Source organism: Pogona vitticeps, chromosome 1 (assembly GCF_051106095.1).
Source record: "Pogona vitticeps strain Pit_001003342236 chromosome 1, PviZW2.1, whole genome shotgun sequence".
NCBI classification, from domain to species: domain Eukaryota; kingdom Metazoa; phylum Chordata; class Lepidosauria; order Squamata; family Agamidae; genus Pogona; species Pogona vitticeps.
The window spans coordinates 94,539,029-94,785,689 of NC_135783.1; the positions used below are offsets into that span (position 1 = coordinate 94,539,029).

Consider the following 246,661-nt stretch of genomic DNA (forward strand, 5'->3'; position numbering starts at 1 on the left):
TCATAGGGTCCCCATAAGTTAGAGGTGACTTGATGGCATGGAGCAACAACAAATGTGGCCCTTCAGATGGTTTAACTTGCAACTGTCATAATCCTTCTTCATGAGCAATGCTTACTGGTATTAATTGGTAATGTAGGCCAGAAGAATCTGAAGTATTCAGAGTGCTCTGGAAAGCCAAAAGCAAATGTACAAGATCAAATACCCCTCCCCTTATTCCAACAATGGTTCACACTGAATTGAGAGCTCTTGCATTGCTGATCCAGAACCCTTCCTTCCATGATTCACTCCTTTCCATGCAGAAAGATGAACCAACTTCTTAGCTGCAAGCCTGGCACTTCCTTATCTCTGCCAGGCATGCTGCTGGCATTGGCAGACCATCTCTCTGGACTGTGGAAGTCATGAACAAGGTGGCCCATACCAGCGCTGAAGCTGCTAGGTTCGTTGATGGCATGGAAGCTTCAGATTCAGAGGTGTTGCATCTGGCCAGGGTGTCTGCCCTTACTGGCTCCAGGGTATCTAGTTTAACCATCTCCAGAACATTCTTTGAACCCCAAGGCAGGATTCAAGCTATGTGGGTCCTCCTCTGGCTCCTCAACCTCTAAGGGTGCAACTACACTGAAAAGCCAAATTGGAGCAAATTGAATTTGTTGTGATTTGATTTGCAGCCTGTATTACATTTGAAATCACAGTCAGTACTCACACAGGGACTGTGGATTGATTCAGGTGTTCACCATTCATATTGGATGCAGTCCAATTTATATACCAGCCCATAGCCTCCTTTCCTTCCTTGCTTCCTTGCTTCCTTTCTTCCTTGCTTCCTTCCTCTGGTCCCACCTCTGCCAATATGATAATAATAATAATTTATAGTCATTGTAAGTATATACACAATATACCCATACAACGAAATTCACAGACACCCAGAGACCAGACACATGCACACACATAAAATTCCCCAAACACTCCCCACCCACTAAAAGTCCCTCACTAAAAATACAAACATCTACACCACAGGCCAAGTAACACAGTCCAACTAATTATTCACTACTGGTGGGGAGTTAAATACAGGAAATAAATAAATCCAATAACCCAGCGATAAGATGACAGAGTGATCTAGCATTTATCTCATATGTGTAAGATAATTTTCGTTAAAATTTTAAAATTTGGAAAAATGATTGGAAGAGAAGAAAGAATGTGGGGCATCTTTTCCCAATCCTGAACATCATGACCACCTGCCTATGTCACCAAAATGCCACCTACAGACACATGCCTTGTCTTTACAAGAATGTATCACACCTAACCACATGGGGGGGGGGAGCCCATTCGAATCCCAGCCCCACCTCCTCCAGCAAGCACCAACTCAGAGGCAGCACCCAGGCTTCCCTGCCCTGCCCCCCCCCAGGCACTGCCTCTCAGTAAGCATCTGCTGGAGTAGGTGGGGCTGGGAGATGCTGAACATCTTTTCGGCTGAAAAACGAACTGCTACGAATTGCCACAGTGGCAGTGCCCATCTCTAGTCAAAAGTCCAGATTGCTGCTGGCTGTAAAGCATGTGACAGCCCTCTCCTGCTCTAAGGGACAAATCCCACAGGTCACACTAGGTGAATAAACCTAAATCCAGTCTTCCCCGGGCCTGCTTTTTCTGAAGGACGGTCTAAAACCCATTCCACTGAGTTATTTGAAGAAGGTGGTAGTTACAGAACAACCTGGGATTAAGTTAGGTCTCTAAGAGACATGGGAGACAAGGGTTGTGTTCTCTGACCATGAAGCTGGAGGTAGTGAACTTGGCACAAATATAAGAGTTGTTTCACTTCCTGTTCTGATAGCCACAGATCTGGCAGAACAAAGGTAATGCCTTAACTCAGAACAATGAAGTCAAATGTCCCTTCTCTTCTGGAACAAACCAAGCCATTTCAGTGCTATAAATGTGTGACCAACAAAGCAACTGTTGGTCCTGCTCACTCCTAGGACTGTACCACAAGACCTAGGGGTGTGTTTGTAAAATGGCAAAGCTGTCAGACCAAGGTGTCACTGCAGCAAAATGTTTGTCATCAAATGTAAGAAAAATAATTGGATTCGCCCTCCCCCACGTTCTTTCTCTTCTTGAATGCAACTCCCGGTGAGTCACTTCTGCTCTTTAAAAAAAATGGCTAAGAATTTATTCAGGCTAATCTCTCTCCCAGGAGCTCTAAACTGAATCCTAAAGTGCCCCACAGGATTCTCTGCCTTCAAAGATTTCTAAATAGCAAAGTTGTTGTATACCTCCCACAAAACCTAAGATGCTGTGCTTATTAGTGGGAGCTGGCGTGGCTGAATGGGAGACTCCCCTTTGTCAACTGAAAATCGTAGGTGTCTGTTTCTGGGAATAATGTCTGGACTTCAACTCTTTCTCTGGAATGGGGTGGGTGACTGTAGCCTTCTGAATGTTTCTTGGCCTTCAGCTCCCATTGATTCCAGCCTCCAATGGCCAATAGTGCAGGATTATGGGAACTGCAATTCAGCAATTCCCAAAAGGCCACATTTGCCCAACACAGTTTTTTATGATACTTTATCAGGAGTCCTGATTTTGTTTCTGTAAGAAAGCATTGAAAACCTGGTCAGGCTGATCTACAACATTTTGCTGCCTGAGGCAAAAGATAGGATGGCGGTCCCTACTCCACATACAGGTGATAAACAGATGGGTGGTTTAATCTTATTTTGACAGTAGCAATGGCATTGCATCTTCCTCGGTATAACAGATTAGCTTAAGTGGCAGCTTGCTTTCTGAACAGGAAGCTTGGGTGAAATTAAGCCTAGCTAGGCCACCAGGGTTTCAAAGTTCAAACAAGGCTTTTCTCTTGGATGAGCCACTTGTAGGTGTCTGTCTGTCAAGTGGGACTCCCAAACAGAGTTACAGGACTTGTAATCCAAAAATTCCAAATGACACATCTCTCTTGCAAATTGGTCTGCTGACACTGAGGGCCATGAGGCACCTTCAGGCAGTCACCAAGGGCTACATATTCCAGGTGTCATGGAAAGTCTTATTATTATTGTTAGTTATTTAGTTTATCTTTTTTTAAATTTTTACTGCCTGGGAGAGGGAGATGTCTTTTTCTGTCTCATATGCCAAAAGAACTTAGATAGCTTTGGGAAATATGCACACTGACTTTGCTTGGTGTTTATTGGTCACATAGGAGGAAAGAACTTCTCATCTAACTAACTTGCTTGCTTCTCCTTTAATGACCACTTGGTATACCTTCCTTTTTTCTTTAGCTAGAAAACCACTCCCATTGTTTTGCCTTGTTGCTGTCTGGCTGTTAAGATCATCAGGGGAGGCCTTTCTCTTGGTTCCCACCATCTTCACAGGTGCATTTGGTGGGTACACAAGAGAGAGCCTTCTCTCTTGGTGTTCCCAGATTTTGGAACTCTCTTTCACAAGAGGCCAGCTTGGCCCCATTTTTGCTGTCTTTCCACAAACAGATGAAGACCTTTCTCTTCAGGCAAACTATCCCTGAGTGACTTGTCTGCCTGAGTGGGATTTTTAAATAGATTGTCATGCTTTACTCTTTTGAATGCATTTTTGTATTGCTTTTGTTTACTGTCTTTTAACATGGCATTTGTTTGATCCTTTTTAAATATTTCTATACTTACGATTTTGGCTTTAAATATTGTTGTTGTTTTTAATTATGTAAGCTACCCTGGATCCTTCTTCACGAGAAAGACAGGATAAAAATATTTTAAATAAAATAGATAGAATATTTGTATTCGTGAAGGCTTTCAGATAGCATATTTAATTGTCTTTTGTCTCTGGGCTGTTTATCTGTCTCATAGATGGGATACCTAAGAGCACAGACACTTTCTAAGCATCTCCATGTAATGTCCATCATTTCCCCAGCCATGTGAGCAGAGAAAGATCTTTTAGGTTTTTTTCCTTCTTTAATTTTCTGAATTCATTCTACTAATCTCTCAATCTTTGTCAAGTCTAATTTTCTTTTCTTTTCCCTTAAATACGTATATGAGTGATTATTTTTGCAGACCAATGCAGTGGAAGATGGTTTGGGAACTTGCTATTTAATTCTAACTCCTAGGTTCCTGGCCTTCCATTGTGCAACAAAGGGGAATTAGAAGTATTTGTGCTATTACCATTGTTCCCATCTTCCACGCATTTGCTGTTCTGTCTCAGGCAACCTTGGGCTAGCTGTGTGAATGCCATAGGACTGTGGAGATTCTAGCCCCCAAAAATGTAATAAAAGAATATCTCTCCCCACTTGGAGAAGAAGAGTGTATACACACATACGTACAACTGTGCAGGCACACATACACATAAAATGTTACCACTTTTCAGGTTGTCACATCCTTTGTTTAAAGCAATCTGCGGTCAAAGGTTTGAATAGTGTTGTTATATGAAGTATGGATTCTGTTAAAAATCTGTATAAAATAAAGCACAATTCTCCATTTGTTTCAGCTTTCTATAAATGCACATCCGTTACTACTATGATGGAAATGCTATTCATTTACACCCATGTGAATGAATGGATAATCAAGTTCCCTGTTTCCATGGAAATGCCAGCTGGAAGCCAAGTTTAAAAGCATCCCCTTAGTTTCAGCTGTTGAAATTGGGAAGTGGGGGAGGTCTTAAGCATTTGTATTGCATCTGGGATTGCCCCTTAAGGGCTGTCCTTTGCAAAATTTCCCAGATGTAAAAACTTATTGAAATTGTACAAGAAAAGCTTCCTACAGATACCCAAACAGCTATTACCCTGGTCAAACTGGCTTATGAAATTGAACCTTATCCTCACACAATGTGACAATAATGTGTGTGTGTGTTTAGTCGTTTAGTCGTGTCCGACTCTTCGTGACCCCATGGACCAGAGCACGCCAGGCCCTCCTGTCTTCTACTGCCTCCCGGAGTTGTGTCAGGTTCATGTTGGTTGCTTCGCAGACACTGTCCAGCCATCTCATCCTCGGTCGTCCCCTTCTCCTCTTGCCATCACACCTTCCTAACATCAAGGTTTTTTCCAAGGACTCTTTTCTTCTCATGAGATGGCCAAAGTACTGGAGCCTCAGCTTCAGGATCTGTCCTTCCAGTGAGCACTCAGGGTTGATTTCCTTTAGAACTGATAGGTTTGTTCTCCTTGCAGTCCAGGGGATTCTCAAGAGCCTCCTCCAGCACCACAGTTCAAAGGCATCAATTCTTCGGCGGTCTGCTTTCTTTATGGTCCAGCTCTCACTTCCATACATCACGACAGGAAAAACCATAGCTTTGACTATTCGGACTTTTGTTGGCAAGGTGATGTCTCTGCTTTTCAAGATGCTGTCAAGATTTGTCATCGCTTTCCTCCCAAGAAGAAGGCGTCTTTTAATTTCAGGGCTGCTGTCTCCATCTGCAGTGATCATGGAGCCCAGGAAGATAAAATTTGACACTGCCTCCATATCTTCCCCTGCTATTTCCCAGGAGGTGATGGGACCAGTGGCCATGATCTTAGTTTTTTTGATGTTGAGTTTCAGACCGTTTTTTGCACTCTCCTCTTTCACTCTCATTACAAGGTTCTTTAATTCCTCCTCACTTTCTGCCATCAGAGTGGTATCATCTGCATATCGGAGGTTGTTGATATTTTTTCCGGCAATCTTAATTCCGGCTTGGATTTCTTCCAGTCCAGCCTTCCGCATGATGTATTCCGCATATAAGTTAAATAAGCTGGGGGACAATATACAGCCTTGCCATACTCCTTTCCCAATTTTGAACCACTCAGTTGTTCCATGACCAGTTCTAACTGTTGCCTCCTGTCCCACATATAGGTTTCTCAGGAGACAGATAAAGTGGTCAGGCACTCCCATTTCTTTAAGAACTTGCCATAGTTTGCTGTGGTCCACACAGTCAAAGGCTTTCGCATAATCAATGAAGCAGAAGTAGATATTTTTCTGGAATTCTCTGGCTTTTTCCATAATCCAGCGCAAGTTAGCAATTTGGTCTCGAGTTCCTCTGCCTCTTCGGAATCCAGCTTGTACTTCTGGGAGTTCTCGGTCCACATACTGCTGAAGCCTACCTTGCAGGATTTTGAGCATAACCTTGCTAGCGTGTGAAATGAGTGCAATTGTACGGTAGTTGGAGCATTCTTTCGCACTTCCTTTCTTTGGGATTGGGATGTAGACTGATCTTTTCCAATCCTCTGGCCACTGTTGAGTTTTCCAAACTTGCTGGCATATTGAATGTAGCACCTTAACAGCATCATCTTTCAAGATTTTAAATAGTTCAACTGGAATGCCATCACCTCCACTGGCCTTGTTGTTAGCCAGGCTTTCTAAGGCCCACTTGACTTCGCTCTCCAGGATGTCTGGCTCAAGGTCAGCAACTACATTGTCTGGGTTGTCCGGGATATCCAAATCTTTCTGATATAATTCCTCTGTGTATTCTTGCCACCTCTTCTTGACGTCTTCTGCTTCTGTTAGGTCCCTCCCATTTTTGTCTTTTATCATGTTCATCTTTGCGCAAAATGTTCCTTTAATATCTCCAATTTTCCTGAACAGATCTCTGGTCTTTCCCTTTCTGTTATCTTCCTCTATTTCTTTGCATTGTTCATTTAAGAAGGCCCTCTTGTCTCTCCTTGCTATTCTTTGGAAGTCTGCATTCAATTTTCTGTAACTTTCCCTATCTCCCTTGCATTTTGTTTCCCTTCTCCTCTCTGCTATTTCTAAGGCCTCGTTGGACAGCCACTTTGCTTTCTTGCATTTCCTTTTCTTTGGGATGGTTTTCGTTGCTGCCTCCTGGACAATGTTACGAGCCTCTATCCAAAGTTCTTCAGGCACTCTGTCCACCAAATCTAGTTCCTTAAATCTGTTCTTTACTTCCACTGTGTATTCATAAGGGATTTGGTTTAGATTATACCTGAGTGGCCCAGTGGTTTTTCCTACTCTCTTCAGTCTAAGCTTGAATTTTGCTATGAGAAGCTGATGATCAGAACCGCAGTCAGCTCCAGGTCTTGTTTTTGCTGACTGTATAGAGCTTCTCCATCTTTGGCTGCAGAGAATATAATCAATCTGATTTCGATATTGCCCATCTGATGATTTCCATGTATAGAGTCGCCTCTTGTGTTGTTGGAAAAGAGTGTTTGTGATGACCAGCTTATTCTCTTGACAAAACTCTATTAGCCTTTGTCCTGCTTCGTTCTGAACTCCAAGGCCAAACTTCCCTGTTGTTCCTTTTATCTCTTGGCTCCCTACTTTAGCATTCCAGTCCCCTAGAATGAGAAGAACATCTTTCTTTGGTGTCAGTTCTAGAAGGTGTTGTAAATCTTCATAGAATTGTTCAATTTCAGTCTCCTCAGCAATGCTGGTTGGTGCATAAACTTGGATTATTGTGATGTTGAATGGTCTGCCTTGGATTCGTATTGACATCATTCTATCATTTTTGAGATTGTATCCCATTACAGCTTTTCCCACTCTTTTGTTGACTATGAGGGCTACTCCATTCCTTCTACGGGATTCTTGCCCACAGTAGTAGATATGATAATCATCTGAGCTGAATTCGCCCATTCCTGTCCATTTTAGTTCACTGATGCCCAGGATGTCGATGTTTATTCTTGCCATCTCCTGTTTGACCACCTCCAGCTTCCCAAGGTTCATAGATCTTACATTCCAGGTTCCTATGCAGTATTTTTCTTTCCAGCATTGGACTTTCCTTTCACTTCCAGGCACGTCCACAGCTGAGCGTCCTTTCGGCTTTGGCCCAACCACTTCATTAGCTCTGGAGCTACTTGTACTTGTCCTCCACTCTTCCTCAGTAGCATGTTGGACGCCTTCCGACCTGAGGGGCCCATCTTCCAGCGTCATATCTTTTAGCCTTTTGTTTCTGGTCATGGGGCGTTCTTGGCAAAGATACTGGAGTGGCTTGCCATTTCCTACTCCAGGTGGATTGCGTTTAGTCGGAACTCTCCACTATGTCCTGTCCGTCTTGGGTGTCCCTGCATGGCACAGCCCATAGCTTCTCTGAGTTACTCAAGCCCCTTCGCCACGACAAGGCAGCAATCCATGAAGGAGGTGACAATAATAGTACGGAGCAATCTATGACTTGCTAGCTATGCCCTCATTAGCAAGAGGGACCCTTCATACATGGTTACCAAGAAAGGAAAAGACAGAGGCCAGAGATGCATTATGGAAGCTAAGGTTCTGAAACTCTGGATGCATCACCTGAGAGGACAGGATGGAGATACTTCTTTAAAAAATCTCCTCCATGGAAAAAATGTTCTCTGTGTAATACACGAAGGGCCAAACTACATGTTACATTAAATATTGTGTGTTTAAACAGCACACTCGCAGCGTTACTTATCTCTTTCTCAACAACAAAAAAGCAGCTTTAGGGGGAAACAAGACTCATCCAGGGCAAAAGAAGGGCGTTATCATTTTCTTCTGTCACTTTGCCTCTCCAGAACTATGATTATCTACCTAAAGATATGCGGAATGACAGTTTTGCTCAGGGCTCTTCCTGATGTTCGTTTCAAAAGAAAACTTTGCATCATATAGCCCTGCCACCTGCAGCCTGGCAAGAGAGCAGGCCTTGCTTCTGCCACCTCATTCTTCAACATTGTTATGTGTATCAAAGAGGACACCGCACTGCATTTGTGAAGTAGTGGGGTCTTTTGCCTTGACTGAGATACTGGTACAGGCAGTATTAGTGGCCACTGTATCCAGCAATGCAACCAATGAATGATATCACTCTGGTTGAGAAATAACTGCATTCCCTGTCTATAATGTGTCAAGGTGTAGCAGTGATGGATGCTGACTTTGGTTGCCTTGAAATAGGTTGAGGACAATCTGGATGGGTTATGTTCTATTATCTTCCCTTCCCTTCCCTCTTTCTATCTTGGTGGAGGTAGTGCTGGTGGCATTTTCTTGCCAGCTAGCTTGGCTTTTAATGCTATATCTGCACCACTGATGATTCTCATATGGCTGTTGGAGTTTAGTTAGCAAGAAGGATAAAATATTATTCATAGCAGATGCCAAAATGGACCTACTCGGAAGTGAATCTCTACACATTTACCAGCACTTTCTGGGAGGTAAATCAGTATAAAACGGGTGCATTAGTTTACTTAACATTCATCTGACAAGGTCAAACACTAAGTCCTGATTGTTAAAGTTATATATTAAGTTAAATTCAACATTCAGATTTGCCGGCAAAAATTCTGTTTGTGCAACACAGGATTGAAGCAGTGACTAATTAGCAACAATCTGCCACTGCAGATGAGACAAATCCTGCTGTGTGGAGCTAGCTATGCAGCAAGATACTGGTCACAATAAATACCAGAAATAAAACTCAGCCAAGAAAATTACATTTAAATTGCTTTAACAAGTGTGAAAACAGATCTAGAGTGCACAAGGGAGGAACTAGTATACTAGGAATGCTTTTAGCCTGGGCATTAGAAAAAGAAAAAGAAAAATTTAAGTGTGTGCCATCAATGTGTCAATGTCACTCTCATACGAAAGGCAAGAAATGGCCTGTGTATTATTCAGGGAAATTATTTTACATTAACTTGGCCCGGATAGTGCCTCAGCAAGAATACTGCATGTATTTTTAGAGCACAATAATTCAAAGGGGACAAACAAGGCAAGAGAAGGTCTGAGGAAAATTGTGGAAAATATATCAAAGTCTCAGGAAAACCAGATGCCCTCCAATTGAACTGATTCTCTCTGAAGTTATAAAATAGCTTCTGAGATAACAGCATACCAGCGAATTTAGACAAGAACACTGCAAAGGCTTATGCATTAATCAAGGGCAGAGTAGAAAGTCAGTGACTAAAATGAAGTTTTTTTAAAGTGGTGTGATCACAAGAGGCAGGGCGCATGCAGTGGTCAGAACTACTTAGCCAGACTACCTGCACTAACAACAGATTAAAGAATAACTGCTCAATTTTCTTTGCATGCTAGACTATGTAACTAGTCAGAAGTGCCATATATGGGAAGTATAATTCATATGTTCTACTACTTCACAGCCATTCTACAAAGTTAGCTCTAGATATTTTTATGCAAGTCTAAATTATTCAGTTATGAGGAGGGATTTATAGACAGTGTTAAACAACTAGATTATTCTGCTAAATTGTGTCTTAAGTCTAGTAGGTCTCTCTGATTCAAGGGATTTTGATCCTTCCCACTCATTGACTTGCAGAGAGACTAAACTTGAAAAGGTACTTTTTAAAAATAGCATCTAACCAGTTACCAATAACAGATTAGTTGCAACAAATTCCTTTGTTCAATAGTGAATTTATAACTACATTTTAATGAGGGATAATTTCATTCCTTTTTGAAAATATTTTTCGAGAAGCGAATGCATAGTGCATATCTAGTTCATTGTGCTTGAGATCTTGTGTCAAGTTGAGAAAGTTGAACTACATTAGCCTCCTCTGTGACATTTTTCCCATTGCCTTAGTACTGAATTATTTTATGCATACTTATGCATATTCCAGTGTTATTCATGTTGACTTATAAAGTTTAGCACTCCTTTCCCCTGTATGTATGTATGTATGTATGTATGTATGTATGGATGGATGGATGGATGGATGGATGGATGGATGGATGGATGGATGGATGGATGGATGGATGGATGGATGGATGGATGGATGGATGGATGGATGGATGGATGGATGGATGGATGGATGGATGGATGGATGGATGGATGGTTTACATCAAAGCGACAATCAGTAAAATATAGTATAATAAAACATGAACTCATCAATATACATTGCTTAGAGAAGATTTCCACAGAAATCTGTTTGCATCAATTTACAAATTAAAACATCGCTTCATTCCCCATGTCAATGTAGAACATGATGAAACTAAGGGAAATAGACCTAATAAATATGAAGTTCTTTCCCTACTCAAAGCAGTTGGCAGCATCAGTGCATATCTCTCTCTCTCTCTCTCTCTCTCTCTCTCTCTCCCCCTCCCAACACTTCAACACAGGGAGCAAAGTTCATTACTACATCTGAAGATGGTAGACTATTTAGAAGGTTCAAGACCAGCTGAAGTCCTGTTCAGACATTATACCTCAAACAGGAATAAACGGCTAGTAAAAACAGGAGCAGACAGGTAAGCTGAACACAAGTTACTAATTCCTTTCAAATCCTTTGTGCTAAACATGTAAATGCCCTACTGTCTTCCGGATGAGATGGGAACATGGGGGTGAGACTCCCATACACATCCCCGTCTCCCATTTAGCCTGCCATCGTTTCAGGCATTACTCCTGAAGGGTTAGTCCAGAGCTCAAAATATGGACATGGAAATGTCCCACTAATTCCAGCTAATTCCAGTGGAAATGAATTCCATATAACATAATGACGCACTTAAGCTAATGGCCTCATTAGTGCTGATTGTAGAATGCTGCTTCTGCACACCCATTTGCAAGGCAGCTGTGAGAGATGGGGCACTTTCTCTCCTCTGGTGAAGAAAGAGTGGGGTCATTGTGTGACGCAATTGCACCACAATGTCACCATGCATTGTAGCAGGGCACTGGGGAGAACCGCCTCTCTTTCCCTGCCATTTGAGCAACTTGGCTGCCTACCTGCCCTATGAGCCCAAATGACAACTGGTCATTCCATGGGGACAAATAGGAATTTGGGGCCAGGGACCCCGGTTGGTTTATTGAACAAAAGAGACACAGATCTTGGTTGTTGTATTTAAATAGGTCACAATCTTGCAGGTAGCGCTGGAAGAGGGGTGGTAGTCATGAGCTTCACGGGGCACCATTTGGCGATTAGGTCCCCTGAACGGGTGCTGCAAATTGTGTAATTCAGCTGCACAAGCAGGAATGGCCTTCTGAGACAGCCTTGAGAGACAAGAAACCTTGGTTCATGAGAATCAGGCCCGAGGATATCTCCCCAATTTGAGCTGGCTGGGCAATGCTGGCCATGTACAGCACTGGCCCAGGGCAAGTGACTTGCCTTGTCTGGACTGGGGAGAGGCCTCGTCAGTCCACCTGCTCCTGTTCCTAGGTTTGATGGACTACTTTAGGCCTCGCCTAAATTCAGGGATGTAAACAGTCCATAAAGGTGTGGCCCAAGTTTGAACCCATCTCTTGTGTCCTACTTCTCTGTTGGCGGTGGTAGGGGAAATCTTCATAGCTCTGCCCACAAATACGGAAGTACTTTATCTCAACTAGTGTTGTTTTATCTCAACTATCGTTGAGATACCCAGTGTGGTGCAATGGATAGATTAGGACTCAGGAGGCCAAGGTTCAAATCCCTGATCAGCCATGGAAGCTAACTGGGAGAGTGGAAACAACTCCTTAAATATCTCACTTACCTTGGAAGCCATATTAGGTTCACTATAAATTGGTTCCGTCTTGACAGCATATAATGACAACAAATTGTGGTCATTTATTGACTGTCCAGTAGTTGCTGTCACAGCTGATTTCTGTAAATGTGAACCCATGTGGAAAACAAATCCAGTAGGCAGTTAGATGCCCACAGACCCATGGTTCTGTCAAATAGCAGCAGCAGCAACAACAAGAAGCCATAAACACATGGCAATTCCAGTACATAATTAGGTAACCAGCTGGAATAATAGATCAGACCCAAAATCAATTAGAAGAACTGGATTGAAAAACATGGGGACTAATGAACATGCATCATTCACCATCCAAAAAGCGATGTGGACAGATTATATTTACCATGAAAAATCAGAGACTGTGGATTACTGCAAATACAGCAGGTAGTATGAGGAGGAAAAGAGAAGCCTAAATAATTATATTAGTAGAAGCAGAGAAAAACTACTTAAGATGGTGAAAATGAAGACTATTTTGAAAACAACAGAAACAAATGCTCAATATAAGAAACAACAATTTGAAAATAAATTAAACAGTTGGAAAAATACACCACTACATAGACATCTGAGAAATATTGATGGAAGGCATGATGATAATTCAACATAGATATGGCTAAAACTGGGGACCATTAAGAAAGAAACTGAAGGTTTGATTTTTGCTGCACAAGAATAAGCACTCCAAACCAATGTGATGAAAGCTAAGATTCAAAGAATCTTAGCAAATGTCGAATATCCAGGAGAAAGATGAAACAGTGTCATACTTCATCTGTGAATGTCCCAGGATTACACAAACAAGTTACAATATTAGACATGATAAAGAGGCAAAATTGGTACACTGGTCATTATGCAAAAAATATAATTTGCCAGCCTCCAAAACCCCATGGGAACATCAAGTAGAGAAGGTGTCAGAAAATGACAAAGTGGGATTTCCAGGTTCAAACAGATAGACATTTTGAAAGTGATACACAGTACTAATAGAACGAAGAAATTTCTGGATAATTGACATTGCAATTGCAGGGGATGCCAGAGTCAGAAATAAAGAATTTGAAAAATTAACTAAATATAGAGATCTGGCAATCAAAGCACCTCGCTTGTGGATGAAACACACTTCAGTGGTCTCCATAGTCATTGGGGCTTTGGGAATAATATCAAGAAATTTCACGCAGTACTATAAGCAGTTGCAAATCTCAGAAATAACACCATCAGAGCTACACAGGGAAAAAAATCAATATTAGGAACAGCATACAAACTGTGCCCATATTTAATGGACACTTAGGGTTTTGGTTACAACTCGTATCTGTTATATAATACCAGTCAGTGTTTTTATAACTTTGAGTGACAGTGTCTGATATTTTTGAACAACAACAATAATGTGCCATCAAGTCAATTCTGACTTATGGTGACCCTTTCCAGAGTTTTCTAGGTAGAAAGTACTTAGAAGTGGTTTACTAGTCCCTTCTTCTGGGGGTACCCTGGGGTTGTGCATCTTGCCCAAGGTCACACCAGTTGGCTCTTCTCCCTGCAGGCACAGTGAGGAATCAAACTCCCGTTCTCTGTCTACACAACCAGATACCTAACTCACTGAGCTCTCCAGCTAGCTATCACATAATCCAGTAGAAATTCTGCTATGTTATTCTTCAACATCATACCTAGTTACTCAGGGAAGGCATCATTGCTATATAATGCACCAATAAGACCTTCTCAATAGCTCCTTTTTTCTTTCTATATTTGCATCAATTTCCAAATTTGAAACAGCCATGTTATTTGAAGGATCTTTTGATTTTTCAACTTTACATGAGTGGAAACAAGAGAAATTGTTCACTAATAAAAAACAGAGTGTTGCACATTCTTAAAAAAAATTGACTCCTAAGTTTCAATAATTATGTTATTACATGAAGTAAAGAATGGGCAAATTGAGAGCCTTTCTGGCCACTCATGAAGCTGCTGCTCAGCGAATATGATAACATTTGCATAATAATGTCTGGATGGAATTATGCAGAAGAATGGTGGTGTGGCTGCCAAGAGCATAATGATATGTTATTAAGTGAGAGGAGATCAAAATCCACAAAAGAAAGTGAAGAGTGAAAGCTGACATGCAACAATTACATTCAAGGGTATCCAAATGCATCATAACCAGTCTTGGAGTTCATATCAAAGTTCAAGTCATTTGTGCAGAATGAAAAGGGTAAACAGCAAAATTTCTGAACAGACATTTCTGGTTCACAGGAGTCTCGTTCCAAGCGTATCTGTCCCTGTTTGTTTTGCAGCAAAGGAAGCCATATCCAGAGAATAAAGGCATGAAATCATGGATGTCTCCATGGTGACAAATCACTGGAATAAACACTAATTTTTATGATTTCACAGTTGGATTAAAGGAGAAAAAAGAAAATTAGTGTGCAGCACAAGACAGGCTTTTACTTCAACACCACTTAATGGAATACAGAAACCTGCAAAAAAGGGGAAATTGCTTTCTGTTTAAATATTGTTCCCCAGTTTGCGCTGATGCAAAAGACTCTCTTTTTAAAAGATATATAATGTGGATAACGCCTATGCATTTTGAACATATACTGTAGAATAACAATGATGAAGCTAATTGGTCGAGTTCTTTAATGGCACTAATGCCAGATGTTTTCCAACCAGAAGGGAGCTGCGAAGAACAGGCAGGCCATCATCCCAAGGCTAACACGAGGATTACAGTATTGGGATCCTTCTTGCCCACAGCAGCAAAGTACAATGCATAAATAGTGGAGAGGAAACAAAAGATAATACAGCAACTTCCACAACAACTGTGATGCCATCCACTGAGCATAATGTTGCTCTCTGAGAACGTGCCAGGCTGCAGGGTGCTGGCTTTCCGCTTAAGTGGTTCCCCCGGTCTCTTGGTAGGGAGACAAATCTCAGAGTGAGGCATGCTGATGGTGGCAAAAGTTTGATTTTGGAATGTGAAGTGGCTTCAAGGCCGAGGCACTCTCAGCTCCACTCATGTCCACCTGACAACAGGGTTCACCTGCTCAGCACAAAGGCACCTGTACAGTACTCATCTTGTATGATGTTGCTGCACCAAAAAGCCAGCAGTAAGATGAGACAATTGGGGGAGGGGAGGCATGTGCACTTCGGCCTGCGGCTTCATCTGGAGTGCCAGTGTTATGGCATGTTAGCCCTCTCATGGCAATAGCAACAAGGCCTGGGAAAACTTCCACAAGCCACGGCAGCACATTTATGATGTGTGCTGTAGGTAGAGCCACAACGGATGGCAACAACTTCTATAGATGTTGGGTGCTTTTTGACATCTGACACCAAAACATCCTCTGTCCTGCATCTGGTTTGCCATAATGGCTTAAGTATCTGATGGTGGAGTCAGATGTTGGGAGTCCAATTCCCCACCGTGCCTCCTTGACAGAAACTGGACTCTGTGATCCACGGGGTCCCTTCCAGCTCAGCAGTAATAATAATAATAATAATAATAATAATAATAATAATAATAATAATAATAATAATAATAATAATAATAATAATAATAATAATAATAATAATAATAATAATAATAATAATCACAAAGGCTTTCACGGCCGGGATCTAATGGTTGTTCTGGGTTTTTCGGGCTCTTTGGCCGTGTTCTGAAGGTTGTTCTTCCTGATGTTTCGCCAGTCTCTGTGGCCGGCATCTTCAGAGGACCAGAGTACAGGTTGCTGTCTTCTGAAGATGCCGGCCACAGAGACTGGTGAAACGTCAGGAAGAACAACCTTCAGAACATGGCCAAAGAGCCCGAAAAACTCAGAACAACCAATAATAATAATAATAATAATAATAATAATAATAATAATAATAATAATAATAATAATAATAATAATAATAATAATAATAATAATAATAAGGCACGGGCAATCAAGATTATAAAAACATTGGTATTATATAACAGATACAAGTTTTAACCAAAAATGTAAATATCTGTTAAATATCGGACTAGTATATATGCTGTTCGTAATAATGCTGGTTTTTGTAGCTCTGATGGTGTTAGTTCTGAGATCTGCAACTACTTATAATACTGTGCAAAATCTCTTGATATTGTTCCTAAAGCCCCGAGGACTATGGGGACCAATGAGGTATGCTCTATCAGTTTGAATCTGAAATCCCACAACATCTCGACTTTGTCATTTTCTGACACCTTCTCTTCCTAATGTTCCCATGGATTTTTGGAGGCTTGCAAGTCATATATATATTAGCACTCTGGTTATTATGCAATACTCACTGGTCATTATGCTATTTATAATGCGTCATTATGCTATTTAGAGTGGTCATTATGCTATTTATAATGTGTGTAGCAGTGCACTAATTTTGCCACTCTATCATGTCTAATCTGTTTGTGCAATCTTTGGACAATCACAGATAGTCAAAGTCGTAGTAATATAGTGGAGCTTTATCCAGATTCTTGGATCATTTATGTGGATTACTCTTGTACCCACTGGCATAATCAGTTGGCCCAGATGCAGATTCTCACCCTCCTTCCTCCCAGCCCTTGTGCCAATGATATATCATGGACACACATCAGGTCCTAGGTTTTGCCCCCAATATCACAGATAATATTAGATAGCTTGGCAACCCTATATTACCAACAAGTCCTTCTACTATATATATATGGTGGATAAAAACCACTATGCTACATACAGTGTCTCCACAGTAAATGTAAGTCCATGCAACGCACCATTCAGTGACCACCACCAGTTTCAACATGCAATAAACACCAACATTCATCATGCATGCATGGAAGGCACCAACCAACAAGCTCCAGTGGACCCTCAATTTACGGAATTAATCTGTATTGGAATGGTGGCTGCAAGTCGAAAAGTCTGTAGGTCGAGGCTCCATTGACCTACAATGCATTGAAAACCAATTAATTCATAACCGACCATTTTTGTTCCATTTTGGTTTTCTTTCCTGGTCTGTAGGTCAATTCTCTGGCTGCAAGTCACACCTAAATTCTGAAGCCCGAGAATTCTGTAACTCGAAAAGTCTGTAAGTGGAGCCGTCTGTAAATTGAGGGTCCACTGTACAATGGCAAGATAACACCAGAGGAAGGAAAATGGGGGATCACATGACACAGATGAATGGAAACCAGAGGCCAACACTGTCAGTACCTGCACGTTCCCCAACAACAAATTTCCCAGGTAATTTTAGATAATGAATTGCCATAGCAGACACATTGCGAACTATACACTAGAGGTCACTGTTATGATAAAGTTTGAAATTACAGTTTCACAAGAAACTGTAAGCTGTTCATCATTTCACTCATAAAGGTGAAATGTGTATACAAAATTCAATTGCAGATAATATTATTTTGTCTACTTAACATCTAGCCAAGACACACTGCATTATTGGTATTTCTGACTTTACAATGTTGTATTTTGCTACTCTGAAACAAACACATACAATGTATCCTCTCTTGTCTAGCATTTTCAAATATGATTTTTACACACATATCTGATTTAGCACAGATTAATCTAACCTGGCTGTGGTCTTTTTTACTCGTTTTTGTTTAACAAAAACATTGTGACCATTGTGCAGCGGATGGTGAATGTTTATCCTTCCATGTTTGAAGTCAGCCACCATAAGAACTAATAAAGTCCAGTTTTGTTGTATCTTTGTTAGACCCCATAGAACAGGAATATAATTTAAGAGAACATGAATATCCAGAAACATTTCCTCAATACTGCAATAAAACAATTGAAAACTTCAATCCAAAATAAATGTATTACTAGTCAACCCCAGATCATGTGTGTCAAGGATGCATTTCCAATATTGTATCTCCAACATCTGTCAGAATTTGACAATTGCTTCCTAAACAATTATGGTGGAGTCTAATGTACTCTAATTATTATTTTTTCGTGATTTAATCTCAGTTTCAAATCTAAAGAAACATCATGTATAGATTCTAATACAGTTTTCTGTTGTGTAGAACAAGCATTCTCAGCAAGGCCATATGACCCCCTGAAAGGTCCTGGCACATTTGACGGGGGCCACAGACTGAAAAAAAAATTTCTGCAGCACCTTATAAAGTTTATTATACAATTTCTACCATCTTGATTCTGACTGTATTTCTTTCATATTGTCTTTATGGCCAAAAAAGGTTGAGAACGGCCGGTTTAGATTGTATTCTTCCTTCTAATACTCCATTCCATGTCTCTTCAAGTTCTTGAATATTTATCTTAAAAAGCTCCATTAAACATTTGTAGACTAAAGTTACTGGGTTGGATTTCTGACCAGATCCAATAGTTCTGTCAAAGATAGCAGCACATGCTGAGGCTGGGGATACGGCCATTCTCCACTCAGAGGTAGATTGTATTTAGCAAATAAAGTGGAAACATTGGAAGTTCGTCATCCAAGCCTATCAACTAACCTGACTGCACCTCAGTCAGCTAAACACTAGGGAGCTACTCAAATACTGTACTTGGCATACTCAGGACATAATTCGTCACAGCCATGTGAGTGATAAGTAGTTCCCTAGGGCGGGTAGGTGTACATGTCTGCGTATACTATCACTTTGAGTCAAATTACACATGAAGCTCTGTGTGCATAAAGAAAGAAACCTATAGCATGGTTTGTTCTCAAGGGACAGAATTCACTTGTGTCCAAGCAATCAGACTCAGAAACGAAGCACGTGTTTACCAATTACAAAATAATTGGTGGTGACCAATTACAAAACAAAACACTTGATTGCAAGATGCAGAAGTGAGAGAAGCTTGTTCTAGGACAAAAAGACTTCTTTTTTTGCTACAAAATGGACTGAAGAGCTGAGCATTCATGTCCGTGGTCGATAACTGACTGTGGTGCATAGCAAAATACTGTAGTCCTAATATACGGTGAAGGAATTCCCCTCGACAGTAGAGTAATTGCTATGCACACAAAAGGTCTTACTTTCAATGTCCAGTTTGCATTAGGAAACATTTACCACTGAAAAGCTGAACATCCATTGTCATTGTGACAAGGGATGGACCAGTAAGGCAGCTTCCTGTTGGGTCATAAAGGGGTTGCATCTAGAGAGAGCCACTGTGACCTAGTAGGTAGACTGTCAGGTTAAGGATCTGGAGACCTAGGTCCTCCTTTGCCACAGAATCTCATTGGCAAAGTCCTACTAGAGTCACTATATATTGGAAATGACTTAATGGCACAATACAATAGTTAAGATACAGTGTGTTGATTGAAACAAACTGTTAATCTAAAGGCAAAAAAATAGCTAATGCTTTTTTTAATCATTGGAAAAACTTTTTCTCATCACTGGCAGTGACCATCTTGTCAAAATGGCTGTGACAGGACAATACTGTATTTTAACCCAACTTGTTATGTATTTGTGTCTGCCTGCCTGCCTGCCTATAGCTACAGAGGGTGCTGGACAAGACTTAGCAAACCTTAAACAATGTGGTGCTGCCCAGGTTACCAGAAGAACCATCTACAACTACAAAAACATGTCTGTAAAATGCAGTCGTCATTTAGGTTCACCTTTAATGCCATCTTGGGTGGGTTTTACCTTAAATGCAGCCTATATGTTTTCGGAATAAATAAATAAGTAAATATGCAAATAAGAAACAGTGTCTATTCTGTGTCCAATGCCAAAGATAACTTTAGGAAAAGGATTACACAAATGCAAGAGAAAGGTGATACCTTTATTATAACATTTTTTAAAAGCATCACACAAATTGAAAGCTTTCATGGGTAAAAATTCCACTTCCTTGGGCTAGGCACCACCACCCCTTCGTGGATAGTGCAGAAAAACTGTAGGTCAGAATCCCAAAAATTCATGACAAATGTCTGTGCAGAGTCTGCTTGTATGAGGTGAGTTGGGAGGTGTAGTCTCCAGCAGCCTCCTTTGGTTGGAATTTTCTGTCCCAAACTCCAAGCAAGGGATTCACTAATTATTCTGTGACTGCCCCACCCCCATATAATTGCTTGTTCCTGAAACATGAGGCTTCTTCTGGGTTAGAGGCTGGAAGAAAAACAATACAGAGAAACAGCAACCTTTGTTTAAGGTTTGGGTTATAGTTTTGTTTTTTTTCATCAGGTAGAAGGAGCCAATTACAGTCAAATTAGTCAAGTTGATCGTTTTACCTGCTGATGTTTCTTCAGCTTGTAGTCACCTCAAAAGTCCTCCTGGATGATGTTAAAAAAAGTCCAAGGTGATGCTGTTGATCGGTCATTGATGGTCTCTTACATAGTCCAGAAAGAATTAGGAAAAGGCCATGTGGCTCAGGATTTAACAAATGCAAGAGTAAAGTGATATTTTTATCGAACCACTAGAACAATCACACAGATCACACACAGAGAGGATCATATAAAACATTTTTTTTTCCAGCAGCAGCACCTCAGTTGTAGAACTCTCCTCTAAGCAACACAGAACTAGCTCTATCTTGGATGACTTTAAGGCAGGCAGATAAGGCATTTTAAGTCTGCCAAGCTTTTAATTATGTTTAAAATAGTTGTTAATTCTTCTCTTTTAAAGCTGTTTTAAAATGACTGTTTTAATCACTGAAGTAAAAGGCAGCCGTGTGGTCATAACAAAATAAAATCCAAAAGCAAAAACAGGCAATACCTTTATGAACCACTGAAAACTCACCACACAATAAATGAGCTTTCGTTGATTAAACACCACTTCATCAGGATTGTACCAGTGTGAAGAATTTAAAGTCCAAAACTTTAAGTCCAAAAGTATATGGAAAGATGGTTTACTGTCTGATAAATTTCTAGTGGTCAATAAAGGTATCACCTAGTTTTGCATTTTAACCATTGTTACTGCTTTTTGCCCTTCTGTTATTTCATAGTATGCTTAATCATTTAAACTGCCTTCAGGGCCCTTTCAGGAGTTGAAAGGTTAAGTTGGTGCGTACCGGTATTTTTATAGAGGAATACTATAAATAAAGCAATTGCCTACTTCTGTCTGCACCTTCCTGTCAGGTGGCCCACTGATTTCCTAAATGTGAGGAGGAGACAAGAGGAGAAGAACGCTCCTCACACTGTCTCTCTTCCTTGTCCTTGGCTCACTAGACAGAAAATAATCAGAGAGTATTTATTTATTATTTATTTAAAATACTTGTATCCCACCTTTCTTCTTAAAAAGAAGCTAAGGGCAGGTTATAAAAAATTGTGGTTATATCACTCCGTTACCACAGTCTTCCCTTGACTCATGTGATGAAGCATGAGTAAACAAAGAGTATCAATGCAAATGGCCTGTGGTCCTTTGTGGAAGGATTTTATCACAGTGATAAAGTTCACATTTCATGTCCCATCCGGAATGCTCCTCTCTTCCCTGACTCAGCAGCACAACCTGTCTAGGGCCTGTTTCTGATTATTTGGGACATGCTTCCTGTTTTGTTTCCTCTAAAGCTTTGTGGTTCCTGATGTTTTTTGCACATCTTTGGGTGGCACATCCTGCCCGGGGATTTCTTAGCAGTAGTGTTGACAACATGTTTTGTCAGCTGTGTCTCCTTGTTCTATCTCCTGCTGAGGGATTGCATTTGCATTATTGCTCCGTGACACAATATTATTGTTCTCTGTGAAATAGATTTTGTCAGTCAGTTTGGTCTTGCATAAACGCCTTTCTTGCCATGTTAAGGAACAAGAGAAACTACACACAAAGTGTGTCCCCAGTACATGGACTGTAGGATACAAAGTGGAAGGGAGGTACGCATCAATATGCTGGACTGTTTTCTCAAACGAGCTTCTGGTTTCTGTGATTACTACACAAGAACAATGCCCCAAAAGTAGAAACATCTCTCTATATTGCTTCACCTGAATAAGAGGCTAAGCTACACATTACACCCATCAAAGCTGTGCTGAAAAATCCTAACTCTGGAGAGTTTTTTCCCCTTCTTTGTTATGACACATCGGAGCAGTGCCATATGTTGTATGATGGCATTTATCCACTTCCCAACCCAAGAAGCAACTAGTAATATGAGAGAAAGAGTGAAGCAACATGATGAGAACTTTTAGATTCTAGCGCAGAGAAAAGAAAATTCACATCGAAGACACTACATTCAGTGGCATCTACCCCATAACAGGTCCAACTCTCTCATATTGTTTTTCTCATTTCCATTTATTTACTTACTTACTTACTTACTTATTTATTTATTTATTTTGACTACCATTGCATACTTACCTCAGAGTATGTTTAGTGGGACAGCAGGTTTGATAGAGCTTTGTTTACCATACATCTAGGCAGATACTGGAATGTTACTTTTGAGAAGAATCATGATGGCAATCAACTCAAGCCACCTGTAACTGGGCCTTACTAGGATGCACCCAAAGCATTCTTCTACTGCTGCTCAGCTAGGAATGGCCTCAGCATGACACCATTATAGTCACACTTTAAAAGTGTTTTTGCATTTCTCCATTTCCTTTGATTACCAGGCATGGGGAGACTTTGACTGCAGATGTTTTGGACCTTTACTTCCAGAAGCTCCAGCTACCATGCCAAATAGTAAGGAATCATGGCAACTTAAACCGTTTTGTAGGCAAAGCTAGAGGCTCTACTATTCAATTACAGCCCCTCCCAAGATGTAGCAGAATTATTTTTTCCAAAGGGAAAAACTCTGTGTCCCACTGACTCTTAATCATCACAGGGAAAAGACAAGCCCAGACCATCTATAATTCATACAGACTCATATATATCCCATTTGATAAACTACAAGATTTCACAGTGTGTAAGGAAGGAAGGCAGGTAGGCAAGCAAGCAGGCAGGAAGACCACAGGATCCCCAGTGAGAATGCACTGTCTAGTTTTGAAAACAATTATTTGAAAACACAGTATTTGATGATTGACTTATTGGTTCCAGGTACCTTTGTCCTCTAATTCTATTTTTAAGAAGTACATTTTTCATAATTATACAGGTAATACTTAATCCCCCATAAAAAACAAAGAAACATTTATGTTTCATGATGCTACTTTATTTTAAGCCAAGATAATGCTTGTCTTGAGAATTAGAGTAAGTAAACTAAAGTGCATGCTGTCTGTATTTGCTTGCTTATTTATTTACTCCATTTTTCTATTTTTCTTCAGTGATTCCTCCAAGGAGCCTAATCATCATTGTTGTCATCATCATGTGCCATCAACTCAATTCGGACTTATGTAACCCTTTCAACGTTTTTCGGGGTAGTGAATACTCAGAAATGTCTTATCATTCCCTTCTTCTGGAAACACCCAGAGATTGGGCAGCTTGCCCAAAAATACACAGACTGGCTTTTCTTGCAGGAGGCACAGTGGGGAATCGAACTCCCAACCTCTTGCTCTGCATCCAGGTGCCTGAGCTATCCAGCCAGCCCAAGGAGCCTAGAGATGCTTGTATGACTCTTTTACTCCTTCTCTCCCATTTTAGCTTCACATAACCTAGTAAAGTAGGCTTAGACCTGGAGGAAAGGATTGTTTCATAGTCAGTCATGAAATACACAGCTGAGAAAGAATGTTAGTGTGGGCCCACTGCTCCTAGTTTGACATTCTTACCACTAAACCACAGTGAATCTAACTAATAGAATCATGATCCCTTTTCCTATGATTTCACCATTTTGGAAACTACTGGCATTTTGTTCCTCATTTTTTTTCTTTGCTATGCTTTAAAAAAAAATGACTATTAACCACTATTCTCATACGTGTTTGTCATGCAGTCTTGCCTGCTAGGCAGTTAAACGTCTGGTGTACTTTAGTAATAGTTCTTGACTCTGTTCACAGAGTTGGTTCTTATTCTGAACATAACTTTTTACCAGTTTCATTGAGAAACCAGGGGGTGGAGGCAAACAAGTCTGGGAAATTAATGCAATCCAGAATGAACTATGAAAAATACAGTGGTCCTCCGCTTGGCGACGATAATCTGTTCCGTTAAAATTGCTGTTAAGCAATATCGTCGTCAAGCAAAAGTAAAAAACCCATTGGAATGCATTAAAAACCAGTTAATGTGTTCCAATGGGCGAAATACCTCATCGTAAAGCAAAGATCCTTCATAGGGGAAGCCAATTTCGATCACTGTCTTCCGGAAATAGGTCTGGAAAACAGTGGGAGGCTATTTTGAAAACCTGACGATCAGCTGTTTTTGATCATCCCAAAGCAGGGACCGATTCAACATAAAGTGAAAAAATCCCATTGAATCGTCATTTTGCGATTGCTATAGCGATTGCAAAAAACTAACCGTAAAGCGATTTCGTCGTCTAACGGGGTCGTCGTGAAGCAGGGCACCACTGTACATTTGACAAGATCAGTGGTCTGAGTAAGGGTGAGGCATTCAAAACACACACAGAGAGAGAGAGAGAGATCAAACTGTTGGTGGCAGCCAGAGTTCACCTTTCCTTATGACAGGTGTCTCAGGCCTAGGGGTGAAACAAGCAAATGTCTCCACAGTACGTGGGCTGGCAAAGCCTTTTTCAGATTGCAGATTCTTTGCTAGGCAGTGGCCTTGATGGCTGAGAGATTCTCAGAAATGTAATCAAAATCTTACCTTTTCCAATCTTGGTAAACTGTGAAGACGGCTTTGTTACCCAAGTGGTTCCAAAACTACCACTGCTGTGGCAATAACTGCTCTTCACATATTGATATTCTTGGTGGGGGGATAAATTTAGCTTTTGTCACCATGATGGACAACCACAACACTCTACAGTTGTTGGAAAGCTAAAGCCTGAGGCAGCTGAGGAAAGAAAAGAGCAGATTTTATCTGTTGCATCTGTTAGATACAGTATTAGTACCAAATGCTCAGTGAGTAGGAACATGCAAGGGCCTAGAGAAGTGAAATAATATCTCATTCTCTTTTAAATTATATTTCTTGGAATAACACTGGCATTCTTGTCCTTTCATAGTGGTAAAACATTTTTAAATGGATTTTTGGTACATTTTAAAATCCACACTTGTATGCAGTTTTACAGATTTATGCTTTCCTTATGCATTTTCTCACTGATAAAAGTATGTTTGTACATATTGTTTTCAAATATACATATTTAAAGCTGTGCATGCTTTTAAAATGTGGGTTTTGTCTATTTTTCTTCTCCAAAACAAACAATAAACCTCAGAAATGTACTGATTTTCAATGTAACATGTGCTTTATCCCATTGCTGGTATCAGAATTCGGCATGGATACTTCCACAGGGAAATGAAATCCCCTATTAACTCCTTTTCTATGCTTATAATAAATATACATCAAAAATTTTCACCCTCCAGAAATGGCTCAGGCCTATTCTTTCTGGTTCAACAATCTGTTTATGCGCATCCCAGTGACAGTAAATTTGGGGAAAAGGTTTGACTCCATCAGTCCTGCCAGAATTCCTTATTTATTTATTTTAGGGTTCATACAGAGAGTGAGTAGCCCAGAACTGTCTGTTTGTCACTCTCTCGTGCTATTACTTCTCCCAAGAGATGGGGGAACGCTAGGCCTCAAGTCAAATTGAGGTTATTCCATGTTATCCTCTCAATTTCCTTGTGAAAGGGATTTAGCTAAAAGACTCCGATAGGACCGAGATCACCCAGAAAGTCTCAGTATTTGAGCAGGCATATGAATGCAGATGTCATGATCCCGGAGTCCAGCAGGGATTTGGACATGAAAGCTGAGGAACCTGTGGTGCCAGCTGTAGAGACAACAGGCCAAAGTGCCACTGCAGAAACAGACATTCTGAAAGCCCAGAAACATCCAACACTTCAGTAGTTATGACTGATGAGTCCTGATGGACCTTGTCAGTCCTCAGCCTACCTGCAGTGCTGAGACAGCACAATCTCCCACATGAAATCCACAATACCTATGGCTGGTGCATGACAGCCAATCACACACCTGGGATGAGATCTTGGAGAGATGGAGGAGGACTAGGCTTCAAGCCAAAGGAACTATCAACCTAAATTAGATTATGCAATATCAAGGGGGTTGGGCCGAATTTGTCCCTACCACAGACCTCTCCATGGGCTGCACAGAGCCTGGAAATGGCCAGAAAGGGCCAAGAATTTGGCAAAAAGTAACCCACTTTTACAAAGTATATTGGTGGTGCAGCTTTATGGGATTTCTACTCCTAAAGTCCTAGAACGAGCTGGAATATTCAGCATGTATACATTACTGAAACAGCGACGTCTACGTTGGCTTGGGCACGTCGTGAGAATGGCTGATGGTCGGATTCCAAAGGATCTCCTGTATGGAGAATTAGTGCAGGGAAATCGCCCCAGAGGGAGACCACAGCTGCGATACAAGGATATCTGCAAGCGGGATCTGAAGGCCTTAGGAATAGACCTCAACAGATGGGAAACCCTGACATCTGACCATTCAGCCTGGAGGCAGGCAGTGCTTCACGGCCTCTCCCAATTTGAAGAGACCCTTGCCCAGCAGGCCGAGGCAAAGAGGAAGTCACAAAAGCAGCAAAACCAGGGAGCTGGACAGGGGACAGATTGGATTTGTCTTCAGTGTGGAAGAGATTGCCACTCTCGAATTGGCCTCTTCAGCCACACTAGACGCTGTTCCAAGTCCTCCATACAGAGCACGACACCATAGTCTTTCGAGACTGAAGGATGCCTAACCAACAACTCCTAAAGGCTCTCATAGAAACTTTTTTTAAAATCTTGTTTATTTTTTTTTCTATGGAAGGCTACATACATATGGGTTAGAGAAAGCACTTTGCCCACCCCTGCTTTAAGAGTTCACACTATGTACAAAGGGAGTATGCTGAGGAGGGATGAGTCATCTCGAAGGGGTACAAAAGACTTCAGCTTCAAATCCTGAAAAAGTTGGGTGCTCCTCTGGCCTCTTCCAGATCTGCTCTGCCTACCTTGATCTGCCTTCCTGCCATTTTATTCCTTCTATCCTGTGGACTCTTGCTTCTAGGTGGAACACAGCAACATGTCTTCCCAGTCCAAACTCTGACACTCTGGATCATACCTTGTCTCAAAGAGGATGGGTGCATTGTCAAGATTAAATGTACAATACTCAAACTAGGTCCACTATTTATTTATTTATTTATTTATTTTATTTTATTTTATTTTATTTTTACCCTGCCCCTCTAGACTACGTCTACTCGGGGCGGCTTACATAAGTTAAAACATATTAAAACAGCATACAGTATAACATATATAATACAAGATGGCAAAAGTCAAGAAACAAGAGGGGAAAAAAGAAAAAGAAAAAATTACTTAGTTGACTGGGGGGAGGGCCTGTTTGAATAACCAGGTTTTTAGTTGAGTTTTAAAAACACCCAGCGAGGGTGCCAGCCGAATTTCAGTGGGGAGAGTGTTCCACAGCCGAGGGGCGACCGCCGAGAAGGCCCGGTTTCTTGTTTTCTCCTTCTGGGCCTCCCTCGGCGTCAGTCCCTTCAGCCGCCCCTGCTGGCTTTGTTGGATGATTCGGGTAGACCTGGGCGGGAGAAGGCGATCTGCCAAATATTGAGGTCCCAAACCGTTAGCGCTTTATATGTGATCATTAACACTTTGAAGTCTATGCGGAAACGAATAGGTAACCAGTGCAGTGCAGCCAGTGCAGTGCAGCTATAAGACTATACACTGCTTCAGTTCTCTTCCTTGTTCAAACTCATAGGGACATTTTATTTATTTCTTCATCCTGATTGTTCTTTCTTCACAGGGTGTGATCAAACTGCACTTTGTTTTTCAGCTTGGCCCATTTTTGGGAATGACCTGGTTCGCTCGTTTTTCAAGCAATCACAAGACATATGAGCAACTGTGAACCGGCCAGACCCTTACTCTTGCCTACCTACATCATTTTGGGCCCCTGACAGGGGCTACTCTTTTTGTGTGGGGGTAGGACTACTCCATTTCGATGTGGTTCCAGCATGTATGATTGCTGCTATCAAACCAAAGCAAATTGCTTACCTGCTTCACTTTATGCCGCTGCAGGATCAAACTACTTATCAATAAATTTAAAGCTCCCTCCTCTTCCCATTGCAGAAGGGGAGAGAAAGAAAGAGGTTGTGGGATTTTTTAACCCCTTAAAATCTACCACTGAATTGATAGATTAGCAAACTGATTCAATGCTATGCCAGTTACAGATAACTTTTTTTTTTTGCAGTTCCCCCACTCTTCCATGGAGGGGGAGGCACAAAGTGACAATAAAAGTGCCTTTAAAAATTATTTTTACCCCTTTAAAGTGACGAACAGGCTTAAATGGGGTCATTTGAAATGTGGTTCTGTTTCTTCCCCTGAAAACACCCGATCCTTGCATGTGCATGGAAGGATCGTGCCAAATGACATACCACACCTCAAAGCAACTCTGTTTAGCTCAATCCAGCCTGGGACAATTTGGCCATCAAGTCACACCCTCAATCATTTAAAAATACATAGCATATGTGTCAGCTTGTACCATCACTGTTTCAAACTATTTGTGACATTTTGCATCTATAAATAGGGAAACATCTGAAAAGTGATTAAAAATTGCTAACCAGAAAGCGCCATGTTCCAGAATAGCTGCATTGTTGCCACAGTTGCTGTTGAACACTTGTGACAGTAGCTATGGGGAGTCAGTAAATTGTCTTGTCTTGTGACAGTCTGCATTTTTAACATTCTTTCTGTTGTCTGAAAACTGAAGCACAGAAGGAGAATAAATATGAGAAGAATGCAAGTTCCTTCACCCACTTAAATACATTTATAATGGAAAATCATTAATGCAACACATTATAATATTATATGCAAAAATTATGGTCTTCGGAAGCCATAAATATGTATGTGAATGAAATAAAATTCTTCATAATTCTGTTGATATAGTGATGTAGTTAGAGAAGATCATCAAGTGTAAAGATTGAAATAAAAGAGAGCTGTGTGATCATTACAAAATATAAATAGAAGGGTAAGCAATACCTTTATAAACAATAAAACAAAATAATCCTACAATCTGCTAGCTTTTGTGGATCAACTATTCACTTTGTCAAGTGTGCACCAATGCATGCCTGACCAAGTGGGTGTTCCTGATCCACGAAAGCTAGCAGACTGCATGATTTTTTTCGTGGTCTATAAAGTATTGCCTACTCTTGCATTTATAAGCGTAAGGATGTCTCATTGGAGACAAAAGCCAAGTTCATGAAAACTATTATATTCCCAATTAATATATATATGGATGTGAAGCCTGGGCACTGAAGAAAGCCAATGAGCAAAATATCAGTTCATTCAACATATGGTATTGGAGGAAAGCTTTACATATACCATAGACTGCCAGGAAGGCAAGCAAGCGGGTGCAAGATCAGATCAAGCCTGACCTTTCTCCAGAGGCAAAAATGATGAAACTGTTGTATTTTGGACACATAGAAGAAAAGAAGACTCACTGGGGGGAAAATTATGCAGGGAAAAATTGAAGGCAGCAGGAAAAGAGGAACACCAAGTAAGAGACAGAGTGGCAACAACTTCCTGAAGCAAAATTAATCAGAGAAATACTGTAACAGGCATGACTTTGCACTGCTCTAAGCACCATCAGACCCTTTACCTCCTCACATCCTGAAGGCAAAAGGTGTAATTATTGTTTGATATGCTCAAAAATTACCAGTTGGGGTGCTTCTTCTGTTAATCTATTAAAACTGACATTATTGCCCCTTGTTATTTGAAAACCCCACAATAAATGGCTAACAACATTATTTCAGAAGGGTTTACCTCTGGCTGAAGTTAAGTTTAGAATGTTTGATATACAACAACAAATATACAGATGCATGCACACATTGGCTTGTGGCTGTCAACCTCTCCCTAAATCCTATGCATCCCTTGGGAGTTAGTGTTGGCTCTAGGTCAAAGCATGGGGCAACCACCCAGGAGTAATTAACCTGCAGAAATACAATTTTTGTTTTGTTTGGTTTGGGGGGGGGGGTGTTGCATTGAAGCACAGGAACCAAAACATGTGAGGGCTGCTGGGATACATATTCTCAAGGGAGTTAGTCCTCTAGTTAAGCAGCAGCTGCCTTTCTCATTCAAGCAGATTAATATCTCAGGTTGTTGTGCATTGCTTTCCTCCCTTACATACTGCAAATGCATGTTGTACAGATGATTGGAGAGGTAAGCACAAAATGTTGCAGTTCTGCTGTAGTGAGAAGCTCATCCCTTCAGATTCACCTGATCCCCCTCAGTCACCAGGCAATCCAGTTTAGCAAATCCAGCCTTAAACAAATAAAGCCCAGCCAAGCAGGCTTATGTTCCTGATATGCAGACAAATATTATTTCTCTGCATAATCAAACCTAACATGTTATTTCAAATCCTGGCTTCTTAATTTATTTTTGAATTTATTTATAGAGAGATACAGGGGCTTTAAAGATTACCGGGAAAGGATGAAAGCTGATTTACCACAACATCTTTCCGGAAGTTATCATTTTTGAAATGTCAGCTTCCTTCTAGAAGCTTGTATCTCTCATTATCCAGATCAACTGTGAGGTAAAGAGACAAGTCCTTCAAGTTACTGGAAATAATTAATCTAGTAGGTTTTTTTTTAAAAAAAAATGATGTTCCAAGAAATATAAAACCTTGCACTGAGCTGTCACAAGGAACCTGTGGCTGCAGTGAAGAAATCTGTCATGTCCCATTTTTATACTCAGATCTTCCTAGATGAAAAAACATAAGTAAAATTGACATTTATATCTTACCTCTGTGAGATGTCCTTGGTGCCTGCTATCTAGGTACTCTCTCTGTGTGGCCAAATTCAAGGCTCTCTCTCTCTCTTCCTAATAGCAACAGCAGCAGCAGTAGTAATACCATCAAGCCCATTCCAATTGATGGACAACCTCCCATGGTTTTCTAGATTCAAAGAACTGAGAAATTATTCACTGGTCCTTCCTTCTGGTGGTGCTCTGGGCTTTCTCAAGGCCACATAAGGAGCAAGGCACATAACTCGATCAGCCACAATTACTGTAATTTTGACTGACCTTTCTCTCTCCTGGGGGGCACAGTGGGATATGAAGTGCTCGCCCCTGGCTTTAAAGACAGGCCCTTCAGCCTACTGAGCTTTATCAGGTCTCCCTCTTTTTCTTCTTAAGATTCTTTAACTTCTCTTTTAACCGGACAGTCCTTCAAATAGCAGAGGCCTTCAAAGGAAAGCGTAGCCTCTGGCCTCCCTATACATAGCAGACTGTTTGCTATAACCTGCGACACATGACCACAAAAGATTTTCTCAGGAAAAGTGTCAGCTGCACCTCCATACTGCTGACTGGGGAAAAGACAGAGAATGGCACATTTTCCGTCAGTGTGGTTTATATAGAAACTGTTAAGGTTTCTGAGAGTGTTAAGCATTTGCTATCTGCTGTGCTGTGGTCCTCCCTCAGCTTCTTGTCACAGCATTTTTGTTATCAACAGGCACCAAGATTCCACAATGGTTACCTGTTTGCTTCAGCATTCTGATCTGTGAGCAGCTTCTCTGCTTTCCTCAGAGGTTCGATGGAGGCTGGGTTTCCTCTCTTTTGTCATCCATTTTATTCCATAGTATCTGCTTTAGAACATGTAGAGTCAAGTGATCTCTTGTAAGGTTGCCATATGGCCATTAGCTAGTTTTTACTTGGATTACCTGCTGCCTATTTAGATAAAAGGCTTTTTAAAGAAGTATGTGTGACAAACCCAGACCTACTGGGATATACCACAGTTTCACTAAGCTGCCACCAACCATTCCCTATAAGAAGTCACACAGACCAGGGATGGATTTTTAACAAAATAAAGGAATAAGGTTTATTTAAACAACACACAGGGAAAATAAAATGATCAAATGAATAAGATACAGTAACGTGGCTTAGTCTCAATCATACATACACACAGTTTGGTTCACACAGAACACTTAACTTGAAGCACAGACCCTGAACCTATCAGTTCTGGCTAACCATACAGACACCTGAACCTATCAGGTTGGTACTGACTGACACACAGTAGTACCCTGTCTGACACACAGACTCCCACTCAAGCTTCTTCTCTCAGCTCTCCTCCAGCTTCTCCCTCAGCTTCTCATATATATACAGTACAGCCCCTCCTCCTGATGTCCCGCCTTCCAATCCCCATAGGATGGAACTTTCCCTCCAAACCCATGACAGACAGGTAACATCAGTGCTGTATGTAACACCTCCCCTCTTTATAAGTTGTTTTGTAGGGGGAAAGCTAAGGTGCTTTTCACCAAAAAACAACCTGGATAAAACACACAAAAACAGTTATACATTAATATACAATATCATACTTACTTATACTTACACTCTAAGTTGACCATATCAATTAGGCATTTAAACAATAACATTTACAATACATCCAGTTACCTTTATTCATACAAACCAACATGTTTAATAACAAGCACATTTAACCTTTGGTCACCAAAATATATACATAGTCCATGTTTCTTTCGCCGTCTTCATTCTTCAGGTCTTCTTGACAAGGCGTCAGCAACACAGTTCACTGACCCTCTGACCACCTTCACTTCAAAGTCATAGTCTTGCAGGTTTAAAGCCCACCTCATAAGTTTGCTATTGTGGGTTTTCATCGTCTTTAACCATTGCAGTGGTGAATGGTCAGTGCACAGAATAAAATGTCTTCCCCAGATGTAAGGCTTGGCCTTCTGGATCGCGTAGACTATGGCCAGGCACTCCTTCTCCACGGTTGCCAGATGTCTCTCACCTTTCTGGAGTTTCCTACTCAGGTAGGACACTGGATGCTGGTCACCATTCTCATCCTCCTGGCAAAGAACTGCTCCTACCCCGCTGTTAGACGCATCGGTGTAGATGATGAACTCCCGGTCGAAGTCTGGAGCACGCAGCACTGGATAGTTGATGAGCGCCTGCTTCAACCTCTGGAACACCTCCTCACAGTCGCTGGTCCACGGGATGCGGTCATCAGCCTTCTTCCTCGTCAGATCGGTCAGCGGAGCCGCAATCTCGCTAAACCTCGGGATGAACTTTCTGTAGTAGCCCACCAACCCAAGAAATGATTTGACCTTTTTCTTGGTGTTGGGTCTAGGCCAATCACGAACTGCTTCTATCTTGGCCTCTAGGGGTTTTATCACTCCTCCCCCTACTATGTGACCCAAGTATTTAATTTCTGGGCTACCCAGCTGCAGTTTGTTCTCTTTGCAGAGCCTAGGCCAAAGCACTTCCTCCCCTGGATTAAAGCGCCTCTCCCTGCCTTCCTGGTCATCCCAAGCTTTCTTTCTGACCTTTTGAGCTTGCAGGGTCTCTGCTGCTAGCTCTAGGTTTCTCTTTAGGTCATTCATCAAGGTGTCTATGTATGTCACAACGTCTTGTGGGTCATCCTGGGTGATCTGCTCCCAATTTTGTTTGATCAAATCAAGGGGCCCTTTCACCCTTCTCCCAAATAAAAGTTCAAACGGACTGAACCCGGTACTGGCTTGTGGCACTGATCGATAAGCAAACAAAAGGGATTGCAGCTTCTGGTCCCAATTGTTTGGATTCTCTGCCAAGTAAGCCCTAATCATGCGCATCAGCGTTCCATTGAACTTCTCCGTTAACCCATTACTTTCAGGGTGATAGGCAGTGGTTTCCTTGTGCTTAATTCCACAGATTTGCCATAACCGTTTCATGAGCTTCGATGTGAACGATGCGCCCAAATCTGTGATTATTTCTGAGGCAAATCCCATCCTGGACATATACCCCACCAAGGCATCTGCCACTGTGTTAGTTTCAATGTTAGTCAAGGGAATGGCTTCAGGGTACCTCGTGGCATGGTCCACAATGGTGAGAATGAACCTGTTCCCCCTCTTTGTGGCCTTGGGCAAAGGTCCCACAATATCCACCCCTATGCATTTGAACGGAGTGTCAATCACAGGCAAAGGGCACAACTTTGCTTTGGTCCTGTCGCGGCTATTCCCCTGCCTTTGACACACATCACATTGTTTACAGAACTCCCTGATCTGCTTCCCTATGTCAAGCCAGTAAAAATTCTGCGTGATTCTCTGCTGTGTTTTGTTCACCCCTAAGTGCGCAGCAAACATGTCAGAGTGCCCCCTTTGTAAGATCATGGGGCGATACTTTTCAGGTACCACTAGCTGACTTCGGATCCCATCTCCCCCTTTTGAGATATTCCTCAGGGTCTCTCTATACAAAATCCCCTTTTTCTCTAGAAATCTCACTGGGGTTTCAGGTGTTAGCTGGGCGTCAGTCACCTGTTCAAAACACTTTTGGAGAGTGGCGTCTGCCTTTTGCTCTTGGCCAAATCGGCTGTCTGTGGTTAAGGTTTCCACCACAGCTTCTGAACTCCCCTCTGCTTCCATCTCTGGCTCATCATTACCCCCCTGAACTGTCCCCGTGGTGGCTTGTGAACGTGTAATCACTAGCACCCGTTTCACATGTTCAGCCAGGTCATTTCCCACGAGCACGGCTGCTGGCAGAGTCGATGAAATCGCTAGCCGCCAAACTCCCCTCCAGCCTTGAAAGTTCACAGGTACCTCCGCTACTGGCAGTGAGATCACCTGCCCCTCAATCCCTGCCACCTTCATGCTCTCATTTGGGATTATATATTCCCTAGGAATAATATCTGGATGGCACAGGGTCACCTGGGAACAAGTGTCCCTCAGCCCCCTATACTGATGGTCAAGTAGTCCTACGTCCACCCCTGCTGTTTCAAACAACTGAGAATCTGTTCTCACGAGCAAGCAGCGCTTGACCTCCACAAGAGGACCATTTTCCTCAGCCTGATCAGCAGATGTAACTGTTCCAGATTGAGTAGCCATGGCAACAGGCTCCCTCAGTGACAAGGAGCTTTGCTCTTTCTGGACACAGAACACAGCTTTTGGCTTGGTTCCACTCGAATCCTGAGGCACAATTCCTTTTAGCTGCTTTAATTTCTCACACTCTGAGATTAGATGGCCCTTTCCCTGACAGAAATAACATTTTCTGCTATATTTTGAGTCTTTCTCATCTTGTTTTGGTTTTCCCTCCAAAATCTGAGGTCTTGGTTTCGTGTCTGAGGGCTTCCCTTCACCATGGGCCCCTCCCACTTGCTGGTTTTTTCCTGGTCCCTGAGAGTACTTGCTGTAGGTTTCTTTGGGTTTATCTACAGATTTCCACTCAGCACCTAAGGGTTTTCTTATTTGATAAATAAAATCTGCGATCTCGGCTGCTTCGGCCACAGATTTCGGTTTCCTTTCCCTCACCTGGAATTTCAGTTCCCCATGCAGGACTGAATAGAACTGTTCCAGCGCTATCAAGTCTTTGAGCTGCTAAAAGGTCTCTGTCCCCTCCTGAGATAGCCATTTCTCTAGCAGCCTCACCAATTGGGCCCCCACTTGGGTAAAAGTCTGCTCTGGTTTCTTGGTGATTGACCTGAATCTTTGCCTCAGCTGTTCCGCATTTATCCCATGTCTGGCAAACACCAGTTTTTTAAACTCTGCAAAATCTTTCATCAGTTCCTCTGGCATCTCTGCATAGACTTCTGCAAGGCTGCCACTGATTAAAGATCGCATGATGGTCATCTTCTCAGTTTCCCTTACTGAGAAGTCCACAAACGCTCTTTCCACTAAGGAAAAGAACACCTCAGGACAATCTCCCTTGTGGTACACAGGGAATTTCTTCAGGTCAGCTTTAGACAATTGGCCTCCCTCAGAATCCCTATTGTTATTATTGTTCTGATTCATCAGTTCCAATTTTCTTAACTCAAACGCCATTTTCTCTCTCTGCAATTCCAATTCAAATTGTCTCTGTTTCTCCCTTTCCCTTTCCTCCATTTTTTCTCTCTCTAATCTTTCTTCTTTTCCCATTCTCTCTATTTCAAATTGCCTTTGTTTCTCTCTTTCCCTTTCCTCCATTTCAAATTGCCTCATCCTCAGTTCATGCTGTTGGGCTATGAGCATTTTCCTGAGTTCTGGGTTCTGTTCTCCCGTGCTGTCACCCTGCACTGAGCCAAATTCATCCTCAGAACCTTGGTCAACCTGGGGGTCTTTCACTTCACCCATTTCTGCCATTTGGCTTCGAGTCAAGGGCATAATCCCCCCCCCCCAGAACAGGCTGCTTTCAAAAGTCAAGCCTCAAAATAAAGCGACCACTTTTTTTTTTCTTTTGCCTCAGAACCAGCTTTCTGTAGATTGCTGCTGTTCTTCAGCACTAACTTGCAACAGTTGCGAGCCAGAGTCTACCCCCCTCTGCTAGGCCTCTCAGCAGGCAGGCTAGATCACTGCTACTACACAGTTTTGCCTCAGCTTTTTTCCCGCCAAAACCAGGTTGCCTCAGAGCTCCCTAATCTAGTCCCCAATCTGAGGTTACACGTTCTTCTACTAGCGCACCTTCCCGTGAGGCACACCTAGAAGATTACCTACGCGCTCTCAGATTGTCCCTGACTAGACCCCCCTTGCTCTGGGCACACTTGTCAAGGCTTTGCTGGACCACTGGACAACTGGACCAGTCGTATCCCACACGCTGGACACCAATCAATGTGACAAACCCAGACCTACTGGGATATACCACAGTTTCACTAAGCTGCCACCAACCATTCCCTATAAGAAGTCACACAGACCAGGGATGGATTTTTAACAAAATAAAGGAATAAGGTTTATTTAAACAACACACAGGGAAAATAAAATGATCAAATGAATAAGATACAGTAACGTGGCTTAGTCTCAATCATACATACACACAGTTTGGTTCACACAGAACACTTAACTTGAAGCACAGACCCTGAACCTATCAGTTCTGGCTAACCATACAGACACCTGAACCTATCAGGTTGGTACTGACTGACACACAGTAGTACCCTGTCTGACACACAGACTCCCACTCAAGCTTCTTCTCTCAGCTCTCCTCCAGCTTCTCCCTCAGCTTCTCATATATATACAGTACAGCCCCTCCTCCTGATGTCCCGCCTTCCACTCCCCATAGGATGGAACTTTCCCTCCAAACCCATGACAGACAGGTAACATCAGTGCTGTATGTAACAGTATGTTTCTAGCCTTTGTAGAACCAGAGATGTAAGCCAAACTATGCAATCATTGTTTTGTGAGAAACAAGCCTTTCAGTGTGGTTAGCCCATTTGTGAAGTCATTGACAGAGCATAAGAAGGAGAAATAAAAATAAACAAGTATGGTGTCAGTGCTCAGATACTGCTACAATCCCATTATTAATACAATTTCACTAAAATTTATCAGCACAAATAAGGAATTTCAACCACAATTAAGTTTTAATTGCTTCTTTCGCCCATCCCCTTCTTTATACTGCACCTGCTTGTTTTCTGCCTCTAAAGTGAGCAAAAGTAACTTTCTCACTAGAAGGAAATATGACCTTTAAGACTGTGGGCATTAGCAGAGATTTGTTTAATACAAGGGGTGCTGATAAGTATTGCAGCATCCAATGAGGCACATCTTCATGAACATGATCACAGGCATCATTTTCATGTTATTTTCATGAAGGAGAGTGGATGACAAAATCTATATGTGCTGAATTCCCAGTGACTGGCACTCATTTTGAAATAATTATGACATTCAAAGCCATGTGAACACAAAGCTATGAAACCTAGACATCTATACATTCTCTGTTGGACTGCAGGTCCTATCAGGCAGCATGGCCAGCAGTTTGCAATGATACCAACATCTGGAGAACTACTGGCCTCCCCATCCTGCCATATATATTTAACGAAGAAAGGGTCACTGGCTCCAATGGCTCTTCGGCTGCAATTGTACATTTACCAGGGAGTAAGTCCACTGAATTCAGTGAGGCTTACTTTTGAGTAGATATGCATATCTTTATGCTATTATAATCTTAAACCTTACAACATAATCCCATGCATGTTTGTCTCAAAGAAAATCTGATTTTGCCCCCAGATAAATGTCCCTATGATTGAACAAACCTTTGATATTTACACTTCAAGGCATTCAAGGAATTCCTACTAGTTAGCAGTATATAGTTAGACCATTTGTTGTTGTTGTTAGAAACCAGGATTTACTGGAAATAGCCCTTTCAGATGGAGGAAAATCTGTAACCACTAGTCATAGATAGTGGAGCTAAAGGAGGAGAGGAAACTGTATTAGCCGCCTAGAGTGGTCCTCACCGACCAGATAGGTGGGATATAAATTAAATAAATAATAATAATAATAATAATAATAGTATTATTTATTTATTTACCTTATTTTTATGCTGTCTTTCTTCCAGTGCAGGGACCCCAGGTGGCTCACAAAAACCAGCTAGAAACACAATGAATTTTAATGTTAGAAAACAATTAAATATATAATAGTATTAAAACAAATACTGTAATTAAATCAGTTAATAACACCTTTAAAATATATTAAAACACACATAAAATAACTTCACTGCCCCAATTAGTTGATAAAAGCTTGTCTAAAAAGGATAGCCTTCCCCTGTTGCTGGAAGGACAAGAGGAGGGGGGGCAACCTAGCCTCCAAAGGGAAGTCATTCCACAATGTGAGATCAGCTAATTGAAAAAGCCCTCTTTCATGTCCCCACCAAATGCACCTGAGAGGACAGTAGGACTGGGAAAAGGGTGTCCTCACCAAGAGATATTGAGAGCCAAGGCTCATATGGGAAACATCGTCCTTCAGATAGATGGATTCAAGCTGTATAGGGCTTTATAGGTCATAACCAGCACTTTGATTTGGGGTTGGAAATGGATTAGCAGCCAATTAAGCTGTTGTTAAAGGGAGAGTCATATACTCTCTGTAAGCAGCCCAAGTCAGCAACCTGGCTGCAGTATTTTGAACCACCTGAAGTTTCCGAACTTCAAGTTTCAAAGGCAGTTCCACACAGTGTGTGTTACATTAATTGAAGTGGGATGTAACTAAGGCATGTGTCATCACAGCCAAATCAGACATTTTTAGGAACAGGTGCATCTCACAAACTAGCTTTAACTGTGCAACTGCACTCCTGGCCAACACTGAGACCTGATGAATACAGGAGTACAACCAAGTTGCAAGCCTGAACTGTCAGTGTGGGTGTAGCCCCATCCAGCACAAGCTGCATTCCTGTTCCTTGATCTGCCTTTCAATTGACCAGGAGCACCAGGAGCAGGGATTCAAACTCAGGCTTCTTGACTCCTAGTCCATCACTCTACCCACTACACCATCTTTCATTCTGTTCCATTCTGTTATATACTATATGAATAGAGTCATTGGCAGACTTTTGAAAGCAATATGTGACTAGCCTTTTTAGAATCAACAGGTATAAGTATTCCTTGCTCTGCAAAGGTTCAGGTTGTTTTATTTGTCCTTGGGGATGGGGGACGGGCAGTCACTCAGGGTCAGTCTGCAGCTTTCAGTTCCATTACATACTGTACCTTTCTGTATATTGTTGCCCCATTTATGCTCTATGACAATTGCTTCCTCTTACTGTTTCATGTATCTGTGCATATTTGTGTGCGAGAAACAGAGGAATGGAGAGAAGACAGGGTTGTATAGAAAGAAAAAGAATCAAGCAAACCTGCAAACTCTGCTCACCGCTGGTGGCACCATCCGGAGTCAATGACCATTTACAGGTATCAATTCCCTTCATAAGAAAAAAAAAACACTTCTCACTCTTCTGAATAAGGCTGTGACTACATGGTCATTTGCAAAAGTCATTCCAAGATTTGGAGTTCACAGTCACCCATATGATAATGACTCACAACACTATCTCTCTTTTGCTTCATCTGTGGAGGATGTTGTTCAGGTCCTTCAGAACTGCCTGGAATTGATAATGGACTTGATGAGGACAATGAATTGAAACTGAATCCAGATAAGATGGAGATCTTGCTGTTAAGAGGATTGTCAGTTAGGGGAGAATTTACTTAACCTGGATGGAGTTACACTCCCCCCGAAAGACTGGGTCTGCAGCTTGGGGGTTCTCCTGAGCTCAACACTTTCCATGGAGGCTCAAATATCGGCCATGACCAGGAATGCCTTTTTATCAACTTTAGTTGATTGTCCAATTGTGCCCCTACCTGGATAAGAAATGCCTAATAACAGTGGTTCACACATTGGTAATCTAAAACAAAAACAAACTACTGCAATGCTCTCTATGTAGGGCTGACCTTGAAAACAGTATGGAAACTTCAGCAGGTCCAAAATGCATCAGCCAAACTGACTTCTGGGACTTCGGTCATATATCCCCAGTCTTAGTCCACCTACATTGGCTCCCTGTCAGTTTCTGTGACCAATTCAAGGTGCTGGTTATTATGACCTATAAAGCTCTTAACAGTTTAGAGTCTTGATACTTGTTGGAATGTTTCTCCCAGAAAACAGCTACACATTTCACACTCTCCTCCCAATCAACATTGTTAAAAGTGGCCACACCAAGAGAGGCTAAAAAGGTGACAAGAAGAAACTGGACCCTCTCAGTCATGGCCCCTATTCTGTGGAACAAACTTCCAACCGAGGTGTGCCAAGCTGATGTTTGGCTAATTAGTTAACTATACAAAGCACACTCTAAGAATGTATCCTCAAATGCTGTTAATATTATTTTTTTTAATGCACATCTTTTTTTACTATGTTCAAATTGGTATATTGCCATATTATCTGTGTTGATATATGGGGGTGGAGCTGAGAGTAGTTGAGGGGTTTTGTGTTTTGTTCAGTAAACTGCCTAGAGTAGTATGTGTTCATTAATAGGGTGGCATACGGGTTGGTTGGTTGGTTGGTTGGTTGGTTGGTTGGTTGAAAAACTAATGGTCAAATACCATGAGCTTTGAGTGAATTCAAATTATATTTTACTGACTACACAACGCAAAGGCTGATTTGATTTTTTGCTCCCAAAGCACTTTTTTCCCCTGCCTCTCAAGCGGCTTCTATTTTTTCAAGCTGGAACAATTTGAACAGGCTTTTTCCCATCTGGTCATTTATAAGACATTCTTCTAAAGAATCTGCATATGTGTATAGTTGGTGTTTTGGTGACATGGGCAGTTGGGGTGTAATGTTCAAGACCAGGACAACACCCCCTCACGTTCTTTCCTCTCCCCTGCTTGTCCTGAATTTTTTAATGTTTTAAAAAATCCTATATATGAGGTTAGAGCTAGATTAACCTATCACTTTATTGCTGGGTAATTCTTATTATTTCCTATATTTATGCCCCTGTCATTTCCCCTTCAGTTTGGCAGAGGTGGGACCAGAGGAAGGAAAGAAAGAAGGGGGGACTGTGGGCTGGAATGCAAATCACATCACATCCAATATAAGAAGTGAACTTCCATATCAATCTGCACTTCCTGTGTGACCACTGACTGCAATTTCAAACATAATACAGGCTGTAAATCAAATCAAATTGGAGCAATTCAGCTTTCCAGTGTAGTTGCATCCTTTAATTAGGGCTTATCCAGAATGGTACTCCTTCTGCTTTAAGCTCTGGGTCCTGTATGTACCATGTTGCTATGCCCTCCATATCCAAACAATGTTTTGCTTATACTGATTATACTTAAGCTTTATCTGATTTTCTGGTTCTTTTGCTCATCCTGGCATATTTGTTTTTCTAGTAATATGTAGTGTGCTGGTTTATACCAGTATTACACTGGGGAATCACATTTCTGATGCCTGTGCTAAGTTATATAGCCACATACTTAATTTTATTGTGTTGTGTGAACTGACAAAGTAGCCCTGTGGTAGACATGTACTTTATAACACCCCCCCCCCCAATAATGTGAGATGTTGAACATCTAACCTCTAAATATGAATAATAATGCACGTTGTATTTTAATTTTTATTCTATACTGCAGTGGGATTAGCGCTGCATGGCAAGGAACAGAGTGACTTAGCACTGAACTCTTGCCATTTGCTGATCCAGCTCTGTTTTTTCATATGTACAATGCCATACAGATTGATATGATTCACACGTTATCCCCAATCCCCAAAGCTGTCAAAACAAACCCACCATTATTATTTTTTAATGGGGGAGTGGGTGGAAACTGTCTTGCTTAAACCTAGAATGGAGTGAAAAGGCAATGGGTTCAACTGCCTACTTTTCATTTACCAATAACTTGGTAGATTGCAAGGAATGAATCATTCCAATGCTATATTTGTTTGCTTTTTTTTTTAAGGATTTACTACATGCATGCTCACATATAAAGAAAACCTCAAAACTGTTGTTTGGCGTGATGTTGGCAGGAGGTAGGAAGATGGGTGGTGAGGGGGGGGTAATAAACACAATGGAAAATAGGGCAGAAAAATTGTGAGATGTTGCTGTTTTCAGTCTATAAGCAGAGACATCAGAACTCCCTGGAACAAAAGAGGCTGAATTTATAGATCCACTGGGTAAACAATACCATTATGAGCCCTGGCAAAATGACACGAGGATCACACAAGGTCTTTCAAAATATCCAGGCAGGACAAGCCCTGACTCTCCAAATATGGACCTTTATGTGACAGCACCATTCACACATGAGAGATAAAGCAAGCTTCAACCCCATTCTCAGGGCATTGGGGAATAATGGGGATGAGGACCTCCAAGAACCGAGCATACTCTGTAAGTATGAAATGCTAGTTATGATGTCAGGAAATGGAAAACTGTAGGGCAGGAGGAATGAAACAGAATGGATTATTCTGGGAAATGGTGTGGCTAGCTGGCTGGATCCTAAAAGAACAGCTGCCTACACTGCAGCTTTTTGCCACAGGTACCACAATTTATGAAACCCTGTTTATATTTTCACTATATCCATGCTTGCCATCTTCAGGTTGCTCTTTTGAAAGTCAAAGGAGCTTTGATATGTTGCTCTGAAGGCTCACAGAAGCTGTCAAAACAGCATATTTGGAATGATGCATGATCAAAGGATAAACATATGTTGCTCAGAAGTTAGAGAGAACTAGGAATGTGCCAAAATGCTTGCATATCTTAATTAATTCAGAGATAAAAGGAACAACTATATGAAATTAGCAAGCCAGTCCTATCCCATATGTATTTTGGAGTGGGTCCCATTGAACTCAGTGGGGCTTGTTTCTGAGTAAAGCTCTACGAGTCTGTTTTGAGTCAGAAAATCACAGCATTTACAAAGAAAAAAATCCATTAAGAAAGAAAGAAAGAAAGAAAGAAAGAAAGAAAGAAAGAAAGAAAGAAAGAAAGAAAGAAAGAAAGAAAGAAAGAAAGAAAGAAAGAAAGAAAGAAAGAAAGAAAGAAAGAAAGAAAGAAAGAAAGAAAGAAAGAAAGAAAGAAAGAAAGAAAGAAAGAAAGAAAGAAAGAAAGAAACTCCAAAGTTTGGAGTTCATGGTTCCCTCAACTCCAAAATGATGAAGTCACACCATATATGTGAACACCACCATTTTGTTTTGTCAAGTGTTATAGAGCTCAGCTGCCTCTGTATCAGATTGTTTTGAACTAGCAATGTGATGACCTACTGAAAACAAAGAGGTTGACTTTATCTTTCTTTGATCATTTTATTTTAACTGCTTTGTATTCTATGCTGCAGAAATTCTAGATAGGATGGTTATGTGTTCAACTTTACAAAGGACAGTCCTCAGAAGAAACATACTTTTGCTATGAATGTTCACAGGCTGAAAGAGGAACTGTTAAGGTTTCTCTCAGTAGAATAAGCCCTGTGCTGACCTATGGGTTGTTAGACCCACAATAAAGCAGCTAGAAGTGGCTGAAAACAAACATCTATCCTTCATTTAAAAAAATCTAATTCAAAATGGAAAAACCTAAACCCTGATTCTAACTAGATATGCACATATACGGGCAGCAACATATCTACTCCTCTGAAAGTCTGGAGAAAAAGGGAAGTGACAGTCATAGGCAGACCCCAGGAATATCAGTCTAACAACAGATGCAGGAGGAAGTAGAGGTCAGAGGGTCAACAGGGCAGATAGCCTTTGATTTCCCTACTCCCCAATGCCCCTATGTATCTGGCTGTATAAGAACTAACAGACAATCCTGGATGATATTTTTTTACATGGCTAAAAAATAGGCAACCTTGGCCTAAAAGCTATGTCTCCTTTCTTCGGTGGCTGCTCTGATGAATTATTCCCAGCTTCCAGAGAAGTACAGATATGTTTTGTTTGTTGCTTTGGAAACCACCATTTTTCTATATCTGAAATGAAGCCAGGGTGGTTTCTTCTTGAACACAATGAATCATTGTTTTGGCTGCAACAGAATAACTAAACCAACTATCTCTATAGAAAGATACTGAATTGAAAAGTGGAGTTGATTTGGTTCTCTCTGTGTGTCTAGCCTGGAAGTTGGGCATATTCATGTGCTACATTGTTTAGCTGAATTATTCTGTCTCGATTGCCAGGGATTCAGAAGAAAAAATCTGACTGCCACCACAAAAGATTTCTATATACAGGATAGGATATATATTTTTAAAACATGGTAATGCTACTGTTCCCCTTCACGGATTGCTGCCTGGTCGTGGTGAAGGGGCTTGAGTAATTCAGAGAAGCTATGGGCTATGCCGTGCAGGGACACCCAAGACGGACAGGTCATAGTGGAGAGTTCTGACTAAACGCAATCCACCTGGAGCAGGAACTGGCAAGCCACTCCTGTATCTTTGCCAAGAAAACTCCATGGACAGAAACAAAAGGCTAAAAGATATGACACTGGAAGATGAGCCCCTTAGGTCAGAAGGCGTCCAACATACTACTGAGGAAGAGCGGAGGACCGGTACAAGTAGCTCCAGAGCTAATGAAGTGGTTGGGCCAAAGCCGAAAGGATGCTCAGCTGTGGATGTGCCTGGTAGTGAAAGGAAAGTCCGATGCTGCAAAGAAATACTACATAGAAACCTGGAATGTAAGATCTATGAACCTTGGTAAGCTGGATGTGGTCAAAGTGGAGATGGCAAGAATAAACATTGACATCCTGGGCGTCAGTGAACTAAAATGGACGGGAATGGGCGATTCAATTCAGAAGATTATCATATCTACTATTGTGGGCAAGAATCCTGTAGAAGAAATGGAGTAGCCCTGATAGTCAACAAAAGAGTAGAAAAAGCTGTACTGGGATACAATCTCAAAAATGATAGAATGATTTCAATACGAATCCGAGGCAGACCTTTCAACATCACAGTAATCCATGTTTATGCACCAACCATCGATGCTGAAGAGGCTGAAATTGACCAATTCTATGTAGACTTACAACACTTTCTAGAACTGACACCAAAGAAAAATGTTCTTCTCATTATAGGGGTTTGGAATGCTAAAGTAGGGAGTCAAGAGATAAAAGGAACAACAGGTAAGTTTGGCCTCAGAGTTCAAAATGAAGCAGGGCAAAGGCTAACAGAGTTTTGTCAAGAGAACAAGCTGGTCATCACAAACACTCTTCCAACAACACAAGAGGCAACTCTACAAATGGACATCATCAAATGGGCAATACCGAAATCAGACTGATTATATTCTCTGCAGCCAAAGAGGGAGAATCTCTATACAGTCAGCAAAAACAAGACCTGGAGTTGATTGTGGTTCTCATCCTCAGCTTCTTATAGCAAAACTCAAGCTTAAACTGAAGAAAGTAGGAAAAACCACTGGGCTAGTCAGGTATAATCTAAACCAAATACCTTATGAATACACAGTGGAAGTGAAGAAGAGATTTAAGGAACTCAATTTGGTGGACAGAGTGCCTGAATAATTATGGATGGAGGCTCATAACATTGTACAGGAGGCAGCAACAAAAACAATCCCAAAGAAAAGAAAAGGCAAGAAAGCAAAGTGGCTGTCCAACAAGGCCTTACAAATAGCAGAGAAGGGAAACAAAATGCAAGGGAGACAGGGAAAGTTACAGAAAATTGAATGCAGACTTCCAAAGAATACCAAAGAGAGACAAGAGGGCCTTCTTAAATGAACAATCCAAAGAAATAGAGGAAAGTAATAGAAAGGGAAAAACCAGAGATCTGTTCAAGAAAATTAGAGATATTAAAGGAACACTGTGTGCAAATATGGACATGATAAAGGACAAAAATGGGAGGGACCTAACAGAAGCAGAAGACATCAAGAATTATACCAGAAAGATTTGGATGTCCCAGACAACCCAGATAGTGTGGTTGCTGACCTTGAGCCAGACATCCTGGAGAGTGAAGTTAAGTAGGCCTAAGAAAGCATGGCAAACAACAAAGCCAGTGGAGGTGATGGCATTCCAGTTGAACCATTTAAAATCTTAAAAAAGGATGCTGTTAAGGTGCTACACTCAATATGCCAGCAGGATTGGAAAACAAAACAGTGGCCAGAGGATTGGAAAAGATCAGTCTACATCCCAATTCCAAAGAAGGGCAATGCCAAAGAATGCTCCAACTACCGTACAATTGCACTCATTTCACATGCTGGCAAGGTTATGCTCAAAGTCCTCCAAGGTAGGCTTCAGCAGTATGTGGACCGAGAACTCCCAGAAGTACAAGCTGGATTTCAAAGGGGCAGAGGAACTAGAGACCAAATTGCTAACATGAGCTGGATTATGGAGAAAGCCAGAAAAACATTTACTTTTGCTTCATTGACTATGCAAAAGCCTTTGACTGTGTGGACCACAGCAAGCTGTGGCAAATCCTTAAAGAAATGGGTGTGCCTGACCACCCTATCTGTCTCCTGAGAATTTTACCGGTATATGTGGGACAGGAAGCAATAGTTAGAACTCGATATGTAACAACTGATTGATTCAGAATTTGGAAAGGAGTATGAAAAGGCTGTATAGTGTCCCCCGGCTTATTTAACTTATATGCAGAATACATCATGCAAAAGGCAGGATTGGATGAATCCCAATCCGGAATTAAGATTGCCGGAAGAAATATCAACAACCTCCAATATGCAGATGATACCACTCTGATGGCAGAAAGTGAGGAGGAATTAAAGAACCTCTTAATGAGGGTGAAAGAGGAGAGCGCAAAAATGGTCTGAAACTCAACATAAAAAAACTAAGATCATGGCCACTGAGATCATGGTCCCATCACTTCCTAGCAAATAGAAGGGGAAGATATAGAGACAGTGACAGATTTTACCTTCTTGGGCTCCATGATCACTGCAGATGGTGACAGCAGCCACGAAATTAAAAGACACCTGCTTCTTGGGAGGAAAGCGATGACAAACCTCACAGCATCTTAAAAAGCAGAGACATCATCTTGCCGACAAAGTCTGCATAGTCAAAGCTATGGTTTTTCCACTAGCGATGTATGGAAGTGAGAGCTGGACCATAAAGAAGGCTGACCACCAAATAATTGATGTTTTTGAATTGCGGTGCTGGAGGAGACTCTTGAGAGTCCCCTGGACTGCAAGGAGAACAAATAGATCCATTTTGCAGGAAATCAACCCTGAGTGCTCACTGGAAGGACAGATCCTGAAGCTGAGGCTCCAATACTTTGGCCATCTCATGAGAAGAGAAGACTCCCTGGAAAAGACCCTGATGGTGGGAAAATGTGAAGGCAAGTGGAGAAGGGGACGACAGAGGACGAGATGGATGGACAGTGTCATGGAAGCTACCAACATGAATTTGACCCAACTCTGAGAGCAATGGAAGACAGGAGGGCTTGGTGTGCTCTAATCCATGGGGTCACGGAGAGTTGGACATGACTTAACCACTAAACAACAACAAATGGTACTGTTGCTGCCTCTGGAGAAAGTAAATAAGTGTTAGAAGGGCAATTCAGCACAAGCCTCCCTGAAAAATTGAAAATCATGAGTCAGGAAAGCAAGTGTCCTTAGTTATGCCCATCAGCAACAGCTGGATTGCAGACTATGGTGAAAGGTACTGAGTTGTTATTTAAATTATAGCAATGATTTCTAAAATTGTTTCTATGCATAGCATATGAGGTTTTCTACAGAAATCCTCTTTTTAAGATGCATCCTTGCCGTTTTGTCAATGTATACATGTTAGTTCCAGAAAAACAACTGTGCCAAGCCTAGAATAAAACAACAGAATACTGTAGAACCTGAGCAGATTTATAGTTGTATGAACTAACTCTAGGTAAGAGCCGATGTTGGCAGATTGAGGAGCTAAACTAAGAAGATGGGGGCATATGCATGTTTCTGTACTAACACAGCTGCACATAGTGGCACTAGTCAGATTTAGGACAGATTTATCTTTGAATTGGTTTCATGAATGGAAATGAGCCAAGGTTCCCTCTAAGCTGTGTGTGGGCATGAGCAACTCCACCTCCCTCTGCACAGCTCTCTTCTTCCTCCATGCAGCGGTCGCGTTGAACCCCTTTGGTTCCAATCACGATGGAGCCCTGCACACGGAGGGGGGGTACAGTCATGTGCATGCGCAGGGGAGAAGTTGCACATGTGAGAGGTGGAGCCCCATCCAGCAGGCCTAAAAATTAAAGGGTACATTGAAACCAGCATTTTTCATGTAATCATCAGCACACTACTGTAGTATTCTTGCAAAATACTCTGCAATAATATTCTTGCAAAATACATGGATCACTGAATTCAAAATTTCATAATCCTTTGGGCATAGATTGTTTATGTCATCACTGAATGCAACATTTTCTAGTGAAATCTGATCTATTGAACAATAGGAAACAGATTTTTTAGGGAAGCTACAGCCAGAACACAGAAAGCAAATCCTTCTCCCTAAAAGAAAATTTTGCACAAGTTGAAACAGAAGAGATAGTTACTGAGAAGAGAACTGAGAAGAGAACTTGATTGAATTGTGCTGGTTTACTGAATCATTAATAGACAATTGTTGTTAAGAAAATTGTCAGTTTCATTCAAATCCATACGTGTAACACAGCACAGCACTGTAGTAACTTTAGGTGCAAAATTATCCATTTTTAATGACTTAAAACTAAAATTGCACTAGCAGTCAAATGACGCCTGCTAGAGTAAAAACTCTATACCTAGCACTACTGTGTCATGCCACCTTGGTTTTGCAGCTTATTGTTTCCCATTCTGTAAACTTTCCTTGCCAGTCCCTTCATTCCCTCCTGATTCCTAATCCCTGTGTAAGGTAGTTGTCACTCATACTATTTCTCTTTGGTGTGTCTATGTTTATTCTACTCTGTCCTACTTTATTTAGCCACTCTTCTTCAAGCCAGTCAGCCTAATACTCTGCCTCCTCCTCCACTCCTCCCCTCCACACATAACAGTTTTTCCTACCATTGCCTTTCTTCTCCTCGATATAACATTGTCCCCTTCCATCACTGAAGCTAGAATGCAAACATTACCGTTTCCCTGAAAATAAGACTTAACCTGAAAATAAGCCCTAGTATGATTTTTCAGGATGCTCCGAATATAAAGCCCTATCCCAAAAATAAGCCCAGTGAAGTGAAACCCTGCCCTCCAACATTGTGCAGTAACCAGAATATATGACAGTATTTGAATAAAGGTAGATTGGTGTACATGAAGAAAAAATCCCCTGAAAATAAGCCCTAATATTTTTTTTGGAGCAAAAATTAATATAAGACCCTCTCTTATTTTCGGGGAAACATGGTATATTCCTAAGCAAGCTGAATGTTCAGGAACATTGTGTTATTGGATGTTCAACCAATCAGTGAAGGACAATTCACTGCCACAAACATATGTGATCTAGTTGAGAAAGTATCTAAAAATGAGTATCTTACAGAAATATGAAAACATCCATTTGCTTTTAGCAAAAATGTGATTGCATTGCTGTTAATGATGCATTATTCGATGAAGGAAATAATTATTTAGATTGCTCTTGCCTGTTTTAAATCAGCTTTAATTTCAGATATGGATTCTCAGTATGGTGTAGTTGATTGAGTGATGGACTAGGACTCTGGAGAACAGGGTTCTAATCCCTACTTGGCCATGGAAACTCACAGGGGGAATGGAACTAGTAAGACTACTTCTAATAACAAGCCTTGGCTAAATAGAGAAGTGCGCCTTTTATTAAAAGCCAGAAATGCTGCTTTTCATTCTGGTGATGAACTACAGTACAGAGAGGCCAGAGCTAAACTGAAAAGGGGCATTAAGGATGCCAAAGCTATGTACAGCCAGAGAATTGAGCAACATCTTGAGAGTTCTGACACTCGTCGAGTATGGCACGGCCTAAGACAAATCACGGGGCAGAGTAACAAAAACAGTCTGTGTAGCAGCAGTGATTTTTTGGCTGAGCAGTTAAATCAATTTTTCAGCCGTTTTGAGGTGGAAACAGGAACAACCATTATTCCAGCACCTACTGTCTATAATACAACACTAGAATCTACCATCAACAGACAACCACTAGTACTGCAGATTTCAGATGTGAGACGCGCTTTCCAGAATATTAACGTTCGAAAGGCAGCTGGACCAGATGGAATCATGGGACAAGTTATTAGGGGCTGTGCTGCAGAATTAGCTGGAGTTTTTACGGATATTTTCAATCTATCCTTGTTGCAGTGTTCAGTCCCCACTTGCCTGAAGACATCTATTATAGTGCCAGTCCCCAAGCAGTCAGCTGTGGTATCTCTCAATGATTACAGACCAGTAGCTTTAACATCTGTTGTTATGAAATGTTTTGAGAGATTGGTGCTGGATTACATTAAGGCTAGTCTTCCACCTTCTTTGGACCCATGGCAATTTGCATACAGGAAAAATAGATCTACTGATGATGCTGTGTCCATTGTACTCCATACTGTATTGAGCCACTTAGAACATCAGGGAACTTATGCGAGGCTGTTGTTTGTGGATTATAGCTCTGCTTTTAATACCATTCTACCAAATAGGTTGTTTTTTAAAATGATCAACCTGGGATTACCTCAGGAGATCTGCATGTGGATAAAGGATTTTCTGACAGATAGGCCACAGTCAGTAAGGATGGGATCTCACCATTCTTCTACCCTGGTACTAAGTACAGGAGCTCCCCAGGGCTATGTGCTAAGTCCCTTCCTCTATTCCCTGTACACACATGATTGCACCCCACTGTATAACACCAATGCAATTATTAAATTTGCGGATGATACGACAGTGGTGGGGCTCATAAATAAGAACAATGAGTCTGCTTATAGAAAGGAAGTACAAAGGTTGATACTTTGGTGTAAAGAAAATCATCTCACACTTAACATCAAAAAAACTAAAGAACTCATAATTGATTTTAGGAGGAAGAGAAATGTACATTTACCACTGTACATAAACAGTGAGGAAGTGGAGAGAGTTGGTAGTTTTAAATTTCTGGGTACTTACATCTCAGAGGACCTCTCATGGACTATAAATGCCAACATGCTAATGAAGAAGGCACAGAAGAGGCTGTATTTCCTGAGAATGCTCAGCAAGTTAAATTTATCTCAGCATTTACTTCTGTCATACTATCGTAGCACCATTGAGAGTGTCCTAACCTATGGCATTCTGGCATGGTTTGGGAGTAGCTCTGTAGCGGACAAAAAAGCTCTACAGAGAACCATTAAAATTGCCCAGAATATCATCCGGCTCCAGCTACCAACCCTGGATGACATCTTCACATCCCGCTGTCTAAGGAAATCACATAGCATCCTGAGAGACTCTTCCCATCCTGCTTATAACTTTTTTGAACTGTTACCATCTGGCAGAAGATATAGAACAATTAAGACTCGGACCACACGTTTTCTCAATATTTTTTATCCCAGAGCTATAATTGCAATTAATAATGAGCTTAAAGACCACCAGTAGTGAATAATTAGTTGGACTGTGTAACTTGGCCTGCGGTGTAGATGTTTGTATTTTTAGTGGGGGACTTTTAGTAGGTGGGCAGTGTTTGGGGAATTTTATGTGTGTGCATGTGTCTGGTCTCTAGGTGTCTGTGAATTTCGTTGTATGTGTATATACTTACAATGACAATAAATTATTATTATTATTATTATTATTATTATTATTATTATTATTATTATTATTATTATTATTATTATTATTATTATTACATACAGTATCTCACTTACCTTGGAAACCTTATTAGGGTCGCTATAAGTTGATTCTGACTGATGGCACAGAACACACACGCACACACACAATGTCAGATATATATTTGGTTTATCTGATATTAAAGGAACTGATATATATTTGGTTTATATCATTTTTCAAAACCCATCATGAGCCACTTATGCCTCTTAGATTGATGTTGCCAGGGCTTAAATCTAGCTTGCCTAAAGGAAAGTGAGAGAGAAAGAGAGAAAGAAAGAGACAGAATGTTCCCTTTATCTTCCTTATCAAAGCCAAGTAAAGTTCTTTAGTACGGGAGAATTCATTTATTTATTTAAAGTATTTTTCACCCCATCTTTCTCTTTAAAAGGACCCAAAGGCAGAGAGCTGCTGGACAGTTCAGAGGTTTAGGTATCTGGCTGTGGAACCAGAAATTGGGAGTTCAGTTTCCTACTGTGCCTTCTAGACAGGGCCTGATCCACTGGGGCCCTTCCACCTCTGCAGTTCTAAGGTTATTTACAATTAAATTCAACAGTGTTTGATGGAATAGCACTCCCTAGTAAGCATGCTTAGGGGCTTAACACAAACTTTAAAAATTGACAATTGAGCTGAGAGTGGTTCATGATCAAGGCAGGAGGTCCTTCCCACAAACTGTGAGGAGAGACACCCTTGTCCCCAGGTCCACAAGTGAGTGCAACGTTAAGTGAGACTTAAGAAGCCACAGATATTTAAGAATATAATACCAGGTGGAATCTTATCCTCCCATAATGGAAAGCTTCACTGTCCACAGGGTCGCAAAGGATGGCACTTGATTCCCCTTGGAATCTTAAGGTTGTTGTTCCTTTAAATGTACGAATGGAAAAATGGAATTGTTTTTGCGGATGCAGCCTATCCAGTGAGGAAGTGAGGAGCTGTGGCGCTCGACATTCACTCGTCAGTAAATTATCAGGAAAATCGTGGCATGATCAATAATTCTCTAGAGAGAAGGGTAGTATATTGCACTGTGAGAGCAGGCAGGTGCCACGTTATCTGCGGTGGTGCATCCATAGGAATTCATGCTGCAGGATGCCACCATGGCAGTTAAAGCGCCATCAAACCGCTGTAGATGCTTTGCCTTCAGAGCGAGTTTACACGTTGGGAAAGCATGACAAAGGTGTTACGCGGCCCTTAGTTCCGCACTGCTGCGACCCCCCCCCCCCCACCTCGTCCTAAACTCCTAGGAGCCTCCTCTTCGCAGTATTTTGCCCAGACCACACACACACACCCGCCTACGCGACCGGCTCTGCCTCTGCCGTTATTTTTACCCAAGAGATAAAAGAAACCGCCACGATTCCACGAGGCTAGGCAAGCAACGCTTCTGGCTCACTGTACATCAAAGGCACGCGCACACTCCTAGCCCGCGAGTTTAAACCCTGTTCCCTTCGAACTCGCGGGTTGATTTATGGGGACGGGGGAAAAAGAGCAGCGCGGAGGCAGAGATGGTCACCACGGGGGCCGGGCGCGGAAGGAAGGGCGGGAGGCTGGATCAGCTGACAGGCCGGGTCTTTCCAACGGGACTCTATGATTCACCCTCTTACAGAGCAAAGCACGAGAAGGAAGACTCTCCTCCCCTGCCCGTTTCCTCTTCGCGTAATTGGGCGGCTGGAAGCATCCCCCCCCCCCTTCCAACGAGGCACTCGGTCAGCGAGCCCTGCCCACCCTATCCCACCCAGCAGCTCCCGGCCGCTCCTCTTGCAGCTGATGCGAGGAGCACAGCGAATTCCCCCCCCCAGCCCCCCGCCTTCCTGTTCCCCTGCAGCTACCAATGAGGACAGGAGAGTTCCCCCCCCCCCACGCCCACCCTCTCGCTTCCAACAGGCGTCGCCATAGGCCGGTCCAAGGTGTCAGTCTTTGCGCCTCCCCCTCCCCAACACACACACACACACACACACACACATCCCGCTTGGGGAACTGACGCAGGGGTGAGGAGGCAAGGCAAGGCAAGGCAGGGCAGTGGAGTCCGAGCTCCATCCGCGCAAGCTGGCCAGGAGGAGCGCCAAAGCAGCGATGCTGCGGTTGCGCCATCTGTCAGGAGCCGGGGTGGCGACAGCGGCGGCGGCGGCGGCGGCGGGAGGAGAGAGAGACTGAGGCGGCATTTTGCTTGAGACTTGGTTTTGCGGGGTTAAGGCAGGGGAGAGAAGAAGACCCGGGAGGAAGCCCCGAGCTCCGAAGCGGGGGGGAGGGCCCCCATCTTCTTCTCCCCGGACGACCGCTGCAGGCAGCCCACGCGCCCAGACAAAGCTGCTGTTGTCGCCGCCACCGCCCCCTCTTCCTCCTCCTCCTCTTCCTCCTCCTCGGGCTCTCGGCGCCCCCTCAGCTGCTGAGGCAGGGACTTTGACATCCACCCGTTCCCTCCTTCCGTTGTTATTTCGGTCCTTGCGCTAATAAGAATAATAAGAAGAATAGGGCTCGGGACGGGACTGAGCGGGTGAGCCCTCGGCGAGCGAAACAACCGGGAAATCTTCCTCCTCTTCTCCCCGCTGCCGCTGCGGCCCCCCCCCCCTCAGGACCCTGCACAGAGAGAGAGAGAGAGAGAGCGAGAGCACGAGGGGAAGGGGGCGTTGGTGCGAAGGTAGCTCTGCGGACCCCAAGCGCGACCGCGGCGCCTCAGGTAAGGACCCGGAGCGCGTGCCCTTTCCTGCCTGCCTCCTGCGGAAAGAGGGAGCGCGGCGTGCGCCGGCTTTTGTGTGAGTGCGCCGGGTGTCCTGCCTGCCTCTCTCCCGCCCCCCTTCCCCTTCCCCATCCCTTCTATGCACCTTTGTGTGCGCGCACGGCTCCTCTTGCTGAAGAGGGTCTTCGAAGGGGAAGGGCGTCGCATCCGCCACCGCTCTCCCTCCGCCAGGGCCCCGGGTCTGGGCGCGCGCGTGCTGCCGGGGATGCCTGGAAAAGCGGAGACCGAAGGAAAGGAAGGAGGGGGCCTGGAAAAGGTGGAAGGAAACCGGGGCACCGGCTTAACGCGGGATGATGGGTGGGCCCAAACCTGGTGGGGAAATGCTGATTCCCTCCCCCCCCCCCGGCAGAAATCGCCTCCATTCTCGGTCCCGTCAGGCTGAACGGTGGCGCAGAACCTGGGAGGGGAGGCGAAGGGGAGCGAGAATAATGTGGCTCGCCAAGAATGGTAGCATCTGTTAAATGCGGAGCCACGCAACGTATTTACTAGCTCTGGGAAAGAAGCGAGTCGTCTGCAGTTTTCGCTCTGCTGTTTAAACGAGGGGAAGGCTGAGTGGAGCGTGATGGACGCGCTGTGTCAGACTCTGGCGGAAAGACATCAGGATTAGAAGTTTTTCATTAGATTTATAGGATGGTGTCTGTGTGTCGGGAGAGGGGGGGAATCGGGATAGCTTGACCCATCAAAGCAGAGATCGGGTAATTGATGTGACATGCAGGCCTCTCTGTGGGATTGGCCCATCTTGTAATCCTGCTGGTGGTGGTGACGGTGACTTGTGTTGCCATATGACAGAATTTTCAAAACGGGGGCACTTGGGAGAAGACAACGCCTGATTGATCTACAGCACAGTGTGTGGAGCTGGAGTTTTCTGAATCAAGGGCTGCTTGCCTATTTGATTGTGCTGTGGTTGACATGTTCTGAAACATAAAATGAACCTTTTTAAAAGAAGAGAACATTTGGCAAGCCCCCTGATGGGAATGTGTGGGCTGCCTTGTAAGAGGATCAATTAGATAATGTTCGGTATAGCATGTTGAATGTGGAAGAGGCTAGGGTGCTAATGACTATGATGATATAATCCTTTAATAATTGATGGTTTTCCACCTGCACATGGTGCTTTCCTGCCTCTCCCCCACCCCACCCCTTTGGGGTCCTCCTGCAGAAATACTGACTTTCAGCCAGGTCTTCACCTCTTTTCATCAGCACATTTTGCTAATTCAGAAAAGAAAAGGGGCAGGTCTGTGAGATTCGTTTCTAGGTTTTATGTGTTGCAACTTAGCTTCAAAAAGAGAAGTGAGAGAAATAATAAGTACAATAACTCCTCCCTCTCTTAAAAATAAATTTTAAACGCTTTGCATGTGCGACAAAGAGGGCTTTGAGATTCACAGAATGCTCAAAGGTAGTGAAGTTTGAAAGAAAAACTCTACCCCCTTCTTGTTACTCTTCTCTAGAGTTGCTTCTGTCTTTTTCCTCAGGAGAGAGACCATGAATCTGTTTTCAGTTTTCTTTACGGGTACACTTAATTTAGTAAGTGGAATAGCACTACAGTAATATATCAGCCTAGCATGGATGCTCCATTATATCTAAAATAGCACTGCATCACTTAGGATAATTTTAAAAAACAAATCCTAGGGAAGGATTCTGAATGTTGCACCATCAATGCCAGCATTTTCTTATGCCTGCACAGTGACAATGTACATTTAATCTACATCTGGTTTCTGCTGCATCAAGAACTTGAGTTAATGCTGTAGTCATACGGATGTTAGCTCTCTCTCTCTCTCTCTCTGTGTGTGTGTGTGTGTGTGTGTGTGTGTGTGTTTATTTATATGGATAGATACACAAACACACATTGAAGAATGAGAACATTTTCCCAGAATGTGTGTTAGTTCATTCAAGAGATGGTGGGTAGATGAAGGGAAATTAAGAGAATATTAAGAGTTTGTCTGCTTAGATGTCATTCTCACTAGGGTCGATGGGAGTTACTCCCAAGTGTATAAAATGGATACTTAAAAGACAGTGGCTGAAATCTTGTTACTTAGCCTAGTAAGTTGCCCTGCAGTTTACTGTTGTGTCCCTTCAAATTGAAATCAACTTATAGTGACCCTAATGGGGTTTTCAAGGTAGGTGAGATATTTAAGGAGTGGTTTAACACCCCCAGTGAGTTTCCATGATGGAATGGGGATTCAGACCCAGGTCTCCTGAGTCTGACTCTGTACATTACACTACATTACACAGGGTATCCCTGCTCTACAGTAGGCCTATTAAATCAGTGGGGATTTGGTGAGTCATCTCCTACATAAATTAAATTGATTCAAACAGGAAATATTCTAACGACATACTAAGCTTACCAACAGGAATGTAATGGTTTGATTTAGTAAGTGGCATAGTGCTACAGCAATATATCAACGTAGCATGGGTGCTCTCTTATATCTGAAATAGTGCTGAATCACTTAGGATAATTTTTTTTAAATGTGGGAAGTAGAACATAGAGGAGAGGATTTCTCCACTGTCCTTTCTGTTTTTAAAAAACAGTTTTTGAAGAGTTTTTTTTTTAAGCAATAGAACAATAGTTAATGATCTGGCATGTTGTTGAATTGCTACTCATTATTGAACAAAATTTGGACTAAATGCCACTGTTTGCTTAAAAATGTTAATTACATGCTAAGTATTATAGTAAGTGTATTTTTCACTTCCTTGTTTTGAAACTAAGGAAGTTGGAAACCAGAGTAACTAAGGATAAAACTACACATGCTGCAAGCTTATTTATTTATTTATTTTATTTTATTTATACCCCACCCATCTGGTCTTGCGACCACTCTAGGCAGCTGGGATCCTGTACTTGAAGAAAGGCTGGATATTAAATATAAGTTAAGTAAAAAAATGCATATGAAATCAACAGACAACATTTCAGACTACAGATGTGTGGTTCAATTTTAGGAGCAAAAGTGGCCTGAGAATGAGGATTAAGTCCTGACAGTGGCAGATAGCATTGCTGATGGGAGGGAATGCTAATCCAATTTTAAGAGAAGAATTGGCATGATAGTAGGTACAGTGGTGCCTCGCTTAGCGAATGCCTCGTTTAACGATGTATTCGCTTAGCGATGAGGTTTTTGGAGCAATTTTGCACTCCGTTTAGCAATGTTTCCTATGGGAAAATTTAACATAGCGATGTTAAGGATCTTGCCTCGCTTAGCGATGACAGTTTAGGTCCCCCTGTTTCACTTAGCAATGTCCGTTTTCACTATTTTAAGTGTGTCTTAAAATGTTCAAAAACTGTTTTAAATGCTTGGGATCGTTAGTGCACCTTGTAAAACCTTTGCAAACTTAATTTGGCTTTGTTCCGACTCTTCCTTAATTTTTGGTGAATTTCCCCCCCCATTGGAATGCATTGAGTTTAAAGCTACTGTATGTGATTTTTTTTAGTGAGCTAATCACGGTATTATCCATTTTTTTGCTGTCAGACTGTGTAGAAGGAACACATGGTTTTCCTTCTTCTTTCTTTTTTCTTTTTAAACAGTGGTAACCTGTTCTCAGAGCCTCTCAGAAGCAAAATAGTTTATCTTAAAATCCTGTGCTCCTTCAGTTCTGTGCATTCCTGTCAATTTGTGTTACCATTTGATAAAGCGTAAGAAAGACATGAGATCTTGCTTAATTGAAGATGTTTACTTTTTGGAAACAATTATTGGTAGAACAAATAGGTTTTTTAGAATAGTAACTGCTGATTTTTTTTAGATGATGTGAGTACTCTGAAAAATGTGTGTTTGTTGATTTGACATCAAAGATGATTACCACTGTGGTGCAAAAGATTGCTGTATAGAAAAGTATGCGTTTGTAGTTATAGTATGCTGTAATAGACAACATGTGTACTGCCCAAGGGCCTTAGTGAGGTTATCCAGCTATATCTGGGTGGAGTAGTGTGAGGAAAGGCCCCTGAGGCCAGCAGTCCTATAAGCTTCATTTTGGTGAATACTGTAACTCTGCGTATGACATGACTTACAGTGGATTTATGGTCTAATAAAAATGTGCTTAGACAAGTTAAAACTGCCAGTTGTTTCTAGGAATATGCCTTGCATTATAGTATTTTTAGTCAAATGCAGTTGGACTAACACTGTAACATTTTGAAATACCCTTTTTCTTTTAAATGAACACAAGGTTTGCATATACAGTGTTTCAGTGTTTTATTTTATTAGTTTTCCTCTTTCCAGACCGCAGAAACAAATTGTTTAGAAAGTCTCCTACAAGTACAATTACTTGTTCAAACCACGGAATTAACAAGGAGGATTTTATGCAGTTTTTGCCTTGCTTGTAGGAAGATTGGCATGTATTGGTGCAGTTAGTTGGGAAACATGAATAAGGAGCTGGAGGCTCTTCATGTAGTGGACAAAGAGGGCAGCATGTACCATTCTGTCTAAACAGAAATATTTTTGCCAGACAGTGGGAAGACAGCAGGGAGGGAGCCAACCATGCCTCACTTGGAAGTAAGTTCCATAGCTTGGGAGGAGTCACTGAAAAGGTCCTCTTCTGGGTCCTCACAAAACATGACTGCGAGGATGCTTGGGCAGAAGGAAAGGCCTTTCCTGAACATCTTGAGATGTAAGTAGGCTTATATAGTGAAATACTGTCCCTCAGGTAACCTGGACTCGAGTCATAGAGAGCTTTGTAAGCCGTAACCAGCTATTTGAACTGTGCCTAGAAACAAATCAGTAGCCAATAAATTTTTTACAGCAAAAAATTTCTGTTCTTTGGACAGGCGAAATTTTTTTGGACTTGTCAGAGATTGCAAACACTTTGCAAAGGCTGCCACACATAGAGTGCGTTAAGAGTAATCCAAACTGGATGTAAGTACAGTGGACCCTCGACTTACAGACGGCTCGACTTACAGACTTTTTGAGTTACAGACTTCTCTGGCCGCAAAATTTAGATTCAACTTGCAGCCAGAGAATCGACCTACAGACCAGAAAAAAACCCAAAATGGAACAAAAATAGAATAAAAACTGCCAGTTATGGGATTAATCGGTTTTCAGTGCATTGTAGGTCAATGGAAATTTGACCTACAGACTTTTCAACTTGCAGCCACCATTCCAATACGGATTAATTTCGTAAGTAGAGGGTCCACTGTAAATATGCATTCCTGCAGCTAGATCATATCTCTCCATCCATGGTCACAGCTGGTGCACAAGCTTTAACTATGCAAATACACTCCTGGCCTCTATCCAAATCTTGAGCATCTGGGTTGAGGTGAATCCAAGCAACTAACCTGAGTTTTTAGGGTGAGATCAGTTGGATCCCCTGTTTCTGGCACTGCCTTTCAGCTGATTAGAAGCACTATAGTCATTTAAGATCATAGAAGTAATTATTATTCCACTATGAAAATAGATCAGTAAAGATATTTATAATCCCAGTGGTTAACTGACAAGCAGAGACTGTTTTTGTGAGACATGTGCACAACACAGAGCTAACTAGGAATCAAATACTTCAGTCATAACCAGAGCAGTTCTTACCAGCCATCAATGAAACTGCAGACCTGTAACAAGTCCAAAAGGTTCCTTATATTTTTCTTTACCCAGCTTTTGTGATTTGCCTTTGGGTTTTCAAAGTGGAAGGTTCTTCCACAAAAGGAGGTATCAAATCACATAAAATATTTGTTTAATCCTCATCCTCATATAAGGATTCTTCCAGTCTTCACTCCTAATGATCCAGCACCCTGTTTCCACCATTACCACCCAGATGCTGTTAGGAAGTGATTAAAGGCAAAAATCTTTATGTTGCTTATGCCTAGAATGTGGTATTCAGAGGTATACTGCATCTGAACACAGAGGTTCCATTCCATATCATATCTAACAGCTATGGACAACCCTGCCTTCTCTCTGTCCAATCTTAGTGAAAAGGCACCTGAAAGCTCTTGCAGACATGGCAATTCCCTGTGGGTTTTTATGCAGTTGTGGTGCAGCAGACTATCATGTTCTGTGGTAAATACACAAATACCTGTTTTATGGGTGGGTAGATTCAAATCTATATGTTGAATACAATGAAGTTTAAATAAAACATAAATTATCAGCAGAGGTCTTTGAACTTTGGAGAAAAGTAAGAAAGATGGTGGACACCACAATGAGTTCTGCATAGTAGTGTTATGTCCAATGGCTTTTGATGTCATTTTACTAAACTTGGGAAGTCAGCATGTAGGGAAGCTGTTAAGATTACAGTCTAGGAGATGACAGATGTTTGAATTTTCTTTAACTAATTATCTCACAGAATTCTGCCTATCCCAGTTCAAGGGGCCTCCACATCAAGAGTCAGAATTGCTTTCCTAAATTACTGTTGTGGCAAATGTGCTGTGTAAACTATCAACAAAATATGCAAGTTATATAAGAATTAAAAGCTGGGGTCATAATTTAGAAAACTGTTGCAATACTATCACATCTAGTACAATCTGGGTGTCAGGGAACCTAGTAGATCAACATTTTAAAAACCCCAAAACATTCTAGTACAACATCAAAAGCTGTACAGGTCAGGAGTCAGAAGGATCATATACTGTACTGTACTCAAAATGCCAAGATGGAGAGAGAAAAAAAGTGTAGATGGTTTAGTTCAGGCTAGACCAGGATGGGACAACATCAGCCTAATTTCAAATGCCTTCTATGTTTTAAATCAGCTCAGGCTTCTGCAAGCCCACTCAACTCGCCAGTACCCTGCTAAGTGGGGAAGAAGAGGGGGAGAGAGAGAGACAGAGAGAGAAATGGATGTCAGAGAAAGGGAGGAGGAGGAAGAAGAAGCAGAAAGAGAGAAAAGCAGTATGCTCAATTCATCTTGGTTCTAAAATATGTTGTACACATATACCACCCTATAAAGTGGACATATATATGAAGATAGCTGAGTGCTGCGGGTGAGTTAGATTAGTAGGGTGTTGGAAAATTCACACTTTATATTTTGATTCTGTAAAGAAACTACTGTAATTAGAAACAATTGTTCTGTATGAGGCTCTTGCTTTAACTCTTTTTACTAGTATTCTGGTATAAAGCAAGCAGTGCAGTACTTTGGAAAATTGGTTAAAATAACTTTCACAGAACTTTTAAGATCATGTGTGGTACCAGTTTACAACTATCTCCTGCACTTACAGGAGGAGGGGAGTGTGCTTTGCCACATTTCCTCTCTTGCATCATTTTCTCCATTTTCCCTTCCAATGCCCCCCTCCCTTCCAGGCCCTGCCATTTGTTCCTCTTCTCTCTTGAGACCTTTATTTTTCCCTATGACCTCCATTCTCTTCTGTCCTTTGACACCCATGTTCTTCTTCTCTTCAACTTCTGTTGTTCTGCTTGTTGCTTTCTTGCTGTCGTAAATATAATGCTGTTGCAGTTTTTAAGATTAATATACACTATTTGTGGCAGTCATAAAATGAGTTTGGATACTGGTGGAAGCAATTGATCACTGTTAGAAAAAGTGTATGTTGGGGGCTGCATCTTGGCTATAATTCATCTATAATATGTCTGGACAATTGTTTTGGAATGTTTTTAAATTCCAAATTTTAAAAACTCATTAAATTATATGAATTACATTGCTTTATGTCATCTATTAACACCAGACTAACTATAAAATAATTTTGTGGAAATATTTCTTCATAATTTTGGAAGAGAAAGATAGGTACATTAAAGTAAGCACTCTGTGCTGCTATCATTAGAGGTGATTGGAGGTCTATTCTTACTCCAGATAAAGTTTTTAATCTCAATTTTAATTGTTTAATAAATATATGGGACATAATTTTTTCAACCTCTTCTTTTCTTCAGGAAATTTTACATTTAAAATAAGGTAAAAGAGAATCTACCCTTAACTCCTTTTTTCTTATCCTAGTTTGGGAATTTGTTTAAGTTCTTATTAATTTGTATATTTGTACAAATGGAGCCATATCTTATGTTACTCCTTTATATCAATGAAACTAAACTTGCATGCCTAGAATTACTATGACACCTCTGTGTTTACCAAATGCAGCTTCAGAGTGAAGCAAGCTTCATTTAGGTTTTACATGTGTAATACATAACCCATGTACATATGTAAGTTTGGGTGCATTTACTCAGTGGAAATATCTTGTGTACTGATATGTCAGACTATAGACACATGGGTCAAAACATAGGAAAAAAGGAAGAGAACAAGTCATGGGCACAGGAAGAGAAGCCTGTGGTTATATTTTCAGAGAATATAGAGAATTTTATCCTTTTCCTTGAGCTTCGTATGTTTCCCTTACAGGAAGTTTTTCTTCAGATGGTGTCTGAAATAGAAAAACTAAATAAACTTTTCTTTCTTTAGCCTTCTTTAAACTTGCTATCTGAAAACTCACTGCAGCCTAGGATTACCTTGTTTAGTCTGCTCTTGGGTTTAAGACCACTTCATGTTTGCACTTTCTACTCTTGGCTTTGGTTCCTTGGTATACAATGCAGCCCTCTTACTCATTAAGTTCAGAATGGTCATTGTGTGCTTAAAAACTCTACTTTGCCTTATGAAACATGCGTGGAAGCCAGGCCCAGGAAAGATCCATGCCCTGCTTCCATATATTTAACGTGGGAAATTATAATTGAAACATAAATTAGCTGTTCTTAACCAACACAAAGTTTATGAAATTTGTAGCACTTTATGCGTTTGGTACATTTTCAAAAAGTAAATTAAAAAAATAACTTCAGTTTCCATCTTATTTCAGAGAAGCTGTAGCAATGTTGCATGGTTCTTTATTTGGAGTTCATTGGCTCCTAATTCTGCTCCTAATACAAAATATACACTTCTCTGGCTTTGAGTTTCTCTCCCATAGATACAGAAGTCTCAACTGCACAGAAAGTAAAACTGCCCAGTGTTTTTATAGATGAAGGCTGACTGGGAAAAATGACTAGAAGATTCAGCAAAATAATACTAGCTTTCTAGAAAGAACAAGGCAGTAGCTGACTTAGTAACATGTACCAAAAACAACAAGAGATTTTGTGCCATGTTTAAAATCTATCAAATTTAATTTAGCATAAGGCTTCATGGCTGTAACTGATGAAGTGGGCTACAGACCACAAAAGTATGTGCAAAATAAAGCTTGTTGGCCTTAAAAATTGCCACAAAACTCTCAGTTCTTCAAGAAAAATAAAAGTTTCCTTTTTGGAGCATCAAGTATGAGGCAGGAAATACAGCATTATCCATGGTGCACCTATGGGCTTTCGAACTCACTCTTTGGATGGCAGCCCTCCATGCGTTCTTTAAATTTCAGCTCCCCAATGGTTGCAGCCCCTTCACGGATTGCTGCCTTGTCATGGCGAAGGGGCTTGAATAATTCAGAGAAGCTATGGGCTATTCCGTGCAGGGACACCTAAGACGGACAGGTCATAGTGGAGAGTTCTGACTAAACGCGATCCACCTGGAGCAGGAACTGGCAAGCCACTCCAGTAACTTTGCCAAGAAAACTCCATGGACAGAAACAAATGACTAAAAGATATGACACTGGAAGATGAGGCCCTTAGGTCGGAAGGCATCCAACATGCTACTGTGGAAGAGAGGAGGACAACTACAAGTAATGAAGTGGTTGGGCCAAAGCCAAAAGGACGCTCAGCTGTGGGTGTGCCTGGTAGTGAAAGGAAAGTCCAATGCTGCAAAGAAAAATACTACATAGAAACCTGGAATGTAAGATCTATGAACCCTTGGTAAGCTGGATATGGTCAAAGTGGAGATGGCAAGAATAAACATTGACATCCTGGGCGTCAGTGAACTAAAATGGACGGGAATGGGCAATTCAATTCAGAAGATTATCATATCTACTATTGTGGGCAAGAATCCTGTAGAAGAAATGGAGCAGCCCTCATAGTCGACAAAAGAGTGGGAAAAGCTGTACTGGGATACAATCTCAAAAATGATAGAATGATTTCAATACGAATCCAAGGCAGACCTTTCAACATCACAGTAATCCAAGTTTATGCACCAACCACCGATGCTAAAGAGGCTGAAATTGACCAATTCTATGTAGACTTACAACACTTTTAGAACTGACACCAAAGAAAAATGTTGTTCTCATTATAGGGGTTTGGAATGCTAAAGTAGGGAGTCAAGAGATAAAAAGAACAACAGGTAAGTTTTGCCTCAGAGTTCAAAACGATGCAGGGCAAAGGCTAATAGAGGTTTTTCAAGAGAACAAGCTGGTCATCACAAACACTCTTTTCCAACAACACAAGAGGCAACTCTACACATGGATATCACCAGATGGCCAATACCGAAATCAGATTGATTATGTTCTCTGCAGTCAAAGATGGAGAAGCTCTACACAATCAGCAAAAAGAAGACCTGGAGCTGATTGTGGCTCTGATCCTCAACTTCTTATAGCAAAACTCAAGATTAACTGAAGAAAGTAGGAAAAACCACTGGGCTAATCAGGTATAATCTAAACCAAATCCCTTATGAATACACAGTGGAAGTGAAGAACAGATTTGAGGAACTCGATTTGGTGGACAGAGTGCCTGAAGAACTATGGATGGAGAATCGTAACATTGTACAGGAGGCAACGACAAAAACCATCCTAAAGAAAATGAAATACAAGGAAGCAAAATCCAACGAGGCCTTACAAATAGCAGAGAAGGGAGGCAAAATGTAAAGGAGATAGGGAAATTGACAGAAAATTGAATGCAGACTTCCAAAGAATAGCAAGGAGAGACAAGAGGGCCTTATTAAATGAACAATGCAAAGAAATAGAGGAAAGTAATAGAAAGGGAAAAACCAGAGATCTGTTCAAGAAAATTAGAGATATTAAAGGAACATTGTGTGCAAATATGGACATGATAAAGGACAAAAATGGGAGGGACCTAACAGAAGCAGAAGACATCAAGAAGAGGTGGCAAGAATACACAGAGGAATTATACCAGAAACGTTTGGATAACCGGACAACCCAGATAATGTAGGTGCTGACTTTGAGCCAGACATCCTGGAGAGTGAAATAAAGCCCCAAACCACTCTGCAAAACCCACCCAGAACAATTTTTTAAAAGCAGAAAACAGCACCTTACCTTACCAAGCAGCCTCCTCCGATTGCACACTCTCTAACTGCTGGGGCAAAGAGCTACAAAGAAGAAGCCTCTTCACCACCTACAGTTAGCAATTTGAATTTCCCTCCTTTCCCCCCTGCCTTTTTATGTTCATAACTGGAAACTCTGGCTGCAAGTTGAAGGAAAATTTTGTGGCCAGAGCTGATCATAACTCGAAATGGTCGTAAGGGGGACAGTCGTCAGTCGAGGCACCACTGTATGCAGAACAAATCATGCGAAAGGCTGGATTGGACAAATCCAAAACCAGAATTAAGATTGCCGGAAGAAATATCAACAACCTCAGATATGCAGATTATACCACTCAGATGACAGAAAGTGAGGAGGAATTAAAGAACCTCTTAATGAGGGTGAAAGAGGAGAGCGCAAAAGTGGTCTGAAACTCAACATAAAAAACTAAGATCATGGCCACTGAGATCATGGTCCCATCACTTCCTAGCAAATAGAAGGGGAAGATATAGAGGCAGTGACAGATTTTACCTTCTTGGGCTCCATGATCACTGCAGATGGTGACAGCAGCCACGAAATTAAAAGACACCTGCTTCTTGGGAGGAAAGCGATGACAAACCTCACTGCATCTTAAAAAGCAGAGACATCATCTTGCCGACAAAGGTCTGCATAGTCAAAGCTATGGTTTTTCCAGTAGCGATGTATGGAAGTGAGAGCTGGACCATAAAGAAGGCTGACCACCAAAGAATTGATGTTTTTGAATTGTGGTGTTGGACAGGACTTAACGAGTAAAGAACAACAAAAATTCTGCAGCCTTCCAGAACAACTCTCTGTAAGGCTTGAGAGACTGGTGACATGAGGAAAAAACAGCCACTTATTATGGCTGGAAATGTTTTATAAAGGTGCCTCTAGATCTTGGTTGAGATGTTATGAGGTATCCAATAAAAGGCTGTCGCATGCAATGACTCAGTTAAAGGGATTTGTTTATGTTCACTGAACCATTATAATTCAAAGCTGACTGTCTTCTGTGTATCTTTTGTCCCTGCTTGTGACAGAGAGAAAAGTACTTTAGATTGTGAAGTTTAATCAATTCATGGGGCATGATCCTGGCTTTAGGAGAAGTAAAAAAATTAAAATGGTGCTTTCCAACTCTGTGATCCTTTGGTAATCTCTGCAGACCCATTGGTGCATGGTTAGTGTTTGGAAACTAGATTAAATTATTCTTTTCTGTTCTGGTTATATATCATGCTTAAAAGATTTTCCTTCTGCTCTGTGAAATGGAGTGTGAGTTTCTTCTCTAGAGGTTAACTTTTCAAGAACACTTTGGAAGCCTTCCTGACTCAGATAACACTCTGCCCTTCCAGCGCAGAATGAATTGACAACAATTTTTGTGCCAGCATTCTGGGCAATGAAACAAGGTAGGAGGAAGCCAAAAGACACCCGATAGCTCATCTTCACTATCCCCAACCAGCACTTTTATCTCTTTATAAAACCTCCCTTCCATCTTTGTGTCCAGTAATTACTTTAGGGAGACTTGGGTGTGTTAATATATCCTTAAAATGGAAACCGTCATTCTGTCCAGTGGCTGTTATTTTCTTAAATGACCTCACACTCTCCCTGCTATCTTCAAAGTAAGCAGTACAGCACAATACTTTCAAAGGAAGTCTCTAGTATGTGCAGAGCTGTGCTGACTAGAGTACGTATTCTGAGCTCTGTAGTCCATAAATTTAACTTCTTCTAGGTCTGTGTTTTATTTTGTCTTCTGAGTGCAAATATTAAAGTATTCATGCTCTTCCTCCTATGAAATCATCTAATAAGGTGTTCTTATAGCCTACTTCTCCACATGTAGTCGTGCTCATCCATTTCTTCAGTGTAGTTTAACTTTTTCCCCAGTTTGTCAACAAAGTTCCGCAGTAGGTACAAAAAGAACATTTTATACAACAAATAATCAAGAATGAGAATACAATACAATATAATTTTCTGACATACTTCTTTGGTGGGATGAGAGAAAGAAGAGACAGACTTTTCATCAGCTGTTTCTAAGCTCTGAAACTCCCTTCCTTAAGGTTGCCACTCCATTGAGAATTTTCCCCGAGTTTGTGTCAGATTTGGCATGGTTAAATTTGGAGTAAAATCTGTTGAATACACTAAGTAAAGGTAAACACAGAAAAGCCCAATATTTTTAATTGGGGAGGTATTGGGCCGCCTAGAGTAGTCCACCACGACTAGATAGGCGGGATATAAATTAAATAAATAATAATAATAATAATAAGTATCTCTTTTTATTCAGCCAGTAAGGGCTTTTTATTTTGCCCCAAGTCAGATGACATCATTTTTCTGTGCTTTCTGGTATGTGTGATCCAAATGCAGATGAGCAGCTGTGGGGAAATCTACAGGGGCAGTGGGGTCTGCTATTATAGCAGCTCCCCTCAATTAAGACCCTGTTGTTTCATCTCCACCAAGTAATTCTATTTTTTTAAAAAAAATCAAAAATATGCTTGTTAAAGTTAACACTTTATTTATTTATTTATTTATTTATTCATTCATTCATTCATTCATTCATTCATTCATTCATTCATTCATTCATTCAGTTTTTACCCTGCCCCTCTAGACAGCGTCTAGGTAAGTGCTACTTATAGCATTTTTGGAAAATAAAAAAGGGGATGAATGGAAGGGGTGGTCCTAGTGGACATTGCTGATCTCAGCAAAAATGGCTCTTTTCTTGACAGGATTTTCCTCTTAAAGCATTTATATACTGTATCTGCAAAAGTGTTTTTGTGCATGCACACGTACATGCAACCTTGACCTTTGAGGCAAAGAATAAGAAGGAAGAAGCAGGAGAAGAAACATTATACAACATCCATCAGACTCCCATTCATGGTTCCCCTCAATGAAATTGTATTTTAAGGATAAGAGTCTGAGGGGAGATTCTCTCTCAACTCCCTTAGGCAGATGGTGGTTGCAGTTTCTACTTTTCAATGAAATTATAAAGTAGTGCCTCCCCTACTGGCAAGCAAGGGACCAAGCGCTTGTGAGAAGCTGGAGTCTCTTTCCAGAGGTGAACAGATTGGGCATTATTTTATTTATTTATTTATTTGATTTATACCCCGCCTATCTGGCCCACCGGGCCACTCTATCAACTCCTGCAACTGAATAATTGATTGTATTGGTGTGGATGGCTACAGTGACTGCACAGTGGAAACCAGCAAGGGACCTTGTTTGAAAAACTGAAACAAACTGGGTGTTCATCCCTGTGTTGTTGCATCCTTAGTGGATTCTCTCTGTTATATGCAGACAGGTCATTGTCATTCAAGCTGGATTTTCTTTGAAGGAGAGTATAATTAGTTGGGTGCCGTCACGTACTGAAGAAACAACCCCAGACATAGTTTTGTCAGTGTCTCAGATTTACTGTCGAGGAAGAATTTCCGAAGAGGGATGTAGGAAAATGAATTCTGTTTCCCAAATAAGGTGATGATTAAGATCAGACTTCTTCTGGATGGGGCCAACATGGAGTAAATACTGCAGAAGCAACTTAATTATTAGAAGCTCTTTGGCTTTTGTAGTTTGGCCCTGCAATAATATCTCATGTGGAAGGGATTGTCACTCTGGAATTGGCCTTCTCAGCCACACTAGACGCTGTTCCAAGTCCTCCATACAGAGCACGTTACTATATTCTTTCGAGACTGAAGGATGCCTAACTAATATCTCATGGTGGTCTAAAGAGCAGGTCACATGGGCCCCACAGCTGAATACTGTAATCATACTTTTTTTTTTAAAAAAAAAATCTTTTCATCCCTATTTGCAGAAATCAATTTTAAAGTTTTTATTTTGTTTGTTCTCCCTGACAGTGAAGGCTTGGAAATCCAGCTCTGCCACGGTCCTCTATGCCTTGGGCCTCTGCTAATATAATTGACGATAGAGATTATGTGGAGCTGTGTTATGAGCAGTTGCCAGGCAGTGACTGGGCTGAAGTTTCTGTACCTGTTTCCAATAGAAAGGCCATGGAGGCAGCACAGGGCAATGGCCTGTAATCGCCACAAATGTGGGTCTGGGTAATTTAAACTACTACTGACACTGAAGGATTTAGAGACTTCATATCTTGGAGTAGTCTAGAGTCACGTGCATAGAGAATCTTGAGCCATCTCTATACTGCATTGTTCTAGATTAAGATTATGAACAAAGCCGTTGCATTTGAAGGTAAATATACCCAAATCAAACAGTCGGATTCTTGTCCCAAATATTGTTGTCAAATATTATACATTCTGCAAATATTCCATTGTTTTGCATCTTACATGTCATGATATTGATGTGACAGTTAAATGGTTTTATAATCTAGTGCAGTGGTTCTTAACCTTTGTTACTCGGATGCTTTTGAACTGCAACTCCCAGAAACCCCAGTCAGGACAGCTGGTGGTGAAGGCTTCTGGGAGTTGCAGTCCAAAACTCCTGAGTAACCCAAGGTTAAGAACCAGTGATCTAGTGCAGTGATGCCTTTGGCTGACTACATATCTATTTTCAATATTAGGAAGCTAATATTGTTGGTTGCCATTCCCTTGATCCAGAAAATAAAACGTAGCAATTCAAGAGTCTGACCTGGTTAAACTGTTCTGATCTTTGTAACATGTATATGTTTACAAAAAGCAACTGTACATGACTATGGTTTCTGCTTCAAAGAAAGCTAGGCTTTGAAACTGGATCTTATGTGAAATGAAAAGGGTTTTTTCCTTCTTCTTTTTTCCTTTTCTTTTTTTACACTCCAGTGAGATTTGTGAATGGGGAATAATATAGAATAAGTTCTCCGTTGCGGCTTTACTTTTTTCTCTTGAGGCATCCTTACTGGTAAGCTGAAAATATGGAGTGGAATTTCATGACCTGCCCTCAGAGTATGAGTGCCAAAATTAACAAAAGAAATTACATAGGCTAAGAAACTGCAGGGAAAACATGCTTTGTCATCACACTTAAGTCACAATATGATGAAGAATAAAAATGGCAGTTAATAAGAAGATTTATTTAGCTGGTTCATTGATTTATATACCTCCCCATTAGTGGGTGACACTATTCTGGCCAATTAACAAACAATAAAATCAAACATCAGTAGCAAAGGAAACAAACAGTGAACGTCATAAAATAAATAATAAACCCAAGACAGTGCAACATTTTTAAAAATTAATCTTGACAAGATTATTTTTGGTATAAGTGTTGTAGCATTAAAATAAGGAGTGAAATGCAGAGTAATGGATTTCTAGTTTTGCTTGTATGCTGGCATATCATCACTATGTTGCAGTCGTAAAAAAGGTCCATGTAATGGAAAGCTTGAGAAAGAAAACAGAAAAACCCTTCTGTCTTCCAGTGCTGTAGTGATTTGGCTTCAGCATAAAGTTTGTAAAGAAAAACTTAGATTAAGCCTAGTGCCAGGGCTAGTACAAACCATTTTGCTAAAGCAAAGGATAATTCGGACATACTAAAGCTGACTAGAATGGCAGCTGAACTGCACAATTTTAGAAAATAGAAAAGTAGGACTTTAAAAGTGTAGTAATTAAAGTAAACAATGGGAGAGGTAAACTAATAGTTCCAGTAATTTTTTCAGGAGAGGTGGAGAGGTCTTTTGTCAGCTGGGAAGCTCTACACACATATCTCAGCTGCTGTTCATGGTCTCCGAAATGGAGAGTGCAAAAACAGGGAAGAAACAGGCCAAAGCTCACCCATTCTTCCACCACCCTTAAAGTCCCAAGCCTGGACTCTAGGGACAGAAATAGAGAACATGCGAACGTTGCAGTTTAAAGTACAGTGGTGCCTAGCTAGACAGTTACCCTGCATGACAGTTTTTTCACTAGAGTGATTCGCAAAACAGTGATTCCTATGGGGGAATTTCTCTGGACAATGTTTGATCCCTGCTTTGCAAACCGATTTTCGCTACACGACGATTTGACAGCTTCCTTCGCGCTCACAAACAGGTGTTTTTGGGACCTAAGCTTCGCAAGACAGTGATTTAAACAGCTAACCGGCAGTTCGCAAAGCGGCTTTCCTATGGCTGATCTTCTCTAGACAACGACGATTCTTCCCCATTGGAACGCATTAAAGAGGTTTCAATGCATTCCAGTGGGGAAATGCTTTTCACTAGACAATGATTTCGCTAAACAGCGATTTGAGTGGAATGGATTATCATCATCTAGCGAGGCACCACTGTATAGCTTCCTTAAGAGCTAAACATTTTTTGTTTTTCCTACTGCAGGTTTTCACTATTTCACAAGTTGCAAAATAATTTTCTTTTTCTTTCTTTCTTTCTTTTGGTGATAAGCAGAATGTTAATTGCAATTTGATGGCTAAAACACTGAAGATTTGAAAAAAGGCTTCTTTGAAGAAATAATGTTTTATCACCTTCAGATTTGAAGAAGCCAGACTCATCTTTTCCTGCCTTGGTTTATGCATACCTGGAGCAAGCGCACTTAATTTCCTCTCTTTCCTCACCAGCTTGATTTCTTAAAAAAAAAAAAAGGACTGTTGGGTTGAAAAGAAAAACCAAGCAAAGGTGCCTCTTTCTTCCCTACAACTTCTGCCTTGCCTGGCATGAGCTGCCAGAGCTTTGGAAAAAGTGGAACGACAAAACAAACACAACACAAAACAAAAAGTATGGGAGAGCCTTTCATATTTTCTTTCAGCATGAGTCGACTTCTTCAGACAGGTATTGGAAGCCCTCACTGAAAAGCATTTGTTAATCTTAAAGATGTCCCAATAGCTTTCTTTTTGTTTTTGTTTTTGTCTTTGTTTTTGCTGAAAGAAGCTAACATATCTGTCTCTCTGAAAAGTAGAAAATAATCTTGAATCCCTCTTAAAACTACTCTGTAAGTGTCTTTTACAGTCATAAGGATGGGAAATGATAATAGATTTGAGGATAGTCACGCTTTCAAGTTTCAATATACTTTGCAGTTTCAGTGCAATAGATTAATACAACTACTGTACCTTTCTGAAAGGGGATAGAAGTAGCATCATATTTATTTTATTTATTTATTTATTTTATTTAATTTATATCCCGCCTATCTAGTCGCAGTGGACTACTCTAGGCGGCCAACAACAAAGATAAAATACAATAAAATAAAACAACAAATTACAAAACAATTAAAGTAAAGAAACAATAAAGGAGAAAAGAAAATCAAAAGTAATCTGGTGAGAAGGCCTGCCGAAACATCCAGGTCTTTAATAGATTCTTAAAGGTGCCCAGCGAGGGAGCTCCGCGAATACCAGGAGGTAAATTATTCCACAGGCGAGGAGCCACCGCCGAGAAGGCCCTATTTCTTGTTTTCTCTTTTCGGGCCTCCCTCGGCGTTAAGCTCCTCAGCCTCACCTCCTGGCTCGCCCGTGTGACCCGGGTAGAACTTGGTGGGAGTAGGCGTTCCGCCAGGTATCGAGGCCCTAAACCGTTTAGGGCTTTATACGTAAGCGTTAACACTTTGAAGTCGATGCGGAACCTGATGGGCAGCCAATGCAATGCGGCCATAGTGGGCGAAATATGTTGGAATTTTTTCACTCCACTGAGTAATCTGGCCGCCGCATTCTGCACCACCTGTAATTTCCGCAGCAACCTCAAAGGAAGCCCCACGTAGAGCGCATTACAGTGGTCTAATCTTGAGATTACGAGCGCGTGTACTAAGATGGTGAGCGCCCCCACTTCCAGGTAGGGCCGCAGCTGGGCTATCCGCCTGAGGTGAAAAAAGGCGGTGCGGACCACCGATGCCACCTGTGATTCCATGGAAAGCACCGGGTCCAGATGAATCCCCAAGCTGCGTACCCCATCCTTTGCAGGGAGAGTCACCCCCCCAAAAGAGAGGGAGTTTCCCAAATCCCCGACTGTGGAGGGCCCACCCTCAGTACTTCTGTCTTGTCCGGGTTCAGCCTAAGCCCGTTCTCCTGCATCCATTCCAGTATAGTCCCCAGGCAGCGCTGAAGGCACAGGACGGCTTCTCCTGCAGTTGGCAAAAAGGAGATGTAGAGCTGCGTGTCGTCCGCATACTGGTGACATGAAGCACCACACCCCCTGATGACCCCACCCAGCGGCCTCATATAGATGTTAGATAGCATTGGGGAGATAATCGACCCCTGTGGAACCCCACAATTGAGGCTCCACGGGGCCGAGATTCTCTCCCCAAGCTGAACTCTCTGGGGGCGGTCCTCCAAGAAGGAACGGAGCCAGGACAATGCCAGGCCACCTATTCCCAACTCGGAGAGCCTCCCCAGGAGGATACCGTGGTCAATGGTATCAAAGGCCGCTGAGATGTCAAGGAGGACCAACAGGGACACTTTGCCCCTATCGGCCTCCCTCAATAGGTCATCACACAGGGCAACCAAAGCCGTTTCTGTGCCGTGGCGCGGCCTGAAGCCCGACTGGAATGGATCCAGGGCATCTGTTTCATCCAGGAGCGCCTGAAGCTGGTCGGCCACCACCCTCTCGACTACCTTGCTAAGGAAAGAAACATTGGCGACGGGCCTGTAATTGCCAATTTCATCCGCCGCCAAACTAGGTTTCTTCCTGATGGGCCTAATGAGTGTGTCCTTCAGGGCAGATGGAAATCTGCCCTCAAGGAGAGACCCATTTATTATAGCCGTGGCCCACTCCGTATTGATAGGCTTTCTTGTTACAACCCCCTTAATTTTTCTCCCATCTTTACTTACATCAGATAGTTAAACAGCAGTCTAACCTGTTGCTGAAAACCAAAGGAGGCATTTCTTTTAATAAAGCAGAAGGGCTTCTCCACTGGTTGAGAGCAGCCCCACAGGTGAGATATCAGATTTGTCCAGGAGGGCCTATCATCTCCCTTTGTCCACCTTTATGAGAGTGATGGGGACATTGAGGAGACAACACTTAAGGGATATAGTGATGCATTTGTGAATACAAGTATGCACTGAACATAGAAGTGAATATGATATAGGTTTATAGGCAAAAGGTAAAATATTGTCTTTTTCTAGTGATGTAGAGTGGATCCTTGATTATTTAATTTCTACTGGTACTAATGGAAGGTTTCTTTCCTTGTATATATAAACTGCAGCCAGAATGCCCCCAGTCTAGATTAGGACTACAATATAAATTTGTCACCCCATTCCAAGACTTCGCTCCAGTCTAGATTGAATTCCTCCTGTGTCACTAGCTATGTACCGTATTTTTCGCTCCATAAGACGCACCTTTCCATAAGACGCACCAATTTTTTAGGAGAAGAAAACAGGAAAATAATAATCTGTTTTCTTCGCTCCATAAGACGCACAGACTTTCCACACCCCTGTTCTGTGGGAAAAAAGTGAGTCTTATGGTGCAAAAAATACAGTATTTGTTTTTAAATGCTTGCATGCTAAAGCATATTGGAGTTTTATTTGCAACCTTGCATGCTGCCTGTGGTTTGCGCAGCTGGGACAGACCTTTCTGGGCTGGATTGACGGATAATCTACCCAGCACTAACCAATAATTTCCTCTCACCTCTGAATTCAAAGAGAATCCTGCCACTCACTTCCATCTGTTGAAAGTAGTGTTTGTTAGTTTGCAGTTGATCTGTTCACAACTGTACGTAATTAAATATTTTTATCCTTTCTCCTGCAGATGTCTCTGAGTGAGTAGTTGAGACTTTAAACTCCAGTTAAGGGAGAAAGGGGTGGACTCTGGGGAACTTGGAGTTATTATCTGTGAGTCTCTGTCCTTTTGTGTAGCAAAACAAGTTTTTACGAGAAATTTAAAACTCTGCAACAGAGCATAGTGTTAACTATATGAGAATGTGGTTTGTTCATTAATACTTTTAAAGAAGTAACTGTTGTTGCCATCAGTGAATGTTTGCAAGGAAGTAGAAAATAAATCATAGTTTTTATGTAAACATAAAATGACACAGATAACTGCTGGTATGTGACCTACCTTAGGTGAGGATATAGATTCTAGTAATTGGCCTTACTGAGTCACGGTTGTAAGCTAATGTGTTATGGATGGTGAAAATTCAATTATATGGGAGTGAAGAAGTACAAGATTCCATAATATAGCAGCCCTATTGTTGCAGCACTCTGCAGTCTCATTCCTTTCCTTTATATTTTGCTCTTCTTCCTTAGTTACATTGAGATGGGCTTTTAAAAGTGCAGATTTGTTTTGATTTTGTTTTATGTATTAAATAGTTTCTGTGGTCATGATCTCCAGCCTTGGCTGTAAATGCTGATTATGGTGTTCCCACGAAGTAGAGCTGGGTTGTAAAAAAAAAAAAAAAAATGATACAGGAACATGAATATGATTACAGTACTTTGTTACTTGCATTTGTATTTTGAAAGGGTTCCCAAGGGAAAAGATAAAAATATGTGAGGTTCATCCCACAGGGTTTACAGATATTAAACAAACATGAGCTTGAGCTACACATCTCACATGTGGTGAAGTCATTAAGAAGCCTATTTGCATTGCTTTCAAATGATTCAAAGGTCTTTGTTTAAAAGAAGAATGTATAGTGTAACCCACTGGTTCTTAACCTTGGGTTACTCAGGAGTTTTGGACTGCAACTCCCAGAAGCCTTCACCACCAACTGTGCTGGCTGGGGTTTCTGGGAGTTGCAGTTCAAAAACATCCAAGTAACAAAGGTTAAGAACCACTGGTGTAACCTTTCTCTTGTACAGGTAAATAAGAAAGACGTATTCCTCTTGTCATACATGGAATCCTGTTGGTATGATTAGAAATGTTATAAAATGAAATGTAAGGCTTAAGCCAATAGTATACCAAGCTGTCTGTTTGCTGATTTCCTTAACTACATGTTTTAGAGCTCAAATGCATTGTAAACCAACTTTCTAAAATTTTTGAATGGAAAACTAAAAAGATTTTTAAAACTAGGTATTCCATGAGCAGGAAACCTTTTGTGGAATTTATTTCTGTTTAATGTTTCCTTTTCATTGATATTTGTTGACTTAATATTGTCAGGTATATTCTTAGAGTGTCTATTCTTACTCTTTTCTTCTTCTTTTCAGCCTAAACAGGTTTAGGATCCTAAAACCCACTGAGGTTTGCACAATGTGTAGACTAAGGATGCAATCTTTGCTAGCCAAGATGGCTGAGGGCTACCTTGGATCTTGCTAAGCCAGTTAAGGCTGTGTTGAATCCAGATCCCTTCCAGCCTGGGAATGCTGGAAACCACTGAGAACTACTCCATGCCTTGGCTAACTATGTGCTGGCATAGTGGCTGATTCTGAGAGGAATTCGGATCTGGTGTAACCCAGCTCCTCCCCTTCTCCATAGCTTTTGTGAGGGGGGGGCTCTCCTGCAGGCGGCACACTAAGGAGATTGTGCAGGTGCAAGGGCAATTCTCCTGGTCTCACAAGAGGCTTCTGCCCATTTCAAACTCACTACAGCAGGTATACCTTTGAGTTAGAACTACATTGTGAGAAAAGTAGCATGCTGGTGAATTCTTATCATATTAAAAAAAAGATTCTATGTTCTTTCAAAAGTTCCCATTTAACTAGCTTGCTTATGAAGGCTACCGTCTGATGGCACTTAAGACTGTGTATTGATATTTAATAATTCTCACTTATCTTTTATCTTAAAAACCTGTCAGTCAGACAGAACACCAGTTCCGAAAATCATAATTTAAAATACGTAACAGAATGTTATAGGTTTTGTATCTGCCAGGCCTTGTAAATCAGCCTAATGTATGAGGGAAATAGATTTGATAATCTTTTGTTGATAGTTGTTTGCTGTCATAATAAATAAGAATTACTTTGCCATTTACTCAATTCTCACTTGTTTCTAGGGTTTTCTAGATAGTGAGTACTCGTAAGTGGTTTACTACTCCTTTCTTCTGGAAATGTCCTGGACCTGTGCAGCTTGCGTAAGGCTACACAAGCTGGCTCCTCTGGGATACATAGTGTGGAATTGAATTCCCAGCCTCTGGCTTCACAGCCAAATATGCAACTCACTGAGCTATCCAGCCAGCTTTGCTATTATAAGAGTCTGCCATAAAACAGTAGTCTGTCGTATCATAGACTCCTTTTTGCACTAGGTGAAATAACATCCCTGTTCACATATTGCTCTTGAAAGTATGTATAACAATCTGTGCCCTTCCAGCTGTCCATCCCTGTGTTACTTTAATATACTGTATTTAACAGCATAAATTGAATGTACAGTTGCACATTACAACATGAATCACAACCAAGCAAACTGTGAGTTAGTACATAACGTGCATGTTGAGGTTTCCATTTAAAATGATCTGGGAACTGTATGCCTTTAAAAGATAGGTGGCATTTCCATTTTGACTTGTAGTGATGGGACAAATTCCCCCCCAGCTCAGAACTAATTTGGGAGGGGGACCTAGCGATGCTTCATACTGTTCAGAAAATAACGCAGTATATTCTGACCCTCTTCTGACCCAAACTGAACCTTATTGTGTTCATAATTATGTCGTTGGGAACAAAACAGTGCTTGTTTTCTCTCCCATTCCTTTTCAACTTCTTTTTCTTGCTGCTCCAGCAAAAGCAGTACATACAATGAGCAGTACAAGGGAGGTATTTTTCTCTCATCCAGTATAAGCAACATCCTACTATAGACATACTAAAAATGTATTTTTCGCAACACAACTGACATCAGTTAGACTAGAAGGGCTGACTCAACTTCTTTAACAGCTTGATTTCTTAAATCCAAACCAGAGAATAACTGTGATGGTTCTTGTGATGAGGTAATCTACAAACCACCAGAATTTATATTTCTAGGCAAGAAATAAACAGTTTGGAAACTCCACTGAATATTCAGTGTTCAGTTTTAGACCCACTGATTAAATAGGAAAGATACACATTTAATCTATCATTTAAGCTTTAGTTAAGCTACCAATTAAATCAATTAAAGTTTGGAGCCCTAGAGAGAGCAAACTCAGAAGTTTATTATTTCTAGTGGGCAAAAGGCCAAACCAGAACAGTAGTGCAGACATAATCTTCCAAATACAGTTGCCTAGTAACAGGCTAATCGTTAACAAAGAACATATTAATCATGATCGAAGTAACTGTAAACACATTTCTAAAAAGTGTCTATAAATCAGAAAACAATTTATAGAGGCCCATGCATATTTATAGATAAAATGCTCAGTTGTTAACACATTTTAAATTAAAAGATTGACAAGAGGCACATTATGATCAGGTTGGTGAGTTGGCCAGTCTTCCCCAACCTTCATGCAGTACAGAAGAGTTGGACTACAACTCCTGTTACCCTTATCCAGCACAAACAATAGGGCAGGATTTTTAAAGATATGTGGCTATAAAGTACGATCTGGGAGACACAACAGTGAACTAAGATCAGACTTTGGTGGTCAGTGAAAATATTTGCAAGTGTTTACATATAATGGTTTATTTTGAGGAGCAGTATAGGTAGAATAATGTGCTGGGTTGACTGATACATAGGACATGGTTGTTGCAAGCATTTCCAGAAGAGACAAAGACAGATTTCATATGCTTGCAAAGTGCTTTTCAGGCGATACTCCACTGTTGGCAGGCATATGTGAAATAAGATGTTTTGATTCTTCTTGCAACAGATTTGCATTCACTTATCTTTCTAGATTCTTTGATTCATTGGTCAACATTTTTTTTTCTTTTGGTGTTACATTTTTAGTTCTCCACTCACTGTTTTCAGATTTTGAATTGCTTTTTTAAACACTAAAAATGTCTCATGACTGTTCAGAGGTGTCAGATAACTGGGTGCCAGTTCTTTTTTTTATAACTATTAGCATTTCCCACACACTGTTTTTTCCCTCTTCCACACTTTCCCCTGTCCTACTCCCTTATTGGATAAAACCAGCGAAATCAGGGGAAATCTTTTGTCAGTTTTACTAGAATCGATGGTGCTAGTTTTCCTGTTTTGAAAAAGCATGAAACTGTGGTGGTAGCACTTTTAAGGTTGTGAAATTTACAAAGCTTTCTCTGGCCTTGTCAGAGAGGAGAGTGTGAAGGAACTGGAGAGGGAAAAGTTAGTAAAAGACCTATCTGACTTTCATCAGCCATGACATGGTGGGATTGCAAATTCCAAGATAGGCAAATGAGAGAGCATTGCCTTCTGCTCCATTAGAGGTGGTACAGTGGCTTCTGTCAATGGTGGAAAGAATGGGTCACCCCACTCCACTTATCAGGGGGCTCTGTTTGCAGCCTGTTGAGGCCTTGAGCATGGGAGCTGTCTGCCATGTTTTCCCAGTCATGTGTGCCGGCTGTGTACCAGGCTGCCTTGTATCTGGAGCGGTGGCATACAGAAGAGGGTGAGCCAGCCAGTGGTGATTGAGCTGGCAGGCACAGAAGGGACGAGGTCTTCCGAGGCAGGCCAGAAAAAGAAAGTTTCCCTTCCTGTGTGGGAATCACAAGGCAGGGCTCCAGCTGAAACTCCAGCCATCTGCTGCTGTTGTTCTTCAGACACATACTGTACTAGATGGTTTGGCCACAGGAGGATGTGCTGAGAATGGCTGATGCCCAGCATGAAGGTATACCTTGCAGTACTACCCACCACCAGATGTGTTGCTGCTCCAGCTGGGGGAAATGACCTAAGAGCATGCAGGAACTTGATGTTATCTGCCAGGAAGATCAGGCAGTCCTTCAACTATGGCTGCCTAACACCACTTTTCTTTGGTCAGACCTGCTGAAAAGGCATGTGTGGCAGAGCGTGGCAAACCCAGGAAAAATAAATTTGGCACAGTGAAGAAGTCTGTGTGTGGGATGTCAAGACAGGTATATTGGAGCAGGTGTGGCAGCAATAGTTGATGGAAGAAAAGCCAGCCAGTAGAGCCCTAGTGGAACAAACCTACAGTGAAGGAGATAGGAATTCAGCTCTATACTATGGAAGTGATCTCCTTTTTACTGGGGGAGGCATCAGATGGGGAACAGACAGGGGCATGCCTATCTTGGGAGAGCTGCCATATCTCCCTACAGTTGAAACATGGAGAGCTACACCCTAGTGGAGTCATGCCTACGGCAGGAGTCTATATATCATAACAACTCTTGTGATCACCTGGCTCTGCAATATGTGTTAGCTACAGCAAGGAGAATCTCCTGAATAATCAGTAAAGAGGTTAAAAATGCATATGTGATTCTAGCTAGGAGCACATGCAGCTATGCACGGCTATGGGGGGAAAAGAAAAAACAAAAGGAGAGTAATCAGTGGAGAAAAGCGGGGACAATAATTGGAGTTGAGACAGAGCTTTAAGTGTGCAAACACTAGACAACAATGTATAAACTGAAAGTAATGTGTAATGAGATTAAACAACAGGGTAATCCTAGCAGTAGCAAAAACAAGATACTTTAGCACAACCATTTTTAACGTATATGGCCAGCAAAAATGGCGGGGGAGTTGTATATTATATTAGGCAAGGGAAGATAGAGCCTGGCAGTGTATATGTAATTTAGTCAATGAAGTGAAAGCCTGCTTGTGCAACAAAGAAGGACAGGGTGGAGCAAAAGTCATTATTCAGTTCTGTGTTCCATCAAGAAACAGATGAAGGTAAGCTCAACTATTTTGTCTTGTTGCAAATGACACAATAACTTTGGAATTAGGCATTTTTCTTGGAGAACAATTTCACTCACAGTGGAATAAGAGATGTGCCTATATGTACACATACAGTGGTGCCTCGCTTAACGATGTTAATTGGTTCCATTAAAAATCGTTATATGAAAACATCGTTAAGTGAAACACCATTTCCCATAGGAATGCATTGAAAACTGGTTAATCCGTTCCAATTGGAACAGATTAATGCTTGCAATCATTAGCCCACCTCCTGAACCCTATGCAAACTTAATTTGGTGTTGTTCTGAATCGTCGTTAATTTTTGGTGATTTTTTGTTTTCTCCATTGAAAGCCTTTGAACGGACCATTCAAAGGCTTTCAATGGAGAATTTAAAAAATCACCAAAAATTAACAACGACTCAGAACAACACCAAATTAAGTTTGCATAGGGTTCAGGAGGTGGGCTAACGATTGCAAGCATTTAAAACAGGTTTCTAACAGTTTAAGACACTTTTACAGGAGCGAAAAAGGGACATTGTTAAGTGAAATTCCCCCATAGAGAACATCGTTAAACGATGGGGGAAATTCCTCAAAGAAACCAATCGCTGTGTGAATTCATCGTTGTATGAAGCAATCGTTGTGCAAGGCACCACTGTATATACATTGGGTATATATTTTCTTTAATACTTTAAAAATCCAATTACAATTTCAAGTACAAAAATGTATCTTAAGTTTTTTTTTTTTAAGGCAAGCATTTTCAGAATGCGGTTGGCATATTCATTGGTCTGCATTAAACAAGAATTGTGGCTTTTAGCTCACAAAAAAATTGTGATGGCTGGCATTCACATGAATAGGATCACTTGTTGTCCCCCTCAGCTGAGATGCTAAAGGGTGAATAGTCATGAAAACTGAGTAAGCTTTTCTTCTCCATTTCCTACTGAAGCCAAATAGTTAAGCTGTGGTGGTGGCGGTGGTGGGAAGCTGCCTATACCACAACTGTTGACTGGATAAACAAAAACGTTACAGCAATTCTTTAAGGCTAGCTCTCCTTGGCATCTGTCAAGAGCATTTTAAAAAAAGGTGCACTCTTTCTCTTTTCAAAAATGTTAAACTAGCTGTGGATTAATGTTATGCATGTGGTATGGTAATTAATGTGCAGAAAGTTAATAGATTCAGGTAGGGACAGGAGCTCATTGTTTCCAAACCTCTTCTGTTTTCATCCATCCCCACTTTAGTTTCATAGATAACTCGTGCTCAGTATCATCCACCAGAGCCAGTATCAGGTACTGAGACCACTAGGAACTATGCAGCTGCTATGATTTAAGTGCCCCAGCAGATCCTTTGAGTGCCACCTGGTAGCTAGGTACTGCTAAGGAGCAACAGCCATTGTCAGTAAGCAGAACAGATAGATGAATGCCCCCCCCCAGAGGTTCCATTGCAGAGGAGTCCCAAATCTAGATGTGCTGCCTCCTACCACTTCCAAACAGAGGTTGAGAAAGTTACTTTTTGGACAACAGCTCTAAGAATACCAAAGTCAACATGACTGATAGCCATGTTGTCTGGAGAATTTCAAGAGTAGTAATCCTGAAAAGCTTTGCTTACAAGTGATCCTTTGTACCTACACATTTCATATAGCACCATGTCTCCCCATGCTGTTAAAGTTATAAAAATAATATTAACCCTCCTTAGTTATTAAAATATGTGCTCTGATGTAGTGTAGGAAGTCACAGGACTTCCATGAATATTCCATGAATATTTTACTGGAATCCTGTTGGTCTTCGCATAAGGTTTGCGTAACTTGCAGCAGCTAATTGCAGCTAATTGATAAGGTTTCAGGGTGCATCTCAGTTGCTCAGTAGGGCACATGATCCAGCCTGCAAACTGACACCCTCATCAGTTAGCTGCAGTAGGCTACACAGATCTTGCACAAACGTTGAAACAAGACTGGCCTTTGTCCAGTAATGCAAACTGCAAACAGAAGATCCTGGGATCCAGTAGTACATTGTGGTGACCTGACGTATGGTGGAGAATGGGCTTTTCTCAGTAAGTAGAACATTATCCATTTTGGATTTTTAAAAAAATTCCACAGAAACACTGGAGTGAGAGGGGAGGCCTTCTAAATTTTTGAGTTCCATACAGAAAAATGAAAAATTTTAAAAAGTAGGAATGAAGAACAAAGCCATTTTGATATCCAACAGCACTAGCTAGGAACATGGTCAAGTTAACGGGATCTGGCAATATTATGGAGAGGCTTTATAGGGACAGAACAAAAGTGAATGTAGAGTGAAGGCGTGCTTTGCAACTGTGTCTTCCAGAAGCAAATTGATCCACTGATCTAGACAAGCAGCTGTAGTCTGTGTGAAAACAAATGACCTGAGTCCTTCTCACAACATCTGTCCTTTCCTTGCCTGTAGCCACTCTGGAATAATAAGCAAGTAACAGCATGAACATCTAGATGTCAAATTGAGGCACCAAAACAGCAAAAGGATAGGAAGGAGATGGATGCAGTGTAAAATTCTGGGGAAGGCTAAGCAACAAGAGATCATCAAGTCTTATGCCTTCAGCTACTTGTATGACATAAATATGTCAAAAACCATTTTCCTCAAAGGAAAGATGAGTTTAGTGGAATAGTGAACAAGACTTACAGTATTGGTTGTTGTGGGTTTTTCGGGCTCTTACAGTACTTTTTCTTTAAAATGTTTTGTGACATAGAGGCATACAAAACCACAATTCTTAACTCTTCCTGTAGAAGGCCTTATTTCTACCAGATATATTTTGCAAGAAATTCATATAAGGTTTCCATTCATGTCATGCCTGATGATGTTCCAGTATTGGTAAACATATGTTTTGGCATGTTCATGTGTAATTTTGGCATGGCATTAACATCTGCCAAAACCACTGATCACTGGAATGGTAGGTTTATGTATCGCATAAATAGGTACACTAATATGTGACAAAGTACATAAACAGGAATTTGGGCAGATAAGAATTTACTCCATGGTCCATGTTCTGTATAAATCCAGCCCTAACATATTTAAAGCATTAGTTTTCAGGTCTGGTGTTCTTTGCATACATTGCAATAAAGAAGGTTAAGTTAATGTGCTAATGCTTTTGTTACCCTCCCACCCATCCAATTTGTTTCAAGTATGTAATATGTCTGTCTGTGTGGAATCTGTTCTAGGAGTTTTTCAGCAGAATACAATGAGTTTGGACTAAATGGAAAATGCTGCAACCCATCATAATTTCTGCAATGCTTTGTTCTGTAGTTGTGGAATTAATTGTCTGCACAGTCATGCTTAGCATTGATTGCAAACACTTTGGTTATGTTGAATGAACAAATGAATCATGTATTCAGCTTTTAGACAATCATTTAGGTATTCTGTTCAAATCATCTTCAGGACTGTATTATCTCTGGTTGCCTAGTAATTTTTATACATTATGATTCTCATTCTGGATCTGATTGTTCGGTGATTGTGGGAATTGTGGAGTTGTGTAGTGTAGTGAATACAGTGATGGATTAGAACACAGGAGGCCTGGGTTCAAATATCCCTTTGCCATGGAAACTCACTGCGGGTTAGCAATGGTAAGACCCATCCTTAAATATCTGACATACCTAGAAAACCATAAATTGGTTGCCATAAATTGAATGCAACTGGATGGCACATAACAAGAACAATGAAGGGGACCAGGAATGTCCCTCTCTACCATGTTTGCTATAACTCTTTCTCCCTCCTCTTCAGATGGTCTTGAGAGTTGTTTTTTCTAGATGGGGCAATGTTAGTTACATTTTTATAAATGAATTGATAAAAATTATTCTGCTTTTTAAAGGGAAGTTGCTTAATTACATCTCTGGATATCTACCTGATGGAAGGCTTAAGCTGGTTTATTAGTCACCTTCTTAGGAATTCTGATTATTTCAGGGTTGCTCTGGCTGCAAAAACAAACATGCTTACAGGGGGTTTAAGCCTTGCTTTAACACAATAGATCTCAGTTCTGAGTAAACAAAGGAAGGATAGTGTTGCTAAAATCCCAAATAGTGAATTATTCAAAGTCTTTTTGGGAGAACAGCATTACAGTTAAAATAGATTTTAAAATCTCTTTATCTGTTTTTTTTTCTGAACCTCTTTACCTCATGCCCCTCCTGTTATGCATGCAACAGCCTGCTTGTCTCTACAATTTCCTTGTGGTCCATGGTGAAATTATATGATTACTTCACCATATGCCTCACTTGTAACATAAACCTATGGTGTAACCACAGAACTTGCAGAAATAAATGGAGGCAGAGCATGATTAATGTGGGTTGTGTTGTCAGCTAGATACATGCATTGTGAAGCGATCCCACAATCTTTTTATGCCTGCTAACTTTTTGCAGAAGCCTTCAGACTGCAGATGTACCTGTAAATTGATAGGCACAGTAAGTGACATGATACTTCCACATGGAGTCCAGATATCAGTTAAATGATCAATGTATAAAACAGCAGAGGTTGGATTAGTTTGTGTCAAGAATCCTATTTCCCCATTCCATTCACACAGTGCTCTGTTCCTTTTGTTCTTGTGTCAGCAGCTTCATGAAGGGGTGCAGTGTGAGCCTCCCATGTGCCCTGACAGAGTAGCCATGACACACCCTGGAAACAGCAAAATATGAGTGAGAGGATGACATTTTAACATTTCCCTTTGTCAAGTGCCACGAATCAAACTCTCTACCCATGTCTACTCCCAAGTCCCTTGCCTGTATGGCTTGAGAAGCCTACAACACCCCAAAGATCTTTTCCCATGGTATGTTCACCATTCCTTAATCTAATTGGGACATCATCCTTCTTGTAAAACAGCAAACTGGAGATCATAGAAGTTCTGTGTGTGGAGTGTTAGGCCCTGGTCACACGAGGGAAATGTTTTCTAGTTCTTCCAATACTTTGCATATCTCTTTGGTACTGAATCATGGTCACATGGTTTATTTCCCAGGACAATTGCCCCTAGAACCTTTAGCAGTACCAGTTTATTTCCTCCTGCTTATTGTTGGCTATACCATAGTACCAGTTTATGTTCTGTCTTGCTTCAAGGGGCAATTTAGCCCTTGATTTATATATATTGATTTTGATCACAACGGAACCCCACGTGGGGGGATGAACTTGGACACATGGCAGGGCAGACTCAAGCACAGGGGCATTGAACCCCACTCGGTGAGGTTGAAAATTAGAGGGAACGTTGATTGGGAAGGAGTTTCTTTCTGTTTAGGAAAGTGTCCTCTGTTGCAGTGGCTGTTCCTGCAGAAATGCATTGCACACAATGGACATGGGATATCTGCATGGCAGTGCTGGCGACCACACACACATATACTGTACATACGGTGACATTGGCATACCAACAATTCAATGTATCTTCCCATAGAAATAAAAACAACAACTCTCCAGTAATGTAAAGGTGGCACACACACACACCAGTGATAGACTTTTATGAATGCATCTCTATATTGGGCACAAAAAGGAAATTAATATGTGTGCTGAAGTAATAAAGGCCACCTTCCTGGCTTCAATTCTGAAAAGAAACAGGGCAAGGGGTGCACACAGGTAATCCTGGTCAGGAATGCAACAAAGGTACAAAATAATACAATCCTTCTGACCATGGGGAAATGTTCCACAGTTACGCACTGGCTGGGAAAATGTCTTGATCTTGACTGTGCATCATGTGACGAGAAAAACAACAAACTAAAGAACATTTCCCTCATGTGACCAGGGCCTTACACTCTCCCTGGAGTGAACAGCTAAAAACCCAGTCAATTGCTTTAACTATTGGTTAAACTAATGGTTGCCAAACATCTGGCAAAAGGAGGACATGTCCTCCTTTTTAGCCTCTTTTCCTTTGTCTGGCAGGCAAAGATAAAAACCTTTAAATGTCCAGCTTTTGTATATTTTATGTTATAATTCTGAATGGGAGGGGGAGAGGTGGAAGGACCTCCCTCCCCCTGTCTTTTCCCACCCCCACCTACATACCCCCCATTACCTGTTGCCAGTGCTGGAGCACAGCCCTCGCCCCCTCCCCCCACCGCCACAGCTGCTCAGCTATTCGCCATGCCCGCCCAGCCCATGTCGAGGCCAGAAAGGCAGCGCAAGTGGAGCGCCGCCCACCGAGCCAGGCAGGAGCAAGCAGCACCCAAGTGCATCGATGGGAAGGTGAGCACCTGGACTGTGTCTGTTCAAAGTCCCTTTTGGGGACTCCAAATCCCACACTCCCCAGCCTCGAACGTATGACCCTCGGGGGAGGGGAGGCTGCCTTGTTCTACTTCACCTGGCGCCACTTTCCCCCCTGCCTGCGCCGGAGTGTTGTTTGGGCATCTCGATTAGCAAGGTTGCTTCTGAGCCTGTGCAGAGTACGAGCAGCCAGGGGATTCCGCAGCCAGGCCAGGCTGGGTTCGAGTTTATTTGCTTTGCTCCCAATTGAAAGTACAATTTGAAGAATATTACCTGTGAATAGTTTTATGCATATATGATTGCTAATGAAGATCTTCTGCAAAAAGTCGGCTTCTCCGAGAAATATGTTGTGTAATTAATAAAGATTATAAGGTAATAATTGTACAATTGGCTGTTTAAATATTGTTTGGTATTTTGAAAAAAAGCCTCCATTGAATTTATTTTTATTTTTTAACATGATTGTTTCTTGGTTGGCTCACTAAGAGACATTTATTGGCAGTTATTGTAAGAAAATTGTATTGATTGCGGGTTAAATCCAGAACAATTCAAATTAAACATTCAATACATCCTCCTCTGTCCCCTTTTTTTGTCTTTCTCTGTCCTCCTTTTGGTACCCATGTATCTGGCAACCCTAGCTTTAACTGAGTTTTTAGTATTACTTGTGTTTTCCATTTCTCAGAATGGTATTTCTTTGTTCTTTTTTAATATTTGTTATTGTTTTTAGTTTTAATATTGTCTTTTATTGATGTAAGCAGCCTCTTTATACTCATTGTTCTTAGCTTTAGATATTGTCTTTTGATTATGTAAACCACCATTGTATACTCATTGTTTTTCAGCTTTAAATATTGTCTTTCAATGATGTAAGCCGCCTTGGGCCCTTTCTAAGGAGAAAGGTAGAGTAAAAATATCTTAAATAAATAAACAAACAGGACACTAGTCATTGATCAGAGTTTGTAATACACCAACCAATATGGCCAGCAGCTATGCTGGCTGGGGGATTCTGAGAGTTGTACCCCAAAAAAGCAATTGCACTAACCTTTATAAGATATAAAACATGTTTGATAATGAATTTTTGCTGCTGGCTAGCCTCTCTCTCCTGCAGTCATGTCATTGTACACGGAGCTTTGGGAAGCCGCTAAAATGTGTATCTAAATCTATCATTTCATTTGAAACTAATTTAAAAATAAAGCATGGCACCCAGTACTGGCATGCTGTGCAGAGAAACTGGGAGCTGGAACAAGTAAACTTTGTTCTCTTGCTGGCTAGATCAGTACACCTGCTTGTGTCTTAAAATGGTCTCAATCTTTGCAATTTAGCATTTGTTTTGCGAAATGGATATGTGTGAATGTTAAACTGCTATCAAATGAAAGTTATACTTAACACCAAACCAAAAAGATTGTTGAAGTTTCTGATGTTTCTATAAATATTAAAACCATAGCTTTCTGACTGAAAGAACTTTAAAAAGCTCAAAAAGCTGACCTACTTTGCGCTCTCTCTCCCTCCCTCCCCCACCCCCACCGCCTTATATAAGGATGCATGTGTATGAAAGGACTCTAAATCTGTAATTGTATGGAGGGACTTAAAAATATCCTCAGCGGTTAGAAAGTTGTTAACATGACAGCTGAGTTTATATTACAAATCTATCCCAAGAGCCTGTAATCATACTAGAAGTTACTACAGATCTATAATGCTTTGCTTTTTAACTACATCTTCAGTAGTACAATAAATGTATATAAGTTTTAATTTACCTCAGCAGAAAGTTCAGTGAATTAATTTTCAGAGGAAGAACCTTTAATTCTGTTTTTTTTTAATGTTTGGATTTAGGGTTGTGGGTATTGAGAGGTGATACTGTATTCAGTACCAAAGAGATACTGGGTGTCATGGAATGTGTCACTGGGAGTTTCAGTCGGCCCTTTGTCTTCAGCAGTGGGGGACAGCCTTTGAGTCTTCATCCCATTGTGCATTGCTAAGTGCGACCTGATGCCTACATAATATGCCTCTGGTTTATTTAGTCTGTTACCTCTTTCCTCTGGTTGAATGTAATTGAGGACTTCAAGCTTGCAACACTAGGCATAATTTGAGGATTTTCTACTTCTTCCATCCTCTTAATACAATCAGCTTTGATAAAGAATTGTGGATGTACCGGAACCCTACGTCACGCCTGTCCATCATGAGAAGCTCAAAGGCAGGAGCCTATGAGAGGGCAGGAGGGGCGGAACCAAAAGGACAGTTGAAGAGTTAGACGGTTAGATGGAGAGTTAAGAGAAGAGAGTTGGAGAAAAGAGGTTTGAGACAGGGAATTGAAGTGAGAGAGAGAGAAAGGAGGGATGTTGCTGAGAGAAATAGATAGATAGCCAGAGATAGAGAATTGTTGCAAATAAATATACACTGGTTGAATTGAAAATAAGTAAACAAGAAGTGATCTAATGTGGAACTTAAAATATATTTCAGTGATTGTGATCTAATGAAAATGAACAAAGACCATCTGTGATTTTGAGTTAGTCTTTCATACCCTTTAATAAAATTAATTCTGTTATTGGCAGAAAGTGTGAAAGTAAAGTTCTTTACTGTATGGATAAGAGAAATCCACTGGTGGCAGCGAGAGAGAAAGAAGGAACGTCGCCGGTGTGGACCTGGGTTGAGGGAAACAAATAGGGACATGGGGTGTACGTCACAGTGGAGAACTCAAAGGCTTGAATATTCTTGTGACATTTTTGGTTGGCCCAAATACAGATATTGTCCAACTGTGGATTTTGACATCTATTTCATGTATACTGGGTTTGTATTCCTCCAGAACTAAATTCAGGTTCCATATTTTATTAATTTGAAGAAAATTTTCATTGCTTTACTTTTTTCTAAATCGACTTTTTAGAGCATTATTCTCATATGAGACTTGATTAACTGAAATTTAGGAGAAAATAGAATACATTTTATATCATGAGAAAGCATAATTTCAAATTGGACAGGCACGTAAAATGGAAAATGGTTGTGGGTGCTCCTATATTGTGGTTTTCCAGATGGGAAGGCATGCAATTATGCACCTTTTCTACCCCTCCAAATTTTTTTTCAGTGTTTCCTTCAACATTCATTGACTTTGGAACATGGACAGCTATAGGGAGGTGCAGATTTCCTGATGTTTTTTGTCTTCCTTTTTCTCTTTCTCTCTTTTAATCTTTTGTCTGCCTTTATAACTTTCTTCTCTTTGAGGACAAGCTTCTAACTACCTCGTTACAGAGCTGGATGAAATAAACAAGCTTTCTGAAAGAATCACCAAGATTTTATTCTGGGAAGAACCCCCCCTACATAGTACATCACACTAATTGGCTGATGTATACTGTAAATCAAAGAAATAAAATAAGTAAATAATAAATAAATACATTGCAAAGTACTTCCAAGGAGGAAGGGTGCCTCCTGTTATCTCAGCCTTGAGTTCATTTAAAAAATACAACAACCAGGAGGCAGAAGAGTTTGCTGTTACTGACACTATTTTCATTTAGGTGAAATACAAAGCTTCATATCCTGTCATACGTAATTTCACCTATCACAGCTGAAATTATCTTGATACAGTAAGGCTTATTTCATGCCATAGTTAAGGAAGTTTAACTGTGGCTTAGCATTGACTCCATTCAGATGGTCCATCCAAGCCCTATAAAAGATGATTTGTGAAGACAATAAGTGTTGGGAGCCAGGTATACTTCCGTACCTTTGATGTGGTGCAAGAACTGCATCAAAAATTATAGAGTGACTCAGAAGAGCCCTGGAATAACTGGGAAGAACGTGACTGTATGGGCAAGCTCTTGATTTTAATCTTTGCTTCTTTTTATTTTAGAACTGAAGAGATTGGGAGGAATATTTCTTTTTTTAAAAAACCAATCAGCAACCTTTAAATGTTGAGGAAGTTTACTATTTCTGCATGCTGTTCACCTGTTTTTTTTTGGGGGGGTTGGTTTAAATAAAATGGTACCAACCAGTCAGGAATCACAGCATACTACAGAATAATCAAATTGGCTTCATATGGATATTGCTGAAGAGAAGTAAAGTTGAGTTAAAGTTAGAACAATGCAAATTAGCCAGCTGCATAGCTCAGGTTTCATCTATATCATACATGTGTTTGACCTTCTAGTACCATTGTGGCACACTACATAAAAACCATTATGGTGTGAAATTCAGTAGTGTTCTTGGCACTAGATCACCTTGCAGCCCAGTGACAGTTCAGAGATAGCTACAGGAAGAGAAGGCTGCAATACTACCACTTTCCTCAGAACAAGAATTGTAGAATACTCAGATGCTACATTTTGGAACACAAAGCTAGTGGAGGAAAGAATGGACCAAACCTTTGCTGTTTTATTGCTCACGGTGACCATGATCTCTAAAGGTGGTTCTGAGTGGCTGAGGCCACTGCCATTTTAACTTTAGGGGAAATTCTTGAAAATAGAATGAAAAGAGTTTGGTAAACACATGAATTCGTTTTGCAGCAGACACATGGTCAGCCAACCAAGGAATAAAGGAGCAAAAGATCGTAGCAACCAGCAAGAGGCTAAAAGAGAAATGTGATTTCACTACCCTATAGCACTTTTATGGTTATCATTCAGGCATGAATTGATGCTTGTTGTGCAGTGTAGAGATGAAAATGATATCTTATGCCATTCATGCAAGGGTTGCAAGGAACCATGAAATAAAAGTTGGTAAGGGAGAACCACCACAGACCCTAGTGCAGCGATAGGTGAATAAATTTACTTTCGGGACTAAAAGCTCTCAGAACCTTATAGCCAGCATGGACAATTCGGGGGGGGGGGGAATCCCTATATTCAGTACTCATTCCTGAAATGGTAGGACTATTCTGGACAGCTGATTTCCTCTTAGGAATACTTTGACCAGTGATAATGCAACAGTACACATGGTGCTGCTCTTTTATCAGTCATGCAAGTGAGAGCAGTTTGAGGGTAGAAACTAAGAATTTGAGTAGAGGAAAGAGTGAGAACTATATTTTGCAAAAGTGATGCTTTGCTTAGCTTTCTAAATTGTAACTGATGCATATGATTAGACTCTCTAAGCATTGGTTGGCGTAATACATTTTATATCTGAAAAGGATCTAAGTAAATCCCCACATCTTTTGGTTTCATACCGACAGATGCATTTGAGACATGTTAAAGATTTTGAAACTAGCAATAAGCATTAGAAGTGGTCCCAACATCTGATCCTCATATGTTGTTGGAACTGCAAGCCTCATCATCTTTCATCATTGGTCAGGTTGACTGGGGATGATAGCTTTTATATTCCAGTAACATCTAAGAACCGAAGATTGAGAAATAGTGGATTAAGGAATTGTTTCCAAGTTAAAAGAAAATAGCAACAACAATGAAAACAGCTGAGATAGGCAGAAGTTGTAATCAAGATATCTCGATAATCTTTTAATTTTTTTTATTCAGGAAAATGATAGGTTTCCTCCATCTGTTTCACCATAATATTTTTATATACACTGTGGCCTTTTAAAAAAGTAAAGTGTGGATAAAATATAATGCCCGGGTGTATTGGGTGCAATGGAGAGTAGTCTGATGAAGTTATCCAGTGGCCATAAAAGAAAGAGAACAAGTGTGGCATAGTGGATGGAGTGGCAGACTGGGACTCAGGAAACCTGGGTTCAATTGGGGAGATGGTAGGGGTAAAACCACTCCTTAAGTATACTGCATACCTCAGAAAACCATTTAGTCTCCGCATACGTCACATGCAACTTGATATCACTGTACCTACCATGCACACACATTAAAAGAAAGGCATCCAAAACATACTGTAGCTAGAATAATATTGGTCACTCAAATTAAAATTCCTGTTACTTGTAAATTGGCATGTGGTGTTTGGCATACTTTCAAAGAGATAAGGAAGAATGCCTGTGCCAATGAATTCAGTGAATTCATTGGCACATATACATGACTGGAATAACACAAACCCCCAATCTAACTGGGAACCCAGCTGCAGTGCCAGAAAGTATTAACAGCGTTTTCTTAATTATATCTTACAATTTTTCTGCAACTAAAAAAAGATGGTGCCTGTTTTTTTGCCATTGTTCTGTTAATATTGCATGAGAGGTGTTGCCATTTAGATTTCAGGAACATGATGTGATGAGAGTAATGGAAGCTGCCTATGTATTTTGTTGTGCTTGAAAGGAAAGACTTTGTACGTCTTGTGGAGCAATAGAAATTGCATAACTGCAGCATATAATTTTGCTACAAGATCACAGAGATACTGTGTATGGAAAAGTATTTATTTGCTGCTTTTTATGCAAACACATATTTAAAAAAACACATATAAAAATCTCACAACGGAACAAAAAGTCGCAAATGCACATACAGATTGTCTCTCTTCCATGTGTACAGTAATTCCCTCCATTCCATTTCTTTTATTCAGCTGTTGTTAGCGGTCTCCTGTGCCTGCCTAACTTTTCATCCCTTTTTGATGAGAAATGCACAGCCTGCTGCAGAGCTGGGAAAAGAATAAACTGAGCAGCGTACGCAGAGGTGGTGCAACATAGCTCGCTTAGAGAGCTGTGTTCAGTGGTCTTGGGGAAGACTACTTACATTTTAGAGAACAGCACCCACTGAGCTCTGAATAGTCTTGAGACAGCAGGATTGCCCTTGGGAAGCCACATGGCAGGGATGGGAGATATGTGAGCTGTTCACATGATCCGACACAGTTCACGATTTTGGTTATGAATGATGGAGAGCCACATAGTCTCCAGCATAATACTGTATTACTGTATAGCAACAACTAGAGTGAAGTTAGGAGCAGAACACAGGATACTCTGAACTGCCAGTGTGAGACTACAGAAATAAACATGAGAATGAATGACATAGGTTAGAGTTTATTTATCTTGGTTTATTGGACCTATCATTTCTTTCTATAAACTGCAATACAGGATAAAATAATTAAGCTTTCAAGGAGAAACTTGTAAAAAATCAAGTATCTAAAAGAAAACAAAGGAAAAACACATCCATTGGCCAGCATCCTTATAGAAAATGCACAAAAATATCTGAACTTGATAACAAGAAATTCAGATTTTGGATTGGAACCAAATAGGAAACTGAAATTTTGCTGAACTTGATGCTTGTGAAGTATTTGGACTCATCTTGCTGATCTCCAAATTTGGGGGTGGGGGTGGCTTGGGTTAAGGTTATACATTTGCTACTGTGTATTTTTCTGGGAAATAACTTCTATAATTCTTGTGTGTTCCAAAATGTTATGGCCTTCTGGAGCAGAGAGTTAAGTAGCCCTTCACACTGAGATTAGCTAAATACTTGTGAATGTGTAGCTGGCTACCCTTTTCCCCTTCAGATTCCAGTGTGCTTGTTGTCTTATAGGCTATTTGATTATGCACTTGTTTAGAAGATCTTGCCAGACTTCTAATGTCAAAGCAAAGTAGAACAAAGCTGACATTTGAAGCACATGGTGGCATTTTCTCTCCTTCTGTGGTGTGGTAGAGGAATTTTTTGCTCAGAGAAGAAATCAGTTTATCTGAAATGGTTTATTGTGGGAGGTAAAAACAGCCATGTTTTACAATATGGGTTATTTTTAAACACAGATAATCTTTTTAAAAGACTTGCTCAAATCAGTCATTTTCTTATAATTAATCCTTTTTAAAGCTAGACTTATTTTTTACTCCGTATTTGCACCTGCATTCTGTTCTCTTTTCAGAGCTTTCTGTTTTACTTTGTGCAGTTAGGAATTCTACTAAACCTCTCACTTATATAAAACGTTTTGCTGGAGCCTATGTGGCTTAATATAAATCGCTCTGTGTTCTCTTTGCTGGTGTCGCCGGCTTTATTCCCCGCTGGGACTCTATACTTCAGAAATTGCTTTCTCATCCTTGTGTTTAACAACTTGACTGGTATCCATATTAAAGAAGGAACTCCATGTGGGTGAGTAAACAGGCAGCCACAGTACAGTACCTGCTTTCTTTGTGATTTTAACCTGATCATTGCTAGTCTCGTCTAAGCTGTGTTGTACATGTGTATGTAGTTTTATTGTTGAAATTGGGGCAGTGTCTCTAAACGTTAGAAGGAGTACATAAACCTGCAGGGAAAGATAGTGTGTTTTGTTGGCTGTTCCACAATGTATGGATTCATAATTTTTAAAAAGCATTTCATGCTGTGTGGATTCCTGAAGCTTCACTGCAGAGAACAAGGTATTAGTCTATGGCCACTCACAGCTGCCCAGGAAGTCTGGCACATGACGGATAAAACAGCTGTGGCTTTCTTTAATCTCTTCCCTTTGGCTGTATTTATAGTAGAAATGGGTAACAAACTACTCGGTGGCAGACTCAGTGAATTCTGTGCTAGATGAGGCATTTAGTCTTGCAGTCGTAGGTGTAGCCTTTCACATTACATGGCCTCTGCTGCCTTGGCTCGTAAGTGCTTTATCTCCAAATGCAGCTAAAGTTAATCCTTTGGTCATCCCTGGGATAGTTTGTATCAGAATCCAATTCTAAGTGTGGATGATTGAAAGTTCTATACTGTTTAGATAAAACGGCAGTGGAACTGCACATGTATATGGAGAGACAAAGCAAAAGCAGATTTAGGAACATAGGAAGCTACCTTACACTGAATCATACCATTGGTTAATTTAACCCAGTATTTGCAACAGTACTGTATTCGCAAAGGCTTTCACGGCCGGGATCTAATGGTTGTTGTGGGTTTTTCGGGCTCTTTGACTGTGTTATGAAGGTTGTTCTTCCTAACGTTTCGCCAAGTCTCTGTGGCCGGCGTCTTCAGAGGACAGCACTCTGTGCTCTGGTGTAGTTTGCTTGGGAGTGGAGTATTTATGGCTGTGAGATAGGCTTGGTGATTAGTGTGTGTCTTTTTCACAACAATACACCCACAACAAGACACACTAATCACCCATCTCCTGAATAGGACAAAAGCCTATCTCTCAAAGAGCCCGAAAAACCCACAACAATCATTTGCAACAGTGATTGTCTGCAGTTCTGAAGGATTTCAGACAGGAATTTTCCTATTGAGACCTTGTGATGCCAGGGATTGACTGGAAATGTTAGGAGTCCAAAGCAAATGCCTTGCCACTGAGCCACAGCCCCTGCTAGATAGATAGCAGAAATTCTACAGTGCTGTAGGTACTGAAAAATTCTACTACAATGTAATGAATTGGCATTGACCTTATGAAAATGGCAGCAAGGATTCAGATAATAGGAGAACAGTTGGAGTTGGTGTTCATAGTGGATATCAGAGGTTACGTACAGATTCACGGCAGAACCATCAGAAGACTCCAACTACTTTGCTGCATTAGCTATAACATTTCCTATCTTCAAGACAGTGATCTTCCTCTTCCACGATGGTGTATGGATTACAGGCCCCATATAGAATTTCTTGCAGTGCTCGCAGTGCTTTTTCTTTTTATATTTAGGGCAATGTGTATATTTAGTTGGAAATGTGCCAGGACAAATTCTAACAACAAGACCCCACCCTTCTTATGGTAATTTTCAGACATCTATTTGTTCAGACCTCCAGAGTGCCTGTCCCCTAATATAGTTGTGGGAGGAAAAGCTATTTTCCATTGGAAGAAAGTAAAGATTCCTTCAGTTTGAATTTGGTTATCAAAGTTAAACTTGATCTCCTGTATCATTCTGTTCATTGGTTGATTTTATGTGGTTTTAATAAACAAAACACTTTAGAAAGGCAAGATAGTTATTTGCTAGTGCTATTATTTCAGTTTACTGTATACTGCAGAGAGGAGTCACATTGCACAGAAAAGTGGGTGTTACACAGAAAGCCTAAGCGTGTTTTTAAGGTACTTCTAGTGCCAGGAAATGCCAAAGGATATCTAGACACATGAAAATATTTCCAGGTGCTTTAAAGCAGTGGTTCTTAACGTGGGCAATAATGCCCCCCAGGGGGCGATTTCATTTTTCAGGGGGGCGGTAGAACGAAAAGGGGCGGTGTGGGGGTGCTGGAGCAGAAGGGGGGCGGTAGGGGGGCGCTGGAGCAAGCCAAACCTGTTAAGATGACTGCAGCCTTTTTACAGTGTGCATGAATATATATTTTTCTCCAATTTTAATTTAGTTTCAGAGTTTTCATCTTGAATTTTTTAGTTCCTGCATTGTGGTTTGTTTTTATGCGCTTTTTATATTTCTTTTTGCATCTTAAAATTCGCTTGCAACTAAATCATTAAATGTTACTTTTTGGGGGCATTTCATTTTCTTGGAATTGAATTTTGTTTTCAGGGGTCATTGGATTTAAGTGTAATAAATAAATAAATAAATAAATAAATAAATAAATAAATAAATAAATAAATAAATAAATATCGCCGCGGGGAGGGGGGCGATGATAACTTCCTCAATGGCTCAAGGGGGCGTTTCTTTCAAAAAGGTTAAGAAACACTGCTTTAAAGAAATAAAATCACTGGTAAGATTTTATTTTGTCTGTTAGGAACCCAATAGCAACTAAATGCTACTGATTCAACATTGAAATGATATTTTGTAAAAATAAACCAAAATAAACCCCTGGTAAATTTGATGAATTAGATTCAGAGAGCTAATTGCATTTTACTATGCAATCCCATAGATGTCTAGATGGAAGCAAACCCCACTGAGTTCCCAATAAATTGCATAGCCTTGTGGCCAGAAAGTGTAATCTTTCTGAGGCTATATTTCTCTTCTTTCCATTGATCTCTGGATTACGAATAGGATTGCTATGAAAAATGTGAGATTTAAAGAGCTGACACTCACAGTTGCTGGCTCTGTTACTTTTTTGAGAGTGCATGGAGGAGAAGGAGGAGGATCTTCAAGCGTAATGTTGGTGTAAGTTTCCTGTAGGGAATATGGCTATTGAGAATCCACTTTGCAGAACATTTGCTTCATGTCATTGTACTGAACTGCAGGGTAAATACTAGACCTTCCCAAGGGTTCCCTTTCTATGAAACAAGGTCTGAACAAAATTGCACTGACAAAAGGAAGGTTTTTCTTTATGCCTGTTCCCTGTAACTTCATTTCTAATATATGGAAGAAAAACAGAGCAGAATCAAAACCTCCACATTTGTGTTTGTCCATGCAAACATATACAGTACTTTCACATTTGCAGAAGTTATACTGTTTTATGAGGCTACACTGGAAGCATTGAATTTTCAAATATTGCGTTGTTGTTTAAGTGTATCATGCACAGTTCCAAGTTCTCATATACAAAGGAGGATACATTGGAGAAACCTCAGGGTTTGTTTATCTGCACAAATATTGTAAATGTTCTTTCATGCGCACAAAATACTGTTCAGTGCTGTGTTTCAAGTAAGCCTAAAATGGACTGGGCAACTCAGTGTGGAATTGAATTTAAAAGTCCATACGTGGCTCCTTGGGATGAGAGAATGTTGTCATTTCTAGCAAGCATGCATGCTATGAGCCAGCAACATTTGCATGATGACAAAGCACTCATGCAAATCACAGCCTTTCTTGAATTGAGGCTGATGAAAAACATCATACGAGTTAGAAGGTAAGAAGCAAGCTACAGTGGAGGTGAACTAAGTGAATTGTCTTTGGATCCAAATGTGAACTTGGTAGGTACAGTGTTGTTTCTAATGCTCACTGTAACTGTTGGTAGATTGCTGTGTAACTCTTAGGTTGTTTTTTTAAGAGGTTTGTGCTATAATATTTAAATGATTAGAGCAAATGTATATTGTTTAAACGGTTGGGTATTTTGGATACACAACCCAGACTACTTACTATTCCACTTTTAGGTTTCCAAAGCACTCTTCCTGCTAAAAGAACTGTGGGCCACGGCCAGATTTGACTAAGGAACAGATGACTAGAGACTTATCGTATTTTTTGCATCATAAGATGCACTTTTTCACCAAAAAATGTGGGGGGGGGAGTGTGGGCGTCTTATGGAGCGAATACTGTCCCCCCCCCACGCCACCATCGCTGGCTTCAGAGGCCTCAGAAGGCCTCAGAAGGCCCCATGGGGGTTCCCGCAGATCACCATCGCTGGCTTCTGAGGCCTCTGGAGGCTTCAGAAGGCCCCGTGGGGGGCCCCCACCACCACCATCGCTGGCTTCTGAGGACCTCCGGGTGGCTTTGGACCGGTATGTTTCTATGTTGCTTTGTTTTTTGGTGATTTTTTTTTTTGCAGTCCCAGTGTGGGACTTGCTCTGTTTATTTATTTTTACTTTATTTTTTGGTATTTAAACATTAGGTGCTGCCTTTTACTTTTTAAACAATGTTCTGGGTGGGTTTTGAAGGGTAGGTTTGGCCTGGGGGGTATGTTTCTATGTTACTTTGTTTTTTGGTGATTTTTTTTTTTTTTTTTTTTTTTTTTTTTTTTTTTTTGCAGTCCCAGCATGGGACTTGCTGTGTTTATTGTAGGTTTGGCCTGGGGGGTATGTTTCTATGTTGCTTTGTTTTTTGGTGATTTTTTTTGCAGTCCCAGCGTGGGACTTGCTCTGTTTATTTATTTTAATTTTATTTTAATTTTTGGTATTTAAAAATTAGGTGCGTCTTAATGTCTGGTGCGTCTTATGGAGCAAAAAATACGGTACTTGAGATCTTGTTGGTGCAAAGAAATTCTGGGAGCTATAGTTCAAAAAGTAGTCTTTCCAGAGTCTGATCCAGGATAATTTCATAAATTTGTGTTTGTCGAACATGGTTCTGAAGGCAACCATCCTAAGACAAATAGCCTTTCAAGGCCAGTCTCTATTATTTTCAGTTGTTCCTGGAAATGAGTGTGTGTGTGTGTGTGTGTGTGTGTGTGTGTTTGTAGAAATTGCTTTGAGAACATATATAACTTGTTCTTAGTTGCCAAAGGGTCATATTTGTAAAATAATGTTAACATACCTGAGCTGAAAATAAAGGGTAACATAATAATGATTTGAGCCTGTGTCTAATTCAGCAGCTGGAGCTTCCTAACTGAATTCTAGTGGTTTCAGTGCAACTTCAAAGCTGTGTATAGGTGTGTTTCTACTGTTCTTTCTACTGACAAGAAAAAATTCTTTTTATTCAAGCAGACATTTGGCTTGCTGTATGTTTGCCCTGGTACTCTGGGTGTTTTTATCCATATTTCTAATTTAATTATGTTAACAACTGTGTGACACTTTTTTCTGCTTGTATCTAGTATTTTTGTGATTGTCTATATTTGTCTTTTATAATTCTTTTTCCTATAGTCAGTTGAAAACTCAGGGTTTCCCTTAGGGAATCAATCCATCTCATATTTGGTCTTCCTCTTTTCCTGATACTTTCAACCATTCCCAGCATTATTGTCTTTCCTGACTGAATATCCCATTCCAGTCCATTTTAATTAACTGACACCAAACACTGCAGTGTTTATACATTCAATTTCTTGCTTTAGAGTTTCCATTTACCTTGATCCATCTTTCTTCATTTTCCAGTTGTATGTGTTGTGCAACACCAGACTTTCCTTTCACCTCTTTGCACGTCAGCCACTAGAGGTCCTTTTGGCTATAATCTAGTTGTGTTGTGAGCAACACTGCTAGTCAGACTTGTGCTTTGCTGTTCCGTGGCAGCTGATTGAGTACTTTCTGACCTGGGAGGCTTATTTTCCAGTACTATCTCTTGTTTCATTTTGGATCGTCTTGTTATAGGATTTTCAAAGGAAGAAAATTTCAGCAGTGGTTTACCATTGCCACCTTCTATGCAGTACAGTGGTGCCCCATATAGCGAGGTTAATCCGTTCCGGATTAACCCTCGCTATACGGAATCATCGCTAAACAGGTAGGGGAAAGGTATTGGAACGCATTAAACTTCGTTTAATGCGTTCCAATACCTTCGTTACTTACCCGTTCAGCGAGGATTCCAGGTGCCGGCAGCCATTTTCGCGCCTTCGCTAAGCGAGGGCAGGGCGCGAAAACGGCTGCCGGCAGCCATTTCCGGGCTTCCGGCGGCCATTTTGGAACCGCCGATCAGCTGTTCGGCGGCTCCAAAATGGCCGCCGCAATACCCGATCTTCGCAATGCAGGTTTTCCCCATTGCGAAGATCGGGTATGTTTCCGTATAGCGATCCCGAAAAAGGGATCGCTATACGGAAACATCGCTATACGGTGCACTCGTTAAGCGAGGCACCACTGTACTAACAAAAGTTATCTTGAATGTCACCTTCAACTACTGCTGCTGCCCAATAGTTGCTGCTCCCATCATCACTGGAACTCTTCACTCTCTTCATGAAAGGGGTGTTTCCATTTTAGTCTGCTATCTCAGTTGTGATCCTTGAGTGATCCTGCTAGGAGTCCAGGCTCATCATCATGGAAACTACCCTCCTGACAGCATTCCTCTCAGCTTCATTGGCAGATTCTCAATCTACTTCACCACATTAAGGTGCACATCCAATAAAGGGAAACAAATTATATACTTGGATTTAGGAATAGAAGAATCTGTGTTTGCCCGTTGCACTTCTCTGTAAAAGAAAATTCTTCTATTTTAGATCAGACCCTTGAGTAGCCTTGAAAGAACAAATGATATATATATGGCATTTTCTTTTTTTAAAAAAAGCATGATGCAAGTAAACAGTTGTGCTTTTTTGCATTAGCAAATTTGTTTGTACTGAATTGTTGGTTTACTGGTCATAGAAAATGTGTGAATAAATATTTTTCCCCTATGGATTTATTATTTATCCACATGGAGTAGGACAATACTGAAATACAATTCTGAATATCCATTAGAGTTCTATTTCAGAGTGCTAGGAATAAATACTATATCAGTGTCTGTGTTTCCCCACTCCTCCCACCTTAGAATTCCAGCAAAATTTAGTAGGGTGTAACAGTAGATGGACTCCTATCCAGTCCATCCTAATTTGAAAAACAACTGATAGTACTGTTCAAGTATAAGAATGGTTCTGTGTGTTCTAAACATCAGCACAGTTGTGCTAGGAGCACAGTAAGTTCCTGTGTCCTGAGTATAATTGGTGGTGGGATATATGCAGTGTTCAAGCTCTTGTAATTTGTGTAGTTTCGGGGATTTTTTTAAAAAATTAGAATTTTCAAGTTATGGAATGCAGTTCCTTAAAAAAGGACAAGTCACTAAGTGCAGTTCATGTCTGTGAAAATCACCATGAACAGCTCACTGTTTTATCATAAGTTCATTCATTGAAAGAATCCCATAAATAGAGGGTTTGTTCTCTTCTACAAAATGCTTAGTATGTGCCTGTCACGTAATGCATGTCCATTTCAGTGTGTGCACATGCCTCCTCTGTTCTACCCTAGCACCCTGTGAAGAAAACTATACATTGAAACTAACATGGTTGCTTGTAAAACTGTTAGCTCAGCTGGTTGTTGTGGGTTTTTCGGGCTTCTTGGCCGTGTTCTGAAAGTGGGTCTTCCTAATGTTTCTCCAGTCTTTGTGGCTGGCATCTTCAAACACCAAGAAGCCCGAAAAACCCACAACAACCATTAGATCCCGGCCATGAAAGCCTTCGTGAATACATTGTTAGCTCAGCTGTTTATATGTTTGTAACGTTATAAATGAACAGTTTACACTGAGCTCATTGTAGATGCTTTTTAAAAATGACTGTTCCTGATAAGTCTGCTTGGACAATCAGTTATTTGAGGACAACATCAATCATGGCATTCTCTTTACATTCCATTTGTTTATTAAATAATAAGGAGGCCAGTGGGCCTGCAACAAAATGTAGTGGTTTGGGTTGCTCTTGTTCAGTATTTATGCCAGTCAGCCCGGACTTTGTTCAGGACATTCTATTTTATTCTAGCTTTTTCCTTCACCATCCCACAACAACCAGTCAGTGTGCAATATCTATTGACCATTCTCAGCTTTAATTGGGTTGTTTCAGGTTTTATTGTCCTGTCTCTATTAGTGTTTTTTAAGGTGATTTTGCCCTTCTCCTTTTTCTTTTTACTGGGCATGTTGATCCCTTCCTCCCTCTACCATGGATAGTGCCATCCAAACTGCACTGAAGAATGAGTTTTCTGGTAATACAAAGAAATCTTTGATCTCTTGCATTGAGCAGAGTTCATAGTTTGGAGCAGAAATCCAGTGACCTCTGACTGAAAAAAAAATACTGCTAGGGGCAAAACGGAAATCACTATCTTCAGAAAACTCCAAGATAACATCCTCTGTGTGTCGATTTGTCTAAATATGTTTATAGTGAAACTTCATCTGAAGTACATCAACATTATTTCAAAGAACTTCACAAAACTAATATTTTAACTGATACACAAATGCATACATGCACTCAGTGATTTAAACTAACTGAAGAATATCTTAGGATATTGTATAGAATTAAGTACTGTACATTACTGTCCACAGTTCTATACTTAAATTTAATTGATGTTCATATCTCTTGTTTTGTAATCTATTACGTTCAAAACATAGTTTTATACTGCTAATAATCTGGTGTTTCAGAGTATGGTTCATAAAAGTAACTGTGATTAGCGGTTATAGTACCGTCATCATACCAGATTCACAAATCTAGGGATTTTTTCTTCTTCTAAAAAAGAAAACTATTTGTGACTCATTATCTATGATGAGCCAAGTCTCTGTTTACTAGACAGCGACTACACAATTCCAGAAATCAATAAAACCTCACAGGGCCTTTAGAAGGATCAAAATAGAATATGGCACGAAGAGATAATAGCAAAGTCACACCTCCCTGAGAAGAACATAACATAGTGGGAACCCAACAATGAGAAGGATGCCTCCTGGTGTTTTTTTATAATACAGGGGTGGGTAGTCTCTGGGGTCAGGGATCACAAATACCCCTTTCTGCACATGCTTCTGTGTCTCTACCCCTAGATATTCTTTTCTTTTCCAAAAGGAGAGTATTGAAAAGCCCCCTTGTACCCTCTAGTATCCAACAAAAATTGTTAATGATCTCTAAAATTGGGAAATGTATTGGGATGTTTTCCCCAAACCATGGCATAATTGCTTCCTCCATACCTACTAGAATGCACAAGAAGTCTTTCTGAGGCTCAGGGGTTTGGGGGGGCTGTTTGGGCCCCTGAGTGCCATATGATCGTTGCAGCCCGCATGTTGTCCGTATCTGCTATAATCCCTTTTTCTGATGGGCATGGGTTGCCTGACATTGAGTTGGCCTATGGATCCCTTGACTTCTTCTGGTTATCCTACTACTTCTTACAAGCCTCTGGCCTCTGTGCACCCTAAGGCCCTGCTCCAGAAGGCCCCTGTGCAGCCTAGCATCCTAAAAGACCAGGGAACCTTTTGTAGTAAGCTTTTGGCTTCGTAATGAGAGAGGCAGAACATTCCACATCTGCTGGTGTTATTTGTGGGCACGCATGACATGGGTTCTTGGGTTCTATAGTGAATTTTGGTCTTTCTTGCTTTAAGACAAACATGCCGACATGAAGCTGATCAAACATAAGCATGGATTACTGTAATGTACTCTACGTGAAACTCCTTATGGAAAGTGTCGGGAAACTTCATCAGGTCCAAAACACAGTGGCAAGATTAAAAAGTGGGGCTGGTCACATCCCTCCCTGTTATAGTAGCTCCACTGGCTGCCAATCCATTTCTAAGCAGAATTCAAAGTGTTGGTTCTGTCCTGTAAAGCCCTAAATGGCTTGGGCCCAAGCTTTCTCAAAGACTGCATCTCCCTTTAGGAGCCTGTTTGAGGTTTAAGATTATCAGGAGAAGCCCCACCACCTTGATAGTTGCATTTGGTGGGTACACGAGAGAGGGTTTTCTCTGTTGCTGCTCCCAGACACTGGAAATCCCTTCGACAGGAAGCTAGGCTGGCCCCATCTTTACTGTCTACCGCAAGCAGGCAAAAACCTTTCTCTTCAGCCAAGCTTCCCTTAATGACTTCCTGCTCTGTTTTGTATGTGTCATGGTGTCACTTTTGGGGGGGAGGGTATAGGATTCATTGTGAATATTTGTATACAGTACTCTTGTTAGCTTTAAACACTGCCTTTTAATAATGTGAACCATTATCCTTAAAATGTGAACTATTATCCATAATCCTTAAAAGGCAGATACTTTATCATTGTTCCACTAAAATTAACTGAATTCCTTTTATTTACAAAAAAAGTATCATTTAAGATTATATATATATATTGTTCTCTATCACATTCTGTATTTTTTATTTACCTCAATACCTTGATCCAAATCCCCTTCCCTATGATCTTCCCTTACCTAATGGAAAATGAATAAAAAATTTTAAAAAATAAAGATAGCATTTTAGACCACCTTTTATCCAATTTAATATGCTTTACTATATTTAAAATAAAACATGATGACTTAAGCAGAAAGCATTTTTGGCTGCTCCTGAGTAAGAATTGATTTCTTTAATGAAATTCCTTCATGCTAATAATTCAAATATTTATAGTCCTGGTCTGGAATGTTGCCATTTACCTTGCTGTCTTCAGATGCCCTAAAATAGAGGAGCAAAATACACCACAGCTCAGTTTGGTTCAGCTACTATGGACATTTTATTTAATATATACTTTATTCTTCTGGATGGTTCCCAGCTCTCTGTACATAAACGGTGAGGAAGTGGAGAGAGTTGGTAGTTTTAAATTTCTGGGTACTTGCATCTCAGAGGACCTCTCATGGACTATAAATGCCAACATGCTAATGAAGATGGCACAGAAGCAAAGCGTGTTGCTTACAGAAGAGGCTGTATTTCCTGAGAATGCTCCACAAGTTAAATTTATCGGCAAGTTAAATTATTATTATTATTATTACATACCCGTTTTCCAATCTGACCGGCCACCTTTTTAGCAACTATTACTGTAGTTTCATAAATTGGTGAGTATTCATCCCTGTGATCTTTGCTCTTTTCAGCACTTCCTTTTTCAAATGGGAGATTTCCACTGTATTAGAAAATACTTTATAATAAGAAAATAAAATAGTAATATTAGTGACACCAATTCTGCTCTTAGACTTAGTAAGTGCTAAAATTAATGTATTTCTGTGCATTTAACGTGCATGCATTCACTGCTGTTATAGTACACTTCTCCCTTGAATAACACGGATCCAAGCAGCGGAATTTTGTTTATACAATATTTTTTTTCTATAAATCAATAAATATTCAATAATAGGTGTCCCTGGCCACTGAAACCCCATCAATCCATCAGCAAAAGCATTGAAGTGGTATTCTTGCCTCCAAACGCAACATCTCTAATTCAGTCTCTATATCAGGTGGCCATAAAGACCTTTACACATGATACTGTATGGAAAGACTTGTCAACACTGTGTAAGCAAAACTCAATAAAGAGAATTGTTCTTCTACATGCCTCTGTGAATTCACACAACTGGGTATAAACTGCGCTTGCGCTGGATCCTCGCAATATTCTAGAGCTTAAAAAGGAAAGAAACATTAGTAGTACTGTACATTGTCTCTTAATGCGCATGCGCCACCCGCCCAAAGCCTCAGTTCCTTTTAGCTGCTGTCATGTTTGGAACCTCCTTGCTAGAGCTAATCTCTCTCATTCGGATTTCGATTTTTGGCTATGGCTTTATTACGGATTATCTTGACTTTGTCTTTGTCTTTTGGACTGTTGTATGTTGTTCCCTGGTTTGTCTCGGATAATTTAAAGTTTCCCGCCGTTTCTACATGGACTACTTATTTTATAATTCTCTCTGCTTGACTCGGACTAGCGTTGAAGTGGTCTTCTTGCCTCCAAATGCAACATCTCTAATTCAGTCTCTAGATCAGGAGGCCATAAAGACCTTTACACATACTACTGTAGGGAAAGACTTGTCAACACTGTGCAAGCAAAACTCAATAAAGAGAATTGCACTCTCCCTCTCCCTCCCTCCCTCTCTCTCTCTCTCTGAATCAATTGTTTATGCTTTGTAGTTAAGTTTTGGGGGCATGAGAGTTATAAAGTACCTGGATTTTGATCTACATGGGGGCGTGGCACAAATAACAACATAAGTGTGTACTCCATCTGTCTTCGGGATGCATGCTGCCAGTATTACTAAAAACAGCAGCAGGAAGAGCAACAATCATTCAGCATTTGTAGATTGCTTCTTCCCATAATACATTAAGTGTAGTGTGGTCTGTTTTCACTCTTTGTCCAGATAACAGAGTTGTCCAGTAGTAGCATGGCCATAATTATAATGCCAGCTTACCTATGGCAGATTCATCTTTTGCTAGATTATTTATCATTCAGTTCCTATTTACCATTCAGTCCATACCCTAATATATGCACAAGCATGGTTAGTAGGACACTGCCCTCTCAGTAACCTGCCAGCAACCGTCTTGTGTATCTGCTGTTCTCCAAACAGCTTCAAGGACTATGGCCTGTGTTCATTAAAGGTTTGTGGCCTGCTGAGTTTTTCCACAGCATTCATGCACTTGCCCTTTTGTGTACCTCCCAAATTACGAAAGCTTTCCTTTCTGTGAATCATAAAACATTTCTGGCTGTGGGCCAGTTCAAGAGGGCTGAAAGTAGTATGAAAGAAGTATCATTTCCCATGGAATTCAGTCACATCCCTTTGTCCCCTCACAATTTTTTGAAACACCAAACACTACCCTCCCCTGAATTTTTCTCAGAGACAATGGTGGGATTAGTCTGCATGCCACAGGCTGAAATGCCTCTCCCATACCAGTTTCAGTACAGATGGACTCCCAGCCCATAATCAGCCTGCAACCTCTGCTGCTTTAACAGTATGAAACCTAGAAGAAATAGCTGTAGGCTTGTGAGAAGCCAAATATAACAGCAAAAGCTGATCTGTCTTATACAGGAAGGAGAAAACCATCAGCACAAAGAATAATTATGTTTCTGTTCAGGCAGGCTGTCTGCTTACAGTGAGGGATTCCTCACTGAACAATGAAGAGGCAAGAATGAATTCCCACAATCCTTATGTATAGGAATAGCCTGTTTCATGCTGGAAAAGTTGCTCTAAAGATATTTATACTTTCTGCTAGTAAGCCCAAAGCAACTCCACCTTTCTGTCCCACGTAATAACTAGGGGCTCTGTCCTGTATATCCACTCTCTCCCCTAATATGGGGATATGGTTTTATCTATAGATTGAGGGGAATGTGATGGGGTTGTGTGTAGGGGGGACACACTTTGCTAGATGATGCTTCTTCCATCAGCACATGTTTACAAACTGGTTACAGGTAAAGGATACAGTTCATATATAGGCAATTTGGCCCTAACTTTCAATGGAAACAATTAGACAGTGGGTTTTGAGAATCACGTCTGGGGAGCAAGCTGCATTTAGGCAGCAAATTCAGTGGAGAAACTGAAATAAACTTCTATAAATATGCCAGGTGTTAAAGCAGGATAGGAAAAATGTAGTCACAAAGCTAGAAGAAAGGCAGGCAAAACTGACAGAAAGAAGTCTTACTTGCACCAGGAACCCATGGTAGGCAACATACGGTAGTTCTTTGACCTCAGGTACCTTTAGTAGGCAGCAGAATGGTTTATCCTTGCCCTCCTCCATCTCTTGAGTGAACTGCAACTTTCTAAAGACTATTGATAAATTGGTGTTAAAATCCTTGAACAGACTGGCCTGTATCAGAGATATGTTTGGGAGAAACATTAGAAAAACCACAGTGGCTGCTCCCATGATGCCTAAAAATTCCCAGCCTTGATGGCCTTCTTGGACAAAATACTTTAAAATTCAGTCAGGTCTTTGCTTTTTTGGTTTGGTTATACTGTATTTGGTTCTACTTTAATCTCCTTTTGGCTTTTGTTTGTTGGTATGGTGTTTTATATTGTGTATTATATTGTACTGTGTGATTATTGCATGTTTTATTGTTATTAGTCATTTCAAACACATCTTGTAGTAATATATAAAGGTAATTCAACAAGATAGATCAAAGAAATCCACTACTGAGTCACTGAACATGACGGGTTTTTTAGCTCCTCCTTTCAACACTAGATATTCAAGATGTCTAGCAACACTGGTGGTCAACAGTTGTTTATTCATTCATTCATTCAATTTATACCCCGCCCATCTAGACCAAAGTCCACCCTGGGTGGCTAACAATAATACATAAAAGTAAAAACAATATAATAAAATAAAGACAGCAGTAATAATATAGTTCAAGATGGCAAAAGTAATTAGATAGTGACAGGAATTGCTAACTTTTTAATTGGATACTGCCAGTTGGGTCAAGCTGGCCATTAGTTGGGGTGTGGAAGTCACCTCAGATGTTATAACATTTGCTTAGTGCCAGAACTTCTGTCGCCACCACTCTCACTTCCACCTGAGTCAGAGCCTTCTTTTATCAAATTGCTGTCTACATGGTGATAGTTCTCAGGATTGGGCATGGTTGCAGAGGCATTAAAAAACATTTAGGCCAGAAGGACTCTTACAACCTGGAATTATTAAAACAGTTGTCTGAGAAGCAGCCCCATTATGAAGGTGGTGATTCAAATAAAGAAAGTGCTGGTGAGAGAAATAGAGGAATCAGTGCTGCTTTTGCAAGTTCCTGTAAGGACAGGATGATTGAGTAAATGGCCGTGGTAAAATAATCAGTAAGTACATACTCTTTGTTAATTATTTAGCCAACAAGGAATTTAGAGAAGTCCTGAGAAATTATAAGAAGAAAGTACAGATAAGGGAGGTACCCTATTGTACTGACAAGAAGATTGAGCAAGTAGGCCTAGGTAAGAAGGAAGGAACTTAATGGGTCAGTTAGAATGACCACAGGGAGGTTAGGAAAAGGGAACATATACAAATTAAGGATAGAAATAAATCAGAGTCTGGTGTCTAGGTAGAGAGAGGAGTGGGAGATGTAAACAGAGGCAGGACTTCCTGTGATCAGTTTAGGCGCACCAGATAAGCTGTACACCTTGGAGTACCTAACCAATGGGGAAACAAGGGAGGGACCATGCAACAGGGAATAGGAGATAAATATCATGCTACATGTGTTGAAGTGTGTGCCTACACAGTCAGGACACCCGCTTTTGCAAAAGTGCTTTTTAATAAAGGAGAGCTGCTTGTATTCATGGTTGTCTGGTTACTGCATTTAAGGGTGTGAGCATTTCTCACAGTCGGAGCCAAGGGGTGAGCATTTCTCACACTGGCACCACCAGCTTCCTCCTTCTCCTCTCCTTCCTTCCTTACTCCCTCCTACATCCTTTCCTTGTTGCCACATAACAGTAAGAGGCAACTCCTATCTTAGGTAGAAGATGAGTTTCCAATTGGCCTCAGCAAGCATTAACTTCTTTCTCTACCAATTTGGAGAATTATTATTTTGTTGTTGCCTTGATTCTTGTTAGTTCAATCTAAAACTCATTAAAGGAACTTCCTAACTCATTTTATTGGCAGATACAAGAAGCATAAACTTACTGTATTTCTCTTTTGCCAGGGCTGAGCTGCTGTGTAGCTAAGTTAATTAACATAAGCACACTAATTATTTGCAAATTTGTTAGAGTATGTGGGCAGAGGAGGAAAACACTGAAAATGGAAAATGTATTAATAATTGTTTGCTTTGTGAATGTGATCTGGATGAAACCAAGTAATAAAGCATCTCATGTACTTTTATGATGTTTGTTCCAGTAAGTGTTGGGTGGAAGAATTTTAAGTCAGGGAAGGTGAGTAAAAAGTTCATACTAAATAGCTGTCTTATCATACATAGCAGATTAATTAAAATTAATTCATTCATTCAGTGTATATACTTTCCAAATGACAAATATACTCAGAGTAGCTAACCAATATGAAGTCCCAAACAGCTGGTAAAATCACAGCATAAACAAGTAATCCATCTGATTTACTGTTCTGCCTATTCAGTGTCTACAGCTGGAGAAAAGCAGTAGAAGTAAGCATACCAAGAATCTAGCCCATATAGATGTTAAATTTCTCCTTTACCAGAGTTTTCTGTTTCCTTCCTAAAGATTTCCAACATTTTTTTAAAAAAACCTTCCTCCACCACCAACCCCTCTCTGACATGGCAATCTAATCTCCAATGATAAGAGAATCAGCAGCATTCTGGAAGAAAATGCAACTTCCTGTTTTTCAGGGGAATATTATATACAATTCTTTAGCTTTCATGCAAATTATATGCAAAGTCTCTGTTACAAAATTCAGACAGTTCTCTGTTTAACTCATCACAGAGAAAGCTTCTTCAGCTATCAATTTTGCTTTATAAATATATAGAGGATGCAATCTTTGGCATATGTTCCAGAGTGTAAAGTCCTGACAGAGTGGGGCTTTTTCCAGAACAGGATTATTGCATGGTATCTTTTTAAAACGGCAATATCTGAGTTTATTAATAACCCTGTTTTAGGTTCTTGAGATAAATACTCTAAGCTCTTGCTTAAAAGCTTTCTATTCCACTATGTCAAGTAGAAAGTATTTCATGGTAGCTGACACATGCAATCGTGCATACAAATATAAAGAGCAAAAGAAATAATAACATGGATTCTAGGTAATTCAGAGTAAAGCTAGCAGAAGGGAGATTTCTTATCTCTTCTTTCCCTGCAGCCACTAAAGTACTCCAAAAAGTTATTTATGGTTAGAAACACATGAGTTGCAGAAGTAAAAGAAGACAGTTTCTGCATCTTCAGTAGTTTGTGTAACAAAGCAATGAAGAGGTTCAGCTGAGGGAACCAGAGGGAGACTGTTAGTAGCAGGGCAAATTCATATGTGGGATGTCTCATTTTAAACCATAGATGGCCAGGATCCTATTGGAGATTTACCATAAATTTGTTGTTGTTGTTTAGTCGTTAAGTCATGTCCGACTCTTCGTGCCCCCATGAGCCAGAGCACCCCAGGCCCTCCTGTCCTCCATTGCCTCCTGGAGTTCGGTCAAATTCATGTTGGTAGCTTCGCAGACACTGTCCAGCCATCTCATCCTCTGTCGTCCCCTTCTCCTCTTGCCTTCACACTTTCCCAACATCAGGGTCTTTTCCAAGGAGTCTTCTCTTGTCATGAGATGGCCAAAGTACTGGAGCCTCAGCTTCAGGATCTGTCCTTCCAGTGAGCACTCAGGGCTGAATTCCTTCAGAATGGATCGGTTTCTTCTTCTTGCAGTCCAGGGGATTCTCAAGAGCCTCCTCCAGCACCGCAATTCAAAAGCATCATTTCTTCTGCGGTCAGCATTCTTTATGGTCCAGCTCTCACTTCCATACACTTATTTTATTTATTTATTTATTAAATTTGTATCCCGCCCATTTAGACAGTGTCTACATTGCTACTGGCAAAACCATAGCTTTGACTATGCGGACCTTTGTCGGCAAGGTGACGTCTCTGCTTTTTAAGATGCTGTCTAGGTTTGTCATTGCTTCCCTCCAAAGAAGCAGCCGTATTTTAATTTCGTGGCTGCTGTCCCCATCTGCAGTGATCATGGAGCCCAAGAAAGTAAAATCTGTCACTGCCTCCATATCTTCCCCTTCTGTATGCCAGGAGGGGATGGGACCAGTGGCCATAATCTTAGGGGTTTTTGATGTCGAGCTTCAGACCATTTTTGCGCTCTCCTCTTTCACCCTCATTAAGAGGTTCTTTAATTCCTCCTCACTTTCTGTCATCAGAGTGGTATAGTCTGTATATATAAGGTTGTTGATATTTCTTACGGCAATATTAATTCTGGCTTGGGATTCCTCCAGTCCGGCCTTCCGCATGATGTATTCTGCATATAAGTTAAATAAGCTGGGGGACAATATACAGCCTTGTCGTACTCCTTTCCCAGTTTTGAACCAATCAGTTGTTCCATGTCCAGTTCTAACTGTTGCTTCCTGGGAGTTCTTGATCCATGTACTGCTAAGGCCTACCTTATAGCATAATCTTGCTAGCATGTGAAATGAGTGTTTTCTACTATAAATACAATTTTATATCGTTAGCAAATAGATAGCAAATTGTCACTAATTGATGAGTTGCCGTTCATGTTCCTGACTGCATGCCTTACTTTAAAAATAGTTTTGAACAGCTGGGAGGTGTTTGCTTTTCACAGTTGCTTAACTTGTTAGGATTAAACTGATGCTGTCACTTCTTCTGAACCCCAGTTCCTCCAGGATCAATGTGGATGGATGGGGGCATATGCAAATTTTTTTTTGAAATCCTCTGAGGAACTGGGTGGAAAATGCAAACTATGTTCCTACAGGCAAGGCTGCATTTGAACTTGCCTCTCAGAATGCCATGAATTTTTGGGATTCTCATTTACAGTTATTCAGCCGTATCCATACATTATTGATGCATAGTCTGAAGAAGTGAATTTGACCTATGAAAGGTTGCTGTTTGTTTTAAGTGATCTAATAGATATTGCCTGCTGTTGCATTTCAGTACTGTAGTTTTAAGTACCACATAGCCTTTTCCTAATTTTTCCAAGATCTTGGTTACCATATGTCCCAGATTTATATACAAACATAAGAAACACAGGCTCTTCTTTTCTCCGATGTTATCATTAAAAAAAATTGTTCTGACAGTCTTGCTTGCCAGGATTGCATGCATACTATTCTGATTATGTATATAACTCAAGGGAAGAATTTGGGTAACTGTCATAAAAAAATTTAGTTAGCCTTGGCAGTTGTGTGACATCCATCCATCTTACCATTCTGGCTTCTCACACTGCCTGATTTATGTCAGTACTGTATGTCTGACTTGATTTCTGTAACTGTTAAATCGTTTCCATTTACAGCCGCAACCTTATCGTATTGCTCTTTGTGATTCACAGTGACATAGTGAAGTACTGTAGCACAAAACAATCTTGGTACGCTTTATGCATTTAAAGAAGAAAAGGGGAATTAAAGCACCTGTTCTGGTTGCAGTTTGTATGCGCAGTCAGGAAGTGTGTTCAGCTTATTAAGCTGAGATATGATCTTACAGATATGGACTGAGTGTTTGTATTGTGAGATGCCATCATTGCAATAAGGGCCGAATCCCATTAGCAATTTCAGAGTGTGACTGCTCCGCAGATAGAGCACCCCTGGCTGTGCAGGAATGGGATCACCCGGTTCATGCAGCTTCCTCTTTTTGTCATTCCTTTCACATTAAACTGTGGTTTAGCATTACATGTAAATACAGCTATTGTAATATTCTTTCCTTGTTTTAAAGTTGTGGATCCTTGGCTTTGTTGATAAAATTTGATACCGTGGCAAATTCCAGGTATACTTTTTATGTCTAAAATGAGCAACAGGCAACCCATGGGCCACATGTGTCTCCAGCATGCATAGGGCTCCTGCATCCCCTTGTTTAAAAAAAAAAAAAAAAGCAGAATAATACTCTTCAAGTCCTAATGTGCCCTCTAGAGAGCTACTTGGGGACAATCTTGCCATGTTCAGAGGTGCTCCCAGCATCTCCTTCTTATATTGGCTGTTAGATGCCTTAAAACACTGGGGGGAGGGGTGGCTTTTCTTTTTTTAGTTCAACCATTTTTAGGCCAGATGGGCGGGGTATAAATCAAATAAATAAATAAATAAATAAATAAATAAATAAATAAATAAATAAATAAATAAATAAATAAATACAATTTTTCAGTTACTAAAGACCCACTATATTGACATTTATTGTGGATAATCACTCTGTTATTGGTGGTGGTGGTGGTAGTAGTAGTAGCAGCAGCAGTATTTTAAATACAGATTAGTGCTTTTTCTCGCTTGCCCTCAGTAACCCTACAATGAGATTTTTTAAAAAGATCCGTCAAAAGTCCCCAGTGTATTGTCAGACTGTGTGATAAATCAAGATAGAAGTGTATAACTAAGTGTGCGTCTCTTTTTATTGCAGGATTAGGCTTCTAGAAGTTCTCGAGAAAATGTGGTGAACAACAGATTGCTGTATTTACAGGGGGGAAATTCTGGTAAGCAACTCTATGTCTTCAAACATATTTCTGCATTTTCCTCCATTAAAGCTTTTCCACTGTTTTTATTCTAGTGTAATTTCTGCTTACGTGGAAACCTACAATTTTGCAAAGTTGGTCACTGTTGTGGAAAATATTTATTCTGTTTTGTTTTCATGGAGACTTAAGTTATAATGAGAAACTCAAGCTGAGCCTTTAAGCAAGGACTGGACTGGGAAGTTTAATTTCTCATATGGCTTCTGCTTATTGTGCAGTGGCTTTTGTAAAGCACTTAAAGCCTGGGAGCTAAAATCTGAAGGAATAATATCATAAAGGCAGGCTTCAAAACTGAAATTTCATTATGTTACTATGAAAATTGTACCAAAATCCAGATAGAAATAAAGACACCTGTATAAGAAAGATGCATCAAAACTGTTTTGCAATAGGCATTGTGTAAAAACTGGCATACCATGGCTGTTTCTCATCTCTTAGTCCTTTTCTAAATTGATCTGCTTCTTCTATGACACTATTACTTATTAGATCAAAGTGAGACATATGAAACTCTTAAGCAATTAAACAGATAGAGAGTTCTCTTTATAGGATATAATCTCCCACAGAAATTTACTTTGGTCCATCATTTTCCTAAATCGTTGGAAAGATATGTTTACGTAGGACTCAGATGCCTGAGAATTGAACTGAAAGTCGTGTTTCAGTTTAAATGGATGTGAACTCCAGAACGTGACTTACTGGAGTGTTTTTATTTACCTGCTTAATCCAGTGTATTATCTATCTACAACATCATTATTGCTGGCAGCTTTTGCCTAATAGAGCTGATGGCAGAGGGCAGGATGATGGAGAGTGGTGCTAAAGAGAGATCATGACAAAAGGAGGAGGTCCCAGTTTGCTACCCATCATCCTCTCTTGTCAGTACCCTTAGGGCCCTTAAGCATCTCATTTAGATGGAATATAAGTAAAATGAAGAATTGTTTCCCATCTTGGTTCAAAATGACTCCTTCCTGTCACTCTCGGTTGCTGCTGTGCTCTGCTGAGATAGCAAAGCTAATATTGTGGTTTAGAACACGGTGCCTCACAAAAACAGGGTTTGCAAGTTGCACAAAACTAAACGGGAGCAACTGAGGGCAATACAATATTTGATCAAGGTGAAGCCAATAGCTTGTTATAGACAAACAAATAAATAAATAATAAATAAATACAAATTGTCACATTTTGAAGACTAACAGATTTATTTCAGTCTGAACTTCAATGAATTACAATCCACTTTCAGACAACTTAATGCATAATAGTTATACTGTAGGTTTATATATATAGCATACATAGTGGAAGCGTGGGGACCAGCTGAGGTGGGTAGTGATCCTTCAGAGTTACACTGGTTCAAGTTATAAGCAGTCAAAGTGCTGGTCACCATAACACACTGTCATTAACCATCAAATGGTTGTGCTGAAGTGGAGTCATGTGAAAGGAGAAAATCCCTTAACTGTAGCTGTACAAAAGATGGTGGCTAAATCTGGACTATTAGTATGTACAGTCTGTTCAGGATCCTTAATGTACACTGCCGTCTGTGAATGTAGTCCACTTCAGCTGTTTCTCTTTTGAATCTGTCTTCCCGTAGCAGTTATGCTAAAATCTGTAATAGAGTGTCCTGAGAGGTTTAAATGATCTGAAAATGGCTTTTATGTGTTGCTGTTTCTGATCTTAGATTTCCATTTGTTCAGTTATGTAGAAATTGTCGTATTTAGTCTAATGTGGAACAGATTAGCAGTCTTGGTTCTGACCAAGCCATTTAGGACTTGGAAGTTCAAAGCAAAGGCTTTGAAATGAGCATAGAAAAAGACCAGAAGTCTGTGCTTATAGGCAAGTAATTGGCAATAAGATTGCTTAGTTTTAGTTAGCAGGTTCACCCCCACTTTTAGGATATTTTTAAAAGTAGCCCCCATTTCATTGTGAAACAGTCCAAACAAAAGTTTACCAGAGCATGAATAAGTACCATAGAATTATTTCTGTCCAAGTATGGTTATCATTGATATATCAGTCTGAGGTGAATTCAAGAGTACTCTCAAAATACAAACTTTCTGTCACACCTAAAATAACTTGGATCCTCTCCCTGACCAAACAGTGCATGAGCCAGGGCCAAACATTTTACCAGGGCTGCTGAATAATGGTGTTGAATGTGTGTTTTGTTTTTATTTTACAAGATCTGTACTTCAATAGAAGGAAATACAGATGTTGTTATTGCCATCTTACATCTTTCTTATGATGCTGAATTGGGCATTTACAGTGGTGCCTCGCACAATGATTGCTTCATACAACGACAAATTCACACAGCAATGGGTTTCTTTGAGGAATTTCCCCCATCGTTTAACCATGTTCTCTATGGGGGAATTTCACTTAACAATGTCCCTTTTTCGCTCCTGTAAAAGTGTCTTAAACTGTTTGAAACCTTTTTTAAATGCTTGCAATCGTTAGCCCACCTCCTGAACCCTATGCAAACTTAATTTGGTGTTGTTCTGAGTTGTCGTTAATTTTTGGTGAATTTTTTTATTTTCCATTGAAAGCCTTTGAACGGTCCGTATCACAGCCAGTGTTTGCATGCATGTATTCCAGTTAAAGTCCCACATGTGCCTTTTTTAGGCCTTTCTAATAAATGGTTCATACACCTTCCCAGCATCACAGGTATCAAATCATACATAAGTCTCCTTTCCCAAGGGGAAAACAATATGTCAGGTGTGTAATATATCTAATAATCAGATGATAAACTGGGCAGGGCAGGGCAGGGTCTTTTGCAACCCTAGATTTCTTGTGCTCTCTGACCAAGGTGGTTTATGAGTAGCCTTCTAAGGGCAGGCAAGGGCAGGAACACTGGAAACTAAATGATGAACATGTGACTACACTATTCTATATCCATTCTCTTTCCTTCAGGCCAGACTGTGGCATTATAGTGGGCCAGGGTCTAGTAAATCTTTATAGCTGCTAATAATCTCAGTGATGTAGTACTGTATTATTTCACGAGAGCCATCTTTATTTCACAAGATTATCCATATGGATAATCCTGCACTCCTATTTTATGCTTGGCTACTTGACATCTTCAGTGTACTCCATTCTGAAATTAATGATACTTAAAACACTGCCAATCAACAGCATGTATTTCCACTTTCCATCTTGGCATAATAACCATCATCTCCCTCTCCCTCTTTTCTAGAACGTTATAGTGCAATCTTACACATGCTTCTATGGCTTCCAGTTTGCTCAATGAAACTTGCTTCCAAATAAAGCCACATACAATTGAAGCCTTAGCATTCAAGTATGCCATCATGCTTAAAATTCTGCAGCTGCACATACCTTGTCTATAAGCAGATATAATTGTACAGTACAAATGACATGTGGTCTGCATTGCCAAAGCTTTTGAATTTACGGTTTTGGGTTACACAAAGGCTCTATTTAGATGAAAATAAATATGTTCCAACTGTTAGGGCAACCAGTTAGCATACATGCTGCTTAGAAAATGTATAAATTTCAAAATGAATAATTTACTTTAAATCTTGATGTGCAGTACAGTCCTATATGCATCTTCCTGGGAAGCAAGTCCCATTATGTGCTATGCAATGTAATCTGGAACATGTGTGTATATAAAATTAGATCTTAAATCAAGTTGATTTAAATCAGTATTCAATTTATGGATATCAAATGGAAATTTATTAAATAATTCTCTAGCTTCTTTGGCTTCCACACAAAGAAATGCTTCTAACGTTTGAGTCTGTTCCCTCTGTTCCACTTGCAGTTTAGTACAATTTGAATCTTTTCTCTCCCTTCTTCTGGTCAACAAGGGGGGACCATTTTAAGCGTTTCCCTACAACCGTAGTTCTCTTTGCCCAGTCAGCTGGAGGTGAGGGCAACTGTGGAGTCGTCAGGGGAATAGAGAGACAGACGGGTAGGTGGTCGCTTTCAGGTCGGTCTATTATAGTTTGTCTCCTGGAGCACCAACCTAGGGGAGCAAAATATATAATCAATGACACTCCCTGCCCAACTATTAAGGAATGTGAAGTATCCTTTTGAATCATCCCGAGAGCTGCCATGAAGGCAAATTAGTTGTAGGCCAGACATTGTCTCGGCTAGCTTCCTGCCTTGTTTATTGAGGACTTTATCCAAAGAAAGACGGTCAGATAGGAAGGGTTCGTTGTACTCTAGATCTGAATCAAATACCGTCTCAGTTAAGCCAGAGCCAACTCTGGCATTAAAGTCGCCACACAAAACTATAGCTGCTCTCGGATGCAGGGACTCACAGCGGTTGATGGCTTCTTCTAGTTCATTCCAGAAGGAGGTGGGATTTTCTGTTTCATCAGGTGGACAGTAGGCACGGATACATATTAGTGCCTTCAACCCATTGCCCCATGTTCCCGTTACCAAAATTGACAGAATGAAATTTCTTTCAGACTGGTAAATGACTTCCAACTTCACGTCCAATTTGACGGAGACTAAAATAGCTAAACCTCCTCTAGCTCTCCCTTTCCTAGATGTTTTAAGAGCAGGAAGCAGAAATGGGGTACAGTGGTGCTATACGAAAACATCGCTGTGCGGGTAAGGAAAGCCTATTGGAACGCATTAAACTTAGTTTAATGCGTTCCAATAAGCGTGGAAACTTACCCCTCCAGCGATGTTTTCGCGTCCGGCGGCCATTTTGGAGCCGCCGAACAGCTGATCGGCGGCTCCAAAATGGCCGCCGCATGACCCGAAATGGCCCCTATCAGTGTTTTCGTGCCCTCCCCTTGCTTACGGAGGTCGCGAAAACGCTGCGGGGGGGCATTTCGGGTCATCCGCGGCCATTAAAATAAGTCCACCAACTTATTTTGCCATCCAGCGATGTTCCATGATAAAACTGAAAGTGAGCACTGGGAGTTGGAGATGTTCTGTGAGTCAAGGCAGTTCTGTCATAAAAGGGTTGGAGCATCAGCAGGCGGTGTTGGTTCTGGATGTACTTCAGCCTGAATTGTGATGTTGGGCCGACGGGTTTCAAGGAGGGTCTCCAGCTCCTGCCTTACTGCCTCTACCTTTTTAAATGTCAGTACCTGCTTTTCCCATGGGAGAGAGATGAAACTGTCCAAAGCCTCTTTCAATAAAGCTTTGTCTTCAATATCAAGTTGTAATTGCAAATCCCTTGGAGTTTGATTGGTGGTAGGGCTAAATCTTATGGATGCCGGAACAGTAGGGGTTATTGCCACATTAGGTTTGATGGGTGATTTCAGTGTGTGGCTGGTCGTTGAATTGTCCTTGGGGTCTTCTGAGTCTAGAAGAATCAGCTCCATAGGATGACAGTCCATCAACTGTGTGGAGATATTTTCCCACTTCTGTTGACTCATCATCTTAGAAGCTTGACTATGGGTTTCATGTTTGAGTGGGGTAAGAATGAGTGGCATCACAGTATGATCTCTCAAGGATTCAGCTGATATTTGCAGAGTGGCCAAACTGTTTTTGGTTTCCTCCCAGTTGGTACTGAGTTCAGTAAGAGTAGCTAAGGCCTCCTTATCAAAGGGTGGAGCTTCAGACTGAGTGAGGGCAGTCTCCTGAAAAGTCCTTTTCTTAGTTTTAAGTACTTGATCCCTTGGTTGCAGAGTTGACAGAACTGCTGGGACCATGAGGTTACTTTTTGGGTTTTCTGACTTGGTTTCCCAGCTGTTAGTGCTTGACTCTCTTTGTGTTAAGTTTCTCTGAAACAGGGGTATATAAGATGTATCTGAGAAAACTCTAATGGGTGCGATCTGAAACTTGGCTAGAAAACGTTTCATTTTGTATAGCATGAGTGGGATCACTGCATGTTCAAAGGAGAGTTGTACCCTCTTTTGACCCCTGGAGTAAGGAAGCCATTTAATGGTTTTTAAGTCTATTTTGTGTACTTCTGTCATTAACAGTTGGCTAAGGGAAGATAAAACAGTCTCATGTGAATCCCATCTCCTCCTATTGATGGAGATTGGTGCGATTTGCAGCAGGATCTGAGTAGGCTCAAAGATATTTGTGTTTCTTGCAGCCTCCCTCAAGTGTTGGGCAGATTGGGGTTGGGGTTTCTTTTGTGGATCGATACTGTTGTTTTTCCCCATCTGGTTGCCTTGCATGTTCCTCTTTAATTGAGGGTTTCTTGGTGCTTGGTTCAGTGATTCTGTGAGTTTCCCCAAAGCATATTCCACTGCATTCATTTTATGACACACCCTTTGTAGATCATTAAATATTGCGGAAACAGTTTGAGCTGTAAGAAGACAGTGTTCTGCTAAGTGGGTAGGCAGATGTTCGATGGTGGCATCTGAAAGAGCCTTAGCCGGCGAGGGCAGGGGAGGTTCTGCATTTAGCTCCTCAGTAATTGGGAGCATTTCATCCCCCAATATTGCAAATTGGTTGTTTAGGGCTATAGGGGGCCCAGCAATTAATTTACTCACTGCGCAGTTGGATGTTAGAAGCTTGTCTATTTTCAGTTGCTTCGCTGCTTTGGCTGGGTGATGACCTGGGCTTGATCTATGGCGTTTATTTCCCATTCTTGCTAATTACACTATGTTTTGGTTGGTGAGAATTTGAGGATTTGCTGATTGCAGGTTCAAGGCAGTTTATTCCTCTCACTGACGACAATCTCCCTTGTTTATCTCAAATACTTCTCATACAGTCACTCCTCTCTGGTATGCAATGTCCAAGTTCTCGTAAAGTAGAAGTAAGGTTTTGTAGTCCTTTGTGAGGAGGCTAGTAGTTCTGGAAGGGTAATTTAAAGCCATAGGTGTGAAGCAAATTCTAAAAAAGTGCTTCAGCCAGAAACCAAGAGACAAAATCTTCATTAAAATGTTAGGCAGTAAAAACCCTTTGTTGTCTTATATGACACTCTTTTCCCTTCAAACCATCCAGATTCCAGTTAAAATATAAGGTAAAATATGAGGTAAAATATAAGGTAAAATATGAAAATACGTTAAAAAAAATATAAAAAATATAAAAACTTCAGCGTTCGGCATTCAGTAAAAGGCTATTTTTGACGGCAAGCAAATCTCATTCAAAGAAATGCTGAGTGATTAGTTTTTCGGAGTAGGCAGTTTAAAATCATAATAAAACAATGCTAGGCAGTAATAAACAAGTGGGGGAGGCTACTCCTGGTAGCGGCTGACCCTTCTGTGATAAAAGCTACAAACAGTAAAAACTTATTTCTAAAAACTTAAAAGATAAAAGAGTAAAAATATAGAAGGGAGTGGAGCTTGGAGCTTGCCTGCTCGTTCCTCCCGGAAGTTCCTTGCAACTTTTTCTCCCTTCTTCTGTTCTCTGTAGTATTTTGTTCAAACACCCACTTTCTGAAGTCTTTGGTTGATTTATTTCTTTTCCTTTACTGTTTTACTTTTGATGCTCTTGTCTATATTACATGACATGGTGTAGCATCTGTTGTTGCACATATTATGATATTATGCCCCATCAGACTGAACTGTGAAATTTAACTCCAGCAACAGTGTGAAAATGCTGTTTTTGCTATACAGCTGTGTGAATCCCTCAGCCAGCATGGCCGGGGGCTAGTGGAAATGCCTTGGTTCAGTGCTCTGTCCAATCTCCTCTGGGTGGGGTTCTCCTATACACAGTTGCTCATAAAACATACTGAACTGGCATGAAAGGAATTGTATCGTACTTGGGATCATGGGAAGAGCCCTGCTGGGTCCAACCAAAGACAGGCAAATCATGCTTGAATTGGGATTGAGAAAACCTTTCTCTCCACTTTCTTCATATGTTGCAAAATTGTATAGTCCTCTAGCTTGTTCTTGCCCGCCCCTGCATGTAGCCAAGGCACTCACCAACAGAACCAGCAAGGACACACTGTCTTGTCCGGTGCTCAGTAAGGTGACTAAAGCTGTATCAGTCCCTAAACCAAGTCTGATCAGATAAGAACAGATGCAAATAATCAGCTTCATCCAAGAAAGCCAAGTGTTGGACTGCTGCCACTCAGTTTGATTGATTGATTGATTGATTTGATTTGATTTGATTTGATTTTTAAGACCTTACTTCTAAAGAGAACATTAGGAATAATTCAGGGTATTTTCTAAATTGGACAAATAGGTAGCAACATGTGAACTGCCACTCAGATGTAAGTACTTGTAACGTAATACTTTACATACACAGTGGCAGGAACAATATTCCTTCACAAGATCTTTGGCTTTTAAACTTCCTTTTAGTTTGCTTTTAAATACTGTTTATTTATTTTAATATTGTGATTTCATTTTACATTGTTCTGGGGATCCTAGTGGGCTGAATAATGACTTATAAACATGTTTAATAAATATATAAATAAACTTAATAATTACATCATTGTTTCAAATCACAGTCACATGTGAGATAATGTTCTGTTGGTAGACAGTGTTTGACCAACATGCTGCATGTGGTCTTTGAGGTCTATTATGTGGTTCTTGTGCTGTTTTTTAACAGAGAACAAATGATAAATAGGTAAGTCCTAGCTTTCTTATTATAAAGTAGAAACATCTTACATATTTATCATGAAGACAAGATTGAAAAAAATATAGTTACAATGTGTGCACTGTACATAAAAATGCAGTGTACAGTATATTTGTAAATAGCTATGATGACAGACCACTTTGTGCTGTTTTCTTCCCCCTCTATGGTCAACAAAAATATCCTCCAGAGCAACGTGCAAGTCCGGTGTATCTGTCAAATGTATTGTTGGTTTTCATTTTGTGTTTGTAATTTAGTATATATATCATAAACTGGTGTGCATTGATTGTCACTTTAACAATGGACAGTATGTCAACTACGAGTAGCATAATTTTAATCTTCCCTTCCTTTTCCTAGCCAGAAGTCATCAAGAAGAAAGCAGAGAGAGTGGGTGGACATCAATTATTTGCCAGAAATCATTGAGTTAATTGAGGGAATACAGGTTAAGACTTGATAGTGTGCACATTGGACCATCTACAGCGAGAAGTTTAAATAGCTGTGGAGCACTTGGCTATCAGGAGTGGATAAATGTTTCTACATCTGACATCTCTGGAATAATTTAATAGAATGGAATATTTTACTTTTTGTACTCAGGGAGGCAGGGGGTGAATTGTTCTAACAATTTATTTTCAAAATGATATAAAACTGAGAAGATTTTTCCATCTGGAATCCAAATATAATTTACATTTAATATTCTTAGAAGTGGCTTGAACTGTAAGAAGGGTTTGGGTTTTTTTTAAATTATGGTGTCTTTTTGTAATTTCTTTAACATTTTCTTTTAATTGTTGCATATCCTGGATTCAAAAAGAGAGTTATAGCATCTATTTCTGAATTTTCTTACAGCTGCATTATTAAGGTTTTGGACTGGAAAAAAGCCCCTCCTCCCACATTTACCAAATGGCTGCTGACTGTTATTCACATTCTTTGTACTACAAAGAACAAGATATTCATTCATTCATTCATTCATTCATTCATTTATTCATTTAAATCCTTTGTGAGTCAGGCCTTCATTTCTAAATGGATGTTATTTTTAATAGTGGCTAAAACTGCCATGGCAGTTTTCTGTTCTGTGGAATGGGGAAATCCAAACAAATGCTTTTCAGTTCCTAGCCATCTCAACTCATTGCTGATAGTTTGTGTAAATTTCAGTTGGTAGTAAAACCCCAAAGAGTACTGCTTATCGTTTATTGCTATAGTTTTGAAACATATTCCTCTTATTCTTTCTAGTCCTGTTTGGTAAATATTTGCAGCAAAACTAGTATGTATCACACTGTAGTCTCGTAAACTGCTGCTATGTCATAAACAGTGTACTATGTAGCTGTTTTTATGAAACAAAACTGCTTTTGTCCTTCCCTAAAGAGAAGCAATTTTAGTGTGGAAAAGAATCTGGGGGTTCTAGAGAAACCTGGGCAAAAGAAGAGCATGAAGGTATGGAACACAATTGTACTCTAAGGAGAATGAGCATGAGGAGAGCAGATAAGTGCACCAAAGCCTAAAACTTGCTTCTTTTCTAGAAACAAATTAGAGCCTTTTAAAAACAGCAGATAACACTAGCAAGTTTTATTCATCATAAGCTTTTGTGGATGGCAGCCAGTGAAGTGGTAGGTAGTCCTTAAAATTATTTGCCTAAAGAAAGGTGTTTCTACTTGTTAAGGTGCCACAGGGCTCTTTGTTGTTGTTTGCTGCAACACAGCTCCGCCCTGCTACAAACGCTTTTGGTTCATTGTGGTTGACACATTATTGTACATTCCAGACATTAGAAGCATTTCACAGACATTAGAAGCATCTCACGATTGTTGCTATTGCCATGTAGCAGATGGAGGTATGGCAGCAGAGTCACATGCTTAAGGCACATATTAGGGTCAAAATATATATGGTGTTATTTACTTTGTTATTTGCTACTTTGCTCCCATGGCTGTTGTTTCTGTTGATGGAGAAGATCTTCACTGGTGCCCTTCAGATCTTCTGTTATGAAGGAAAAAGGCATGTGAAGGGACAGATCAGGACTATAGTGGAATAAACAATTAAAATACCTCCCACCTCCCCACATTGCAAACCCAGTTAGATGCAGTGTTGTCAGATCTGTATACCTTTTGTAATGCAATTACTATTTTATTTTATTTTTGAGGTTTTTAAAGTAATTGAAAGTAAGAGGTGTCAAGAACATGGATTAGGACAAGTTCTTATAAAACATTGTTGAGAAACTGCCACCAGTCAGTTTGCTTTCTCTTCTGCTTTTTTGTTTTTAAAGGAGCTTACTTAGAGGAATGAGGTGGCAACTTTAATTTCTGGCATGGCCAAACCAGCCAAAAATTGAAGACCACCTGAAAGAGGTGAAGGGGATGGCATGCCGAAATAGGGCTTTCTCGGTGTTGCCCCCCCAACTTTGGAATGCCCTCCTATAGAGATCTGCCTGGCTCCAACACTTTTGGCTTTTCAGCGCCAGGCAAAGACCTTTCTGTTTAGCCAGCATTTTAATTAAATAGTATTCTTTAGCTGGCCATATGAGCAGCGGGATTTATTAATATTAATGTTTTAATGAGTGTTTTTAATATAGGATATTATTATATATAGGGTATTATTATAATATTGCCTATTTTAATGGTTTTAATGTTTTTAAAGTTGTAATATTGTTGTATGCTGCCCAGAGACCATTGGTAATGGTGCGGCTAAAAAAAATACTGTAAATAAATAAGTAAATAGAGGGACTGCCCAGATTCTTTTGGAACCACTGTACAGTGGTGCCTCACTTAGCGATCGCTCCGTTGAGTAACGAAATCACTTAGCGATGCTGTTTTTGCGATCGCAAAAGCGATCGCTTTGCAATGTTTTCTATGGGGAAAATTCGCTTTGCGATGATCGCGGGGAAGCGATCATCGCAAAGCTCCCATTTTCGGCCAGCTGATCAGCGGTTCCAAAATGGCCGTGGGGGAAAAATGGCTGCCCGCTGTTTTGCCTCGCTTCTATTAAATGGCTGCCGCAATGGAGGATTTTCGCATAAGGTTAGTTTTTAAGCCCATAGGAACGCATTAAAGCCGTTTTAATGCGTTTCTATGGGCTTTTAAAAATCGCTTAGCAATGTTATTGCTTTGCAGCGATTTTTGCTGCACGGATTAACATCGCTAAGCTAGGCACCACTGTACTTCTCCAAATCTTTGGGTGAGGAGAAGAATTTGAGATTAAGCAGCAGTGAAAAATGGGATCGTTTGATCTTCTTGTGTGAGGTAGTTTTAAAGCCTGGGCTCCTACAGAGGGCACCAGGATTCAGTGATTCAGTGTGAAGATGTTTCTGCATATGTTGTTTTACATGGGTCATTGGGCCTACTGGCTCTCTCCCCAGTCTTCACTTTTGGGTGCTTGGCATGCTGGCATTGAGCCTATCTGGCCATTTGGAGCAAGATGAGGAATAGAATGCCATTGTCCAGACTCATTAGCTTTCTTGTTACCTGAGCCCAGGCAACAACAGCACAGAGCTTGGAAATCACCTCCCAATTTTTGCCTGCTCTGTTTCTGTAAGGACCTGCTCTGCAGTCTGCACAAAAGGTATACTAAGATTGCAATCTTGCATCCGTGTTTTTTCTCCAACAACTAACTAAATGAATAATATCACGTTGAAGCTAAAGAGATATTTGAACCATTTGCTACCCAATGATGCCTCTCCTCTTATAATTTCATCTACAGCATAAAATCTTAATTTACTTCAGTGAAGTGAGTTCGGTGGTATTTTCATATGACAAGAACAAAAATTATATTCAGTAATAAATGCAATAAATGCAGTCTCTTCCCTATTCAGTTTATCTTGGTTTTGAACATAGGTGCGTTCAAAACTTATTCCAGATATAATTTGAATTTTTAATACTGTTTGTGTGTTGGGACATTTAATTGAATCTCGGAAGATTTAACAAAAAGATTATTATCTTTTTTCTGTGTCTGCATTTAGCATATTGTCTTTGATTTTAGGAGATAACACCTATATTTTATTAATCCATAGGTTTCCTGAAGATAGTGTAGTTATTCCAATCTGAAACCTACGTACTGCAAATTCATAGGATTTTTTGTTCCATATTTAAAGCCATGTTACAGAACTGGCAGTGTTTTCTTCCAAGCATAAGAATCTGAAATACTGTCAGTAGCAAAATGTTTTTCACCAAAGTGTCAATTTTTGCTCTGTTTCCATAGCAAATGTATTTTTCACATAGATACTTAATTTTTAGCTGTATGTACATAATGGCAGAGAACAGAGATGGGAGTATTTGTGGAGTTAATGAGGGTCCAGCCCCTAGACCAGTGGTGGTGGACCTTTTTGGGCTTGCGTGCCCAAACAGGGGGAAACAAAAACAAAACCAGTGGGTGGCGGAACCGGAAGTGGCGGTGGCGGAACCGGAAGTGGCAGCGGAAAGGGGAATCCCGGGTACGGAGGTGCCTCGAGACCCCACTCTGGATCCGCCACCAGCACCAGCTGCTCCGGATCCTGACCTGCTGCCTGTCTGGGCACCAGCACTGCGGTTGCAGCCGCCTGCTCAGGTTTGGCTGCGGGGTGGAGGGGGGGAGTAGCGATCTGGCGACTTCTGGCTCGCATGCCAGCAGAAAGGGCTTGGCGTGCCATAGGTTCGCCATCGCTGCCCTAGACCGTACACTCATGTGTCCACCAGCAGTGGCAGCCCCACTCTTCCTTCCAATCGCTTTTGATTGGTTCTCTTCCTGGTTGGCTAGCCACTCCTGGAAGAGGGAGGGATGATGAGTCTCTCTGCAAGGCTGCCGAATGGCTAGCCGAGCAGCACTCCAGAGTGATTGGAAGGAAGAGAGGGGCCGCTGCTGCCGCCAGACACATGAGTGGACATAAGCTGCCTAGAGTGGTCCGGTGGGCCAGATAGGCGTGGTATAAATCAAATAAATAAATAAATAAATAAATAAATAAATAAATAAGGGGCCAGACCGTCATTAAGCTCAACTGTGTGGTGGTAGTCATTGTAGCATTCCCCTTTATTATGCCAATGGTTCATATTTGTTATGTTAATTATTCATGCATATTCATGTTGCTGACAGGCAGAGCTGAGGGAAATGTGATAAGAGGTGGAGCCAGAGAGAGAGTATGAGTAGCATGAGAGAGTAGAGAAGGAGATAGAGTGTGGAGTTGGGGGAATTCTGAAGTGTGATTAAAGTTAGGATTGTATTATCAAATAAAAGGTGGTGGTTAATAATAAATTTCCCTAAAGAAGATATTCATGAATCAATTTCAGTTTCTGTAATCAATAAACAACAGTTCTGTTTAAAAGACCTTGAAGTGTGGACCTGAATCTTTATCTTCCTGAAGTAATGTTGATTTAGTGATCACCTGGTGGCAGCAGTGTAAAAGAAGGGATTGTTTGCCATCGTGTGTTCTGAGTTTTGACGGTCAAGAAAGGGGCACGAGGGTGAATGCCACAGTCATATACAAATATGAATACCCCAATTTCTAGCAGAGATCCTTTGCCTGCTAGTGTGATAGCAGGTCTGGACTGCTATCTGTTCAAGAATGCTATACTGAAGAAGTTCTGCATCCATCTATCAAAACACTGACTGTCCTTACGCAACAGTCATATGTGCTCCTCTTACTTTCTCATCACTACTTTGATTGTTCTAAGCCTCATGGGTAATTAGCATGATTGTTACTGGTACATGCAAATGATCAATGAAATTAAATGTCATTAGCATTGGGAAAAGGTCAAACCAGATTTTTCTACTTTTTAAGCAACCCAAAGGACATTGAGAAAGTCTGTGTGCTATCTGTGTGCATTCATGCACACACCCATGAGTATGTTTCTGCAATGTGGTGCATTCTCTTTTATGTATCTATGATTTGCTGTTTGTTTGCTCTGTCTTGATAATATTGTTTCTCTTTCTTTAAAAAGCCCAAATCATTTCAAAGATTTTGAGCTGTCTGGTTTTTTTTTTAAGTGATGAACAGCAACATGGCAAAGGATGTGCCATTAATTCTTCTGAGAAATCTTCACTTAAAAAGCAAGAGTCACACCTAAGTGCCTCAAACAGAGTATGATTTCAGTATCATGTTTGGGAGGCAATACATTTGGGGCATTATTATTGACAGTGAAGGTGTCTAGTTCAGCACTCTGTATATGGCAACTGAGGATCACTATGCAATCACTGACTGGAGGTATCTTAGCTATGTCCCTAGAACTTCCCTCAACTTCTGGAGGAAGTCTAAATGGCTGAAATATGTACAAAGAATGAGACTGAATTTTTAAAAAATCATATTAAAACAGTGTGTGCAGGTGTTTTAAATCTAGTGATCTTGCTGTTGATTTAATGCACATTTAAAATGCAGCATATGGAATTGCATGTTTTCATTCTCAGTTAACTATCATGTTTGGCTAGTAGGATTCAGCACATTTTGCAAATCAACAGTTCAGTTATCTCTAAAGTGCTTAATTCACAAAGCAAGATCATGGTGCATGCTATCATTGAATATGTGATTAAGCACTAATTAGAGTGCTAATTGCATAGCTTGGGTCTCTTCTAAAGGTTATGAGGAAAATCAGTATTCATGAAAATGAGTCTTTAAATAATCTGGAAATTGTAGAATGTGCTGCAAATGGGGTATTCTGTACAGTACTTAGCTGCTTCTTGGCAGTTAGAAAGCTACATAAACTGACTGACTGAGCGGCTAGGTGTTACACAAAAGGGGGTTTTCTCCTTTTGGGGGATTCTCTTTGTTGGGAGTCACAAGGACAAGGGCCAACCTCCCATTTAATTGAACTAGAAGCCACTTGTTTCCTGTTGCCGGCTGTTTTTGTAGTAAAGGACTAACTCTCTGCCAGAGGGAGGATGTGTTTCGAAGGAAGGAAGGAAGGAAGGAAGGAAGGAAGGAAGGAAGGAAGGAAGGAAGGAAGGAAGGAAGGAAGGAAGGAAGGAAGGAAGGAAGGTCGGTCGGTCGGTCCTGGATTAGAGCAGGAAATGATAACTCATGTGTCTGAAGAGTGCACAGAAGAGGACTAGATGTGTGTCCGAAGTTCTCAGAGGAGATGGGTACTTGTTAGAAATGTAAGGCAATTGGTAAACATTAGTTTCATACTGTGCTTATCTTTTACTACAACTTCCCCTGTGCTCTCAGCCCCTACCACTGATCCTGTTTAGCTTCTACTCTTCCTGGATATGCTTCATCTTGCCCAACCCTCACTGCTACCATTTCCTAATTCTTTTTATTCAGTGTGCTCCGTTTTCCCATTTTGAGAGCTTATAGCTTTTATTTTCTTTTTCTGTCCCCCCACCCCCAAATATACTGGCTTAATGTATAGTGGGTGTATTTTGCAGTAATATCATCATGTTAAATCATGTATATTTTATCCACATCAGTCTGCGTGTCAATCCTGCTTCCTACTTCAACAGGGATCCTTGCATAAAGTGCACAGTGACTGTTGTGAACTATGCAAATCCAGGTCTTTGATGCTGCCTTGTTTCTATCTTTACATTGTTTTAGCAATGTGATTATCTTCCTCACAGAAGGTATTGAAGGTTATTTAAAAAAATCCACAACCACTGCTCTTGTAAGTGAGTAAGACATGTTATTGTTGTTTGGGGTATGTTGGCAAAAGAAATAAACAAAGGGAGGAAGGATGCAGTGTGGGGTCTGACCAAAGCAGAAGAGAATAGTTTATTTTATTTTATTTTATTTTATTTTATTTTATTTTATTTATTTATTTATACATACATACATACATACATACATACATACATACATACATACATACATACATACATACATACATACATACATACATACATACATACATACATACATACATACCCCGCCCATCTGGCCTAAAAGGCCACTGTTATATATAGACTTGTTATTTGACTTGGTTGGTTACTGTACTTCTGTTGATAAAGAATAGAATGGTATTTGCTCTTTTTTTGCTGCCTTCTCACACTATTGGCTCCTTTATCTTGTGCTATATTAAAAATGTTATATATTTTTTCTGATCATCTTTGTTTTATCTCTCAGCTCTCTAATTCCTTTTCTTTTCTTTCTGGTTGCTTTCATCTGTTCTGTGCTCAGTTTGTACACTCTGACTTTTTGCCCACCTTCTGACCTTCCTGATCCTGTTGATTAGTTGACCCTGTACACAAACATATCCTTTGCCTTCCCTGTTCTTATTTTCTTAAACTATTGTCAGAGTTGAATTGATTTGTTAATACTGTAACATATTTACATTTTATTAAGATGCTAATGGGGAGGGACCAGTCAAAACCAGAGGCAGAGGATTTTTCTCTTGCTTGAATGAATGGCAGGCAAAGTGGTGTTTGCGTAAACCTCTCAGAGAGTGCTCTAGCACTATAGGACAGTATACAGTGGTGCCTCGTGAGACAAATTTAATTCGTTCCGCAGTTAATGTTGTCTTGCGAAACACGTTTTCCCATAGGAACGCATTGAGATCTAATTAATGCGTTCCTATGGGCAAAAAAATGAACAAAGTCAAATTTGGTTTACAAAGGGTTTATTAAGTTCTCTTTAAAGCCATGCGTATTGTGCAGATGATTTCAAAAATTGCAATAAATTTTTTTTAACTTTTTAAACATCATAGAAAAAGATTTAAAAATCAGTAAACATGAGGCAAGAACAAAAAACGGAAAACATTCTTCTTGCGAAGCATGGCCATAGGAACATTTGTCGTGCAAGTCATCAACCCCATTGCCAAAACCATTTGTCTTGCGAATCTTTTGTCCTGCAAGGCATTTGTCTTGCAAGGCACCACTGTATAGGCTGAAACAACAGCAACACTTTTGTGATACCTGCATTTGTTCCACTTTCCTTTGCAAAATCATCTTCTCTGTTCACTTTTTTTAAGTTAATAGTATCATTTGGCTTGCAGCTCTTTCTTTTTAAACCTAATATGAAATCTAAAGAATTTTGCAGTACGGTACATTGTGTACAGCTTGCTTATATTCCTTTGCTGATACATATCTGTTACTGAAAATGTAGTGAGTTAGTAACATAGAAAATTTGTGAGTGAAACCTGGTTTACATTTGAAAGATGGGGAGGCGAGAACAGATATCACAATGGAACTGATAAGCCAGCTAGCTGGCCAAGAAACCTGACTTAACTGTAACAGCTCAGCCCATGTACAGTATCTGGTATTAAATATATCTCAGAGCTTGGGAAACTACTGTAGTTTTCTACATCTCCCATTATCTCTTAGTCAGGTTGATCACTAGTCATAGGGATTCTGGGAATTGTAGACAAAAAAGTAGCTTCTCCAAGCTTCGATTCTAGTGACCCAAATAAACTAAGTTCTTTTATTTAAAAGAAAATAAAAGTTTTTTTTAAAAAAATTACCAAATCATGTAGACAGTGTGTGGTCCAAACATTCTGACCCCCACCCCCATCTTCATCTCCATGTAGCAACCCTGGAGAGCTTTGCAGGTACCATGGACTGCTAGAAAGACTAGCAAGTGGGTCCTAGATCAAATCCAGCCTGAGCTGTCTCTGGAGGCAAAAATGATGAAACTGGGGCTGTCCTCCTTTGGACATATCATGAGAAGGCAGGAATCTCAGAAAAAAAAAGACAATAATGCTGGGAAAAGCGGAAGACAGCCACAAAAAAAGGAAGATGAAATACAAGATGGACTGACTCCCCAAAAGAAACCCACAGGTTGAATTTACAAGAGCTCAGCAGGGTTGTTGAGGACCGGACATTTTTCGAGATTGCCATTCATAATGTCATCATAAATTGGACATGACTTGATGGCATGTACCAACAACAACAGCATTCCATTTGCACCATGAGCAACTGCTGCCAGATCGAAAATGTGGATCTAAGAATACTACACTATTATATTGCGCTTTAGAATGTTAATTTAGTTTCACATAATTTCATCAGTATGTCTGGAAATTACATTAGTTAATACCTTCGTTAGGAATTGCTGACTAAGGCACTGTCATATCCTTTGTTGTGTTAGTCACCCACATTTAAAAAAATCCATTTGTCTGGTACTGTTGGTGGAAAAAAGCAAAAATTTGCAGCTCCTCAGTAAAGGAGATGCTTTTCTTTTTACATGTTCTGTGTTCTCTTCATCTCCAAGTAACAAAATTTAGAAAACAAATTTAGGATTTAGAAAACTTGGGACAAATCTGCTCTTTGAGCTTCATGGTGATCATGGATAATTTGTTTCATTTTGTGTCACTCACTTATTTTGCATTTATTGCTGCATGTTACAGTTCATTTGGTTGTGGACCCCCTCCCAACCTCCTTTTGTCTTCCTGCTGAGTTACAAAGCTAGGGCTGAAGTACAGCCACCTGGGTTCACAGCAGGCAAAGACGAAATGTCAATTCATATCAAAGCAGACTTGCAGACAGAGGAAAACAGAGCAAAGCCTTGGTAATAAGGAGGCACGATATAACTTTCAAGGTGGCTGCATGGGAAAAGGACAATCCTCCAGCCAAGGCTGGGATTTGAAAACCTCCTTTGGAGTGCACCCAAGGTTTTGCTGTGCATACTGCAGCTTCCATTCTTCCTTTAAAAGTGCCCATTGAACTGTTAGCAATCTCTGCAGCATCCAAAGTGTTTCAAGGTTGCAGCATTACCGCCTCTCTCTTTTCTTCTCTTTCATTAGCAACACATTAATGTTGAACTCTTCCTTAGCTTATTGCTAATCAGTGGCATAATACTTCAAAATCCTGGGGAACATTTGTGCTTCTCAGTGTTTGAGCAAATGTTTTAGCAAAAATGCATTGGAAATTGTTTGAGCAGATCATATTAGCAAAATATCAACATTTTAAACTATTGGCCCCTGCTGTTTTATATGAATCATTTCATGTATTACAAAGAAACTAGCCAGGAGCTGCCACGAACTTCGCCTTCCATGGGGGTCCCCCGTCCAATCTCAGCTCTAAAGAACATGTGTGGTACATGTGTGTTCAGTTCTTTTTTGTTTCTGCCACACTTTTCATCTTTAATATGTGCATTTTTGAAGCAGTCCTGATCTGCCTCTCATGTGCTTCACAACACCTGTTTCTGAATTAATATACAGTTGTTATTTGTATGTGTCATCCATTGTCCCCAACCTATGATAACCCTATAAATGAGTGATCTCCATAATCTCCTGTCCTCAACAGTCCTGCTCATCTGTTGTAGACTGAAGCCTGTGGCTTCCTTTGGGGAGTCAATCCATCCATCTTGTATTTAGTAGTCTTACTTCCGTCTTCAGTCTTTCCAAGCATTACAGTATTGTCTTTCCAGACATTGCACAGTACAGGCAGTTATTTCTAGTTCTGCAGCATTTTTATAGGAGTGAGATGTCTACTGCATGTGCAAAATTTCCTTCAATTCAGAGGATTCTTGTTTGCTGCAAAGGAAGGGTGACTGTACTTGCAGAAGAGCTGTGCTGATGGATTTCCCCTGTCTGTTGGAGTGAATGGTTGCCCATCCCTTAGACTGTGTATCTGTTGATGAGGCTGTTTCAGCAGTTCTACATTTAAATCCTTGCCTGAAGATTCTGTGCCCTTTCAACATTGTGCAATGCACGTTGAAAACTATCCATGCATTTTATAGAGAGAAGAAAAATAGCTGACTTCATTTGTATAGCTGTTCTTCCCTTTTTTTTCTTTTTTGTTCCTCCACATACCACTTGGCAGCTGTTCCTAACATTTTTATCTTTAAAAATACAACAACCTAGTTTTTAAATCAGTTTGAGCGGGAAGGCAAAATGGGGTTTGGCAAGGTTGTTAACCTACATAGAATGATGTGATGTGTTTCCTTCCTCTTTCTCACGCTTAAATGTAACATAGGCATCACTTCGTAGCACCCAATGCGAGGCTAATTTGCCTCATTTGAATCTGAATAGGAGCCCACATCCTTCCTGTGCCCTTCAAAGAATTCTAAAAGGCTCTACAGAGAAAACAGATGTATGAGTATGTATCACTTACAATTAGGGATGACATGATTAGGGTTTTATGATTAACAAACCAAAGGACAAAACTAGTCGTGCAGAAAATAAGCTACTGAGAAGATAAGGAGAGCTGGACACTCCTCTGTTTAGCTTCTTCTGCTGCAATAATTGAATCCCTTTTTCAGTGGAAAGCAACAGTAGCTCCCTACTCCCCCTCCAGATGTGTTGGACTACAGTTCCCATTGTTCTGTCAGGCATTGGCCAGGCTTGAATGAATGGGAAGAATGACATGAGTATGCCATGTCATCTGGAGAAGGGGAGAACTGCTCTAGAGTGTGCATTGCTATGTTTCAAGAGCAGACTGTAGAAGATGAGGAAACATTTTAATTCTGATTATGATGGATTATTATATTTCATTTAATTTCAATTTCAAATCAAACACAACTCCTGCCCTTGGACTTTTTGAATCTCAGTGGTATGGCAGTCTTCAGAGTTCCCAAATGTTTGATGATTTGTTGCAAACAGTTCTCCAGCTTGCCCGTCCCCATTTACATCAGTAAAATCTAATGATGTACATACAGTGCTAAGGTCAGTGTTGTGTGTTCACTTACAATTGCAAGTATGCCATTTTAAGTGTGCATATTTTCCATGAAAACTCCAATTCCAAACCTCCACTGCCTTGTGGCTATATCCACTGATATATGCCTATATATGCCTATATGTGTTCTTATATATTTGTTCTTCAGAGGACAGGGATCCTTCAAAGGGCGTTTCATCCTGAGTGTACCATCACAATATGTGAGTAACAGGTGGTCTATCCTGTTTCTCTTTAAGTTCACTTACTTATGAGTTTAGTTTGCTCCAGATAATATTTTTTCCAAATATTATTCATGACAGACTGACGTCACCCTTCCCCCCCACACAGTTGTTTAACAGTCACACCGGACGGATGTCTGTGCAACAGGAATTATGATCTCAGTAGCTCCCATGGATGAGGTAGGCACCTAGCTTCTACTGTGACCTACACAGTCTCTCAGAGCTTCTCACATTGCTATGCTAAAGCAATATAACTGACAGTTGGCTCTTGATAGAATAGTGGTTCCCAGTGTCAAAGTGCCTTCATCTGTAATTTCCCGATGCCCTGAGAAGGACCATTGATTTTTGAGCTAATGCTTCTGGGTGTTGTAATCCAAATACATTTAGAGGTCCAAGGCTGGACTCCCCATTATAAATCTAGTTTTGGAAAGAAAATATAGATGTTTTCCTTTGGAGTGGGGGGTGGAGTGGCATGCCCTCTGCAGTGGACACAGACTCACCATTTGATTAATGTGTTAATAAAGTTAATTTAGCCAGTGTAGTAAAGTAGATAAAATGTTGGACTAGGAGTTAAGAGACCAAGGTCAATGGGGGTGACACTCGAAAACCTACTCCTTAAATATTTTGCATATGTGAGAATAAATTGGGCTTAAGATGGTATTTAACACTGACAAAATTGAATAAAATTAACGCTAGTTATCTGAATGTCTGTTGGAAATGTGAGAAGGAAATCGGTACATACTTTCATATGTGGTGGGAATGTGAAAAAGTACAAAGATTTACGAAACTAATCTTTAAAGAACTAAATGATATATATGAAGAAGATATAGAATTTAATCCCAAGATTGCTTTGTTATCAATATTTGAGAATGTAGAATATGGTAAGATGACTAAAGAATTGATCACCAATTTATTAACAGTAGCTAGACTAATAATAGCTAGGCAATGGAAATCAGAATCTGAATTTAGAATGGACAAATGGTATAATGAAATATGGAATATAGCTATAAATGATAAATTAACTTGTAATTTAAAGGTTAAGAAAGGAGAGTTTAAAAAAGAATAATTTCTATGATATATGGGGCAAATTTCTTGAATATGTGTTAACAAGAGGAAAAAGGAAAGCTCCAAATCAAGAATCAATGCAGTTCTGGAGAAGAGGACAATAAAAGAAGAAGAAGAATATAGATGGAGGAAGAAGAGGATTCTTGCAAGAAGTCATGACTATGGTGGTGGGGAACACGGTTAATTTGTATTTTGGTTTATGTGTTTTATGTTTATGTTATAGTTAAAAAAAACTCTATTAGGATCACCATAGTCTGAAGCTGCTTGATAACACACAGTAACAATAACATTGATTTAACAACGTACATGTATATGATTTTAAATGTCAATAGCAAGTAGACCTGGGATCAAAGCCTCACTCTCCTATAAACCTTCTGTTTTCTAGGATTTAATTTTAGCTAATTCATTTTTAGACCTGTATATGTCATTGTTATATTTATCCACAACACTCTTTTTTTGCATGATCTTAGCATTATATATTAAAATCGTCGTTGTTGTTTAGTCATTTACACACCAGGCCCTCCTATCTTCCACTGACTCCCGGAGGTGGGGCAAATTCATGTTGGTTGCTTCAATGACACTGTCCAACCATCTCATCCTCTGTTGTCCTCTTCTCCTCTTGCCTTCACACTTTCCTAACATCAGGGTCTTTTCCAAGGAGTCTTCTCATGAGATGGCCAAAGTACTGGAGCCTCAGCTTCAGAATCTGTCCTTCCAGTGAGCACTCAGGGTTGGTTTCCTTCAGAATGGATAGGTTTGTTCTCCTTGCTGTCCAGGGGACTCTCAAGAGCCTCCTCCAGCACCACAATTCAAAGGCATCAATTCTTCGGCGGTCTGCTTTCTTTATGGTCCAGCTCTCACTTCCATACATCACAACAGAAAAAACCATAGCTTTGACTATGCAGACTTTTGTTGGCAAGGTGACGTCTCTGCTTTTTAACAGGCTGTCAAGGTTTGTCAGCTTTCCTCCCAAGAAGCAGTCGTCTTTTAATTCCGTGGCTGCTGTCTCCATCTGCAGTGATCATAGAGCCCAAGAAAGTAAAATTTGTCACTGCCTCCATATCTTCCCCTTCTATTTGCCAGGAGGTGATGGGACCAGTGGCCATGATCTTAGTTTTTTTTTTTGATGTTGTGTTTCAGACCGTTTTTCTGCACTCTCCTCTTTCACCCTCATTACGTGGCTCTTTAATTCCTCCTCACTTTCTGCCATCAGAGTGGTATCATTTGCATATTGGAGGTTGTTGATATTTCTTCCAGCAATCTTAATTCCAGTTTGGGATTCCTCCAGTCCAGCTTTTCGCATGATGTATTCTGCATATAAGTTAAATAAGCCGGGGGACAATATACAGCCTTGTCGTACTCCTTTCCCAATTTTGAACCAATAAGTTCTTCCATATCCAGTTCTAACTGTTGCTTCCTGTCCCACATATAGGTTTCTCATGAGATAGATAAGGTGGTCAGGCACTCCCATTTCTTTGAGGACTTGCCATAGTTTGCTGTGGTCCACACAGTCAAAGGCTTTTGCATAGTCAATGAAGCAGAAGTAGATATTTTTCTGGAACTTTCTGGCTTTCTCCACAATCCAGCGCATGTTAGCAATTTGGTCTTTAGTTCCTCTGCCCCTTCGAAATTCAGCTTCTACTTCTGGGAGTTCTTGGTCCACATACTGCTGAAGCCTACCTTGGAGGATATTGAGCATAACCTTGCTAGCGTGGCAAATGAGTGCAGGTAGTTGGAGCATTCTTTGGCAATGCCCTTCTTTGGAATTGGGATGTAGACTGATCTTTTCCAGTCCTCTGGCCACTGTTGAGTTTTCCAAACTTGCTGGCATATTGAATGTAGCACCTTAACAGGATCATCTTTCAAGATTTTAAATAGTTCATCTGGAATGCCATCACCTCCACTGGCCTTGTTGTTAGCCAGGCTTTCTAAGGCCCACTTGTCTTCACTCTCCAGGATGTCTGGCTCAAGGTCAGCACCTACATTATCTGGGTTGTCCGGGATATCCAAATCTTTCTGATATAATTTCTCTGTGTATTCTTGCCACCTCTTCTTGATGTCTTCTGCTTCTGTTAGGTCCCTCCCATTTTTGTCCTTTATCATGTCCATCTTTGCACAAAATGTTCCTCTAATATCTCCAGTTTTCCTGAACAGATCTCTGGTTTTTCCTTTTCTGTTATTTTCCTCTATTTCTTTGCATTGTTCATTTAAGAAGGCCCTTTTGTCTCTCCTTGCTATTCTTTGGAAGTCTGCATTTAATTTTCTGTAACTTTCCCTATCTCCCTTACATTTTGTTTCCCTTCTCTTCTCTGCTATTTCTAAGGCCTCATTGGACAACCACTTTGCTTTTTTGCATGTCCTTCTCTTTGGGGTGGTTTTGTTCCTCCTGTACAATGTTATGAGCCTCTATCCAAATTCTTCAGGCACTCTGTCCACCAAATCGAGTTCATTAAATCTGTTCTTTACTTCCACTGTGTATTCATAAGGGATTTGGTTTAGATTATACCTGAGTAGCCCAGTGGTTTTTCCTACTGTCTTCAGTTTAAGGTTGAATTTTGCTATGAGAAGGTGATGATCAGAGCCACAAAGCTCCAGGTCTTGTTTTTGCTGACTGTATAGAGCTTCTCCATCTTTGGCTGCAGATAATATAATCAATCTGATTTTGATATTGCTCATATGGTGATTTCCATGTACTGTATAGAGTTACCTCTTGTGTTGTTGGAAAAGAGTGTTTGTGATGACCAGCTTGTTCTCTTGACAAAACTATTAGGCTTTTGTTTCTGATTATGGGGTGTTCTTGGTAAAGATACTGGAGTGGCATTGCCAATTCCTACTCCAGGTGGATTGCACTTAGTCGGAACTCTCCACTCTGACCTGTCCATCTTGGGTGTCCCTGCACGGCATAGCCCATAGCTTCTCTGAGTTTCTCAAGGCCCTTCGCCATGGCAAGGCAACAATCCATGAAGGGGATATATTAAAAATAGTTATATTAAAATACAGTAGTAATATATTAAAATAGTTATATTTTAAAAGAGTCATTGTTCTAGAAAACACATCCACTGACAGTCTCAAAACACAGTCAAAACTGGCCAAAGTTGTCAAGGTTCAACTGAGTCAGTATCAGACCAGCATAATCCAAACTCCTCTTAGGCTAGGCATCTTGAAAATTACTTACTGTATGGCTACTGTTCTCCTAGCCTTACATTGTGCCCTTGTTGCAGTTGTAGCTGTGGGCCACGCTCCCGACTCCTTCTCTGCCCCTGTTTTTCCTTTTCTGACAGATTAGCTATAGAGCAGTTCTCTTAGCACATCACTTTGCTGATAGGTCTCTAAGCCAATTGGCAGAAGTTGATTCCACCAGCAGAATGGTGTTTCTGCCACACAGAGGAAATGGCTGCTGCCAGAAGAGGCTTGTATTTAATCTGAACTCTCTGTAACTAGCAAATATTTGGGTGGGGGTTGCTCTTCTCACCAGCATGACACTACAGTACTGGTATTCTTTTCATTCTAGAATGGCAGTTCTATCATTGTTTTTCATTTGGCAAGTTGAAAAACTCAATTTATATTGTTGCTAGCTGTATGATTTATATGGAGCATTTTATTGTTGCACATGTGGTATGTATTATTTTTGGGTTGTGCACTGTTCTGGTTCTCTTTGGAGAGAAAAATGGCATATGATTAAAAATGATTAAGTAAATGAACACACAAATAAAAACAACAGCCCAAATTCTGTTGCTTAGTGTAGTAAATTGTGCTAGAGTAGGCCCATTGAATCAGTGGGGATTTAGTGAGCCAACCATTCTGTATGTTCCATTGATTCAAATGGGCCTACTATAATTGCATTTTATTATGCTAAAATACAGTTAGAGAAGGCCCATTTGAATCAATGGAACATATGAAGGTGTTGATTCATCCAATTCCCCAATAATGCTTTCTTCTTTCTGCTCCCACTACTCCACCTAAACATCCCCTCCTGGGCATGCAACCAAGAACACAACCAGCAACAATTTATCACTGTGACTCATACATTTTTACTTGCCCACACATAAATGTCAGGCAATTTCCTGAAGGACTGGAACTGAAAAGGTTAAAAAAAAGTCCTCCTCAGAAAAGTTGAGGCATCTCAGGTTGTCCCAGAGGAGTGGCAGGGATCAGTGATGTGGCATGATGGAATTATAATCATTCTCAAGCTGTTCCTAAGCATCTATATTAGATGCCTTCTGCGTTTCTGCATGATCAAGTTTGGAGGTCCTTTTAGGTGTCCAAATGTGGCATACACAGTTTGTAAAGTGATTTATAAATACAAAATATTGGAGCTCATGTTGTCTCTTTGAGTAGAAGCCCAGATGAAAACTGGGTAACTGGAATAGTGGTTAGGTTTGGTGAGAGTGGACATCTCCTTATTTTCATTGAGATTTATCCTTATCCATATAAAAAATTATATTAGCAATTGGCACGTGTTTCATTGAAATATTTTATACTTCATCTGATATCAGTAGATAACGAGTCACCCAGCTTCCAGATAAAGTGCATTTTCACTTATTCAGTTTGTTTTATTGACAGAGTTTATAGTTGCTGCTGCTTGTCATTGTGCTGTCTGGGATTTATTCCAGGAATCAAAATGAACTGGAGACAACAGCTGCCACAGGCCAAACAACTCCCCTCCTCTCCTGCTCAGCCACCACCCACCCGTGCTCATTGATGGGACTGAAGCCCCTGGCCGTGTTCTCACATAAGAAGAACAAAAGCTTGTACTGTGTCCTTGAAGCACACCAAATGTGCCTCAGGCTTACTCCTGTGGGGGAATAAAAAAAAACACCCACACTACTGTTGCTTGTGCAGTCTCTCTGAGGCAAACTAATTAGAATGCAAGCTCATTCATTGGAAGAGATATGTCTATGCTGAAATTATCAGTTAATTCTAACCTAAGATTGGTGAATACTAATTTCAAAGATGATGTAGTATGAAATAGAAATCTGCTTAACTATCCAAGCACCTACATTACTGGGCGTTCAAAAGAGACCTCTGGATTAGCTAGAGAAGTGCTTCCCAACCGTGGGTCCCCAGATGTTCTTGGATTACAGCTCCCAGGAATCCTGGTCAGCGTAGCTACTAGTGATGAAGCCATACAGGAGTTTTAGTCCAATAACATTTGGGGACTTAAGGTTGGGAACCACTGAGCTAGAGCATTTAATTTTCCATGAAGGTAAGAGCTGCCTGAAGGTCATGAAAGGGGTCCACGTGGGGGAGAATTTAGAAGCATCATAGTATAACACACTTCAGCACACTGCCCACCAGCTCACAGGAGATGTAGCGTACTTGTGTTCTGTCTTCTATCATGAGAGAAGTTATTGTTATTGTAATGTGCCAATTGTGTTTAGTCATTTAGTCATGTCCGACTCTTCGTGACCCCATAGACCAGAGCACGTCAGGCCCTCCTATCTTCCACTGCCTCCCAGAGTTCTGTCAAATTCATGTTGGTTGCTTCGCAATTACAATTACAATCAGTCATGTTGGTTGCTTCGTAACTGCTAATTACAATCAGTCAATTCTGATTTATGACAACCCTATGAATGAATGAGCTCCAATATGTCCTGTCCTCAATAGATCAGTTCAGTTCTTGTAGATTCAAGCTTGTAATGTCCTTTAGGAAGTCAGCTACTTTAATCTCATGTTTGGTCTTCCTCTTTTCCTGCTGCCTTCTGTCTTACCCAGCATTATTATCTTTTCCAGAGAATTCTACCTTCTCATCATGTGGCCAAAGTAGGACAGCCTGAGCTTCCACATTTTTGCCTCCAGAGATAGTTCAGGCTTGATTTGATCTAGGATCCATTTGTGTAAACAGTGAGCAATCGGTTTTTCTGACTTTGCCAACTATCTCATGTTAGTCCTCACTTACCTTTATCTTTTGAGAAGTTCAATGGATAGCATTTGTGATGACAAATTCTGACAAAAGGATGTGATGCAATCAGTCCCTTGGTATCCTTGAGTGTGGTAGTGAGCATAAAGAATGTGATGAATTTTCCACTACCTTACATCACTGTGGCACGTGTTCATGAGTCGAGAGGGCAGTTCCACAGTATGCTGCAGAATATATTAAGTGTGGATATAAGAATACCTAGATACCAAAAAAGGGTGAGCATGCAGGCTGCAACATTGCATGTTCCACATATATTCCACTGCCTCCCTTAGTTCTGTTTTCGCATGCTGTCTGATGATTTCTGACTGTAATAAAAGCTTGGACTAATTTTAAACTTGGTGTTTAAATTAGGTTTAGGAGATTTAGGAATGTTGTTGGCCTTGATTAACGGTGGTTCAATTTAATCTAATATGGATGAGTAGGTAGAAGAAGAGGTGTGTGATCCTTTGGCCTGTCCCTGTTACTCTAAACTTTGTTGACAGTTTGGGTAACGATGAATATTTGGCAGCCCATTGGAGAAATAATATCAGGGAGAAGAGAACAAGATGGGTTTGGAAACACTTCAGTGCTGGTCTTGAAACATTTCCTTTCAAGATGCAGAACTTGTGATTAATGTAACTGTGTGAATGTATATGCATTTAAGATAATTTTAGGGGAAATGATGGATGAGACAAGCTTGAAATATCCAAAAGCATTAAAATCTTGGAGGCAGTTAAAAGATAACGAGATTTTAAATTTGGATCATTGTGCTCCAATGTAATGATGTTCAAAGCTGACTACAACAGTATGTGACTATTTGGAGTGTTAGACTATCAGATAGTTAACATTATGAGATAGCTGCAGGGAAAATACAGAAGCTGGTGATTTACGGTATTCACATTAATGCTCAGTAAGCCGGGTTAAATCTCACACAGTGAAGCTGGCCATATACCCAAACAAACCAAACTAAAGAAACCAAGAACACTGATGATCTGCTATGAACAACATCCTTATACTGTACTGACTTGATCAGAGCAGCAGATTAAGTATCTGTTGGATTGGACAGTTGGTGGTACTTTGAAAGAAAATACCACATTGCAGTATCATACAATGACACTACTTTTCTGTCATTAATCTTATTGAAATCCCTTTTTTCATAACATACTAAGGGTATGCCTCACATTTTGCATTACTCTATAGCTGGCAGTAAAGGAACAAATCTATATCCAAATGCATGTTAGGTTGCAGAATACTGATGTCTACTCAATACAGTCTGTTACTGTACTTGGTATTTTTATGGTAGGTTAATGGCAGCTGTAGTCTTTAGCAGTCAGCCAGATTTTTTTAAAAATAAGGAATCCTGAGGTGAAATTGGGCCCATTATTCGGATTTTAGCATTGCATGTTGTTGAGTGGAGACAGTAAATAATTAAATGAGTTAAGTATCAGTAACATAATATCATCATCGTAGTATGTCTTGCTCATCGAATCAGTATAATTTTTAAAACATCTATTGGTCTTGTAGTTGATCCCTTTGGATAATTTTTAGCCAATGCAAGGATAAAATAAAATAATTTTGTGGTGAGAACATAATTTTACTTATCTTGCAGTTTCCATAGGCTATGGATTTTACTGGGATCTTCTTACTCAAAAATATAAGTATCTGCAGAAATTAGTCTTTCTCACTCTGCTTTTCCTTTCGGGATTGTTTTTTTCCCTTGACTGAAACTGGTACAAGTACAGAAAATGAAAAAGAATTCCCCATTTCTTTCTTTCTTTCTTTCTTTCTTTCTTTCTTTCTTTCTTTCTTTCTTTCTTTCTTTCTTTCTTTCTTTCTTTCTTTCTTTCTTTCTTTCTTTTTCTTTCTTTCTTTCCACCCACTGAGGCCCTAGCACTCTCATAGAATAATCTGGCAATGAAACTTTGTACAAACCAAGAAGAGTGGCAAAGTGGCTTTTTGTTAAGAGCTTGGGGGCAATCCTCCTCCTCTTTTATTGTGTTGGAGAGTTTTTGATTACGCCTGCTCAAACAGTCACTTTGTGCTGCTGTGTTTTCTTGAGGATTTGCCAGGTGACCCCCTGACTTAAGGGCACCCAGCCAGTTCCACCACAGCAACTGTTCATTAAACAAGCACAGCAAGTGAAGTCAGTTTTTGCTACTGCTGTCCAGATGGAACACTGACTTTCCTGTTTCTTTTCTCTTAGTGGCAAATATATCCCAGGGTTGCCTTTTTATAAAAAAGTATCTTAGTGTAAGAATGTAGGGGATAGTTCTGTGAATCGCAACACTGAGAAGATAGCCTTTGATGAGGTTGCCTAAGATATCTCATTCTCCTGGTTGCTGTGGCACCTTTTACAGCAATATACTGTATTTTCATCCCATAGAATGCTGTAATAGAGAAAGAGCAATCTTTGTTCCTGAAAGAGGCAGTGAATTATTATACACATAAAATGTAGGATCATTTTCTAAGAGATAACATTTTGGTCTGCCATGGATCAGTTTTGTGATGCACAGTTAGAGTAAAAGGAAAGAAAGCAATCAGCTGAATGGGTTCATGATTTTTTTTTCTCCAGACTAACTGCAGAAGTATCCAGAATTGTGTCATCAGTAGCAAAGATCATATGATCTTGGTCTATACTTATAGGCTATTTTATAAAACTTCCAGCAAAAGGGGACCAACAGATTGACCATAGATAGGTAGTTAAACATCAATATTTATTTATCAGATAAGTTTTCAACCCTTTTAGGACTGAAACAATTTAATCAGTCTCTTAATTTTTCAGGACAGCTTTGGGACGCAGCTGTTGTTTATTAGTGCAAGGAAGTATGTGTGCTTGGCTTCTTCACTGTTTATAGTATCATAGAAAAACAAGGACAAACAAATCATATACTGTAGTTTTGTTATCCAGAGTGAGTTTATTTTACCTTATGAAATAATGTTTACATTACTGTAATGGGAGGTTGAGTGTAAGGGAGAGTCTCTCCTAATCTCTCATCTGGACATGTTGGCCAGTGTGAGAGTGGTCAGGGGTGATGCTCTGAAACCTCTGCCTAAGCATTGTGTCATTGGAAGCTAGGATGGTGCTAATGTCCATGGCCTTAACCACTTTGATTCTTGCCTTCTGGATTTAAAGCCTAAATCAACAAAAGAGATTGGAAATAAAAATACAGAATCAGAAGATATATCAATAGTCAAAAAATTATAATGAATTGCAATACCCATCAGACGTAGTTGGCACAAATAATGATGAAGAATAATGGGAAATGCAGTCGGGGGGGGGGGAAGTCAGCACAACATACTCTGCCATCTCTGTCCTAGATTCTTTACTAGGAAGGGATAGGAATAACTCTAATTATAGTGCATTGCTCAGTAGTACTTTAATTGTCTTGAAGCAAGAGAGCTGAATAAAGGTTTCTTAAAATCAAAATATGATTTTATCTATAAAGTAGAATATATGTAGCAGAAAGAGCTGTTTACAGTGGGGTCTCTACTTAAGAACGTCCCTACTTAAGAACAATCCAACTTAAGAACAGCTCCATTTGCTAAATTTTGCTTCTACTTGAGAACGGAAATCCAAGATAAGAACAGGAAAAAAACCCTTTCCTGCTTTTTTTTTTAACCTTAGGTCATCTTAGGTTAAAAAAAATTCTCCCCCTAGTGGTAGAGTACGTATTAACCAGCTTTGCATTAGTTCCTATGGGAACTAATGCTTCAATGTACGAACGCACCTCTACATAACAAAAAAACAGCCAGAACGGATTAATTGGTTTTCAGTCCATTCCTATGGGAAATTTTGCTTCAACTTAAGAACGTTTCAACTTAAGAACACCATTCCAAAACGGATTAAGTTCTTAAGTAGCGGTTCCACTGTAGTTTCTATGGACGGAAAAGAGCAGATACGGATTAAATGGTTTTCAATGCATTCCTATGGGAAATGCAGATTCAACATAAGAACTTTTCAACTTGAGAACCACCTTCCAATACGGATTAAGTTCTTAAGTAGAGACCCCACTGTATGCTCAAGAAATTGATCACCACTTGCTATAGATTAAGGTTACAGTTATCACTAATATTGTCCAATATTTATAGCCCTAAATTGTACTCTGTAATAAAACAGTATGAGGAGCTATGAGCTTTTCTTGTTAATTTTCCTCTGTGTTGATTTCTTCCCTGAATTAGCTAGTGTTAGTAACATTTTGATCCACTAGGAATTCGTGTAACATAGCTGACTGCGATTCAAAATAATGAGTCGAAAATGTCAAACCAAAGCTCTTGTTTTGCAATTATTTCATGTCTGATTAATTACATAAAGACAAGAGACAATCAAATGTTTGAAAACAGATTTATTGAGAAATGGAACATTTTGTCGCACTTTGGAATGATAAACCTCAAGATGATATTCAACCATATTTTCTATTTATGCCAGTTTTAATCATTGTACTAGGGAGCTAAATAATATGTGTTCATATGAAATGCTGAAGGGAATTTCCGCTTGGTATAAGAAAATTAATGTCTTAAGCAACAAGTTCTAATTGCAATTATGCCTATCCTTTCTAAAACAAAACAAATGCTAGTAATGTTGAATGAATGATCTGATTAGAAAGGCGTAACTCCTGTCTGGTAAAAGTTTGCTTCTTGGTTTCAGAATGTACCCTATACATTTGTTGTTGTTTAGTCATTTAGTCGTGTCGGAGTCTTTGTGACCCCATGGACCAGAGCACGCCAGGCCCTCCTATCTTCCACTGCCTCCTGTCACTTTCTTGAATTCTCATGTCTCTGTTTGCATATTGGAGTTTGAACAATGTGGGGTTAAAATAATAAACCTTGAGATCTTTATGAAGAGCCTTTTACTTCTTTTTCTTTTATCCTGAACAGCAACAGTGCTGGCAAGCAACAAACAGTGTCAAAGTTTTGCAGTTGTGCAGGTCTAGGCTTGCTACGTGTTGGTGATTTGGAATACATGTTCCACTGAGACAGGGATTAAGCATTTTTTCTTTTAAAAGGGAGTGGAGTCCCTAAGAATAGAAAGAAGAAGGAGCAGCGATGTGACACTGTGAAACTTCTCTGCAGTTCTCGGGAAGACAGATATGGAAAATAATACACATACATTACTAGAGCAAGACAACAAGGCATTTGACAGAGCCCTTGTTCTTTTAAAGGAAGAAAGCTTCCTGTTAGTGACACTGTGCCTGCTTTCATCTTAAAGTCCCAGAAGTTCTGTGGAGGAATTCTTCATTTGTATTCCCTGTCGGGACAGCCCTTGAAACCAGGGAGGCAGAACAATGGATGCAACTTATGATCTCTTGTTTTTGAATGGCCCAAGGAACTGTCCGTACAAATGAAGAAGAAATGTTTGAAAGTATAGACAGCCTGAGAAGTGCCTATAAGCTGGGGAACCTTCATGGAGCTTTAAGGACTTTCTGTGTAGATGCCACATAGTCTCAGAACACAGTGGAGTGGAAGATGGCAGATAATGGGCACAGGGGGCATGTTTGGTGCAAAATGTGCATAATATTTAAAATATTTGTCCAGAAATTCCTTCAGAATGACAATTGTAATAGATAAATGTTTTCTCAAATGTCTTGTAAATGTTTCTTTCAAATGCTGCTTATTTTTATGTTGTATTCCACAGAAAAACAAACTGTGGCTATTCAAATATTGTAGGTATACAGTTCCCAGTACTCCTCACCAATGGCTATGCTGTCTAGGGCTGATGGATGATGCAGTCCAGCAACATCTGGAGGGCACACCATGCCAACATCGGTTGTGATTTGATATGTAAGCTGCAGCTGAGCTCATCTGCTGGGTTTTGTGGTTGTTGGGGAGAGGGAGTTGCTCTTCAAGCAGTTTTAGTTAGTTGTAGCTTGAATTTCTGATGCAGTTGTGACCTTGATTGTGTTAGGCTGTACTGTACGTAGTAGGAGTGGAGAGACAAACTGTGCTGTAAATACACTCATTAGGTGATCAGAGTTTTATGCCGACTTTACGTATGAATAGAGCAGTATGGTGAAAAAGAGGTCAGAGTTTAGGTACCTTTAACCATTGCCTAGAAGAGGAAATTTCAGTGGGTGCAGTTTGACTGCAAGCTATACAGGCTGAAATTTCCTACCCCAGCCTCCACAACTATTAAAGGTACAAGGGCCTTGTCCTCTACACATGAACTGGTTGGTGTTGCAGTATCACGTAGATTACAGGAACTTCAATGTGTCATGTAGCTAGAAATATTTGAACACCACATCAGTACTCCATGTAAACTGTGTAACTCTCATTTCTGCAGTATTCAACATCATAACAAACATTTTGCTTAGGTTGCATTTTGCTTATTGGGTAATTTTTACTCCCATGCAAAACTAATTAGCATGGTGAGTGGGAGGAAGGTTAATACAGATGCTAGCTAACTGGTTGTAACCCATTTTGCAAAATCCAAAAGATCTACAAAAAAAAATTTCCCTACTGAATCATTCTGCTTATACAAGTTCCAAAATCATAACTGTCTTTTTGATACTTGTATCTGTGTTATGCTTTTGGCATATTATACATAAAGAAGGAGAGAGTGATATAAATTAAGACGTTCATAAGAGTTTTTTCTTTTTATCCTAGACTTCTCGATGAAAAACTCTCAGCTGTGTTTACATAACAGAAGCAAATTAGCCAAATAGGAGTCCCCAGGACAGAACATAAATTCTGTGCATATTGCCTATCCCACTATGTGAATTCCTCTTCCAAATCTAGTCCTTGTGGTACGGGATGTGGTGCTGGCATCAGAGGTTACCTGGTCTCAGTCTTTGGCCTTGAATTTTCAGGGAATGGAGTGCTATCAGCCTGGGAACTTTGTTCTGCTTTAGGAGTTCATTCTCCTATACTACTGAGCATCAGGAGATCTACCAGTAGGTTAGTTGGGTGCTTCAGGTTTTAAGTGGCTAGTTGATCTAGATGGTTTCTTGATAGCTGTTGCAGATTTACCTCTCACTTGATTCTGTTGAAGCCCTGGTTGCTCTCCAACCAAGACAGGTCCACACACTATCAGTCCTGAGAAGACCATCCTACTGAATACAGCCAAACTAGCTCTCTGTTTTTCTAGTGAGCTGGTAGCAATTAAATGAGTATGAGTGTCAGTGGTGAAAGACATGGAATGAATTTGACCAAACATGGGTTAGAGCCTCATTGTAAGATATACTCTGTGGTGGTGCTAGTAGTGAAGAAATCTGAACACTGTAGTTCATACAGCTCCCGAGAATATAACTTTAGCTGCTAGTTGTCTAGTGATACGTTCCTACAGCCCAAGAGTGTGAATAGGATAATTGGAGAGGTGATAGCCACCAAATGTGTGTTGGATCCTTGCTCTTGTCTTATAAAAATATCATAGGGCAAGGGGAAAGGACCAATTGAATCAATAAATAGAGTTGTGTACCTTTTTCCACAAGGCGAGCTCTACCGTGCCTAAAACAGGTGGTTATGGCACCCCTGCTGAAAAAGCTTTCTCCAAACCACACTGTACTTGATAACTTCTGGCATGGTGGTAGAGCACATGCTGATGTCTCAGTTCCGTGAGTTGCTGGAAGGGACAGATTATGCAAATCAATGTTGGGGTTTTTTTCAGGCTTGTTCAAGAGCTGGTAAAGATTTGTGAGTTAGAGCAGCCATTCTCAGTGGGTGCCATATGACCCCCTGGGGTCACTGGGGGGAACGCTGGCACATTTGAAGGGGGTCGACACAAACTAGAAACAATTCTTCACACACCATCTTTACAGTGTTATTATGTGACTTATACAATCCTGATTCAGCCTCTATTTCTTTCACATTGTGTTTATGGCTGTGGCAAAAAAAAAGTTTGAGAATGGCTGAGTTAGAGCACCTATGTGCAAAGCCAAGGATACAAAGTTCAAATATCCATGTATGTCTCCTGAGAGAAAGACCACATAAAATCATCAAGAGAGTGTGACTAGAGAGTCGCACTCTGTGCCCTGCCACCTGTGTGGCCTTGGGCAAGTTGCATAGTCCAAGACTGCCACCAGAAAGAAGGAAGAATTGGTAAATCATCTCTGAGGACTTTATACCTAGAAAACCCTGGGAGGGTCACTATACAGTATGTTGGAATGGACTTGATGACATATTAATACTGAGACATCATGGGACGGAAACAGGGCTGAGCAGACAATGTATCCTGGGAGCAGGAGCAATGTTCCTCTATATCAGGGGTCTCAAACATGCAGTTCGGGGGCCATTTGCGGCTCCCCAGATGATAGTTTGTGGCCCTCGCCTTGCCTCCCCCCCCCAAAGCACCCGCACATCCTCTGCTGTCTAGAGTAAAAAAAAAGCCTTGCCTCGCTCGCCGGCTCTCTCCCTAGACAGCACCTCTTGCACCCTCCATCCAGAACTGCAGCCTGCCAGCCAGCCCGCCTGTCTGTCAGCTAAGGAAACTCCTGGGCGGCTTCCTTGGGCTCTTGCTCCGCTTGGCGGAAAATCTGATGCGGCCCAGGCTTATCCAGACTCTGCCTCCAGCGGCCCCCAGGTAAATTGAGTTTAAAACCCTGCTCTATATCCTAGTGGACTTCTTGACAGATTTTGATACCAACCCTTCTGTGCTACTTTTTTGTGACAGAACTTGGAAACACTGTTTTATGATGGCTACAGTTCTTTGTCAAATGGTGGGTTCAGAAGGTGGTGCTGAGCAATTGCAGTTCATGGCCTTTGGAGTTTGAAATAGCTGGGAGAGGTTGCCAATAACTTGGGGACTTGGAGCTAGAAGTATGCAACTCTTGGGTTCCATCTGGAATCTGGATGCCCAGGTTTTGCCAATAGCCAAGAGTGCATTTGCACAACTATTGCACCAGCTGCACTCATTTCTGGAGATATTTGGCCTTGCAGAAATGCATACCTTAGCTATATCCCACCTGGATTACTCCACCATGCTGTATGTGGGATTGTCTTTTGAAAAAGTTTCAGAGGTTAAAAGGGGAAGTAAAGTGTTGCAGCTAAACTATTGAGGGTGGGCTATTTGCAGGTAGCATGCAAGTTGAATATATCAACAGCTTAGCTTGCTATTGGTCTGTTTCTTAGTATAATTCAAAGTGCTTGTTATGACAAATAAAGGTATCTGAAAGACCATATTCTCTCATATAAGCCTGCTTGGACTTAAGATCTTCAGGAAAGGTCTTTTCTTCAAGTTACTCCACCTCAAAGCCACAATTGATTGAGACTTTCCTTTCCAGGCTCTGGAACCTCTGGCTCCTTGGCCATTGTTCCCCCACCACCATTGTTCATCAGCCATGAATTTGACAATTAAGACAGATGGCTATAAAATGGGGGTTTAGGTCCAGTGCTGCCTTTTTAAAAATGGATTTGTTTTAATGTATTTTAAAGTGATTTGATAATTATTTATTGTTAGTACCTTGAATTCCATTTTTTGGGGTAGGGAGAATGGTGAGGTAGAAATTAATAAACAAATCATAATCAGTATGTAGGTTCTAGGTGCTTCCATAAAAGGTTATACTGTATGTGCTGGTTTTATTCTTCAAAATCTACTTTCCTTTTTCACATTGCTTTTTTATTATTTTTATTAAACCCAGACTTTCTCTTTATATTCTGGAAAACCACAGTTTACACATATGATATAAGTCAAAAACATTCAGTGTGACCATGAGATTTCCAGAACCTTCTCTTTCTTCCAATTACTCTCTGTGCCTCTACACATCTCTTTCTGAAGGTTCCCCAACTTTCTGGAGCAGAATGGGAAGTACAGGGGAGTTGCAGGAGACAAGTGGAGTTCATTTCAACCTGCAGTACACAGCCCATAGAGTTAAATCTCTCACTCATCCATGCTGTCAAGACGTTTTCTGTAGATTTGTGTGTAATCTTATACTGTATTTGCAATGAATTTTATATATGTTGGCTCAGAATGAAGTTCCAGTATTAGTCTTGGGTAAGTGTGTTTAGGATTTTAGCCTTACAGTGCAGTTCCTTTACATAGGTATATATTTACAGTAACTATAATTCTAGTAAGGTGTTAACATAGAATAGCCACTGTAACTCTAATAAGATGTTGACATGGAATAGTTCACTTCATAAGACTGTCAAGACATGAAATTATTAGTTATGAAATACAAAATATTTATTTCTATTAATTTGATTGAGGTAGCAACTATCTTGTTTTGATTTGGAATGCTGGCTCAAAACAACTATTTTACACAATTTCTCATAAGCGTAATGACAATCGTTGGAACCGCCATATGATCCAAACATTTGGCATTGAAGCAATACTAAAATCTTGTTTACTGCTTGTAATTCTGGACATGAATCCCAAGGGATGTCTGACCTAGATGGTTTCCAGATCTTCTTCAATGATACCATCATCACTTTTTCTTCTGTATACATGTTTTCTGTGTTCCAGAAATATGAGTGCCTATATTCGGGGGTGTGTGTGTGTGTGTGTGTGTGTGTGTGTGTGTGTGTGTGTGTGTGTGTGTGTGTGTGTGTGTGTGTGTGTGTGTGTGTGTGTGTGTGTGTGTGTGTGTGTGTGTGTGTGTGTGTGTGTGTGTGTGTGTGTGTGTGTGTGTGTGTGTGTGTGAGAGAGAGAGAGAGAGAGAGAGAGAGAGAGAGAGAGAGAGAGAGAGAGAGAGAGAGAGAGAGAGAGAATAGATTGTTACCCTCTGGTTGTTTAGAGCTGTGGTACTATTGTTGAATAGAAGATACTTAAACTTTAGCTACAAAAGCTTTGGAGTCATTTTGAATCAAATCCAGCAATGTGCTTCCTCCTGAATCTTAACTATTGCAGCCAGTGATATCATGCATAGCTAGTCTCTTCAAGAAGGAATAGACAATTTTTCAAAGTCCTGGCTTGAAAAGAAACATGTAGGTTACACCCTCTGTCACATATTACCCAGTGTTACAATCAAGAAGCCTTTATATCTGCATTGCCTAGACATTGGAGCCAAATTGCAAAAGACTGTGGAAAGGGAAATAACCTCTGTATCAGGCTTTTTTTGCTGACTCTTCCCTATCTCTTTCACAGAAACAGATGCCACGGTGAAGGAGGAACTGGCAAAAATTCATTCATTGAAGGCCTAACAAACGATATCGGTCTTACCTCATTTAATTTAATACGTTACTTTAAGTTTAGAGCTTAAAAAACTGTGTACATATTCTTAGCTAGAGCCTGGGACATTACTTTTTATGGAAAACAAGTCCCACAGTATTTTCCTGAGGAGATAATTGGGAGCTTTATTCCCCCAAAGTTAACAATTCTAAGCTTCGTTCATAGCTGTCATAGTTCTCTGAGTTACTTGTTCAAATGGTATGCATTTCCTAAATAGCTGCTTTCTTCTTTTTTGACACATTGAACTTAATAATTCACTTTTGTGTTGGCTCAGCATGTGAATAATACATTTAGGGTAATATCTTTCCCTTCCTCTGCAATAAAGTATATCCTTGCTGAATTCAGATTCTGAAAGATCCCCCAATATATTTAAAGCAACACCTCACCACTAAAAACACCTTGATTCAAAATTCTACTGCTTCTGCAGCATTTAAAATAATTCAGTAGGGTGGGTGTGGGAGAGAGAACCCACCTTTTTCCATGATCGTTGAAACCTTTGGGCGGCTCTGTGGATGATTAGTACACTCTGACTCATTCCGCTTTTGGAAAATCAAATAGCACCACTCTGAAAGTGTCATTTGTGAACATGGGAACTGTAAATGCAAGCAATCAGCACTCTTCTCTGAAGCAGCAACTCCTTGATGTAGGGGGAGTGCAGCCACAATGACACAGACATTTGCCAGCTTCCCAGCTGTATCTAGGTCAAGGAGGAAGAACAACCATTGCCACTATAGAATTTGGGAGATGATGGAAGAGTACTGGCTGAGAGGAAGAGAGATATGATGGGGCAACCAAGGGATCTATCCCTCCCGAAATATGTGGAGATGTTTTCCTGAGGATATTAAGTATCAGGATATTGAGAATCTTGTCTGAGGATCATGACCACTGCAGCTAGGCATTTACAATATTGATAAAATTCATGTGGCGGAACAAAATAAACTGGATTGAAGAGTTTCTTCATGTAGGTTTCTCAGTGTGGATGCTTTCTTCCAGTTTAGTCGATAGAATCAGCAGCTAAAAGTTCATGAACAATATTGGTAAGAAGAGTGCAACATGACTTCGGAAAGCCACCATTGGTCTCTCTCTCTCTCTCTCTCTCTCTCTCTCTCTCTCTCTCTCTCTCTCTCTCTCTCTCTCTCTGTGTGTGTGTGTGTGTGTGTGTGTGTGTGTGTGTGTGTGTGTGTGTGTGTGTGTGTGTGTGTGTGTGTAGTGTGCCATCTAGTGGCCTTTTCACTACTCTGAGTGGATCCAAGCAATAAAACAAACATAAAGAAAACAATCAAATCCCACCCAACCCACAAATAAAAATATATAATTCATGGGGGAAAACATACCTAAAAAGCCAAGATGGTGGCAACAAACAAGATACAAACTACAGGAAATAATTGTCAAAATGAAACCAAGAGACCAACATTTATGAGGGGCGGATATCCTGAAATGCCTCCCTGAAAAGGAGAGTATTTGCATGCCTTCTGAATATTAGGAGGGAAGGAGCTGGTGCACCTCCACAGGTAGAGCATTCGATAGAGAGGTGGCCACCACAGAGAAGGCCTGACTTCTAATCATAAATTTCCCGACCTCCTTTGGGGTGGCCAACTGCAGCATCAATGCCTGGGAGGTGCGAGTGACATGGAAAAGTTTACCTTAGGAAGAGGTGTTCCAATATAGAGAGGTCCCTGGGTTCAAAGGACTTTATAGGTCAACATAATTGCCTTCGATTTGGCACGGAAGCAAACTAGCAGCTGATGCATGTGAACTAGGACCAAGGAAACATGATTGTATCTTGAAGTACCTGAGATCAGCCTGGCCAACACATTTTGTACGTTGCAGTTTCTGAACTGCCTTCAAGGGCAGTCTCAAATAGAGAGGATTCCAATAGCCAATCCTCAGAATTACTAATGTGTGAACTAGTGCTATCAAGGACTTTCTGTCTAGGTAGAGTCGCAGGTATAAATTCTTGCCACAAACAAGATCTGTTTCTCCATCGAGAGAGCCAGGCCCTGAAGAACATCCAGATTATGATCCTCTCTTTCAGTGGAAATGTAACCCTTTCTAGAGCAGGCCAGCAGGATATCCCCACTTAACAACCAGATCTCTGTCTTTTTGTCAAGATTCAATCTCAGCCTGTTCACCCTCACCCAGTCCATAATTGAAGGTAGGCAGCACTCCAGGGTCTGTCTACACAGCTTCCCCTGCTGAAGAGGAAAAGGAGAAATAGAACTATGTGGAAGAGCCTCTTGGTGCTCACAACCTGGGTTCAATCCCGGCTAGCCAACTCAATGTTCACTCACACTTTACATCCTTCTGAGGTAAACTGAGTACCCAGCTCATGGGAGGGGCAATGTGTAGCCTGCATAATTAGATTGCAAACCAGCCAGAGAGAGCTTTAAGTTCTGTGGGATGGTATATAAGCAGCACACTTTGCTTTGTGTGTCATCAGCATATTGATAACAATACCACTCCAAAAGTCTGGATGATCTCACCCAGCAGCCTCACCTAGATATTAAACAGCATGGAGGAGATGATTGACCCCTGTGGGACTCCATATTGTTGAACCCATGGAGTCAAAGCAGCCTCCTCAAGGAGTACCATCTGGGACTAGCCTTTGAGGAAGGACTGGAGCCAGTTTTGGACTAACCCCCTCCCCCTCCCCTATCTCATTAGCTGATCCAGAAGGGTACCATGATCAGTGGTGTCAAAGGCTGCTGAGAGATCCAGGAGAAGCAACAGAGTTACTCTTCCCAAGTCAGCCTCCCTCAACAGGTCATTGAGTTTTAAGTGTGGGTTTGCAAATGTAAGAATTATAAGAGTGAAGTCTTATAATATGAGGTCAGAGACCAGGTAAAACCTTGGGGTACAAATATACTTTTATATGCTTTTCCCACCTATGGATTGTGTTGTTCACCTAAGAGAGTAAATGCCCAGCTGAGTTGTTGAATTAAACATTGCTCTTTGTTCACCTCCTGTTTCTGATTTGGAGCACAAGAGACAGCTGGAAAGCGCAAGCACTTCTCGGAGGTGCCTCAGAGAGGTCTTCTGCCTTTTGGCACTAATTGACTGTACATCTCAAAAATAGCTTTCACTCTTTAGTCGTTGGTTAGTAGATCTACGTGTTTATATATAGTACAATTTAAGATAAGTAGTCTGCCAATCAAAATTAAAATAGACATGTATTTCCTTTTTTCTTGTTTTCTGCAGGATTTTAGATAATGGGCTGTGTGCAATGCAAGGATAAAGAAGCAACAAAACTGACAGACGAGAGGGATGGCAGCTTAAACCAGAGTTCAGGTTATCGCTATGGGACAGATCCCACCCCCCAGCATTACCCAAACTTTGGTGTGACATCAATTCCAAACTACAACAACTTCCCCACAGCTGGAGGACAGGGTCTGACTGTCTTTGGAGGTGTCAATTCCTCTTCTCATACTGGCACATTGCGTACAAGAGGAGGAACAGGTAAATCATACGTCGCTTTTTTCCAAACTCATATTTTGAAATTCCACAATGCAAAATTAAACATGTCAGATGTTTCTGTGGGGAATCCTCTACAATCCTGCCTCAGTGATCTCTAACTTGAAAGCAATTAAAGGATTCTTAAGTTATTCTTGTTTACAAGAAATAGTGCAGCAGTTTGACCGCTCAAATGCACTGTATAAATGCTAAATGTTATTTTTCTGATTTTGATGACAAATTGTGCTATATGTAACACTTAGCAAGTTTAATATTGTTTCTAAAAACTAATGCCACAGGCCATTATTATCCCCTGTCTGCCCCCCACTAAATTCTTTAATAGTGAATTTATTTTTTAAATTATATAATGGCAGATTACGAAAACGTTATTCACATTATTGTCTCTTTACATAGGTGTAACTCTTTTTGTCGCTCTGTATGATTATGAAGCAAGAACGGAAGATGACTTAAGTTTTCATAAAGGAGAAAAATTTCAGATACTAAACAGCTCGTAAGTTTTCTCTTATTGTGTGACTTTTTAAAACATACTTCATTGATAATTCGAAACATTAGCAGCATTTATATATACTCTTGTTTTTAAAGAGACCCCATGGCTGAGATTCTGTTATGCAGCTCCACATGCACAAATTGGATGATACCATCAGCGGAAGTAAAGTACCGCTGATTAAAGGCAAATCACCACTGTTTAAAGATATTTGGGGGGGTGCACATATGACAGTAATGTACACCCCAGAATCACCAAATGAAGCTTTCAATCAGGAGCAATTTTCTGATGCTGTTGCTGCCGATACCATCCCAGTTGTGCATGTGGAGCTGCACAGCTGGATTTCAACCTATGTATTATATTAAGATCACCTGTTTATTTATTATTTATGTGATTTGTATATTTTGTCCTTCTTCCCAAACTGTTACTCATGGCATTCCCTTTTTCTTTATCAGCATTTCTTTCTTTTCAAAATTTTAGGGAGCTGATGGGGTGTTGTGTGAGAGTACGTTTATTGCAGTGACTAAAAGTAGTGGAGTTTCCACACGTTTTTCAGAAATAAAATGCTCCTCACCAAATGCCCCCAAGTTGCAAAGACCAGCCAAAGATTTAAATTAATTGTTATGTGTTTTGTTGCATTGTCCAACATTAAAAGTACATTTTTAAAATGCTTGGAGCTATAACAATAGCAGTTTTGGGGCAATATATTGCAATTTGACCATGATTCCCATCCTTTGTAAATGGAGGGAAGTACACATGGACCTGTACATAGAGCAGCAAACGCAACAAATGGAGGGTGTCAGTACTGATGAGAGGAAAAGATGGAGAGGATGGCAATAAGCCAGTTTGTGCCTCCCCTGAATTCAAGAGAGAGCAGAATGCCTAATGATAGAGCAGTCTCCGCAGGAGTCATCCAGAGAGGCAGAGAACTCTGAGGGCTACTTCCACTTCCAGTGTATTTGGAAAAGCACAGGATGTGGTGCCGTAAACTGAAGAGGAGGAAGAGGAGGACCAATTAGTCCTTACCCTCACTTGTCAGCTGTTCACTGGCTGGCTAAATTAACCTTGTCCTGCAAAGAGACAATGTAGCTTGTGCACGAGTAGCTTTTAAATTGTATAGCCCAATGTGGCTTGTACACTAGCCCCTTGAATGAAGAGTTTGGTTTGGATAACTCTTTGCCAAGTGAGGGGAAGGCTTGTCTGGATATTTCCCATGGTCTGATCCTTTTTTTTTTTTTTTTTTTTTTTGCCTAGTTCCTGTACCAGAGGGTGTCTTCTACATGGGAGGGAGGGATGGTTCAACTAAACACAGAATTGTGTTTCAGTCTTTGAATATGAAGTTATGATGTAGTTTGGATGTGCCACATACCTAGGCACTATGGAATTTTGCACATCTTCATGGATTTTTTAGCAGCTGATTGATTGGTAGCAGTGCATTTTCTTTTAGCCTTTTGTTTCTCTTCATGGGGTATTCTTGGCAAAGATACTGGAGTGGCTTGCCAGTTCCTGCTCCAGGTGAATTGCGTTTAGTCAGAACTCTCCACTATGACCTGTCCGTCTTGGGTGTCCCTGCACGGCATAGCCCATCGCTTCTCTGAATTACTCAAGCCCCTTTGCCATGACAAGGCAGCAATCCATGAGAAGAAAAGACTCACTGGAAAAGATCCTGATGTTGAGAAAGTGTGAAGGCAGGAGGAGAAGGGGACGACAGAGGATGAGATGGTTGGACAGTGTCATCGAAATGACCAACATGACTTTGACCCAACTCCTGGAGGCAGTGGAAGATAGGAGGGCCTGGCGTGCTCTGGTCCATGGGGTCACGAAGAGTCAGACACGACTAAACGACTAAACAACAACAAGAAGAAGAAGTGCATTTTCTGCTGTGGCAAGGGGTTGGACTTAATGACTGTTGGAGTCCATTCCAGTTCTACAGTTTTATCGTGGAGGCAAGCACAACTGTAATTGCATAAACAATAACAAGATATGTTCATAGGGATGTCTAGAGGAGTGGGAAATTGACATAAAAATAATTTTAAGGAATATTTCATGGCTATATGCACCTGAACAGCTTTGATGTACATAAAAGCTCAATAGTTTCATCTGTTTTGTAGTTCCATGACTTACATAAAAAAGCTGGATTTCAAAAATCATCCTTTTCTTTTAAATTCACAATTGGAAAAAAGCCAACAAAATATTTATATTATTAACTTCCTTTTAAGCTTCAAAATTGTCGTTCAAATCAAATAAACTCATAAAATCTCGGTGATGAAAAGGATAAAAGTGAGTTTTGAATATGTTGCTAACAATTGTGACAGCTTTTAGCTAGTACAATAAACTTGAACTGAACTGATACTGAATATGTTGTTGGAAAGATTCTAAAAATGGAAGTGGTCCTGTAGGAATATTTTCATTGGAATGCATTCAAATGTTCATAAAGCTGGGGTTTTTTAAGTCAGCTGCAGATAGGACTTTCCTCTGTCTGAAAGGTTCAGGCACCTTAAAACTCATAAATAGAAGCATGCAGTGACCATATTATAAAACAGTGGTCGCCAACCTTGGGCCTCCAGATGTTTTTGTACTTCAACTCCCAGAAATCCTGGCCAGCAGAGGTGATGGTGAAGGCTTCTGGATGTTGTAGTTCAAGAACATCTGGAGACCCAAAGTTGGGGACCACTGTTATAAAACATTCAACTCTATGTGGCTTCGTGAAGTGCTTAGTATTATATGTATTATGCTAATTGTTGTTGTTGTTGTTGTTGTTGTTGTTGTTGTTGTTGTTGTTGTTGTTGTTGTTATTATTATTATTATTATTATTATTATTATTATTATTATTATTATTATTATCTATTTCTCAAATTCTGGAGTCCATACTAATAATTGTGTTCCACCACAAGTTTTGACTTACGACAATCCTTTTCAGGATTTTCTAGGTAGAGAGTACTCAGAAGTGGTTTAGTTTACCATTGCTTTCTTCAGGAGGCCGTGCAGCTTGCCCAAGGGTATGCAGGCTGGCTCTTTTCCCAGGAGACCAAGTGGGGAACTGAACTCCCAAGCTCTGGCTTTGCAGCCAGATACCTAACTCATTGAGCTATCCAGCTAGCATGGATACAAAGTAGTCTTTAAAACATTTTAATCCTCTCACCATTGTATGCACCCTATTTTTCCATGTATAAGACTATACTTTTGTCTAAAATCTTTAGACTAAAAATTGTGGGTCATCTTATACACAGAAGTAAGCTGAGGAGAGAACAAACAGAAGTGGAGGGGAAAGCAGGGATCAAAGTGGTCCTGCAGGGCTTTGATCCCTGCTTTCCTCTGCACTTGCTAAGCCTTAGCAAAAGGAAAGCAGGGATCAAAGTGGTGCAGGATGGCTTTGATCTCTGCTTTCCCTTCTGCTTACTAAGTCCCATGGGGCTTAGCAAAAGGAGGGGGGAAAGGATCAATGCAATCCCGTGGCTGTATAAAGGGAAAAGGGATCAGAAGGATCGTGCAGTGGCAGGATTGCTTTGATCTCTTTCCCCCTCCTTTTGCTAAGCCCCACGTGGCTTAGCATGAAGGGAGAAAGGGATCAAAGCGATCCTGCAGTGCTTTGATTCCTTCCCCCTACACTTGTTAAGCCCAACTTAGATTTCTTAATTTTGGGTTAGAAAAGGAAGGTCTTATACATGGAGGCATCTTATACATGGAAAAATATGGTAGATGCATTTTGCAATGCAGCTACTAAGTCCATCCCTATTGACAGGTTCTGTTGAAAGGGAGGCAAAAAATTAGCAATACAAATGAATGATCTCTTTATTTTACTTTAAGGCAACTTCTCTTTATTGCAAGGGAAACCTTCAGTGTTTGTGGGTGTGATAGAATATCTCCATCTAGTGGAATTTCTCAGCAGTTGTACAAAAAAAGGGTGGGGGTGCAATGCTTGGTTTCTATGCATATTTGGCTATCTCATCCTCACAAAACAGTTTCTTCCTTCAAATTTATTTAATTATTACTCCCCAAATATATATTCTTTTTTACATAATGGATCTATGATGAATGGTGGCAAGTTACATGTACAATAGCTCTGGTGTGTGATTTAAAATGAAAAGTGGGGAGTCTCTTATGCTTTCTTTTCTTTTGCAGGGAGGGAGACTGGTGGGAAGCCCGTTCCTTGACTACAGGAGAAACCGGTTATATTCCAAGCAATTATGTGGCTCCAGTCGACTCCATCCAAGCAGAGGAGTATGTTTTCTTTTAATGTTATGGAAGCTGCATGTGCTCTGCTTGAAAGAAGTATATGAGATTTGATTGTGGTGATCTCCAAGGAATGTAACACTAGATTATCTTCTTTTTTTTAAGCATCACTGGTAAATGCTAAGGCAGTTAGTGGGAAGAGGAGAAAAAACTACACCTGATTTCTTCAAGTCAAAATTGGGAGACCCATAATGTTCTGGCCTGCAGCTTTCACATCCATTAGAAGAAATAATGCCTATGTTTTGAACAGGCTAACCAGCTGGAGCTTGAAGGCCAATAAAGGAGATTTAAAAGTAATTGGGAAGGGAAATATTACTACATTTTCAAAATATTGTGTGAAAGCAACTTCGTTTCAGTGAAAGCTGAACAATTATAAGTGCCGTTCTGGTCATATTAATTAATTAATTAATTTCCTTTATATCCCACTTTTCTCCAGAACTTTCCAGGGTAGCTCACAAAAATGGAGAACCTGGAATGGTGTAGTAGATACAGTGATAGATTGGGATTCGAATCTCCTAGGCTATGGAAACTCATGGGAAGGGGGAGGGATGGAACTGGTAAAACCCTTTCCTAAATATCTCACTTACCTAGAAAACCTGATTAGTTTTACTTTGACAGCATGTAGCACGCACACACAAGATTAAGGCAATTTTCAGAAAAAGTAGCATAAAAGAAAAAATAACATTTTAAAAAAGAGATTTAAAGAATTTACCCACACATACATGAGGTCAATGTGACTTGCTTCAAGGTATTTGTGCTTATAAGAGTTCAGTCTCAACCTTAAATGTGCACAAAATCTTGTATCAGATGAACTGCCAATCTAAATTGTTCAATATCAAAGTCAATCTGACTGCAGGTTAAATAGAGACATGTTTCTCTTTTGACTTCTGCTATACAATAGGACCCCCTTAACTGCAGGATCAGTATTTGCTAATTCACTTATACCCAGCCTGAAAATAGTAAAGATATTTTTTTAAAAAATCCCAAAAATATGTATTTCTAATGATGAAGTTACCAAAATGAACCACTAGAGTGAACCAAAGGCTAGCATTTGTTAGAGAAATATATTTCTATGATTTTGTTACCAGAACTGGCTACTAGACAGTACCAGAGACCATGCTATGTGTAGTGTCTCTACAATCATAGCGTTTGCTATAATCCCAGTTTTTTAGCATTCATGCGGGGTGCTTCGAACCAACCCCTTGCAGATGCAGGGGTCCTGCTGTATCAAAAGGTCAAGTCACCACAGGAAGCAGCATTGTAATTGTGGCTATTGCTGCCTCTCTTTTTTTACACTTTTCTCTATGATAAGAAGGAATCTGTACCACTTACTGTTCATGGAAGGACAGTTTTTAATTAGTAAACATACAGGAAAAACTCATAAATGATCTTTACATCTCTTTTGAAAAAGAGAGTTCAAAGTAAGCACTGCTCTTTACCTGCTGTTTCAAATGTATTGTCTTCCTGGTATTTTTGCTTAGGTGGTACTTCGGCAAGCTGGGACGAAAGGATGCAGAGAGGCAGCTGTTGTCATTTGGAAATCCACGGGGAACCTTCTTAATTCGTGAGAGTGAAACCACCAAAGGTACTATGGCTATATTTTAACTATTCAGCAGAAGAAAACAAATTGAAGCTAAACAGAGCAATAAACTGATCTCAAATAGCACCAATGTGTGGGACACTGAGCCTCGTAGCGCCGTGGTTAAATCACTGTACTGCAGCCAAAACTGCGCTCACGACCTAGGGTTCAATCCCAGGTAGCCAGCTGAAGGCTGACTCAGCCTTCTAACCTTCTGAGGTCAGTAAAATGAGTACCCAGCTCGCTGGGGGGGGGGCAATGTGTAGCCTGCATAATTAACTTGTAAACCACCCAGAGAGTGCTTGAAGCTCTATGGGGCAGTATATAAGCAGCACGCTTTGCTTTTTTGCTTTCATGTTCGTGCAACCTTTGAATGACAAAGTTAATTCTAGTATGAATTGCTAATGAATAACAGTCATATTCAATTCATTATTTCAGTACTGGATATGAATGTGTCATCCATAAATTATCTTCTTCAGTGCAGAAAATCAGCTGTAGAGTCCGTTGGTTGACTTGTCAAATTATGTATGTTTATGGAATTTTGCAAAGATGAAGAAAATAGAGTTTGCAAATGAAGACAAAGGAATCATGTTCAGATATGTTGTATTCATATTATACTTGTTCATTAGTTTTGGTTGAGTAATGAGGAAGCGTTTACTAGGCGTGACATTTGTGTTCAATAAATTGCCATGCAATTCAAGACTAGTGCTAGACCTTAAAACAGAAGTTAAATGTTGCTACAGATTCAAGCCTTTTCCCAGCCCTTAAAAATGCATATGTTAAATGTCATTTTATTCAGCATTTGGCTCAACACTATCACTATCATGGATCTTAAAATTCTGAAAAATGCATCAGCACTTTCTTATATCAACTAGGGTTGCCTTTTAATTCTTGTAGTAGCATTCTGTACTTAAATAGTGTGCCCTTTTTATGTCTTAATGATTATTTTTGTAATTATATTGGATAACTTGTTTTTGTTAGTACAATAATACGGTACCAAAAGAATCTGAATTGCTTTCAGGATGAATATCCCTATTTCCTTCATCTACATCTGAATTTTATTTTTCTTCTTAAATAGGTGCCTATTCATTGTCTATTCGTGACTGGGATGATGTGAAAGGGGACCATGTCAAACATTACAAAATTCGCAAACTTGATAATGGAGGTTATTATATTACAACCAGAGCACAGTTTGAAACTCTTCAACAGCTTGTTCAACATTATTCAGGTAATTTTGCAAAATTTTGGTAGATATTTTAGTGGTCTTTGAGATATAGATATAATCTGTTAGAATTTATTCCACAAAACACATTAAATGGATTTATTTTATTTTATTTTTCTTTTGTTCATTTTGCAAAATATTTATGGAAATAGATTCCATCAGCCTTCCACATAAGGGGAGCAAAGAAGGAACTTTTCCCCTTTGTACATATCTCAAACCAGTACATTCAATGTTTTTCATTAATTATAGCTACTATAAAGTAAAATCATGTGAAATACATGTTGCAGAGTTTTGAATTTTCGCTGAATTCCTCTTAGCTTAGACCTAAGTCTTCACAATCAACACTTACTTCAGTTCTCTGAAATTCATCACCAACTGTAGATGTACATTGTAGTCTACTTTTTAAAATCTCCAAAACCTGGTTATAAAAAGCAAGTGGCAGCATGTTATTGCTCTGATTATTAAGATTTAAAATCTAGTTGATATTCCCCTTATTTCTATCTGACTGCCAATTTGTGTGCATAAATAACCTTCTGTTAATTTTAGCCTAGTTTGAGACAAAACAGATGCTATTCTTCCCAGGAAATGTATTGACAGAATGCTGTTTATAGACCTGTGCATGCAGCACACACAAATTTAAATGACAGTTGGATTCTGCCCATTGGGTATATTGACTGTAATTGATCCAAGGATTTCAAGTGCTCTTTGCTACCAAAAGGCAAAAAAAGATAAAGCAATGAAAAGACACTTTAGGTATGCAGTTGCTCTTGGTTGCCTTGTCTGAACTAAATGTTCATTCAGCCTTTGAATTCCATGAATTTTGCAAGTTCTTTGCAAGTTTTAGATGACAGATATTAGCTCAGACTAGGGGTGTAAATCTTTGCTTCTTTCATTGTTGTAAGTCTTCAAAAGATTTATCCCCACTATGCAAGATTGAGATTGTTTTGTTTATTTTTGCCTTGGGGCATTTTTTGTGAAAAATCTGCAGAAGTGTTCTTGGGCAAAATGCTTGACTTTTGGATTTTAAAACTTAACTTTAAATACTATTTTTGATAGGAAAAAAATGAGGTTTTTAAAAATCTATTGCTGCTGCTGATGTGGCAATCTTTTCACTGTATCATTGAACAGTCAGACAGCGGTTTACCAATTTTTGCAGTGGGGTTTCTTCATTTATTGGGTACAAGGAAATTTGAAAGTATTCATTACCTCCTTAACTTATACTTTGTAATGGAGATCTTCCAACAGTAAAATCACAGCCCCATTTGAGAAAAAAGCCTCAATAAGCTGATCTGGTAAAACTTTCTTGGTACCTGATAAAACTCTAGAAATCATATTGGAATCCTGGAGATGAAAAGGACAGTTACAATATAGTGTTGCAATCACTTACGTAAAAGTCCTGTTGAGCTCAATGAGTAGACCTATAGAGGATTCCTTCCTCTTTAAAATGGATCTTTAAAAACTTGCTTTTAAGGTTGTTTCAGAAATTGCAATCCTAACTCCTTCAGTTCATCTGGGAAATAATGTACGCCAGGGGCAGACAGAGGACAGGCTGTAATATTGTGGTAGTTTTCCAATTTGTAACAGATCAGGAAATGTTTCTGGCTTGCACAGATTCAATGTCAGGAACAACAATATGCTGTCCTCTGCCCTCTCACCAAAGTGGATTACTGAAGTCAAGAAAACTTGAAGAAAAACAGGGATGTGTACTACTGGATGCAATGTCTTGAGCTGAGCTTTGGCTTTATATATTGTATGTCTTACTCCTCAATTCTCTGTCTACTGTCCTGGGTCACTGCTCTATACCTAGATCATGTTGGCAGGTCTTAGGTTCCCCTGAAAAGTCAAATAGGTCTCACAAGCTCCAAATTCCACAATGGTCCATTCTGCTAAGTCATAAGAACATAAGAAGACCCCTGCTGGATCAGGCCAAGGGCCCATCTAGTCCAGCTTCCTGTATCTCACAGTGGCCCCACCAGAGGAGCACACAGGACAACTAGATACCTGTCTCCAGATATCCCTTCACCTGCATCTAACATTTTGAAGTACCTTCCTTTTAAGCCTGGAGATTATACATCCCCATCATGGTTTGTAACCTGCAATGGACCTTTCCTCCAGGAATCTGTCCAATCCCCTTTTAAAAGGCATCTAGGCCAGATGCCATCACCACATCCTGTGGCAAGGAGTTCCACAGACTAACAACACGCGGGGTAAATAAATATTTTCTTTTGTCCTCACTCTCCCAACACTCAGTTTGAGTGGATGCCCTCTGGTTCTGGTATTGTATGAGAGGGAAAAGAGCTTCCCTCTATCCCCTTTATCCATCCCCTGCATAGTTTTATACGTCTCAATCAGGCGCCTTTTCTCTAGTCATTTCTGCATCCTAGAATGTTCAGTGACTTCTCTAAATGTTTTCTGCTTTCTGGGTTGTCTCTGAAATTGGTTGCAGAACTGAGAGGGCACGATAATAGGATGAAAGCCTTCTTGCCCTGAGCATTTCAACAAAATGGCAGTCACACCTTTCCAAAAGCTGCCCTTTTCTGTGGCATCTTTTGTTCTACACATGTTTGCTTGTTTCTTATTCTTCAATCTAGAGAGGGGAACAAACCAATGGTTCATTCCAATTTGTTTTTCAGCTGTTTGAACTTCAGCTCCCAGAATTGCACAGTCAGTATGTGATTCTAAGAAGTGTAGACAAAAAGCAAATTTTTCCTATTTTTGAGCAAAGCCAAACATTGATGTTTTCATTTGACCCGTTCCTCCTGTCCACTTCCTGCTCTAGTCATAGGGCAGTTTTTGCCAGCTTGATGTCCTCAGATGTTCAGGACTTCACCTTTTGTGATCCCTCACTGCTGACAATGGCCAAACCTTAAGGGAATTATATCGAAAATATCTGAAGGGAACCACACAGGGGAAGGCTGTAACAATATTTGTTAACTGTATTCCTGTACAACAGTCATTCTCAACCATTTTTGGACACAGCCATAAACACGATATGAAAGAAATATAGGCCAAATCAGGATTGTGTAAGTCACATAACAAACCTTATAAGGTGGTATGTGAAGAATTATTTCTAGTCTGTGGCTCCCTTCAAGTGTGCCAAGGCCTCAGTTGGGAATGGCTGCTTTATTTAGGCAACGCTCAAGTATCCTATGAAATCTGACCAGGTAGTGTTTATATGCTTTCTTTAAATTACCTGTGCTTGTTCTTCAACAATACGTATTCTGATCAACCAGTGCTACAAGTTTGCGAATTCTAAACTGACAGCATTGGTTCATGTTTACTGCATATTTGTGTGCTTTAGGAAATACAAAATTGTGAAAGTCTGATGCAAAGCTACTGCATAAGACTTGCAGACCCCCCCTAAAAGTACATATTCACTGAAAATAAAACACATAACCTTTTATCAGCTATTATCTTCAGCACGTTTCTTATTCAGAAACCTAATCATACTTTAACATGCTAATTATAATTATAAAAGTTATAATTACAGTATTTAAGTGTTTTACAAGCAATAATGAAAGTAATCTGTTTAGTATTATTTTGGCATCATTTTATCTCTGTGTAATATTGGAGAAACCACTATTCAATATACATATATAGACATATGTGGCCTTCTTTCTTTGCTTGGCCCAGTGTTGTACTAACTGAAGATAGTCTTACAATCTATACTTCCACTATTTTAACACTAATACTACATATAATTCTCAAGCATTCCTTCCTGTTTTCTGTTGCATCAAAGCCCTCCATTTTGCTTCTGAGGTCTATTTATTCCATCTAAGTGCAGCCTTTCATATGCTAATGGTGTATTTCTTCTTGCCTCATTGCCTTTGTTGGTATAGTGCTGGGATTCTCATCCAGGAAAGATTTTTTAATGGCTAGTAGGAAAATCCTTTGCTTCATAGACATTGGCTTCTTTTGGCTGCCCAGCTAGACACTAGGCTGACTGTTTCAAAACAAAATGTGAATATGAGGCAGGAGAGAACACAGTATCTAGCCACTACTGGTCAACAACCAAAGGAAGGGAAGCCTCCTCAAACTTTGCAGTGGCCCTTTTGAGGGCTGCTGTAGCAGAGAAAATTCTCTGCTGCACTGTGCAGGTGTTGTACTGGTGAAAGAACAAGATCACCCTCTTGGGGTACAACCATCATACCCCCCACACAGAATACTGCTGGCCATTTACCATCAGTGTGTCCACATGCCCCAGTGTGTACCACTGCCTAGTACAGCTACTTTCAACAGAGGTCTGCTCTTAAAGAATCAAGACTCCATGCTCCATTGGTGAGTTGTCTGTGGCAGCCATTGAGAGTTTTCTGCCAAGCTCCACCAGGTACCATGAGACAGAACCCACAGATTCTTCCCAGTTTACTTTCCCTTCTTAGATCTAATCAGCATACTTTTTTAGGAATAACAAAAACAAAATGAAAACAAAAATGTTATGGCATCTTTAAGATTAACAAAATTTGTTTTGTTTTGAATTTTTGTGGGTTTCACTCCACTTCTTCATATACAATCCACTTCTTATTCTGTGTCTGAAGTGGATGGAGTCTGAAGCTCACAATGAACTGGACTTGTTAGTATTAAAAGTGCCAGAACACTTTAGATTTGTTTTTATTCTTGCCACATAGTGTAACAGTCCATAATTCAACATGTGCAGTCTTCCTCCTGGCCTTGCCCTGTAGAAGAACAGGAAAATAAATTATTTCAAAGTATTGAGGATTTTTCTCTACTTAATTTTTTTGGCAACACGTCGAACATTTCTGATAGTGAATAGAGACATAGTAATTTTAAAAGTTATTTTGAACATGTCCAAATGATTTGAGCATAATAATTAGTGATGGGCATGAATCTAGATCAGGGGTCAGGGAACATTTTTACCTTTTACCCCCCAAAAAATTTATATACGCCGACATTACCTCCTTGATTTGAAAGGAAGGAAATCATACATTATTTGAATTCAAAATCTTATTGAATCTATTCAAAATTACTTTGAAAGCTTCAACTTGCTTGAAAACTTCAGGTTTTGGAGAAATGATGTTGCTTCATCTTGGATATGAGAGCATCAATATTGGGGCTCTGCTCATCCTCATTACCCCCAGGTTTTTCATTTTTACCCCTTTTGGGGTAATTTACCCCTGTTCCCTGACCACTGATCTAGATCATTGTATTATGCTACTGGCACTACAGGTGCTGCATGGTCCCGTTCCCCCATCACCCCAGCTGGATTCCCCCACTCACCAGCCCGTGTGTGCTCCACTCCTCCTCTTTGGTCCTTTCACAGTCATGGTAGGAGCCTGGACTTCTCCACCTCCTCCAACAGCTGCCCACCCAAAGGCAGCACTGCAGCAGTCCCTGGCCCACCTCCTCATCTGAGTGGGCAGCTGCTGGAGGAGGTAGAAAAAGTAATTCAGTGCTCTTCCCATGACTGGCGAAATTACCAAAGAGGAGGAAGACTAGAGTGTGCACCGACTGGTGAGGGGTGGAATTTACCCTGGGGGGTGGGGGGAAGGGGGGACTGCGCAGCACCTGTGGTGCCAGTACAACAATCCAGCACAATCCAACAATCTGGATTCGTTCCCATCTCTGATAATGATGAATAAATCACACATTCCAAAAGGTCCAGGCTGCTTCTTCCATAGGTTGAGGCTGCTTTGATACATTCTTTCCTCTGCCTCCAGTATCCATTTATCTCATCCTAGAAATGATTCTGCAGACTACTGGAAAGGTGGGGTGGTGGGAATGCAAGGATCATGTTACTGGAAAAAAATTGAGGAGTAGGAAGGCCTTGTGTAGTAGAAGAGGTGGATAAATCAGCCTATAATGATAACTGCAACAACTATGGCAGCAGATGCTGGTGTGTTTGTAGGCTGTGGGGATGGGGTGAGTGGGAAGATGGCGGTATAAAAAAAATCCAAGAGAGGCAAAACTGTAGACTAGTGCTTAGAAATGAAATGTAATTATGATCTATGATCAGTCTAGAATACTCATCTTGAGGCCTAAAGTATTTTTAGCAGTAGCCACACCAGGTGGCTTGAAGGAACTGTTGGTGACTTCAGCTCGAGAAGACAAGCAGCTGGACTGCTAACTGGAACTGTTAAACCTGTCATGAAACAAGTGTACTTGCCTTCCAGTCCATTTCTGAGTACAGTTGAAAGTGTAGCCTTTTCACCTCTGACATTCTAAATGGTTTGGAGCTCAGCACAAACCTGCCAAACTTCTTCATAAAGCATCTCTGGATTCCCACACAAAGAAACAAGCCAACTTGATTGTGGCTGTCAAATGTTCTCTGCAGAGAATTTGCCTGGAACTGAGTCATATCAGAAGGAAGGCATGCAGTTTGTCATGGCCTTCTATATCTTAAGGTCAAATATCATATTATACATACCTCATTTTTTAATTGAGTTGGGGTGTCTTTTTAAGTGAAAGCAATGCTGGTAGCCTACTCAGCAAGAGTTAGGTAAAATATTCTAAAATAAATTTATAACATGAAAGTATCTCACTTCTTTGCTCTCCCCCCTCCCCCACATTTCTGAATGTGTCAAGTTTCTGCCAGAAGGCAGACTGGAGATACCCTGTTTCCCTGAAAATACAGTGGTGCCTCAACCTACGGCCATAATCCGTTCCAGAAGATGGAGGTAACTTGAAATGGTCGTAAATCGAAGTACCATTTCCCATAGGAATGCAATGAAATGCAATTAATCCGCTCTGGCCGAAGAAAAAAATCACCAAAAAAAATATCATTGAACGACTCATTGGAAATGCGATTAATCCCTTCCGGCCGAAGGGGGGGGGGGAGAAAAGCATTCAAGCATGCAAGACCCATTTGAACTGCACAGAAAACAAACTGAGCAGATCGGAAATGCACAGAGAATAAAGGGGGCAGGTCAGAAATGCAAAGAAAACAAAGGAAAAAGCAAGGGAAGCATACAGGTCCCATTGGAAATGGGGGGGGGCAAAAAGCAACCAGACCCCCCCAAGATCCATCAGAAATGGGGGGAAGCCAAAAAACAAACCCCCAAGACCTATTGGAAATGGGGAAAACCCCCATAAAGCAACCAACCCCCCCAAAGCCCATCGGAAATGGGGGGGAAGCCAAAAAACAAACAAACCCTCCAAGACCCATCAGAAATGGGGGGAAAACCCATAAAGCAACCAAACTCCCCAAGACCCATCAGAAATGGGGGGAAGCCAAAAAACAAACTACCCAAGACCCATCGGAAATGCGGGAAAACCCCCAAAAAGCAACCAAACCTCCCAAGACCCATCGGAAATGGGGGGAAGTGAAAAAACAAACAACCCCCCAAGACCCATCACAGCACAGAAACATAACCCCCCAGCTCAAAACCATGCTGCAAAAATACCCAGAACAGTTTTTAAAAAGCAGAAAACAGCACCTTACCTTACCAGGCAGCCCGAAGCCTCCCTGCAAACACACACAGATGCTCACTCAAAAGCAGAAGGAGGCAGTCCCAAGCCTCCTCCGACGCACACTCTCTAACTGCTGGGGCGAAAGATCTATAAAGAAGCAGCCTCATCACCACCTACAATTAAAAATTTGCATTTCCCGCCTTTTTCCCCTGCCTTTTTTTGTTCGTAAGTGGAAGCTCCAGTTGCAAGTAGAAGCAAAATTTTCCAGCCGGAGCTGGTCGTAACTCAGAATGGTCATAAGTAGGGATGTTTGTAAGTCGAGGCATCACTGTACCACCTAACCTGAAAATAAGCCCTAGTATGATTTTTTAGGATACTTGTAATATAAGCCCCATCCCAAAAATAAGCCCCACTTAAGTGAAACCCTGCCCTCCAGCACTGTGCAGCAACCAGAAGAAGATGACATGACTGCATTTGAATAAATGTAAATTGTTTTACAGGAAAAAAATTAAACATCCCCTGAAAATAAGCCCTAATGTGGTTTTTTGGAGCAAAAATTAATATAAGAACCTGTCTTATTTTCAGGGAAACATGTATATATATATGAAATGTGTGTGCGTGTGCATGTGTGCATAAATACACACAAAGCTATTACAAATTTTCACTTAAGGCATTTCAGATTTGTTTCTTGACATCTTTTCAACATATCCATGGTGCCAATAAATGAAAAATGGCAGGTATATCACAGTAGCGTAAATGAAGGCATCTGAGAGATAATGGCAATCCATGATTTTAAAACAGCCTCTTCCTGCCTTCTGATACATTGACATGTGTGGAAGATTGTGTTCAGTTGATCAAACCAAAGGAACAATTTATATTCCTAGGGTGAGATAAATGGATTTTGAAGGCAAATTTGTGCAAAAGTTTTCCAGGAGGACATGCCATATGTGAATTCAGACACTGTAACAGAAAATATGCTGCACATGTTAGGAATCCTGTTTATCTCTGTCTGCGTTTATTGATGCTGGTGTAAGAATTTAGCCATATAAATCCAATAGGGAGAAATCCTTTTCCAAAAGAGAGAGGTTGGAGTAGAGAGTGCACACTTAAAACTCACTTATTTTTCTGGACCATGATTAAAAATATGGGAGCATGTCTGCAGCGGCCAAGTGCTCTCTGCTTCCCCCCCCCGCCCCCAGATCACAGGGCCTCAGAGGTTTCTAGGCTTCTGTTCCTATCAGCCTCACTCAGCATAGCTTGTGAGGGGCAGCTGCAGTCCAAGCAAGTTACCCACCTCTGCTGTAATAGTCGTTTTTATTACTAAGTCAGTCCACTTTGGGGAAACATAAAAGAGGCTTTACTGTGTTAACATGCAGGGAGAACAAAGAATCCAAGAGTTAAGGTACAGCTGCACGTGGGGGTATGTCTTATAGGTGGATGGTGAAAACCATTGTTCACAAGTACGAGCTGTTCTGCAGTCTACCATGAGAAAATCTTGGCAGTGGTGATGTAACTGGTATATCTTCTGAGCAAAATACATCTGTGCAGCCAGATATAAGGAACTGTTCTTGATAGCCCAGGCAATGGTGCAATTTTTTCCTGGATCTGTTCCCAGCTACAGTAGACTTCCATGTGACTGATGGCCATTTCTGCTGATACTTAAAATAATAGAAAAATAGAAAAAGCTTCTATAAAGAAGGACAGCATCCTTTCCTGAATGTTCAGAGGAAAAACAACTGCAAACATTACCAACTTACCTTTTTTTAAAAAAAAAAATCTAGTAAATGAACTGCTGGATAGCTCAGTGATTTAGGTCTGGGAGTTCAATTCCCCTGCTGTGCTTCCTTGACAGGCCCTGAACTCAATTATGCATACGGTCCCTTGCAGCTCTGCAGGTCTAAGGTTATTATATTATATAATAATATGTAACTTAAAACAGTTTTATGCAATTCAGGTTCATATAAAAGCCATAAAATTAAATTGGAAGATGTTGGGTTGAGAATCACTATATTTTAGAATGAGTAGTTATACCTACTTCATGTTGGCATAACTGGGAGATAATTTACTTAATCATTAAAAACACTGTATTACTTCCCTTGTTTTAATATAGAAGTCCGGAAGTACGATTTCAAAAAAAGTTTGAGGTGTTGGATGTGATCGTTAGGCTTTTTTTAAACTTTATTTTTGAACTGCCACTAACAAACAATGCAACTTGTTTACTAGCTTTATTTTCCTTGCCTGCTGTGTTTGTTTCATGTTTGTTACTCTTTTCTTTCCCTGTGCTTCACTTCTGCTTCGCCAGAGAGAGCTGCAGGTCTTTGCTGCCGCTTAGTAGTCCCTTGTCATAAAGGAATGCCAAGGCTTACTGATCTGTCTGTCAAAACCAAAGATGTCTGGGAAATTCCACGAGAATCACTACAGTTGATCAAGAGACTGGGAAATGGGCAGTTTGGGGAAGTATGGATGGGTATGCAGAGAAAACATTTATTATTTGTTTTGAATCAGCTCCCAGCTTTGGGGACGAGTACAGAAGATGGAATGTGGAAACAAAATAAGTCACATTCAGCAGCGCAAAAGAGTAAATGTCGTTGACCTTCATTACATTGGAAAACAGGCTGCAGAACCTTCATTATAAGCAATGGTGTCTAGTGAAGAAGAAATAAGGAAACCTGACATCCTATGCTCCCCTGGGGCAAGTGGCAAAGTTTGAGAAACGACCGCCACCTTAATAACAAGCTTGCACCATTGACATATTTTGGTTACATGGAGATTTGTGAGGATCTGATGTCTAGAAATTAACTAAAGACATGAAATGAAAAGAAATAAAAGCACCTTCCATCTTTCTCTGTGCATGTTGTAACTATGTGGATTATATTTCTTTTATTAATTTCCTTTCCTGTAGAGAAAGCTGATGGTTTATGTTTTAACTTAACTAAGATTGCATCGAATTACACTCCACAAACTGTCGGATTGGCTAAGGATGCATGGGAAGTTGCACGTGATTCATTATTTCTGGAAAAGAAGCTGGGTCAGGGCTGTTTCGCTGAAGTGTGGAGTGGTAAGGCAGCGGAAACTGTTCTGTTTGGGATACATAACATAAAGTCATCATGAAAGGAGTTGGTTTCAGAATCTAGTGAAAGTGTGTTGCCATCTGAATTTAAAATTTTGAGATGGCTCCTTTGTGGGCAAGTCTAGTCTGTGAACTTGTGTAAATTTCCAGATACTGAGAGACTATCTTATTTTTCCATGTATAAGACTATACTTTTGTCTAAAAAAAATGAGGATCGTCTTATACACAGAAGTAAGCTGAGGAGAAAAAACAAGTGGGGGGTGAACGCATGGATCAAAGTGATCCTGCAGGGCTTTGATCCCTGCTTCCCCTCCACTTGCTAAGCCTTAGCAAAAGGAAAGCAGGGATCAAATTGCTGCAGGATTGCTTTGATCCCTGCTTTCCCTTCTGCTTGCTAAGTCCCATGGGGCTTAGCAAAAGGAGGGGGGAAGGATCAAAGCAATCCCATGGCTGTATAAGGGGAAATGGATCAAAATGATTGTGCAGTTGTGAGATTGCTTTGATCCCTTTCCCCCTCCTTTTGCTAAGCCACACAGGGTTTAGCACAAAGGGAGAAAGCAAGGATCAAAGCCATCCTGCAGCACTTTGATCCTTTTTACCCTACATTTTGCTAAGCCCCACCTAGATTTTTTAATTTTGGGTTAGAAAAGTGGGGGGCGTCTTACACATAGGGGTGTCTTATACACGGAAAAATGCAGTACATTAAGTGTTCTTAGATGACCCAAGAAATAGATTTTGGGCTGGGCAAAATGCCTATGACATCCTCTAATTTGTAGTAGGTCTTACTAGAGGTTTTGTAGCACAAAGTAAAGCAAAACTGCCAGGTGTGGGCTGCCCTAATACAAATCAGTGATGTGATCACCTCTGGAATATTATGTACAGCTTTGGTCTCTACACCTGAAAAAAAAGATAATTTCAGAGCAACCAAAAAGTAACCAAAATGATCAGTGGACTGGAGCAATTCCTTTATAAAGAAAGATTACAACGTTTGGATCTGTTTGCCTAAAAAAGTATGAACAGAAGGACACATACAAGAAGTGCACTAAATTGCACATGGTGTAGAAATAATGGGTGGAGAGAAGCCTTTTGCCCACATGTAAGATAGGACTCTGTTTGGTATTATGGATTCTGTGGATCCTGTTGTCCATGGAAGATAAATCGTGGGAACAAGAAGTACTTCACACAGCACAGAGTTCTGGAATTCACTGCTAAAAGGTGTAGTGACAGTTGCTAACTTGAACAGCTTGATAGGGAATTGATAAATCTATGGAGGTTGATCAACAGCAGTGGGCACGTTTTATTCCTGAGCTTTTCCACACACAAATGGCTTTCAAATATTATGGAAAGAAGAAAGCAGTGCACTAGGAGAAACTGTTGTGAGGAAAATAGATTCTTCTGTCTTCAGGAGCCTCATGGCATCATGTTTAAACTACTGTACTGCAGCCAAAACTATGCTCATGACATAGGATCAATCCCAGGTAGCTGACTTGAGGTTCACTCAGCCTTCCAAGGTAAATTGAGTGCCCAGGTTACTTGGGGCAGGGAGCAATGCATAGTCTGCATAATGAAATAGTAAACCACCTAGAGAGTGCTTTAAAGAGCTATGGGGCAGTATATAAGTAGCACACTTTGCTTTAATAGTGAGTGGCCTCATGTAATATACAGGACTCTCCTCACATCACAGACAGGTCAATTGAACAAGGTTTATCCTAAGCAACCTTCACAGTGTTTTATTTCTCTTATGAGCACTACCCATTGTACAGCGTATGTGAGGATTTCGAAAGAGCAACCTGTATTAGTCTGTCTCAGCCAGTTGGCAAAAAGTAAATTAAAAGTAAAAAGAGGAGGAAAGGCAAAATTCCACTTCTTCGGATGCAAAGAGTGCAGATACTGTGCCAATGTATTTATAAAGGTCCTGGTGAGAGTTGTGGCCAAGTGAGGATACAGATAATGGACAAAGCGGCAATGCTTCTAACAAGAATAGGACCGTGACGCTATAAAATCTGTGTTAATGAACCATTGTCACTTTGTCTATTACCTATGTGCTCCTTCGGTTGGGGTGGGTGGGTATGTATAAATATAGAGGCATAGTATTTGTTTGCACTCTCTGAATTTAAGGTAGTGGATTCTGATCTACAAAAAAAGCTTACATGGAAGTAAATATATTACTTTGTTCTGCTTTCTCTCCTTCCTGCCCCTTTCTTTTTGTCAGCATGTGTGAGGGACTGCATTAAGGACTGCCTTGAAATATCAGCAACACACTCCCTTCTGTGATGCAGTTTACTGACCGTTTTTCTACCTCAAAATAAGTGTATTTTATTTCAGAACACCACACAATACAACGAAGGACAGTGACTAAGTCAAACAATCTTTGGATTGGAAACAGTTCATACATTACAAAAAATCCAATTAAGCAGGTGTATGAACCTCTGCATTACCATGTTTATAATTTCTGGTTCAATGCAGAACTACTTTGGACAAAAGACTGTGAATATCATATCTGTGGTTTTAGATTTTTTATTAAAAATACTTTATGTACTTTGCCCAGGGCTATATATACTTCACTAGGAAGTCCCTCAGCCTGAATGAGCTAATTTTATCATTGAAACATTAATCAGCACAATTTAATCCACTATGTTCTACTGATTTGTGCAATGTGTTCATAATACAGAACCCTTTTTAGTAATAGAAGCAGATAAATGAAAAGCTCAGTGTTACTTCTCAGCCATATAGTACATTTATGAAACAGATAAGGCTAAGATATAGTCTTCTTGGTCTCAGTGAGCATTATGACTGAGGAAATTAAAACTAGCATCCCAGGGCCCTGTAGTTACTAAAGGAAAAGGATGGAAGAAAGCAGATAACCAAAATTCTACAGCTGCATAAGTGTTCCCCACGTTTAAATATCACACTTTCTGACCTTTACCATTCCTATACTTTAATATTTGCAGTACTTCAAGTAGCATCCTGTGACTTCTCCAGCTATAGGGGGTTATCAATTAACAGTATTTGTTGATGATTATTTTTGTAGGTACTTGGAATGGGAATACTAAAGTGGCAATAAAGACACTGAAACCTGGCACAATGTCCCCAGAATCTTTCCTGGAGGAGGCTCAGATCATGAAAAAGCTAAAGCATGATAAATTAGTCCAGCTTTATGCTGTGGTATCTGAAGAACCTATCTACATTGTTACAGAGTATATGAGTAAAGGTATGTTAAATTTGCTCCTTCCTTAATAATAGCTTGACATGTAATAGTAAGCATCCTTTAGTCTCGAGAGACTATGGTAGCGTGCTCTGTATGGAGGTCTTGGAACAGCGTCTAGTGTGGCTGAGAAGGGCAATTCGAGAGTGACAATCTCTTCCACATTGAAGACAAATATAATCTGTCCCCTGTCCAGCTCCCTGATTTTGCTTGTTTTGGGACTGCCTCTTTGCCTCGGCCTGCTGTACAAGTGTCTCTTCAAATTGGGAGAGGCCATGGTGCACCGCCTGCCTCCAGGCTGAAAGCTCAGAAATCAAGGTTTCCTATCTGTTGAGGTCCGTTCCTAAGGCCTTCAGATCCCACTTGCAGATGTCCTTGGGGCGATTTCTCTGCACTAATTCTCCATACAAGAGATCCTTTGGAATCCGACCATCAGCCATTCTCACGACATGCCCAAGCCAATGTAGACGGCACTGTTTTAGTAATATATACGTTAAAAATTCCAGCTCATTCTAGGACTACTCTATTTGGAACTTTGTCCTGCCAGGTGATACCAAAAATGAAATGTAAATGAAATACTTCACTGGGTTGTTCATAGGATTGTTAAAACCAGATTAATGACACAATTTTTTCACCCACTGGTTGGAGTCCTTTCAATCACTTACGCTGATGTAAATACAGTGATTTAATTTGTAGTAGCAAATTGCTTCTAGTTATCAAGTCGCTGCTTGTATTGCTCATCACATGCCAGTCATGTGGGATGAGGCACAACCAAGGATACAAGCAACAACTTATTAACTAGTGGTAGTTTGCCAGTGTGATTTATTCCATTGCACTCCTGCCAGTGTAAGTGATCGAATTTTGGCTGCTATGTTGGAAAAGGCCTGGTTAAAGAGGCTAAAATCCCATCCAGCATTTTAAGAACAGAAAGGGAACTTATTCAAAATCACTAGTGGGGATTTTTAAAATTCTTTTTTCTTTAATTAAACAAAGCCTAGAATTCCAAAATCAATTGTCACTTTAAATCTTATTTATTGATTATGAATACAAAATAAAGCTGAACTCAGCACTAATGATTTGTGACGATATTCCTTCATTAATCTTTCTCTGTCTTCCCAATTTTGTCTTGCGCGGTATGCTACACAGGCACGTTTTTTTTAGGTTTCTTTACACTTGTATCTGAAGGGTTTAAGGTCTTGAGACTTTGTGTCACATTTTATCTCCACTCCTTGAGATAATTGATTTCATACATTTTTTCTTGATGCAGAGGAAAACAAAATGTATATAGATCTTTTTTTTCTGCCACATTTTATTATACAGTACTAGCCAATTCTATGGGGTAGGTGAGACTGAGAATGTCTGGCCCAAGGTCCGTCTGTGAGCTTTGTCACTGTAGGGAGATTTGAACCTGAATCTTTGCAGCTCAGTTCAGTGCACTAATTGCATTATACCCCATTTGTATAAAAGTAAAGTCTCGTGAATATCATGCCTTGATGAGACTCCGTAACTCTGCCTGTTTTTGTTTGTTTGTTTGTTTTTCTAAATCTGATGTTTTATCAACTAACCCCAATCAGTAATGGTGCAAGCTCTGCTAATTCACAGGTGTGTGCTTGCTGCCTCCCTGTGTTGTTGTCCATGTTTCCAGGGCAAGGGCTTGAAGATTTGGCCCAGCTACCACATGTTGTGCCTCAGATTCTATACTACATGTTTTGCTGTGGGTAGTTACTCAGCTATCAGAGGTAGCATAGGACCTAATTTGTTTACACATTGTGTATATATATAAAACAACCTTTAATTAATTAGAGGCGAAAATCCAGTTAAGAAAACCCATGTCTATGAGGGCAATTGTGTTGTGCTTTCTCTCCTGGTGAGCTGTCCTCCCCTGAAAGGAGAACAGCCTGGGGGATGGGGACATTTCCATGTGTGCCTTAAGTGCATAAGTCAGTGGGATTCTGGTCAGAGAGTCCAGGTTAAACATAGTCTACTTGCACTGTGATATCCAAATTCTCCTTTATCCCTATATAATTGTGCATGTATCTTTTTTTGTTTTTTTCCCTATGCCTACTTCATTGTGGCTGACTATCTGGCAAAGCATGACTCTGTTTCAAATTGCTAAATATAAATGGTGATACTAACATATGCTGTTAGATATTTTAAAGTGTGTATTTACTTTGTTGTCTGGGGTTTTTTTGCACTCTTTCTTCAGCCGCTCTGAGCATTTCATTACAGGCATTTTAAAATACAAATTAGCTTCAGTTTTTTTGTCCCACCACCATTTCTTTTTTAGGTCAAAATTTATTTTTAAAGATATATTCTCAGAGTTTTAGTATGTCATATATTACATGAAGACATGTATGATTCTGTTATTTATGATTCAGAGCATGAAACCTTACCTTGTAAGGAGAGAGAAAGAGAGAGAGGCATGGTGTGGGTTATATTTATTTAAAGAGTACAGAAAAAAATTGCCCAACCAAACCTTTGTTTGATTGCATTGGCAATGCAAGTAGTCCTTTGATTTTCTGAATCTACAGGTTGTATCAGTGACGTAGTCACAATCCCACTTCTGTGGTTCCAAATCATGTTTTCCTCTTTTTGTTGCTTATATCCAGATTCTCATACATACCTGGTTCTGAGTCCAATGACACACATTATTTCCATGCATATATTATTGTAATGTTCTGAGACACTATCTCATTGTTGGTGATCAGTGTGCCCTCTAATTTTCAGCCGTGCTGGGCAAGTCTCTGCGTCTCTCTCTTTCTCTCTCTTTCTCTCTTGCATCTCCACCCCATGTGTGCACGCAACTCTGAACCTTCACTTGCGGGGTTCCATCACAACTGGAACCTAACGCAATCGCTGCATGGAGGATGAAGACAGCTGTGCAGAGGGAAGTGGAGTTGTGTGTATGTACGCGTGCACCCAGCTTAGTGGGAACCTTATTGGTGATCAAATCCAAACCTAAGACATATATCCTATAAATTAACCATTCAGTTTTCTGATGAAGCTGATGGAGAGGGAAAGGGAAGAAATTTCCCCTCCAGTCTCCCATGTGCTCTCAAATACTGTGGCAGAGGTTTGCAGACTGTCCAGAACAAATCTGGGGAAGGGGGGTTTGGCAGATTCCAAGTAGTAGGAAAGGAAGGGGAAATTATGCAAGTGGAACCTATTTCTGTAATGCTGGATTTTCCCTCTAACTTTTAGGCTGAATGCTATCCGTAGTATCAGACATTTGTCTAGCAAAAGAGACATGATCTAAATACTCAAGGTTTTCCATACAAAATGGATGACAAGTACACAATCATTACATGACACAGAGACTTAAATCCTATTGCTTTGTGACACAAAAAGCATAACATTCATTTGTTCCTAGTTCGCAATTAATAAGTCTCTGCTGGGATTATCAGGGTGTGCATGCTTGCTGGTTTGGTGCACACTCAGAAATCCCAGCAGGGACTCATTAACTGCCAGCTAAGAGTGACTGAACATTATGCCTTTTGCATAATCAAGCAACAGGATTTCAGCCAGAGACATTTTCCCAGTTTTCCCAGGGATGGCATATTTGCCCAGTGGTCACATTTTCAGTACTTTACTAGTGATATATCTTTCCTTAACTAAGAGAGATATTGCTTTGCTTTGCTTTGCTTTGCTGGGATTTAATTTCAAACTAATGTTGGAAGGTGAAGGGTTTTCTGTCTTTGACCTTAGCACTGCGTCTTGAGCATCTCATACTGCCTTGAATGGAAACGGTTATTGATTTTCCATTTCCTAAAGCAATTGGATCCCGATTCCTTGAATTTGCTGAGCTCAGGCATTGTTCTAGCCATTTTTTCCATCAGGCAATGCTTAACTAACTGGCCTTTCAAATACAGTACATTCTGTATACAGGAGGTCTCTACAACATATTGTTAGCTGGTGGAAAGAAATCATTTTAATGATTTAGTGATGACGAGGCACTGCCAGCTGCTTAATTTTTTAAAAATGTACATGCAGAGTGGTTGATTTCCCTTATAAAATTGTTTTTTGTTGTCTTTGTTGTGATTTTAAGCAGATTTATATGGAGTAGAACTCCATGGATTTGATATACCAATAGGCAAAAGCCAGTCATTAAAAAACAACAGTTAGTCTCTGTTTCCCTAAAACTCTGCTTGGGAGGGTTGGACTGTGTTCCAAAATAGTATATGAGAGGAGAGTGGGACTGTGTAGGAGAGAGAATCCCTTCCCCTCCCTTCTACCTGCAGGGATATCTTACTGTTCAGCATCTAGTAGACACTAAAATTCTTTACAATCCCTTCTGTATTGCATTGCAGGAAGCTTGCTAGATTTCTTAAAGGATGGAGAAGGAAGAGCCCTAAAATTGCCAAACTTAGTGGACATGGCAGCACAGGTAAATCTTATATATAGTTAGCAGTGCTTTTGTGTCTATACTCTGTGCTCGTTGTTAAGCAGAGTACATTGTGTGTCATAAATTTAACAGGTTGCTGCAGGAATGGCTTACATCGAGAGGATGAATTACATACACAGAGACTTGCGTTCTGCAAACATCTTGGTGGGAAATGGTCTAATATGCAAGATTGCTGATTTTGGATTAGCAAGATTAATCGAAGATAATGAATACACAGCCAGACAAGGTAGGATCAGTAAAAAAAAGAACAACATACAATCTTGACTTGCAGCTTTGAAAATGCCATCTGTTAATGGTTTTCCCCATGCTTAGTTATCTGGAAAAATCAGAACTAACATGAGATTCAATACCATGTGCCAGAAGTGGGTGAAGCTCAGCCCATGGAGTGCATGGGGATTCCCCAAGCTGTTTTGCAGCCCCTAGGGATCCTCACATGTCTTGAAGTTAAAAAAAGAAGAAGAAATTGGTCAAAACTGTGTTTTTCTATAAAACGATTAGTGGAAAATATTGCAGCCAGTATTGTAGCCACTGGTTGTGATGTTCTAGAACAGGCTTGTCCAACCTGTGGCCCAAGGCCCGCATGCGGCCCAGGTCAGCTCATAATGCGGCCCAGTGCAATTTTTAATTTTTAAAGAAATTCCAAAGTTTCAAGTTACACTGCCGGCGCTTGCGGCCGGAATGTGGCCAGGGCATGTCACAACAGTAGAGGGGGAGAGAGAGAAGGAAAGGAGTGGGAGGGGAGGGGACAGGGGGGCTGCGTGACTGCATTGCGCCGTCCCCGTCAATAGGTGGACCCCCTCCCGGCCCCATAAAGCCGCCAGAGTCGAAGCTGGCCCAAACCAAATTTCATCTTCTAATGTGGCCCAGGGAAGGTGAAAGGTTGGACACCCCTGTTCTAGAAGTTATAGTCCAAAAAATGAACATTTCCTATGTCCAGCTTTGCAAAAATTATGAAATATCTAATGTTATTTTCCTGGATTTGGAAAAATGGGTATTCATGCAGTGCATTTGTTGATAGTTAACTTACAAAAGGGATATTAAGGAGTATGAATTTAGGAATTATGAAAAAAATAATCCTCAAATTTAAAATAATTTTGATGCAGGTTGTTATATAGATTTTAACTGGAGGCTTTTTCAGATTCTGTCTGGCTTATAGTTTCTTAACATCAGAGGGGGCTGGCAATAGCATTATAGTACTAGAGAGCTGTTGTTGGTTGTTTTTTTTTTTACTTTTTCCCCTCCCTTGTCCCCTCCCATGACCATAGATCTTCCACGGGGATGCAGCTAATAGGTGTTGTTGTTTATCTAGCGAGCCACAGTTCCTGTAGCAATTGTGGCAGAGAAAGTGTGATCTAGACCAGTAGGAGACAGGAGGTATTCACCCCATGAAGAGCTGAAGGTCCTTCAGAAACACTCGATTTCTTTTTCCCTCATCACTTGGTGTTTTGGGTACTTGACATTAATAGGGTACACTTCCTCCCTCCACCACTGTGCAGAAACTCCCTTGAATCCCTGAAGGCACTGCTAAAGGAAGCAGATGGTTTTAAGATATCCATCTCCTGTAGGTTTATAAGACATTTTGGTATTATTAATTCAGCCTTCTGGGATTTTAAATGTTTTTCTAACATTTACACTGACTATTTTTAAGAACAGAATAGAGTTATAAATTTGACTCATTTCCTATAAATAATGTGCAAGCAACAGATGGACATGAATTGATGAATCCCCAGCCAGGCAGGAAAAGCTGTTTCTGTAACTTCTCCCTCCCCACCCCTAGCTTTTCCCTGCCCCACCATCACAGAATAGGGTTGTAAGGATGAATGGTGTGATCACTGGAAAGTCAGGTCATGATGACCAAAACAAAGGTCTCCTAAGTGGCTAATTCACCTGCCAGGGGGAAATGGGAAAGAAAGCCCTGCAGATTATATGTGCCTCCATGCGATGGTAGCAGCTTGAAGTCTTCTGTGAACAGAGAGAGGAAATGTTTTCTAGACAGTGATAACTGTAGGGGATGCATACAAGTCATTCCCTGGGGATCTGTTGCCAGTGTGCTCTGCATGTATATTTGTAGAAGAAGCAGACAGCCTGCACATTCTTTGCAAAGAGACCCTTAGACTGAAAATACAATGCCAAATATGAGGACAGTGAATGGGGAAACAACAGCCAGCTGGGATTTGATCCTGAGAATCTTCACAGATATCCTGGATAAGATTGCATGACAGAGACCCTGGGGGCAGGCGGGTTGCAAGTCTCTCCTAGCTTTGTTTACCTGGATCTTTGTACAGTAACAGGTGAGATGCAGGGGACAGGAAAATGGAACTGCAGAGATTTGTTGTGATTCCATCCTATTAAGCAGGGTCTTCCAGCTTTATCCGTATATCTGAATGTAATGTGTTTAGGATAGAATTAGGATTCTGTTGATGCATCACTCACCCTGCTACCCAGGGTTCTCCATTCCTAAGGTAGCTTGGATGGCCACAGGTAGATCCAACGGCTTTCCAATAGCTCTTCGGATTTTTGTCCCACCTCAGTAGGGCAATTCTGCTGAAATGGTATAGCTGCATCTGTACATGGTCATCCATTTGAGCTATTTCAAGCAACTTAAAACCTATTGCAGCTTGGCCCATGACGAGTGATTGATCATAGTTCCATCCCACCTACCTTATTACAAAGAGGTCTGTCTGGGATTGCCTTTGGAAAATGTTTGGGAACTTAATTTAGTTAATTTCTAAATATAAACATCCTGGGGCCAACCTGTCTGAGAGATAACAGTGTCTTAACTCTAGAATTGTGAGTAGGAGTCATATGCAGAGGACTTGAAGTAAAGAGTTGGTGACATCTACAGAAAATATCTCAACAAACCAAAAATGATTACATGAAATACACTAGCCAGAATCCAACTGCTAATTTACACTTGCATAAGTGAAATGGTATACATCATGGTGGTAACTGTTGCTAATTAACAAGGTGCTGGGTTACCACTGGTTTTGTTTTGTTTTGTTGAATCTTTATTCACTTACATAATTGGATTCCTAACACTCTATAGCTGCTGCAGACCTAAATGCATGGTTGCAATTTTCAAGAATGCTAAAATATTTAGTAGAACAATTACTGTGAATCTGATATCTAATGCAAAAAAACAAGTCTTTGAAACATCATTATGAACATTTAAATTCTGATTCCCATGCCTTCGTTGATACTGTTACATTTAGGGTATATTTATCCCATGCATTTTTTCAGTGATCATATACCATCTTTAAATGCATCTAATTCCTACCATGGCTCTCATTTTTAGCTAAATGAGATTTTACAGTATGGTTAGTGTAAACCCAAGGTGTGGTGTCAGACAGTCTCCTGAGCCACTTCTTTCAGATTCTTCTCTTTCTTCCACTTCGAATGCTGTTGTGGAAATGCAGGAAATGGCTTTAAGAATAAAATTATATTTACTGTTACCCTGTTTTGCTTTTTTATTTATTTTTCTAATCAGTCACAAAAACCTTGAGTTTTGGTGAGTTGTTCTGCTCTGGCATTCCTGAAAATTGCTTAGATAGTTCAGTGGTTTAAGTCTCTGGTTGTGGAGCCAGGGGATGGGAGTTCAATTCCCCACTGGGCCTCCCTGACAAGGGCTGGACTTGATGATCCAGAGGATCCTTTCCAAGACTGCAATACTTAGATTATTATTGTTATTATTTAAAATGATACATTTGCCTTATGGTTTCCTTTAGGCATAAATCAAAATTTCAAAGGGGAAAAGTGAGTTGCCTTCCACATAGCTAAATATTAGTGGATGGAGCAGCAGCACAGATTCACAAATTCATGTGATAACAACATATTAATTATAATGCTTTCCGTTTTTTTTAAAAAAAAGAAAGAAAGACTAAGCCAACATTCTTAATATCTAGAATTTGGTGATATAGTAAATTTTCATTTTTTTTCATGCTTGCTGAGTGGTGTCTCCTTCTTTTAGCCTCTCATGCAATGAACACACTTGCTCTTTCCTAGGTGCGAAGTTTCCTATAAAATGGACTGCTCCAGAAGCTGCATTGTATGGAAGGTTTACAATAAAATCAGATGTCTGGTCTTTTGGCATATTGCTAACGGAGCTAGTAACAAAAGGGAGAGTGCCATACCCAGGTAAGGAAGAAAAAAAAACTTGTGAAAACATGCTCTTCTCTTATGACTAAAGGGTACTTTACTGTAACACCTGCATCCAAGTAAATGATAAGCATGTAGGACAATAGCACAATACAATAGCAACTTCAATAAACAAACAAACAAACAAACTTGTTTCAGGGAGCAGGAACTGCTGCAGCAAATCCAAATAACACTCTCTACACCTATAGATCTGCACCTGCTCCTCACTTATTGGAAACCATGCCATAGTCAGGGTGAATTATTTCTTCGACATGTGACTTCATCTCTCGTGAATTATGACCTGGGTTAACTTAGAACTGCTAAAAATAGAACTGGTCAACAAATTTAAGCATCAGACATCAGACATGATGAAATTACAGTGGTGCCTCGCACAACGATTGCTTCATACAACGATGAATTCACACAGCGATGGGTTTTTTTGAGGAATTTCCCCCATCGTTTAACGATGTTCTCTATGGGGGAATTTCACTTAACGATGTCCCTTTTTGCTCATTTAAAAGTGTCTTAAAATGTTTGAAACCTGTTTTAAATGCTTGGATTCCATAGTGCACCTTGTGAAACACGTGCAAACTTAATTTGGTTTTGTTCTGAGTCTTCATTAATTTTTGATGATTTTTTTATTTTCCCCATTTAAATCAATTGAATGGACAGTTCAATTCATTTAAATAGGGAAAACAAAAAATCACCAAAAATTAAGGACGACTCAGAACAACACCAAATTAAGTTTGCATAGGGTTCAGGAGGTGGGCTAACGACTGCAAGCATTTAAAACCTGTTCCAAACATTGTAAGACACTTAAAAATGAGCGAAAAGGGACATCGGAAAAGACTTCAAAAGCACTGAAGCCGGCTTCAGTGCTTTTGAAGCTCTTCTGTTTTCGCTCATTTTTAAGGGTCTTACAATGTTTGGAACAGGTTTTAAATGCTTGCAATCGTTAGCCCACCTCCTGAACCCTATGCAAACTTAATTTGGTGTTGTTCTGAGTCGTCCTTAATTTTTGGTGATTTTTTGAATTTTCTCTCAATGGAATGCATTGGACGGAAAGTTCAATACATTCCAATGAGAGAAAATTCAAAAAATCACTAAAAATTAAGGACGACTCTGAACAACATCAAATTAAGTTTGCTTAGGTTTCAGGAGGTGGACTAACCATTGCAATCATTTAAAACAGTGTCCAAACATTGTAAGACACTTTTACAGGAGCGAAAAAGGACTTCGCAAAGGCATTGAAATGTATTGAGTCGGCTTCAATACATTCCAGTATAGGAAACATTGTTTCACTCAACGATGTTTCCTATGGGGATTTTCAGTGAACGATGGCAATCTGTTCCAATTGGAATGGATTAACCAGTTTTCAATTCATTCCTATGGGAAATGGTGTTTCACAGAACGATGTTTCACACAACGTTGATTTTTTTGGAACCAATTAACATCGTTGTGTGAGGCACCAGTGTACTTTTAAGTCTTTGTCAACACTTTTCATATGTTTTTCTTTTTTTCTTTTTACATTATACAATTCTGTAATACTTAATCCTCTCATCACCATTGTAATTATATTTCATTAGATATTTTCAAGGCATTTGATTGTGTGGAATGGTCAGTAGTAAAAATTGTAATAAAAACATTGGGGTGTGGGTTGCAATAAACCAATTGTATTCAAAGAATACTGCAGCAATATTAGTAAATAATGGAATAACACAACCGATGACTCTAGGCTAGTACTGGACAAGGACATCCTTTTTCCACAATGTTTGGTTTAGTTATAAAATTGTTGGTGAGTGTTATCAAATTAATTTCTGGTATATGTTTTAAAGTTAGAGTAGAGATTAGTCTGTTTGCTGATGATATTTTATTAACAATAGAAAATCCCTTAATGGTTATTTAGAGGAATTTAGAGAGCTAATGGAGTTACATGGCATAAATCAGGGATGATAATGTTTAATTAAATAGGAAAGGACGGTATTTAAAAAAAATGAGCTAATATTTCAACGTCTATTAGATATTTAGATTTAAATATCCTAAAGAATCTAGAACAATTTAAAGAGGAAAACTTTAAAAAACTGGAACAAGAAATTAAAAATGAGTTAGATGATTTTAGGAAGATTGGACTTTCATGGTTTGGTACAAGTGGTATGTACAATGAAGATTTGACTGAGATAAAAATTTATTTATGATGCTTCTGATAAAGATAAGTGAAGAAGAGTTGAAAGATTGGCAAAACATGATTAATAAATTTGTAATGGAGATAAAAACAATGGTTCGTAAGAAGAGATTGTTTAAATCTGAAAAAGCACAAAGATTAGGTCTTCTTAATTTAAGGTATACATTTAATACTGATTGACGAAGTGCCTCATGATATCCTGATTTGCAAGCTAACTAGGTGTGGACTGGATAGATCAAGTGTTAGGTGGATACACAATTGGCTACAGAATCATATTCAGAAGGTAATTCTCCAACTGGGAAGACGTAACAAGTGCGGTACCCCAAAGTTCAATCCTGGGTCTGCTGCTTTTCAACATTTTTATTAACGACTTGGATGAGGAAGTGCAGGCAATGCATGTCAGATTTGCAGATGACATAAAATTGGGTGGAATAGCTAATACTCTGGAAGACAGAAACAAAATTCAAAATAATCTGGATAGGCTCAAACTCCGGGCTGAAAGCAACAGAATGAAATTCAACAGGGATAAGTGCAAAGTACTGCACCTCGGCAAAAGAAACCAATTACACAGTTATAAGATGGGGGATGCCTGGCTCAGCAATAGTACAAGCGAGAAAGACCTTGGAATTTTTGTAGATCACAAGCTGAATATGAACCAACAGTGTGATGTGGCTACAAAAAAAGGCAAATGCTATTTTAGGCTGTGTTAACAGAAGCATAGTTTCCAGATCTCACAAGGTGCTGGTTCCCTTCAGCACTGTTTAGGGTTCATCTTGAGTACTGTGTCCAGTTGTGGACACCACACTTCAAGAAGGATGCTGACAAATTAGAACATGTTCATAGGAAGGCAACAAGGATTATCAGAGGGCTGGAAACCAAACCCTATGAGGAAAGAATTGGGCATGTTTAGCATTGAAAAAAGAAGACAGGGTGGTGATATGATAACATTTTGTAAATGCTTGCAAACCGCTCATACAGAGGTGAGACAGGATCAGTTCTCAATTGTCCCAGAGTGCAGGACATACAACAATGGGCTCAATTTACAGGAAGCCAGATTTTGACTGAATATCAGGAAAAACTTCCTAACTATTGGAGCAGTACAACAGTGGATCAAATTACCTTGAAAAGTGGTGAGTGCTCCAACACCAGAGGCATTCAAGAGAAACTTAGGCAACTACCTGGCATATATCCTTTGAGTTGTATTCCTGCCCTGAGCAGAAGGTTGGACTTGATGGCCTTATAGGCCCCTTCCAAATTCACTATTCTATGATTCTGTGTAGCTAATCAGATGAGATAAACACTTCATTTTATGCCAGTCTGGTTATTTATGAAGTGTGGAATCACAGGAACTTCATTGGAAACCTGAGAATATTTTTATCCAACTTAATAAGAGTATTTTTTTAAAAAACTGAAAACCTTTTTTTAAAAAAATATGCTTTTAATTTGGTACAAGTATAGAAAAATATTTATTCCATTAATTTCTCCATTACATTCAGTGGTAGAGCTGGAGAAATTTACAGGAAATTTGAAATGAAATATTGAAAAATTATTATGAAAGAAACAAATTATTAAGATAAGAGATTGATTAGAGAAATGGGGAATGAAGAACAAATAAAAGAAGTATTAGGAATGGAGAGAATATCTTGGTTTAATCTTATTCAGTTAGAGCAGTGGACTAAAGATTGGATACAAAGAAATTATAAATATTGGGATCTCAATAGACTGAAGGAAAACGTATATGAAAATAAGGAAATGAAAGAGGGGAAGTAAAATTTGTAAAATATTGATAGAAGTGAAGGAAGAACCAACAAAATCTTCTCAAAATATTACAGGAATATGATTTGAGAGAGGAAATAAGTACTGAGGTTTGGAATAATATATGGAATGCAAGAATTTGTGCAAATTCCAATGCGATATAACTTTGTTTCTCGGCAACCTTGGTTCTCTGATAATTTAGAGAACTGAAAGAAATTTCTACATAATTAATGTCCAGTTATTTAATTAGTCGCGTGCCATAGTATTTACAATATTTTTTCCTATCTAGTTCATTAATTTCCTTGCAGAGTTTACTCTCAGAGTGATTCTTACCATTTCCCATACTATTTTTTTAGTTTCTTTTTGTAATCACTTCCTATCTGACAGTCCCACAACCTTAGCTATGGCAACTCACATGATTTTGTAAACTCACAATATAGTGTCTGATGTGGGGATGGTGCAAATCATGTAGCTTGTAACAGTTTATCAAATTAAAAAACAATTTAAACAGATAGGGCTAGTGAAATAAATCAGAGAAGCGGAAAGGCATTCTCTTCAGTGTCATCAAATGTCTTAGTTCCACAGCAAATGTTGAAACAAGAGTGTATTTGATGCAGTATCTGTTGCATACCGAGTTCTGTGATTCAGTGTGCAATTTACAATATCTACAAATGATTTCTTAACTTAGGGAGATTTGTGCCCCAAAGTTATTCCATTTGTGTTACTGCATAAGATTTCAGCCACTGAATTGTAAGAAGAAATAGTTCTTGACCATACCTAAATCAACTCTTCCTTTGCATTCCATCTCCCATCCTTTTTCCCTATGGTGGGGAATCTGTTGAGAATAAAAGACAAAGCAATTATAGAGTGCCTTGCAGCTGTTAACTGTAAGGAGCATTTGAAGGCACTTGGAATGCTGGGATGATAATGGTGGTGGTGCAGGGAAATATATTCAGTGCCGTGCTTTCCTTTTTCCTAGCAAAATTTCAGTTCATTAAATAAATGCTCAAAATTAGTTCATATTGCAATTGAACTGAATGTGTTTGTGTGCATATTTCTTGTTGTGGCTTGTGTTCTGTAGGTATGAATAATCGTGAAGTGTTGGAACAGGTAGAACGGGGCTATAGAATGCCATGCCCTCAGGATTGCCCCATCTCTCTGCATGAGCTTATGATCCACTGCTGGAAAAAAGACCCCGAAGAGCGTCCAACATTTGAGTACTTGCAGGGTTTCCTTGAAGACTACTTTACTGCAACTGAACCCCAGTACCAGCCAGGTGACAACCTGTAATTTTTCCTGGTTTGTTGAGACTACAGTGATCAAGTGTTTCATTTTCAGCTGACATCGGCCTACAGGCTCCCCCACCCCACCCCACCCCGAGGGTGCATCACAGAGCACCAAAATGTACCGGAGCCTGAAGATGTGAACTTCCAGAGCTACATGTTCTAAAGATCTGAATGTCTTCTGTGAACTGAAAAAGAAAGGACCACTTGCTTTTGTTCTTAATCGAAGACTCTGAAGCCGCATTGTTTTTGATGTTATGTAAACTGCAACATTTTTGTTCAGTGTAAATAGTAATTCAGTGCCAATAACTTATCCTAGTGCTTTCCTTTTTTTAAAAAAAGGCAAAATTATGTGATTTTAACCAGTCTCCTGATTCAACTAAAGTATTATTTTCCAAAAGTGGCCTCTTTTTGTCTACATTTTTTTCATGTTCTAACAAAATAAAATCAGGACCAGTGTTGGGGGGAAGAGTTGTTTTGTTTTTTGCTTTTATATATAAAAATATATGTAAAATATATACATACCTGTATATATAGTCTGCGGGTGCTATCGAAGAGGAAACTCCTTTCAGAAACAGATTAGCCATAATGCTGAAGCACCCAGATTAAAAAAAAAGAGGGGGAAAGACTTCATTTAACTGGAGACATACAATACTGATAAAGACTCTGAAAGCCGATGACTGAATTTTTGGCTTTTGCCCAGCATGACTTTTTAAAATGGGATTGCACTTTTTGGTTTAAATATGTACCTGTAGGTCGTTGTAACTTTTGATCTTTCAGAAATCATGTGCAGCATTTTCCAGCAATATTTGCCAACCGCATGGTTTGATTTTGTGACCAAAATTAAAACCAATCCTATTAGAGCAAAGAAAAAATCCACCATTCCCTGTTTGGACTGGAAGGCTGAAACTGCAAGAACTTTCCTGTATCAACATATGTATACTGAACATTTTCTGATTTTTTTAAATTAATAAACAGTGCAACTACATGCAATAGTCTCAACCTCATAGCATTTTAGTCATGTCCACATACTTAAATCATTCATCAGACTAGAATTTTTTGTGTGTGTACCATTCCTCATCGTAAGCTAGGTGTTTAAAATGTCCCGTACTGCTAATGAAATTACTTTCATTCTGTCTGCAAGTGTTGCAGCGAAATTACTATGCACTTCTTTCACAGGAAATGGAAGCAGAGAGGAGTGAGATGCACACAAATTATGACTTGGGGTTATCTGTACCAGCCTTGAATTTCTTCCTTCTAACCAAAAAGAAACAAACAAATAAAAAGCCCCCATCCTTTTCTTTCTCTTAAGTTTTTAAAAATAATGTTACAGTCTTAATTACATTTTGTTATTGTTTTATTTGCAAGTTTACATTTTTAAAATGTTTAACTGTTCTAATTTAGTAATTAAAAGAGAGCATTTTACATTTGTATTTTTGTTCTTTCATTTAAACTACAAACAGTTGGGGTTTGTAAAAGAGAAGGCCTGTCCTTGGCTGGTTGACTTTTGTAGTTGTTTTATAAAGCCTATGTGAAACAGGTGGATTTAGCCTAGGAGGTACCTGTGTTGTAGTTATTGTAGAATTGCATTCTTCTAAGATGAATCTTTACATGAAAAATGTCAGAAGGAAGAGGGAAATGATTCTGTGTAGAAACAAATACAGAAACATAGGTATGTTTTCTAAAATTAGTTGATACTTGAAGTTTTGTCATATTATAAGAAAACGTTTTAAGAAACGTCTATGCAAAGTAGATTTTTTTAAATAATAATTACGAGACACATTTGCCTGCCAGAGTGTCAGTAGAGGTCACTGGAACCTCAGAAATGCCAAGAGGCATTCCTTCATTAAATACACTTGCAGTGCACTGGTCTTTCACTTTTCTGCAGTTGCACCTATCAGCTGTGGGGCAAAGATCTGATGCTCTTTACACTGTGCATATTTAAAATTCTTGTCAACAAAGCTTTATGTCTGGATGCTTGTAAGTGCTCTTTTGTGAAATGGAGCCCACCATTCATATCTGATGATTTTCCAGCCACGATGCATACTCATGTTGCCCTCTACCACCCAGTTTCTTAAGGAGCCCTGCCAAACCACCAAATTCTAGCCATACAACTTTGGCAACAACCCCGCCCCCCCAAAAAAACAGCCATTTTCTTTCAAAACAAGGCATGAGGGGCAAATACCTTATTTTAAAGAAGAATAACATTCCCTAAACTCTGTTGGTAATGGAGGTACGGCTCCAATACATTTTGAGAGTACAGTAAGTTGAAAATAGATGGCAGGGACTATTCTTCTGTAGTGCAGAACACAGTACTTGGAACAGTGGAACAGGCATCTCACAATGTCATGTGGGGTGGGTGCTGTGCTGCCGTTTGTGTGAGGGTTTGCAAGCCATTCTTTATACAGGTAACAGGGAATTCCTCACTTGCAAATTAAGTGTTGTACAGGGTAATCTGTATGGATGAAATGGCATTTTCTTTCCCTCTCTGAAATTGTAGCCAGCAATAAATGAGGTTTTATAGTACAAGAATTCCCTACCATTGCCACACATGCTTTTTGAAGGTGCTCTTGAGAGGATTTCTTTACCTACCATGATTTAAATGTTTAAAACCTGGGCAGAGTATCTCTTTTTCTGCTGTTTGCACATCTTGGGTGCCAGCAAATTATCTTCCTCTGATACGGCGCTACAATTCCCATCATTTGGCTGGAGCTAATGGGAATTTGGCTCTGACAGCATCTTGAGGGCCACAGGTCACCTATCCCTGCTTTATATCAAATCTGTGTGAAGCTTTTATGCCAACATTGCAATGTTACAACTGGGTCTAAAGTCCTTCCCTCCCCCAATAGTTCCAGAAGTCGCTACTGTTGGCAGAACCTTTCATCATCCCCAGGTGTGAATGAGAGTACTAAAGAATTATTCCAGAAATAGGAATTTTCCAGAAGGTGGTATTTTGTATGAGTAAACCTTTTAGCAATGAGAGGAAAGTAGTTTGTTTCAGAAGATGGCAAATAATAACAGCAGCAGCAGCAGCAGTCGCCACCGCCAGAATGACAGACTGAATTGGCTGCCAAAAACCAGTTCTTAAAATTCTCTGTAAGAGGCTTAAAGAATTTAATGGGGTGGGCATTGGTAGGCATGTTGATGATGGGATTGAAGTGCAATCTTCTGAAATAGTGCAATGCAATAATTTATCTTGCTATTGGAAAGCTGGGAGGCACTGTATTGCTATTAGCTTCAAAACTAGTCTGGCTTCAAAACTAGTCTGTATCTCACAAGAGGGACTCTTGCTTGTGTGACACTCTGTCCTGAGGACATCAGGCAAAAATAAAAAATAAAAATAAAAATAAAGCAGGTCCCTGTCTAGCAGTCTGCCTTGAAATTCCATCATGTCTTGCAAGAGATTTAAAGGTTACCGGACTAGTTGTGTTCAGGATATCTTTGTGTCTAAACTTTGACCAGGGATGCAAGTAATCAGATTTACAAGAGGTCACCACTCACTTCCTGCCAGAAATCATAAATCTCTGTTGATGAACAATGACTGCAGTCCGTTTAACAATGAAACAATGGGCAAAGGCCTGCTAGTACAGTTCTGCTGGTGTAAAACATATTGGGGTGCTGGAAGTACTTAAGGCTTCCTCTTCTTCCTGGTTCTGCTTCCAAGGCTACCTAGGGAAGCCTTTGGGGGCTTCAAAACAGGAGTTAGGTGGGGTTGGGCTTAAAAGTCAGAAATCACTGCTGGATTACTACCAGTGGAATCAGGACCACCAACGGCAATTTTAGACTTTCAAAGATTCCCCATCCCTGTTCTGAAGCCCCAAAAGTTTCCCGAGGGCAAAAGGGAGCCCTAGGGAAGCATCAGAAGCTGAAACAGCCATATAAAAATCTTCCTAGCATCCCAATACTGTATATTCTACACCAATGATTCTTAACCTTTTTGAAAGAAACGCCCCCTTGAGCCATTGTGGAAGTTATCATCGCCCCCCTCCCCGCGGTGATGATTTATTTATTTATTTATTTATTTATTTATTTATTTATTTATTTATTTATTTATTTATTTATTTATTTATTTAAGACACTTAAATCCAATAACCCCTGGAAACAAAATTCAATTCCAAGAAAATGAAATGCCCCCAAAAAGTAACATTTAATGGTTTAGTTGCAAGCGAATTTTAAGACGCAAAAAGAAATATAAAAAGGGCATAAAAACAAACCGCAATGCAGGAACTAAAAATTTCAAGACGAAAACTCTGAAACTAAATTAAGATTGGAGGAAAATATATATTCATGCACACTGTAAAAAGTCTGCAACCATCTTCACAGGTCTGGATTGCTCCAGCGCCCCCCTACCGCCCCCCTTCTGCTCCAGCGCCCCCACACCGCCCCTTTTCGTTCTACTGCCCCCCTGAAAAATGAAATCGCCCCCTGGGGGGCATTATCGCCCACGTTAAGAACCACTGTTCTACACAAAGTTATGCAATAGGATTCTGGCCATTAGCAGTAGAGGATGAGCACTGGAATGAGTGTTTGGCATGGCAATTCCTCTTTCTCCCAACTGATCATAGGGATCTATGGCTGAAATCCTGTTGCTAGGTGTAACAAGTCACAATTAAAGTAGGCCCATTGACTCAATGGGAATTTGGTGAGTTAACTCCTCTGCAAATTCCATTGACTCAGTGTACCTACTCTAGTTGTGACCTACTACACTAAGCAATAGGATTTCAGCCTATATGACAGAATTTGGCCTCATTATCCTAGTTGTCCTTGAAAGCCAGTCGGGCCTGTTAACTGAACAAAGAAAAAGAAGCTACATGGAACTTGATTGATTGATTGATTGATTGATTGATTGATTGATTGATTGATTGATTGATTGATTGATTGATTGCATTTATATGCCGCCCATCTAGACATAGTCTACTCTGGGCGGCTCACAATTTAGAAGATAAAAACAATTTAAAATATACAGTTTTACATTAAAAACAAAATGATATAAAATGTAATACAAATTTACAATTTTAGCAGTTAATTTAAAGCAAAGAGTCCCAAGATGGCAAGAATAAAAGAAGAAAAATAAGAATGACTTAATTGACTGAAGGGAAGGCCTGCTTGAATAGCCAAGTTTTCAGCTGGCTTTTGAAAATGCCCAGCGAGGGTGCCAGCCGAATTTCAGTGGGGAGGGTGTTCCACAGCCAAGGGGCCACCGCCGAGAAGGCCCAATTTCTTGTTTTTTCCTTCCGGGCCTCCCTCAGCGTCAGACCCCTCAGCCGTCCCTGCTGGCTGTGTCGGGTGATTCGGGTAGTTCTGGGTGGGAGAAGACGATCTGCCAGGTATTGAGGTCCCAAACCGTTTAGGGCTTTATATGTAATCATTAACACTTTGAAGTCAGCGCGGAAACGGACAGGCAACCAGTGCAAAGCAGCCAGAGTGGGGGAGATATGTTGGTGTTTTCTCACCCCACTAAGAAGCCTGGCTGCCGCATTCTGGACCATCTGAAGTTTCCGCGTCAGCCTCAAAGGTAGCCCCACGTAGAGTGCATCCCCTTCCCATCAAAATTACAATCAGCCCCACTTACCTGTTGTTCTGGAATCATGTTGTGACTAATCCATCAGGCAGAGCTTGTCAGGACGAGTGTACAATAAGACCACCACCACTCCCGCTACCCTGTATATGTGCGAATGGCATCTGCAGTTTCACTTCCTTGTGGTTTATTGGAGCCCCACATCCAATATACAAGGGAACTTCCTTGTGGCCTTTGTCCTGCCTCCTTGTAAATCGCACATATATAAGGTTCCTGTATATATAGGTATCCACTATAAATTATGGAACCAATCTTCAGCAGATATGGGGGATCTACTATATATGTGTACTTAAAACAACCAGAAGATCTGACCAGACTTATTCTGACCATATGATTCAGATGAGACTATGTAATTTAAAGATTTTGATCACAGTTTTTTTCTCTCTTCCCACTCTGTTAATTTGTTTTCCTTTTATATCATATCCAGTATATTGTAAACTTATGGATCAATCATATTTTACTATTTAATCTTCAGGCGCAATCTTACATATGTATTTGTCTGCAAGTCTGGACTTCAATGGACTTCCTTCTGAACAGGCAAGGTTACATGTTTACCTTTTTTATGAGAAAAATATCAAAGTAATCATGCAAAAAGAATATTCAAGACAAATTTGACAACAGGGAAATCGCAGTAGAAGGGATAGCAGATGTGTCAGAGAGCAAGATTTAGAGAGATAAAGAAAGCTGAATGCAGACTATGACTTCAAATCAAAATAACCAACTGATCTGTAGACATGCGTGATCTAGTCATACTGGTAAGCATACTGTAGGTATCACCACTGTTGACACAGATTTCTATGATAATTTCCAGAGGGAGAAATTTATTGGGCGGGGGGGGGGCTTCCCCATTTAGTAGGTACTTTACTATTTCTGTTTTGGAATAGTAGCAATACATGCAATGTTCAACCTATTGAAGTTCTGCAGATTGTTGTAAGAAATATTCATATTCCAAATACTTTATGTTTTACTTCATAGTTTGCATTTGGTGATGCAATAATATTTTCCATTAAAGAACCATTTCTAGGTGATTTGTTTGTGGAGTGCAAGATTAGGAATTTTCTTAGCTGCACGGTCTGATGTGCCCCTTGTAACATGATCAGTGCCGACATTTGCCATGGTGAATTACACAATTTAACTCACACATGTAAAACACTAGTAGAGTTCTGGCCACTATGTTACAGAAGACATCAGTTAGAAGAGTAAAGGTGAAATACAGCATCTCTGTGGGCTAAGGAATAGCCTTGTTGAATGCCTTTGGGGCGAGGGGGAATCTTGCAGAGAAGAAGTTAGAAATGTTCAGTCTGTGCACTAAATGTGGGCTTTCAAGGCTCTTAAAATACATTTCTGAGCTGCCCTAGATCACAACCCCTCACCAGCCCCCCTCTTCATTCAATTCCACATTGTGCCATCAGTGCAAAGCTGACAGAGGAAAGTTTACTGCCTCCCTTTCTTCCAAATGATGACACTTAGAGTGGCCAATATTAAAAATAAAATAAACACCTCAATTAAAAAAAACAACAACAGCCGCCTTCAACCGTAATCTAGCACAAACACCAAGGATAGGCTCCCTTGTCAGGGATTTCCAGAGCCTGGAAGCAGCCACCAAGGAAGTCTGTCTTGTGTCCCCACCACATTTGCCTCTGAGAGTGACAACAAGATATAGTCCTCCCTGATGACTACAGCTTAGATTGCCAATTATTCTGGTTAGAGGCAGCTTCCCCAGTTACTGGATATATAATTTTCTCCCACTTAATAGCCTTGTGGGTGAATGATCCAAGGACAGAATGCAATAGGCTCGGGGAAGCCTGCTTCTCCTTGTAAATGACTCTTGCTCTATCAAGGTGCATATTTCTCAAGCGTAGTGTCTGATCTTACACTGAATGCTGCTACAGCTTTTCTTAATGCCGTATGCATTTTAATACCATGAACTGTTTTCCTAAACAACACATTTTCTACTGCTTCTTCTTATCCCTTTATTCATCACAGTAACTCCAGAAGCATAAGGAACCTGGTCCTATTGTTTATTCTTGTCCTTTTAATCATCATGGGTCTGCAAGGTAATGATCAATGAGCAGATAATAGAAAGCAAAGGGGAATAAGGAAAGATTAGTTTGCTGCTGATGTTAATTAAGGAGATGTGTATTGCTGTGGGGAAAACTTTAATAAATAGCAAGAGAGAGTTTTAATCATTAAGAGCATTTTAATTGGATGTTCCTTATAAATTAACATAGCAGCCCTGTGTTCAACACTCTTTTGTTTGGATATGAGCATCATATAACAACCCCCAATGAGCTATACTCTAAAAAAAGTATGATGATTTAGCCATCCCGGAAACTTCTTGCAGCCAAAACCAGTGGTGAATGTGGCAATTCCATCATCAGCAGTTAAATTATAAAGGGACAAGATGACATTTGGAAAAAAGCCAAAAAGTGATTTTATTTAAAAAAAAGTGAAAAAGTTATTTTATAGAAAGAGCTTTTCTTTTTATTCAATACCTTTCAAATATTCAAATATTGGAGGCTCAATGAAATTAATGAACCAAACTGTTTTGCAAAATCCAAAGAAACAAATGGATGGTGTTCTGTTCACCAATTTTTAGTGTGGTATTTTTTGATCTTTTTTAGTATTTGTATACTTATTGTTTTTAGCTTTAAATATTGTCTTTTAATTATGCAAGCAGACCTGAGTCCTTTTTAAGCAGAAATACCAGGTAAAAGTATTTTAAATAAATTAAAAGCACCTCTGCCCAATGCAGATGCAATTACTCTTATTCAGTTCAGACTGAATAAGCCATTGTAACCTGCATGTGTTTCCCTTAATTCCACGCTTCAAACCAAGGGAAGGAAATTTAAGTCTTCTGAGGATGGTTTCAAACGAACCATAGAATCATTTTTCATCCTGCTAGGGGAAACTATGCTTTCCACAAAGTGTAGTTGTTAAGTTGAAATCCTCTGGACTTCCTCAGTTATATTAAGGGCAATCACACAAGCAGAAGGGGTTATTTTCCAAGCTATGTGCCTTGAGCCTGGTCTTTCCAAGTATACAAAAAGAAGTGCAACAGCCAGCCAGGAGAACCCAAAACCCCTTGCCCAGTTGCTCTTATATGCATAGATCTTAACTGTAAAATGGTGGTTTGGTTTCTTTTCTTGACAACGTTTTTCATTTTCTGTCTCTTCCCCAAAAAATCCAACATACTTCTCTTTACCTTTCTCACGCCTAATCCCTTATTTCTGCTTTACCTTCTCTGTGTCTCTTTGTTAAAACAGATGGTTGGGACCTGAGGTTACTAATTTACCTTAGCTCAGTCCACAACCCAGTTTTGAATACTTATCCACTAGTACAGGATCAGTGGACTAACATATTGTGACAGATGAGAGTGACATAACTGAAGTTTCTTACAGAGTCCACAAAATCCACACTCAGAAGACAATACCTGCTATCTCTCATTATTTGTGCTTAAGCTATACCTCCAGTAGAGCAACTGAGGAGGAACACAGTGGAACACAGTTCTAGGATTTTTCTCCAACAAGAGCAGCTACATCACATGTGGGCACTCCAGGGTAAATGATAGCTCTCCTTACTCTGACAACAGTAAGAGGGCATAAGGAAATCTTCACATATAGGAAGTCACAGATGGAGGAAAATCATCAAACAGTGGCTTTATAATTTTTTCCTTTTCCTTGATGTCCTACTTGATGCTAGCAGATTAAACAGTAACACAGATTTGTTTAGATGCCTAACCAAAAGCTAAATGATTGTTGTTTTGTTAAAGATCAAGTGTTTTACAAGTTGAACTTATGCAATCAGAAGACAGCATCACTAGATTCAGTAGAGATTACTGCCTCATAACTAAAGCCCTAATTTAATGTCATAATAATCCTAATAAGTCAGATATGATAATGCCAAGTACGACTACTCCTGCACAGGGAAGTATGAGAGAGACAAAAGAAAAAGCACTTTATACCCATGCAGTCATGATAAGCTGTTACCCTTCAAAATGAGAACTACATACCACTTATTTTAAGATGCATTTTCTAATTTATTTAAAATATTTTTTTACTGCAACTTTCTCCTAAAACAAGACCCAAAGCAGCTTACATCCTTGTAACCAGCCCCAGTTAACAATCTGGCTGCAGTGTTTTGGACACATTGAAGTTTCTGAACACTTTCCAAAGGCAGCCCACATAGAGCATATTACAGTAAAGCAGCCAGAGTGTAGCTAAGGTATGTATCATGGTTGCCAGATTAGACCTCTCCAGGAATGGGTGCAGCTGTTGTACTAGTTTAAACTGCAAATGTATTCCTGGCCACCACCAAAACCTGGGCATCCAGACTCAGAGAAGAATCCAGGAGCATACACAACCTATATTTCTGTGATTTCAGAATCAGTTATATATCCTTTCATCTCCTATCAAAGGGCTGGGATTTGATCCTTCTACCAGCTTATGAATGAGAGATGTGGAAGTTCTTGGTGATCCTTTCCTTTTTGTTGTTGTTGTTGGTTTGTTTTGTTTGTTTGTTTGTTTGTTTTTTGTTATACTAGTAATTCCCAAGAAGGGCACTGTTCCAATTTCAGATGTTACACTGGCCTGGTTCCTGTGCATTTAAGAGCAGCTGGAATATTATGATTAAAGTTTTCCTTCTCATTTTAACCATGTGCCAAGAGAGATAGTTTTGTCAGGTATGTTTCTACATTTCAGGTTACTCTGGATGCTCTTAGACCAAAATCAGATTTGAAACACCCCACAGTGAAATCTCCTTGCACATGCCGCACCTGGAGTCTAGTGGAGTTTATTCTGAGATGAAGTGAACTTCTAGTGCTCTGCAAGAGTACCACATGTCCTTCTAGAGCACTTGAATCATTTCTGTAAAAGCCTGGAGAAGGGAGAAAAACAAGATTGCAATATTTGCTTGCTCAAGCAGAAACTGAATGGGCAGTAGTGGGTCCAACAGTACCACAGAAAACAAGTAAAAAATGAAATAAAGCTATGCAAAAAGGCTTGTCAGGTCTCTGTGAATTGCTTTGTGTCCCTGAGCCTCCAGGCAGGAAGCCAACATGAGATTGCTTTCTGAGTATGTGAGATGTTTTTAAACCAAGGATGAGCAATGTTGTGGGACAACAACCCTCTCCTGCCCTAGTCAACCCAGCTAAAGCAAGAAACACTGGAACATATGGTCCAGCAACAGCCAGAGGCCTGCATTTTCCCATCCCTCCTTCATATGCTGGGCATCCGTCTCCATCTATTCCTCATTGATACCAGGACTATTGACATGGTACAACATGTTTGCAAATGGATGCATATTGTACTTTTACCTTTCAACCCATGCCTGCCCCACCTCTGTGACATTATAGAAACCGTCTTTGTGACATCACAAACCTGATTTCAGATTTTGGCCCCAAAACCTTGGGACATCAGATGCTGCTCACCTGACAAACCCACACATTAGGCTTCTTTGAGTGACTCTTCACTTGGGCTTAGGTTCTGGATCATGTCTCCAAGCAAACACAATTTGTTTTCTGTTTCCTCCCTTCCCTGACCCTCCACCTGGCCTTCCATTTTTCTTTGTGAATTAATGTTTTAAAGCTGATTTATATAGCCAAGATCACACTGCTTAAATCAAAATGGGAGAATAATCTATTGCCCAAAAGCTCAAATTAGGTTTGCAAATATATTCAGTTGTCTGATTCAAATATTTACAATTTGTAGTTTTTATGGAACCCCAGATGTCCTCCTTGATGTTGCCTTCTATTTTTACAGCTTGATATTACTATTTTTACAGCTTGATTGAATTTGTTCAATCACTTTGTAATATTTTATTTTCAGTGTTAACAGCTGGACAAGAATTCTAGACCCCATATGAATATGGGCACATGGAAGAAACAAACAAGCAGGTTGCTTCTTGTTCTGATGGCAGCATTTGCCAGCATAGCCAAATCACTAGCTGTGCTGGCAATTCCAGACCACAACACAGGCCACCAGCCTTTGTCACCTTGCAGGACTCAATCTACAGTACTTCATCAATGAGGGATATGTTCACACAAGACAGATGCTCAAGGCACTGAGGTCAAACTGCCTGGATCCCTGGTTAACAGCTAATGATTTCTCCAAGAAACTGAACGAAGAGAATAGGAGAGTCATCCTGCTTTTCCCCAACAATATTCTCAAGAACCTGGTGCCATTTTTCTCTCTCTCCCCATCTCTCCCCCCTGTGACAGTACACAACCAGAAAGAGCCAAAAGCACAACAAGGATTTTATCCAAGACAGTTAAATCACACAAGTCATGAAATAGGTGATGAAACAGTGAAGTATGCCTTTCAAGGTGCCTGTGTTTGCAAATGCAAACTGGGATATTTTTTGTTCTCTGGACCTATACATCCAAAACCTGAGATGCTGAAGTAAGGCATCCACAACGCATTGGAATCATGCCACCAACTTTTCCTCCTTACCCAATGGACAGCACCTTGACAATGAGAAAGTTTAGTGTGTCCATGATAGGGACGTGGTGGTGCTGTGGGCTAAACTGCAGAAGCCTGTGCTGCCGGGTCAGAAGACCAGCAGTCGTAAGATCGAATCCACGCGACGGAGTGAGTGCCTGTCGCTTGTCCCAGCTCCCGCCAACCTAGCGTTTTGAAAGCATGCAAATGCAAGTAGATAAATAGGGACCGCCTTGGTGGGAAGGTAACAGCATTCCGTGTCTAAGTCGCACTGGCCATGTGACCATGGAAGATTGTCTTCGGACAAACGCTGGCTTATGGCTTGGAAATGGGGATGAGCACCACCCCCTAGGGTTGAACACGACTGGACAAAAATTGTCAAGGGGAACCTTTACCTTTACCTTAGTGTGTCCGTGCAACACATCTTATTATGGGCTAGGAAGCATTCCAGGATTACAGTTGGGGAAATGACTGCCACCTCACAATTTCTATTTATTCATTATTATTTATTCAACATTACCACTTTGCAATAGGAGGGAAGTACAATAAAATCACAACAGAAAACCAAAGCATCAATTCAAAGCAGGTGCCCAAACAGATTTAAAGGTCAAAGGCAGGTGATCTTGTAATTTTTAACTCCTACCTAAAACTCCATCAGGATGAAGCCATCAAACTAATGTATACTCGAAGGCTTTTACGGCTGGGATCTGACGGTCATTGTAGGTTTTTCGGGCTGTTTGGCCATGTTCTGAAGGTTGTTCTTCCTAATGTTTCACCAGTCTCAACAAAGCCTGGCTCCCAGCACTGAAAAATACAACCTGCAAAAGGTCAACGAACTCTACCCAGCCACAAGGGCAGGTGACTACTGCACACAAAAGACCAGCTAACGACACCCATCAATCAAAGCGACAGATCATCTCTCCCCCCTTATCACAAAAAAAAAAAACATGCTGATCACCATAATCACCCAATCTCCTGAAAAGGACAAAAGCTGTTTCCACAGCTATAAATGCTGAGCTATCCCACAAAACTGCACTAGAGCACAGAGTTTTGACTCCTGCCCTCTGAAGATGCCGGCCACAGAGACTGGCGAAACGTTAGGAAGAACAACCTTCAGAACATGGCCAAACAGTCCGAAAAACCTACAACTATCAAACTAACTTTAACCTCTGCTTGAAGTGAATCCCACTAGAGGGGGAGAAATTGTTCCATGTTCCCATCAGCTTAGCATCGCTTAATGGTAGGGCCTGCAATACCTGAAATCTGTTGCTCAGTTCATACCGGGTTAAACACTCACATATAACACAATTTAAAATGGGAATTCCGCCCTGAAATGCAATGAAATGCATTAGTAATGAGGCTTCCAAAGACTGTTCCTTCTTGAACTTCAGCACTGTTCAGATCATACAGAGCTATCATTCCCAGATCTTTCACATAAGTACAAAGCTCAGCTATTTACACCAGTTTAAAACTTGATCTCCAGAAGACAAGGCAAAGGTTACTGTTACATACTCAACTGCCTATGTTAAACAAAATTTACCTACAATAGTTGCAATAAAGGAAAAGTAGCCATGCGATCCATCTATAGAAACAACGTTCTGGGTTAAGTGATACTTTTATTGACTGTGTATGAAGAAAAACTCCACGGAACTAGAAAACTCACTTTATTTGTGATGCTTTACTGACCAATAAAATTATTATCTAACCCAGACCTTAACTGAAATATATTAATTTTAAGAGGAAGTCACAGGATTGGTTTCAATAGGTTTTAAACTATAAAATCCTCTGCAACAAATTGTAACACACTGATCAACATATCAGGCTGAAATCTATTCTGCAAATACAGAATGTGCACCTTATGTCCTGCTTGTCTAGGAAGTGTCCCAATAACAAAGCAAGGGACTATTTAAAAAATGAACAAGACCGACACTGGGGGAGCAGTTTTCCTTAGCTGGCTGTCATTCTTGCAAAGACAGTCTGGAAAACTTCAGAGAGTGATCAGAGAACCAGTAGACACCTGTAAGGTCCCATTGAGAACTTGAGAGGGAAGCTATAATCTTGTACTTTTGTATTCTTTTCCTTTCCTCCTACCCCATTTTTATTGTTAGATAAATTGCCTGAGAGAACATGCTAGATTTACAGGAAACCTGAAAGTATGTTAACTGGAAATGCAGCACTTTCTCTCTTTTTTTAGTAGAACAGAGAAGCTTAGCTCTAATCTCTCGCTGCAACTCAAACAATAACTTACATATTACTGAAACTACTATTCATGGCAACCACTACTTCCTAACAATGGGAGCCATGAACCTCAGCATGTTTACTTGGAGACAAATCCTGCTTCCCAAACATACTGCAATAGCAAGGTTTCCTTTGACTAGGGCCTGTGGCCAAAATGATGTCAAGAGCAATTTTCTTCCTCCAAAGGCCCCCCCGATGTAACTCCCATTGAAATAAATGGGATGAAAGTAAAATCATGATTAACAGAGACCTAACTTCAGCTAAATCACACTGCAGTCTTATTTCCACTCGGGGGGATGGGGATTGTGGGATCCTCTGGAACAATGGGAGGGCTACAGCAACTGTGGGGAATATGCCAAAAACACTTAGGATCCTGCCCCTTAGGATGCCTTCTGGAGAAGCTGCCATTGCCTCCAGCAGTGACTTATTCAAACAGGACGGCACTTCCACTTGTTCAGTGCAGCTCTGCATTTTTTTTTAAAAAAAGAGCTTTCCTCCATCCTACCACCAAGTGCCCCTGTAGAGTTGCAGGGATCATTTTTTGGGATGCAGTAGAGAAGCAGAGCAGGAGAGGCCTGTTGGAGCAGAGTTCTGCCCACCCAGTTCCCAAACATCTATGCAGCCATCCAATGCCAACTCTTGGAGACCATGCCTGTACCTTAGGGAATCTGGCCCATCTTCACACTGACTGAACCAATCTGTGCCAGACCCTTGGAACATGCTACCCATTTTGCAGGGATATGTTCTGATGATTAAAAAAAACAGTTTCTGTGTTTAAGAATAAAGTCCTAGTGACTAGATGGTCATGCATGAGACCACAGAAGGCCATCTAGCCATCAGAAAGAAACAGACTGGAAGAGCACAGCCCTCTGCTGGGGTTAGGAAAATCATACCTTTTTAGGGAAAACAGCACTTTTCCATTTCTAAACAAACAAAGCTGGGTGGCACTTGCACAAGCCAAAATGAGGATGAGTACCTTGTTTAGATCAGTAAACTATTAAAACCAGGGTAACTTCTGAGGCTTACAAGGCTTGGTTTTATCTCTTACAGAAAAGTGCAAAATCTCTCTGCCCAGAGGGAAGCTATAATCTTGTACTTTTGTATTCTCTTCCTTTCCTCCTACTCCAAATATTTTGCAGTGGGCAGCCCAGGGAAAAGTCCTACAAGACTGGAAAGCCACTTTCTGAGAGAAGGGCAGGCTATAAACGAAATGCATGAATACTGTTTGTTTTTGATACGTATTTTGTGGCATAGTAAATGCGTGAGCTAGATAACTTGGCAGGTTGGTTAAATGGTTGCAGGACCTGAAGCTGGGAGTTCGATTCTCCCCGGTATCTTCTGGGAGAAGAGCCAGCCTCTTTGCCTTAGGCAAGCAGCACAGTGCCAGAGAGCTCCCCCAAGAAAAGCAGGATCTGAAGTAGTCTATAGCTAGAAAGTCCTGGAAAGGGTTGCTGTAAGTCGGAACCAACTTGATGGCACACGTTAATAAAGGTCTCACCCACTTTTGTTCTTCCATTGTGAAACTCCTACACCCACCCAAAAATACTGATCCTGGTAGGAAGAGCTTGGAAAGTTTAACTTTGCAAAAGGATTAATTGCAGTAATAGTTTCAAACTCATTCACTACAAGTAATTGGTTATCATTCCAGTGACATCCTTACCCGGGAAACTCCATACTAGGTTTTAGACCCACGCACAGCAAAGAGAAAGAGCCATGGTGTCGTGGCTTCTGCTGTGTCTCCTACTCCGGCCGCCGAAATCAAAGTACAACCAATTTCCCTGTAAAGCTGAAAGAAAAACACGCTGGTTTCCTCAGACGACCGCCACCCGGACCAGCGGCCACGCAGCCTCTCTCTCTCTCGAGTGGCTGACGGAGGCCTCCTCGGGGCTCGACGGCGCGCCCGCCCTCGCCGGCTGCCCGGTTGGCAGCCGAAAGCAAGGCCTCTCCCTCCCGGTTGCTATGATTTGCATACAGGGCTTCACTTCCTGGTAGAGACCGAGCCAGTTCGGCAACTTGGGCTTACCTGACGGGGACAAGGAGAGGGAGGAGAGGAGCGGAGAAGCCCCAGAACCATCCCAGGAGACGAGGGGGAAAAGGAGACTCTGGGGGTTTTGTTTTGTTTTGTTTTGTTTCTAAACGAGGTTTTCCCGCTCTTGGGATTGTCCAAGGTAAGGGCTTAGCAGGCCGTCGCCGTCCTCTCCCTTCTGTAGTTTGACGAGCTGTTGTTGACCCACTTTTTCTTCTATGGTTGGTCTGGTGGCTGCCTGGGCGTGTTTCCCCCCCTTTTTTTTTTTTTTTGCTTTTTTTACTGCTACTTTTCTTCCACTAGCAAAATGGTTGAGTGGAAAAGCTTGGTAACGTCTTAAAATGCAGTTGAATTAGATTGGATTTGATTAGAAGCAAGACTTTTGGGAATGTGGAGTCTTGTGCTGGTGTTGTGAAATCATTTGCGTCATGGTAAAAAGAAAGAAGAAGAGGGCCCGGAGGCAAGAGCAGCAGCCAGAGGCGTAGCTGCACCCAGGTTGGACCCTCTGCCTTCACCAGGATTCAGTGCCTTTCATACTCCAAAACAGTTACATCTACACTTAACGTATAGGCTGCAATCCTCTGCTCCCCTGGGATAACGCTCCATTGAAATCAGTGACACTTACTTCACATCAGTTAGGTACAGGATTGCACAGTCAAATTTACTTAAACGTAAAGATGTCGTCACATTTGGGAGAAGCATCAGACACACAGACACAGGTTGCTGTGTGCGCATTCGCATGTAGGAACACATGGATTGTCACTAGGGCCGCAAATTGCTGTTTCTCAAAGCACTAGTCAAAGAGATCTTCAGATCCTTGTGTCTTCCTGAAAATTAGTGATACTGTACTATTGCTGTCAACAGCACAAATACAGTAGGGAGTTTTAGAAAAGAACAATAGAGAACAACGGAGCATTTGTGGATCAGTAAAATATGCAAGTTTAGGAGTTACACACTGCCATTTTATAACATACAAGAAAGTTAAGTCTAAGCATGTTAGCTATTTGCTTACAAGACCCTGCTGAACTCTTGAGATGGATTGTGGTGGTCCTGCTGCATAGCTGGCTTCTATTGGACATTTGATTGTTTTTTATGGGGCAGGGCAGGGCCTTTTAAGGAGTGGGGCCCCAGGCATGGAATTGGTGAGATATGGCATCCTGGTGGATTTTTAAATCTTCTTCATTCTATTGGGCATTTGTTTGTTTCTTATTTTTAAGGAAAACTCTTCTGTGCTTCCCTTGTTGCTGTACATGTTTGTTTTGATATGTTAGATTTATTTTACTATTCTGCTTGTTTATTGTTTTGATCTAAGCCAGCTTGATTAATTTGAAGATGAAATAAATAATAAATCCCCATGGAAGTCTCCTCCTAAGCATGGCTATGAGTCGACCACTAGTGTCTGCTGTTTAAAAAAGAAAAAATGTGAAGTACATGTTTGCTTATAATTTGGGCTGAGCTTACAATGCTCAGATTTGTATTTTACATGGCTTGTTGATTCTGAAATGTTCAATCACCAGCCAATTATTATTAATAGATAGATGTTAAAACGTATCTCTTATTTTTAGGAGGATGGGAGGTTACCTCAAAATAAGGGATTGGTTGAAAATTGGTTGTCAGGGATTTACAATATTCTAGTAGTGCTTTGGGTATAATATAGTTCTGCAAAGTAATATAGTTCTGTAAGGAATTGAATGCAGAGGGAAACAGAATAGTTGGTTAGTGGAAATCTAGGTTTGCCCTCCTGGGACATATCCCATGTTGTTTTTAATGTAACAGAAATACTTGTGGTGAAAACATAAAAAACTATATTCATTCTCTCTCTCACACACACACACACCCATATTATGCACACTCTTTGAAGGAATGGGCTTGCTTCTTAACACTGTTAAATAGCATGACATTGAAGGTCTTTAAAGTTGGAATTTACCTAGTGTGCCATTTTCACTGCACATTCTCTCTTAATTGCTGTCAGGAAAAGATATGATTGAAACCAGGCTAGTTTAGTCAGATTCGTTCTTAGGAGATCTCAAATGTTGGCACAAGCCTTTAAATGGGAAACCACAGATTTCAAGGCTTGAGCACAAGTCTGTGAGCTTCCTTGAATGTTCAGGCTGCTAGGTTGTGACTTCAGGCCTGCTGAGCAGACAGTTTCATCCAGGATAAACTGACCAAACAGAGAACCCTTGTCTCTTTTTATGCTCACTCTCCTTACCTTCCTTGGAAATGGAAATGTATGCAGTTCATTATCCATGGACATAATCATTTGGCAGTGAATGATGCTTCTTCTTCTTCAGTGTTCTACGAGCTTAGAGTGTTCTTGTAGCTTAGAGGATGTTGCTCCCACGCTACCTGGGGTACTTCCCCCCCCTTCAGCTATTTCAACAGGCCAAGTAAAAGACTTGCAGTGGTGCTTCAACATCTGGGCCTTTTACAAGTGAGATTTGGAAGAGCCCGCCCACAAGAGACTGTGTTTTCTATAGAACAGCTCACTGAAGACTGCAAAGACTTGTTTATTATTTGTAAAAGGAATCAATGTTGTGCAATTCTGTATTTCAAGAAAGGGAAGGGAAGAAAGGGGGGGCTGTAAGTAATATGGCATAGTAGTGGTGTCCTGCACATGTAATGTTTCACAGATGTAATGTTTGGATTTATTTTTGTAAATAGGGTTGGCTCTTGCGCCTTTATACCCTGCTATGGACAGTAGCTGTTGTGTTTATTGATTTCTATTATGTTTGGCATTGGCTGTACAAGTGCAAGCTGACAAAGGAAAAAGTAGAGAATAAAGTCAGAAGAATATGTTGTTTTCCTTTATTAATTTTTCTCTCCCCCCCCCCTTTTCCCCCATCTTCTTTGGTAAAGGGTGAAATTCACTCTGTCTTATACGTATGCAGAATCTCTGTCTGTCTGTCTCTGTTAGTCATACGGTAGTTTATTTGCATCCTGTGTTTCCCAGTGCGGTTAAAGTGGTTTACAAAACACATTTAAAGACTGCAGTAACAGTTCTAACTGTTAACACCATAACATTAACTCAACTATAATTCATTTAAAACACTCTGTTGATAGCATTTTTAGCATGATTCTGTTGGATTTCTGTTTTGGTGATTTGGATTTGGCCATTGTGTTCCTGATTGAGCTCAAGGGCTAAACCGATTTGGTGAATGAAATTGTCATTTTGGCAAATGACTTGGCTGATGGAATCAAAAAGGCAGAATAACCTCTGCATGCTACATACGTACTAAGAGGAATATCTGGTTCTGATAATATCAGCAATAGCAATGCATTAAATGACCCACTAAGCGACACAGGTTAATGATGGTCCTTTGCATTCTATGCCAGGGAAAAGAAAGAAAAAGCAAAATGACCAAAAGCCCACCCTCAAATTACTGAAAGAGAGAACCTCTACCCCAGACCCTGTGCCTTGAGCCAAGAAAGACCTACGTACTACCCTCATTATCCCTCTAACGGCAGAGCACACAGGCAGACAAGATAGAATAAGCTTCTTCTTTGGGCAGATGTCCTTATGGAAGGGACACACATGCACCAAAAATATCACCATAAACCACCAAAGTAGCAGCAACTCTCTCACGAAGGCTTCAAGGCCTGGGAGATGGTGCAAAGTTGAGTATTTTAGCAGATATAGGAAAAGTTACTCTTTTTGTATTCTAACTTCTGTGATACCTAAACTAGTATCGCTACTGCTCATGGTTGCCAGAGGTTTCCCGGAGTTATAGTCCCAAAAATAAACTTTGCAAACTCTAGGGTGAAGATACAAAAGGGCTGTGTTAACTTTCTGGTGTATCCCCCCCTTTTTGTATCCTGCCACCAACAGCTGTAAAAGCCTTCAGGCAGGCTTTTAACAATCATGTTTTAATCCCCGAGTGTCTTCTTAGACTTACAGTATGTTTAATGTTTACTTGTTTTTAATTATTCAATTGTATTTTAATTAGCATATAGTTTAATTGTTTTAATCTTTAATTTACTCTGTTTTAAATTCTGTTCCTTTTAATATTGTGATCCATTTGAGTCCCCTTATCAGGAGGAAGGCAGCATATAAATAAAACAAACAAACAATAAATAATACTCCGTTTGGAAAGTTATGTTTTATCAGAATTATGTAGGTTCTTCTCCAGAGGCAAATATATATTTGATGTGATTATTTCTGAATGGGCAGAAGTTATTATGGTTGAAATCTGTGTGACTATTGATGTGTGGATATAGATCTCAGTACTTTTTTCTTCTTCAGAAACTGGAGAAATTGTGTTGAATTTGTTTTAGTTTGATATTGAAGTTTTCCTTTTATGTAACTGCAGAAGGAGTGAGGCTTGAAGGAACATATCAAACCAGCTCTACTGGAAAACATTAGTGTTTTTTCAAACTTGGCAAGAAAATTAATTGTGGAGAACATGAGCTTTCTCAAATTAAATGCCAGCATTTTTGGACTAGAGAGCTGCACAGGTCAGAATGGAGAAACAAACAGTCATTTGGAAGGAGAGTAAGCTTGTACATTTTCCAGCCCATGGCTATTCACAGCTTTCAGTGGAGATGATCACTGGATTGGAGCCACACCACAAAAGAAAGATTTAGCCCTCCGCTACTCCTGCACCATAGACCAATCTGAACTAGTTGCTAGCCCTAGCTGCTTTGTGAGAAAGTAAGAAAAGTTGGAAGCTCTGAATATGGAGCTCCCATGACACGTTTAGTTCACCCCTCAAAAAACACAGCTTTCCAAATTTGCCGTTTGTGTGAGAAAGTTGCACATGGGAGGCAGAACCCTTTACAGTAACTGATACTGTCTGGGACTGTTAGGTTCAAGAACCAAGATTCATTTGATGGCACTATACAGTGGTGCCTCACATGTTAATTCGTTCCAGCAAAATCGCTGTAGAACGAAAACATCGTAAAGCGATTTTAAAAAGCCCATAGAAACGCATTAAAACCTGATTAATGCGTTCCTATGGGCTTGAAACTCACCGTCCAGCGAAGATCCTCCACAGCACGGCCATTTTCGCTGCCCGTGCAGCGAGGAATCCGTCCCAGAAAACAGCGGGTGGCCATTTTTTTACCCGGTGGCCATTTTGAAACCGCCGATCAGCTGTGCGAAAATCTTCATTTTGCGATAATCGGTTAGCGAAGCAGGTAACTGATCATCGCAATGCAAAAAAACCCCATAGGAAACATCGTTTTGCGATCACTTTTGCGATCGCCAAAACTTCGTTATGTGATTTCATTGTTAAACGAAGCGCGAGGCACCACTGTACACATATCTATAGGGATTTGAATCTATAGTCTAAAATCGCTGTATCGGATACTCCAGTTAAATGTTTATAAGCTGCTGGAACATATAAACATTATTTACTAAACACAAATCAAGTGAAGGTGCTAAAGCAAAACATGATATATTTAGAGCATTTATGATTTTTTTCCATAAAAAATTCCAGAACTACTTCTGTTTTGAATTTTTTCATAAGATACACTGGCAATGCTGCTTCTCTTCCATGGGGCCTGCACTGTTCTTGTGTAATAGGAATGTCTGGACTTTGTTCTATTGCTGACTGCTTGTTTTGTTTTGTGTAGCACATAACAAATGCAGGAAGAAGAGGAGCAGGGTTTCATTTCATCTGGGATGGCACAGGGTGCATCTACACAATGAAATTAGAGCAGGATGGATCAGAATAAATACTGTAATGTTGTTTAAGGTTGCATAGAGGTGCAGTATGCCATCTGGTGGTTTTGGGTTGGGAAAGAAAAAAAAGAAAAAAAACATTATAAAACAACAACAAAAAGATCTGCCTCCTTATCCCCTCCTTTCTCCTCTTCCTTCTAAGAAGTTTTCAATTTTCTGTTTTTTCCCCTAAAAGACACAGCACATCAGCACTGCCCTACAAGGCCTTAAAAAAACTTTGCTTCCTCTCTCTGCCCCATCTGCAGAAGAACAGAGGAAGCTTTAAATTTCCAAGGATCACTGACTGCTTAACCTTTGGTTCAAGTCCAGTGATTGCATGTGTTGGAAACCAAAACAGAGTGATCCTACCCACATGAAAAAAAAAAACAGTTCCCCCGACAGGGAGTCCAAAAGGTGCAGGTAGGCATGCATAAAAGATATGCATCCAGGTTCTCAGTGACACTTGCTGTATGTTGTGTGGTCACTGGAAAAAGGAGCAAACGAGTCCATCACCAGAGCAGATCAAATAGAAAGAAAAATCCTGGTCTGGTCACATCCACAGTATCTTGAACAAGACAAAGAAAGACGCCTTAAGGGAGATGAACTATTTCCTGCTCCACCTCTTGTAATAAATAATTGAATTCCGCAGGGTGTGCTATTGGGCCTGAAGAAGTAGGTTTCTTCCCCTTTATGTGCTCTGAATTTAGAATCTTGCCATTAAAAGTAGTTTGATTTTTCAAAACCTTTTGCTGTAATCCTCAGTGGTCAAATTTTTTCATTGCCTTTCAGTTTCCATTTCCAGGGGGTACATATTTCCACGGAATTCATTTGGAATATTGAAATGACTTCCTTAACAGGTAGGTGTACCATTATACAAAACTATTCATACTCAGAAGCCATTCAATTAGAGCTGATAAAATGTATCATAATTGTGATAATTGCTTGGACCTATCGCTGATGTTCTGCAGGTAGAACAATCAGAAATGTCTTCTGCTGCTGTTGCTGCTGCAACCTTTTATGAACCAGTTTGGGGAAATTACCGTGGAAAAGGAAATTACTCAATTTCTATTGATTTCCACCATTCCACTAGTGAAAGCCTGACTTTGTTTCTTTAATCTTGAAACATGATACATGAACAATTAGTTTGGGACCTTGCACCCTCTGAAATGCTAAGGGGGAGATTCAGGCATTCAAAATGCCAATTTAAAACAAACAGTTCTCTCTACCATCTGCTAAAACGACTCCTTCATAGAGGTTTAAAAATTGCTCACCTTGTTGTCAAGATGAAGAGGATTTGGGAGAGGGGGGAGGGGGGAGGGTAAGAATTGAGGAAGAAGCACTCAAGGTGGGTTGTGCCTGACGTAGGCATTTAAACTGGGTACCGACCAAGGGGCATACCCTTGCTCATAGGTACATCCCCTGCCTGAATCACGCAAACGATATCCCATGCAGCAGTGATTGTTAACCTCAGTGGGGCAGGTGCGCTTTCAAGAGTGGCATATGTAGTTTGAAAACGCAAATTGAATGTTACAATGTTTTATTTGGAAAATGAAAAAAAAAATCCCATTGCTTTCTTAGTCCACAACTTATTTCACCATGTTGTGACACATAGTAGTGCCCCTGTGATCTTGCTTTATCTCTGCATTGTAGAGTTCCTTTTGAAGGGATCATACCCTTGTACATCCACTGCATTTAAAATTCCCCCCACCAAGTGTGCCTGTCCTCTGCTGCCAAATAGTAACCCTTGTTTCCAAATGCTTTGTACATTTACAAATACTTGTGTGTGTTTTTGCAGCATATCAGATTTCACATAAAGGTGTTGAATGAGGACATTATTAAAAGGGCATACAATTTTTATGTTTATCAAAAGGGGATGTAGCTATGAAATGGCCAAGAGCCACTGACATAGAGCAAATAGGAAGTTATATCTTATTTTCTGTTTTCCCTCCTTTTAGTTTCTGCAATGGGTCGAAGTATACCAGTCGAAGTGGATGAATTGGGAGACTGGTCCCTATTTACAGAACATTCACCATCTGATGAAAATATAGAGAACCTGGCATCAATGGGATCCTATCTGTCTCACGCCACTTCACATGCAGTAGCTGGGCAACCATGTTTTTGCAAGCACCTTAACTGCGTAGGTCATGACAGTGCTGCAGCAGAAGCATATGACAGTGTTCCTCAACAAAACCACCAGGCTTCTAGAAGGGAGACATCTCCTGGCCCATCCAGTGAATCAACAGCCTCCTCCAGAGTTTACTTTTGTTCTTCTGATCCAGCCAACCAATTGTTGAAATCTCAACCTTCAGCTGATTTTCTTGACACTGGGCACAATGGCGGTAATTTGCACAGAGGTTCTTCATTAGATATTTCTCACAATTCACATAGTGAAGGTCAGGAGAATGCAAAATCAAGCCAGCCTCCGGATAATCAATTGCCACTAGACCTACAAACAGAAGACGCAGGATATGATTCCCAACCTTTGGATGTTATGGGCATCAGGCAACTGGAACCTCCATTGCCATTGACATCTGTCTTTAACCTGCAGGACCTTCCAAGGCCTTTGATATCCAGAGAGTATCCACACATGGATCCTCAGCCATATCCTGTAGCTCCACGGGTACCTCATCCAAATGTTTCTCCACAGGCTCAGTGGCATCCTAGATACTACAATCCTGGTGATACATACTACCAGAATCCACGTAAGTTAATTGGGCATTGGTAGTACAGTACTTCCCCGCTCCCTTTTGCTAAGGGGTGTCCTTTTGTAAAATAATACTTCATGTTTTCTGTTATAAAAACCTGTTACAAGATTTCCATATATTGTATGTTGTTGTTGTTGCCGTTATGTGCCATCAGGTTGCCTCTGACTTAGAGTGACCCCATGACTGAGTGAGTTGAGCAGTGCCCCAACTGCACTGCTCAACTCTTGTAAAGTAAAGCTTGTGACTTATTTTATGGGGTCAGTCCATCGCGTATTTGGTCTTTCTCTTTTCCTGCTGTTTCCTATCTTTACCAGCGTTATTGGCTTTTCCAGAGAATCCTGCTTTCTCATGATATGTCCAAAGTAGAACAGCCTAAGTTTCAACATTTTTGCCTCAAGAGGCTTGATTTGATCTAGGAACCACTTGTTTGCCTTTCCGGTAATCCAGGGTACCTGCAAAGCTGTCATCCAGCATTATATTTCAAATGAATACTTTTTTCCCTCTCCAGCTTTCATACCCTTGCATGGTGATCGGAAATACAAGAGCGTGCATGATCTTGGTCTTAGTGTCCAGTGACATATCCTTACACTTGATTATCTTTTCTAACTCCTTCATTGCTGCCCTTCTTAGTCTCATTCTTCTTCTGATTTCTTGGTTGCAGTCTCCGTTTGGATTGATGACTGAACGAAAGTATACAAAATCTCTAACTATTTCAATTTCTTCATTGTCAGCACGAAAGTTGTGTAGTTCTTCTGTGGTCATTATTTCTGTTTTCTTAAAGTTCAACCGCAGTGGGTCTGTAGGAGGGTGGCTAGGTATTTTGCTAATTCATATGTCGGGGAGCCGATGGCACTTACAATGGGTCTGAGTGGGATTGAATCTTTGTGGATTTTGGGGAGTCCGTATAGTCTTGGTGGGAGAGCTTCTGTCCTGTAGGTTTGTTGAAGGACGTTGGGGTGCAGGGAGGAACTGCTGATCAGCATATTTGTTTTGTGATTTTGTTGGTTGGGTCCCATTTCAGTTTTCTGTACGTGGTGGGGTCTGGAAGTTCCCTGATTTTGTCCTTGTATTCTTCTGTTTCCATTATTACTGTGGCGTTGCCTTTATCTGCTGGCAGAATGATGATGTCCGGATCTGAATTTAGGGACTTGATAGCATTTCTCTCCTTTCTTGTTATGTTGCTTTTTGGGGGTTTTGCTTTTCATATTGTGAAATTGCTCAGATGCTCTTATACTTGTAGCACTATCAGTAGTTGTTCAATGCCGAATAAACCCAAACCAACTGACTTGTTGCAACCTGGAGGTAGCATTTTGCTTGTTTGCTTTTCAACATCTGTAAGGCATGTAATTGCATCCTGACTGCTTTTCACATTTCCAATATGATTACTGGCCAAGCATCAGTCATAATCGCATTTTGGACTTAACGTATCCTAATGTATACCTTTTAGACAGTAACAATCTCATATGCTGTGTTCCTAAACAGCCATCTAGCTGTGGGCATTTGCTCCCCAACATTTAGGATTGATTTGGGGTTTCCTTTCAAAGGCATTTTCTGAATAGTCTTTCTTTGGAAATGAATGATGCAAGGCAGGCTCCCGGTGGCAAAAAAAAGGTATAAGATTGCTTGGTGCAGCAGTTACTCCTGTTCAAACAAATGTAAAGTCTTTGGAAATGGGCAGCATTCCCAGCCCTTGCACTTTTCTAATAGGTCTCATATTTTTAGAGCATAATTGAGCCAAAGCTAAGAACTATGGGGGACAGTGAAGTGAATGTACTAACAGCAGAGCTAAATACGTCCTTTAAGGTTGCAACATTATACATGTTGCTTTTCCCAAATAAACCCCATTTATATATTCCTGGCATTTGTTCCCACCCATCTTTCTATAATTATAATCAGTAACCATTGAAATACTGTAATAATTTTAAAAATCTGAACATTTCCTTCTGAGTAAACATGTATGGATTGTGCAGTACTTCTTTTCCATTGAATCAATTGGGCCGAGAAGTGTTTACCTAACTTGGTTGGGCCACGTGCCTCGGGCTTTCATGAAATCTAAAACTACAGAAAAGCCACAAGCACTTTGGGGTGCAAACTAGCTAAAATGAAGCATTTAAAGCTGAGTATTGGTTCCAGTGGAGCCATGGAGCACATCCTTAAATCACTACCATGGGACTTAGAAAAGACTAAAATTTTCAATTTTAGGTAGTTTAGTTGAAGTTTGTTGATGGATAAATAGTCCAGACATTTGTTTATTAGTCTTTTTAAGCCCAGCCGAGAGCGCGAAAGAAGTACAGCATCATCGGCATATAAAAGGATTGAAATCTTACGATCTCCAAGAGTTGGAAAATGGCCAACCACGGTTAATAGTTCTGGAGCCAGGTCATTTAAGAACAGGTTAAATAAGGTCGGAGCCAGTGGGCATCCTTGCTTGACTCCCTTGTTTGTAGGGATCTCTTCGGTAAGGAGGCCATCCCAAGAACATCTTATTCTGCAAGAGGTGTTAGAGTACAGTTGCCTGATGGGATTAATCAAATTGGAAGGAATTCCGGTTCTCTCCAGCTTGGACCAGAGTAACTGCCTGTCAACACTATCAAAGGCAGCTTTTAAGTCAAGGAAAGCTACAAATAATTTTGAGTTGGCTTTTATGGAATACTTATAAGCAAGATGGGACAGGACAGCACAGTGGTCCAAGGTGGAGTGGCCTGGTCTAAACCCAATCTGTTCAATGCCTAGGATGTTATTCTGGGTGATCCAAGTATTAAGATGGACCAGGAGATAATTGGCATACAACTTGCCTACTATTGAGAGGAGGCTAATTGGCCTGTAATTCTCCGGGAGACAAGGGTCCCCTTTTTTGTATATAGGGGCAACGATGGCTTGCCTCCAGGATTCCGGAAGAATTCCACTGGTAATTGCCGTTGAAAAAAGTCCTGCCAGAATAGGGGCCCAGAAATCAGGGTTGGATTTCAACCATTCTCCCATAATCATATCAGGACCAGCCGCCTTACCAGTCTTGAGTGAGGCGATTAGGACTTTAATTTCTGAAGTAGACACTTGCGGCCAATTCGGGGTGGCAAATAGTTCGGAAGCCTCTACGGACGAAGAGGCTGTGTTGTCAAAAAAGAGGTTTGAGAAGTGCAATTTCCAGTCGTAGACAGGGACTGCCTTGGGATCGTGACCTTTCGCTTTGAAAGACCCATTCGCTAACGCCCAGAAGGAGCGAGGGTTAAAATGAATTGTGGCCTGATAAAGTTTATCCCATAGCGCTTTCTCATATTTGATCTGTTTCCATAAGCTGTATTCTGTACCCTTTGTATGTTTGTATGTATTTATTATGCCAGTAAAGGTATCCATCACTCACACTACCATGGAAATTTATGTATATTAAAATTGTTTCACTTTCCTTGGGTTGTGCCCATGGTTTTTGTCTGTAAAAGAAACCAGTTTGTTGTGGAGAAAAATCTGATTGCTGTGTGCAGGCAGTTTTTTAAATAGCACGTGGCACTTTTTCTCATAAATCTGAATGGGTTTCTCTGCACTTTGGGCTTGAGTCTCAATTTCCTTAATTGCCAAGATGTTCTTATGTCACAATGTTAGGTGATATACTACTTGCCGTCTGTGGCATTTAAATTGATTGTTTCCCTTGAGAATATACTGTGAATGTATTTCCATCACATGAATGGTGAAGGTATCCTGCAATTCTGAAAATGTTAAATCAGCTAGCATTACATACCTTGCATCAACCAGCAGAACAGAACATTTCGGGACAGCAGAAATGTTATCTGAAATGACCAGGACTAGCCTTATCATTACCACTTGGGCATCAGCTATGACTCTGGCTAATTTCTCTCTGTGAAATGGGGAAGGTTCTACTTTATCCTTCAGGCAGTAAAATGTGTTGGTTTGGCCCTGGAAATTCCAAATGATGTACTCTAACACAGGGGGAATGGAATCACTAAGTCTATTGAGTCAAGTGTGCTTAAGTATGTATATCTGTGTTTGATCATAGCCATCAAATACTATGTTAAAATATGTTGTAGAAAGTGTGACATACGTCTTTATTTTCTTTCATTGTTAGATGGGCAAACACCCTATCTGCATTTTGCACACCCACCTCATCTCAACCCTGCTCCTGGCCCATGTGGAAGATTCATCCATCCTGCTCAAAGAATAATCCCAAATTATTCTAGTCCTTATTCCCGGAAGTGCAATGAAGAAAGACTCCCAGATAGAGAGAGCTTTTCTGCAGAATTTCAGAGATTCCAGTAAGTTTCTACTAAAACTAAAGCTTATTCCATATACTGTAAGTAAAGTGTTATGATGGAAAAAGTCAGTTTATTGTATTTTGGTGTGAAACTGTTGCTGTGCATTCCACCTCTTCCTTATCCCCTCTATAGTAAAGATAAAGGTTCCCCTTCACATTTAGTCCAGTCGAGTCCAACTCTAGGGCATGGTGCTCATCCCTGTTTCCATGCCATAGAGCCAGCGTTTTGTCCGTAGACAGTTTCCATAGTCACGCGGCCAGTGCAACTAGACACGGAACGCCGTTACCTTCCCACCGTGATGGTACCTATTTATCTACTCACATTTGTATGCTTTTGATCTAGGTTGGCAGGAGCTGGGACAAGCTCTATACTCCCCTCTATACTCATCTATAATTATTAAATAAGTTGAGAAAAGATGTGAACTCATTGTGTTTGCTATCTGTATGAGGTCACTTCCTAGCACAGCCTCTTATTCTACTGAATCTCCACTGAGCAGGAAAAAAAATCCCGTTGCTATAGTAGTAAATGTGGGATGGCAGTAGTACTTTTGGAGACACACAGGGCAGGTTTTCTTCATGAAGATCACCTCTTGCATGGTGCAGTTCTTGTTGAATTTAATTTATTAAACTTACGTATTGCTTCACATGACTTAAGGAGTTCTTAAGGTGATTTACAAGCCCTCAGAATAATATAAAACAATGTACTGTAGTCATTTAAAACTACACACATTTTCTGGATGTCACGTGTGTCCCAGTCATAAGTAAAGGAAGAGTTGGGGGTCTACTCTTTTAAAAACGAAGTGAGTCTGTGGATGGAAAGGTGCCCACTTAACATTTATGGACAGAATTGTGTTTCCTAAAGAACAGCATAACTGCCCTGCAGGCAGAGTGGTCCATGTTTGTTCCAGCAATCTCTGACTTGTAGTTACACAAGCCAGAGATTTGCCCCATAAAAGCAAGAGGGTGTTATGACCGAATGACTGATTAATAAATTCTTCCTTGCAGGAATAAAAAAATGAGAGGAACTGTACTTTAGTGCATAGCATACTGGCAATTGTATCTGAATTTCTCCTTCAGTAATTTCTGTTTTTCCTTTGTATGCTTTTCTCAAGAAGGAAATTTAAGATTTTCCTATTTTCCCAACTCTTCCTCTTTTTTTTGTACGATGAGGCTGGATTTAAACAAATGAGTGTACAATAAACACAACCATGTTCACCCCTGTGGGTTTTCTCCGCCTCCTTTTGGGCTGTGTGTCAGGCCATCTTTTCTGTTTGTTTATCTGTTTTTTCATGGTTACCTTTGTCAATGCTAAAGTGCCTTTGGAATAAAAAGGAAGACAACCTCAGTGTTAAAATTAGGGCGTAATATATTTAGAATCGTTTAGAGCAGCCATTCTCAACTGGGGCCATATGGCCTCCTGCCCCCCCCCCCGGCACATTTGAAGGGGGCCACAGTCTGGAAATTATTCACCACACATCACATTATAAGATTCGTTATTCAACTGATATAATCCTGGTTTGGCTCTCTCTTTTTTTTTTTTTTAATATTGTGTTTATGGCTGTGGCCAAAAAAAGGTTGAGAATGGCTGGTTTAGAAGTATAAAGAATTTACCGATGACCCCTCATTTCCTTCCTAGAGCCCAGTTTCAGAACTGGCAGCCCCACGGAGGAGCATCCACCAAACCCTCTGATGCCCATAGGTGTCCTCCTGATTCTTTGGCTCAGGTTAACAGCTCACTGAACCCAGCTGCTGTTCCAAGGATTTGGAGTAACCCTGCAGTCAGAGGAACCCTGAAGACAAGTAATTTGCCAGAAGAACTGCGTAAGTTTTTTTCTAGTTTGTTTGAAAATTCTATATAGAATCGCACAACTGGAAATCAAGTAAAGAGTGTCCCCTGGCCAGAGTTTGGAAAATAATTGTTTTAAAAGAAATTCATAAGGTCACCCATTATAGGATACACACAAACACACACTTAGAACTGTTAGCTTGTTACAGTTAACTTTGCAGTCAATTTTTAATTTTTATTTTAAATAACTCATTGCTTCTTCACTGCTGTTTAGTTCCGTTTGCAGTCCATCAATGTAAAAATTCCAACATTTGAAAAAAGCGCACCCATCCAAAGGATTGAGTAAACATTGCTCATCACATGATGAAAAAGGAGTATTAACAATTGCTACTTGATTTTCAAGGGAGGCAAGCTTATACCCTTCCTAGCGAACAAGCAGCCAGTTACCCTTTAAATTCTTAGTTTTGATGTTGTTGCTTCTAAGCTCTTTCCATTTATATCATGTCATCTTTTTTTACAGCTGAATCTTTTTGCTACTTCTGGTGGCTGTAGTGCCACCGCTGGACATGAGTTCATAAGACGGGGTTATTTCTTATAGCTATCTAAAAACAGATAATCTACCTGTTATCTTGAGAGATGGAGGTTGGCTTAAATCCTGGAAATCTCCACAAACTAGAGTAAAGATGCATGAAGTTCTTGAGATTATTCTTGCAGCTTTGCTAGGCTGGTGGTACAGACAGCAACCCAGCAGAGCCTTGAAAAGACTGCCTTTTTGAAACAACTTATGTTCCAGTGTGAAGGAGGAATGTGATGGATCTGCGTTGGAGAAACTGATGCATGTTGTCCTTTGCATGTTTTGCATTCAAACTAAAATGTACCCTAGAGCAGTGGTCCCCAGCCTTGGGCCTCCAGATGTTCTTGGACTACAACTCCCAGAAGCCTTCACGAGCACCTCTGCTGGCCAGGATTTCTGGGAGTTGAAGTCCAAGAACATCTGGAGGCCCAAAGTTGGGGACCACTGCCCTAGAGTACAAGATATAGGGATGCACTTTGCAAATTCTGGTGAGCTCTCCTGATCAGAAAAATGAGCACTTTAACTTTAGCTAAAATGAATGCCCAAATATCAAAATTATGTTGGAAATGCAAACAGAAGGAAGGATCATTCTGTCATATGTGGTGGATTTGTAAAAAAGTGGAAAGATATTGGAACAAAGTGAGGCTTTTGTTACAAGAGGTTCTTAAAAGTCCAGTTCCTATGAAACCCAAAATATTTTTATCAAATATTTTGCCAGACTCAATACTTAGGCATTCATATTATAATAGCCACAAGATTAATTTTTGCAAAACAATGGAAGGAGCCTGAAATACCACAAATAGAGGAACTGATAGCCAAGATTTTTGAAACTGCAGAAATGGATAAATGATCAGAATGGCTAGGTGAAACAAGGAAAAAGAACCACCAGTAATGTTGGGAAAAACTATATGTATGGTTTCAAAATAGAAAGAGCAAGAGATAATACAAAAATATAAACAGCCATGTAACTAATGATTAGATTAACACTAAATTTGTCTGAATCAGATTGTGTAACATATTAAAAGTATAATTTCAATTAATCGTATACTATATGGGAAATATATTAATTGCATGTAAGGTACCTTTCCAATCTCACTCCCTTTTTATCTTTATCCACATTGTTCCCCATTGTTCCCTTCTGTTCCTTACCTTGACATGAAAATAAAAACTTTGATTGCAAAAAAAGAAAAGAAAAATGAGCACGTTATCCTTCAAATTTCCACTTCTCCAAATTTTGCAATGCCATTCTTTGCTCAAGAAATGTACAAAAATATACATTGAACTCATTTAGAAACATATATTTGGTTTTTTAAAAACATTTGAAAAATATGTAATTGAATGGACAGTATGTTCAAATATTTAAATACAAATTTTTATTCTGATTTTCCAAAATTAGTTGATCAGTTTGTATATAGGACACAGCAGCTTCATAGATGTACTTGAAACTCACAAAGGTCGTCGTATACAGCAGAATTCCCAACCCTGGATCCCCAGATGGGCTAAAATTCCCAGAAGCCTTCACCACTAGTGATGCTGGCCAAGATTTCTGGGAGTTGTAGTCCAAGAACATCTGAGACCCAAGGTTGAGGACAACTGTTACACAGGCTCATCTATCCATCACTAACTGGACACCATTTAATTAATTTAGAAAAACAGTGTTTAGATGACTTGTATACTGTAGGGCAGATGAAGAAAACTATCAGTGCTCGTTCCTACAAATTCTCTCTCCCCCCCCCCTTTAATGTAATTTTCTGGTGTTAGGCTTTAAGAATCAGTAGGTAACTAGAGAATGAGCATGTTCCATGGTATATGTCTTGTGCTCTCAGGACTTTTTCATGGAGAGCAGGATATGGGGCAGATTGTTTTGTAATCCTGATGCCTCTAGTGGAAATGATCCCCGGGCAACCAAGCCAGTTTGGCTTCATTTTGTAAATAATAAAAGTAGGATAAAACAAGATAGATGTTTTTGTCTTATCTGTATGAGTAAAGCCAGGGAAATTGAGACTTCTCTTATTTCTAGCCTGTTTCTTTTTATTTTTTATGACCATATCAACTTCTCTCCTAGGTAAAGTCTTTATAACCTATTCTGTGGACACAGCTGAAGAGGTCATGAAATTGGTGAATTTTTTGTCTGTAAATGGTTTTTACACTGCTGTAAGTATTTCATTATGAAAAACTGGATTGTGGCAAAGGGAAGCAGATGAGAAAGTGGTTCTGTTGGTAATTCTTTAGAATACGTTACCATTCTCACAGAACATTGGGAATCCTGTTCTATGCATATTTACTATACTCACTGAGGCTTGCTCCCAAGTAAATGTCCATAGGGACTACAGCCTTAGTGGCCACTGCTTTCCATAACTTTTTTCTTGGGGTGCCTCTGATTTTTCTTTCCAAAAGAGTTCAAGTGAATCAAGGATCCCTGTTCAAGGTCTTGTATATGTACAACTAGCTAGTCCCTCTGTTATACTTGCATATTGGGAAAGCCCAGCTTCACATGTTGCTAGGATGCTATCAGTGCAGAACACTGATACCATGAGGTTTGAAGCTGACTCGCTATGTTGCTTATCCATTTACAATAGCCATTTGGCCTAGCCTGCAAGAAACTCTTCTCGCCCTCTCCCTTGTAACTTTTAAGAGTGTCATAGATGACAGGACCATTAGCTGAGGGAGGTTCCTGAAGACCACTTGTCAGCCAACAAAAAAAATTACTAAGCTAGAGTAAATATTCTGTCATTTTTAATGGGAAGTAAACTATGGACCTAGAGGATGGGAGTTTGATTCCCTACTGTCCCTTCCAGAAGTACAGCCAGCCTGGTGCACCTTGGGTAAACTGCAGCGTCTCTGGGGGCCCCCAGAAAAAGGAAATTGTAATCCAATTTCTGAATACTCACTACCTAGAATATTCTGAAAATGATCACCATAAGTCAGAATTGAAGGCTTCTTCTTATCATCATCATCATTATTATTATTATCAGGCATGTGCATACACATGCGAGCGTGCACACACACACTTGCATCAAAAACATTTGACTTGAAAAACCAGGACAGTCACTAAAGTGAGGGACATACTTGGCTCCTTCCATACAGTCAGAACTGAAGAAATCAGATTTAAACTTTCACTTTCTCATAGATTGATATATTTGAAGACACTATCCGAGGTATTGACATCATCAAGTGGATGGAGCGTTACCTCAGTGATGTAAGTAAGGACAAAAACTTTAATTTGGCATGAGCATTTTTCCACACAGGCAGCTCAGAGACAGTATTTAAGTTTGCCTTCTAAGAAAACATGAACTGAAATAGAAACAGATCACAACTCCACCCCCTTGTGAGTTAATTATGCCTGTTTTTCCTGTCCTTGCCTTCTACCCTCCTCCATTTCTATCTAATTAAAATGTACATTATTTGAGATTGGTAAGTTTCCTTCCACCAAGAGAATATGTGTGCTAAGCAGTTTTATAAGTTGCATTTCTTTTATTTATCAGGTAGAACAATGTAAGTTCAATACATTAAAAATTATGCAAATTTGGGCCCAGGTCAGTAGGAAAATATGAGTAGTAGTTTGCATGTATGTGTCTGTTTGAAAGTAGTCACCATGTGTGGATAAAGGTTTTGAAGACATTTCACCAGTATTTCATTTATGGTTCAGAAGCAAGGCTGATTACTTAAAAAGGCACAGACAAACCATCCATGCTAGTATTTTTTTAAATAGTCCATACAACAAGGAAAATATTATTGTATTTTGAATTTTGTACAGCCACAAAAACAATCTTCAAATGCATCAATTCTTTCCAAGATAAATAAAGAAAAATTTGCATCTCAGAGCAAGACTCCCCTCCCCTTTCTAAGAATGTTGCTTGTAAACTTGGATACAGTTTACATCCCTGGGGTCCACTGTTGTGATTATAGCAATCATATGTTGTAGAAGGGAGACCTTCCCTGAACAAAAAAACAAAACAAAACAAAAAACCTCACTAGAAGGACCCATGTGTTATCTATTAGGAAAAAGATGCTAGACTGAATTTCTTGTCTCGTCTAGCAGAACCATTTCTTACATTTTTAAAGTCCACAGTACCAGATCTGTCTCAGCACTGGAAATTGGCTTCTGATCAAGCAACATCCTTCTTCATGCAGCACTTTGTGAAAACTGTGATGATAGTTACCATCGTATATGCTTTAAAAGTGACTTATTGACACATCTGCAGAAAATAAGGCTTTGTGTGCCATTGCTTCTGTGGCCAGAATGGTACCACCTGCCCACCCACAGGATGGAAATATAGACATGTTAGGGAAAACTACAAGGCCTGCTGAGGCACATAACAATTTAACATAGAAAATGTTATGAGGGTGGGGGGAAGAAACACAGTAAATATAGAGTGAGGGGCAGGCACACTCAGTGGCCAAAGAATGCTAACTCAGAGGTGAGGATGGAAAAATGGAGGGCAGAGGGGATAGAGTGGAATTGAGTAATTGGAACCCTGAACAGCAGCATTTAACATGACCTTATTTTTTCTGTATATCTCATCTGATGGCTGTTAATCCTGAGAATTGTACACAACCTTTAGGAGCTGAGCAGAATTTGAAAATGTTACTTCTGTGCAGCTGCAAGTCTCAAAAATCAATCAATATGGCAAGCTAGTTGTTGGCTGAGGGTTTCTGGGACTTTTGAACCCTATACCAAAATAATGTTCCTAATATTTGATTGAGAGGCAGTAAACATCTGAATTCTAGTCACTTGAGAATAACTGCAAGAGAGGGTTATTGTGCTTAGGCCCTGATTGCATATTTTCCCTTGGCATCTGGTTGGCCATTGTGACAAAAATAATTAGCTAGGTGAGGCTTTGGTCTAATCCAAAAAGGTTTATATAATTTTCTGAAGCAGTGTGATCCAGCCCACTCAGTGGTAGACACATCACCAGTTTATATGTGCATTTTCTAGTCTAATGGAAAGTACATGCCGGGTAGGTGGGGCTCGTCAGCCATGGAAGGCAGCCCATCTAGGAGAAGGAAAACTCCAATTTCAAACCTCCACTGCCTTGTGGCTATATCCACTGGTGGAAAAGGCTTCAGGAGATAACCTCGAGGCAAAATCCAGAGCCGGAGTCCCTGAGGCAGTTCCTGTCATTCTGGCAACTCTTCCGACATTGCTGAAACCAGTTGTATTGGCTCTTGGCTTTCCATTGGACCATTTCAGCGAAATGGAGAGGGGGGATTTGCTGCTTGGGTAACAGCCTATCCTCCATATTCCTTTACCCAGGCTTCATGCTCTGGAGAGGACACTCCTCGATCCAGAGCTTGTTACCATAGTCTCTCAAGACTGAAGGATGCCTATGGCCATGGAAAGTACATGTGCAGAGACATGTTCCTTCTGTGAAGCTATAAATTCCTCATTCACTATGGCAAGCCAACAGCCATGTTGGCTGGGGGAACCTGGGGCTTAGGAATTCTGTACCTAAAAATTTCTATTGGTATCAGAAGGGAGAATTTCATGAGTCACTTTGCATTTTGTAGGCAGCTTAGACCAATATCATGAACAAATGTTTCCATTTTAGCTGTATCAACAGACCTTATTACAAGCTTAAAATTAAAGTTTAGTATGAATAAAAATACACTTTATAAAAAAAAGAGATTTTGTTTAAAAATCTTAAAAGATTATAAGGTTAACCTAAGATGCTTAGTGAAAGAAAGGTGTCCTGTTTTTGGGTGAGAGATCAGTAAAGGACAAGATGGTGTGAGGGTCCGACTTTTGACTCCAATTTTTGCTTCTACTATACATATACCTGAAAATCTGGATCGTACTTCCTCCATCTGATTAAATGGGATATAGTTCACAAAAGCTATAATCAGGGTGTGTTACTCTTTAATGTGCCATGGGACTCTATTGTTTTTGTATGGAAGGAACTCTCCTCCTCTCTCTTTCCTCCTTCCTCAGCAGTCACTCACTTTATTCCACCTTCTTTCTGGAGGAACCTTCTATTCTCTGGAGAGGTTTGGAGTGGGAGGCACAGAGGACTGCAGAATGAAGGAAGCCACACAACATGTTCTTTCTACAATGTCCTGAAGATAACTTACTCCTGATATCTAAACCAGGATGTTTATCATTAGTACATAAGAAAGGGGCCATAGAATAAACTAATAACAACAACAATAATAATAACAACAACAATAATAATAATAATAATAATAATAATAATAATAATAATAATAATAATAATAATAATAATAATAATAATAATAATAAACAATAATAACAATAACAACAATAACAATAACAATAACAATAACAATAATTAAAAAAATAACGGATTAACCTCGCTATGCAAGGCATCACTGTATATATATATGTATACATGTATGTATGTGTGTGTGTGTGTGTGTGTGTGTGTGTGTGTATACACACACATGTATGTATATGTATACACACACACACACACACACACATACAAAATCTGGTTATCCTCTAAGTATCATCTTACATTCATGTTTAAATTTAAATCTAAGTTATTCCAACTCTATCAGGAAATCGAGACCAATTATAAAATACATCCCCTCTTTCAATATCCTTGTGTCTTATACGTGCAATCAGCCTGCCTGGAAAAATCTCCATTTCTAGCACTTCCCATATTTTCTGAGTGCCCTTCTCTTGTTTCTGTAACTCTATTTTCTTCCTGTTTTGGGAAAATAAAATTGAGTGCAGGACAGTAGTCTGATTTTTAACATCACCTTTTCTGTCTATTGTGGCTGAGTAGCTCACAGAGTAACTCTTACTCTCATCTATAGTACCTGGCATAGCTCTCGGTGTAAATTGTATTGGTGTTAGGGCCGTTTCATTCAACTGTTGTTTTACCTCTGCTGATTTCCCTTTGATAAGATCTTCCATCTGATTAATGTGCTCATTTACCTGCTGGAATCCTGTTATTATTGTCATTTGCATAGTAACCAGCCATTCATTATCTGGCAAAATTCCCAACCTTTCGGAGGTCATTTCCATCTCTCCAGTATATATAGTTTGTATAAATAATATTATTTTTTTATTCCACTATTTTATCAACAAACCAACACCCCCCCAGAAATGTCCTCCCCTCCTTGTCCAGTTATTGTCCAAATAGTATCCTTATCCAGATAGTATAGCAATATTATCCAAATCCACAGTAAATTCAAATAGTCCAAACACAGCAGACACAGGGAACCAGTCCCTCCAAAAATATATATATATATATATCGGTATAGTCCTTCAGTAACTCTGGCCCTGATTTTTTTTTAAAGTCCTCAGTCTATTCTGTTAAATTCCTCTCGCTCACGAGCTGATGATTCACTGTTGGTTGCTCCTAGAGGGCTTTTCCAGTTCTTCAATCTATGTCGCCACACTGATAATTCGTCGCCTGTTTTTCCTTCCCACAAGCTTATGCCTCCTGCTCCCAAGACAAGCTTTTATTTTCAAAGTCCCACTCAAACTAGTAAGAAGAGTCCAAACTGCACAGCATTAACAAGATTTCAATTCCTTAAAGATTGTTGAGTAATATTTCCACTGGGATTTTTTTCCAGAAACACAAACTTTTTCCGTCTCGCTGTCTTATCTCATTGACCTTGAGCCAGTCTGCTAGTTGTAAACTTGTTGTTTAAAAGTTCGCTTTGAGGAGAAAAAAAAACCACAGGCTGGCGTGCCAGCTCGCCGCTTCCTCTCTCCTTTCAGTCAGGTATTTTCACTTTAGTTTCCTTAACATCTTAATGAGGTTATTCATGAATCAGAGACTTACTTTGTTATTGTATATTTTCAGCCGTATTTTTGTTCTCCTTCTTCGGGAATTGGGGGTGGAGTTTTCCCACAGCTTTCTGCCATAAGATGGCCTTCTGTCTCCGGTCTGTGCTTGGGTGAATTTTCAGAGGGAAGAAAGACCCGGTTGCTGCCAAGTCTTCTACCTTCTGGGCTCACCGTCTGCTTGGGGGTGACCTCTCCTGGCCTCCCCTTCTGTCCCCCCGTTTCTAGAGGGACGATGGGCTGGGCGGTTCCAGTTTATCCCGGGAGCTGTTAGCTGGGAGCTGCTGGCTTCACTGCAGTCAAGCTCCGCCTCCTCCTTATGGTAGCAGCAACAATTGAGATACCTTTTGTTCATCCTCTACACAACCACCTTGGTTTTGAGTTGTATTTACATGCAATTGAGGGCTGGGATAAGGAGTTACAAATTCACCAGGGCTAGCTTCAGATGTGAGAGGACTTCATCTATGTTAGTGGGACCATCTGTGTGCTTCTAGAGTAGTATGATGTATTCCAGTCAAGAACAGGTGACACCCACCCCCCCCGAGACAACTGGGAGCAGGCATTTTAAGTTCTGAAAAGGCCTTGAAAATGAGAGTTCCCAGCCCCATCTGTTTGTCACTGTTGGGAGTATCAGAAAATAATTATTTAAAGAACTCATGGAAGACCCTGCCAATCCCTGTGCCCATGAGAAGATGGGATGTGCTGATAGCAGTCCTGACTCCCAAGTGTGAAGTGCTGGAATTATCTCTTGCCTCCTGGTGGAGTGCCACATGAAAGCAGCTGTGCTTAATAGCTCCTTATGTGCTACACTCGCCACATTGATGAAGCACCACTAGGTACATCATTAATATGGTCATGAATATGCTGTCCTTGGTTGATATGAAGGGTTTTGCATTCTCCTCAATAAATATTTCCGCATCACAAACTATAGTATTTCTGGGAAAGCTTCTGTATAAAATAAAAGCAACCAAGTGAAACAAGCTCTCTGTATTGCACAGCCATTGTGTCCTAGCACAACATGCAAACTCCGAAGACAACTTGCATCTTAAGATACTTCACGTCTGTTATTTCAAATCATGATGTTTGTTCCCAGATCTCCTGAGCCTGAAAAGCTTTAAAGTATGTGGGCAACACAGAGTAGCAACTTAAAAGGACTGCTCTTGAAGAGGGGCCAAATAGGTATTCACTAGCAGGAGCAAAATATATTTAAAAATGGGCATACTTTTGCGTTCTTTTAATTTCAAAATATGCAGAAACTAGATTTACTAAAGCATTACTAAAACACACCCATACGGCACTCTGCATAAAGTAATTACTTTCTGTTAGAACAGTGATAGTGTTAATAAAGAGAAATAACTTGTTATGCTGATGGTCCTTTTGCCAGTTTTTGGAAATGTTTTGCATTGTTGGTTGGCTATGCCTATAAGGTAACCTGTGTATGTTTAAGTGTCTTGAAATATCCTGGTGGAGAGGAACTCCAGTGCGTACTGAGATTAATACTGTTCCGTTGCCAATAGGAATTGGGTTATTGGATGCTTCCAGAGAACATCAGATCACGTAAAATACAAACTGGCAGACCTCCAAGCTGTTTTGCCCAACGTATTGCATTTTAACAATTTCATAAAAGCATCTTTCTCTCCCTGACAGAAGACAGTGATGATAATCATAGCAATCAGTCCAAAATACAGACAGGATGTTGAAGGGGCTGAATCCCAGCTGGACAAGGATGAACATGGCTTACATACTAAGTACATCCACAGGATGGTAAGGGAGCACACGTGCTTGGCGTTAAAAAAATGCAGCTTCCCTTCTCTCAAATAATTGCCCTTTGTGTGACTTGTCCGCAGTGCTACAGTTAAGCAGTGTTTTGCTGGTGTTAAAACTCCATATTAGTAAGTAAGCATATTTTATAAGCAATGACAATTGTGATTGCTCAAAAACTTGTTTTGAGATCAGCCTGTTTGTTTTTCTCTATGCTTCTGCAGCCTGTTTAATCCCTTTACAACCCTGTTTCCATCCTGACTTTATTTTACTCCAAAAAGGTACAGAAACCCACAGATAAATCTGACTGCTGGACCAGTGAAAAGAAACATACAAGGAAGGAAATTCCCATCTGTGTATTTTCAAATGCCTCATAACTAGAGTGCTCTCATTCTCTGTTTATTTGATCTCGTCTCCCTGCAGCCTTCCTGTTGCTGCAGAAGTCCAGCTTGCCAACACTCTCCAGAAATTCTCTCAGGAATTGTTGCTGATCACATCTAATAAACCAACGCAAAGCTAGCTCCTTCTTCAACTTAAGTAAAAAGCCATGCCTGTCCTGGGTACTTCCAGAGTTCAGGTTGATATACACTGTCAAGCATTTACAGAGTGAGAGCAGACTATGCTGCTGCAGAAGGGTGTGGCTTCAGACATTGCAAAGATTCATTTTCCTAATTAGGAGGGGAAAAGAGAAAGCAGTTTGACCATTCTAACAACAGCTAGTCTCTTCCTGCATTGGTTTGCAATGCCACAAGCTGGTTTTCCATTTGGATCAAAATGCACAATCAAGCAAAATATCTGAAAGAGTGCCTATCCCTATACCAGCTGTCTGTGCTCTGAAGCAATCTCCATGTATTCGTAGTACATTCTGATGTAACACAGGAGATAACTTCCTCTGTTATGGCACCCGAGGTCAAAACCTATATGTTTGTCAGGTAATTTAAATTGGATTAAACTGGCTGTGTAGCTGGCCATTCTGAATCCCTTCTGCCTTTAACTGATGTACTTTGCTACGATTTTACAAGGATTGTTTCTTATGTTTCATAAATGGCCTTGAGAGGTGTTACAGAAATACTTAAAATGACTAAATAAAAGCAAAATAGCTCTCCATCACATTCCACTGCTTTTAGTTAGAACACAGTCCTAATTACCAGGTAACTTCAGATTAATCAGGATGTTGTTAATCCAGGTCTCCTAACTGATTCCTAACTGATTCCGGATCTTGATATTTAAAATAGTATTGCCACTGCTTCAAGGCCTTCAAACAAAACACAGCAGGGACCCAAATTTCTGTTCCAGATTTACGGAAGGTTCTAAGCTATCCTGTAAACCAGGGGCTTCCTGCCTACCCCTTGAATGTTCAGCTCTGTTATCACAGACCCCGCCATGCTGATGGAAAGTCCTGTCAGCGGCACTCAGAAAAGTTATTTTGGGAAGCAGGATTCTGTTCTTTCTTTCTGCCCATACAGTGGTGTATTGGCTGGTCAGTTTCTGAGGTTCTGCAAAGAGATATCCAGCACTATATCCTTGTGCAAGCTTAGCAATTGTCTTAACTGTTCAAACAACTAACAAGATTCTATTTTCAAACTGTACCTTCTGAACTCTGTCATGGCCTTCCAGAGGGAAAGGAGGGGGAAAGAATTGTGGGGCTGGCTGGTTGCTGGCAGCGGGCAAGGAGACGAGGTGTGTGGTGGTGGCAGCAGTAGTAGTAGTGGGAAGGAGGAACAAAGAATATCAGACTGGTGGCTGGCAGTGGGCAAGGAGGTGGGGCCCACAGCAGGAGTGGTGAGGATGCTATAGAGTAGTGGGGGTGTCTGGTGGTGGGCAAGGGAGTGAGGTTCAGGCAGTGACAGGAGTAGCAAGGAGAGGGAAAGAGTAGCAGGGCTGACTATGCATAGTCAGAAGTAGAAGCAGCAGCACAGACGAGAGGGGACAGAGCAAGGCAGGCAGGACTGGGTTTGGAATATCAGCATTAGGCAATTTTACATACATTGAAGAAATGAAGGCCACAAATGATGGAAACATGGATAAATATGGAATATCTGTGTCCCTCTCATTCATCAAAAATTATTAATATTTCTTAGGCTCTTTAGAGTACAACAGAAGAAAAGAACACGTGTAATATCCTCTTTTGTCTTGTTTTCATCTGTCCTAACCAAAAAGTCCCACCCCTAATAGCTACATCTGTGGAAGGTTGATGATGTTAACGGCAGAGGGAGATTTTCTGTAATGAAACACTTCTTGTTTCTCTCCCACAGCTTTTCTGACTTACATACAGTGGAAGTCATGGGGCAGGAGGAGGAAGTTTTTCATTACCAACAATCTTCCCCTGCTGGCAATGCAATCTGGCACTGAGCATTTTTTGTAGTAAAAGACTTCTTCCTTCCATCCTGTGGCTCCCACAGCTTCCATGTGATGAAAGCTATTATTTGCAAATCTGAAAAACTGCAAGAAGTGGAAAATCTTTAATAATAAAAATCCCTCCCACTGGTGACACCATCATCCTTCCACAGGCAAAGCTATGCCAACAGGATTACAGCCTCAGACACACACTTTTTGTAGTACTGTATATAGCACATATCCAGCAGGTATAAAACCAGAAATCAGCATAGTGGTCTTCAACAAAGAACTATATCTGTTCAGACTTAAGGTAAAGGGCAAGATATACTAACCCACCACCACCACACTGAATGGCTTTGTTTCGATGCGGACACTGACCAAGGCAGTGTATGTAGTATTTGATCCAGTATAATGATCAAGCACTCACTGTCCTGAAGCCTATTCTGTAAAAAACCAGGAGAGGCCATTTACTCCTACTGGACTGAAGACGTTTGACAGGGGATATTCATGTTATTTATGTGGAGTTGTTTGGAGAATGTAAAGCATTTAACAGTAGAAAAATTATAACTGTTACAATTAATGTGGACTAATTTTGTTTCTTCATTTCTTAGATGCAGATTGAGTTTATACAGCAAGGAAGCATGAATTTTAGATTCATTCCTGTGCTTTTTCCAAAGGCAAAGAAGGTAAGGAGAAAATTAATTGAATTAATAACATTTTATTTAGGGATGAAAATACAAGCTAAGATACAACAAGCTTTTGTAAGCCTTTTTTTGCATGATGAATAAATCCTCTTGGTATTTGAAGTAATATCCAGGAGAAATGCTTCACAGCATTTTGAAGCGAAAGTATAGTTTGCGTCAAGAATATTAATGTACTGAAACATTTTTAGTGCCGATGTATTATAAAATTAGTACTCAGTTTCTTGGGGGAAAAGGTTATTTGAAACATTGCTTTTTAAATAATAAATTATTTCACAATTTTACATAGAAGGAGTTACTGAGAGGTGGGGTGTTCACTGATTCTTGAGTATACTGTAACATTTGGAAAGAAGATAATTCCTGCAGCTGGGAAGATCTTTTTAAAGCTCTGCGGATGAAGAGTTCTTGAAAAGTCTGCAATCCTGTTCTGTAATTTGTACTATGTAAATTTGATGACACCATCAGCTGCAGTGATTGCAGAATGAAAAAAAGTCCCATTTTCTGCCCCCACCAATGTTTCCCAGGTTCCCATGGAATCCCATTCAACACAAGGAAGCCACTGGGAGTCATGGGATGGAAAGTAGTCTTAAATTTTTTAAAAAATAACTTCCGGGATGATTTTACCAATGGTGGTGATTTTCTGAAATTAAAGACTTCCCTAGTATCCCACAACTCCCAACAGCTTCCTCACAATGAAAGGGATCTCATAGGAGCTTCAGGGGAGAATGGGAATGTTTTTATTTCTGAAATATCACCACAGTTGATGATATCATCAATCTTACATGGCATAAGTTGCAGAACAGGATTTCAGCGTATAAGTATAATTGGTATAGCAGAGATTGTATATCTGTATAGCTGATATTTTTATCAGAAGCTATATTGGCAACTAGAAGAAATAAATCTTTTATCAATCTTCTGAATATAAGTAAACGAACATTGCCTGAAATCCAGTAGTAAAGTCGCAAGTAGAGTAGGTCCATTGAATCAGTAGGGATTTGGTGTGTCAATGAGCCCGCTCTAGTTGCAACTTACTACTGGATTTCAGTTACAATCTAAACAAAAGTTATGCATACTCAGGTTTGTATGAGCTTAGCTCCCTAACGCTTTCAAGGAAGAGGTGTGGCTGTTGCACTAGTTTTAACTGTACAAAGGCACTTCTGGCCACTGCCAAAACCTGGGCATCGAGACTCAGAGACAAATTCAGGAGTACCCCCAAGCTGCACGCCTGCATTTTTAGAAACAGTGTAACCCCATCCGACAAAGGTTGCGTCATTATTCCTTGCTGTGCCTTTCAACTGACTAGGAGCACCTTTGTCTTGTCTGGTTAAGTTGCAGTTTATTCACCCTCCTCCGGTTCATTGCTGATACCAGATATTGACCTGGAGCTAAAATAGCTTCCTTGGATTTAGAGGGAAAGGAACAGTGTCCCCCACAAACTGAATGTTGATAAGTGAAGTTCCACTCATGCAAAACATCTGACCACTCAGGGGTTAGATTTGTGTGTGTGTGTGTGTGTGTGTGTGTGTGTGTGTGTGTGTGTGTGTGTGTGTGTGTGTGTGTGTGTGTGTGTGTGTGTGTGTGTGTGTGTGTGTGTGTGTGTGTGTGTGTGTGTGTGTGTGTGTGTGTGTGTGTGTGTGTGTGTGTGTGTGTGTGTGTGTGTGTGTGTGTGAGAGAGAGAGAGAGAGAGAGAGAGAGAGAGAGAGAGAGAGAGAGAGAGAGAGAGAGAGAGAGAAGAGCTGGGGTGTTCCCTTGTCATAGGCCCTGCTCTATTCCTGGAACATTACACCTCTCCTCCACATGCCCCAGGACTCCTAGGAACATGTGGATGCAATGCTGCTATATTAAACGTCCCTGGTATCTTAGTGCACCAAGAGAATATGAAGGGAGATGACATGCCTGATGTCAGTTAAAGAGCATTAAAATTGAGTGATGGTTCGTGCCATAATGTGCTGACAAAAGTGTTTTGTACAGGTGAGTTCCACAATGAATTATTCAGATTGCTCCATAAGCTCAGAGAGGGAATTCAAAGCATAACTAATTGCTTGTCATGTTTTGGCAAGGGGCCACTGAGAGAAAGGGGGATGGGGAACTTTAAGAAGGAGGCTACAACTAGAATGGCAGCAACATTTCTGAAAAGCTGTGATACAGTAATAAAGCCCTTTTATTTGGCTTCTCTCTCCTCCCACCCCTTTCCTTCTACCTTTCTTTCCCCAGGAACACGTACCCACCTGGCTTCAGAACACTCATATCTACAGTTGGCCCCAAAATAAGAAGAACATTTTGTTGCGGCTGCTGAGAGAAGAGGAGTATGTAGCTCCTCCAATAGGACCTTTACCCACTCTCCAGGTTGTTCCATTGTGAGCATACATTAAAGTTCATATGAAGCCGTTGCTCTTGGCCAGCAGCCAGGGTTTTTCTGGCTTTGCCTTCTGCGTGATGAAAAGCATGTGTAATCTCTCCCTCTCCCTACTCCCACTAATAGAATGTCTTGGAGTAATGCAAACCACATGTTTTCTTTTATGCTGAGTGTTTCCTTCTGCAACTGATCAGGGACACTGCTTCTCTGTCACCGTTTAAACAAACTGCAGATGGAAAGAACGTCACCATCACAAGGGTTTTTTTTTTCCTTCCAATCTTTTCCAAGAAACTTGCAAATCTGTGGTAGGACATATAAATTCTGTAAATGATGCTGAAATAAGCAAAACAATTACATCCACTTGTTTGCTCAGGATTCCTTTTGTTGTCTGCCAAATGTTCTTGAATTGTGTGATGGTCTCCCACAGTCATTTCACGTACACAATAAAAGAGTTACCATTCATATGGCCTGCCATTTTTATCACTGTGGAGACATAGGGGTTTAACACTTTCATTGTGAGTAAACATAGACACCCTAGTCATTGGTTAAGTACATTACTCTGCTGGTTCTGTACCTTGTTGCTGCTCTTTGAAACAATGACACAGCCATTTAATGCTAGATTGGAGGAGCATAAACACAAACCTGGCACCACCTCTACTCTTTCCAAACTGCCTACAGCTTCCTTCATCTTAGAACAGAGTAATATTGCACTCAGGGCAGGGCAGTTGCAAACCCATTTATCCCATAATGTGTAGGATCATTACATCTGTGACAACCAATGGTGGCATAAACCAGTGGGATCCATATTGTGGCCAGCAGCTGGTGAGATGAACAGACCTAGCGAAAGTTACTTTTTGGACTACAGCTTTATTTTGTACTCCAAAAGGTAACTTTCGCTAGCTCTGCTCATCTCATTTCCAAGCTTTAGAGATGAGGTGGAGAACAATAGGCATCTATGGGACTGCTGGATTGAATGTTCAACTTGGCTGAATGTGCTAATTAATGTTCACCTTACAAACATAACAGTAGCAACATTATCAACAAAAAAAAAAACCATCCCAAAGAAAAGGAAATGCAAGAAAGCAAAGTGGCTGTCCAACGAGGCTGTACAAATAGCAGAGAGGAGAAGGGAAACAAAATGCAAGGGAGATAGGGAAAGTTACAGAAAATTGAATGCTGACTTCCAAAGAATAGCAAGGAGAGACAAGAGGGTCTTCTTAAATGAACAATGCAAAGAAATAGAGGAAAATAATAGAAAAGGAAAAACCAGAGATCTGTTCAGGAAGATTGGAGATATTAAAGGAACATTTTGTGCAAAGATGGACATGATAAAGGACAAAAGTGGGAGGGACCTAACAGAAGCAGAAGATATCAAGAAGAGGTGGCAAAAATACACAGAGGAATTATACCAGAAAGATTTGGATATCCCGGACAACCCAGAGAGTGTGGTGGCTGACCTTGAGCCAGACATCCTGGTGAGCGAAGTCAAGTGGGTCTCAGAAAGCCTGGCTAACAACAAGGCCAGTTGAACTATTTAAAATTTTAAAAGATTATGCTGTTAAGGTGCTACATTCAATATGGCAGCAAGTTTGGAAAACTCAGCAGTGGCCAGAGGACTGGAAAAGATCGGTCTACATACCAACCTCAGAGAAGGGCAGTACCAAAGAATGATGCAACTACCGTACAATTGCACTCATTTCCCATGCTAGCAAGATTATGCTCAAAGTCCTCCAAGGTAGGCTTCAGCAGCATGTGGACCGAGAACTCCCAGAAGTACAAGCTGGATTTCAAAGGGGCAGAGGAACTAGAGACCAAATTGCTAACATGTGCTGGATTATGAAGAAAGCCAGAGAGTTCCAGAAAACATCTACTTCTACTTCATTGACTATGCAAAAGCCTTTGACTGTGTGGACCACAGCAAACTTTGGCGAGTCCTTAACGAAATGGGAGTGCCTGACCACCTTATCTATCTCCTGAAAAACCTGTACGTGGGACAGGAAGCAACAGTTAGAACTGGATATGGAACAACTGATTGGTTCAAAAGGCTGTATATTGTCCCCCGGCTTATTTAACTTACATGCAGAATACATCATGTGAAAGGCCAGACTGGAGGAATCCCAAACCGGAATTAAGATTGCCGGAAGAAATATCAACAACCTCAGATATGCAGATGATATACCACTCTGATGACAGAAAGTGAGGAGGACTTAAAGAACCTCTTAATGAGGGTGAAGGAGGGGAGCACAAAAATGGCCTGAATCTCAACATCAAAAAAAATTAAAATCATGGCCACTAGTCCCATCACCTCCTGGCAAATAGAAGGGGGAAAGATGGAGGCAGTGACAGATTTTACTTTCTTGAGCTCCATGATCACTGCAGATGGTGACAGCAGCCAAGAAATTAAAAGACACCTGCTTCTTGGGAGGAAAGCAATGACAAACCTCGACAGCATCTTAAAAAGCAGAGACATCACCTTGCCAACAAAAGTCCGAATAGACAAAGCTATGGTTTTTCCTTAGTGATGCATGGAAGTGAGATCTGGACCAGAAGGAAAGCTGACTGCCGAGGAATTGATGCTTTTGAATTGTGGTGCTGGAGGAGGCTCTTGAGAGTCCCCTGGACTGCAAGGAGAACCTATCAATACTGAGTGCTCACTGGAAGGACAGACCCTGAAGCTGAGGCTCCAAGACTTTGGCCATCTCATGAGAAGAGAAGACTCCCTGGAAAAGACCCTGATGTTGGGGAAGTGTGAAGACAAGAGGAGAAGGGGACGACAGAGGACGACATGGCTGGACAGTGTCATCGAAGCGACCAACATGAATTTGGCCCAGCTCCGGGAGGCAGTGGAAGACTGTTTTGTTTTGTTTTGTTTTTGCACAAGCTGACAATAGGGCACTGGGCTGGTGTATTTATTCACTTGTGACACAGCATAGGGTCAAGGCTGTAGTTCCCAACAGCTTTTGAAGATTATTATTCTTGGTGAAGATCTTTTGACAGTGGGTTTTTTTCAGAGCAGCATATGATCTGAAATATCACCTAGGCATTTGGGGGCAAACCAACAATCTAGCTCACTTTCTTTCCAGATAACTTGATGTTTCCAACATGCCTGCTTCTTTCTCAGGTGAAATATATATACTTGAATCTCAGTAGGGCTGGGTTTAAGTTGGTTTCTATTGTAATATGCACAAAGTTCTTCTAATGATCTGTTATGAGATGTTTTACTATCTAAAAACTGTCCAGCTGAGTAGCGAGTGTGAGATCATTAACATAAATAAAACTTTTGGTGTCTTGGGGAAATATGTGATCATTGGTATAGATATTAAACAAATCAGGGCCAATAGGATGCTGTGAAGAATCTGTGCTATAGTTCTTCCAGAGCCTAAAGCTACATTTGTTGGAGGATGAGTGGTTCTGCTACTTCCATTAGATGTTTCAGAATTGTTATTTTCATTACTTTATGAAGATAACAAAATAATGAAATTGGCCTGACAAATGTCAGGATCTGTGGGCTCTTTAATGTGTTTCAAAACAGCAATCACTCATGCTGTTCTCCAGCTTTTCGGAATCCTGAAAGGTTCAGGACAATTATTAAAGAAATTAAGGAGCCACATTTTTTGTTACTGTGCCAAACTCTTTTTGTCTGTTCTACACAGATGTCATCCAGGCCTGCTACCTTCCCATTTTTGCACCTACAAATAGCTTTTTCCAATTCACTTAAGCTAAAAGTTCTTGTAAAGTCATTAGTCTCCAGCTGCTTGTTTCTTTCTTTCAAGTTTTAATTCTAATTTCCTGTGGAGATCTCTGGTTCTTCCATTAATGAGAAGTTGATGCACATGTGGTTTGCTGACATGTTGCATGAATAAGTGCCTTTAGTTTGGTCATTGTTAAATCACTTTAAGCCTGAAGAAATTAATCCAGGCCAAAACAGTTTCTTCACTCACTCAGAGGTTTTTGTTCAAATAACAAAGAATAACTATTAATTTGGGCAACTATTTCCGATAATAAATCTTGGAAGTAGTTGGTTCTCAGATTATAGACAGAGGTAATTAGATCCTTGGGCTTATTGGCAGTCAGGATGATGTTTTCACCACCTCAGCGAACTGGTCATAAACCGTTTGTATGGGAAAAATATGCAATATAATTCCATCCAGTGTTATACTGAACTAATTATTGGGCAAAAATTATCTGATATACTTATCTAATCTTTACAATTTTATTTTTGTAAACCAGTTTGCATTTCATATTGCTAATAATACAGGTTATTGCTTATTTTTATACTGCATTCTACTGTGTTGTGGTTCTTATGATATGAATAAAGAAAAAATAGTAGTTTGATCACTGTATAAAGACAAATAAGAATATTGTAAATTTCAAGACTGAATAATTTATTGAGGAGAAAAGAAACAGCAAAAGGATAAACTCCTACAAAGAAGTTGAACAGAAAAATAACATAGGACTTATACTTGGGATCTAATTGTTAATATTTGGATAGGAGGGGGAACACTGATTTTAAAAAAATCCTAAGAATTTAGAATAATAACAGAGAAATAGATTATTTAAGTTGCAGTCTGAAGTGCCACATTCTTGGAAATAAGTCAAAATGAGAGCAGTGAAACTTCATTCTGAAGGCAGATGGGTTTAATTAAAATTGCGCAATGTGAGAATGAAAAGATTTTAATAGTGCATTAATGAAAATGTTATTACCATATATCTTCTGCTTAAATTCATTACGTAAGTAACTTTGCAACAAACCAGGTAAACACTGTGTTGGATGCCATTCTTACCTAGCAGAAGGTATGATTCTGGGCTATTGGAAAAGACAGAAATTTGCCACAACTGCAAGTGTTTTAGATGTGTGTTCTTCCCATTCCCCCACGTAATGTATAGACCAGGGTTAGTTATTGTGGCCCTCCAGGTGTTTCTCATGGCAGCTGTCATCTGTTTTAGCTAGCAAAATGATGCTAAAAGATAATGCCAGCTGTAGTCCCATATCTGGAGTGCCATCTGTAGCAGGCCACTCTCAAGCCTTTACCCATCCAGGCCTCTAAGAGTGCTCACTACCTTTCACCAAAACTGCTGCCACCAACCTATCCTTAAAATCAAAAGGACAAGTGTTTCTTTCAAACAAAATAAAGATGTTTATTGATTACACAAAATTAAAAAGGGTAAATCACTGGTATTAAATCAATTAGTCAATCACTGTTTCTCAGACACTAGCTCACACAGACTTTTCCCTCACTGACAGGCTCTTTATCACTCTCAATCAATCTCTCTAATCACTCATCTTCCAAACTCAATCTGCTCTTCTCTCACACCTCACACACACCTTATATAACCCAGCTCCTCCCACTTCTGCACCACCCTTCGTCCTCTCATTGGCTGAAGTTTCCCTGACCAGCTGTGATGGACAGGTGAGAGCAGAGCTGAATGCCACACCATCCATTGCAGGGTTTTTTTCCCCCGTTGTGGAAACAACTCTGCCTTGTCACCACTTCAGGGATACGCATACCTAGCTCCAAACAGAGTGCCAATCCTCTTGTTCTCAACAATTGCATACGCTTTTTCGAGACAGGTGGTTGATCCCATTTTAAAAAGTAGATACAAGTCATGTTTATACCATTAAACACATATTTCACACCTTCTAAGAACTCCATTATGTTGTTTCTTACAAAATTCACATAGTGCTATGGATGGAAGCAACGTAATGACTCTCTTGAAAAGCAGCTAATAAATACCCTGCACAGCCAGGAAAGAGCATGGATTTAGAACTCATGAAAGGCCGGTCAACTCTGCCATGTCATCTTGCTATTGGAAGCAGGAAGAACTAGTAGCTCTTGGGTTTTATTCTCTCAGGAATATTGCATATTTGGCTAAGAAAAGTCTGAATCCAATTCCACAACACACTCACCACACAAATTATTGATGCATGAACTAAACATTCTGAATCTGTTTGCACAGTGTGAAATACTCTTCTTATTTCTGTGTAGTCTCAGTAGAGTCATACATTTTTGGAATGATTGTGAAGTACAGAGCTTCCTGCAAGTAAGATTTTAATCTTCTTTCACAGCAGGGAAATTAAAGAGCAAAGGGGCAATTCAAACACTGGGACAAGAGATGTTGCTACACCATGTTTTGCTACTAGAGAGCTTAAAAGATGTGAGATACTTGGCTCAGTAATACTTCAAGTGAGAAGTATCCTGGAATTATTGTAGATCACAAGGTTGATATGAGCCACACAGTGTGATGTGGCTGCAAAGAAGGCAAATGGTATTTTCAGCTGCATTAACAGAAGTAGTCTCCAAATCCCATGAAGTACTAGTCCCCTTCTATTCAGCACTGGTTAGGCCTCATCCTGAGCATTGTGTTCAGTTCTAGACACTACACTTTAAGAAGGATGCCAACAGGTTCAGAGAAAGGCAACAAGGATGCTCGGGGGAATGGAAACTGAGCGCTAGGACGAAAGACTAAAAGAAATGGGCATGCTTACACTTGACAAAAGAAGAATGAGGATATGATAGCCTTCTAATACTTGAAAGATTGTCTTATAAACGGGGGGGGGGGGGCAGGATTAGTTCTCAATTATCCCAGAGAGTAGGACATGTAATAATGTAATAAAGCTCCCTCTCTTTTTTGGGGGGTGGGCAACTCACTACAAAGAGTGTGGTCCACAGCTTGGGGATCCATCTTAACCCAGCGTTTACCATGGAGCCCCCAGGTAGCGTCTGTGGTCCGCACTGCCCATCTACATCTTCGGCGGGTTGCCCAGCTGCGCTCCTATCTTGCTATTGGGGCACTCACCTCTGGTCCATGCACTCGTAATCTCGAGATTAGACTACTGCAATGCGCTCTACATGGGGCTGCCCTTGAGACTGCTGTGGAAACTACAAATGGTCCAGAACACAACCAAGACTGGGGTGAAAAATATCATCACATTTCCCCCACTCTGGTGGCCTTACACTGATTGCCCATTCATTTTTGCATTGACTTCAAGGTATATAAAGCCATAAACGGTTCAGGACCTCGATACCTGACAGAGCAGCTGCTCTCACGTAGCTCTACTCATGTCACTTGATCTAGCCAGGCTGGGCAGCTGAGGGGCTTGACCCCGAGAGAGGCTCAAAAGGAGAGGACTAGAAACTGGGCCTTCTCAGTGGTGGCCCCTCGCCTCTGGAACATCTTGCCCCTTGATCGCCTGGCACCCTCGCTGGGAGCTTTTAAGAACAAGCTGAAGACTTGGTTCTTCAGGCAGGCCTTCCCCCCTTCCATTTCTTAGTTCCTTATGTCTTACCATCTTGGACTTTGTTTATCTCTATGCTGTTTGATATTGTTTGTTTCAATTCTTGTTTTTATTCGGACTGTAAGCCGCTCAGAGTAGATTTGTTGAATCTAGATGGGCAGGGTAAAAGCTGAAAAATAAATAAATAATGGGTTAAAAGTAACAAAAAGCAAGATTTAGTTGAATACCAGGAAAAACTTTCTGTTAGAGCAGTACAACAATGGAACCAATTACCTCAAGTGTTGTTCACAAGAGAAAACTACACAAATCCAAGAGTAGATGATACCTTTTATTGGATCACTAAAAATAAGAGCAAGCTTTCATGGATGAAATCCATTTCCTCAGGCTTTAAACACACCCTTTCATGGATGGTGCAGAAAAAGTGTCCAGAAATTGATGTTACCTATCTGGTGGAGATGTTCAGTTCTTCTTGTGAGGCTGCTGGAAGTCTTTATTTCTTTTCCTTCTGGACTACAGCTTCAGAATTCACCTCACCCTGCTAACTCTGGGTAGTGTGGGCAGCATATAAATTGAATAAATAAATAAATAAACACACTCTCTGCTATAGTGTACCAATATTGCTCATTTTTCATGATGTAGGACCTTAACATCCCTGCTAAATGTCAGAATGCATTCAAGACTTTCCTCCTTAAGAAAGAAAACAATAAGGGGTAGGGCGAAAGATTGAGTTGGGACTAG

General features: G+C 40.3%; 2 protein-coding genes and 2 long non-coding RNA genes across 14 annotated transcripts; 2 read left to right on the plus strand and 2 right to left on the minus strand.

Moving 5' to 3' along the window:
* Positions 1-19,928: 19,928 nt before the first annotated feature.
* LOC140706655 (uncharacterized) lies at positions 19,929-31,564 on the minus strand. Its single transcript, XR_012086433.2, has 5 exons — positions 30,849-31,564; positions 28,673-28,812; positions 24,757-24,942; positions 20,388-20,485; positions 19,929-20,265 (listed from the first exon to the last, which is right to left on the minus strand). It is a non-coding gene; the product is annotated as an uncharacterized LOC140706655 (long non-coding RNA).
* Positions 31,565-53,846: 22,282 nt separating this feature from the next.
* Positions 53,847-193,927, plus strand: FYN (FYN proto-oncogene, Src family tyrosine kinase). 11 transcript variants are annotated; one of them, XM_020805340.3, is made up of 13 exons: positions 53,847-54,536; positions 114,834-114,906; positions 157,316-157,573; positions 157,982-158,078; positions 162,195-162,293; positions 163,787-163,890; positions 164,963-165,112; positions 174,774-174,938; positions 178,573-178,752; positions 183,054-183,130; positions 183,221-183,374; positions 187,151-187,282; positions 192,301-193,927. In XM_020805340.3, the coding sequence occupies exons 3-13, from the start codon at positions 157,327-157,329 to the stop codon at positions 192,507-192,509; spliced, it is 1,614 nt and encodes a 537-aa protein (XP_020660999.1). In that variant the 5' UTR covers positions 53,847-54,536; positions 114,834-114,906; positions 157,316-157,326; the 3' UTR covers positions 192,510-193,927. The 11 variants fall into 11 exon arrangements, with proteins under 11 accessions (XP_020660999.1, XP_020661004.1, XP_020661005.1 ...); XM_020805345.3 differs by lacking the exon at positions 174,774-174,938 and adding an exon at positions 175,374-175,529 and having other exon boundaries at positions 54,133-54,536; XM_078385001.1 differs by lacking the exons at positions 53,847-54,536; positions 174,774-174,938 and adding exons at positions 54,723-54,852; positions 175,374-175,529.
* On the minus strand, positions 169,538-208,613 carry LOC140706668 (uncharacterized). The gene is made up of 2 exons (XR_012086454.2): positions 208,416-208,613; positions 169,538-169,779 (listed from the first exon to the last, which is right to left on the minus strand). It is a non-coding gene; the product is annotated as an uncharacterized LOC140706668 (long non-coding RNA).
* Positions 208,614-208,663: 50 nt separating this feature from the next.
* Positions 208,664-239,148, plus strand: TRAF3IP2 (TRAF3 interacting protein 2). Its single transcript, XM_020805339.3, has 10 exons — positions 208,664-208,923; positions 215,233-215,300; positions 216,399-217,145; positions 221,227-221,413; positions 223,049-223,233; positions 225,838-225,926; positions 226,903-226,971; positions 233,179-233,295; positions 236,241-236,315; positions 238,545-239,148. Exons 2-10 carry the CDS (start codon positions 215,285-215,287, stop codon positions 238,689-238,691), a joined length of 1,632 nt encoding a protein of 543 aa, XP_020660998.3. The 5' UTR covers positions 208,664-208,923; positions 215,233-215,284; the 3' UTR covers positions 238,692-239,148.
* The last annotated feature ends 7,513 nt before the right edge of the window (positions 239,149-246,661 follow it).

What these genes read in the sequence shown, in the direction of transcription:
- TRAF3IP2 (XM_020805339.3), top strand. An exon ending in TAAATGGTTTTTACACTGCT is followed by an intron (nt 225,927 to 226,902) that starts GTAAGTATTTCA and finishes ACTTTCTCATAG; the next exon opens with ATTGATATATTTGAAGACAC. An exon ending in TTTTTCCAAAGGCAAAGAAG is followed by an intron (nt 236,316 to 238,544) that starts GTAAGGAGAAAA and finishes TTCTTTCCCCAG; the next exon opens with GAACACGTACCCACCTGGCT.
- FYN (XM_020805340.3), top strand. Translation starts at nt 157,327, where the DNA reads ATGGGCTGTGTGCAATGCAAGGATAAAGAAGCAACAAAACTGACAGAC. An exon ending in GTTTGGGGAAGTATGGATGG is followed by an intron (nt 174,939 to 178,572) that starts GTATGCAGAGAA and finishes TTATTTTTGTAG; the next exon opens with GTACTTGGAATGGGAATACT. An exon ending in AGGGAGAGTGCCATACCCAG is followed by an intron (nt 187,283 to 192,300) that starts GTAAGGAAGAAA and finishes TGTGTTCTGTAG; the next exon opens with GTATGAATAATCGTGAAGTG.